We start from the raw sequence: 288,358 nt of genomic DNA, 5'->3' as shown, positions 1-288,358 counted from the left end.
CCTGAGATTAGCGCGTTCAAACAAACAAACAAACAAACAAACAAACTCTTCAGCTTTATATAATAGTATAGATTATTAATTAGTCACCTCCACCAATGAACAGGATATCATGGAAACATATTGCTGCGTATCAACTCAATTTTAATCTATTTTGTTTTTATTCAAAATTAAACTATTTTTCGGATTTTATCGCGGTTTTTATATTATAATTTTCTCCCTTTCGAACTTTGCAACCATCGTGGTCACGGGCTGAGGTGATGGTCATCCGAAAAGGCAAAGTTACAATATCTACCTACATTTTATAATTATACAATTTTTTATGTATTTTAGCTGTTGGTGGTCCGATCTACGCAGAATGAGCTCACAGTGTCTTGAAACGTCGGGATGGAATCTATAATATACTTTTAAAAATGAATCCCTATTTCCCTTGGTCACGCCATCACACGTGAACGGCTGGACCGATTTCACTATTTTTTTTCTTGTGTTTGTTATTGTCAGAAGAAGGTTCTTATGAAAGAAAAAATTCTAAAAATTGCGCGGAAAATGAGAAAATTTAAGAAAACTTAATGAAAATATTAATTTTATATAACTGTCAATTGTTTGAAATAACTGTCAGAGATTGACAGCATGCGCGCTGCAAATTCATATTTAAAACATAAAAACCGCAATAAAATCCGTAAAATAGTTTCATTTTAATTGTTTTTATTTCTTGATCTTGCTAATAATATAACATTAGTTTGGAACACAGATAGACAATGTTCTATAATTAAATATAGCCTATTTTTTATCTCACTCTGGGATTTCTAGAAGAGTAAACAGTCGTACTTTAATCACGGAAAGGTTTGTCACACGGGCGGAGCCTCGTGCAACTCCTAAATACAAATATAATGCTGTGTCATTCGAAATAAAAGTTTTGTAATGTAACGTCATGGTTCTGTGTGCAATATGCCACAAGCTCTAATGTTTTTCATCCTTCATTAAGATGTATAATCATGATGGGGTGTTGCTTTACTTGCTACCCTTGGCCTGTCGGTTGGTAAGCCCCAGCCGTAGCCTAACATGCTGATGATCAGAATATGATCCTACTTCTCATCAGCTTGCGATATTTATCTCCACCATATGTTCAGCAGTGGTCTCCTCCGTATTCTGTTTGATTAATTCCCTGGCGGAATAAAGACAGATTAATTTCCTGAGCAAGCTAACCGACGCGAGGCTCCGGGCAAAGAAAAAAAGTCTTAATAGTTTCGTCAGTAAGATCGTAAGAAAAGTTCTCCAAGGCACCGCGTGAGACCCCTGTAATCGCGAGGCCCAGAGCGGATGCCCAGTTCGCCTCCCCATGAGGCCGCCCTGTTCCTGAGAGTCCCTGAGCTTTACCGTTCGGTGTCATAATGTTTGTCGCTGCTAATCCTGGACAACAGGAGTTGCAGTGACTGGTTTAAGGGTGGGAAAAGTTTGTGAGTAGTGCACATACTGTGGCCTATGATGATAATTCAAAAATAGTTTTTAGAATTAAATAGTAACATTAAATCACAGAGTACAAACAATTTTCCTATCATTTGCATTGCATGGGCCTTAATTTAGGTCTTGGCGTTTCCCAAACAGCATATACTTAGGACCTACTAATAAATGCGTCACCTACGAATCAAACTCAAGATTTAACGGTCCGCGACCTATAAGCCACCACTATACCATTGGTTTTTATTTCTAAAATGCTATTCGGACATGCCCAATTAGTTATACTCAGCAATCGCCATTGTTCAAACGGTTTAAAGTTCATTCATTCGTGAAAGAAACATATACCAACAAACATATTGTTTAACATGCTATAATTTTTTTTTCTTTTTTCATTGCTTTGAATGACTAGACGAGCTTGCCGTTCACCTTGTGGTAAGCGATACGACCGGCCAAAAATAGTCGAAACACCATCTAACACCTTGAATTACAAAGTATTGTTTGGTATTCCACTGCGCCCGCCATCCTGAGACATGAGATGTTAAGTCTTATTATGTCCAGTAGTTACACTGGTTACAATGTTCTCAAACCTGAACAAAACAAGGACTAAATACTGCTGCTAAACTAAACGCTGCTGGTTGGCGATAGAAATAGACATTGCGGTGGTACCTACCCAGGCGGACTCTCCTATGAGAGACTTACCACCAGTAGGTAATAAGTATCTTTTTCTTTTATCTTTTAGACATGAATGAAGTTGCGTGCAAACCACTCGTGTGGTAAACGACATGACCGCCATTAACAGGTGCAACACCATGTGAAATTCGAATTACAAAATACACCAACTTTCGCATTTTTAATATTAGTAAGATTAAGGTAGAAAGGTTGCGGCTGAGTGCACACCGGCCGACGCCAGGACGCTGACCTAACCAACACTGCTGTACTACTATGTGAACCTGAAGAATTTGTAAGTTTTCAATAATACTCTAATCTCGAGAGCTACTTGTATCATTCTGATAATTAAGTTTTTGTTATTTATAATGTATCTGTAGTTAAATAAATTGTTAATTGTTCATTATTATTAATATTATGTGTACAGTTTTAAGCCCCATAAAAATATGTTACTCGCTGAGTGCTGTGGCCAATGTTATGTAAGCCGTACTTGTACATATCAGTGACTATAATTATTGTTTAATACTAGTGTAACTATGTGTAATTGTTATTATATGTACAATGTGGCAGTGCTAATAAATAAATAATTCTTCCACTAACATAGAGCTACTTTTCTAGGGTTCTAAACTACTTTTATCTCGTAAAAGAACTTTAACGCGTCTGCAATAGCGAGCAAAAGCATTGTATACATTTAATATAAGCATAGTTTTTCTTGCTTACTTCTGATAAATAAAGATAAGTTGTTCGTATTGTGTCATTCTACTATTGTATTGGCTGTGGATTTTTTATAAATAAAAAAATATCACTTAACATACTAATACACATAACGCATAATCGTTATAAACGTAAAAAACATGTAACATTGATTCGGTTCCTTACCATAGAGGTACTAGTTACATCTGCCTACCCTTCTCTGACGCAAGCGTGACTTTCCTTCCGCCGTCTCACGCTCCACAAGAGGCGTCGTTAATAATATAACTTACTCATATTAAGTATGTTTACATAAACGTTTTTGTGCCGTACAGTTATGTTTGAGTAACTCTTTAATTGGAGTGCTTAACTTTGCCGTAGTGAAATGCATAACGGTACGTTAAGTATTAGCAAAATACAGCGGGCTTACCGCGGATCTAGGGCTTTTTGGGCTATAGCTTTGGTATAATCGTTCATGTATTCATCTCTCCCAGGCCACTGGGCCAAGATTGGTAATCCGTTAGGAGGTTGCCCATAGCATGGTCATTTAATTTCAAAAGGTTGCGAGCGCTTCGTTCGCTCAAAAGTCCGATATTCTTTTGTAAGCCGATCCTAGGCTAACAAATGTAGACATGTCAAAAAAAAATTAGCCTAGTGCCCCGTCGCTTGCTAGGGCCCTCATAAAAGGAAGTAGACGATATATAATGTCTATGTCTTATTATATAAATAATGACTACCCTCTTTTTCCTCCTATACTTACGTTCTTATCGAAAATCGTTACTTAAAAAAATAACAATTATTTGATTAATAAGCAGGCCCACAACGAGAATTGGCACAGGGCTTTCCCGGCTCTTGGTCGGGCCCTGTAATGGGTTATGATTTTTTTTTCACTTTATAAAATAAAAACCAAACATAACAATATTGAAAGGATTACCTATTATCACTACCAAGAAATAGTAGAGGAGGGGTGTACACAGCAGTGGGACAATATATAATACAGGGTTAATTTTATTATTATAATTTAATATACGAGTTGCTAGATGACGGAGTTATCCTACTGAATCATTTCTCTGTGTAGCGCTGCGCGGCTGTCGTCAGAGCGGTACGACGTGTGATATTTGACCCCGCCATAGAGTGGGTTCACGGTACACCACAATTTGAATACTATAATAAATTAGATTTATTCATATATTGCCTAAACAATTGTTTGTACTCAAAGAGTCGTTTCATACGAACATGGGTCAACGAAAAGGGAAATTAAAACGTATTAATGTTCATTCATGAATAAAATATTCAAATCATAAATTAAATTCTCTTTCGACGAAAATGCATAACTGTTTATTAGCAATATATTATCAATTGACAATTTTAATTATGCGTTCTTTTTTTATGTTTTCTTTTATTTTTACCCAGAAGCATAATTCTGGGCAAAGGTGTTTTAAATCATACAGCTAAAAACCTTATGTATTTTAATAAAAAAAATATATGCGTGCTACTAGTAATTTCAGACAATTTCCAATTCGGTCCAAGCTAGACCGGGGCTCAGTTTTATACCAATTAACGAATTCTTTAGCATGCAGTGAAGTTAGTGGCGGGCTCGCCGGCCGGGGCACGTGGGCTGGCTAACGGTCGGCCTGCATGAGACCGGTCCGCGCAACTCGTGTTCCGTAATGGAATTTTTGAATTTGATTTTACTGAGTTACAGCCATTACGTAACTTTATGGTTATTTCTGAAGGGTTTAATAGATATTGTATTGCAAATGGCGGATCGTTAAGAAAACTTATTGATTGATACCTATTACACTTAATGAGTAGTCGATCGTTACAGTACTAAATGCGTAAATAGGTTTAAAACCGCGGGTTTGAGTTCGATTCCCTGGTCAGGCAATCAGCATAGTATTTATATTCCTGACAAACCCGCTTAGTATTAGTGGATCTATTATAAAACCCTAGCAAGATTAAAATATTTATCCAATATGGCGATGTGCTCACTCTTATCACATCTTTGATCGCATAATACAAGATCGACGAAGTTTGAATAGCACAATGCCTTTGCTTTATTCTACGGGGATGACGGGACGAACATAATTATGTTATTATTCTGATTTCTGACATGGTTGAAGCTATTATTTTATCACCTTATAACATACCATAAAGAAAAGGCATAAAGTATGAATTGGGTGGTTTAGGACTTACATACCAGGAACTTGTTGGTACAATTTGCATGTAAAATTGTGTTGTAAAGTACAGTAGAGATAATATAAAGTTATAAAAAATAAATTGAAATTTTCAAGCCGCAGAATTTTCTTTAATATTTTAATTAATAATAATATAAATTATTTTGCTCATTATAAAGGGAGTTTTAGAGTTACAATAAACTGAATCTTAAACTAAATTCTGCCTTTGTGACAGACTGGTGCCTGCAGCCTGGTGTAGGTTTTAAACAAAACCTCTGTTTCAGATCACCAGGCTTAGGGTAATTTTATTACTTTTTCATAACTAAATGATAAGTGCAAGTAATTCGCATCATTCACATACATAATATAAGCATATCCACTGATTATAACTCCAATATGAACATTGGCAAAACTATCAAGAACTTAAAAACGTTATAAACTGCACGCGTTAACTTGTACGTCAATAATTACGTGCTTTAGTTAATTTTTTGCATACAATTGAATATCATTTGACATGACGAGCAAACCGTCCGCTGGGTGGTTAATGCCCCGGCTCCCTTTCCTCCCCCATAAACAACTGCAACAACATTACACACCATACAATTTGCAGGTTGTCTCTTAGCGCAAATAAAAACAGAGCCACTCAGATGGATAGGCATATTGTCAGGGGCTCGTCAATGTCAGCAAATGGTAAAAGAGGCAAAATTATGGTAAAAAGTGCGAATGAAGACAGCTTAGTATTCTATAGTGATTTGACCACGAAGGCTGCAGTCTTCAAAACGTCTTCGGATAAAATCCGAAAAATAATAGCTTAGTATTCTATTGTCGAGTTTTATTTCTCGATGTTAATAAAACAATTGTTATTACCCAGTGGTTGCATTAATGGACGCGAGGCCCCAGGCTAAAGCAAAACAACGACGCGAAGCCCCGGGCGGCGCCAAAAAGTTCCCCGGTTTTAACAGTTTCATCGGTAAGATCGTGACAATAGTCCTCCCAGACACCGCGCGAAGGCCCTGCAAGCGCGAGGCCCGGGCAGTTGTCCAGTGCGTCTCCCCTTAAAGCCGCTTCTGTTACCTTAATACCAGGAGCTGGAGTGGTTGTTAGGACGGCATAGAAATTTGCCTTATTGGTCATAGGTTTCATCTTCCGTACAATACTGCAACATCGAGTCAATTAAAAGTATTGTAATACTGCACATTTTGCACTTCATAAATAGCCTTGGTTTAGTTGTATTGTATAGAGCAGTGGTTCTCAAACTTTTTAAATGACGGAACCCTTTTGGGAAGCAAAATACTTGATGGAACCGTACAATAAAACAATTGTTTTTATAAGTGTATTTTTTATTAATCAGCATAATAAAAGTACAATGTAACAGTTACTAATTATTATTGAGAGAGGTGTTTTGATTTTTTTTTCTAAATTCTTGCGGAACCCCGACAGAGGTATCACGGAACCCTAGGGTTCCGCGGAACACACTTAGAGTATAGCTGGTATAGAGGGATATAGGAGGTCTTGGATTCTAATCCTAGATTGGAAACATTAAGAGACAAAAAAATTGAGATTCGATATACAAGAGAAGGCCGACATGTTTGTGTTGACATTAGGCATAAGGTCGATTGTAAAAACTAAATCAAATGCTGTATGCCAAACCTGACCAAATCCTGGATTAGCTAACATAATAAATGAATAGTCTAATTTTTGTTCAGATAAAGTGTAAAGTAAGATATCTAAATAAATTTTATAGAACCCCGTGTATAATCTTGCAATCATAGAATTATGAAAGAGAGCCTACGTGACGAAGCGGCACAACCGTCTATAAATCAAGTGATCGCAGATTCGATTCCCGCAAGAGATATTAAAATTATCCCCAAATTTGTCTAGGCAATACAAAATCTTTAGCATATTGACCGATACAAGTTATTCTACATTAGTGTATAACGGACTGTCGAGACGAATGTCCGCAGGTTCAAATCCCAAAAAGGCACACACCAGTGATTTTTCTAAAAAAATGATGTGTGAATTATCGCTTGCTTTAACGGTGACGGAAAATATCGTGAGGAAACCTGCATATCTGAGAAGTTCTCTATAGGAATTTCGAGGTTGTGTGAAGTCTACCAATCCGCACTAGTAGAGGAGGCCCATGTAGCATTGGTACAGTATATAATACTGGGCTGATATTATTATTATTATTATTATATAGTGGCGTAAGGTCCATATAACCCGATTTCTGTCGCCTTCCCTTTATCTAAAATCAAATTATCGAAACGATTTGCAGACGGCATTCATGCATATAAAAATAAATACATATACATCTACCTATGTTGTGTCTGACCAGTTCCGGTCCACGTTAGACACCATAGTTTGCGAAGCCTTTCGCGCCGCCGAAGATAGGACAAGGTGGCGAAACATAGTCCGAACAAAAGTTCTTCAGCAAGGTCACGACCCTCAGCATTGAGGTTAATCGACGCAAGGAGGAGGAGGAGGAGGAGGATGTTGTGTCGGGTTCCTTTTCGGAGAATGTCACCTTTCGCACTGGAGTAAGGATGTGTAAGTGTTGAATATATTTGTCAACAATATTTACAGTAGCAACGATTATAAATACATAATGAGGTTTAGTTAAATCAGAATAAAATGAAGCATAGCACGGGTGGCACAGTATGCGGCAATGGGGATGCCAGCGTTAGCATCAGCTTGATATTTACGGGCTTTATTGTACGGAGTCTTGTGAGTTCGCGGATATTTATATTTTGATCATGATGAATGCAAAAAGGATAACGAATTGGATATTTTAAAATAATTTTATCGGCTTTTTAATTATGAAAGTATGTAATCATATTTTTCAGGATGAGGTTTGAATAAGTACATTTTCGAAAAAAGAATTCTCTGTGATAATTCCATTGTTAAGTTCATCCGTAGCTACACAATTAATAATAATCAAAAATTATTTTGGAAGTATTTAAAATTATTTCCATTTAGTCCAAAATGCAATAAGTAAATTATACTCACAGAAAAGGTAAAATTTAAGTATAATTTCGAAGGTACTTATTACATGTTTGAAAAATATGCTCTTGTTATCCTTTTCCCGAACTTACATCGTACGGATAAATTTAAATTCCGTTATTACAAAACGATTGTACATAGCTAGCAACCCCGACAACAGGTCGGTGCCGCTGCGCAGGCGCAATCTGCGAGCGCGCAGCTGCGGCGACAGCTGGCACCGATGCACCTAGCGAGCAGCGCCGCCACTCGCATGTGTTAATACATATTGTTTTGTTATAAACAATCTTACAGAACTCAGCTTATATGATAAAACTACTTATGTGAATATATTGGAGCTCATGAGAACAAAAAATCATGGTAGAGTTGTAGAAACATTGTTTGTAGAAAATATTTGTAGAAACATTGGGCCAGAAATTGATTAAAGTTATATTCTTATAGTGAATCTTGATGCTTACATGTTCAAGTTTGCAAAGAAAAAATATTAGTATTAACCTGAAGTGCAGAACTAGACTAGCAAGTTCTTACAGCAATTATTGCGCAAGAACTGTTGTGATTACACTACTGGCAATATTTAAATGGTTCTAGAAACATGCGAATTGCTGCAAGTTCAGCAAACTTCAAAATTTTAAGAAGTCAGCTTGCACGATAAAAGTTTCTGGCGTCATTCGACTTCTGCGCGTCTAATAACTTCTTTAAAAACTTAAGTTTCCTATTGTACGTTGATTTTATCCCACATATTGAGAATTAAATGTTGTTAAGCAATACAAAACTCCTATAAACATCTGCGAAGCCTGAATTTACCATTACTGCCTGCGTTTCAAGAATTACTTTTTAATAGTCTCACTTTATCATAAAAACTCAAAGAGTGGTCTCGATGCGACATCAGGAAGCAGAGGGAAAAAAAGCTATATAATTACGGTACATTGTGTTCAGATAGGCGACAATACACTCCAGTGAGATTGATTACATTTTTACTTTATAATATATGGTTTTGCTCGCGGCTTCGCCCGCGTGAAGAAGTTTTCGGGGACAAATTTTATTTTCCGAATCACTTGATATGTATTGTTATATTATGACCAAATTACACAAAATCATTATAAATTATAGCTTAGGTGTTATTTTGATGTATAACCAATATTACTGTAAAGTTTCATCTAAATCCGTTTAGTATTTTTTTGTGAAAGAGGAACAAACATACATACATCCATCCTCACAAATTTTCGTATAAATATAATATTAGTAAGATACACTTTTACCGCCTACTTGCTTATTGACTATTATATCGTCCTAAGTTCGAATCCGAGTAATACTTTGTGTAATGGGAGTGGCTTTCCTAGATTGGATGAGATTTGACATGCGGCCGGACATAATAACTATGATGCAGAATATTATAAAGGTGTCAAGTAAGTAATGTGAAAGAGATGAACCGATCATGTCACCAATAGTTACCTTTTCCTTTCCTTTTCCTTATAAAAGGTACCTTCGTAGATTGATAATAATGATTCCAATTCGAAGAACTTCACCCTTCTCCATAGCATTCGCATCTCTTCAGTTGCATAAACAAATTCTGTACATCTACTTATTTATTATTAACGAAGCAGTATTTTTATAATGTATAAACAATATCAGACCTGTGCTATATATTGTACCAGGGCTAGGACCGGAACAACTCTACTTGTCGAAGGGATTAGTGCAGTTCACCACGCTGGCCTAGGGCGGTGTGGCAGACTTCATTTAACCACAATATTCTTATACAGTACTCCTCAGGTACGCAGGTTACCTCCCGATGCTTTCCTTTATAGTTATATCAAGCGATAATTCGCAATGAATACCCACACATATACACAAATAACTTATCGTGGAACTTATTTGGTAAAAATAAGTTTAATTTGAAACTGCACGTATTAAACTTATTCTAAAATTACATATTCTGAATATGAACCGTCCTACTACGATTAAGATCAAAGTAATTAACAATAAATAATCATAAAAGTCAATACGATACCACATTAAAATTTCTATATATTACCGCCACGTATGTCGTCGCTGCGCATTATCATAATTTATTAAAAAAAATCTCACCCATTTAATCAAAATTTGACAGCTGGTCATGTTGAGTTGACTAGGCCAAAGGTTCCTAATCATGTTTTCGTAGAATACAGGTGTAAATGTTTATAAATTGAATAATGAGAATAGCGGTTCGCTCGCATAAAAATGCGTCACATTTGGGCATAAACAGTAGTCATATTTACCAAAATTTAAATACAAAGGAACCGCATTATGGTTGTCACCCCTAATTAGTAGATTTTAAATCATGTGCCTAGTAGTAAAACAGCCTACAATGTATCTACATGTTATAACTTCAAACCGTACATAACACAGCAGTCGCGAGGCGTTAAAAAGACTAGATACTAAAAGAGTTACGAAGGAAAATGATAATATTATAATTCATAATGTTTTTATTGTCAACAAACTTACGCTGAACATGAGCTTCTTAAAAATGTCTTCATAGATCCTAACCTATATTTTCGTTGCTAATCACACACGATTAATTCCGTGAAAAGTCCTAAAGCTTTATCTAACTATATTCCGAACTAGACCGTCTTGATTTCCTTTGAAAAGTCAGGCGATTAACCCTTAAAGTTTAGAAGCCGCGGTGCAAGCAGGCCAGATGACGCGCGGGGGCGGCAGATGCGCGCGCAGCTGTTGCAAGCACGCGCCTCGCACCTTTTGTACGATGCTCCCATTGCTTTTTGTTCTATTGTAATGCCATTGATACTTGATTGAGGTACTGATTGACATATTTGCACATTTTTACGTGGAATTTGGTGGTTTGAATAGCTAGATCAACGCGGGACTCGTTTGATTGACACGAAGTTGAGTTGAGTTTAGATGTGTTCATCTATTCTGTAACATAAAATTGAATAGTTTATTTTTTGTTTGAAGGCGCTAATTCGTAACTGCCGCGATGTAGAAAATTCTTTAAGTAAGTATTAGAAAGCTTTATTATCTCTAAAGGATAAACAGAGTAGAGTTTGTTTGTTTGAATGCGCAAATTGAATTGAATGCGCGAATAATCTCAGGAACTACTGTTTCGCATTAAAAAAATATTTTATTGGATAGTCCATTTATCGAGGAAGGCTATATGCTATATAATATCATGCAATGCCCAATAGGAGCGGAGCATCAATGAAAAATTTTGCAAAAACGGGAAAAATTACTTCCTTGAGCTTCCGTTGCGTGCACTGCGTAAACAGATAAAGTTACGCAGAAATCGTGTATGACGGATTTGTTCTTCTCAAAAAGGGGGAGCAGTAATGTATAAGCACCTATAGTTAATGTAGGAATGTCTGACCTACACGTTGGACCTATCTCTTCCAAGAACAAAAACTTTCCTCAACAAACCCGGCAAATTCTTAAGTTCATGTTGCACTATCTGCAGTTCACATACAAAATGACCTTCCTGGGAATCGAACCTGCAGTGTCGTGTTACGCTGGCTGCGCGTACAACGGTGGCCGCTTACTCAGCGAGACATTAGTCTAAACATCCTGAAACACATCTGGGTAGATAAGGCTTGGTGTTGGCTTACTTGGATGGTCTTGGATGTCTGATTGGGAGGTCCTGGGTTCGACTACTAGGAGGGATAAGGCATTTTTAACATGATTTTGATATTGATTTTACAAAGGCGGTCAGGTGATAAATCAGACTTTTATGGCGACCGTAAATGATCCCTAAAAAGCCCTGTACCTATTCATTATTGGAATTGCTGGGCACGGGCTTCCTCTGGGACAAAAGTAAGGTACATATCCACTAGGTCACAGTAGCCTACAGTTGGTAAACTACACAAGTCCTCGAAAAACTTAGAAGTTTTAGGTATACTAGTTTTTCATTATATTTTCCTTAATCCGTGCAGTATACATACATTGAAAAGCCCCTTATTAATTCGTTCACTGAACACCCAGAAATATTAGTCAGAGGCGTGTGGGTATGTAATGGGATTGAATCCCAAGCCTTCTCCTTGAAAGGCCGCTATTTCTCCGCTAATATTTGAAATATATATGCAAAACAAACAAACACTCATCACGCATTTATCCCCAAAGGGGTATGTAGAGGCGCAAACAGGGCACCCAGTTTTCGCCAACTGTGTTCCCTCCCATGATGTGATATGGGGCGAGCCTATCGCCATATAGGGCACAAGTTCCAGACTCCGGGCTGATACTGAGCAGAAAAAAAAACAAATATCACTTTGGTTTTGAACCCAGGACCTCGGATCACTGCCATACCGCGTATGTAGTACAACTAAGCCATCGAGTCAGTTGAAAGTGAAATATATATGTCCGCTGTAAATGATTTAATATTATAAATGTCCAAATTTGTGAAGATGTTTGTCTGTTACATGTTAATGTTTTCTAAGTCACAAAAATCTACGGTGGTAAGACTAATTGATCTAAACGACATTTTTAGCGAAATTATTGAAATTATTTGGAATAAGTGTTATATTCTACATCTTTTGAATCTAGTTTAATTTTTCTAAAAAAATTCGCTTAATCAATTACAACCGTTGAGCGAATTTAAATATTTGGCACACTGATCAAGGCTTGGAAAATAAATATGCTATTTATTTATCCTAGAAAAGTGCAAATTGTCATTTATATGGTGAAAAGGCTTTTAGAAGGATAAGGAACAAGGCCGCAAGTAAAAGTTAGTATAAAATAAATACAAGTCGAAATCAATGCGCAGCGAGTTCGAATATTACTAGGAAGGTTAGGTTCATAATTAGTTTGTGGTACTAGCGAAGGGTACTAGAGAACTTATAGTTATGTTATAGCCTTATAGGACCTTTTAAAGTTCCCCAGTTTCAAATCTACACGAGGAATATTATACCAAGTGGATATCTATATGTGCTTGTTATTTATATCTTTTACTGACACCAAAGGAGGAAAGTATTTAGTAGTTTTATTTACGCCTATATTTAATAATCAAACAAATAACGGTCTAACAAAACAAATATAATAATAGAATTATAACTAACAAACTCAAACGATTGAAAATCGTAACAATAGTTAGGTTGTAAGTTGTACACAAAAATTTCAATGGAGTGGGCATTTTTATGTTTTCCAAGAAGAGACGCTCAGCGGCCGTGCGCTACAACGAACGCAGTTTGCCGCCGCGGAAACACAATATAATCCTTATTCAATACATTTTAAGGCTCACAAACCCTTCTCAGAACAATTTGATTGTACACACCGCTTCCTTTTGTTCTAAATTGAAACAAAATTTGCAACCATCGCTCTGCGTATTGGCAAAAAATTTTGGTTCATCGAAGGTAGAAAATCCCCTTGCTTTAACTTTTATAACAATGGTTTTAAAATCGGAGCAATATTTAAATACATTGTTAGTGTTAAACAGTTAAATATATCTAGTTAGCTAGTTATCTACACATTATAATAATTTAAGAACAAACTAAATACATTTTGAATACGCGGTACCATTAAAATAAACTGAACATCAATAAAGTTAAAAAAATAACTTAGTAATACTTAAGAATATAGCTTATATTACATAATAATCAATTTAATATGTTAAATTAAAATTAGTATATCAAAAATATTTGTTACTTTCTTACATCAAAAGTAATTTTAGCAGTTTAGGGGTAGTAAATAATATATAACACCTGTAATATTTTCATCATCAACAATAAGACTCATAAGTCATTACAAAGTTTTTCTAAAATAATAATATTCATTATTACTTACCTATTACAAATGAAAACGGATGAACGAAAACATTTATATCAAACTTTATACTTACTTGAATATAAAAAACAAACTTTTTAAAATAGTTCCTTACAGCTAAAATAAAAAAAAATCATTGACGAGGGCTCAATGGCATTTTTTGTCAATTTTTGACTACACGTGGGATTTTCCTGGGTGAAATTTTAAAAAAGCCGCTGTATACAATGCAACCTTGTCTATTGCGATTTTTTTACCTGCACCCATGGGCTTACCATAGACAATTCCACGTATTGTATAAATCTATAATAGTATTTTTTTATCTACTATCATGTTATACAGTATTTGAGTGGTTAGCGGAATATTTTGTCGAATTGGCTTGAACGCAATATTTTTTTAAATATTTATACATTTTTTCAGGTTGTGTCTGGTTACATAGAGTTTATCGTTAAAAAACTTAGCATTCTAGAAGGATAAAAACAAATTAAGCGCTTCTTTAGATTTTTGTTTTTTCGGAGTTTATTTAGATAGAATTAGCTTTGTAACTTTTCGTTGAACAGTAGCAAACCCTGAGACGAAATGCAAACATGTTTCTTTATCTAGTAATAAAATCTATGTGAAAGCAAAGCTTTAAGACAGATACTTTTATTTTGGAGTTTTAACCAAAAACGTATGTGTACATCCTGCATATCCGGAAAAAAACTTTCAATCAAAGAAATAGGCAATTAATTTGTACGTGGTACTTACAGGGATGCCTTCTAAAAATAATTTTAATCAAAAAATATATAAATAATTCTATATAAGTATATTTTTGCGTGATGGTACCTAAATGTGACGACAGGGCATATTTCACCGTGATAATAAAAATAAAAACAGTAGTGATATCAAATCAAAAACCTATGCTTGCTAGCGAGGCACTTAAAGATAAGTATGAACTTTTAAAAGTTTACGATGGTTATGTTAACAGCACAAAGAAATTCAATTAAACATCGTGTTGTTTGAATTTATAACGAAATACCTGATTGTTATCAACAGAATTCAAAAACGCGAAATATCAGAGAAAGTTGTTTCGAAATCGCTACAACTTTTCGCTTTTAGTCATAAACGTTCATATAAAAAAAAAAAAAATATGTTTATATTATAATCCCTCTAGTACAATAAAAATGTATTGCAATATGATTTTGAATTACTTCTTTTCCTATAATTTGTCCCGGCAAGGGTATTTTCAAAAAAGTAGGTAGTTTTATTATCATTGACTGTTTGATCCAAAAATGACGTCATTATGTCCCATAAAATTAATTTATCACCACGTGGCGCGTGCGTAGCTGATATATTTTTTCCCAATCGATAATGGAATATGTGTCCCTCTATTTTGATGTGTAATCTATGGTCGATTGCAGCGCGGGCGCAGGTAGCGGACCCTGGATGGACGGTTTGAATGTCGAATATCGTAATGTTACCAGCATTAAACAATTGTTTTGCCCTTTTCCGTTATGTTGGGAATTACGGTTTTACGATACAGGGTTTTTAAAACGTCAGTTTGAGGTAAATAGTATATTTTGTATAAATAATTAAACTTATATAAAATTATAAAATAGGCACGAAAAAAATAAACTTAGTATTTTCCCCTTTTACGTCAAACCAAGCAGAAATATCGTGATTTTATATGTTTTCCGTATGATTTGTCATTGGCCAGTTTAACCACATTCCGAAAAGGAAAAGACATTGAGGTAACTTAAAATAACATATTACGTATCTGTATCTTTTGAAACTAACCATCAAAGGATCTAGTCAATAAGAAATTGGCGTAAAGAATGAGATTATCGACTATCTCGACCGCATGAACTTTGTATTGACCAAAGCGAAAAGCTCGACCATGCGTCATACGTCCGATATGTTGATCGCCATCATTAAACGTGTCAAGGATCACAACTTTCAAATGCGGCTGCGACGCGTCCAGCTTCCCTAGCAGTGATGCAAAGCTCTCACGTTGACAACACCGTCGGGAAGTTCAGGAACCACTTCCCAGAACGATAAAGGGCCGGAGGGTGTGAAGCGGCGCGCAGGGGGGAAGACGGCGCGACAGCTGCGCGCGCGTCGCTCTCCCCGCGGGCCCGCGCCTTCGTCACGGCACTCAACAGTCGGCGCTCACACGAGACGCACGTTTGCGCCGATCGTCTCGCGAAATACGCGCGTAACATTTCCGTTGGAGTCGAGTGCGTGAGTTTAAACTTTCCATTTGACAAATGGAGCGTTCACGTGTGCCGGTGGAGATCGTCAGAGGCGTCGCGCCGGCGAAGGACGCACGCCGGGCGCGGCGCAGGAGCGGCCGTCGGCATCCTTTGTCCGGGAGGCCCGTTTGGCTGGGCGGTGACTGGCGCTATATTCGGTACGTTTGCGATATTGCACCAGTCCCGGCCTATCCGAGCGGGCCGGGTCGTCGGGGACCGCTAGTCGGGCGCTCCGCCGCTCCGTCGCTCAGCATCCGCGGCGCGCGGTCCCGTTAGGCGGCCGGTCGGTCGTTCACTGCGGTGGCCACGCTTAGGTCGCGATTAGGTGTAAACGTTGTGTCTGTTAATCAAATTGCACCAATCCCGGCCTGCTTGTGGTCGCCATGCCGCGTGAGACCGTCGCCGCCGCACCGCCGCCACCGCACGTGCTGTCGCGACGTGGACCCGCTGCAAGTTGCAACTTACCCCGTATACTAAATTTTATAACCTGCACTGTGCAACATTTATTACCTAAGGTAGGTCAACCTGTTTGGCCGATTTGCATTTCTAACAATGTGTCGAATGTTTTATGTATTGTTCGCGGTAGAAAGTATTGTAAGACCGAAAATGATGAGATTTTTTTGTAAGAAAGTCGATCGTCGGCGGTGAGTGCTCCGTGAACCGCTCGGGGACCGGTTCGTTCGCCCATAAATCGTAATATATAAGTGTATAAGGCAAATGACGAGCTGTAAGGCGCAGCGCTGCGTCGAAGGACATCGGCGAGTGTTTTAGACTACGTCAGTCTAGGAACAGCTGATTTCTCATTCATGTTTTATTTATTAAATGCTAAGTCACTCGGTCTCTTTCGGGTTGTATGTAAGTGGGTCAGCATAGGACAATGGCCGCTTCGAGCTGTTCGGATCCTTGTTACAAGTTTTCCTTACACCTTTACTCAGTTATTACGATATATATTTGTAGCTTAGCTCAATTGTTTATTGTTGAATTTCATTACCTAGATAAGAATTTAACGGTACCAAAGATAATGAGCAGTGAACAAACATGAAAACGATTGAATTTGGCTATCAAAATGCAAATATTTGAATACGCGAATCATCATCTACCCTCCAAGTCAATCTAAAGACAAGTTTTATCGACACGGGTCGTTCGTTTGCTATCTAATAACGTTTTTATGCCCATTTTTAACTGTCATTTGTTGAGTAATCCTATAGTTTCTCTACATTTCTAAGATATTTATTTACATCAAAACATAAGTTTAGTATTCGATATGCATGACTATTTAGGCGAAATTGTTTCATCTATTCCTGTTTTCCATTACTGCAGTTTAACATAGTTTAACGGTATTTATGTTTATTCAAGCATTGTTGTACAAGTAAATGTTAACGCAGTATACCTACTTAGGTTTAGGTATTTGAATAAAAGTCCCCTACTTTCGATATATAATTTATCTTTCGCAATCTTGGGGTTAGTGCAGTCCTGGATTTGTAAATAGGCCGTATAGACCGCGGCCTATAGGTTGCAGTCTCTTAGGGGCGGCAGATTTCATAGGACGCTTACATGATTTAATTAATCATTCGTTTATTTAACTTTAGTGCCTTCCATAATACAAACAAATGAAAATTATTAAGTATTTTAGAAACTACATACATACATAAACCTACCGACATGGGGTGGCGGAAATAAAGTGGCCTACACTCATAAAAAATATAAATCCGGCACTGGGTTAGTGGATTTATAGATCAACTACCCTGGTTCTAGAAACAACGTAAAATTTTAAAATCACAAGCAGCTATTTGCATAAATAATAACGCTGCTGTATACTTACTTAAATAATTTTAAACTATTTTGTCTCTGGACGCAACTTACGTACAGCGCTGCCCATAGGAGTTGTTTCAGCGTTGTATTTCGCGTACCAGGTACCTCATACCTGACTGGAACATAGATAGTTAAGTATAGCTCAATTTTTTAGCGGTGTTTAATTAAGATGAGTTGGTTCCCGTAAAAAACTGCTGCTGTAGAGGTGTCCCGTTTTATATTGGTTACTAATAAGTAGCACTTCTGACTATGATTCCATACATCCATCGGAAATTGCAAGCTGTTAATTAACTACCAGAATTAAAAAAAAAAACACCGTAGTTCAATATGCACGCCATTTAAATAATGTCATGCCTTCCCAAAGCCGTCAAAATCCCTAAAATTCTTTTTTAAGGCGATACCTCAAGGTCCATTTTCATACATTTTGTTTCGCCTTTAATCTGGGTAACTAAACAAGTATTGGCAAGTAAAGAATTTAAATTCACGTCTAGTTAGTGATTAGTTCTCGCAGTTGAAAGAAAAATGTAAAAATAATTAATAATCATGGATATTTCTGCCTTTAAAATTTCGTCATATTAAATTTTAAAGGCCGAAATATCCATGATTATTAATTATTTTTACGTTTTTCTTTCAACTGCGAGAACTAATCACTAACTAGACATGAATTTAAATTCTTTACTTGCCAATACTTGTTTAGTTACCCAGATTAAAGCCGAAACAAAATGTATGAAAATGGACCTTGAGGTATCGCCTTAAACAACTCTATATTCGAATTTAATCTATACAGCTATTTTTTTAAATATCAAACGTCAAACCTTTTATTCATAACATGCCTAAATTAGAAACATAAATTAAGTTTTAGGTATTTATTGCTTTCTCACTAATTTCTTTGCCGTGTTAATGGTTTGCATGAGGGTAGAGCAAAAAACGTGAAATTAACCCTGAAGAACTGAAAATAGGGCATCTATTTTCTTGTAGGCAGGCATATAAGGTGCATAACAGATTAAACAAAAACGTCGACATTATTTTGTGGTATCCATGTTACATACTTATATTTAGCACCGTTTGGACACCAATTCCGACGTCTATATATTTGTTTGTTGCTGCTTGAATGACTAGACTAGGTTGCCGTTCGCCTGATGGTAAACGATACGACCGCCCATAAACTGTAGAAACACCATCCAACACCTTGAATTACAAAGTATTGTTTGGTATTCCACTGCGCTCGTCATTCTTAGACATGAGATGTTAAGTCTCATTATGTCCAGTAGTTACACTGGCTACAATGTCCTTCAAACCGTAACACAACAGTGTCTGCGCACTGCTGCTTGGCGGTAGAAATAGACATTACGGTGATACTTACCCAGGCGGACTCTCACATAGGAGAGACCTTGAAGAATTTTCTCATGATTTTCGGTCGAATGAAATTGTAAATAATATGTTTACTACATTAACCATGATACATAGAACCTAATTGTTTAAAATAGTAACATGCCATATCGGAGGCAAAAATATAATATTTGAAGATATAAAACCTATTTTATTAATAGGTGGGTAGGTTAGCCATTATCAATACCTATTTAGGTGATGAAATATAATCATTTATTTCCCTTCTAATTTAAACTATGTAACGTTATTATTGATGTTGTAAATTTACGAATGAATTGATCTAGGTATCCTAAATTTGATAGAATGGTCGAAAACTCTGGTTGCTAGTAACTCCTAGTAAAGTGACATTGATAACCGATTTTGTAACTATGTACATTGTATTTTTATATTTAATATTTTTTCTCCGTAAGTTTTATGGATTTATAATAATTGACAAAGTTTCCAAATTATTAACTTTACATACCTGTGTATTCTATCGTTAGGCAGAAAGAAATGTATAATACCTGGATACAGTCACCCACTAAAGTTGCTGAACAAATTAATAATTTCAAATCACCTTAATACTCTCATTATCAACAATCGTTTATTTTCACTTAAAAAACTACAAAAGATTAATTTTATAGATAAAGAAAATTAATATTTCAATTAAAGGTAACATGTAGAAGCGTTTTAAAGTTTTGAATGTTCAACTACTTTTGTGTCTGACTGCATTGAACCTTACATAATAGAGTTTCCAATGTATTTCTAACGTAAAGTACGGGCTACGAAACTATGTTCTTTCTACAGGATTAAAGTAGTTTTCGAACCACTAGTAATCAGTATATTTTTCTCAATATATTTTTTCGATATACTTAGGATGTTCGGTGAGTTACACAATACATAACATAATTTCTTCAATGTAAACAACATTCAAATTTAAATGTTTTTTGTATTAATGGTTTTTAATATACATTCTATAGTACATAGTTGTAGTAGTATAAACTTTGGGATCGCTTGTTTCCCGATATTTAATTTCAAACTTATATTTTTATTATATTTAATATAGCTACTCATGACATGTGTATTGTGTAGTCATTCATTCTCTGTGTTGATGAAAATCAGTGTGACTAAATGTAGTTCACCGTGCACGTATTAAAAAAAAGAAAAAAAAACATGTTTACGAAAACTTGTTACTGTAGGGTGGTGTAACAGTCGAGAACAGCCTTTTTTCATGTTTTACAGCAAAAAGAACAGAAATGCTGATTTGTTGAACTTAAAACAGACAATAAGGACCGTATAGGCGTTTACAAAATAATAAAAATCGATATCGCGTCGTCGGACATGAAATTGCTTTATGTGTCGATAGTGCCTGAGTTGAATACAAAATTTACCGTTCGTTATAAAAGTGCACGATTTAAAATAAATTAGAAGTGACTTTACGTCAACCGTTTGTTAAATATACGAAGTGTATAATTACTATGTATCATGGTTATATTATTTTATTAAGATTTAGTTTTATAAGTTTATTGTAATGATTATAATATGAAGTTAAATTTTCCTGAAACATCTTCAGTTTGTCCTTTCTTTTGTGTGCTAGTAAGTAATTAACTTAACTATTTGTCTCATATAATTCAATTGTAAACTTACTAAGGCATAACATGAGATAGCAAAACTACAACTTGTGAATATTACATAGTACCGTCGCGACGTAGGTACAATGAATCAAGCGGAAAGATGATTCACTAAGTCGAGAAATATAACCGTTATGATTTAAATTGCAACAGCTGTCATGGGGCACTCACGGATTGCGGTACCCACATACCTTGGTCGGGGTATAAACTTTCGACCGCTCGTACTTGGCCGTGTTGCGTCAAAAACCGGAAAATGTACACACCTCGTTTCTGTTTTATCGGTTTTTGAATTTCGCTATACTCTCTTAATAGTTATTTTGCCTATAACCCAGTTTTATGTAATGTGTTAACGGTTTTGAGATTGTGATTAAAATGTTGACCATTTTTATTAACAAAATGTATTTTTGAGCTTTAATTTACATATATTGTAAGGCAAGTTAAATATTCATTATAATTATTTTTTAATTCACAGATATTATAAACCTCTTTATTTTTTAAAACTAATTATTGTGTTTTGTAAATAGCCGGGAATATTTAACGTGTCTTGACTTATGAACTCTTAGTATTGTAACTTCTAAATGACACTGGAAAATTTCTTCAATATCTTTGCAGGTAGATTTTATAGGAATAAATTGTTTTAATTATTATGTTACAGATATTAAATGGGATACCAATTTGTTGTCTTACGTTCATTCTTTTAGGCATTACGCTCTGTTGTTTTAGCATCGAGAGCGTTTTCCTTTAAAAACAAGATCAAAACACGAATGGCGGGAACAAAAAGCGTGACGTGTGCGATTATTTTGTAATATTCTGTGAAGGCGAGATGGATACGGCGCGTGATTTTAAAAGTGAGTGCATTACGTAATTAATATCATAATTATTGTGAACGTGAATGTTTAAGTATGGTATAATTTGTGGCCTCGTGTGTTTACAAGTTTTTTTTAATTTATGTTATTTCCAAGACATTCAGTTGTTTGAAGGTAAAAACGAATTAACTCTGGTAAGATATTCAGAATATATTATAAAATATTCAGACCTTACCTAATGTGGATTGGTTGGTCATAAATGATAATAATATCTAAGTTTAATATCATTCTTTTCTTATTCATAATTGGACTTTGAATCAAGTTAATTAGCGCCCTAATTAAAATAAAATATTTAAGAAATATTTGGAAGAATTAATACAATATCTCCAGTGCCAAGTATCGCAGACTTTGCAATCCTTATTTTAAAATTTCCGCCTAAAATTAATAAATTGTTGTACAAAATAAAATTAGTTGTAAATTACACAAGACCATAACAAATGCGTGCCATTTTACATAATGTACTTCTACTCATTATTACAGTGTGCATTTTCGATGAAAGCTTGTCGAATTCTATTATTTATAGATCATTAAATTCATGGTAGTTCATTAGGCAATTTTTTTCTCTGTTAGTGAGCACAGTTAGTTCACAATAGTACCTGAATAAATCAAAGCTCTTCTACTTATTGACTTGAATCGAAATTTTGTATTTATTTAAAATATAATAAATCTTTTGAAGTAAGTATATTTAGTGAAAAAAAGTTTAGTCTATTTGAAATTTTGAATTTGGTCATTGTGGCTGTCTACGTCGTATAAGCGAATGAAATAACTAATCAATGACTTGGTTGAAAAAAAATCAACGACTGCACAAACTTATGAAAAAAAATATATATTAGATGGTTTTTATGTGGTATCTAAGTAATGGAAAAGAGCTGATGACTTCAAACGTCTGAATAAATCTTCCTAAATCATATTCGGAAACCATCTCAATCACACTAACCAAACAAACAAAATGGATCAAAATAAGTCCAGTGGTTTGAGAGCTACGATGCTATAAATTCAGATACACACTTTAAACTTATATCACCTTCCGTCTGGGGTTAGAAAGGGGGCTTTTTCATATCAATTCACACAAAATTCAGACGTGGACAGATAAAAAATCAGTGGAAAAAGCCATTCCGAGTTCTTGACCTGTAAGTACAGTTACGTGGTCATAGAAACCAAAGGAGCCCCTCTGTGTGTTATCGTGTGTTTGTAAACATGAGATAAGTAGGAAATAGGTATGTTGGAAACGCACGTTGCATCACCGGTGACCGTTGGACTGTCTAAATTCTCTTTTCACCCGCCTTTGAAAGAAGGGTAATGATTTTGACATTCTATTTATAGATGTTAAACTCTAGTATAGTATTTTGTGAAATGAGCGTGTCTAGATTCAACAGTTATAGATTAAAGCATGATTATAGGTTATATATTTATTTTCTCTGTATCATGTACTAGGTTTTTTTTCTTTATCATGTACTATAATTTATACTTTAAACTGATTTTAAAAAGAACATCACCAGAGTGTCTTGCCCGTTCTTCTCTGGTGAGAACTGCTTTTCGAACTGGTGGTAGAGTTAATATTGACGGAATCTAAATAATGTTTAACATTTTAAAGGTTTCAAATAAATTATTTCATTTCATTTAACATGAAATGTTTTGAGCATTTCGGGCAGGAATATTTAGCTTTATACTTAATAGTTATTTTTTTATGGTAATTAGTTTTTATGTTTGATTTCCTATAGTAACATGTGATGCTCAGTTTTACACTATCAAAACGGGGTGCTAAATGATGCGGATCGTTCCGTTATTTAGCCGCTCGGCATATCTCAAAAAACATGACATAAAATACTTAATGTATTAGCGTGCCAAATAACTATTCGGGTATTTTAACAGTCATAAATTAAAAACGATAATTTTATAACAACAAATCTGTTAATTTGTTTCCTGTTAGCCGACTAAGAACTTGTTATATTATAGACGATATTAATTTGAAGCACTCAAAAATATATCTTTTTAAGTAGTTATGAGTTTTTAAAATACAGAAAGTGGTATATTCCACATATTATGGTCTGTACAGTTTTGTCGTGTTTACATTTTTATTTTAATATTTTTCGACAAGTCGCTGTTATTCAAGTACACTACTTAGTTTAATGTATATTTTCCAAACACTATTAGTAACCTATACCATATTCGGAGAAAAATTAAAAATGAGATTGAACAAAATAGCTGCGTTTTCTACAGTTTTTGTTCATCTTTAAATTTTTCCTAAATACAAATAATTCAAAAACGGATAGATATATTTTGTTTGCTATTAAATGTGATATTTCTGTTTTATAGTCGCAGTTTTGATCCCGCAGCGGCGTCACACAATTCCTGGACATCATTCTTGTTTGGAACGAGTTTTGGCAGAACCGGATGACGCAATCATGGCTGCGCGCACGCCTATTAATTTAGCCCTAATGCTATCCTTTTATTCGTTGCAACTGAAGAAATCTCGACGCCGAAATATTGTATTACCTTGTTTTAGCAAATGGTTTGTTATTGTAGATATCGAAAATACAGTTCGTAAGGTTAGTCGAGAGATCTGTTTGGATGGCATTCAGAGTTCGATTCTCGTGTCAAATTTATGCTTTTAGGCGAATTTTATCGCCTAAGTATTTCTGCCAGGTTTGAAATATTAAGGTAAAACGGAATATTAAGATCACATTCATATTCCATACGTAATGTCTGATAAGATTAATCAAATAGGTAACACAAAAGTACTCACAAGTTCAGAGCCTCTACGTTTTTTTTTTAATGTTTGCTATGTTATTTATCATTATTTTTTGCGTATATTTTTATGAGTCTTAATAGGCAAAATAGCAAACAGTCCAATAAGCGCAATAGCGGTATGTCGAGATAATCGAAGTTTTGTAAATACAGTTTTACAGTTTTGTATGTAAAAATGAGATAGAGACACTTTTAAGGTTTTTTTTAACAAGTTCTAAACAAGATGCAGTTATTTAGGTAAGTTCATTGGATGGGTATTTCTTTAAACTATCTGAAGACATAAAAATCAAGATTTTTTATTTTTTTGAGATACTAAATACGAATAATAATTGTCTCGAATTTTTTTATCACGAACTACTACCTCCGCTTGTAACAGCCATTACTCGCGCACTACACGTCTTCATGTTTATACCAGTGTAACTCTCATAATGCAAACTCAGGCGTCACCGGATGTATGATTGTGATCTTTTATTAGTGTTATTTAGGGGAGCGGTTTTCTGTTTCAGGTTTAAGTTTAGGGGCTGGAATATCAGCCATTGAATGAAAAGGGAAGATTAGGAACATGAATCTTGAGACGTTTTGCCTGACATTTCAAGTCACCAGATATTTTTAAATGTATTGTATTTTTGCTTTAAAAGTCAGATAATTATAGATTATATCAGGTGTTGCGGCTTTACCATGAAATGCTTTTACTGTTACAAAAGTCCTTAAGAATATAGCTATTTATAGTGCCACCTATATTAGCAGCTATTAAACAAAGTTTAACAATTCTTTGAATTTAGTTGGTAACAAATTACTGGGATGAAAAATAGCCTGTGTTAATCCAGGACTACCCGTTTGTCAAATTCCATCCGAATCCGTTCAGTTGTCTCTGAGTTTAATTCTAAGAAACATCTAAACAACACAAACTTTCGCATTTATAATGTGTAAGATTTATGTTCTATAATGATGTTAGAAGGATGTATCTAGTCTCAAAAAATGTTCTAGTTGCTAAGTCAATAAATATTGAAGAATTATAAGGTCTTTATTTACCTTCAACACATCGGCTATTGTTCCAGAAATTTCTTGCATAAAATAAAATACCTCAGAAGTTCTTTATACATACATACATAACATCACGCATTTATCCCTGAAGGGGTATGCAGAGGCGCAACTAGGGCACCCACTTTTCGCCAAGTATGTTCCGTCCCATGATGTGATAGGGGGCGAGCCTATCGCCACATCGGGCACAAATTCCAGACTCCGGGCTGATACTGAGCAGAAAAACCCAAATATCACTTTGCCCGACCCGGGATTCGAACCCAGGACCTCAGAGCGCTATTGTACCGGACGTGCAATACAACTACGCCACCGAGGCAGTCTTTCTGTTCTTTATAAGACTTGAGTATTTGTGAAGTCTGCCAATCCGCATTAGGCCAGCGTGGTTGACTAGGGCCTAAATGCTCTCAGTAGTAGAGGAGGCCCGGGCCGAGCAGTGGCACAGTACATAACCCAGGACTGTTTTTTTTTTAATATTTATTACCAGCATTGTAACAAGTAAATTTTCCCATACTGTCATATACTTAGTAACCTACATGATAATCACATCTATTTAGAAATATTAACTGAATTATTTCAATCATCCATTACACTATTTTAATTTTGCGCCTTGTTTTTATGCAGGTCTGTAGTCCTGGATTTGTAAATAGGCCGTATAGGCCGCGGCCTATGGGCGGCAGCCTCTTAGGGGCGGCAGATTTCAGAGGACGCTCACTCGATTTAATTAATCATTCATTTATTTAACTTTAGTGCCTTCCATAATACAAACAAATGGAAAATTATTAAGTATTTGTGAAACCTACATACATACATAAACCTACTTACATGGGGCGGCGGAAATAAAGTGGCCTACACTCATAAAAAATATAAATTCGGCATCGCAGCCTTGTGCAAAATCCTGAGAATTATAATGAATTTTGCTCACTTTTTATACACAATTTTCCTTAAAGACAGACACTATAACGTGGGAAAACACTGAATATATTTCGCTTACTGAAAACTTGTAGAATTTTAATGGCATTTGACGTTAACTCCCAAATAACACCGTTATTCTCTTGATATAGAATTGGCTAGGTGGCATAGTTTTATTGTACGGCACAACTTCTCTAAGGTCCTGGATTCGACTCCCGGGTAGTGATATTTAGTTTTTCTGCTCACTAAGTTCTCTGGAAGTTGTGCCCGATATGATCATAGGTTGGCTCTGGCTCGCCCATCATGGAACGGAATATATTTGGCGAAAATTAGGTGCCCTCAGTGGCGGATTTGCCTAGGGCGGCTAGACGATAAGGGCAGCAAATCGGGCCAAAAAAAAACACTAATGATTACAAGAAATAAATCAAATGCAAAGTATCTTAATGTATTAAAGGCTGGCGTACCTTATGATTATAATCTTCCTAAATCATTGTTTTGGGTGCAGAGAAAGAAAGACTGCAAATCCGCCACTGGGTGCCCTGGTTACACTGTCTACCCCTTTGGCAATAACTACGTGTATTGTTACATAATAATATAATCTAGTGTAAATAAAATCACCTTTATGTGACAAAAACAGCTATAAAATTACAAAAACTACGACTGCCTCGGTGGCGTAGTTGTATTGCACGTCCGGTACAATAGCGCTCTGAGGTCCTGGGTTCGAATCCCGGGTCGGGCAAAGTGATATTTGGGTTTTTCTGCTCAGTATCAGCCCGGAGTCTGGAATTTGTGCCCGATATGGCGATAGGCTCGCCCCCTATCACATCATGGGACGGAACATACTTGGCGAAAAGTGGGTGCCCTAGTTGCGCCTCTGCATACCTCTTCGGGGATAAAATGCGTGATGTTGTGTATGTATGTATGTAAATTACAAAAAATGTTACACAAAGCAATTTACATATGAAAATTAAAATTTATTAGGAAAAGAAGTGAAATGTTTGTATACATAAACTAATTATATATTCGTCGTATAAATCATAGTTCAAGCTGTTTACCAAGTTGTAATTTGCTTTGTACGTTGGTTAACGGTCCGTTGGTTTCGATGTCAAGGTCTCGCTCCCCTACCCTGATGCAGCTGGACCCACGTGTTTTAACCGTATTGCTTAATGAATGCATAAGGTCATATTTTTGTAAAAATATCAGTAAGTATAAGTAATTAAAAGATATGTGAACTAATAGTTTATATTGCATAATAAATAGACATATATTTTCAATAGTATTATCGGTTTGTTAAATAAAATGTATATATATTCGAAAAATTAAGTCTAGAATATTCAGAATTTGATTTAATTTACGTCGTTGTTTCGACGGGTGATTTGAATATCAGCATATCTAAAATTAAAAAGCTCATGTACAAGATGGAGTATGTTGTATTATGGTATGATAGTAGTGCTGAGGTCTCTGGTTCGATCCCGGGTGGGCAGTAATATTGGATTTTCCTACTCGTTATCAGCCTACAGTCCGGAATTTTTTCCCGATTTGGCGATAGGATCTGACTCCCTGTCAAATCATGAGACTAAACACACGGGGGTATGGTGCGTGCATCAGTTGCACCTCTGCGTACTTCTTTGGGGATAAAAGGTGTGAATCAATTGACCGTAATATCTATTGTGTATTAGAAGAGGTGCAGCTGAGCTGGTACAGTTACACCGGCGCCACACACAGACAAATACTTGAACAAAGACTTTGTCACACAATTTGAACACAGTTACAGACACTAACCAAATTTAAATTTTTATGGCTTTTACTTTTAGGCAGGGATGTTATGGATATGAAATTTCGGATATGGATACGGATATGGATATAGGCATAAAATTATATCGGTTTCGGATACGGTTAAGGATAATAATTATTTCGGATTATCCGGTAGTTTCGGATAGTTTCGGTTACGGATATTTGATTAAAGTAAAATAAAAATATATATATATATATATATATATATATATATATATATATATATATATATATATATATATATATATATATATATATATATTATGTAATACAGTAGGGTGACGAATACTAACTATTGTTCATCGTCATCGTCGATTATTAATTATCGATGAACTAATTGGGGGACATGGGTGTTCGGAAAAACTCTGTTTTAGAAGTAGTGACACCTCCTCTCCGTGAAAAGTTTTTATCACACTGTTTATAATTTGGAAAAGTTATTTTTAACAAGACCAAAAAAAAAAAAAAAAAATGGACGCATTTCACTTCACTTTACTCAATAAAAAGAAATACTATTTATGAATGAGTTTATGTTATGATTAAAAATAACAAACTATACAAATTTCACGTAGCGTGTGAGCGGTGAAACAAAAACGTGTCGGAACATATTATCCGTAACTTATCCGAAACTTTTATAACGGATACGGTTACGGTTACGGATATATTTTTATTTCGGATATCCGATAGTTTCGGTTACGGTTACGGAGCTCCATAACATCCCTACTTTTAGGTTTCCATATAATCGGTTCTCCTTCAAGAAACTCGATAACTTTGAACGCTTTGATTTGTGGTCGAAAAACCGACCCCGAATGGCAAATACGCAAAAATTTAAACAAACTTGGCACAAATACGCAAATACCCGTGCCACACATGACTTCAAGCAAGTGTTCAAATATTTTTGCTATGTGTGGCGCCGGCATTAGAATGAGTTGCAGACCGCATATATACATATTAGTACTTATATGTCGTGTCGGGCACCCTTTCGGAAAACACCCTACGCCACTAATTTGTACTTAGGTACGTTAATACTTGTCTCCTGTCATTTAACATCAGAATAAAATATCAGATCATGAAATATATTGAGACTTGTAGGTGCGTTCCTACGTGGTAATGTATAAAGTTTAGGACCAAAATCCTTAGCATCAGCGAGTTATGGTTCGAAACCCTGAGAAAACACAGTTTGTTATAGAAGAATATCGTTCAGGCGTAAAGAAATAGACTTAGGATGTAATATATATATATATTTTTTATTATTTACTTACATTGTGTATATTTAATATATCTGTAACATATGTATTCTTTGTGAATTAACGCTTGCTTTAACGGCGAAGGAAAACATCGTGAGGAAACCTGCATACCTGACAAATTCCCTATAGGAATTTTCGAGGGTGTGTGAAGTCTACCAATCCGCTCTAGGCCTGCGTGGTGGACTAAGGCTTAATCCCTCTCAGTAGTAGAGGAAGCCCGTGTCTAACAGTGGGACAGAATATAATACAGGGCTGATATTATTGTTATTATAATATATGTATTGTTATGTATTTATATATGTATTTGTCACATTAATTCTAACCATACAGTGTACACCACAACTGCCCTTTATTTTTCCTTTTCAATGTCCATGCCATATGGTTGTCTGTAAAATTTTGCTTCGAGTGATAAGACCGCCAATTGTATTCTATTAATTATAAGTGGATATACTAACCCCCTTATTCTCAGACGTTATTTATCTAAGGACGGAGCATTGCTGTGAGTCTGTTTCTCAGATTTGTTTATCTGACAGCCAACTAGATTCAAGTTGTATCTCAATATTAGCCAATCACAACGGCCCTATGTCTACGCACTGCGAAGGCTGCCATGCCGTCAGCACTAAGAAACAGACTTGTTATCACAGCAATGCTCCTTAGATAAATAACGTCTATGAATAAGGGGGTATGTCTTTAACTCTTGAACATGTGTACATTAAAAAAAGAATTAATTAAATAAATAAAAATAAATAAATATACGACATATGCGCAGTAAATTATGTTGAAATGTACTTATGCTCCAATAAAATTAACTGGGTAAATTTATTTCGCAATCTTTATCATTGTTTTTAATTTATTACTTACTTGACTTCAAGAACGAATTCTAAAAATGTGCTGTGTAGAGCAGAAGTCTAGACTTGTAAGGTCAAAATGAACTGGTACAGTCACTTCTGATACCTAACGCTTTGTCACACCCACGAGCGAAGACTTATAACTAGTTTCTGCACGCGACTCCGCTCACGTTTCCGGAATAAAAAATTATGAGAAAAAGTAGCTTAGATATTAGGCACTCTAGCACAAGTAATAATTGCTGGTAGGATATTTTTTCGGATAGCGACCACCGTGCATAAGGTGTTAAAAGCCGCCATAGTGGCCTACGTAAGTTTCGCGTTCCGGGATCAGTCCGTTAGCCGGTTCCAACAGGCCGGCATAATTGTGTCGACTGTCGAGAGGTAATCATCTCTCGTCATTTGACATTTTACTAGACTCCACTCCCCTTACCATCAGGTGCAATGTGGTCCCTTAGTCGTGCCCGTATAAAAAAAATATAATAATAACGAAATGCGCCGAGAAATTGTAAGTTAAAGAATTTCTCTAAAGTCCTAAGATCAAGAGATTTGAGCTGCTGATTACACGTTTTGTCTTCACCGTTCTACGCCTACACGATTTAGTATTCTAAATTCATAATTATAAATCAGAATAATTCAATAAATTAAGTTGCATTTTCTATTCTAATCTTAAAATATTTCGATTGCCATTCCCGGGAATCGTACTCAAAATAGGAGACGATAATAACTTTAATTATAAATCTAACGGAAACCAAAATCTAATTTGAAACCTGTGTCGTAACCTAGTCCGACCTTCCTAATGTCGATTATAATTTTCTCGGAAACCAGAATCCTTACGGGCTGGCCATTTTGGATCGTTTGTCTAGCGAGGCTAATGAAAAATGACAACATAGGTTTATATCTATTTCTGTCAAGCAGCAGTATGCATGCGATGTGATGAAATTTGAAGGTAATTGCAGCTTGTAACTTACTGCGCATTATGAAATTTAACATCTTGCTTAGTGAGCGCAGAGCAGTGCTATGCAGTGCTTTTTTGGAGGTTCTGGTCAGTTTTGGTAATCCTATTCTAGGACATACAAAAATGATTTTAAAAACCTGGAAATATAAATTTAAAAAGGAAAATCTTCAGATTTTAAATATTTAATGATAGTAAATGTCTGACTAAAAATATAGACTCCATTTTATGCCTGAAAAATATGAAATTGGACTTTTATCCCGGAAAAAATTTAACACACAGGCGGAGCCGTGAGCAACAGCTGGTGTTAAATAAAATTACTAAATTTGGAGCCCTAAACTAAAAACTATACTTCTACATGATGGTAATTGATGGTAAGCGATACGACCGCCCATAAACAGTAGAAACACCATCCAACACTACAGTAACAGTATTAAATAAATATAAAATAAAATGAGGTGTTAAGTCTTATTATGTCCCGTACCACGTTACATTGGCTACAATGTCTTGCATACCGGAACATAACAGCGACTACAATCGCATGGCGGCAGAAATAGGCGCTCACCAGCAAGCGAGCAACTCACTCGTTCCTTCAATCATTGATATGAAAAAATCCCGTTATAATTTTGTTGCATTGAAAATTTTGAATAGGTGTAGTACATGCGTATTATCAGTAGCTTGGATAGCCGACTGATATACAAAATTCATTAGAATCAAATGAATACAGCATTGTTCTGTATATAGTCGCGTAATTTTATGACATCGTGTAATTATGTACGCAATGTTTATGAATATTAATAATATTTTACGTATGTATTGCATGCGTTCTTATTGTTTTCCTTTCGTCATCAGACGGAACGTCATCACTGATTTAATTTAGGGATACTGATTCATGTCATCTCATTGTAGTTTACCGAAATTAACTGAAGCATATAAGTGTGTGGAAAACAACCTAAATGATTGTAAACTATAGGATTTAAGTATCTAATATTAAGTATATTAGTAAGAGCATAGTATTAGTGCTGACTGTAATTGATGTTATAATTTTTATTTATTACTTGTTGCGGTAAATATGTGTTGCATCGAGAAGCCAGTTCTGCTTGCGTGGAAGACCTACCTGATTAGGGTACAAGTGCCCGTTATGTCCAGGATATGTTATCTGTGGGTCACATTTTTTTTGTTTACTATGGAACATATTTCTTTTTGCATTTAGAATATGAATAAGATATATTTCTATAAAGTATGGAGTTATGTAATAAATTCTTCAAAAGAATATTGATTTTCATTTATATCTCCCTAATTTAAAATGGTTATGATAAAAATATCCAAGACATTCCCTAATTAAAAATGGTAATACTTAATCAAAATATCCAAGACATTAATGTCTAACACCAATTAAATTGTACTTTTTCCAATAGTTAGGTTCGTGTTCTTTTTTTAGCTAATAATGTTAACATAATAAATAGTTCGAGTGGATATTATATCATGTATGGTAGTAAGAAAATCTTAATATAATTTATATGAAATACAGCTTTCCGAGCAGGGTAGTGTATGTCCTTATTTCAATTAAATTATAATATTCTACCTTGAATCTTGAAATAAAGTGGCAACTATAAGCTTTCATAAATATTCCGTAATATACACCATCTATCGGTACTAATAAGCAACAAAAGAGTAACTTAGGTACTAGTCGCATTCTTAATAAAATAACGACCCATTCCAAAATTGCCATATTGTGGGAATCGTCAAACAACCAATTTTTGTTTGCGACCTTTTAGTTTTTTCCCTTTTTTTTCATGCTATAAGTTTCATTTTTTACCTATCTTTAATAAGCTCAAGTTTATAGCAACTTCAAAAAAGGGTAGCAAATAAAGATTAGTATTTCAACGACAGCCACAAATTAACAAATTTTGAAATAGGTCATTGTTTTATTAACAGTGCGTAGTGTCGAAAATACATGAAAAATTAAAAGAAAACAATGTGTTTTTGGTACATATTTAATCAGTGATGTAAACAGAGATCATTTAAAAAACATTGTATTATTAAAACGCATAAAATTGTAAATAAGTATTAAAAAAATTAAAACAAAAACATCGTGAATTTCATTAAAGAAAGAGGCCTACAAAGAGACTACGAAATTTCAAATAAATAATAAATAACGTCGTAATTTAAAACATGCAAAATGCCATTAAAACTTTCAATTTCATTTACGTCTTTTATCTTCCCCCTTACGCAGAATGGGCCCATATAGTGTTGAAAGATGAGAGATTATCCTTCGCCAGTCGACACAATTTTAACAAAGGATAGCCTTTTGCCATTTTCCTACTTATAGGACAACTTATTTTTTTCTTAATGATTGCTGAAACAATTGGCGTGGTTTCAATTTGCATAACAATTGGCGTACCTTATTACAAGGGTATTAAAATACAATATCGCTTAATGTAATCTCCCATCTTAGATTTAAAAAAACAAAGACATTACGTCGATCAAAGGGGCAGGCAGAGGTGCAACCAAGTCACACATTTTTCGCCAAGTATGTTCAGTCCTATAATGTGATAAGAGGCGACCCTATTAGGCTAGGCTGATATTGAACAGAAAAATACAATATCAATTTGCCCGACTTGGGATGAATTCGGGACATCACAGCGGTGTTTCCGCTACATAATACTACAACACCGAAATAGTCTTAAATGTACCGGCTTGAAAACAAAAAAAAACAACTTTTTCGCTTATATAACATATCTCCTAATAGTTCTCATTCTCGCACTGGCCACACTATCAAACACCCACTTAGAACTCACTTCACCGGGCGCAACACCGATTTTCACGTCAAAATCACCCGATTTATTTCTTCCATCTTGATTTTCGCCGCCATCTTTGTTTTGCGTTTTGGCGCCGGTCTGACTTTTCGCGCCATTTGGGTTGGGTCCGCCATTTTGTGTCTGTCCGCCATGTTGGTATCGGGCGCCATCTATAACGATAGCTCCGCAAATTGTCAGGAGTTGTATCGCAGCATCTTTTTGTTGCGCGTCGTTGGTTATTAGTACTTTAGTGCCGCCAAAAACGTCGTAGGAGTAATTTGCACGCTGTTGGCCGAGTGCTGTACGCTCTATTCTCGCTTTCTGTAATATTACATTTAAATAAATATATTGGAATAGAGATTACTTTTGTAACAATACAGTTTAATAATAAAATATATACAAATGAGATTATGCATAGCACAGAAAAAAATTATTAACGCGTCTTTATTTGTGACATAAAATAAGTAAATATCACAATACCCAAGGTGTGAATATAGCTTTTTAAATTTTCGTCCTTTCTACCCCGACGAACTGTTTATAGATTACATTATCGTTATCGTTACAAGGGCCAAAAGGCTTTACTACAACCAGTAACGCTATTAGACAACAAAAAAATATAAGGGAGTGATAACTTATTGATAAGCCACGTGGTCAACGCGAACAAATAGATAAAAACTATAATAGAATATAAACGATTGCCGAACATGGGCCTCCTACAAAGAGGGAGGGTTAGGGCAGAGAGGACCATGATCAGAGAAGTAAACCAACCTTAATTAATTACAGTAATTATGAAAGTATGTTTTTTTTTTAACCCATTTGCCATCAGAATGATTGGAATGTTGGCCAGCTACATGACATTACGCGTGTCACGGAAAAATAACTTTATTATGTAATAAATAATAAGGTTATATTCCCGTGACACGCGTAATTTCATGTAACTGTCATGTAGCTGTCATGTTAGCCGGCTAACATGTCAAACATTAAGTAGTTAAGTCGTTGTCCTATTCTCCAATAACAACACTAACCTGCGATATCTTCTTCAAATGTTCAACCTCGTACCCCACGTGGTGCAGCCACCGTCCCTGCGCGGCGCTGTGGAGCGCCCAGTGCAGGTGCAGCAGCCTGCAGCCGCGCGCGGCGCCGAGCAGCGCGTTCAGCGTCCTGGCCTTCTGCACCTCGCGGTCTGTGGCGCGGAAACTTGTGTCCACACCGCTTTGAACTGTTACACCTGTGAAGATAATGTTTTTTTGACCAATTTTATTCGGATAGGAGATAAAAGCACGTCGCGGTCTGTGGCGCGGAAACTTGCGTCCACACCGCTTTGAGCTGTTACACCTGTGAAGATTATATTTCTTTTGAGTAATTTTATTCGGTTAGGAGATAAAAGTAGTAGGGACGGTTCCGCGCAGCTATCTTAGTGTAACAAGATACCTTGAAGCCGTCGTGTATGCGCCGAAGAAGGCCACCGCGGGCTTTGCAAGCTATGCCGGTGTAGGGCATATAAATGTCTAATTTTCAAAAAAAGTTTTCTCTTATATCCATCCCATGGTTGTCTGTAAAGGATTGCCTTGTGCGATAGACCGCCATTTGTACTTTTTTCACTTTTCTTGTTCTATTATTTTTATCCTTGGTGTACAATAAAGAGTAATAAAAATAAATACTATATTTCTCTGAAGCAGTTTTGGCAGCCTTACCCCTACATAAGACTTATAACCATAACTTACCAGTTATATCCTGGTTATTGTTCTCCCTGCAGGACCCGAGCAACACATGCGTGGTTCTCTTATTAACAGAGGTCTGGATGCGGCCACCGAGAGACTTTATTGCGGTCGATACGCTTTGACGTTCCGTACGGTTCATTCCTGTGAGCACCTGGAAATTAATAAACATATATTAGGCTAGGCAGACACGCATGTAGTGCGTTCATTCTTCGATAAGTTTTGACTGCAATCTCAAAATCATGCGCTGGACTGTTTTCGAGCGAAATTTCAAAATAAAAAAAAAAATATTAAGAATTTTCGACAAAAAAGTATTGTAAAATAAATAAAATAAACTGGTGTAATTTGTTAATTTTTTTTTAAATTGTCAAGTATTCAAAAAAATACATGGAAGTAGTTTTTTTTAGCCTTGGGTACATATCTCCCCTTCCTCCTCTCCATTAAAAAATTGCCATAAGCTACGCCCATGCCTTGTCATATCATGTTTGATTTAAAGACTTACTATCCTGGGTGCAGTGTCGGCGTGTGCAGGAGGTGCAGGAGGTGCAGGAGGTGCAGGGTGTGTGGCGGCGAGCATCCTGCGCGCCATGCGTTCAGCGCGGGCGAGGTCGCGCCGGTCCTTCTGCGTGAGTCGCACGCGGGGCCTCTGTGTTCGCTTTTTGTTTGTGTTTTCTGCTTCTGAAATTGTTAATTAATCATTTCGGTTAATGTCTAACTGTCAAACTTACAGTTTTAAGATTAAAAATCATCTGATAATGTGTTTGGCACATTGAATAAACATATTTGATTGAAGTATAAAATATGCGAGTTTTAAATGTTATTAGTGAAATTCTTTTGTTTTTACTTGTAGTTACTCCTTTTAAGGCGCTACTTCAAGCAATTTTTTTAAACCTAAACATTTTAAACTTCCAAAATATTTATTATTTAATTATCTATCTATTGTGTTGGCTACAAATAAATATAATGTGTAGTTTAAAAATCACCAATCAGAATCAAGAATTTAAATGTTATTATCATTATAAGATTAATGAAACATTATCCACATTATAAAAATTTAAACAACCAAAGTAAAGATAACATGTAGGACTATAATTTTGTTTTTATACGTACTATCAATTTCGAATATATAGCTTCTAAAATACGATTAGCTCACGATTTTGCTGGGAATAGCACCTTCAAACTTTACTAATACACATATATACATTCTACATATGTATAGCCAAAATAAAACTTTGTTCAATATAGACATCCAAAAATAACAAGGTGAGACCCTAGCTTAGGTAAAGGATTTTAAAAAATTATACTATTTGTTATCATACCAGAATCATCATCCGTGGTCCTGGTGATGTCTGGATCCTTGTGGGTGAACAGTTTTCTCCTGGAGTTCTTGGGTGGTAGTGGGCTGGTCGACAAGGACATGGGCATCGCCCGCCGCGGCGCCGTGTTCACGCGACTCTCCACGTCTGGGAATACAATAAAAAAATACAAATTAAGTAACCACCTTTTTTTTAAGTCGGTTTAAAATGAAGTATGAATGCCTCGGTGGCGTAGTTGTACTGCATGGGCGGTACAGCAGCGCTCTGAGGTCCTGGGTTCGAATCCCGGGTCGGGCAAAGTGATATTGGGTTTTAGCCCGGAGTCTAGAATTTGTGCCCGATATGGCGATAGGCTCGCCCCCTATCATTGGACGGAATACATTTAGCGAGAAGTGGGTGCCGTGGTTGCGCCTCTGCATACCCCTTCAGGGATAAATGTGTGATGTGTGTTTGTTTATAATGAAGTTACTTGAATATAACATGTTTTATCTAGTTTGGTTTGCTGTATATCTAGGCGGTTTTAATCTCCTTAACTTAGCCTTAGATCTGCAACCAGAGGCGGCACTAAATGACGTTAGACCCCAGGTGAAAGCAAAAAAAAACGATGGGAAGCCTCAGACAGAGCAAAAAAAGTTCCGTTTTTTTTAATTTCGTCGGTAAGATCCTAAAGAAAGGTCCTCCAAGGCATCGCGTGAGGCTCCACACGGTTGCCCGGTTGGCCTCTCTCTAAGGCCACCTTTGCATGCAACTATTTTATTGCAATTTCGACATAAAAGTGTCCACTACACGAGAATTTTTGATAAGTCAGCTCTATCAACTTACCGGTAGTATCCCGCGACTTATCCCGCGATGTGTCGCGCGTGGTGTTCGCGTCGCTGCTCGTGTTGCGATCCGTCTCGCTGGATATCCTCAGACGTAACTCCTTCATTTCCATCTCATCTTTACTGTTTGTTAGTAGACCGCTTAGTGGCAGGTTTTCCATGTCTGCTTTTTTCTGTGAAAAATTACTTATTTTTACACCATATTCATTTAAAGTTAAGATTTAAAATAACATAACCCTTATTGTTTGAGGTGTTATAACCAAATTTCACTAGCAATGTAATAGGTCCCATGTATAGGTGGTGATCCATTGAGACAGTCAATAACTAATAAAAGTAAGTTTTTTAAACAAAAAAAAGTAAGTTTTAATAATTTTTAATAATAATTACCAGTGCCAATTCCTTTTGTATGCGGTCAAATCAAAAAATATTATATGAGATATTTATGCAATGCAATTTATGCTATGGAATTAAATTATTTAATTTATTTGAACTTATAAGATGTAACATACATCATATAGATTCTGTAAATTTGAACTCTAAGTTTAGAAAGCAGTTCACATGAGAGAAGACTGGGCAAGAAACTCCGGTATTGCTCTTTTTAAAATTAGTTTAATGTATAAATTACAGTACACAGAAAAAAAAATACAATTGTTTTTTTTTATTGTTGTTTGGAACACTTCATTCATATGACAATACAAACTTTATCATTTATAATACAAGTAAAATGAAGGGAACAATAAAATCAATTAACAAACCAGCATTTGCTTCAAAGTCCTCGGCGAAGGTAGATCGGAAGGTCTGGGAGCAGCCGGGAAGGATTGCTCCGGCAACCGCTTAGCTGATGCTGCACAAGCTTCCACCCATAACGGAGACACCAGTCTGCAAGCCAGAGCTCGAGCTTTCGCACGGATTGCGCGGTCACCACCTGAAGGGAGGTTGGGGAATATAAGGCGGTATATTTAATCAGTTTTGTTCCGATAGCCTGATAACTGCAAACAGACTGTGGTTACGAATGTCTTAAGTTTGATTATCAAATCGTTCTTATGCAAAACTTCTTAGATAGGTAGGTTTCGGCATGTTTTTCCTTTCATTTTTAAAGCAAGGGATAATTCCCAAAGTATATTCTCAAGTATGCACGTTTTCTGACGATGTTTGCCTTCACTGTTAAATTAAACCATAATTCACACATTTAAAAAATCAGAGGAGCGTATCCTTGGATTTTGAACTTATAGACATTTATTTGGCAGTCTGTTACACTCTTTGCCATGTGTTTATGGCAAGATGAAATGAGACAAGAGATGATTTTTGGTCTGATTTATTTCATGCACAAATGGTGGTTATATACCAATCTGGGTGACGTACATGACTTATTACTTATTTTAATATCTATGTAAGATTATGCATGACGTTGTCGCTACACACACCCTACTAGGCTAACGCCGCTATTATTGATGTCGCTTTTTACTTATGTTTCATTAACATGACATACCTTGTGACCAGATGAGGTGGGTAACTAATGGACTCCATTTGGGCACCACACTTGATCCCAATGCAGTGAGTGCTGCCCTCAACGCTAGTGCCCTGGACTCCGAGCCCACATCTACTAATGCTACTACACCTCTCAGTACGTCACTTGTTTGTGGCTTGTTGTTTATTAGCTGTAATTTGAAAATTAATAGTGTTTGAAAATACACAAAGAAACAAATATTAAGCCTAACTATAATAATGTTTTGAAATACAACAGTAAAGGTGGTGTTAACACAGCATTGAAAAATATTACCCTTTGCTATAACTGTTGGATTAAAAATTATCACCATAACTTTACTAAAACCTAGCTTTTGCTAGCCAACCCTGTGTGAAAAGGGTTTTCCAGGATAAAGGTCTGATTCTACTGGGATCTGATATCCTTGGATAAAATAGAGCCAAAATTTTACCATGAGACCTCTAACAATACATCGGTGTAAACTTAATGCAGCAGATTTTGTGTGATGAATGTACAAACATACAGACAGGCAAATATTCCAAAAACTGGTTTTGGCTTTTGTTGCTTAATAAAGACAACTATATTAGTTTTTCTTCAATATCTATACTGTTCAGTCATCACCCTATTACAACTACTATTTATTATATGTAAAACACGGGACTGGACTCATTTTTGTTCTTTATTATTATCAAATATTTACATTATATAAATTATAACACAGAAATAATTATATAAATCCAGTAAAAAATCAACAAGTTATAAGTCTTTCCATTTCGGTAGAAGGGGTAAGTAAAGTAAAGTGACGCGTGCGAAAGAAAGAGATGATGTGATCTTCCCACGTCGGCACATAGTGATATTTGAAATATGAATTACTGGCTCATTTTTTAACCAATTTTAATGCAGTTTTCGCAGGTTTCTTTTTCATATTATTAACCATTACATATAGAATAATGTACAAAATCAAACACAGGACGGTCCCCTATTGTGAATATTTATTATTCAAAAGCACTAGCTTAGCTCCTACCTTTCTTGTACTCCGTACTGGAATTATGTTTTTAATATATGGTATATAATTTTCATTTTGTCTCTCATTTGTATTTGGATGTCCTTGGTGTTTATTGCTGAATTTATCTGGAGTTGTGACGAGATTGTCTGTTTCCTTCAATCTTGACCATTCTTCTCTTATCCTCATTCTTGCTGAACATCTCTTTGAAAAAAACATTCAGAAAGTTAGGACATATAATCCTGGAGACTGTATATCGTTTACATCAGCTCTATATTAAATATATTATATATCTACATGCTAGATGTGACTCTTAAAGATTGCTTATTCACTGTTTAAATAAAATGCTTTTTTATAAAGAAACTTTAATTCTTTACGATTTATTGAATAAATAACTAATTGTGACAGGCTTAAATTTAAAATATTTGGATAGTATGGCGCTTTTGTTTCTATGTAGTTGGTAGGATAGATTGATTTTTAAATTTAATAAGGAAGATAACCATTTTGTTATATTGTGGTACAGTTACTTTGTAGTGGGCGCAAAAGTGAGAAAGTGAGTGAAATAAGGGGTAAAATCATGAGATATAATCAGTTTTTTATTAAAAAAATAGTTATTTCTGTACTTACCAAACTCGATGCGCTTATTACTTCTTTGTTCATGATGCTAATGTATGAGCCAATCAAACTATTCTAAACTTACAAAAACCAAATCTACTGGTGTTAATGAACAACGAAATGATTCCATTCTACACTATTTTGTTGACGATATCATTTATTTTTTACCTTATTCATGAACATGTTCCAACTTGTCAACAAAGTTTACTTAGCTGTCAGCTGACCATTTGACAAGTGACAAATTTTTTTTCTTCGTTTTTAGAGGACAGGCTATAGTCTTACGATCATACTGCCTAGTTTTACGTATTTCTTTACTTCAAATTTAAATTCTTAAACATATTGTCTTTCGTAAAAACAAGTGTCAAAATATGCCAGCTGCTGAGGCCAGCTTCTGAGTAGGAATGTGAAAAAATAATCGATAATGGAAATAATCGATTAAAAATCGATTGTTTAAAGTAAAAATCGATTTTATTACGTGATTTTTTTTTAATTAATAATCGATTAATAATCGATTTTTTATAATCATGCAATAAGTGCACCCCGACATTACGGTTGGTCTTCTGGCTTGGAGTCCGATACGCGAACTGCCAAAGAATACTATCATAGCTCCATAATATTACATTAACGCCATCTGATGGCATTTTATAAGAACTTACTATTGCAGTACGAATATCTAGTTTTTTTTATTTGAATAATTTAATTTTGTTGATTTATGTGAAAAAAAAATTTGATTATTTAAAACTTTAATTTGTGTTGATTATATAAGAACTTACTGTTTCTGTTGTTTATTTTTAATGAATAAATCTATTGATATAATGTATATGGCGTTTATTTTGAAATTAATTGAAAAAATAAGAAAAGTCGATTATTTATTAATCGATTTTTCATACTTAAAAAATAAACGATTAATTAAAAATCGATTTTTATCAACAATTTCACATCCCTACTTCTGAGGGCCAGCTGCTTGTCAACTGCAAAATAACATTTTTAAAAGTGCGTCTTACAGCTCTGGCGCATACACTTATGAACAACTTGGTATTGCCTGCGACTTCACTCGCATGTAAGTCCTTTTCGGGATAATTAACTCTTGATAAAAAGTAAAATCACTATAATTTTTTTATAGTACAATATGTTGGAGATAATGGTCATGATTTTTAATCCAGGAATATTTTAAAAAATATGATTATTGAGTAGGTACTACTATTTTGTTACAATTCATTATTTTATTCTATTGTAATAGATACGAAACACAAAATAGAAACAAAAACAAGTTAGAAGTTTATTTAATCTTTGATGATTATGAAGATGTTTGAACTTCAAACAAACTTTTAAGAGTGAAACCCTCTTTCAAAGGTTCTATATCCAGTCCCAAATATGGACTATAAACAGGTTTTATTTCTGAATCTGGTTTGTTTTGAGCTAGCTGCGATGCGAGATATAAATTTGGTCCCATCTCCCCGCGGGGTTCTCCTATTTCTTGTAAATCTTCTATGTCATCTGCAGGTGATGTTGGGGTCTGAAACCGATTCAAAATTGTTTAATTTTTCATAGACAATGAATCTATAACGAGTCTATAATTTAAGGACCTCATTTTCATTAGATCAGAATTAAAAAATCTAAACAGATAAGGACATAAAAATGGGCTTTAATTACTATCCATACTAATGTATAAACCTGAATAGTTGTTTGTTTAAACAACTTGAAATTGATTTATTCGCTAATAGGAAGCTAAATTAGAGTGCTATAGGCTACTTTCATCCCGGGAAAAATATTTACCACGCAAAATCATTTTTTGCGAGTGGAGCCCCAGTAAAAGCTAGTATTTTTATAAAATCGATACTTAGTTTGCATACCTCATTGTCCCAATTTATTTCAACTCCAAAGATGGGCTTGTCATTATAGGCTCGGTGTAATGCTTGGAGCTCCGTCAGTAGGGGGCGAAGTCTCTCGCGGGGGTCGGCTCGGAATCCCAGGACGTAGCCACCTGACGACTGCCGTATAACAAACACAAGTGCTTCGCCGAACTTAGATTCACGGATGGTAATCTATGGATGGGAATATGAAAGCAATTTTTATCATCGTTGTAAATAGTTGTGGTAAAACTATTTCGTTAAAGGCTTAGAGGTATACTAAACCATTTATCTAAAATAATATATTTTGCAGTACCTATTTCACATCAATTGAATGAATAATAATAATATCAGCCCTGTACACTTATACCTATATATTTGCCCACTGCTGAGCACGGGCCGCCTCTACTACTGAGAGGGATTAGGCCTTAGTCCACGACGCTGGTCGGATTGGTAGACTTCACACACCTCCGAAATTCCTGTAGAGAACTTTTCAGATGTGCAGGTTTCCTCACAATGTTTTCCTTCACCGTTAAAGCGAACGATAAATTCACAAAGAATACACACATGATTTTTTAGAAAAGTCAGAGGTGTGTGCCCTTGGGATTTGAACCTGCGGACATTCGTCTTGGCAGTCTGTTCCACACCCAACTAGGCTATCGCCGCTTGAATTGAATGAATATCTTTTTCATATTTCGGCCACGGCAGCCAATCTCAACGGAAATCAGCCAGGTACGCTGAAAACAATATAGTGCACAAGCGTGTGCGCAATACACAAGTGTACTGTCTGTTCCTTCACTCTCTTCACATCTTTACGTGCTTTCTAAAGCACGTGGTTATTAGATCACCTTCTTGACTCCGAACTGCGACTGAATAATTTTTGAGATGGGAAAACCAAGTCACAAATTTTTTTAGCCCGACCTGGGATTCGAACCTAGGACCTCAGCGCGGTAGTCTGGTACCGCGTAAGTTACAACAACGCCACCGAATAATACGTATACTCACACTTTCAATAGTAATGTAAGGCATAGAGACGTTGAAGGCTTCGTTTATATCCGCATACCAGACAACCCTAACGTTTGTTACTATCATAGTACCGAGATTCCCTGAGTCGCTTGATAGATTCCAAATACCATTTTCTTGGAGACAGATCTGCAAACGAGAACAATGTATAATAAAGTATCCCCGTGACCACTAAGGTTGCAGTCTCCGAAACGTCGGAACAAAACTAAAATATTAAAACCGCGATAGAATTCTATAAAAAAGAGTAATTTTAATATAATAAAAAGCCTCGAAATAAACCTATTTACGGATTTTATCACGGTTATTTATACTATTTTCACGTCGTTTCAAGGACTTTGCAGCAATCATGATCACAGAGCGGACTGAGGTGTCGGTCATCCGCAAACCAAAGTTACAATATACTACATTTGACAATATATTTTTTTTAAGTAATCCGAAACAGTTTTATTTCAATATCATTCACGTAATAAGAAATCAGTTTAAGTAGCCAATTGTGGTGATAGCTTTTACTTCCTATACAGAACTGATAGGTAACTTTCATTCAAGAGTGCAAGTTGTTCTGTAGATGCCATAACTCTCCATAAATAGTACCACCAAGAACTTCAAATTAAAATTAATGGCAAGGCACAGGCACTACACTGTTCTCTTTGAGACGTTACATGTAATAATGCCCTGTAATTGCTTTGACTACAATGTTATCAAACTGGAATATAACAGTATATGAGCGTTAATATTTTGCTGGTGGTAGGATATATTTTATATCCGCTCGGATAGCGACCACCGTACACAAGGTGTTAATACCGCCATAGTGGCCCAAGTAAGTGTGTCGCGTTCCGGGATCAGCTTGTATATATCCGGTTCCAGCAGGCCGGCATAATTGTGTTGACTGACGAGGGGTAATCATTTCTCGCCAGTCGACATTCTATTGTACTCCACTCCACTTACCATCAGGTGCAGTGGGGTCACTTTTGTTCACGTATAAAAAAAATCGTTGATGCATTGAGTTTCACCTAGTTCCACTAATATGAGTTTAACTCACCTTTTCAAGTGGTAGCATGCGTATTTGCTTGTTATGTATGACCGAGCCTCTCAGTTTGAGGTCTCTGTATAGCCTGGAGCCCACATACGCCCTGAAATAAAATGGATTGTGGTCCAATATATTATTTCAACGAAATATCCAAATGTGTCTTGCGGATGCGAATTAATAGAATTAAAAATAGTCTTTATGTTAATCCTGGACATGGTCTCTTTATGTGCTAAATTTCATCTAAATCCGTTTAGCGGTTTACGTGTTTACTTGTAACAAACATTCATATATTTTCACAGTTTCGCATTTGTAATGCTAGCTTTTGCTGGCGGCCAGCGTGAAATAGTTTTTATAGAATAAAAGTAGCATATTGCACTCAATTAATCTAGTTTCCTATTTGTAAAAAAAATCATAATCTGTTTGGTAGTTCCTGAGATTAGCGCCTTCAAACAAACTCTTCACTTTTATATTTTAGTATAAATTAGTAAGAAAGATAGTCCAATATTTAGAAAGAGAAAATTACTTATGAACTCCTGAGACCGATGTATAATGCCTGATGCAGTTAGGGGACAGATTAGTGAAGATAAACTCATATCTGCTGGTTCTGTAGGAGGCGAGCAGGTACAGCGCCTGCGTGGTGCCACGAAGACCGGAGTTCACTATCCTAGTGTTGGTCATCGTGACGCAATTTAGACCTATAGCTGAAAATAAAATGAATGCTTATTCAAGGCCGTTCAAGTATTACGTAACGCAATTTTTGAAGATTTTTGACCCCACCCCCCATGTAACGCGCCGTAACGTTTTCCTGTACGCCCCCGCACCCCCTCCAAAAGTTATGTAACTCTAAAATGAATTTTTTTTTCTAATATTCACAATTATTTTATGCATAATATCGGAAAGTCGTTAAAATACCTTAAAATCAAATAAAAAATAAAATACTTTATTTATCACGTAGGCGAACAAAGTTGCACTTATGATACGTCAAAACAATGCATAAGAATAATTATTATTATTTCTAATCAACTATTAAAATTACTTATATAACTATGAACATTTTAAATTAGGGATAAAATTTATACTAAAGACAAGGTATAAACCGAAGTAACCAGCTCGGGCTGGCAAGTATGGGGAAATAGAAGGGTAACGCGTCGCGATCCTCACCGGCGAGGACATGAGCCCTAACCTAGCTAACCTATCAGTCTAGTTATTGTTTTAAAATAAAATAAAAAAAACAATGTTACATAACGCTTTGTACGAGACCCCCCTCCCGCCCTTGTTACGTATCGTAACATTTTACAAGTCCCCCCTCGCCCCAAATTGCGTTACGTAATACTTGAACGGCCCCTGTGGTGGTAAGGTCGCTTATGTAAATAGCGGCAAAACCACGCTTTTTATCTCTGAAGGGGTAGACAGAGGCGCAAATGGTACACGCATTCCGCTACATATATTCCATCCCATGATATGATAGGGGGTGAGCCTATTACCATATTCATCACAAATTTCAGTCTCCATGATGATGATGGATAGAAAAACCCTCTAAGCTTTATATTGTTCATAGAAAATTGTATTTTGAATAACATGATTGTATCGATCAGATAATAAGGTAAAATATAAAAGCATTACAAAGAAAATTTATTATTAGTTCGACGCGACGGCTGACTACAGAAAAAGAGTATTTTTCTAGGATGTCTATATTTAAAATTCAATTTAGACTGGGAATATCACGTGAAAAAATAAATTGAAATACTATATTCCATTTTCCAATATTCAAAACCAAGTCTAAAATAGACTTGACGAGCCACCAAGCTCTTTGCTGGTGGTAGAATATTTCAATTCGTTTGGATAGCGACCACCGTACACAAGGTGTTAAAACTATATTGGCACACGTAAGTGTGTCGCGTTCCGAGATCAGCCAGTGTATATCTAGTTTAAAGACCGGCATAATTGTGGCGACTGGCGAGGGATAATCATCTCTCATCAATCGACACTACTTGGAGTCTATTCCATTAACCAGTAGGTGCAGTAAAGGCTGTGCCCCTATAAAGAAGTTTTTAGTCTTCCTTTGTCTGCATTATGGTGAGTGCTCCGAAGAATTATTCAATCTTATCCCATCCTCACTATACCTTTCCAGAACCACGCGTGCTGGTTTGCGGCACCACAGATCAGTGGTGTCTTTCATTTTGGCGCTAACCAAAAGATTCGGCAAATTATGCCGTACCATCAGGCTGTGGAATGGTTTTCCAGCACACGTGTTCCCTCCTTCCTATAACTTAGGGTCCTTCAAGCGGAGCGTGGAGAAGCAATTATGCAGGCCGGCATGACTGTGCCGACCGTCCGGGGATGCTTGTATCTTTGACCGGTCGGCATTTTCATGGGTTTTACTTCACTTAACATGACGTGCTGTAAAGCCATTTCGCCGAGCCACAATAAAAAGTCATAAACTTTGTTATGATTACTTACAAAGATTGATCCGTGGTGATGCTAAGGAATGCCAGATAATCCTCAGATTAGTAACCACCATGCGACCCTTGGTGCCACTGTTGCCTTTCGTATCCTCGATCGGTTCGATCCTGTCGAATATCTTCTCGCCCGGTCGAAGTTTTAGATACCTAAATGGAAAATTATACTTGTATAACATGATGTTTGGTGTAAAAAAGGAAAAGTCCAGTTATCGAATGTGAGGTCAATAAATAATTTGGCAAAACGTTTTATGACCGCTGGACATTGTCCTCTGAAGTGTGATGGGGTCCACCGGTTTTTTTTTCGGGAATCAAACCCAGGACATCCTACTTGGCCTTATACACTGCCACTAAACTAAATAGGTGATAACATAAGAGAAAAGCTGTAGGTCGCGTGTATAGTGTCTACAGCAACAATATTTGTTCTATTTTAATAACACTTGTAAGTTCTCACGCGAACGGCAGATCGAAAAGTACTTCGCGATCCTCCCAAACAACACCTGATTTTGCTTTGGACATTGTTTCCAGAATTCCAATTTAGACGAGGTTCTTTTGTTATTGTTATAATTGCCATGGCAACACTTCTTAATATTGCCAGACGAAGTCTAATTACTTCTGCATGGTAGAATGTCTTGATAAATAACTGGAAACATCGTATTTATAATATTAAAAAAATATATTCTAAACTTTATTTCTAAGGCTTTGTCCACACTTGACTAAAAACACGCCGCGTTTACAAAACGTAGCAGCCTCGAAGCCGTCAAATCTGATTAAATTAAACAGCTAATACGACAAGAACAGACAAATCCTATAATATTTAAAGACATTTTAAGACGTTTCCATCAATTTAAATCATGCCATAAGCACTTAACAGCTTTTAAACTGGATGACGTTTAGATACTAATTAAGTTACGCGCCATTTTCTTAAAGGTTTTGTCAAAAGGAGCGAGTTGTAATGCGTGGAAAGGAACTTATGCGCACATTTCTATTTGTGTTTAAATGAGTATTGTTAATAGAGCGTGAGTTTTATGAAGGTAATAAGCCTCATTGAAAATCGTCAGTCCGATTCGCTCTCAAAGTTATGGCGTAATCGCATAGTAAATTGTATTGTCCTGCGACAAGTGTGTGTTGAGTTATATATATCTCTAACATAGCTTTAAAATCTGTGAGTAGAAAACAATTAAGTATGTTTAATTTAAATAATTGCGTTGTAGTATTTTGACGCGTGCGAAAAACGTTGTCAGTTTGACCAAGTCTTAAAGACACTGTCGAAACAACGTTTTTCGTTAATTTAATAACCAGCATCTCTTAATAATTTACTAAAAGCTTTCTTATATTATCAATCATTGTCTGCGTGTTTTTCTGAGATTAAAATGTAGGGTCCGTATCCTCTAAGTACCATAAAATGAAAATAATGAGCAATCATCTGATTTAACACCTGGATTTTTTATAACAACAAAAATCAATAAGTGTGATGTCACGAAAAAGCAAAAACAAATAAAAAAAACAAAATTCCAAATTTAAACGTAAAAAAGCAAATTTAACGAAATAAAAAATTCCAAATTCAAACGTAAAAAAGCAAATATAACAGAATACAAAATTCCAAATTTAAAAGTAAATTAAAAATTCTAACAATTAAACCTCGTAGTGACGTTAATCAGCGGACACCGGGCCGGCCGGACGGTCGCCGGCGGTCACATCCGGCCATACAGCCAGTTCCGGCGCCTCCGGACGTACACATCAATTTCCGATACAGTTTGCTTCGTCCGCGTCCTACTTCGCTGGACCACTGCGATATATCGGTTTATTGTAAACCATTTTTATCGCAAGTTTCGGGTAAATGTAAATAGAAAATTCTTTATCAAAGAAAAACTTTTTTAATTTGTTTCTATTATATTTTATTTAAAAAAAATCTTTTAGCGTTCTTAATTATAAAATTTGAAAAAGCAGGTTTTTTTTAGTAAATAAGTAAAAATTACAATATCCATAATGTTTAGAACAAACAAACACACTTCAAGCCTCCCCGGAGCCTGAAATTTCTGTCCAATATTTGATATTGTCCTGACAACCCAATATCTGTATTTGACCCTACTACATAGTGTACTGCAATTACAAATACGCCATCGATGTAGTCATAAAATTTAGCCCTGCATAAAACGAAATAAACTGCTATTAATAAAGCATAATTGCTGAAGGGATGAATATGCTGTATTAGTTTTTATAAATTTAATTGCTTTACTTATTACCAATTTTGTTATTCCTTTAAATTTTAAATATCATTTCGTTTGTTTTTGTTTTAAGTTTGCTGTTTCATTTATGTAATATTTTCTTTAAATTTAAATATCATTTCGTTTGCTTTGTCTTAAGTTTGTTGTATAACTTATGTTATATCATTCTCAATATGTTTATTTACCGAGAAAAATACACGTTATTATGTGTGCATGCTGTGACAACTTAAAGTGTTGTACATTGAATTATATTTTTTGTAACGATTTTTGTATCCATGCTACAATGTAATAACTACTGTTTGTCCAAATAAAGAAATAAAAAAAATAAATAAAAAAAAATGCCGTAAGACTTGATTATTCGATAATATTTAGATCCCCAGCGGTGCTTTTAGCTTTAGATATGAAGATAAATGTGCGTCGTGATGGGTCGTGTAGGGTCGCTTGCAGAAATAATTCTTTCGAATAAGGCCTGGTATTAGTGATGTTTCTCGTAGTCGGATATCCCCTAGTAGAAAGTAAATATAAATGAAAATAAATTTTGAAAATGGGTAAAAAATACGCTATTAAATTGTTTATAGGGAAAGTAAATTATAATATATGCAAATATATTTTCGTATTGGGGGCTGTCTCTTAATAGGTATATTTATAGAAAATTGCTCTAAGTACATGTATGTGTCGTTTGAAGTGGCGGCCATAAACGACGCGGAGCAGGCTGTATCTTTGAAATAAATGTGGCAAACATTGTAAAGATAGTGTTATACAATTTTCAGAATTCAAATGCCCGAAAGTTATGAGATACTCAAAATTATAGGTAACTTTCCATACATTAAAAACATCTTTATTCTATTTATTCCTAAACTGGGCGAATAATGCTTGCCAGGTGGTAAATTATAATCACTAAGTGGGTAAACGAGTGCATATGTTTTATGACTGCGACTACAATGGTCATAAATTATTTAAATTATTATTTTTTTGCCGATTTGCGAGGTGTTCGGAATTTTTGTCTTTGTAAAATCAATAATTTTACATAAAAAAAACATATTTTTACATTGTGTTCTTTTTTGTAAACCTAAAGCGCATAAAAGGCAGATGAATTCCACATAATATTGATTTAAATCCATTTTTTTAAGTTTAACCTATTTTTCATCATATCTCAAAAAGTGCAAAAAAGTAGCACTATGTGTCTTTGGAGAAAATGTGTCAAATAGTAGAAAGACTATGCCATAAAAATTCCAGAACGAAAATGGACGAAAATGACGAGATATTCATATTTATATGTAGCTTTCCATACAAGAAAAACAAACTTATTCGATTTACTCCTAAAGTATAAGTCCAATCTTAAAATATCTAAAGATAGTTATAGTTTCTATTTAATATACGAATCGAATGGCGTATTCAGTTTTGTGAAATTACTACTTTGATTTTTTAAATTCCCTATATCCGATTTCGATTTCAAATGGACCAGCGTGGGGCGGCGCCTAAAATGTTCTCCGGTTTCAATAGTTTCATCGGTAAGATCGTAAAAAGGTTCTACAAGGCTCCATGCGAGGCCTCTGTAAGTGCAAGGACCCAGTTGGTTGCCCAGTTCATCTCCACATAAGACCTCTTGGTCGATTGAGAATCGAAGATCGTCGAAATCGATTGAATCACGGTATTCTACAAAAAGCGTACATCACTTTTCTTTGTCCTTAAAAATCTTTAGTAACTCTGAAAAGTCAAACTCGAGAATCTTCCCACAATAGGCTTCGAAGTTCGAATAAAAATCCGAGCTATCAACAAAATAAAGTTGGACCGAAGAATCCGAAAAAGTCGGATACCAAATATCCGCAAACAGATGGCTACGTGCCGCCCTTATAAATCTCTGAGCACAGTTCCGCATTAGCCGTTTAGGCGTAAAGCCGGTACAAATTTCATTTATCTGATCGTCTCGTTGGCGTAAAGTTACATCTTTACTCTTTTTTTTAAGTTCAAGGCTAGGGATGAAAAGGAGAGTAGAGAAAGATGGTTTTGGCCATTACGCAAGCATAGGCTTTATTGGGAAGCTTAAAAAACTTAACACAATAACAGTACACTAGTCTACTCACGTTAGCTTTTAAATATAATATTATGTATCCAGTGAAATAAAATATAGTTAATATACTGCGCTGGGCTTGAGCGGGTTGGCAGACTTTTTATACCTTCAAAATTCTCATGGAAAAATTCATAGGTATACTTTTAGGTTGCCTCGTGACGCTTTCTTTCACCATTATAGCAGATAGTATGCCTGCTATAGCCCCTGTGTAGCAGTCTTGGTCTTATAAAATGATTTGAATTTATTACTTACATATATGTATAATATCAGCTATGTATTCTGTATATACTGTCCTACTGCTGGGCACGGGCCTTATCTACTACGGAGAAGAATTAGGCCTTACTCTACCACGTGGCCTAGTGCGGATTGCTAGACTTCACACACCCTCAAAATTCCTATAGAAACTTCTCAGTTATACAGGTTTTCTCACAGTGTTTTCCTTCATCGTTCAAGCAAGCGATAATTCAAAAAGTATACACGAATAATTTTAGAAAAGTCAGAGGTGTGTGCCGTTATTGCATTTATTACAAAATAGTAAATCCCTCTTAAATTTTCCTTATGTCTGGTCTTAAGACATTATACAAAGGTGCACTCATAGAATTATTGATTTTATTTATAACTATATATATATTAAGCCACTAGACGTAGTACCTACTTGAGACAGAAAAAATAATATAAAGTGTGGACGACTTGAACAATCAAACTGATTTGTTCCTTTCCAAACGGCGACTAGACCAATAAAAATAACCTCAAAATTGAATTACTTACCAAAGTTTATTAAAAATTTCCTTGTTAAATACCGCGTGGCTAATTATCTCCGAACTCCTCAGAAATCATTCCGTTAATGCCAAACCCATTACACTTCGGATTGCTTAATACGGGGGTATGGCCTCTCGCAAATGTTTTGCGATAAAGTCCAACCTTATTTTTTTAATATTAGAGGTCATATTCGTTTATTCAGGTCGAAATTAACTTTGTAAATGTCTCCTAATTAGGTCTTTTGTAATTAAGTGAAACGAGTTTGAAGGTTGATGACTTTAAGAAAATGTCCAGATGCGTAAGATTGTTAGGGAAAGTATTTTACGGATGAATTGATTTCATCTATGTTTATTTTGCAGTTACTTTGTATGTGTCTGCAATAGATAGAATTAAAAAAGTACCATCATTTTGACTCAAGTCGTTAAGATAGGTACTTTATTATAAATATAATTTGATAGACCTAGCATATTGGTAAAAAGCAATTAAAATATGGACTTTATTTATTTCAACTAAGTGATAGAGAATATTGAGAATGAACAAATGCTATCAAAAATACCACCTAAGTATTACTTACCAGAAAAAAATATTAAGAAGAAGTAAACTAAGTATAAAATAAATCAAACACAGCGGCTGTACGGTTTTGATTCCTTTGTCCATTTTTTTGTCAGCAAAGAATATAACTATTACCTATCAATATTTCTTTCAATTTTCACCGGTGTGTACTGCGAAGTCAAGGCGTGGGTAGTGGACGGTAAAAGTGGGAGGGGAGGCGTTATTTTCACTTTACCACCGTTTATTGCCACAATAAATAACATTAGGTTTATGAAGCGTATAAAAAAATACTCAGACGCGCATGCGAGGCTGAATTTTTAATTTTCCTTCGCCACAAATGTTGTAAAAGAAAAGGGGATACGAGATAAAAAAACTTATGAAGATTGAGAGATGTTTCAATTTTTATACTTATATGACGGAATAGGATAATATGATCAATTCATGTTAGATAACAACGCCAGAAGCTTAGGAGCAAGCAAAAAACAAAAGGAAAAACAGAGTATTGTGTTTTATTTACCTATTGTGCTGCTAGGTGTTGCTTGCGGCTTCGTCCTCGGGAAATACCTTTGCCGCCATAAAAGTCTGACTGTCTAACACCGGGAGACGCCAACGCCATCTACCAATTCAAATAACCAGATTAAAAATACTATAATTTCTCATAGGTGCGAATTACAGGGATAAAAATAGCTTATGTGTTAATCGAAAACATGGTGTAACCGTATTTTCGAAATTTCATAAAAATCGTTTAGTTGTTTTTATGTTTACTACTAACAAACAAACAAACTGTGTTAATTTATAATGTTAGTAAGATAATATAATATCTATAATATTAGTAAGTTTGATATTTTTTTATTGTAATGAATATAAAAGCATTTAAGGCAACTGGAAGGGAATTAAAAACGATTAATTAGTTGTAAAATTTTATATGGACGCGAAGTATGCACTTTTTTATACACATAGCGTGATGTTTTATAGCCTTCCTCGATAAATGGGCTATCTAACACTAAAAAAAAATTCAATTTTAACCAGAAGCTCCTGAGATTAGCACGTTCAACAAACAAACACTTCAGCTTTATACAATAGATGATAACCTCATAACAATCTACTACAGTTAATACAAAGCACCATTTTCCTTCCCCTGATCAATATTATAAAGATGACCAAACCACTTAGTCTCCATATTTTTGGCAGCTATTTATTTATTTAAACACCGTCTGTCGTTTACGCGTCGAACTTTTCACGGAAGACTAAGAAGACTCGGTTTTGAATAAATAATGAAGCTGTCATGTCTGAAAGAGGGTTTCAGGAATTCCACAGGTAATTCTTGGATAACAGAACTAAGGGTGGACTGATCATTGATAAAAAACTAAGCTCACCTGTTGTATGAGTTGAATGACCGAAATTTTGACCATTATGTATGATCTTTATTGTTTAAGGGTAACTATTGTCTTTTTTACATTTTTATTTTATTTAAAATCTTTATTGTACAGCATAAAAATTAAAGAAAAAAAAAATATAAACATATGGTAGTAATATATATATTATCATAATGTTGTTACAGGCCAATGTTTGTACGTTATGAATATTTTAAAAAAATCTAATATGAGATTCATAATTAGAGCAACAGAACTCAAATCAACAGTTCTTAAATTTTTTATCCATCTGTCTTTATGTTTGTACACGCATCACGCCATTACTATGGCATGGAATTTAATGCAGTTTCCACTCATGTATTTCTAGTGATAGGTATAACTTAAAATAAAGACTGCATTTTATTTTGGGAAAATTAAAAGCCGTATTTTTATTCCGGATAAGGTTTATTACGCAGGTGTAGCCGCAAGCATAAGCTAGTTCAAAATAAACTTGGGTATTTATAGAATAAAAGAGTACATATTATAGTGTAATTTTTCGCCAATTTTCTGTTATGCGTATTATTCTGGAATAGTTTTTATATACATATAGCACGCGGGCCTTCTGCTTTTCAAATAACATGGCAGAATTATAGTAAAAATGATACAGCCATAACAAATTGGAATAGGATTCTGACCGAGGCTCGCCCTTAATCACATCATGGGGCGCAACAAACTGGTTACATCTCTGTCTATTCCTTTGGAGATAAAGGCGTGATGTGGGTATTTTGGCCGAGTCCACCGATTCATGTTACAGACAAATTGTGTTCTTTCACTTGGTATAATATCTTCCTAATTCCTATTAGTAAGGATTTATTCAGAAAGGCGGAGTAACTACCTCCACACACAAACGTTAAAATAACAATCCCTTATTATTTATTTATACACTTTATATACTAATAAGTTTATAAGCTGATTTAACGCCAGCGGAATTTTCTACCAGTCGACCTTAGGGTGGTGCAGGGATAAACAAACGTGCATCTGGACGTGGTGAAATAAATTTTATTAAATTTTCATATGTATAAAAAGCTTTTGCTTCGTCCGCGTAAAGTTTTTCGGGATATTTTTTTTTCCGCATTACTTGATATGTATTATATTATAACCAAAATACACAAAATCGGTATAAATTGTAGGGTATGTGTTATTATGATGTATAACCAATATTACTGTAAAGTTTCACCCAAATCGGTTCAGTAGTTTTTTCGTGGAAGAGGAACAAACATACATCCATGCTCACAAACTTTCGCATTTATAATATTAGTAGAATAGGATTAGTAGGATGATAATAATAATGTATATTCAATGGAATAATTTAAAATATACAGACATTATAAATCCATTTAAAAACCAGTAAATTTTATAAATAAATCCTTAAATTTGTCAAAAACCTATGATTAATCGCCATTACATAAGCCTATAACAGAAATTGGAGTCAGTTTGTCGCGCAACTTGAGAACTTTTTTTTAATAAAACGTAGGAAATTTGAATGGCCGCCCACCATCTGGCGGAGAGTTGTTTAAACTCACCCCGGAGGGGGAGAGGGGGTTCCTCTGAAGAAAAAATTATGGCACACCTTATAGGGAAAGTTGTGAATTTTTTTACGACCCGGCATGAAAACGAAAGTGGGACTGCTTTTAAGGTAATAGTGCGGAGAGCACTTGTGGTTTTAAAATAAATGTAATTAGGCTGCAATACTAGGAGAAAAGGAGTTCGTACGAGTAGGTACTGAATTGTAAATTTCTGTTATTAAGCAGTGTGCAACGAACGTGTTCAGGTTTGCAAGATTTTTTACTTATTAGTACAGTTGACCAATGTTAATTTCAACATGATTTTATGATCACTGCAATACTTAACTAGGAGAAACGAAATCCGTACGGGTAGCTACTGAATTGTAAATTTTTGTTACCAAGCAGCGTGCAAGTAGCATATTGTGTAGGTTTGCAAGACATTTTACTTATCAGTACAGTTGTCCAATGTTAATTTTAAAATGATTTTATGCTCATATTTTTTTATTGATCGCCTACCCGTGTACATCGATAAATAACAATTAAATCCTAATATTATAGATCAGCCTAGCTGAGTGCCATTGTAATTGCGAAGTCTGCATGGAAATTGTATATAATAAATAATAATGTATTTGAAATTACTAATATTAATATAATGTGAAGATTAAAAATAATTAAATTGAATTGTTACAATAAAGATTAATTTTTAAAGATATTATAAATAAGCATATTTAATGTTACTCGAATTTAAGGTGTAATAAACGCTTTACCAAGAAGTTGAGAATAGAAATTAATTCTCGTTTACGTGTTTTGAATTTAGAAGAATAAAAAAGATATAAATTGGTAATCTATAATCCTAGTCAACTTATTTTGTTTTGAATTTGAAATTTGAAGGCAAAGATAGAAAATAAATTGGTTACTATGTAATTTTAGTAAACCTATTTATCACGATTCGAAAATGGCCGTTTAAATTAGTTAAAATATTCCGTCGCAAAAAGGTTTCTAAAAAGAGTTTCCCAGTTTCTTTGTGGAGGATCGGTACATTAGCCGCGATATCTTACTTTAAATTCCTCAGTAACAGATTGTTCTGAAAACATCGATTAACGATTAAGACGTTCTAATTGTTAGTGTTTTATGTTATTTAGACTTCAGTCGATGGTCGGTTTTGTTGTTTTTTCAGAGACCTAACACATACGTAAGGTTGGAACAATTTATTTTTCTAAGTATGTCGTAATACTTTTTTACGACGATGTTAATCCTCTATGGTAGATCTAATCTTGCTGTTGAAGATGAGCCAGTACTCAACGAGTTACAATTAAAAAGGCGTTATAAGAAAAATATTTATTCACACACGACGAAAATCTCTCAAGTGACAGTTAAGTAAGTACGTAAAACAACATTTTATCAAAGGATCGGAATAGTTATTTATAAAACAAAACTAAATTTTACTAAAAAGTATTTGCGTCGCCAACACTTGCGATATTTAAAAACTTCTATAAGGAGTTGCTCTACTTGGAATTCGAACCTAAAGCCTATAGGTTCACAACTTATATCATACATACAACCTGTAAAGTGTAGTTGTATTTATAACAAACTAAATAAGTATAAAAAATGCTCTACGTTACGTTGGCTTGCAAACATTTTATCAAAATTCACAATCATTTCATCCAAATATCACAAACAAGCATATTTTTATTGAAATAGAGTTTCGTAAATTAAATCATTCTCTTTCGTAAATTATGAAAATCAAGTTTACTTAACGGCCCCGTCGTGGACTTTGAGACGTCCGTACGCCTTTTGGAGCAAAATAAATTATCATTTAGAGGATTTCACGGAACAATTGTATGCTTCATATTTTTCTTTTAGAAATTTACATTTGTTTTTGTGTGGAATTAGGCCAGGTTCAGGCAATTAGGGGTTTAGTTTTGTCAAAGGAATAGAAGATTAGTTAGAAATTTAAAGGTCAATGGATAAGAAGGTAGGCAATGGTAAAATAAATAGAAATATTCAATTAACCGATTTTAATCGCGAAAATTGACCAACCAGAGTAAAGTCTTTTTGACATATTTATAAAAGAAAGAAACAAAAAAAATTATTTTGCAAAAACACAAGATAAATGCATATAAAAAACAAACGAAACGGACAAAAACACTTAAAACTATGTTTGTCACAAAATTACTAAATAAACAAATAAATGACTTTATTGGATTGGTTTAATCTCAAGATCGAATGGAAGATTGAGATTGGGATCGTTAATTGAAAATTCAAGAGTACCAGTAATATAAAAAAGGGAACATAGCAAGTAATGTGTGAAAATAAAAGGTTAACAAATCCAAGAAAAAAAAATATTGTTATAGCTATTTTATGGAGCTAAAATCGTTTTTTTTTATAATAGTTCTCTTTAATTATACTGAGTATATTTACCTGATGAAAAGATACTGGTTACTAATGATAAAAAAATCTTTGTGACTTTCACTTAATAAAAGGTAGTCCCTTGTCCTACAATGGGACATAAAATAAGGTAGAAAATAAATTAACAGTTACCCCGAAATACTCTGCTACTTCCGAAAAGAATGAAAATGAACCATCCGCCATATTTAATATAGTCGGCCATCTTTCTTGAAAAGACCACGAACCACGAAATTGTCAGTCATTTATTATTTTAATTCACTAGAAGGCGATTAAGTCCACCGACCTGCCATCTTTATTTCACTTGTTTTCGCCAAATATATTGCTGTATTTAAAATTTTTATTTAGATCCCCACCTAGAATCTCGAATGAGAGTAAACATAAAATATTTAATACCGGCGGTCGAGTTGCTCGTTTATATTTTTAATAATCTCTCTGAAATTAAAAATTAAACCCTGCATGTATTTGTGGATCGGATTTAGGTCTTTGATGTTGAAAATAAATTATATAAGCCACTATTCGACTGAGCTTTGTTCGACGCAAAACATGACTCTAATATTAAAAATGTGTTGCATTTCAAAAAGGTTAAATTCTACGTTTTGATTAGCATTAAGCGATACGAAATTGTTTGATGTTTGATTGTTATGAATAGTGTTTGCAACTTTGTTAATTTTATAACTCTAATATAATTATGAATACAAAAGGTACAATTGATTTAAAACACGTAAAATCACCAGTAATTTATTATTTTTTTTATTATTTTGGATGACGAGACGAGCTTGCCGTTCGCCTGATCGTAAGAGATACGAACGCCCATAAACAGCAGAAGCACCATCCAACGCCTTGAATCACAAAGTATTGTTTGGTATTCCACCGCGCTCGCCATCCTGAGACATGAGATGTTAAGTCTTATTATGTCCAGTAGTTACACTGGCTACAATATTCTGCAAACCGGAACACAACAGTGATACATTGCTGCTTGGTGGTAGAAATAGACATTGCGGTTGTACCAACCCAGGCGGACTTTCACATATGAGAGCTAACATCAGAAATGGTGGTACCACTGCAATAGTAAGTATTCACAAAGAATTCTTATTGATAGAGTCACTATAATTAACTAAGACAATATTTTAAAGGTACTACCAAATATGACTGTAATCATATTATATTTTTTTATAATCTATCATATAATTTATGTTCAAAGCGTTCACCGGATGGTAAATACGACGTCAAACAATGACAATGCCACCCTTTGAATTATGAAGTATTGTGTGGTACAAAACTGCGCGTCACCCTCGCAGACATTGGGTTTTAATGAATGGCTTAACCTTGGTAATGTCCTTCAAACCGGAACACAAGTGTAAACTTATATAATTGTAGCTTAGGGACAGAAATACACACAGTGATATATAGAGTCGCAATATCGGCTTAATATAAAAATTAAATAACCCTTGACCCAAAAAACCCAAAAAATTTAATTTGTATTTTTTTATTGCTTTGAATGACGAGACAAGTTAGCCGCTGTCATGTCTTAGAAATACAATCAATGATTTAGTATACTAAACTTCACACCAAACGAACTTTTGAAAATGGGTAAAATGCGGATGATTTTTAAACGTCTACATAGATCTTTCTAGATTATACCTAAGAGAACCGTCTCAATCACATCGGTTTTCAAACAAAAAAATCGTATCAATATCGGTTCATTCGTTTGGGAGCTACGACGCCACCACACAACATTACTCACCCACTTTTCGCCAAGTGTGTTCCGCCCATGATGAGATAGAGGACGACTCTATCGTCATATCGGACACAAATTCCAGACGTCGGGCTGATGTCTGATACTGAGCAGAAAAACCCAAATATGATTTTGCACGACCGGGGATTCGAACTCAGGACGCCAGAGCGCTGCCGTACCGCGCATGCAGTACAACTACGCCACTGAGACAGATTATGCCACAGACATACCTTAAACTTATAAAACCCCCCTTTTTTCATTGGCGGTTAAAATAAAAGTGACTTATTCCCGATATCGTAATTTTGATAAAGTTATTTGAACAGGAAGTATCGTACTAGCGACGTAAGCGGAAGTTACCTGAATTTTAGCGCAAGAATAATCAATTAGATGAATACATCTGCCAACAAAAGTTGCTTACGAGTAGGTAAATTCTGTTTGGGTTTCGACCTGTATTTATAGTGCCGGATTGTGCTAATTTTAAACTGATTATAATTGTTCATCATGGGCGCCGCCAATAATAGTTTTAGGGAGGTACATCTGCATCTACGTACTTAAACTATATAATATCTAGAGTTCTTTTTTCAAATTCAAATCGCGCGGGTTTTTGAAACATCGGTGGTCAATAGATCCCATTGGTGTAGATTTATTTAGTGACATATTTTTTGTGAATTATTTCTGGGTAGGGGGATGCATTTGCACCTACTTGCACCCCGCTCCCGGCGCCCATGTTGTTCATACAATAAGTTATTTTAAAGGTCCGTAAAGCAACGTAGGGTGGTGCTAGATGTTTTAATGTTCTAGCCCGTGGATTCTCCGGGGTGTTAAAAATATTTGCTCTTTTTGTGCAAAGAAATATCGACTTGTTCTTTATGTTCAAAGTTAATATTGCATTAGCCAAAATGCAAGTATTCTTCAAATCAACCATATTCCCAGCATAAAAAGCAACAAGTTCTCCCTTGAATCGTTAACCAGACTATGAATACTGCAGTATCGCGCAGTTTCTCCCTCGTCCGACAGATGGCGCCCGCGTGATTGATGACTACCAACTTAATTATAATACCCATGTTCTTAAAAAATATTTTACCTCACTTTCGCTTCTTGGTGCAATATATGAGTTTTTTACAGCTTGTGAAACAAGTATCATGGTAAGTGATTCTCGCTAATATAAAGATAATTTGTGCGTTTTCATTTTTTTTTTAATTATTGGAAGACGAAGGAAACAATTTATTGGACCTATGGTATTAAACGTTCTACGTTCAAAAAAATACTGTAAGGTAGCGTGATTGAAGCAGATGATGCTGACATATAAAAGTCAAATTATCTTTTTTTTTATTATTTTAAGACGAAGGAAACAATTTATAGGACCTATGGTTATCTTATTAAACGTCCTACGTCCAAAAAAATATTGTAAAATAGGGCGATTCAAGCAAATGATGCTGGCATAAAAAGTCAAATTATATACGCACCAAATCCGCTAGCAAAACCTAGTACAATCTCATCTCATATCCCACCTATTTCAGCTATAGAAAATACACAAACCCTGACATCCGAGCGACAGCTGTCCAGTATACGTCGATGGGGTCCAAGATAACGGATATCTGAGGATTTGTGGGCCATTAGTGGCGGCGAGGGATGCTTCTAGACCCTTAGGTTTTATGAGACGGCGATATTACCCGACGGCCGAGTTTCGACAGTATATGAAACTTGTAGGTGATTTGTGAACACATTGTCTAGTGATTTGATGTTTTATGTGGAAATAGTTTTATTTCAATAATAATACTAGATTTGCATGGGCTTCTTCAGAGAGGGTTTAGGTCTTAGTACACCACGCTGGCCTAGTGCTGGTTGCAGGACTTCATATATGTCCGAAATTATTTTGGAGAATTCTCAGTTATATATTCTTGAGTACCATATTTGTGTTCCCACAATGTTTTCCTTTGCGGTTAAAGCGAACGAAAATTAAAAAATACTCTGTAAACTTCTAAAATCAGAGGTATGTCGTTGGGTTTCAACCTATGAAGTCAAGGCAGTCCTTTCCATTCCCAAACATCGTACTTTCTAGATACGAACGCCTTATTTTTTTAAATTTCAGTGTGGCAGAACTTAATTTTTTTTTCACTGTCTATGCCTCTTACTTACAGAATGTAGACCAATTGTTTGGGGACGCGACTTGTCCGAACGACTCAATATGAAGTCTTTATCTATTTGGTAAAAATATCCAATACTGTTTCAGTATTAAAGACTTACGTTTATAAAATTCCGTTTGAATATATATTACGTATTCTCATGATAGTGTGGTAACCAAGCGTAATTTCGTGCCCGATGTCAGACGACGCGGCGCACCTTAGTCTGGATCCATTGAAATTCATGCGAGATTTCACTAATGTATGCAGAACTGAGACCAAAACCCCGCAGATAAAACTCCACGTGTGCCCACAATTGCATAATTCATTTTATAAATTGCTGCTTATGCTGGATTATTGTTACGAAATATTTTATTTTTTGAAAATTAAAAAACTTAGGATTCCTTTTTTTTAAAAACGTCGCCACAAAACACGTAAATAATTTTAAAATGCTAACGTATTTGAAAATCGAACTCCATTACCGGCCAGTGTTTTCGTGCACAAATTCAAAATTATAAGTTATCAATCTTTCTAATCTTTGCTTTAAAAAGTAAACAAAGAGGTTGCATTGCACATATCAAAAAGGTATAATATGTACTTTTTGGCTTGTAGTGATTAATATAAGATTGTAAAAAAAAAATAATTTTAATTAAGCTGGCTATACACGACACGACAGTGCTTGCATAGTCTGTTTTTAGATGAAAAGATAATGCAATGGTATAGAAAGATTCTCCCATACTAGAACGGAGACCTAGTATTAACCTAGTATATTCCTGAGCAATAGAGTTTCTAGTGTATATAGATTTTATGTAATTCCGTCGCTGCACGTCGCCACTGTTTTCCGATGTTGCCAGTTTTCATTTATTTTTTGCGTCAGTGACGGCATGTCTCCGACTTTAATTTCGCTGCGGAATGAATTCAATAAAAAGCTACAAGTCGGAGAATTAACTTGGAATTCTATACAATATTACATGAAACTCTTTTTTATTAGCTTTTTAGTCCATAGCCCTATTTTGTTTGAAGAGTTCGTCTAATAAAATGAACGTTGAACTTTTGTAAACACGTGTGCGTTATAAAATAATTAAGTACCTTGAATTAAAACTGGCTTAGTGGCGTAGTTGTATTGATTACGCGGTGCGAACTCCTTTGAGCTCCCGGGTTCAAATTCCGGGTCGGGAAAAAGTGAAAGTGGGCTTCTCTTTTCAGTATCAACCTGTAGCGTAAAATCAATGCACGATATATATATTAAGCTAAAATTTACAAATTTCAAATAAATAAATATTCAAGTTATAAGTGATACTATTTTATACACCACAATGATCAAAGCGCGTAGTTAGATTTTAGATACTTTGAAAATTCTCATAAAAACTCATATATACAGACATTTTACCTTTTCGTTATTAAAAATATAAGACGCAATATACAATACTCTTACCTGGAATTAATATTAAAGCAGTCTATATACTTTATAAAATTGCAGTCTACCCGAAGAAATTTACACGTCGCGGATCGTCAAGATATTTCTAGTTAAACTTCTTAGTTCTTTCACCGTTGCGCTATACTTACAACAGCGCGTCTTAAGAGGTCCTTTACATCGGATAACTTGCACGTGCGATCAGCAACATGTATATATTTTGTTTATATTTCTTATCTAGGTAAATGCCTTTAGTGTGCAGTGCGTTCGTTCAATGCTACAATTTCGTAAACATTATTAAGTTTCTGTCGAGTTTGTTAATGAAGCGTATAAATTTTATGCGTAATGGATTTTTTCTTGTATTTTTTATCTTTAATTCACTAAGGTTTCCACATGGATGTAATATGTATATCCTTCATTTATTATAATCGCGTAAGAAAGAAAGGTATTTTTATTTTTGGAACAAAAAAAGAATAATAGGTTTATATTTATTTTATAAAAAAGATTAAAACACTAACATGAACAAACCTGAATATCACGCCTGTGATGTTACATGGAAAATACATGGAAAAAGTATGATTTTCGAGGGTATGAGAAAACTGCTAACGAACATTAGTGTGATAGCCTCTCAGTCGTAGAGCGTTCCTTCCCAGCTTAGTAAATAAATAAATAAAATACTTTATTCATCACCTCGGCGAACATAGTTGTGCTTATCAGTGGCCAAGGTTGAAATTTTTCCAACCAAAAGGTTTTTTTTGGAACCCAACACAACGTATAAGTCTTAGATATACATAATGCGGTTTGCAAATCGTTCTAAAGATATTTATATTTTATATAATCTACAAAAGGGAAGCCGGTAAGAATCATGTGAAATGAACCCTTCGCAACTTGCGCTTATGGTAAGTCAAGGTACATGAGATTTAATTAATCCTCCAATTACGCTTATATTACAGGCATTTTATATAGGACATACAAAGCAAAGAAAGAAGTCAACTCGGGCTGGCAGGAAAGACACATGTAAATGTTACGTACACAAACCAAGCGACCACGCCAGCCAGCGTAAAGGGTCCGCTATGGCAGTTGATTCGCGCCTCGCAATGAATTCAATAAGGAGCTCCCCAGCCACCAAGCAGCGTGGCTCTAGTAAATTAGCCTTCGCGCTCTTTTTCCGCTCTCTATGTAGCAAGTAATAACATTACCCACTCGACGAGATTAAAACTCGCAAACAGTTTTTATCTGCGCCCTAGACTCTTGATTTATGTGATAAAACGAATGCACTGTTACGTATCGAGTAAGGTATTTCGCTCTGAGTATTTCTTTCTTCAAATGATTTTTTTTTTGGGTTGTGGCTGAATGATTTGGCTGTATAACATCTATTACAATATATAAAAAAAATATGCTTTGAATGACGAGACGAGCTTTCCGTTTTGCGTGCTCGTCTCGTCATTCAAAGCAATAAAAAAAAAACCGCTATAAAATAGCACAATTTTTCTAATTTAGAGAAAAACCCTTTGTAGCCGATACAAAATATTTCTTAATTATAAGCAATACGCAAACAAAGCGATTAATCGAAAAATCCTCCTGAATGATGCGATGGTCAGTAACGGTAACAGCTCCACAGACATGGCTACGTGTTAACTGCTAATTGGAACTGTTACCCGTAACTGTTATTGCTGTGTTGTGTTAGACGACAGATAGCCAGTCGGGAATTGGCGCGCGTTTCGAGGTTATGTTGGTGAATTGACGTTGGAGTGCTTTTGTTTGGAATTTTGTGTGTAGATCTTATACGTACTGTAATAGGACTCATAAGTAAATACTCAGTGTATGAAAGTAAGTAAATATGTAATTTTTTTGAAGTAAAAGTTCTTTAGAAAGCTGAGCTGAATGCGTGACGGGAGCGTTACGAAAAGTGTGATCGGGCGAGGCGAACAGAAGTTGAGAGATATAAGTTAGTGAAGATAGAAAAAGAGTTTATCAATTTTATGGCATATATATATTTTACATATATACATATATTTAGATGGAGCTAAAGAAATTTTACTTCAATAGTGTGATCCAAGGCACTCTTTTTTTTTTCAGAAAGCATAGATTTGTCATCATCCGGTTTCTTTCTCTGAAAAGACAAATATTTGTTTTTGATTAATGATAATGAACTAAAGTGTAAATTATGAGGGTTTGTGACAGCCCTGATATCTAGATCACCTATTCTCAATCTGTAGCTCTCCGGGTTTTTGGATGCGGCTCGTCTAGTTAAATTTCACTCAAATAAAAAAAACTTTTTTTTCCACCTGAGCTGTATCTTAAATTTATAAGAAGAAAACTTATTCACTAATTGTAAATATTTTTTATAACAATAATAAACCTTTAAATTTTTTTGACTTTTTGTAAATAAATGAATCTACGGTGCGGCCCGCGGCACCCAAACTGACACGTCTTTGTGGTTCGTGTCAAAGAAGGTTAACCCGTCATGACTTGTCAAACAGCTACGCGTGTGACGGAAAAATAACCTTATTATGTAGTATATAAGGTTATAATCCCGTGACACACGCAAATGTCATGTAGCTGTCTTGGCTCGCCGGCGAGCCACGAGAGACCAAGAGTTAAGTAAAGTTGATCTCGATTAACGTAATTCAAATTTTAAATAGAGAGAGATGGAGAAGTCTCGCAAACGTTGCAACCAATTTTTTAGACAACCCATAACCACGACCTCTTTGAGAAGAATTCTAATTCTTCCGTCGTGTCTTACTTACTCTGTTGATTTCGGAAATCCTACAAATATTCTACCTGTATGCCAAATTTCATCTGAATCCGTTCAACAACATCTGCGTTTACTTCTAGCTTTTAAACATTTTCCAACCGCAATATAATATTAGTAAAATGGAGTACAAGAAATAGAATAGAAATTCTATTTTCTATCTATTCTAAAACAATTTTCTACACCCCGTCCGTACCTTTGTTTTTATTTTCTTTGTCTACGCCAAGGTTCGCATTACGATGTGAATTCAATCACTATTTAAAGAAACGCTATTGCCGTATTGATTGGTAGAAATGGCGCTAAAGTCATTCATGACACACGCCATAGACAACGTAAAGTTGCATAGACAATAGATTCTGTTACGTTTTATTTTTAATTTTGAAGCAATGGTTATCAATACGTTTAGAGAATATGTTTTCGATTTGGCTATACATTATGTATACTTAAGAGTCAAAATGAAAATGGAGTAATTTCGATTTCCTTTTTAGAGGGAGATAGGCAAAAGCTTGCATGTTGTCATAGATAAATATATAAATTTAACTTATTTATAGCATAATCATTTCTTTGGCTTACGCTTACGAGAGAAAATTACAATACAAAAACCGAGAAAAAATCCGCAAAATAGTTTTATTTCAATGACATTTACAGCGTTAATTGACTGATTGGATCACCTGATATCAACTATGATACATTATCAGTATTAATCAGGCTGTGGAATGGTTTGTCAGCACACGTGTTCCCTCCTTCCTTTAACTTGGGGTCCTTCAAACGGAGCGTGGAGAAGCAATTATACAGGCCGGCATGACTGTGTCGGCCGTCCAGAGATGCTTGTATCTTTGGCTGGTCGGCATTTTCTATAAGCTACACTTCGATTACATCAGGTGCAGGAAGCCACTATGCCGAGCTAATATGAAAAAAAATGCGGCCTATTTACGTAAAATTGATTATGTCAGAACGGTGAAGGAAAACATCGTGAGGAAACCTGCACATCTGAGAAGTTCTCTATAGGAATTTCGAAGGTGTGTGAAGTCTACCAATCCGCACTAGGCCAGCGTGGTGGACTAAGGCCTAACCCCTCTCAGTAGTAGAGGAGGCCTGTGCTCAGCAGTGGGCAAGTATATAATACAGGGCTGATATTATTATTATATTCAAATAACCTGATTTCATACATAGTGACAACGTTTAATTCGTACAACAATGGAGTGGCAGCCCACAATGTTCGTAATAAATTGCAAAAGGTGGCTGAGTCGCCGAGGTCCCAGGTGCGTTCAACGTCTCATACTTTGGTACACTTGACGCACGCAGGGCTGGCTCGGGAATATTTTTGGGGAACAAAATAGTTATTGGGATAATTATGGCTGAATCTGGATGATTATTATATGTTTTAAGCTGATGGGATGATTATTAGTTAAGGATAGATTATAATAGTTAAAAATAACGGTGATTCCAAATTCTATAAAGTGGGTTTAAAATGCTCTCGCGCACAGGTGTTGGCAGTAAATAGATAGAGCTATAAATCTTCACGGGGGCTTAAAACCTCTTGCAACAAGTCAAAATAAAAAAAAAAATGAGAAGTTTAACCGCAGCGCCGCATTTTACAAAAGCTATAAAATTATATGTTGATTATGACTCGAGATCTCGTAATTACATTTGTGACATCCTTATTATTTTGTTATTCTTATAGGTAAAATTTATGTCACGTTTATATTTATATATTTCGTTAACAAATCCTTTGTTTACAATAAAATACAAATTCACCATCATCATCATACATAAATAAATAAATAAATCATCAGCTGCAGGATGTCTCTTGCTGAACATGGGCCTCTCCCAAAGATTTCCAGATCGACCTATTGGAACCTATATATTTTTGTATTATTTTATTATTTTAACATTTAGATATTAATGAGAGTACAAACAATAAAAAAATACCTAATCAAAAAGACCGCCCCGAATCATACCAGGTGCAAAGGTGCCCATAATTCTAGCAACGTTGCCGCGTTGAATGACAAGTGATAAGTATTGCACCAGATATGTTTCAGCGCGCTCCTATAGATTATAAATAAATTAAACCTTCTGAATTTGCCAGCCCTACTAAACCGCGCCCGTGACTGAATGTTATGGAAAACTCCCCTGATTTATACTTACTGGTGATATTTAGGGGTCAGCTCCACTCACCGCAGTTACCTATGGGGTTTATGCAGACTAAACAATAATACTGTGTTTACATTTGAGAATTAATGTTAACGAACGTAAGAGTCTAATTGCGTATGATGTTAACAGGTAAGTTGTAATAATTAAATATTTTTTGATGTTATTTATACTTGAATGAATACCTCCTAGTCGAATTTCGGCCACGGCGGCCAATCTTAACGGAGATTAGCCAGGTGCACAGGAGATATGGTGCCCAAGTGAGTGCGCAATACACAGGTGCACTCTCTGTTCCTTCACTCTCATAGTCTCTTTAACCAATTTCATTCATAAATCAAATACAGTGTTTTATGGAGCTTTGTATTGGTAAAGGCTTTTACACGGACGAAGTCGCGAACAAAAACTATTTATTATAAAGGTCGCAATAAACATTATTAGAAAATAATTGAATTTGCATTTCGGTACATATAATTTATGAATTCTGGAGACGGTCCGATTATAACATTACTATGCATAAATGAGCTCATAATTAATTAGTTCAAACATGACCGGTCTATGCTCTGCAGTAGAGTAAGGCAGCGCGCAGACGCTGCGAAAATCAGTAAACTACTATCAAAATGCTAGTCGATAAAGTTGCTATTCGTGATTTTAGGAACTTCGTTGGCTAGAGTCTACATATGATTTTGGTTACAATATACTACCATAATCCTGATTTCTGGACTTCCTTTTGAAGTGCTTCTTGATGGTTGGCGGACATTGCAGTTTGTAGTGATATCTACCCAACCTGATTATGGAGTAACTGCCAGTTTTTGTTTGGCTATTTATATTTTTAATTATTTTTTTTAAGTCCTCACATTTTAGTAACATCTACTCATCGAAACCATGTTCATAAGCCCAAACGCGCTGTAAGTATGTACTGTAAGTTGCTGAGGAGTTGGATATCCCGCAGCCTAAATGATGCTGCAGCATCGGCATAAGGTCATATCATTTAATTTAAGAAGAACCGATGGTTTTCAAACGCCTTAGATCTTCCTAAATTAATAAAAAATAAAATCTTACACTTAAACTCCTCTGTTTTCGTCTGTGGTTAAAAAAAATCGGTGCAGTGTTTGTTTGTGCTCTTAAAGGTATTCTGAAATCCGATTACTATTAATAAGAATAAAGGTAATTTACTATTAATCACATTTTTTCTAAATCAAACATAATGCACGCGAACAAAAGCAAGTCAATTCCAAAGACAACATTGTTCCGACTCGTTACTAGTTCGACGTTCGGAACGTTTCGCTGGCTGACGTTTTTGCTAGTATTAGAACAGAAGTGCAACTTGGCGAAAGCTACTAACAATACACGGATGTGTTCGAAGTCGTTGAGTAATTAGTGGGATTTCTAACTACGCTGGGAGTGTGCTAAGGCGGAGCGTAGACGGAACTTGTTGCTAAACACCATGTTTTATTAACTGTAAATGTGAATGCACTGGTTGTATCTTGCCTATCTTTCGGACCTGCCTTTGCCAGGAATGTTTTAATTGTTTTTGTGGTATCAACGAATACTTGATAGTTGCTGTAACAAAATGTTTAGTTAATTTACCGCTGAATTCATAATGAAAACCGCTATTTTTCGATCAGCCGCGATAACGGATCAATGAGAAGGTTTTTTTATATGTTTACAAATGATTTATTTTAAGTTTTAAGTTATTTACAGGTAACTGAAGATCGGCGCTAGTTTTACTGCTAGCATGTGCTGTGTTTGAGCCGTTCCGTGACAACTTTAGTGTTTATCTGTTTTTATTGTAATCACGTACAATAAAAACAGATTCTGGTGGTAGGTCTCGCATATGTGAGAGACCGTCTGGGTAGGTACCACTGCAATGTCTATTTCTGCCGCCAAGCAGCAGTGTGTAGTTACTGTTGTGTTCCGGTTTGAAGGACATTGTAGCCGGTGTAACTATTGGATATAATGAGATTTAACATCTCATGTTTCAGGATGACGAGCGCAATGGAATACCTAACAATACTTTGTAATTCAAGGTTTTGGTTGGTATTCTACTGTTTATAGGCGGTCGTATCGCTTACCATCAGGCGAACGGCAAGCTCGTCTCGTCATTCAAGCAGCAATAAAAAAACACGTATTTTTCCTGCTTTTTATTGTGGAACGATTGATAAGAGTCGCTGTAGAGTGTTGTGTTTATGTATGTGTGGCCGGCAAAGGGTATGGTCTTACTATTTGTTACGATGTCCACACCCCTTGCTGGCGTTATGACATTATTGTCACAAATAAACTGATTTACTTTCTTCATTATTTTTGTGTTAAATTGCAACAATATGTGCTGGTCGGCGCAGGCCAAAATTATTTCGATCAGTTACTTATTTTTATGTGATTGTTCACCCATTTTAATTCGCGAATACATCTCTGTCACGTATTTGTTAACTCCACAGGTATAAATCGATAGTTAATTACCGAACACGTTCATTGTGGGTTGACATTTTACTGACGGCACGCAAATAATTTCGATTGTTAAAGAAAATTTCTTTTTCAATTTGTGTGTGACGTTTAACATGTGTTTGGATTGGATTTTAATGTGTGATTCGTATGTTTTTTGTTGATAATTTAAGTTGTTCTTTCGACTTTTGTGATTTTTTCTTGTGAAACACCGGTTGGGTTCGTAATCATTTATTATATTTTAATTTAAGACAGACATAAGTTGAATTAAGCGGCGATAGCCTAGTTGGTTGGGGAACGGACTGCTGAGAAGAATGTCCGCAGGTTCAAATAACAAAGACACACAAATTTGACTTAAAAAAAAAACATTATGTGTGTATTCATTGTGCATTACCGCTTGCTATAACGGTGAAGGAAAACATCGTGAAGAAACCTGCATACCTGAGAAGTTCTATAGGAATTTCAAGGGTGTGTGAAGTCTACCAATCCGCACTAGGCCAGCGTGGTGGAATAAGGCCTAATCCCTCTCATTAGTAGAGGAAGCCTATGCCCAACAGTGGGACAGTATATAATACAGGGCTGATATTATTACTATTATATAGTATATAAAAAAAAAAAAAAAAAAAAAAAAAACAGTGGGACAGTACATAATACAGGGCTGATATTATTACTATTATATATTATATAAGTTGAACAGTCATCGGCAGCCATTATTCGGCGGGTTCCGTCTCATATTAGCACACTTGTTAAGGCTTATTACATATGACAATTGTTAGATTAAGGAGTAGATAACAGTATCACAATTTTATACGTAAAATCCTAGCTTTGAGTGGAAGTTTATAAGATAAAAGTAATTTATTATTATCACTTAGTTATTCACAATGTAAGAAGGTTACCCTGTTAACTATATTCCTAAATAAAACTAAGAACTATCTACATCAGCTATGTTAACTGACAAACAATATTTTCAAAAAAAGAATCTAAACGTAACAGAACCAGGCGGTTATTTGCACGAACCAGCCCCGCCTGTGGGGGTACAGTGATACAGATAAACGCTACGCTATCGATGGCCTGTGTTCGACACGGCGTAAATAAACCATGAGCCGCGCACCTGCCGGACCGGACCCCGAGCGACAGATTGGATTGACATGATTCTTAATGACAAAAACAATAAACAATGCATCGATGAGGATTCTAAGGGTCGTTTTTAATGCATCTCACATTTGAGTAGGATCTTAAGTAAACATTTTAGATGCTGAATTATTTATAAAGAAATCTTGAGCTATTATTTGGAGGTTAATAAAAAAAACTCATCACTAAAAAATATTATGTAAGCGCCAACAAGATCAGGCTTTCAAGTAACGACTGAGTGAGAAAATAATTGTTATAGAGGAACAGTTTATATTGTATCGTTGAAACTATTAACTGTGCTATTAATTTTAATGAGAATGCATTATGATGTTTGTAACAGCCATTAAAAATTAATAAACCGTACAATTAAAAAAGAAAATAGGTACTATAAAAATCATTTGATACCATAATGTTATTGAGTATAACACTATGCATACTTTATGGTAAGTAAAAACATGGACTATAATATAGCGAAAGAATTATAAAACCGAACGAATGAAAGACATAAAAACTACTAAAGAGAATATACTGAATAAATTCTCTCAGAAATTGACCACTCTGTAAAGGTAAACTGAATGTGACTTTTCAAGCAAAATATAAAATAACACAAATTACTTTCAATTACACTGTTTAATTTTTTTTTAAAGCTCGCAGAACCACATTACATTCTCTCTTGAAAAAATATTTTGATTATTTCCTTTTGAAGCCTATATTATTATCATGTAACATAAAATTAGTTGTTTAAAAGCATATGGTGCAGGAATAAGGGATATAATTCAAGTTCTGCTTACCAGGTGTTCCGGTGTTCAACCTCGACATTCCACCTCTGTACGCAAAAATACTAGACGAACTATCGTGGACGTTAAAATTGAAGCTACTAAAAGACTTTGCAGATGCTACATCCACCACTACAAAAACAACTGAGACGACAAAGAGTGCACGGCGGGTTGGTTTGCAAGCTTTAGTTATGGCCGATCCAGACGAATCTGGTAATCAAGTAAAAGACAGGAAAACAAACGATAAATCGATTTATATAAATAATGCATTAGCTGAGAAAGACCCTTCCGAATACTTAAGAACTGATTCATTTAATAACAAGGATTTTTTTAAAGATGCTAGGTCTGTGTCTAGCAATATAAATATAGATAATGATAATAAAAACTATTTTACTCAAGAATCCGATTCCCGACGATACATTCGAAATAGGAAAGGCCATTTCGTTAAATCAAGAAAAGATCCCAAGTACTATGTTAGACATGGATCTCAAAGTTATGGACGTCTATTTAACAATTCTTTGAAAATGGGCAGAAGACAAGTGGGCGATATGGCGAACGTACAGCCAGCTGCTGATGCTCCGAATGATGAAGAGAATATGAGGATGAAGCTCTTCCGCCTTATGTATGAGACTGTAAGAGATAGTGACTTGAAGGTTAAGAGAGCAGAGCTGATCAAGACGCATTATCATAACTCTAGTGCATTTGACATAGGGTGAGGATTAATAGTTTTTATTTAATATTTCGATTTCTACTTAAGATGGTTGCTACTTCAGGAATCGATTACTAAGTACATGGTTCTCCTAGGTTATTCCTTTGGGTAATGATCGTCATCATCGTTTTATCTCTATCTGCTCTCAAGCAGCAGATTGGAACAACTTATATATTCTAGTTTAGATTATTGTTCTTAATATAATTTCTTATCGTTGGAAGACTTACCATAACAGGATGATAAGGCATTACTAACTAATACGAGCATTGGTGATGGTACTTTATATGGACAGACGTGTCATCAACTGACCTACTTTTGCCATGGTATTTGCCACTATGTAGCGGTCTGCTATTCCCGTTCAGTTAAACGATCTTCTTCAACTCGTTATATTTAGTCTCTCACTCTGAGTGCGGGTTGTGAGAAGAAATGAAATAATTTATTTGAACTTGTAAAATGTTATACATAATTTAGATTCCGTCAATATTAACTACTACCAGTTCGGAAAGTAGTTCTCATCAGAGTAGAACGAGCAAGAATCTCTGGTCTTACTCTTTTCAAAATCAGTTTAAGGTATAAACTACAGTACATGAAAAACAGTTGTCTGGAAGATATCGCTTTTTAGCGATAACGTAGCCTATTGGTGCACGTATTCTTATAAAACATAATTATATACATTTTTCTGTATGTAAAGTACAATAAAGTGTATTGATTCATTAATTAATTCAAGGTATCTAATGGGCGACATGACAGACAAATACAACATAATGCAAGACATTGCCACGACGTTGGAGCGGCTGTACCACGAATGGAAGCCGTTGGAGCACATCAACGCGTACGAGCAGATCGCGAACCAGGCGATCCAGATCAGCCATCTGATTGACATGATGCGGCATATTAACAAGAGAAATAGCACTATGTAGTTATTGTTATGTTTTAAGCAACTCATAAAACTATTATCGTTAAGATTCATGTTAATTAATTTAGTATCATAAGGGGAGAAGTGGTATAACTACACTGTTAATTGTTCACAAATTAGTGACACGACTGAATCAGGGCAATAAAAATATCTTATTGTATTGTGAAGCAAGTTTTGCTTGTTTTTACGTTTGGAGTAAGCAAGTGACATTTTTTTGCTGTTTTTTTTTTCTCCTTGCGTTATTTGTTTTAGGGCAGCATATTCACGATTCATTGCCGGCGCGAAGTGCAGCGTCCACCATGTGTCAATATTTTTCTTGACCTTATATAACCGATTTTACAATCGTCGTATAAAAGCTATCCAACAAACTTATAATCTCAATAGAAAACACAAACAATTATTTAATTTTATTGTAACATTTGCAATTTCTAATTTGTTCGTGTTGCATTTAATACAATAAATATATTATATTGATTAAAAGGTTTAGTTTTTTCTATGGTTTGAACATTGGGCTCATAGTGATGATTGAAGTGATAATAACAATAAGTGTTGATTTTAAAAGCATTATCCGTCACCAATAAATAAATAAAAAAAAGATTTGATTGCAAAACTCGATCTGTAAATTGTAAATCCAATTCGCCATGCACCCGTACGCGAATCGATCGGCTCATTACGCGAACATCGCGTAATCACGTACATTCAACACGGCAACATTGCCGTTCCTAACATAGGTCCCAACTCCCATTGCATTGAACAAAGCAAACGTTTCCAATAAAGCACTAATTTCAAAGCCTTTATCAAACTATTGGATAGTTTTGGCGTGTGGTTTGGTTACACGGAGGAAGATAATTGTTAGAAATTGATGTAAAGTAACTGATTTTGCGTAATTTCTATTGCTGTCATAGTGATGATATTTCTAGGCGAAGGAATGATCATTTTTTAGTATCTTGAATATTCGTTCTCTGGAACTTGTACATACGATGTTGTTACGAATTGGCGCGCAAATGCAACTGAAACGCAGCAAACGTGATGCAGTAAACTGTATTTTATAAAGATGAATTCGCTGAAATTTTCGTTCCAAAATTCATTGTAGATCCGTACACGCCACTTCCAAAACTCTTTAGTAATGTTTAAATGAAATTTATGCGAGCAGACTTCCTATTTAAAGGCTCCGAATTACATACAGACATCATCATGCATTTATCTCCGAAGGGGTATGCAGAGGCGCAACCAGGGCACCCACTTTTCGCCAAGTGTGTTTGTCCCATGATGTGAGCCTATCGCCATATCAGGCACAAATTCCAGACTCCGGGCTGATACTGAGCAGAAAAACCCAAATATCACTTTGCCCTAGGGAATTCGGACCCAGGACCTCAGAGCACTGCCGTACCCCATACAGTACAACTGCGCCACCGAGGCAGTCAGGCTCAGAATTAAACCTTGATTAAATAATTTCACATTTACCAATGACATACGCGCAAGCTAGTCCTACTTATTGCAGCGCACCGCGATGCATTAATCGCTTAAGCGCTGACCGGTCAGTGGAACCCTGTAATTCTCGCTTGGCTTCAGGCGACTAACTCCGATGCCTTTATCAGATCATGCGTTAAGCAGCCACGAAATTAATGTGATTAGGAAAATATCGGTCCGTATCTTTAGTAGGTATGGTCAATGCCTTTTTACAAATAGTAGCGTCATAGACTAACAAAATTTCACATAAAAACAGCGCAGTATTTACTATAGTCACATATTTGTACAACCCTAGGAGCTCGCATTGATACGGCCTGAGCGTCGACCGCCGTGGCCATCTAGTTTATTGGTCTCTGGTCGCTATGATAGTCGAATAAAATGCATTTATGTATTAGTTAAAAATAAGTTAAATAGTGTAAACTTATTACTAACGTAAGCAATGAAATGTTTTTTTTTATTCACAGTTGGAAAATAATTTGTTCATCGTCTAAAAACACAGGAAGGCATTTAATTGACAAAAATATAAATAGTAAACCGACTAGCCGCGACAATGGTTGGAGGTTGACTACATGAATGTCGGGCAATTACCTGGCTTTCGTCTTGCCAATATTCAGCTTGGACAACGTATCTATGTAATAAAATCATCTTAGGGTAGGTGTAGTTTTAGTGCGAGTTGTGTTCTGTCCATGGGCGCCGCCAAGATTATTATAACATCTTTAAATTTATATTTTTTTTCCACGAAACACACACTGGTATTTGAACATGCTTAACTATAATAAAACCTCTGTGGTCGATAGTTGCTATTGTCATTTAGTTATTTTTGCAGTGATTTGTTCCGGATAGGGGGGTGCTCGTGTACCCCCTTGCACCCCGCTCCCGGCGTCCATGGTTCTGTCCCATGATAGGCCCGGTGGTAACACAAACTCATCACGGCTTTAACCCCGAAAAAGCAGGCAAAGGTGTAACCAGGGCACTTATTTGTCGTCATTTCCGACCATGAAGTTTTTTTTTATTATTTCATTGAATGACGAGACGAGATTGCCATTCGCATGATGGTTAGCGATACGACCGCTCGTAAACAATAGAAATACTATCCAACACCTTGAATAACAAAGTATTGTTTATTATTCCACCGCGCTCGCCATCCTGAGACATGAGATGTGACGTCTTATTATGTCCAGCAGTAATACTGACTACAATGTCCTTCAAACCGGAACACAACAGTGACTATACACTGCTGCTTGGCGGCAGAAATAGACATTACGATGATACCTACCCAGGCGGACTCTCACATATGAGAGACCTACCATTAGTGATAGGAGGCGAACCTTATCGCCATGTCAGATAGTAATTCCATACTTTTTAATCATTGAATCTACTATAACATAAACACTATTTTAATAGCTTACCTACGTAATTAAATACCACATTTTCTACATCATTACACAGCTTCAAATGAACACGATATAAACTAAAATACGCGAGCTAAAATATTGGATGCCTAAAGTATTCCGCATATACGAAATACCAGATTTCGTTCCGTTGCCAGAAAACACTTTATACTTTACTAGATTTTGCCCGTGGCATCGCCCGCGTGGAAGAGTGTACTGTTATATCAGTCCTGCTATATATTTTCCCAGTATAAATAGCTTATGACCTTCCCATGGTCTCAAACTATTTCCATATCTAATTTCATCAATCCTTTCGGTTTTTTTTAAAAGTTTATCGCGTACACAGACTCGGCAAGAGACTTTATTACATACAATATTGCGTTTGTCCGCAGCTCCGCTTGCCTGATAACGTTTTCCGGGCTAACAATTTTCCTGGTATAAAAAGTAACCTCCTATTAGCTTATTTTCTAAATCGGTTCGGTAGTTCCAGAGATTTTCCCCTACAAACAAACACAATTACAAACTTATCTCTTTTTATTAGTATAGAGAGACAATTTTATAATTTGTCCTCAAATGCTTGGCCCTTTCCAAGAATTATTATCAACATAGACCGTTAGGTTTTCGGTGTGTTTAAATTTCAGGTTAGCTTTTTGACATGTTAATTATGTATCTTGTGATAATAGTTTTCGTTCGCGGCTTCGTCTGAGATAAATTTCGTGAGATAAAACAATGAAATTTATCATTTAGGGATAATGTACCAATCAAGAAAATAATTAACAGATAAGTTATTTTAGAGATTAGGATGTCCAAACAAATAAACATTATTTTGGATATTATTTTTTTCTTATGATTGACTTGAGTATATCCTTAAAATTTCTGGTATGTTTTTGTTTAAAAGCAATGAAGAATTTTTGACCTCAAGAGAGGTTCTTTTGCCAGACCACGTTATGAAAATAAAAAAGTTATGAGGTAACAAACAAAAAAAAATCCAATTGAGAACTTACTTCTTATTTGGACATCTTAAAAAATAAGAGAAGTTGTTTTGCTTTTGCTACCCAGGGTATCTAGATTTCCGAATCAAGCCGCAAGACATTCTCCGATTCATTGAATGATTGATTATATAGTTAACCTAGTTGTGGTAATCGATAGCAGCCCTTCGCAGGTGCGTGTTCTTATATTTATTGGCTATAGCATTGCTCTACCGCCATTCATTATTTATTGCGCTTCCTTTGAAGGTTTTCATGTGTTTATTAGTAGGTGGAGAGGTGGGAAACGTGCAGCGGGAAAGACTTAGATAATCAAGTTATGCGTAGACGTGTTTTTTTTTAGTATTGGCAGTCAACTACGTGGGAAATGCGAATGGGGTACTGGAATCCCCCGGCTTAGCAACTGCAGGGGCTTGGAGGAAAGTTGGTAGGGGATATCTGTGGAAGAAAGTGTTGGGGAAGGAGAAGGAACCATAGAATGGGAGAAGGAGAGAAGATCAGGAAAGGTTCGCGAGCCCTCATAGGCCTCAATGTGAACTGGCAAGCATGAGGGTGGATGAGGAGAGCGGAGGACCGAGCAGCGTGGCGCGCTTTAGGGGAGGCCTATGTTCAGCACTGGACAGCTGTAGGCTATTGGTGATGATGATGAAGCATTAGTTACAGTCGCAACTTAAACAAACGTAATAAAAATAAAATTACAAATAGATAATATTTCATAAATGCCTGGTCACTTATAAAAAATTTGCACAACTATGCTTAGTTAAGATACAAATTTACTCGATCACCTGTAAGTAAAAACCCGCCATCTTGCTTCTTAATAAGGTTTAAATTAAGAAACCAGTGATGTTTTTGACAGCTATTTAAGTAATTCTAAACCACCTCTCACCTCTCACCTCTCATGTCTGATTATTTCATATTTCGATGTCTAACATTCTGAACATAAGAAATCAAAAGTGTTTCCCATCCCCGACCGTTAACAAAGCTAGATCCCTGATGATGATCCATGATAATACTCCGAGTGGAGCCAACTATTTTATCAGCCCGTTAGCGTTCGCTCTCGGGGGTAACACATGCAAAGCACTTCGTGTGTAGTCTATAAACATGTGGGTATACTACACGGCCGCCATGTTACGCCACAAAGTTTAAAAATTAACGTTTTCGTTCTTTATTCAAAAATATTATTTTTTAAAGCAAACAATTTATTTACAGCATATTATAGGTTCTTTATTAAAAAATACAATCAGTTATTTTTTTAAATCAAACAATTTATTTGCAGCATATAGATTCTTTATTCAAAAATATAGTCAGTTGTTTTTTAAATCAAATAATATATTTATAAGTTGTCATAATGTTGTTATGTTATAACTCTTGCATCCAATAAGGAAAGAAAGGATGCATTTCACTATGTGAGATGAGGCTTCGAACACAGACTGGTAATGCCTCAACCCTTCAATTATCATAGTATCTAACTAGATACTCTGGCCCTTATTGTAAGTATTTTTTTAATTTAAATATATTTTGGAATATCAACTTTGGAAAGACGCAATGTCTTTCGATGGGAGCTAGCACAGATTACATTACTTCGGACGCAATTCAAACGAGTAAGATTTTAGACTATGTATATATATTTATTTATTGATATAAAATACGATTTCCTGGTGGTAGAATATATTTTATATCCGCCCGGAATGCGACCATCGTACACAAGGTATTAATATCCTCCATAGTAGCTCACGTAAGTGTATCGCGTTCCGTAATCAGCCTGTATACAGATATTCAACGAGCCGGCATAATTGTATCGACTGTCGAGGGGTAATCTTTCGTTAGTCGACGTTCTATTGGACCGCAATCCACTTACCATCAGGTGCAGTGGCGTCACTTTGTCGTGGCCGGATGAAATAATACCCCCGTATTCATTGACGTTGTTCTAAGCACGGAGTAATGCTGTGATAACAACTGAGAAACAGACATAGGGCCGTTATGATTGGCTAATATTGAGATACAATAATATTAGCCAATCACAACGGCCCTATGTCTACGCATTGCGAAGGCTGCCATGCCGTCAGCACTGAGAAACAGACTTGTCATCACAGCAATGCTCAGTTTTTAGATAAAGAACGTCTATAAATAAGGGGGTTAGAATATAATATTAATTTAACGTCGTGGCGTCGCGTGGCGTGTAACAAACTCACCCAATCCCCACTACTGCAAGTAAGGTCCGGCTATTATACATTTTGCCGACCCATAAAGAATATTTATGAACCTCCTTCACACTGTAATTACCTAAGGCCCTGTTCGGACAATTTATATGTAAAGCAGGTATCGTGCTCACCTGGAGGCTTCGTAAATATCGACTCCTGTGACAGATTATTTGGGCAATGTTGGTACAACTTGTGTGTTTAGCGTAACGTGGATTTGAGATTTATGGGGACGGATTGTTTGTGCTATTTTGGGGTTTGAGAATATTTAATATTTAGGATTTATTTTTAACGGATTGATGAGTGATACCGTAGATATAGGTAAAGTAGTAATTAATTATATTAAAAATAATCATATACAGGGTCATTTAGACATTACGTTACTAAATGAAACTTCATACTCGTCTTCACCTTTGCTGACATTATGCCAACAATCATGCATTAATAACGTATGTTTTCACCAAAAATCCTCTTTCTAGTTTTCTGATTTTTTTATCATTTTGTATTCTAATGCGAATATGGCGTGTGCGTGAGTGTATTTCTGACTGAAAATATAATGTTGCCAATGCGCCGAATTTTCATAGAGTAGTAGTTGCATTAGGAAACGTAAAAATAAAATTACTTTTTATTAATATTTATTTTGTTCGAAGCTTACACTTTTTTATTTTACATCTAAGGCTCAAGTAACTTATTGTAAAGTGCTATTTCCAAGTAGATAAAAATGTGGTTTCATTTGGTAACGCAATGTCAAAATGACCCTGTAAATATATACGCCTTAACCCACGGCGGAAATGCGAAGACTTGAAGAAAAAATTTTACAGTATGATGAGTATATCTTATACCAGAAAGGCAAAACAGCAGGACAACCTGGAGTAGGCTTTTTAATAAAAAAACACTTGAAACAACACATACAGGAATTAATTGGAATTTCAGATCGACTAGCTATACTTAACATCAAAGGACAATGCCCAAAACCAGGCTATCTTTGCGTCAGTCATGCGTCTTAACCAAATATCCACGAAAAATCATCATTTTAATTATTACTTCATTTGTATTTATTTCAGTCATAAGCGAATGGGGGTTTAAAAGATATGAAAAAAAGTTGTTTAATTGTTGCAAATGAAACACCGGATAATGTATTGCCAATATGGCGAATTGATACCAATTCATAACAAATTCCCTTTTTAAATGGAATAAAAAAGTAAATATTATGTACACTAAATGTGCCCGTACTTGAATTTATAATATATTTATTAAATATATTACTCATCTCAAATGTATTGTTATAAAATAATATATTTTACTTAATAATTATGACCAAACTCCAAATAACTGGTAAAAAAGATAAAATATTAATTGTTCCCAAACCAAACAAATAGCCACTTGTACTTGCATTGACAGAAATACAATAGTCAGCTAAAACATGTCTGGACTTTATTTTTAATTAATGAATATATGAGTACAGGTTTTTATTACACTGGCAACTGAAATTAATGACATTTTGACACTTCAGATTTTTTTGAATGTTAAATCATTAAAATATTTTGATATATTTTATCTTACTCAAGATCGGAGTGTTTTTCTTATGTATTTTAATGTTGAGTCGAAAAATCCTCTTTTAAAAAACAACGTGTATAGTGTGCGTTTCGAACTTTGAGACGGAAGGCTTTTATTAAGCAACACAATGTCGTCTAGAGCCTAGACCCAGGACAGTTAATCGAGACGGCATATCCCGGCGGTGTATTGACTGCACCTTTGCGGCGCCACAGCAACGACAAGTATATTCCTTGGACGAGCTGTCCAGTTTGTAAGTTATGTAGATTATTATTAACATACCCACAATGTGGGAAATATTATGCCAAAGTTAAAGAAAACAGTTTAACAATAATAATAATCTGAACATGTTTACTCAACTTCTAAATTATATTTAAGGTTTCAAGGCTGGAATGAGTTTATGCTGCCTGCTGGAGATCAGCTTATAGAGAGGTTCACAGATAACAACATGACATGACCCGACCAACGCTGCAAGAAGTCATTCACTCACTTCAGGAGTATATATAAACGTGCTGCAGCTTTATCAAATTCTTGTTTTTATTTTGGGATGCCAAGAATTTATACCTCTATTAAAAGTATACATCTATATAAAAATATGCATCGGATTTCGTATTTCTGGTTTTATTTTTCTTTCCCTGTGATAATTAACTATTAGCCTAATAAAGATGTGAAGTGAGTTCCTGGGTTCGATTTCCAGGCCAAGCAACATTTTATCTCGGTAACATGAGTTGCCTGGGATCGGAATCCTCCAAATAGGGTTCGCGTCAGGCATAAGGCCGGTCATAAAAACTAAGCTGAATCTATTCTACAATATGTGTTGACGCCATATTGGAGTGTGATAATTGTAGGTAGAAATAACGATTAGGTAATCCATGTAATAGAATAAGTCGTAAGTCAGATAAACATATACACGAAAGGTCAGGTAAAATATGTATGCTCCGTGAAAAAGCTAATATTCCGCCATACTATGTTAGAAGTTTTATTGGAGTTTCGTCTTATCAGATATGTTAGTACCTATCAGTTTCTTATGAGGGCAATTGAAGCTAGGTGAAAAGACCGTCCACTAATCGCTTATAGCAATAACAAGTAGGTACTGCAATGTTGAACTTAATCAGGCACGTAGGTACTTTCTACCTTACATTATTGCAGTCCATACTTAACCTCAAAATAACCGCGCTATAAAAATTCTGATTACTCCGAACTCCCATCGAATATCCAATTGTTTTCAATTTGTATAAAAATTAGATATATTCTCTATAGTTTTGTCAAGGTTTTGTACAGACGCAAGCGTAGCCCAACTCTCATACAAAAATGGGCATTCTCCTTTCCTAACTACAAAAAAATCTGGTCAATAATACAAGTATATGCACCTACAGAGCAAGCTGAACAGTCAATATTAGATTCATTTTATGATGATCTGTCGCAAACATTAAACAATCACAGCGATAAATATATTATTTTAATGGGAGATTTCAATGCGCAGGTTGGATCAAAGCATAATAGCTGCGAATATACCCTTGGCCCATTCGGATATGGTAAAAGAAGCAAAAATGGACAAAGACTAGTCGAATTTCTACTAGAACATAATCTTACCTTACTAAATTCAATGTTCAAGAAAAAAGCGAAGAACAAATGGACCTGGATTTCTCCAGATGGAAAATATAAAAACGAAATAGATTACATAATCACAAATCATCCAAAAGTCTTTACTGACACAACTGTTATTTCTAAATTAAACTTCAACACAAACCATCGTATGATACGCAGCTCCCTCAGAACGACCCCAAATAAACTACCAAGAAAACATCAAACCCAAACAAAATCAAGAACAATAGATGAAATCAATGATATACAACTCGACAAACAGCTATTAAATGAGGCCACGGATGTTATCCAGAAATATGAAACTTTAGAAAAACAACTGGTAAGCCGGTCGACTTCAAATAGAAACCAGAATATCCAAAAATACCAACTAAGTAATGAAACCATACAACTTATAAACAACAGAAGGGATCTTATATCAAACAAAGCAACAAAAGAAGATTTGGCAAAGATAACAGAAATTAGCAAAAAAATTAAAGAAAGTATCAGAAGGGATCGAAGAATGAAAAGGCTCAAAACGTTAGAATACCATATTCAAAGAACTGGAGGAGTCAAAAAAGCCCTAAAGGAACTAAGGGAAGCTGGCAAACAATGGATACCAAACCTAAAAAGAAAAGAGGCAAGTGTCATACAACGTCAAAAAATCAGCGACTTAGCTACTAACTTCTACAAAAAACTATACGACAATCAGGAAACACATGAAGGTTATGTCCATATCACAAACACGTCACGAAGACCAAACATACCAGAAGCGCTCTTAGACCCGGTGCCAAAAATTTTACCAAGTGAAGTTGAAAAAGCAATAAAAAGCCAAAAGATGGATAAATCTCCAGGTCCGGATAAAATAACAAATGAGCTGCTGAAAGGAACTGTTAAAGAAATAACTCCAATTCTTACAAATATATTTAACAATATTCTAACGAATAATCGCATCCCTGAACAGTGGGCAAAATCCTATATTATTCTCATACATAAAAAAGGTGACAAACAAGATATCGAAAACTATAGACCAATAAGCCTAATGTCTAATATATATAAGGTATTTGCAAAGATTATATTAGACAGAATGAGACCATGCTAGACGAGCAACAACCAGTAGAACAGGCAGGTTTCAGGAAAGGATTCTCCACTATCGATCATATACACACGCTTAAGCAAGTACTTGAAAAATACAACGAATACAACAAACCAGTCTATGTTGCCTTTATTGACTATGCCAAAGCATTCGATAGTCTTAACCACAAATACATATGGGATACTCTTGAACAGCAAGGAATACCACCAACCTATATAAGTATACTCAAGACCATTTATAGTAACAGCCAAGCTAGAATTCAACTTGAAACACTGGGTAGCAAATTCTGCATAAAAGAGGTGTCCGACAAGGTGATCCACTATCACCGAAACTTTTCTCAGCAGTTCTCGAGAGTATCTTCCGAAATCTAAACTGGGAGGGTTTTGGTCTTAACATAAATGGGTCCAAACTGAACCACCTACGATTTGCTGACGATTTAGTCCTTTTTGAAGAGAACCCAGAAATACTAGAAAAAATGATTCAAGATCTTAACACAGAAAGCAAGAAAATAGGACTAAAAATGAACCCAAGAAAGACAAAATTAATGACCAACTCCACTAAAACAAACATAAGTGTCAACCATGAAACCCTCGAATTTGTTGAAGAGTACACGTACCTGGGCCAGCTAATTTCCCCTAATGACCAAACAGAAAAGAAATAAACACAAGAATTGCAAATGGGTGGAAAAAATACTGGTCCTTGAAAGAAATTATGAAGTCTCCAAATCTTAGCATGTCATTAAAAGAAAAACTTTCAATATGTGTATCCTTCCATGCCTAACTTATGGGTGCGAAACATGGTCACTCACTAAATTTTCAAGAGAGAAACTGGCCAAATGTCAAAGAGCAATGGAACGAAGCATAGTTGGGTGTAAACGTAAGGATAGAATCAGAAATTGTGATCTGCGAGATAAAACCAAGCTTACCGATATTCTAAGCCAAATAGACAAGCAGAAATGGAGGTGGTCAGGCCATATGATGCGTGATAGCCAGGGCAAATGGAGTAAGACAGTAACTGAATGGTACCCAAGAGATGGCCAAAGAAGCCGAGGGAGACAGCGAAGGAGATGGGCAGACGACATCAAACTTACAGCTGGCCACCTATGGTCCAGAGTAGCACAGGACAGACCACAGTGGAAAGCGCTAGAGGAGGCCTATGCCAAGAGCCACACCGAGATTAGGGACATTTTATAAATTCATTGTTTAGCTAACATTTTTGTTCTCGGAATAAAAGGCTTTATTATTATTATTATTATTATTAACCCACGGCAGGGAACGCTGAGGCGCAACATGGCACTTAACTCGTGAGTTTATTCTCAAAGAAAATTAATAGATAGAGTAGGAGAATTGTTGGGCTTCTAGATATATCATCAACTGTACAAATAGTAACATCAAGCTGTCACTCACGTTAGTTTCTTATGAAACTGTGGTATCCAATTCATTAACGCTGTAGACAAAAAAAGTCATCACAGTTCTACCATCTTTTATACCTCGTCCATCAAACCCCATAAATTCTAGACACGTAAGACCAATGGCATAACAAATTAAATTTTAATCAATGTAACGGCGATAAAAAACTTTCAAAGGAATTGGCATTAAATTTTAAAACAGTACGGGACGAAATTGCGTTCGGCTGCAATATTGAGTTCCATTGATGATATTAAATTGTTGTCATCAGTAAAGCAAATATTGGACAAAGGATTGGTTGATTGGACAGGTCGTAAGTTATGTTTGGAGTGCGTTGATTGACATGAGATTCATATTTTGTACTTTGATAGTACGTACTTCGTCCCATGGTGTTTCATCGGAATATATGTCCTTAAATATAACTTTATACTGTCCAACTGCTCGACACAGGCGTCCTCTACTACTGAGAGGGATTATGCCTTAATCCACCACACTGGCCTAGTGCGGATTGGTAAACTTCACACGTTCTCAAAATTACCATAGAGAACTTCTCAGGTATGCAAGTTTCCTTACGATGGTTTCCTTCACCGAGCAAGCGATAATTCACAAATAATACACACATAATTTTCAAAAAGTCTCCCTTAAATTGAGGTTGAATTTTTTTTATGGAAGTCAGTAGCTTAGCTGTGTCCTGGCATTGCCGATGTCCATGGGCGACACTGGCCACATACCATCAGGAGTATCATTAGATTTTCTGCCTCCGGAATTATTAAAAAAAATCTAAGTTACAGATTGGTGTTGCGTTTCGTATTGAAATGTTTCCGAAGGTCCAAAGTCCAAACATATTCTTTCTTTCTCTATTTCTTTCTTTTATGGCTGGTGGTGCATCCGTTTTATTTAATATTGTAGGTATGAATAACATAAGGTTTCTGTGCCTATTAAATCGAATTAAAGGTGTCTACAGATTACAAAATCCGTAGTATAAATTACTCCCAAAACGTTATCATCTTCAATGCACAAAATCAGAACCTGATTGAATAAATATTTGCATTTACGAAACTACTATTGAATACAATATTCATCCAATTAGTGCAGATACCGTGCCATGCTCGATATGCAGGGAACAATCGCACGGACACTGCAAACATCACATTCTTTCACAGATGACCGCGCCGCGTCCGCAGTACTGAACACAGCATCCATGTCTACATACTCTATAGTTGTTACACAATTATGTTTGCGAATGTTGGATATCTGTTATATTGTGTTGTTGGACCGTTTTATTAACGTTTTCAATGGAGGATTCATCTGTTTTGTCTTTGATTGAAAGTTATTTGAAAGGGAGTGACGAAGTTTTGCTGGTGGGATATATTAGTACTACTAACGTGGTACGACAGCATCCAACTGAATGAGAGCTGCCGTTGGTGGTATTTATTTATTTATTTATTTTAAGTAATCTTAAGAAACATAAATACTTACATACATATAAGACGTTTCGAATTGTTGTTTTGTTCTGTGTTTTAACGCCAGTAATTAATATATCATTCTTTCTTTTTTTATATTTCATATCCGCCCGGATAGCGATCATCGTACACAAAATGTTAAGAACCGCCATAGTGGCCCATGTAAAAGTTGCTTTCCGGAATCAGCCTGTGTATATCCGGTTCACAGGCCGGCACAATCGTGACGACTGTCGAAGGGTAATCATCTCTCGTCAGTCAACATTCTATTGGATCACTCCACGTAACATCAGGAGACACTTTACGGTGCCCGAAAAAAATCGCTGTTTATTACATAAATGTACTCATAACTCATCGTGTTCTTATAAATACAATAAAAGAATTCGCTATTTATTATATGAAACTACTCTTAAATCATTGCTTGCATCTGCGCCATTTCAACTTTACCAATGAATGTAAAGTTGCGATAATCGTAAACCTAAACAAAGCTTATTGATTGAAGACAGGTGTCCTTGGGGCTAAGCCAGTTTACGACCCTTCCTTACGAATTGATTTAAATTGGCAACACTGTAAAATTTCACGCGCAGGTCTTGAATACAAATGTGGTTTTAATTTTTACGTGCTATTAGGTGGAATTTAGAGAATTCTTTGGAAATCTTAGATGTTCTGTAGCGTATATATATATTTTGATTGCTTTTAATGACGAGACGAGCTTGCCGATCGCCTGATGGTGAGCGATCCGACCGCCCATAAACAGTAGAAACACCGTCCAACTACTTAAATTATAAAGTATTGTTTGGTATTCCACTGCGCTCGCCATCCTGAGACGTGGGATGTTAAGTCTTATTATGTCCAGTAGTTACTCTGGCTACAATGTTCTTCAAACCGGAACAGAACAGTAATCACACACAGGTGATTGGCGGCAGAAATAGACATTGCGGTATATGGTTTGATATTTATTTTTAACTTTGTATATTTCGATCTCATGTATTAGTGTGACAAGTTGCTATATTATAATATCTTTTTAAGTAAATGGTAACATAGTAATAGTACACCTGCAAATTTGTCTGAATTTGGTAAGGACACATACTTTCAAGTATAGTCTAGTTTAGTATGTTTATGGATTTGTTTTTTTTGTTATTCCGTTTACTGTCTTTCTTAGTAAATAAATAACGCCAATTTTGTAAAAAAAAAACTATTGCATCGGTGTGGTTGTATGGCATATGCGACTGCAGTGCTGAGGGTTCGATTCTGGGTTGGGTAAATTGATAATGTGTTTTTCTGCTCGAACATAGCTTGCGAAATATGTTTGTGTTGCATCTCTGCCAACCCCTGAAAAAGAAAGGCGTGGTGATATGTAAACATAATGTCCTTAAACGCTACACCTCAATATTAGCTGCACGTAGCAGTCCCACTATTTTCTGTAGTCGCATTTCGAAGTGTAGTCGCTTCCATAAGTAGCTAAACAAATTGAAAACTTTAAATCGCCTATACACCGTGTACCTATCAAAATATTTTCACGAAAATGAAAAAAAGTGATTTACTTTATTACATAAAAACTGAACCTTTACAGGCGATTTCATGTTTTGCATGTTCAGCTACTTTTGTGCCTGACTGTACTAAAGTTTCCCGCCGCGTGACGGACGACCGCGCTCTTGATGCAATTTCTACGTTTCAACCCGTTTAGGGTTGTCTCGGATACTTTAAGCCGTTTTTTTGTCTCCAAAATATATTGTGGGATGTAAATTGAAGTATAATCCTACCAGGAAAATAAAAAACCTCGCCCATGGATATACGGAACTAATTTCTTGTACCGACAATTCACTTTCAAACGAAAAAGTAAATGTGACGCCATCAAGGCAGGTATTTCATTTTCTTGGTCAGATTTTTCGCCATTTATGCTTGCTTCGACGGTGTCCAAGCCACCAAACATTGTAAATCGCGACCAGTCGCATGGAGCATGTTGAGGACCTTCTCCTTCCCCGCCATACGTCTACTCTAGCTTACTTCAAAACCTTTTCTCGAACATCTGGCAACATAGGTTGTCTCATACTAAGACTACGTGCGTAAACTTCCAGCCCTTGGATGCGCCCCATTCGCGGCAATTACATAAATTGAGTTTCACAACTCGCCTCACGCCCACAATAAGATTGTCCGGTGAAGTTTTACACTTTTTGAACGGTTCATTTGCTTGTGCATGTATACTTCTGGAATTTAAAGAAGGGGTTATGTTAAGTTGGTGGCTATTAAGGAGTATAGAACGTTATAGTACCTCTATTCTAATGTTAGGAATTTGTTTATGTATGTCTGAAGTTAATGTAGAAACCGCTGAACTGATTTAGATGAAATTTGGCACACAAAAGCACAAAGTATCAGATTAACAAATGGCCAAGTTTTGCCAGATTACAGCTGCAATGTTATTCAAAAAAAGGTCTGTAATGCAGTTGGATGCATAAAATATTAATTCTATTTTTCGTCTACACGGTGGTCTTCTTGAGGATGTATAAGATGGTCTTAGATACACTTGCACGACTAAATTTGGGTGTACAAAAAGCCTGTGGTTCAAGCCGCAATGCATCCGGAGTACCCTCTGCAGCATAGCAACTAAAATAGAAGCACGTAATGTTCTCTATTTGTAAAATAAACAGTACAGTTTAGTTTTATTTCGCTGCACGGCGTCGTAGTTGACATGTGTTATATTCAACGAGCCAAATTCAATATCATAGACTGGAAAAGGAAATTGAAGATTCTATTACAGCGTGTGGTTTGAGTGTTAGCGGGGATTATGTAATATTGCTGGTGATAGGATATATTTTATATCTACTCGGATAGCGATCACCGTACACAAGGTGTTAAAACCAATAGTGGCCCACGTAAGTGTGTCGTGTTGCGGGATCAGCCTGTGTATATCCGGTTCCAACAGGCCACCATGTGTTGACTGTGGAGGGGTAATCATCTCTCGTCAGTCGAAATTGGACCCCACTCGACTTACTTAGGTGCAGTGTGATCTTAAACTATCTTCATACAAAATTTAGTTGAAATCCGTCCGGAGTTTATCGCGCAAAGTTTATCATGTTCAGGCAGACAGACAGACGCGGTGGGTGACTTTCTTTTATATAAGGATAGGCACCGCGATGTGTTGTAGAATAGAAATGTCTTTTATCTAAGAGAAATGCTTCACATTATCCTTTCTTAATTTTCTGTTCTTTTGTCTAACACACTTGACCCAGCTCCTTATTGTTAGTGTTTTTATTGTCTGTCAATCTCTATATCATGTCCCTGGCAAATATGGAATCGGCCAGTAGTCACAAACATTTTATAAACTAATTTATATGTATACAATTTTCCCTCAACTAAATTTAGATTTTAAAATTTAACTTTTTTCGGTTGTTATCGCTGTTTTAATATTTTAGTTTTCTCCCGACGTTTCGAAGACTTTGTGGCTTTCGCGGTTGATATTAAAACCGCGATAAAATCCGAAAAATAATAAAGTTTAATTTTAATGTCTAACATTCGCGTAGACATAAATCATTAAATCTAGATTATTCCACTACCCGCCCGCTGTATGTGGCGCCACACTCGTAGGCATTTGTTTGTACGATTTTGCGGAGGAAATGAAACTGGGAAAGGCTTGGCGGGCAATCGCGCGGATTGTGGCGGCACACGCGGCATTTAGCGAATCTCACTGGGATTCGGGATACTTTCGCCTTTCTTACGCATTTTTTTCTGGAGGAATTGTTTGTTACATGATTGTTTATCGCACTGTTTCGGGTATTGTTTCGGATACGTGTTTTTGAAGATTTATTTGAAGAAAATACGTATCTAGATAGTTGAACTGTTGACAAAGATTTTATATATTCATAATATTAATTTCCAACTCCTTTCTATGTTTCTATTTGATCAATTTCGTTGCATGATAAAGACAGATTAGTGTTCTCAGAGACTCGCCGAGCTTCACCGCTCGGTGTCATAAAATGCGTGCCACTGCTGACTCTGGCTTACACGAGTTGTAGTGGTGGGTGTGAGGGCGGGAAAGTCTCTATTAATGTGTTTAAAGAAACAGCGTTAGCCTAACAGTGAGTTAATTGCTGACGGAAATCGCGGATTGACTCCACTTCAAGCCGTTCTCAACATCAAGCCATCTAATTTCGCCGTCCAGTTAAAAAATAATAAAGTTTTCAAATATCTACTTAATATTTCTGTTGATACAAAATTTCGCCTTCCTTCCACAATAGATTTCCGCAAAGTCGGATTTTGGAAACACGGGTAAGAACGGATTCGGGATATATTGAGCCGTCTATATTATACGCGGCCATCTTGGATTTATCATATACGTTCCCAGCATGGGAATTGATTGGAAATGTATTGTTAGTGGGATAAATAATATTTTTATAGGTATTACGGGTCCGGATATATTTTGTATCTGATACTATACAGTTGGTGAGAAATCTCTGTAGCGGCATGTGTTATGTAGTCATAAAAGTAACTGAGCAATTTAAAATCTTTGTGTCCGCATCAACTACAGTTTTACCTTCACTAAAATAAAATTCAAAAAGTTTTTTTTTGAGACACGGTAAAGTAACCCAACTGCGCGTGATGATAAGTGGAGTTCGTAATAAATAATATCAGCCTTGTATTATATACTGTCCCACTGTTGGGCACGGGCCTCTACTACTGAGAGGGATTAGGCCTTAGTCGACCACGCTCGCCTAGTGCGGATTGGTAGACTTCACACACCCATAAAAATTACTATAAAGAATTTCTCAGGTATGCCGGTTTCCTCTCGATGTTTTCCTTCACCGTTAAAGCAAGCGATAATTCACAAAGTGGATTTATGTGTTGTTTAATTGTTACATGTAAAAACTTGCATATTTTGGGGAATATGGTAGAAATTTAGCTGCAACGGGTCCACCAGAACCAGCAAAATTTTGAAAGTTTGTCTATGAGAAAAAAAAGCTTGGGAACTTCTGGTCTAAGTCCTTGCATATCTATTATTCAAATTACTGTGCAGTTTACAACATTGTCCAGTGCCCTTTTGAAATAAAAAAAAAATACATTTGACATTTACAAATGAAACTAACCCGTCAGTTGAAGAATTAAACCTCCGTTAGTTCTGACACTTTTGCGTCTATTCTCTATGGATAGTTACATTACGCGCGGAATGTTTGTGAGAATCAACGTATTATAGTAATTGTATTTATTTTGAATAATTGTAAGTACAATTGTACGGATTTTATTTCACATGGATTTTCCAGTCATTCTTAGTTATGTATATATTATTGATTACAATGACGAGACGAGCTTGCTGTTCGCCTGATGGTAAGTAATACGACCGCCCATAAACAGTAGAAGCACCATCCAACACCTTGAATTACAAAGTCTTGTTTGGTATTCCTCTGCGCTCGCCATCCTGAGACATGGGATGTTAGGTCTTATTATGTCCAGTAGTTACATGGGCGAAATTGTTATTCAAACCGGAACACAGCACTGATTACACACTGCTGCCTAGCGGCAGAATTAGACATTTCGGTGGTATCCAGGCGGACTCTCACATATGAGAGACCTACCACCTGTATATATAAAGTTCACATGCTTTTTTGTTTGAACGCACTAGTCTGGCATCTCTGGAAGCGATTCTGAAAATACCGTTATTAATAAAAACCCAAATTCCTGAGTGCTATAGACTACATTTTATTCTAGAAACAGACTAAAAATTGGACAGAACAGCAAGAAATTCTAATACTTCACGAATTATCGATATCGTTGGTATCATACAATATGGTGTTTGCATATAGTGTAAGTGATTCCTTGATCTCAAACCCCGGGGAATCAATGTGAATATAGAATAACCACCCAGCTCCCAAACTCCATTCCTCACGTGCGATGTTAACTAGTTTTTATATCGCGCGCTAATTAAACTCTCTGGAGTTTGATCAGGTCCGTAATCAGAAGTTGTTTTGGGGTTGACCGAAGGTGATATTAATTAAGGGTATTTAATTAATAGTAATATAACGAAATAGTTAGTTTATAGACCCACTTAGGACCACTCCTAGTTTAGTTCACACTATGATAGATGGAAGAATGAGTGCTTAACAGCGCTTGTAGACTTGTTATTGTAGAAATAAGTCACATATATTCGTAAAAAAATATTATTCGATATCCATCCTAAATTCTGAAGCAGACAGATATTTAAACACTTCTAAACCGTACACCGTCTCCACATTTTTTTCGAGAGGTTATTGACCACCCCTATCCCCTCCTGCATACGCCTCTGATCTTACCGTGTCGTTTCCAGCGGTTTATTGCAACTTGCAAATTAAATGCATTCGGATCCTAATTAACGTTTCACACTTCTGTTACTTACTGACATTGTTGTTTATTGTAAACACTCTGTTTATTTGAGCGAAGACTATGCATATATAGATATTTAATTTTATATAAAATTTTATGATATTTGATATACTTGCCTTTCATATGTGAGAGTCCGCCTGGTTAGGTACCGCCGCAATGTCTATTTCCGCCGCCAAGCAGCGATGTGTAGTCACTGTTGTGTTCCTGTTCGGAGGACATTGTAGCCAGAGTCAGCAGCAGGTTCGATGGTACTAATAGGTCAATATAAATTCTAAACTCAGGGCTGATACTGAGTAGAAAAAATCTAGTATCACTTTGGTGGTTGAACCCGACAGCTTCTACACTGCAATCGTATTTTATAAAACTACAACATCGACGCAGTCATGTTTAATTGGACAAAAAAAACAAAAAATGTTATCTTAAGAAATCCCACTGAATATATATCGACGATTAAAAGGCACTAACTTTCATACATATTTAAAATTAGCTCGTTTTTCTGTTTTATTAACCTAGTAAAAAAATTTAAAACAAAAATAGTCGATTAAGTCAATTAGCCTTTCAACGGTCGATATAATCTGGCTACAACGCTCTGATATAAACAAAAAATGACTGCAGCCTAGCGATAGAAATAGACAGTGAAATTCGATATAATCTGGCTACAACGTTCTCATATAAACAAAACATGACTTGCAGCCTAGCGATAGAAATAGACAGTGAAATTGTGAACTTAAAGGAAATTTTGCATGTTATCTTTACATTTACGATTGGTTGTCGACGTAATTAGAGTGTTGAACTGAAAGCGTGAAGGTGTGCAAATCCATGTGCAAACATTAGTTAAAGTTTAAAGCAAATAGTTCGCCGCCGCGGCATCGCTCTGAGCGTCACCCCGTTGATGTTACCTTTGTGGCGCGAGTTGTTAGAGCTGGCGGGTTTGGTATTGATATATTTTGTTATGTAAGTGCACGTGCGTAGTTGTTCGTGAACGCTGTGTCACACCATACCTCCCATATAAAAGCGACGTGCGCCTTTGATAATTTAGTACGTCTTCTAATTTGTTACTGTTACCACCTAAGTACGCCGCTGTGTATTAAACGTACTCTGGAACTTTGGAAATACATAATATATTCAGTGCCATCCTTAGAGTTTCATTATCGCTAGAGTTGTGACTCCCATACTTCACCACCAACATAACTCAACTCACGGAGTTTTCCTCGTAGTTAAAGCATGCGATAAATCACGTAGAATACACATATAGTTTAAAACGAAATAGAATTTACAGAAATGTTTATAGAAATGTATTGCTTAGAGCAATTTATTATTTGATAAAATAAGTATGTACGCGAAAAATCTTTGCTGTGGATAATATAAATTTTCAATTGATAGATGCATATTAACGGTTCAGCATGCAGCTCGAGTAATCCACCCTCAATCACATTATGGGATCCCGTATGGCGAAAAAGTCCTTGGTAGCACCTCTGCCTACCCTTTCAGGAATAATGGCGTGATATGAGTTTCGAATAGAGGAAGACGCAGTACTGACCTAATTACACTATTGACAGGTTCATTTTCAAACCAACCTTTTTAGGAGAGGCCCGTGTTTAATAGTAGATTTCCAAACGGATGAAAAAGAAGACTCCGTCGTTCCTGTGAAATATATATCAGTATAATTATCGCAGACCAAATAATATTCCTTTTCTATCTTTTAGCGTTTTTCCCGATCAATATTCCTCCTTCTGAGAAGATAGCACCGAACTCACAAATTCACTCTTCATGAACATCGTTCGTAATTTGTGGCGATGCCTTTCCTACTTATAAAAAATCATGAATCCCATGTTTTCCTATGGCCATTTCCCATTGATTCCCATAATGGGAAATTAAAAACCGCTGTCGCCTATCCCTTGACGACGTTTGCAGTAACTAGAGCGCACGGCGAACTCCCTCATCGATCATTTAGGGGGCAGAGAACATCCATGTGCACGAATCGTTACTTAATTATTTGTATACTTTATTATTAATATCGAATCATTGGCAGGAGTCCTGATAGGATTCTGGATTTGACTGGGTGTTACATTTTAAATTGCTATTATAATGTATGCTTAGTTGTTGAAAATAATGCATTTAACATGTAAGGTATTTAATAATTAGCAGCGATAAACTAGTTGGTTGTGGAACGGACTGCCGAGACGAATGTCCCTAGGTGCTAAACATAAGGCAAGAACCTCTGACTTTTATAAAGTTATGTGTATATTCTTTTTGAATTATCGCTTGCTTTAATGATGAAGGAAAATATCGTAAGGAAACCTACATACTGAGCAGTTCTGTATAAGAATTTTGAGGGTGTCTGAAGTCTCCCCATGGGCAATAGGCCAGCATGGCGGACTAAGGCCTAAACCGTCTTGGTAATAGAGAAGGCCCGTGCTCAGCAGTGGGATGGGTATATAAGGCTCATATTATTATTAAAATATATTATTATTTATAATAAAAAAAATAAGTTGCAATTACATAACAACACAACTATTTTGGTTAACTTAATCAATAATCATATATGTCAGTATTCTTTATATTTCCTGTGCCATTATGTCGATATGACTAAATGACAACATAACTTATAAATTTCCAACCATAAACAATCACAATAGAGTTCTATATTAGTAAATGACGTAACCTTTCACTCGACACAAACCTCTCGGCGTAAACGATGAAGACATCAACATTAAACCAAACCAAACTATTACCAAACGTGAAAATAAACATTGACCAAGAAACACGAAACTGTAAAGCACAAACTGAAAATAATCGGCAACAAGTTTATTTGATCAGTACCCAAAATGGCGGGAAGACAAGATGGCGGCCGGTGATTATTTTTAAAACATTTTATCGTTAACGTTTCTTTATAAATAGTTTTGGGGACGGTACGCTCGCGCGCACATCTGTGTCAAATTATCACCGAAATATTTATTAAGGAAAGTTTGTTTTGGGCAGAATTTCTCAAGAATTTATTAAGTTATAAGCTAGATAAGTGTTAACGATTGGTCTAGGTTCCCTCCGCGTAAAATATTTTCTCAATAAAATGGGACTAATCAAATTGAAACAGCCTCCGTTTCTCGGAGACAGTTTAGTTTTATATTAACACTGTTTCAATAAGTAGTACTAGATCTTATTATCACACATAGAGACTCACGCTATTTATTCCTGAAGGGGTAGGCAGAGGCGTTATTAGTGTATCCGCTTTCTGCCGTGTGTGTTCCGTCTCAAGAGGTGATAGGGGGCGAGCCTAAATCGGGCAGAAGTTTTTTACTCCGGGGTAATACTCTGGAAAAATACAATATCACAGGTGGGGATCCAACCTGAGACTATAATACTGGAGTCGTGTCAGAGGCAATCAGCCTACAGTAATTATTTGCTGGTGGTAGGATATATTTTATATCCGTCCGGATAGCAATTACCGTACACAAGGTTTTGAACCTTACTCCACTTACGATCAGGTGCAGTGAAGTCACTTTGTTCACTTTGTAACAAAAAAAAATCTGAGTTGCACTATGAAGTTTTCGAGAAACACATTAATAACTTTTATTAAAAGCATAGAAAGATCGTAACACCATATTCCTAAAGGTCTATTTAATTCGTCGAGGGGCAGAATATTCCCTAAGGACTCGTCAATTTAGATAATTTGAAAAAATATTAAAGCATTAACGTTGGATTTATTGCTTTTAATATTGCGATATACTTAATGACCCTTAAAAGTTGTTATTGGATTGTTTATTAAGGTATTTATTTATAAAATCCGTAATATACTTTTAATAACGTAATCTGTATATTTTTTTAATTAATTGATATCAGAAAGTCGCCTGTTCTACTCTACGCTATCAACAATACGCAATGAATATTTAAATAATAATATTTTAACAATGGATTCTGTGGCATAAAAATGATTATTATTATTATTACTTGCAAGTTATTGTAGTGTTAGGATAAAAATATTCTTGTGAGGGTATTTGTGACACCTTTTGCTATGAAACACTGACGCCCGTATCCATAAACGTTATTTATCTAAGGACGGAGCATTGCTGTGATAACAAGTCTGTTTCTCAGCTTTGTTTATCTGACAGGTTGCTGTTTGTTCAGCTTTGTTTATTTGATAGTCAACTAGATTAAAGTTGTATCTCAATATTAGCCAATCAAAACGTACCTATGTCTACGCACTGTGAATGCTGCCATGCCGCCAGCACTGTGAAACAGACTTGTTATCACAACAATGCTCCATCCTTCATACTGAATGCACGCCCATGCATAGGGGGACATTTGTCGCGGCCCTAGGCACACTAAAGGTGATGCCTACACCCCCATGGTTGCAAGTTCACATCGGGAGGTCTGACAGGGACTTGTAGAACATTTCACCTCCTTTTCCTCTCCGCCCATCCTAGCACTTCCTCTTTCTTTCCCCACACTCCTCTCCCAATTCTTCCCTCCCACTTTCCTCCTGGCCCCTCCAGTCGTTAAGCCGGGGGGAACCAGTATACCGTTCGCAGGTTCCTCCCGGTATTGACTGCAGGAGCAGCCGTTAAAAAAAATGCTTCATCCTCAGATAAATAACGTCTATGAATACGGGTGTGAGCGTTTAACAGACGAGGCAGTTGGTCTTTGACAGTCATATCGGTCGGTTAGTTTGTATGAAATTTGTGAATGTATATCAGTAGTCTATGATAGTTCTTTTTATCTATATTATTCTAAAACGAAGCCCCCTTTGCTGTCTGTCTGCATGTTATCGATTTTCTCAAAATCTATTCAAGGGATTTTTATGAAATTTGGTATGGAGATAGTTTAAGGCCCTAGAAAGGTTTTAAGGTACTTTCTATCCTGAAAAAATATATAGCCTCGGTGGCGTAGTTGTATTGCACGTCCGGTACAATAGCGCTCTGAGGTCCTGGGTTCGAATCCCGGGTCGAGCAAAATGATATTTGGGTTTTTCTGCTCAGTATCAGCCCGGAGTCTGGAATTTGTGCCCGATATGGCGATAGGCTCGCCCCCTATCACATCATGGGACGGAACATACTTGGCGAAAAGTGGGTGCCCTAGTTGCGCCCCTGCATACCCCTTCGGGGATAAAATGCGTGATGTTATGTATGTATGTAAAAATATATAGATGTCTTTTGTCCCGGAAAACCCCTTCACGGGTGCGAAGCCGCGAGAAAGAACTAGTTTAAATCAAAATCACTTCAGAGCGTCTACTTCGAAGAACGAAATCCGTAGTTTCGGACGGATCCCATGTTTTGTTTCCTACGAAGTGTTACGGATCCGATGACGGATTCGACGACAGATCCGATCTGTTCATCACAATATTTCAGACATGGAGTTTGTAAGAACTTATTAGGCTTCGCAATGCCTTTTTAAAACCATCTGCGAGGAAAAAGTTCCAATGATTTCTCAAAAAAAAAAAAAAATACGAAGAATTTATCCTACCACTAAGGTAAGTTGAAGAAGTAGTTTGGTAGTCAAGTTAAATTCGAAGTTCATCGTTTCTTCGTTTCGGACCGACGCGACGTTTTGACGTTCGTTTTTAAAAGTAGATCCTCAGTTCCTAATAGTTATTTTCAACAAAATACTCGTATGTAAGTGGTTCCATCTAGTAATATAATGTCAAAATGATCTTGCATACCTTCAAGATTCAATTGTTTAGTTACTCAGTAATAAAAACATAAACTCAACAAGAATAGCGATAACCAATTCGAAACTACGAAGCCGATATTTTTCTAGAACTTTTTCCCTAGGGTTTGTACGTAACCGACTGTACCACGATCAGACCGTATTTTAACATATATTTTCTTAATCGTTCACTTCCTATTGTGTTTTTTCGTTTATCTGTATTTTATCCCGCGTGGAAGATAAAATTTATTGTAATACGATTGGTTGCGAGCTGAATTTCCCCGTCATTCGTGTAATTTTTTTTGCAATACGAAAGGGAAATCCTAGTAGGTTAATATGCTATTATTTATGAAAAAAATATAATTAACTCCGGCAATAGCTATTCACCTCTTTCCTGAGTTTTTAGATCTCAACTATATTTTGTTTTTCATTTACAATAAATTTTGACGTACCCAATTATTTTATCAGATTAAATTGATAAAATAATTGGGTACGTCTCTATTAATGACATAGATCAAATAAACGAGAATGGACAGATCTAAATAGCGACCATCGTGGTCGCTTTCACGCCATAGTGGCTCGTGCATGGCTTGGCATGTGTTCGTTCCGGGATCACCCTGTGTATATCCAGTTCCAACAGGCTGGCATAATTGTGTCGACTGCCGAGGGGTAATCATCTCTCGTCAGGCGACATTCATTGGACACCACTCCACTTACCATCAGGTGCAGAAGGGTCACACTGCCGAGCTGGACAAAAAATAAATTAAAAAAAGAGTGGGTAATTTATGTTGAGTGATATCCGTAGATCGTAATCACATGATACCAGAAGAGATGATATGCGCTGGGGGATTTAAAGCAGTAAGGATTAAGATGGGACGGTATAATATTATAATAATAATACCAGCCTTGTATTGCATACTGCTTGTACTAGCTTTACCTAGAAACGAACTATGTATCTATACCTATTATAAAACAAAGTTCTCAAAATCTAGTGAACAGATTTTTATGAAACTTGGTTTGGAGATAGTTTAAGACCCTGGAAAGGTTATAGGCTACTTTATATTCCGGGAAAGTATATAGCGGGACTTTCATCACGCGGGTGAATCAGCGAGCAAAAGCTATAAGTATAACTAAAATTAACTATAAGTATAACTAAAATGTCCTGTGCAGGTCACAAGTACGCGCGAGGCTGGCTGGTTCACTGCAACCTATATTTCTTGCGCCTAGCAACATTGTGCGAGCACTGCGCGCAGGGAATGGTGATCCGGGATCAATCTTTGTGTATATATTCATATAATACTAACCCTGTATTATATACTGTCCCACTGCTAGGCACGGGCCTCATCTACTACTGAAAAGGCTAAGGTAAAATAAGGTTCAACCACGCTGCCCTAGTGCGGAGGTAGACTTCACATGTCCTCAAAATTCTTTTTGTAGATCACAGTCCCTCAGCGATCATGAAGGCTGCATAGTTTTTGAAAATTGTAATATAAAAACCCGCAATAAAATCCAAAAAATAGTTTTATTTCAATATTTTTAATACTGTTCGAAATTAACTAACATTTAAAGTGGCTCTAAAGTTATAATGATGCAAACAAAGTAAAGTTTACAACTTAGCCGTCGGTTATTAAAAATACTGCTGGTTTATGTTTGCCGGGCGCTGGAATTACAACTCTCGTGGATTTATTAGGCTAAGGTCGTTAACGGATCAAAACCTGTATTCCTTAACTGTTAAGATTTAATTTGGATTGCAAACATTTTTTATGCAACTGAGTAACGAGGAAGCCACTCGAACGATTTTGATATTTGCACGCGGTACGCTTGTCATCGTGAAATAGATGTTGGATCGCACAGTCGGCAAACCTTCTATAACTGATTGGAAGAGGTGTGGGGTCCAGATGGGGCATTGATTCCCAAAGTGGTTAGGCCAGTATCGTTTTTTTTATTTAGTGGCGATTGATAGTTGTAAGAAGCTGTAGAAAGTCATAGCTTCGGTTCCCACGTCAACTTTTAGATTATGGATTTTCCGACACCTTCTTCCTGGGATCGGATCTGGGTCTTGACATTAATTAGGACGGCAGTTATAAGCCAAACTATTTCAGTAATAGATAAAAGCGTACATTGCACCGAGACCATACATTGGATGCAATAAGATAGATAGTAGAAGAAGAGCAGGTAGCGAGCACCCTACACAAGGTGTAAAACCCGCCGTAGTGGCCCACGTAAGTGTGTCGCGTTCCGGGATCAGCCTCTGCATATCCGGTTCCAACAGGTCGGCACAATTATATCGACTGCCGAGGGGTAATCATCTGTCGTCAGTCGACATTCTATTGGACCCCAATCCACTCACCATGAGGTGCAGTGTGCTTTGCCCTGCAAGTATACAAAATACAATAAAACAGTTGCTCATTCAACATCCGCAAAAGTCATCCTCTTATAAACATTAAATACCAACAAAACTAAAAAACCTTCCAATTATAAATAAGTCAAATCAATTAACTTATCTAGCACAATTAGACATACCTAATTTCAGCGTGTGTGTTAAGCTAGAAAAATTTCAAAGCTTGTTTACTGTCCTTACTAACGAGCAGAGGAAAAGTTCCATTGGCTTTTTCAGTGCTCACCTATCGTTATAATCCAGCGAAATGCGAAAGTCAACTAGCTAACTTATCGTGGTTGGGTGAGGCAGGTGTTACATTTAGCCGGGTAATACTACGGTACCGCCTAGCGATGCTAGGTCGGTTGTACAGTGCGCAATTGGACAGCTAAGGGGGTGTACGTTCGCTGCGTTTCCCCGCGAGATTACGATACCGCGCGTGAACTTTTCAAAGTGTTTTGTGAAGTGCTTTGTTTTTGTTAACGTGGGATTTGGTTTTTTAATGTAAGTAAATTGTTTATTTTAATGTATGTTGCATGTTGTAATAATAATTTTTAAATTAACGTAAAAATAGTTTTTTGAAAAGAGGGTAGTTTTAAAAGTCTGATATTAAATGGCTTGATAATTGATTGTTTATTTGTCCATTCCGTGGGATATTTATCGATGAAAAATTCTCAAAGTTGTATTTCTATGAACCACTTCAAAGCGCTCTTTTCCTATACAGGAAGTATCTTGAACACAGAATGTATCCGGTTTTAAAATCCAACCCGATAAAAGTGCCCTGAAACGCAGTGAATGTGCGAAAAGATCGGAAAATATACAGGAAACGGAATAGGTGTGGGAAAATGTGGGTAAAAAAAATGCCTCCGGCCACGCTGAAAGAACAATTTTTATGGCGGAATTTTCAGAAAAGCAAGTGCGCTGTAAAGTTTTATACGAAATGGGCTATTTGTTAGATGTAAAAGTTTTCTCTCGCGTTTTTGGAAGTTGATTTAAAATATATCCCAGCAGCGCGACATGACGGAGTAGAGGCGCGGTGTGAAGTGAGAGAGTGGTATGTGGACACAGTGGCATGTGCCAGGGCGCCATGACTCACAAGAGCGTCTCCTTGAGGTGGTGCGCGGCGGGTCGCTGGCTGGGCTCGTAGGCCCAGCAGCGCGACATGACGGAGTAGAGGCGCGGTGTGAAGTGAGAGAGTGGTATGTGGACACAGTGGCATGTGCCAGGGCGCCATGACTCACAAGAGCGTCTCCTTGAGGTGGTGCGCGGCGGGTCGCTGGCTGGGCTCGTAGGCCCAGCAGCGCGACATGACGGAGTAGAGGCGCGGTGTGAAGTGAGAGAGTGGTATGTGGACACAGTGGCATGTGCCAGGGCGCCATGACTCACAAGAGCGTCTCCTTGAGGTGGTGCGCGGCGGGTATATAGTGCTATGGATCATTGAATCTTCCAACCTCCTTCTCAACTCAAACATCCCTTTTCTGATTCTTTTTTAAGACCGTAATGATCATCTGGTATCATAGTTATTTATAAATTAATAATTTAATTAGTAGGACAGCTATTTGCTCGTTGGCCGGTGTATGTACAGTCTTGTTTATCAGAAATACCTATCCTCAACGCCTAGAAACAAGATTTTGTACTCTAAATGAATTTATATAGTTTAGAGGATCCCGTCTTTTGTTTTCGCCGAATCCTTTAGAGCCTGAAGGAAAAGAAATATATTTTAGTTACATTTGAAAACTAGAAGCGTTATCAATAGAATTGTTGTGTAATTAACAACAATACTCCTTTGGTTGTATATGCAGGTTCTCCTTCAAGATTAATTTGATTTGTATCCTATTTTGTTGTAATGAAGATACAAAATGAAATATAATATGGGTCAGCGGCTGGCTTTATAGGCTACCTGTTGTTAATATTTCATCATTGCATTTAAAAGGTTTCAAAAGTTGAATATGGAATGTGTACGTTGATGCCGAAAATCATATTATACCTTTGGTATTATTTTATTGAATTTAATTCGTGACTTATTAAAGCATTATTTTATTTGTTACGTCATTTTTATGGTATTTATTTTTCTGTCGCCTGCTTTGAATGACGAGACGAGCTTGCCGTTAGTCTGATAATAAGTGATACGATCGCCCATAAACAGTAGAAACACCATCCAACACCTTGAATTACGAAATATTGTTTGGTATTCCTCTGCGCTCGCCTTCCTGAGACATGAGATGTTAAGTGTCATTATGTCCAGTAGTTACACTGGTTATAATATCCTTTAAACCGGAACATAACAATGACTGCTGCTTGGCGGCAGAAATAGACCTTGCGGTGATACCTACCCAGGCGGACTCACATGTGAGAGATCTACCACCCGTAAAATATCGATGGGCCACCTTCCCTACTATTCATGACTGGCACTTCACATAGCACGCATTCTCTCCACGTCCCTGGTATGAGAAGGTAATGAGCCATTTCCACATTCCTAAACTATAATGTAAAGAAAAACGCTGTGCTAAACTACGGAGCGAATGGTCCCATAAAGATGGGGGATAAGGCGCGGCCACACTGCGCGAGCGACATCGTAAACCTAACTGATTGCTACTAATTTGATGAACGGTGATTATTGCGTTGTTTTATTGCTCGGAATAGTGGTATGACGGGATTTTATGGGTCCGGCTGGTTTGGTATCGTGGTTATGGGGCTGTTATGTGTAACTGTAGATGATTTGTAGGGCTGTATATGTTTTCTTGACCAGCGTTTGGATATCTGACGGAAAATTTCATTTTATTTTTTGCAGGCCACTTCTAATAGGTCAACCGTCTTTAGGCATCTATCTTTAGCAATAGATATGCTAGGGCTGATGATAAATAGGGACACTTCTGCGCAGCTATCTTAGTGCAGCAAGATAAACCGAGCCGTCCCGTATGCTTCAAAGGCCACCGCGGGTTTTGAATTTGCTGGTGTAGGGTATAATAGGGTTAGGGACTCCAATGCTCGCTCGGATGCTATACTCCCGAGTGTCGATATTGGACCGTCAGACCGTTGAAACCAACAAAACCGTTCCATTCACCCCCAAATGGCTGGTAACGATAACGCTTTCTTTCCCAGTGAAAGAAAAAGGGCTGATGATGAAAAAGAAGAAGATGTACTGCGATGGTCATCAGAAACCTTCTGCATGGTCTTCTGATTGTAAATAGTTGAATTCGAAATGTAATAAGTCGGAACGAGTTACTATGACGGGTATTGTATCAAGGGTATCGTGGCCATTTCGGATAAAAGTTAGTACAATCCCAGCTTGATTGTTTTTTACGATTTTTACGTTGAGTTTGAATGTGTGCTACTCTATGCTAGTATGGACATTGTAGCCAATTCATTCTTATGAGAGGTGACATCCAATGCCTCAGGGTAACAGGAGTGATGCGCCGCCATGCAATTAAAAGTTACAATAGTCCATTGAAAAGTTACATTTGGGGTTGCGTTTTTTAGAGGACGCAATTTTATTTTTTTGAAGTGTAGGGGGGGTCAGTCTAAAGCTAAAACCAAGTTTGTGGGGTCGCCACCCTTGTCCCACGGCCGCCATTTTGAAAATAGGGGTTGAAATGGTTTTAACGATGTATCTCTTAAACTATTTATCTGACAAAAAAAATGTATAAATATTTTTTGTTGCAAATTGAATTCTCTACAACTTTGGTCTAGTAACTTTTGACGTAGAACTATAAATAAAAAGTTATAAGCGAAAATGTTAAGAAATTCAATGTTAAGCAATGTCCATTGCAACGTCATCAGAACGTGTGTTTATAAGGTTCATAATACTTTTTGTACTCTCATTAATACCCAAATACCCAAGGGACCATTAGGGAACAAAAGAACATCTGCCTGCTATTATTATTATTATTTCTAACCTCTCTTATTGTAAGAATAGCTGATAATATTGTGTTGAAGTTGTCGTAAGTAAGTTTTTTATTAGCATTTTGACTTATAAAAGTCTTTTAAAAGTTAAAATGCTAATAAAAAAAAAGTAATTTTCACTAAAGTTAAAATCGTGTCTAAAATCATTCGAAATCGTCTTCACAATTAAAAACAGAATAAAATACCTCCGCACGTACAGAAATATGTAGCACAACTAAAAGATAAAAGTTGAACGACAACTTCAACACAATATTATCAGCTATTCTTACAATAAGAGAGGTTAGAAATAATAATAATAATAGCAGGCAGATATTCTTTCGCGGCCGTGGGACAAGGGTGGCCACCCCACAAACTTGGTTTTAGCTTTAGACTGACCCCCCCTACATTTCAAAAAAATAAAATTGCGTCCTCTAAAAAACGCAAGGTAAGGCCTAAAAAATGTAACATTTCAATGGACTACAAGCTTATCTTGTCTAAAAAGAACATTAAACTGTCAAACATAAAATATTACTGAGAATCCAGATTAGTTTAATGAGAAATCAAAACTTTGAACAATGTTTAGACATTGTAATACATTCCAAGAAAACAGTTAATTACTGAAACAATACCGAAGATACGAAATTAATTAATTGAAATTCGAGAGAAGGTAGTTATATTAACAGTAAATGAAGACATTGTAAGGAAACATGCACTAAGAATGCTTTGCAAAATATCGAAGGAGTGTGAAGTCTGTCAACCCGCATTAGGCCAGTGTGGAGGGGTGAGACCTAAATCCTCTTAACAGTAGACGAGACCCATGCCCAGCAGTGGGACAATATCAGCCCTGCATTATATAAATAATACAGGGCTGATATTATTATTATTTATCTATATCAATACTTCTATACTATTGTATACAACTGTAGAGTTTGATTGTCAGAGCGTGGTAATCACGCGTGCGTCGCTTAAAGTTACGTTACAATCATGTATAAGATATGACGGAATTGTACCTCTTAAAAAATATTAAAAATATCTTATAAAAGAAAGTCCGAACTCAAAACTTACCAATGGTTTTCGAAGACATTTGGTATAGAGATACCTGAAAAGGACTATGTACAGGCCACAATATAGAGAATTAAAATACATATAAGACTCTTTTTCATTTGCACGAAACTCAGTAAGATACGAAAGTTGTTTTATCAAATTTCAGTTTGTTATTTTTCTTGCTATCCTCACGGACTATATTTTTTTAGTTGTAACTAAAAAACTTAAAACTATTTTTGTGATGACATTTGATTTGCCTATTTTATAAACTGTAACCTCTCAATAACAGAGATCAATGTTCAAAAGTGAGATAGTTTACAATTCAGAAGGATTAAAACTTTACAATAAAAAGTACAGACGCATTTATCAAATATTTCTACAATATTGTCCTCTATTTGACCGATATTTAAAACATAATTTGTATAATATCTTTTAGACAATTAACTGAAACAGGGCGCTTGGAAATATAGATTTACGATAATGTTCAGGGCTTTATGAACCTTAGTATTTAAATTATACTTAGAACATAGAATAAGTAAAATATAGGTGTTAAGTTATGCGCAGGCTTAGACGTAAATTCGGTAATTTGTTATTATTTATTGCTTTGTCGGTTTTTATTACATCGGTGGAATAGATGTTTTGCGTGCACGGTTCGACATCGCTATGAGTCCCCGGGTTCAATTCCCGGGTCGGAAAATGTTATACAAGTTTTTGATATAGTCCGGAGCTTGGAATTTGTGTCCGATTAAGCGATTAATTTCACGTGGAATTGAAAAACGAACTTCTCTGCCTACCTCTACCGGGGTATAGGTGTGATGTTTTTGTTTGTTAGAAGGGTTAGTCAAATTAAAGTAGAGAAAACTGGTTAAGCTTTAATCCGATTAATGGTCCTACAATTCCAAGTCTCAATTTTAGTAAACAGTTGTTATGGATACTTACGTTCAAAGGAGACTTGCCATTCAAAAAATGTACTTATATAAAAGTCTTGGCAACGAAAGTCCTAACACGTAATTCGAAGGAATTGTTTGGTTTTGTTATAGAATACGACCTTACGGGCGTCTTTGCGCCGCCTAACAATGCCCCACGTAACCTAGATTCCATAATCTTGTGCTAAATTAAGATAATCTGGATTAATGCGCAGACTATTTATGTTTACTTTAAGGACATATGAAGGTGTATAACGTCTTTATGAAACTTGTTTCTGGATCCGCCTGCCTGAAGTCTGAAGACTCATCTGCCACAAAATTCCACAAATTAGTTGAAGATGCTGTGTACGGTCTACAGAGAGGATCCGCCTGTCTGCAAAACATTTCTGAATGAAATTTCAGTGATCTCTGGGCATCAAAGTAATCATCGGATCAGCCTGTGTGTATATATATTTATGTTTTTAGGTTTTTACCATTTCATGTTTGGAACACATTACTTTTTACCAAATGTCATGTTTCTAGGTTTTGATACCTTTGTCCACAAAATATGCGACATGAATGGTTTTGATCGCATTGACTTAAAAATTTCTTTTATTCACAGCTCATAGAGACCGTAGGTTCGTATTAGATATTATCAATTTGATACCTCTACGTTTCCTTAAAGAAGGGTCTTGATAGACGGACCAACAGACGGACGGAAAACACAGAGATCCTATAAGGATTCCTTTTGAGATACCGAACCCTAAATAAAGGCGTTCTATTTATAAATGTGTTTCTTTCTCTTACATTTCGAAAACGCAACTTCATACTGTTTTTCCTAAATCATCATTCAGCGCAATGTTCTTTTCCATCTCATTTCAGTCCAAATTTGAGCCCATCAAAGCCCAATTTCCCATCACCCATTTCACCTCAGTCCGTATTCAATACAATGCAAATAGGGCTCCGCTGTCCGCCTGTGATAGGAGGCATTAACATACATTGCGACCGCCGTTTGGCAGTTAATCTGCCAGTGAACGGGTGCAAAAATGTACGAACGAGGTCGCCGGTGTTTTCACAGTTACTGATGGGTTTTGACGGGAATTTAAAAAGAATATATATTTTAGTTACAGCCATTGTCTATTCTATAGACACGAACGTCCATATAAACTAAAAAATCTGAACTAAAATGGCAACCAAAATCATTATAACCTATTTCACTTGAACAAGAAATAATTTTACTTATTTGACTAATATTTTTTATTCACATCCAGGTTTACACTTAGACTCGAGTTCTTATATTATGAGCGTAACACCGTAAATAACACGTTGTCAATGTTGAAATCATACTAGTCAGATGTACAGATTGCAGTACAGTTAGGTCGAACATAATGAGTGTACGAAACGCCACATCTAATACGTAGTACATATATATCAATGGTTACAGCTCTGTATATAATCGATATGTAGGAAAGAATATTCCGCGGAACAGACTGGCTGAATGTGAATTTGATATACCTCTGCTTACCCTGGGAAAACGTGATATGTTAAGGCATGTCACAGGAGTTGGCATTGGTCAAAATTATGCCGGTCCTGTTTGGATTGCGATTCAAAGGAACAAACCGTTAAAGCAATACACGGTCGCATTCCAAATACATGTTGCTGTCTCAAAAAATGAAGGTATCAAAATATATACGCCCAACACACCACATCTATATCTATACTTCTATATACTATTATAAAGCTGAAGAGTTTAATTATTTGTTTGAACGCGCTTATCTCAAGAACTACAGGATTGAATTTAAAAATTATTTTATGCTGAATAGATTATTTATCGAGGAAGATTATAGGCTATATAACATCACGCTATGACCAACGGGACCGGAGCAGAAATGAAAAATGCTGCAAAAATGGGGAAAATTTATTACTTTTGAGAGCTTCCGTTGCGTGCGCTGCGTAAACGTTTAAAATTGCGTAACAAACATGATTGACGAAATTAGTCCTCTTAAAAATTCGGTATGGTATAATAGCCACGATTTTTCCCTTCGACCGATTACATATTAGATTGTTTATTGATGGTAGTCTTTTACTGTTCAATGCCCCACCTACATATAAAAAACCATAAGTATTTTACTTTTAAATTCCTTTGGGATGAATTGAAATAAAACTACAAACGGAAACGTCGGGAGAAAATAATAATATAAAAAACCGCGATAAAATCCGTTTAAATAGTTTTTAGTTTTATTTCAATGTCTAACATTCGCGTAAACATAAGAAATCATTTGGGATGAATACTAAATAATAAAATCCTTTTGTATGGAAAAATTATCATTAATCTAACAAACTGGCAGATCATGTGAAAGCTTAAACGCCCTAAAATCACTTTCATTGTAGTCGACTTTAAAATTAATAAAGCGATAAACCTTTTACCTACAATAATATTGTTATTTAATCGCTTTAATTTTATACTTATTTTCTTTGAGATATAAAAACAAAATAAAGGCATTAAGAGATTAAGTGGATTAAAAGCGATAGCTTCTAATTAGTTGCTTAATAATGGTCCTTCGAGCCGGATACTTGAAAATATTATCTTCTTACTGAGAATTTTTGTTAAGTTAATCTTTATTTCTAATAAAAGAAAAATATTATAGTTAGACTTTGAGTTGAATAAATCTTCAATAAGTGGATTGGAATAAATTCTCTATTAGGTAATATTTGTTTAAGAGATTTTGGATATTTTCCACGGCTAATTATTATTTGGGGTTTAGCATTGTTTCATTAAATTTTCTAGGACGTTAAGTCAGGACATCTTTCGATTATATACAGGCCGGCATAATTGTGTCGACTGGCAAACGAACAGGGATAATCATCTCTTTTCAATCAACATTCTATCTAGACTCCATTTTACTTACCATTAGGTGCAGTGGGTCGATTTGTCGCATAAATATAAAAATCTGATGTCTTCAAGAATTGAAGGCGGTGAAATGCATATTTTGTGATTAAAAGTTCTGACTGCCTCGGTGGCGTAGTTGTATTGCACGTCCGGTACAATAGCGCTCTGAGGTCCTGGGTTCGAATCCCGGGTCGGGCAAAGTGATATTTGGGTTTTTTCTGCTCAGTATCAGCCCGGAGTCTGGAATTTGTGCCCGATATGGCGATAGGCTCGCCCCCTATCACATCATGGGACGGAACATACTTGGCGAAAAGTGGGTGCCCTAGTTGCGCCTCTGCATACCCCTTCGGGGATAAAATGCGTGATGTTATGTATGTATGTATGTAAGTTCTGAATGGAATGCCTTTTATAAACAAGTGCCCTGATTACCTTCGCATACAGGTTCGTTTTGACATTGCGTAACTAAATGAAATCTTAGCTAACTTAGCTTCTAGAAAATAACACTTGACAATAGGTTACTCGAACGGATGATGTAAAAACAGTATATGTTTGGAATAAATAAAAAGGAAATTTTAATTTTACGTCACCTAATGCTACTACTACTAGTCTAAAATAGTTCGTCGAAGCTGAAACATACTTTCTGTCAGAAATACACTCGCGCACACACCATATTCGCACCAAACAAAAGTTATTGAAATAATCAGAAAACTAAAACCGGGATTTTTGGTGAAAATATTCGTTATTCATGGACGACTTTTGACACAAAGTTAGCAAAGGTAACGAGGAATATGTGATTTAATGTATTAATAATAATAAAATAATAAAAACCCTTTTATTTCTTGCTATTAGTAATGTTTGACAATAAGATATTTAAGATATAAAGTTAGTACTTGTATAATTAGTACGACTAAAACTTGTTTTAAATAGCAATTCGTTTTGTACAAAGAAATAGTTTAAATTAATGTGCATTGCAAAGTCAAAATGACCCTGTATTAAAATCATGATTGTATTGAACTATAAAAACTCACACAAAATATTCTTTACATAACTTAAAATCGAGTGAAGAAAAAGCAAATGAAGTCTGACGTCAATGTAATATTTAGGCCATGACGTTGCTCCGGCGTCATTCTTTTCTACGGATTTACACTATTTTCTGAATGTGATGTTCATTTTTCTTTCTTTCGTGCCGGGTTTGTTTTGCTGTCAATGCTTGTTAGGCTAACATAGTAGTAGGTTAATTGATGTACAGTCATGCACAAAAGTATCTGAATAAATTTAAAATATGAAATTGTTTTTAAATGTTTTGTGTTCTTATCGTATCGTTATGGTACGGCAGCGCTCTGAGGCCCTGGGTTCGATTACCGAGTCGGGCAAAAGTGATATTTAGGTGTTCGACACAGTATCAGTTTGGAGCCTGGAATTTATGCCCGATATGGCGAGAGGCTCGCCCCTAATCATATCATAGGACGGAACACACTTGGCGAAAAGTGGGTGCCCTGCTTGCGCTGGTTGCTGGTCACTGCATACCCCTTCAGGGATAAATACGTGATGATGTGTGTGTGTGTCTTATCGTATTTTTTTATGTGTTAATGTGTAGAAGAATTTTTAAGTTTTTAATTTGTTCAGCTACTTTTATGGCTGACTGTACGTACCTTTTCGACTAGGAGCGTGAGGTATCGAATTGTTGTTCTAGGTGAAGGTGGTGGGGGATCAGAAATTTCATTTAGCTTATCCCAATGACAATACAAATAAAATGAAAGCATACAAAACTCATAAATCAGGGGATTATGGCCTTCGCCATTTAAGTCCATGGTTATAAATTTTAGATGAATATGTAGCCTCGGTACTACTCATAACTTTTCAATACTTGTAGTTAGATACGGACTGCAAATACCAGCAGTCTACCAAACCATCATCATCCATTATGTCACACTCCCCCCAAGGTAATTTTTGTGCGCTCGGTCTCAGCAACAATTGCACGCCCATGTATTGGGGGAAATTTGTCGCGGCCCTAGGCACACAGTTAAGTGTATACTTCGAAAAACGAAATCCCCAGTTTCGAAGGACGGATCGCACATTTTGTTACTACGAAGTGTTACGGATCCGATGACGGCTTCGATGACGGATCCGATCGGTTCATTGTTATTTCAGACATGGAGTTTGTAAGAACTTATACCATCCTTTTTTAAAACCATCTGCGAACATAAATTTCCACTGCTCCAAAAAAAATACGAGAAATTGATCCTACCACTAAGGTAAGATACTGAACGGTGACACATCCGAAGTAATTTGGTAGTAAAGTTAAATTTGAAGTTCGTCGTTTCTTCGTTTCAGACCAACGTTTCGACATTCGTTTTCCGAAGTAGACTCTCTGCTCTCTAAGAGAATAGGAGGAATCCTATCCTAAGAGAGTACCTTCTCCTTCCCCCACACTACCTTCCCCAGCTATCCCCTCCCAATTTGCTCCATGACCCTGCAGTTGCTAAGCCGAGGGATTCCAATATTCCATTTGTATGTTCCCCCGGTGTTAACTGCGGTATTCGATACAAAAAAGAATGTTACATTGTATTTGATTGGCGTAAGTCCAAATTGTTTCGAATAGATAAAGGCAGTAAAAACAGTTGAAAGCAAGAAAAAAGGATTTAAATGCAGGAAAAATGCAAACAAACATTATGCAAATTCATTTGTGCAGCATGTTTTACCCCAACATACCTTTCAGTTATATTTAGCTGCCTAGATCGTGCTATTGCTCTGTGTAGGCAATGATACAGATATGTAAAAATAAAATAACAAGAATATCAAAAGTGTTCGTTTTCTTGCTAAAATTACAAGAAACACGAAACTCTACTGGTGGTAGATCTGTCATGTGAGAGTCCGCCTGGGTAGTTACCACCGCAATGTCTATTTCTGCCGCCAATCAGCTGTGTACAGTCAGTGTTGGGTTTCGGTTTTAAGGACATTGTAGCCAGTGTACCTACTAGATATAATAAGACCATCTCATGTCTCAGGATGGCGAGCGCAATAAAATACCAAACAATATTTTATAATTCAAGGTGTTGGATGTGATTCTGCTGTTTGTAAGCGGTCGTATCGCTTACCAGCAGGCGAACGGCAAGCTCGTCTCGTCATTCAAAGCAATAAAAAAAACTTAGAATTAAGGAGGTTACAGACCAAGAATTAAGCTGAGTTAGTTTAGCTCCCATAGCCGAAAAAATTTCAAACAATACATAGGTTAGTTTGTATAGTTATCGGTCTGTACAAAGTATGAAAAAAGAAACAGCTATAAGGCTAAGCTAAATAAGTTTATTCTTTAGTCTGGAACTAGCTTAAAATCTCCGAACAGAATCGTAAATGCAATTTCTATTTCAGGTAACCGATTGCAAATTCAAAAAAAGAAAATGTAAGATGACATTTGTTAAGTGAGCAAGATGGCGGACGCGTTTGGCGGCAGAGTCGTTCGAGTGCTGATCGTCGCGGTTTTTGTCGACTCCATAGCTTGCCAGATCAGCTGGACCGAGGAGAATGAGGATCTTGGTGAGTTTGTTAAATTGTTATAAGTTATCGATCCAGTAAATCAAAAAAACTGACCAATGCTGTGAGTCTAATGTCTATGCATTTGCTAAGAGTTTTTGTTTGAAATTCTCGTTATGTAAGTAGTAGTTTTCTTTTAAGTTCTTTTAAGTATTTGTTCTAATGAATGTGGGATATTGTAGTAAGTGTATTAACAATTATAATTCCTAATGTCTGGTGGACAACGCAGTGTAGTGAACTATATAATTGAATGTTTTGGATTGTGTTACTAATGCTTACCGATTACCATCAAACGAATGGTTTACTCATCGTTACTCTTATAATAATTTAACTACCTTGATGGCGTAGTTTGAATCCCAGGTCGGGCAGTGATATTAGTTTTTTCTCAAGTCCTTAGTTTGGAATTTATGCCGATATGGCAACAGACTTGCATCCTATCATACCAGGGACAGAACAAGCAAGCGAAAAGTAGGTGCCATGGCTGCACCTCTGCCTACCTTCCGAGGATAACGGCGTGTCGTGTGATTATAATTTATAACCTAAAAACAATGAGTATCAAACCTACCAAAGTAACCGAAATCCCAATTGTGTTAATATGTGTTCATTATACCCTGGTTTCCAAATAACTTGGCCTAATAAAGCTGTAATTAACTATTAATTGAATGTAGTCCGGTTATTTGAACCGAACTGCATAACATAATAAATGCATTTGGGGCCAAACGCTAACAAAATTGCTCGACCTTTAGTGCATAAATAACAATATTGTTAATGCTAAAATGTTGGTTTTTGATGTTTGGATGATTGTGGTCATTTATCGCATTTATGATAATGACGCTTTGGAGGCTTAGTTATATTCGGTACGACTACAGTGCTGATGTTTGGAGGTTTAGTTATATTCGGTACGACTACAGTGCTGATGTTTGGAGGCTTAGTTATATTCGGTACGACTACAGTGCTGATGTTTGGAGGCTTAGTTATATTCGGTACGACTACAGTGCTGATGTTTGGAGGCTTAGTTATATTCGGTACGACTACAGTGCTGATGTTTGGAGGCTTAGTTATATTCGGTACGACTACAGTGCTGATGTTTGGAGGCTTAGTTATATTCGGTACGACTACAGTGCTGATGTTTGGAGGCTTAGTTATATTCGGTACGACTACAGTGCTGACTCGTTTCGGAAATAAATAGGCGTGAATGTTTGTTGAGTATCTTTGATATTTGGTAATTATTTAAGTTATCAATGAAGTAGAAAAGGAAAACTATGTTTGCTAGCAGAATTTATTTATTGTACAATTAAGTAAAAAACGAGAAGGATATTTGTTAGCAGAATTTATTTACCGTCTCAGATTGATGAACAAGTCATTCAGTACTTTGTAATTTAAAGCACTGATTTGTTGGTATTGTTAAAGAACAGTAATTAGGGTTACTATGAGCCGAGCGAGTTACTCGTCTCGTCATATCATAAACTGGTGGTACATCGACAAGTATATCGACTACCGTACTTAAGCTAAAGTCGTGTTAGCTAATCGTAGTGGCCCACGAAAGTATGTCTTGTTTCGTAATAGGCTACAAAAAGACCATAAAGGTGCAGAAGTCACTTTGCCATGTCCGAAAAGAACAATTCGAGTGTTCCTAGGCGCGCCTTCCAGTATTTATAGACGGTTTCCTTAAAAGCTTTGAAGTAATAAAACTAATAATACTGAATTATGTTACCTTTATCTGAACCGATAACGTGTTAGTGGAAATCCGGTGAAAATATTTTCTGCGGCACTAATTCAAGGTCAGAGGTCAAGGTCAATAATTACAGCATTAGAGTAACGAGTAAGATAAATGTAACGATTTATTTTAGTGGCTTTCTTTATGTAAGGAGAGTGATTTTGGCTTTATCGTATAGTTAGAGGTCTAAGGGACCCTGGGGGGTTTTGTTGCCTTTCTGGCCTTCTGTGTATATTTTATATAGATCCGGGAATTAAGTATGGGTGGTCTGCGTATACCTGCTCAGGGTTAGAGGCTCCTTTTACCCGAATGGGTAGGCAAAGGCGGAACTAGAGCTTTCCCTTTTTGCTGTGTGTATTTCATCCCGGGAGTGGTCGAATCTTTTTAAAATATCGGGCACAGATTCAAAACTCCTTGCTGAGCAGAGAGACCGACCACTTTGTCCGACCAGGGAAAGATACAGGGCAGCCGCAATAGAATATCTCAAAAACGCAATTAGTAAGTCGATGTCTTTTAATTTGTTGTTTGTGACTGAATGAAAGACCAATGCGTCAGTCACGTGTTATTTCTCAACCATTCGTGTTATTCTTCATTCATTAATTCATTAATTCATTCTTCAACCAGTCATAATAAAACGACATGGAGTCGTGTCGTGTTTTTTGGCACATTCTGAGCACATTGGTTCTTTTTTAATAATATTATAATAATATTCGCCTGTATTACATACTGTCGTACTGCTTGGCACGGGCCTTCCACCACACACCAAAATTCCTATAGAGAACTTCTCAGATATGTAGGTTTCCTCACTAAGTTTTTTAAAGCAAGTGATAATTCACAGAACACACATAATTTTAGAAAAGTCAGAGGTGTCCTAAGGATTTAAACCTGGGGACATTCATCTCGGCAGTCAGTTCCACACCCAACTAGGCTATCGCTGTTCTATTGTTCTTTTTATGACAGTCCAAACAGTAACTTTGCGTCAAATGTACATATAAATAGTAATTACCTCGCCATGTAGTAAATCCGACAGCAGTCATGTGTGAAATTAATGATGAAAATTTAATATTCTATATTAGAGCCGGTCGACATTTGAAGTCCCGCAGGAATTTATGAATCATCGTATTAGTACATTTTACACTAATGACTATTTAGTTTTTATGGTGTACTATGTTTGTTGTGGTTTCGTCCGAGTGAATGAATTTGCAATTTCCGGGATAAACTATTGTTAGAAATTGAAGCGGTTTTTTATTATAATAAAAAGATCTATCACTGACAGATATATGTTCCCAAAGATTTCTTTTTCAGTCAATTATGATGCTTGCACTTAAAATCTATTAAGTTTTGTTGTCAAAAAGTTTAATTTGTTATTTTAATTACTAATGATACCATTCATAGATCAAGACAATGTGTGACTCAAAAAGTGATCCTTTTATTTGTAATAGTTTTTAAATTAAGTGTTGGCACTCAAAGTCGGCGAGTTGTAAAAATATAAGCTAATTTTACTTGTTGATGTATTTGACTGTTTGTTGTCCAAAATAAAATAAAATATTAAACGAACTAATCAATCAATACGATTGTCAATGACCAACTGCTTCGGTATATCAAACGCTGTATTTTCATAGCAAAAAGTATTGTAAATACTTTCACAAAAATATTTTTATACGAACATTATGTATTTAAATAGATAAGTATTAACCAAATGCGAATTAAGCCATTCAAGGCAGTTTAACTGTTGGTCAGTCTCTTGTATGCTAGGAATCGCCTGGTAGGTACCATCGCAATGTCTATTTCTACCACCAAGCAGCAGGGTGTATGCACTGTGTTCCTGTTTGAAGGACATTGTGCCGGCTTTGTTATTGGACTTAAATTACTGGTGGCTGATGGAATAAATTATTAATGTACATAAAATACAGTAAGTTGTGAAACTAGAGGAAGGTTTGATACCTGTATATAAAAATGACACAGTACGCACACTGTAGTCAGACTAATATTGTCTTAGGGTGACATGCGCAGTGCAGTGTCATGCAATTTTGAAGTTAGAGAATCTGTATGGATTATGGTTATGGATATGGCTCCTGTACATGGTCGTATCACTTATCATCAGGCGAGCGGAATGTCGATCTCCACATTCCGTTGCAACAAAAAAGTAATCGCTAGTCGCAATCATATCAGAAATCAGCCCATGCCACAAAAAACTTTAAATCCATTACAAAACTTCTCCGGAAAGTAAAACCATAAAGGTATATTCAACAATTTCTCGGAATCCCGGGCTTTGGTTATTGATGTATGCCGCCAGAGTTTCGGGGCATATATTTTGCGTCGGTGTTTTGTTACTTTGATAGTGAAACTATTCGGTATTCCCGTAGTTTGTTAGTAAATCCCGCGGGTATTCGGAACGCGATATTATTGGCTGTTCCGGTTGGTTTCATTTGTTTGATGGGTTTTTATCGGGTTAACCCGGAGCACTTTTACGGTGCATTGTTGACACGGGAGGGAGTTTTTGTTAGTGGTTTGTGACGTCACAGCTGTAACAATATGGCGGTCGTAACCAACTAGATTTTAATTAAGGCGCGACCTCGGGCAATAATTGTAAGGCTGGCGACACCAAGACTACGGGACACACTTTTAGCCAAAGTTATTTTATATAACAAAGCCAACCCGAATGAAAAGCTCAATACTAGTCATCTCGGAATAAGTGGGCCCAAGAGACCAATTTTCATCCTGGAGCATTTATCACCAACTAATAGAAAATTACACGCAGCGGCTCGATTGAAGGCAAAAGAAAAAGATTATAAGTTCGTGTGGGTGAAGCAAGGACGCGTATTTATGCGAAAAACTGAAACCTCGGAATTCATATACGTGAAAGATGACAATGTGCTCAACAATATTAAGTAGGGCACATCATTCTGTCTTAACTTATAGTATTTTAATTGGTATCTCAATTCATTAAAATTCAATTGTATCCAGTTGTATTACCAGAACGTAAGAGGTCTTCGCACCAAAACCCATGATTTCTATTGTAACATCACTAACTGTAATTTTGATATCGTAATACTTACGGAAACATGGCTAAATAGTAGTATTAAGGATTCCGAATTATTCGACAACCGCTACATTGTATATAGACGGGATCGCGAGGACTCTGGCTTTCATAAACATAAAGATGGAGGCGGAGTACTAATAGCTGTTTCAAAAAAGTTACGAGCTTCTCGCCTTAAAAAAAATGAAAGTCTTTGTGAAGAACTATGGGTCAAAATAAATCTAACAGATAATTATAACTTCAATTTGTGTGCGGTATATATTCCACCACCAGTGAACCGTAATATCCTAGAACACTTTATAGATAATTTTAATAGCATTTCCGAAAGTATGACCAATGTTTGTATTTTTGGTGATTTCAATATGAGTTGCATAAATTGGTCACTTCCGGGAGCAATTGTACCTTCTCAAAATAGAGGATCATCTTTAGGTCAAACGTTAATAGATTTTGCCTGTCTTAATAATTTAACTCAATATAACCATGTATGTAACAATAAGGATAGAATGTTAGATTTAGTTTTGTCTGATATCCCAAACTTACAAGTTAAAGCGTCACTTGACGTATTGACAAATGTTGATCCATTACATGCTCCACTAGAGCTATCTATAAATACACAAACTGCCATTTATCTTGAGCCTAAACATAGAGAGGTTAAACATAATTTTTACAAAGCCGACTATGAGAAAGTAATTACGGAATTGGATAAAATAAACTGGCCAGGAGAAATTGGTAAACTCAGCAATGTTGATGAAATGGTGGATAAGTTTTACACTATTCTGAACAAAATTATAAATCAATATGTACCTAAAACACAAATACGCAGAAAAAGACATCCATGTTGGTACACTAAAGAATTAATTAAACTAAGTAAAGAAAAGATAAAATTACTATACAAATATAGAATATACAAGAACCCTTTAGATGGTATATCTCTTAGTATTTTGAATAAAAGATGTAAAGCATTAACCACAGTCTGTTACAATAATTATGTTCGTAATATTGAACAGTGTATAAGTACCAACCCAAAGTATTTTTGGACACTCTTGAAACAAAAAAACAGTTCAATTAGTAATTATCCATCTAAAATGAGCCTCAATAATTCAACTGCGACTGAGGGAACAGGTATATGCAATATGTTTGCGTCATATTTCTCCTTCACCTACACTAACTCCACTACTTCCCCTAGTACAAATGCTGTCACCGATAGCTATGCGAATGACATAAACACTTTGGGCACAATACATATTACACGTTCTGCAACCAACAGGCGTTTAAAAAGACTTGATCCACACAAAGGTTATGGCCCCGACGGTATACCATCATATTTTATAATAAGATGCGCATCTGCACTGAGCCAACCACTTACTTTAATTTATAATAAATCCTTAACTACGGGACTGTTTCCAGAAGTCTGGAAAAGGGCAAAGGTGGTGCCTATATTTAAATCTGGAGACCCCAAATACATATCTAATTACAGACCCATCTCTATACTACCCGTGTTTGCCAAGGTATTCGAGTCACTCTTATATCTCCACTTGAAATATCACTTCAAACAACATCTCTGTAACGCCCAACATGGTTTTGTCGATTGCAGATCTACCAATACAAACTTGGTAACTTATTCTAATTATCTTGTAGAATATGTTGACGCTGGTTACCAGGTAGATTCTATCTATACCGACTTTTCAAAAGCATTTGATAGAGTTTGCCACGATACTCTTATCAAAAAATTAGAATATTACGGTATTTATGGGACTCTATTAAATTGGTTCAAATCTTATTTAGATAATCGTCAACAATACGTAGTGATTAAAGGATACCAGTCAGTTACATACATTGCAAATTCAGGTGTGCCACAAGGATCCCACTTAGGTCCTTGGCTATTTAATGTACTTATCAATGACATAACATCATCAATCAAATATAGTCAAGCCTTTCTTTTCGCAGATGATCTTAAAATATGCAAGGCCATAAAAAATCCAGAAGATAGTATATTGCTTCAAACTGATATAAACAATTTAGAGGTTTGGTGTTCTAACAATAATTTAACATTAAATAGTACTAAATGTCACCATATAAAATTCTCACGTAAGCATAACAACCTTCCTACAGTATACAAAATAAATAATATGCCCTTGCAAGACATCCACACTATACGCGACCTAGGAGTAATCTTTGACACAAAACTTACTTTTCTCCCACACATAGACACAATTATAAATAAGGCATCCAAAATGCTTGGCTTTGTGTTGAGAAATGGTAAAATATTCAAGAATCCACACACTAAAATAGTACTTTACAACACATATGTCAGATCTATCTTGAAGTATTGCAGTGTGGTTTGGTCACCACATTATAATATACATCAATTACGAATTGAACGTATCCAAAAAAGGTTTACGAGACATCTCGCCTACCATAGCAAGGCTAGCAAAAATCTCAACTCCTATACTGAAAGACTCAACTACTTTAATATGATAAGCTTAAATGATAGGAGAAAAGTTCTGGATATGAAATTCTTGTTCAGAGTTTTGAGAAATCATATTGATTGCCCACTATTGCTGGAGTCCATAAAACTACGTGTTCCCAGTCGCTTGCCGCGACAGCCTATGGGTTTGTTGTATCCACAACAAGCTAGAAGCAAACTTAAATACAACTTTGTACTATCCAGGTTATCCAGGATGTATAATTCTCTTGGCCAGTCTATAGACGTGTTCAACAGTTCACTAAGATGTTTTGAAACTGAGGTTTTGAAGGCTTTGAATGATGGTATTATATAACTAATTTATCATTTACAAAATAGAAGGTAAAGGTCATTATGTTCCTATTTAATATAAGCTATTAACATTAAATACAGTTTAATTTTTGTTCCTTAATTTTATGATTGTTAACGTTACTTATTTTATATTTTATAATTGTTTTTTCCAACATATCAATGCATGCCGTGGCAACTAAAGGTAATGCATTTAAAATATTGTTAGTTGTTTGTAAGATTCAGTTGTTTTAATGTAATTACCACTGTTTGTCCTTAAAATAAATAAATAAATAAATAAATAAATAAATAAATAAATAAATAAATTATGAATTAGTAAGTCGTTTATCTGGTGGTAAGCGTGATGTAAAACTTAATAATCTAACGTCTTCCCAAACTGACTCGCTTACGACTTAAAAATCGACTTAAAATTAAGATATACTCACAACCCATACACTAATCCACCATTTTTAATATTGTCTTTACATACATTTGTTTTAAACTAATCCCCAAACAAAACCTGACTGCAGAAACATTTGTTTACCCGAATTTAATCCGAATCAATGTTAGCAATAAAACGATTATCCCTTACCGTCCTCTTTCTAAACTCCGGACATAAATAATTGTTATTGCCTGTCTTATGGGTTGGGTTCAATGTTATTCGCACGCCGCGACTGTGTGTCATATTATTTTTAATAAAATAACAGTGGTATTAAAAAGTATTGTTTCGTAGATGTTAAGAACTTTGCTGGTGGTTGGATATATTTTATATCGGTCCGGATAGCGATGGACACAAGGTGTTAAACCCGCCAATGTGGCATTAAGGCTGTACGAATAAGCCTTTTCTAGGAATATAACCTTAATAGGATTTTTTCCGAGAATAAGTAATAACTTAAGAAACAAATCACAATCAACTACGTCTGTTTATGAGTACGTATAGCGAAGAATGTGCTGTAATTGTTAATTCTTCAGTTGCCTTACAGACAACTGCATGCTGGTGGTAAGATATATTTTATATCCGCCCGAATAGCGACCACCGTACGCAAGGTGTTAAAACCCGCCATAGTGGCTAACGCGTGTCGCGTTCCGGGATCAGTCTGTGTATATCCGGCACAAACAGGCCGGCAGAATTGTGTCGACTGCCGAGGGGTAATAATTTCTCGTCAGTCGACATTCTATTAGACCCGACACCTCTCATCATCAGGTGCAGTGAGGTCAATTTGCGTGCTCGTAAAAAAAAAACAACGGTTTAGAAAGCAAAAATAATTTATACACCGCAATAAAGATTGTGTATAGGTCCAAGGATCCTTTTCCGTCCACGAGGGTTATTCCGTTTTTTGGCAATTACGGATTTTCTAATCTAAAGACAGTTTTGATAGCCATATAGTTAAAGGATTTCGTGGTTCTTTTTACATGGTCTCAAAGTTGTACTTCGATGAGAAAATCGGTAATTGTCAAAAGACGGATATCCCCCTGTGGACGGAATAGCCCCCTCTCCCCTGAATATGTTTATATATTTGTATATTCATGCTTTCAATTATAACCCCAAAAAATATATTCGGTCTAGTATAACGGTTTTAGGGGGTTGCCGAACTTTCCTTTTTTTATTGCTTAAATAGGCAAAAGAGCAAGCGGTTCGTCTGATTGTAAGCGGCACCCACCACCCATGAACTTGGCAATACTAGGGGCACAGCCCTGCCGTTGTCTACCGGGAAAACTAATAAAAGCACTTATGCAAAAAGTTGAACATTTTGGACCGATCGTACCGACCGTATGTATCTCAACATTAACCGTCGCGAGATATCAATTATAGCAAAATACAGTACCCCCGAGACCGCGAAATGTTATCCGTTGTTGTTGCCCGTGTGTCGCGGACCTGGGAATAATAAGTATCATAATGGCTGTTTTGTTTTTGAGTCAGCCAACTTTGTGGAGAACATTTTGTATTATATAATTGGAATTTTAATTTATTCTATTAATTGGAAGGTGAAGTTCAAGAGATTTTCGGTCCCCCCCGAGACAATTCTTTTATTTTCGTTCTCCACACCGAATGCACGGCCATGCACGAGTGAACATTTATCGCGACCCTAGGCACACAGTTAAGTGTATATAACTCGTGATTGCCCAATTCACATTGAGGTCTAAAGGGCTCACGAACATCTCCCTTATTTCTCCCCTATGCCCATCCTAATATCGTTCCTACTCCTCCCATCTGTAGGGATCTCTCCAATTAAACTGCAGGCTCGAATATCTTGTATTTATTATTCACTTATATTTCCTTTTATCACTTCACAATTACAAATCCCTAGTTACATATGTATAAACTCGAACTATAACCAACTTAGGTACACTTTATATTTCTGGTACATAACTTGTCCGCAGTCTTACGCCGAATGACCCATCTGCCGAATGCATCCAGTATAAATACCCTTCTTTTTATCCAACTACCCCTTTTTGATATAATTTTTACAAAAATGTCATTCCTAAAATATAAAACCTTACACATCACACTTCCTTCCAAACTATTCCTTCCTTATTCCTCTAGGGACTGCCGTGGTTGCTAAGCCGGGGGATCGCCTGTACACCGTTTGTAGGGTACCCTGGTGATAACAACAGCAGCAGCCCAAAAAAAATATCTGCTGTCGCAAGTTTATAAGATACAAACAGACCAGCTTTAAACTATTATTGCGTTTTCTACATAGATTAATACTACTGCTTTAAGGGTGACGCAAACGTAGTTTTAGTTTCCGCCACCAGCAATAGTCAGCAGCAACTAAGTTACCGGTTGCAGCGATCCAAGTGTGTTATTGTCTACGGTGACTAATAGTTCACAAGTTCTTCAGTGTTAATGTAATAAGTATGTAAACATGTCAAGAAATCGTCCATTCTATTCACAAATCAGGTACATACATTGACGTATATTTTATAAACACGAACGTCCATAGAAACTATTTGTTCAAAATCTGAACTAAAATGGCAACCAAACGTCACTGTTATAACCTATTTATTTACTTGTACAACGAATAATTTTACTTACTTATATGACTAATATTTTTATTGTAATCCAGGTTTACACTTAGACTCGAGTTTTTATATCATGAGCGCCACTCCGTACCCAACCACAAGCTGTCAATATTGACCATAATAGTCAGTTTGATTGGATTGCAGTTCAATTCAGTTGAACACAGTGAATGTTCGAAACGCGAAATCTAGTACGTAGAATATGTATCGATGGCTACATATGCCAATAATGAACTGTAAATCAATAAATAACTTCATTACACGCGATAATTGGAAGTCTTTTCAAAAGTTTGTCAAATGGAATACGATTACCGAATAAACGAACGAATGAACGTCCGTTTAAAACGAATGAAGTGTTTTATTTTAATTACTTTTCTGATAACCGGACTCATTTAATTTGTATGTGTTATACGGGGAGAATTTTTTGTTAGTCAAATTTATTTTTGCCGAGAAATTCGGGTGAAATAGACATTTCTTTTAATATTTGAATCAAATTTTAGATGTCACCTAGCTTTGCAGCCTACGCATTTAGGTGATATTCGAACTGAAAAGTAATGTTCTTTAAAATAACATAAAATAAAAATCCCATTATTGCCGTATTATTAAGCATAGTAACATTGTGGCACTATGCAAATGTAAAGGTTATTATTCAAACACCACGGCGTGCTCAAGACTGACTTTATTCTTCTGTCCACCTACCCACATAATATTTTACAAACCTACAGCAAAAGGAAGGGCCTTAGCTAATGCTGACCGGGACAATAGTTCGCAGCGCTGTTCAGCCTCTCCTAACTTCCTGAGGCTATATGGCTTTTAAAACTGTTTTTCGATTAAAATGCTCGTAATTGCAATAAGACACATATGTCCTATAGACAAAATCGGCCCCTGACCTTACAAAAAGTCCTAAACCTCACAATTCTCCAATTTTATTTCCAGTCAGAGGACCTTAACGCATATAATTTTCCAAACAAGCACTCAAATTTTGATTGCCCGTTCTAAAATTCGAACCAACGATCTCATGACCTTAGCAATCTAGTGCCATCAAGTTAAACTTTACGACTAAAATTACATTGACAAAACCGAGCATACAAACAGCTCGCAGTACGCTTCCAAGTGCTTTTGTCTATATGGCCAGTCCAAACGCAAACCGATTACCGCCTTTGACTGTAACACACAACTGTGCCTTTAAATTAAACGTTAAATGTATTAAGGTTTTTAAGTTGACGTGGATGTGTTGTAGGCCGCTATAATAAGGTATTTGACTATGTTTGACTTTGTGCATTTTTAAATAATTAATTAATTTATTTATGGAAGACTTACAGTTATACAAACCTAAATAACACTAAGCTAGTTGACTGATAGCCCATAACAAGCCTTCACTTATAGTAATCATTATAGCTAAAAAGGGCAGACAAGTACTGTAGCTAATAATTAATAATAATTTTTAAATACGTAACAGCAATTAGTACAGAAAAGAAATCCTTCTGTGAAAACAACATTAAAATTCGATAAGTAATGAGGCAGTAATTCAAACTTCAAATATTACTACGTGCAGGAGTGGTGATATCGCTCCATCTCTTTCTTTCGCACGCAGCGTAATGCCCACTGACGTCACATGCAAGTATTTCGTCCCTTTTTTCTTTACACTCACCCCTACTACCTTATTTCAATTGCTTATAACTTGTATAATATTTTTTACCAGATTTCTCATTGTCTTCTGTTTTAGAATTTATATGATGGACATATTTTATAAAAGGTACAAGGACTGTATACTTTCTTACATGTAAATGTGCGCAATGAAAACGCACAGAGAGCATTTGTATCGAAAATATGAATGGCCAGTTTGTTTAATAATAGTAACTGTTAATGTTATGTACTGATTTTTTTATTATTTTCTCTTTATATAGGACGACAATTAAGTAGTAACATAAAGAGTAAAGGAATCGTACAAGCATTTTTTAAGACACAATCAATAGGTTATCCTCTAAATATGGTGAGTGTATATAAAAACACTGACTTTTGCTCCTGGCTCTGCTCGCGTAAAGAAGTTAATCGGTATATGACTCTCCTATAGTGTCAAACTACCTCCATAGGACATATCATCGAAATCGGTTCAATGGTTCTACCGTGAACGCGTTACAAACAAAGAGTTTATTTCGCATTTATAATAAGATATTACTTCTTCGTAAATTACTTTGGTATTGTAGCAACTCATAGCTTTAGTTTAATATCTACTATTATTAAAATTCTTTGCCTGTTTTACCGTCTTATGTCTGAGTACAAGTTAATCATAGAATAAAATATAGGGCGACCAAAAAAAGTCAAACTCCTAAATAAGTGGTAAACAAAACAGTGCGTTTAGTTTTAACCGTCTTATACATTAATTACGTATGAAACCCTGAGTTATATAAAGAGTTGAGCAATACCACGATCTAACAAAAAAATTTACTCTCACATAAAACTTGGTAAAGAGTTATGCCAACTTTTGTTCTCAAAGTTACATCGCTTAGTATTCATTGCGGATGGTGGGTGTGCGGTAATTCCTGCGGGACCTTGATAGGCTGTCGTGTCGGATTTCGGGATCGTAAGGGACTTCTTTGTGAGATGGACAAGTCGCCTGAAGTTACGATTGACCGTACTAATAAATAGGAATTGTAATGTATTGCGATCGACAGAATGAGTTATAAGCCTTGCACAACAACAAAATATCAAGAATAAGGTTAAATATTAATTTCTATATTTACGAGAATATTGGACATTAAAATAAAACTATTTCCGGATCTTATCGTAGTTTTAATGTTACTATTTTCGCCCGACGTTTCGGAGACTGTAGACTTCGTGGTCACGGGGGAGGAAAGTGTTGGTCGTCCGAAAAGTCAAAGTTACAATATCAATAATATTATTAAAAAAAAGTATAATTATTATTTTTATTTCAGAATCTAAATATATTTTACGATACAGCATGAGGTTTTAATATGTTTAGCGCTAAATTTATTTAGTACGCCATTGTACAAGCCAGCTTTAACAGTACTTGACTTTTGCTTAGCGGTAAAAATAGACTAAGTCAGTGCCTAGCCAGAACTTAGACGGCATATACCAGATTGTACGAAAGCTGGAAAATTGTAAATCCTTTTCTTGGGCACCGCATAGACACATTTGCCAACCATTAATATAACTCGGCAGCAAATCCCACTCAACTCACTAGTTCTACATTTTACATAAACGATTTAAGTTAATTAGAATCCGTCGTCTTAAAGCGAAATCTCTACTCTGAGTTCGAAGCTGGGACGGCTCTCTGGGGAGTTCCCCGTTCGTTCATTACTGCGCCGGCGTCAATGTGTCAGCTGTTATCGGACACTTGTTATCTGTGGAATATTATAGTTGTAAGGAAGCTTTTACTATTATCTTAGTAATGTAAATGACTGGCTCGGTGGTGCAGTTACGGTACGACTGAGTTCTGAGGTCCTGGGTTTAAAAAAATATTAGAGTTTCTAGCCCTTTCTTCTTTGGTGAGAACTGCTTTTCTAACTGATGGTAGAGTCAATATTAACGGAATCTAAATAATGTTTAACATTTTACAGGTTCAAATTAATTATTTCATTTCAAATCCCTTGTCGGGCAGAGATATTAGGGTGTCGCTGCTCATCATAGTGAGCATGAATCTGGTATGGTAATAGGTTCTCCCCCTATCAGATCATGGAACGAAATACATTTGGCAAAAAGTGGGTATCCTAGTTGTACCTTTGGCTACCTCCTACATCGGGGATAAAGGCGTGATGTACATTCGTATTGGGATATAGATTATTATCATCATTATTTCAGCCGGGAATCGTCCATTGCTGGACATAGGCCTCCCCTATTGAGCGCAATAGGGACCGGTTTGGGATGTAGATAATTAATGATATTTAAAAGTAAGTATTTCTATACTAATAAAGCCCGATTACTTCACTGTATTTTTGTTGTTACGAAATGTGGGTGCTGTTATTACATCATTTACTACTCCTTCGGTTATGGTGTTATGTATTATAAGTGATAAATAATTATATATTTAGATATAGATATTTATTTATTTTATTTAACACACACGGACGGAACTATGCTGTGACGGGCTTTAACACCTTTAGGATATACACTTTACTCCTTTGCCCGTTTCTTAGATACCATTCGGTGGTTGCCTTGGACCTCCTGCCGTCGCCCCGTCTAGCCAAGTGTCATGCCCATCTCCACTTAAGCTTATATATCCTATCACCAGCAAAATTTGAATTGACGTCGGTCACTTTTGTAAGTCTAAAACCACGTGATCCTTAATAATAAATCAATATACAGTGAACCATTTTAGTTTTAGAAATGTGAGTATTATGCAGATGAGCCGCCGAACGCTTTCGGACAGGCGCGTTATTCGCACACTCGGTTTAGGCGTTTTGCATAAATTTAATATTGCAACCTATTTGTGCTTAGATTTGATACTACTAACGCTATATTGGAAATTTTGATGGGATCGTGTTAATGTTACGGCGTATCGGCGTACAATGATGTAAACGGGATTAAATGGGGTGAAAATGGAAATGAACATAATAAAACGTCGTAAATAGCTATTTAATTGTGCTATGGAATGAAAATTTACGGATTTTATTGCGATTTTTTAAAAACATAACTTTGAAGACCACCTCAGTCCCACCGTAACCATTACGGTTGTAGTCTTTGAAATGTAAAGAGAAAATTATTAAAAATCACGATCAAATCCGAAAAATAGATTAATTCCAATGTCTAACATTTGCGGAAACATAAGAAATTATTATGTAATGCTGTTTCGACTTACAAGTTTTCGCAGTTGTATATTGCGCGAGAACTTCCAGATGTCTATAAGCTCGCGGCAATATTACTTCTACATACATGCGATTCGCCGCAAGCTTCTGCGGATTTACGCGATAAAATAGCTTGGGGATGTCAACTTCTGCATGTTTTGTCAATTAAAACCTTACTAAACTATACAGGACATCTATATATACATATTATGTACTATACAGGATCATATTGACATTGCGTTAATAAATGAAACCACATACTTGTTTTTTCTTTTACATTCTGCCGAAAATCATCCATGAATAATTAAATTTCACCATAAAATTCAGTTTTACTTTTCTGATTTTTCAATAATTTTGTTGTTTAGTGCGAATATGGCGTGTGTGTTAGTATATTTCTCACTGTAAGTGTGATGTTGCCGCTTCGGCAAAGTATCTTTAAGTATTAATAGTGGCATTAGGGCTTGTATAATTATTTTTTTATTAATTAATATTTATTATGTTCAAAACTTACGATTAGATTTTTTAGCTTAGAGAGAATTATATCATAGTAAAAATTCAATAAGTCAAAATGTATCCAAATCCACCCAAACGAAGTCGCGGGAAGGAATTGTAAACAAATAAATTAACGCTACATTATTAAGTGAAAGTAATTAAATAAAATCTTAAGTAGTTACTTTTATTAACCTATTAGCGAAGTCTTAAAACTGTTCTGTTTGAATCCACTCTGAGTTTTTGTTACCCATTAAGTTAATTCTCGTGTAGTTTTATGCGTTCCAGGATTAGAATATTGTAATTTTTTTCTCTAATGTTCTTAGATAGCTGTTTTAAAGCAGTAAATATTTATTTGATAGTATTAGTGTGTATTAAGAGCGTGCAACTTTAGCCCTTAATTAAATAAATTGAATGAATGGATCCCTCCTAGCCGAATTTCGACCACGGCGGTCAATTTCAACGGAGCCAGGTACGCAGGATATATTATAGTGCACAAGTGTGTGCGCAATACACAGGTGCACTCTCTGTTCCTTTACTCTCATAGTTCGGTGAGACGGCAATCTGACACTACCGGAGAGAGATCAGGCGCAGGACCAACGGCTTTACGTGCTTTCCGAGGCACGGGGGTATCACACCGCCAACTTCATGACTCCGAGCTGCAACTGAGTAATTTTTAAGATGGAAAAACCCAGTCACAATTATTTGGCCCGACCCGGGATTCGAACCCAGGACCTCAGCGCGGTAGTAGTACTTGTACCATGTACAATTACAACTACGCCACCGAGACAGAGTAATTAACACTTTTATACCACTGAGTGATGAGCAATAGATCGCTTGTGGATGGAAGCACCAAGAATAAATATAGGTAATATATTTATTGCGTGCGCGGTACGACTTCCGCTGTGCGATCTCAGGTTGGAATCCTGGGTTGTTAGAGTGATGTTGGGTTCTGCACAGTATTAACTTGGAGTCTGGAATTTGTATAATGATTTTTTATGTTTACGCAAATGTTAGACATTAAAATAAAACTATTTTACCGATTTAATCGTAGTTTTTTATATTACAATTTTCTCCCGACGTGGTCTCGGGGTGGATTAAGGTGTGGATGACCAACACCTTAAAAGCAAAGTCAAAGTTACAATGTCTACTTACATTTTACAATTCTACAACTTTTTAAATTTTAGCTGTTGGTGGTCCGATCTACGCAGAATGAGCTTGCAGTGTGTGTTGAAGTCTGGCAGCCGATCTTTTGCGTTCCGATTCAATTAAATGTAGAACTGGATCCCAGGCTTGTGCAAGCTTCCGACCATCTCTATTGAAATTCGGAAGTTTTTTAATTTTTATATCCTCGCGAATCATCGTAGGCAGGAATCGGTGTTCTTTTGCAAGGATTTGGAATTCTTGCCCGATATGACGATAGTATCGCCTCATATCGCATGACGGGACGAAATAGACACGTCGCAGAGGGTTGCACTAGTTCTGCCTTTGTTACCGATCTGTCTGTTACTGTCAAAATTACCCCGTATTAGTAGAACATATATATCTATACATATTATAAAACAAAGTCCTCAAACACTGTTTGTCTGTATGTGATCGATCTTCTCAAAATCTACTGAACGGATTTTTGTACGGTTTTTACTAAAAGATAGCGCAATTCTTGAGGAAGGTTTAGGTTAATAGTACATTGTGGTTTAATGTATATTGCCGGAAATATAACGATTAATGTTGAAGAGGTCGCGTGGTAGTAGAAAATCTCGTGGGTCGGGATTTACGCGGGAAAAAAATTCTGACACACTGATTTTTGCGGGGGAAATCGCGGGAACAGCTACTAATATATTTGTACGTATTGGTAACTGTCTGGAAAAGACAGCGATTTTACACAAAGGATTTCTTCATACCTGAAACTGAAGCTGAATAATAGCTTTCAGTATCTTACAGAACATTTACCGTTGAAACGATGTAACTAAACATGGTTATAAATAATTTTATATACTTGAGTAGAGATGCATTATTCTAGGGTTCGAAGTCCGGGATGAGCAACACTTTTTGTAAGAAAGAAAGAAAGAAAATACGTTTATTGCGGTAACTCACACTAAACATAAATTATAAAAATGAACAGAAATTATACCTTACAAGTTGACCCGACAGACGTTGTCCCGTCTTAACTATGAATTTGTAGCGCGCATTCTGTCAATCGCTGACAGTTATTTCAAACAATTGACAGTTATATAAAATTAATATTTTCGTTACGTTTTCTTAAATTTTCTAATTTTCCGCACAATTTTATGATTTTTTCTTTCATCAGAACCTTCTCCTAACAATAACAAACACAACAAAAAAAAATTGTGAAATCGGTCCAGCCGTTCACGCGTGTTGGCGTGATCAAGGGAAATAAGGATCATTTTTATCTATACTATTATATAAAGCTGAAGAGTTTGTTTGTTTGTTTGAACGCGCTAATCTCAGGAGCTACTGGTCCAAACAGAAAAAAATCTTTTTGCGTTGGATAGCCCTTTATTCGTGGAGTGCTATAAGCTATATATCATCACGCTATACCCAATAGGAGCGGAGCAGTAATGGCTAATCTCAGGAACTACCGGTTTCGACTGAAAAATTCGTTTTGTGTTGCATAGCTCTTTATTTGTGGAGCGCTATAGGCTATATATCATCACGCTATGACCAATATGAGCGGAGCAGTAACGGCTAATCTCAGGAACTACCGGTTTGAACTGAAAAAATCTTTTTGTGTTGGATAGCCCTTTGCCCCTGGAGTGTTATAGGCTATATATTATCACGCTATGACCAATAGGAGCGGAGCAGTTATGAAACATGTTGCAAAAACGTGGAAAAATTATTAGTTTTGAGAGCTTCCGTTGCGTGCGCTGCGTAAACGGTTAAAGTTATGCAACAATGATGTGTGACGGGATTGTTCCTCTTAAAAAGTTATAAAAATATATTATAAAACAAAGTCCCCCGCTACATCTGTCTGCCTGAACGTGTTAAACTCAAAAACTATCCAACGTATTAAGATGAAATTTGGTATGAAGACAGTTTGAGACCCTGAGAAGAACATAGGCTCCCGGGAAACTACTACTTTTATAACGGAAAACTTTAGCCTGAAAAACTTTATAACGCGGGCGGAGCCGCGGGCAAAAGCTAGTATATTATATTTTAGACTATAATATTTTAAAATAAATTTATATTCAAAATAAAAGAAAAAAAGCAATAAAAATAAAACGATAAGACACTAAAAGCCTAACAGATATAATAGGTTTGTGGTTTTACCATGATCCAGGTATAGATTTTTCAGAGAAGTGGACGTCAAAGAGCCGGTGATAAAATCTAAGCTATCATTTGTGTAACATGTTAGATAAAACGACCCTAATTTGGAGGACAATGGAAAGGAGAAAGCTAGAGGCGCTACTAATGCACCCGCATCCACTATCCGCTAAACTCAATTTCTGCTTTATGATGTTATAAGGTCGAGACACGAACTCATGGTCAAACCAGGTACTGATTTCTATTGTAGTAATAACAACAATAGCCCTGTATTATATACCACTGCTGTTCCCACTATCCACTAATCACACTTTTGCTTCGTGATGTTATAGAGTCGACACTTGAGCTTATGGTCATACCGGGAACTGATTCCTGTTATGCCAATAATAACACCAGCCCTGCATTATATACTGTCCTACTGCTGGGCACGGGCTTCCTTACTACTGAGAGGACTTAGGTAAAAGGTTCATGACGCTGGCCTAGTGCGGATTGGCAGACTTCACATACCCTGAAAATTGTTAGAGAATTTTTTAAGTATGCTGGTTTCCTCATGGTGTATTCCTTGACCGTTAAAGCAAGCGATAATAATTCACAAAGAATACACACATAACTATAGAAAAGTCAGAGATGTGTCCTTGGGATTTGAACCTGCGGACATTTGTCTCGGTAGTCCGTTCGTGTCCCAACTGGGCTATTGCTGCTTTTTTGTTATGGCAACTAAGTTTGTTTTGCAATTGAAACATCACGATTCGTTTGAAGAAACCAACCCAATTTTTATTCAATATCATGTTTTTTTTTCTATATTTACTATCAAACCCACTTTGTAGTACCAGGATAACATAAAAACAAAAAATCATCAATTTAAAACCGTTATTATGCCAAAGAATATCTCATAAAATACGTAAATAAACGCAAAATTTCCTAAAGGCGGTAGTGTTTGACACGGGATATCGACGGATCGCAAAGGGAAGCACGTATTTTCGAATATCTTCAGCAAATTATGTCGATAAAATCGTCCCAAAGGCTTCCATTTACAAGCGATACATCAAACGCCGCGTTTGCTTTGATACGGCCTTTTCTTTAGATTAGTTTCTGATACGTAAACTGGTGAAACGCTGTAATAGCTATCGATGCTAGACTTCGTTTGGATGCAATTCTTCCATCTTTTTAGCTGGGCTGGAGTTCAAAAAGGGATAATGGTAAATGCGAATATCTCTCGGGAACTCGATGAAGTCTGCAGGGTTTTTTAATGTGACTGCAGGGAGAAGAAGGATATTGAAAGTTTCTCTCTAAATGTTGCATTATTTCCGAAAGATATTTGCTTGTAATAAGTACTAACCTATATTTCCATACATCCTAGAACCACGTTTCACTGTACCAAGTTTATAGTTCTCAGAATTCGACCTTCCAATGTTAATCAAGCCGTAACAACCAATCCTTCCAAAGTTAATGCAAAACTAAAACGACCTCGTAAAAACCAAGTACGCACCTACCCTACATAATAGAGGCACTCCACACACCGAGCCTCGTATGAAATACGCATTATGTCATAAACCAACCGTATGGGGAGCCCGTGTGTGGCGCGCCTTACGTGCCGCGCGATTGTCGACGACTTTATATGTTTAAATTTAAACATTTGTTCACAGTCTCTGGGTTCGCGTAATGTTTCGGGCAGCGGTTCTCAAATTGAACCGTTGGGGGGCGTTGGGGTAGGTAAAGAAGTTTATATGATTCTTGGGGCTTGTATTATGGTATAAAATCCCATTTTAGGTTAAAGATATATTTTAAACCCCCTGAGATAGCGATCACAAAGCATAAGGTGTTAAAACCCGTCATAGTGGCCCTCTTAAGAGTATCGCGTTCCAGGATCAGCTTGTGTATATCTGGTTCAAATAGGCCGGCATAATTGTGTTGACTGCCGAGTGATAATCATCTTTCGTCAGTTATTACTCTATCTAGACTCTATTCCCTTTACCATTAGGTGCAAAGTGTAGTGAAGTCGCTTTGAGATGCCCGTATATAATGAAAAAACTTTTAAAAAATTACGTTACGAAGGAATTAATTTTTCCTTATTAAACAAACATCTTAGTTTTATATGGCAGTAAAATTCATGTCTTCACATTAATTATAATCTAAAGCGATTTTGCACGTACTACGTTTACTTCTAATACATTTATAATGATCCAAATATTTCAAAATTAAAATATATTATTTGTATTATTAAAAAAGTAGATAGAAGGATTGAAAAAACGGGAGATGTTTGGTTATGTTTATTTTATTAGTCCCCTGAATATAACATGTTCTAAGCTTGCCCCGTGAGTCCAAATAAAAACCACTTAAACATTTATCTATCAAAAGTTTGGGAGCTTGTGGCCTTAACTTTATGGTTCTTTTTCATGTTCTCTAATCCTCAGGGACGTGTGTACAATTCTGTGGACGCTGACCCAATTGTGATTGTAAATTTGAATTTTAAAACCGTTGAGTTAAAGTCGACAATATATGCAAAGGAATTTTGCGATATTCATAGTTTTTTTAATGTTTAGATGTATTTTTATTGCGTAGTTATTTAAAAGGGCATTAAGCTATATTCACATTTCGTTAGTTACGTTACGGTGTCTGGAATTTATGCCCGATATGGCGATAGGCTCGCCCCCCTATCATATGGGACGAAACAAACTTGGCGAATAGTGGGTACACCGGTTGCGCCTCTGCATACCCCTTCGGGGATAAATGCGTGATGTGTGTTTTTAAAGGTGAAGGAAAACATCGTGAGGGAATCTGCATGCCAGAGAAATTGTTCAAGTATTTGCAGTATATGAGAAGTCTGCCAATTCACACTAGGACAACTGCGACTGAGACTGCAGAGGGGTAATCATCTCTTGCAGTCGAAATTCTATTGGATCCTACTCCATTTACCATCAGATGTATTGGTGTCACTTTGTCACGCCCGGTCAAAATAAAAATCCTGAGATATTAAGTCTAATGCCTTTGTTGTCTTTAACCTGGAACACAACAGTACTTACACCCTGCTGTTTAGCGGGAAAAATGGCGGATTGCTTTGCAAATTACACGCTGCGCAGACACAAATTACATCTAAAGTTGCTGCAACTAAGCTTATTAACAACTAATCCAGTTAAGCAATTAAGTTGCCGCATCTGACGACGTAATTTTGTATGGAAATTAAATATTGGAATTTATTTATTTATTTAGCACTTTATATACAAAAGTATACAGGCGGACTTAATGCCATACGTTAATAATATATAATAGTAGTTAATAATAGTATAATACTTAATACGTTGCCGTCATTGTTTCCACAGGATTCTCAATTTGTCTAAACCTAATACCGCGAACCCATTCATGCAGTACATAACAGGCCAGTTCTAATACTAGGCAGATACTATACGCAATACTTTTAACAGAGATGTTCGCAGTCCCTTTATAGGGGTTCGATATAGCGCGCTATTTGATTCCACACTCAAACGAATGTGAATTCTTTGGTAGTCGCAATACGTTGCGAGAGCCTATATTTTTTATGTACCATAGCACCATAGTATAGATCCAGATATTAAAAAGTATAGTTAGTTATAGACTGGACATCAGCAATCAATTTGTGCTCCAAAAGTTGTTACCAATTGGTAATAACTCGTTGTCTTATTTAAAATGTCGTGTGACAAAATGTCACAACATCCGTAGGTATTATTAAGAAAATACCATATTTACAGAAAATCTATTAATATGTGCCTAAAAATCGTGCAAATCATGATATGGAAAAAATACGAAATATTTATATTGGTCTTTTGTTATTTCTCGGTAGATCGCGTAACTATTGCATGAGCGCAAATTTTTTTGTTTGACAATGTTGCCAATGTTCCTTCTATATAATCTTAGACCTCTTTGTATATCACTGTATTTTATATCTATTAGCCTTGTTGAAATCTATACAAAAACTTTAGGTATATTTAAAGGTATCAGGACGTGGGTATGGCTAATTATGGCCGCTCAAAAATAACGGTCATCCTCCGCGTAGACGCGTAACTGTTGCACCAGACACTGGACACAAAATTGCGGCAACGACCCACCGTGGCAGGATGTTTTTCGGGTACACAGTAGTCGCTATCCATATCGTAATTATAAAGGGTACTTTTACATAATAAATACATATCTTAATAGTTATAATGTAAAATAACGTGATATTGTTTTGGTCTTTGACATGCCACCCTACTGTCTGAAACAAACATTTTTATTTTTTTTTAGCGCCGTATATTATTATGTAATGAAATAAGTTATATGGACCTGTAAAATGATATACATTATTTAGGTTCTATTATTAACTCTTCCACTAAACAACAGTTCTCACCAGAAAAGAACGGACAAGAGACTGCAGTAAAGCTGTAGAAAAACTTAGAATATATCATTCACTTTTAACTTTCTTAAATTACTACACAAAAGCACAATGAGTTATCCAAACACATTTTATATTAAGAGCCTGCTGTAAATCAGATTAGAGTGCGTGAGGCGCGGAATACCTTTTTCTATCCCCAATACGATATTGGAATAAAATAAATAATTCTGTAGCAGTAAGAGGACTTGTCGTTACCGCCAGCGTCCCCTCTGAATACTAAATGTTTCATCACGCCGTCCGGGGGCCGGCAGGGATTTACGAGCTATTTTTTGTCAAATAAAATGACTACGAAATCTCGGTGCGGTCCGAATTGTTATTTGGACAGAATGACTGACAATATGGATGAACGCAACAGTGGAGATAGTGTGATAATTTTATGTTACAAATGCTTTGTTTTGCTGCTAAGCATTGAAGATTTGAAAGATATTAAAGCTTATCTAACTGTTTCTTTCTATCCTACTTTTATGTATGGTGCAAAAGACAATTTTAAGCAAAAAAGATCAATAAGCCCATTTTTTAAGATCAGACGCCTGCATCACTTCAGAGTCCTCAAAACCAGTTCGTAGCAAATTGAGTCAGAAAAAGCCACCTAAATATTGAAGACAACTACTGAGAAGAAACTAGTTCGAAGCAAATGGTGTCAGAAAAACCTACCTAAATATTGAAGACAACTACTGAGAAGAAACTAGTTCGAAGCAAATGGTGTCAGAAAAACCTACCTAAGTATTGAAGACGACTACTGACCATTGTGAAATAACATTTGATGTCTAACGTATGGTATAGAAAGGGCTCAATAAAATTACGCCTGGCGAGTTATAGGCATAGACTATACAGTGACAATTTATATCAGATCGTCCGACGTCATCCCTCTAAAACGACTGCCTGTAATATCCACAAAAACTTGGCAATTTGAGAGTTTCAGACATTGCGTCTCACAAAATTAAAACCCTTTTGTGAACTGATGTATAATTTGCAACGAAATTCTAAGAGACATAAAAAACTTCTTGACAACTCTTGAAAATGTAAAGGAAATTTTACATAAAGTATGATATCATAAAGTATTCTAATCTATGAGCGTTACGACTTTGTGTTTTTTAGGAGACTTTTTTGTAAATTTAAATACGCTGAGCATACAGACTTTTTTTATCATTTGTATACGCTACTCTCATATAAGACTGCGAAGCGAGCTAGTTAGTTGTAACAGCAAAAGAAATATGGATGCAATGCTGAACTAAAAGAAAGAAATAGAGATTACAGGAAAAGACACCCTTTCAACGCAATCTTCGCTTCGCAATCAGAAAGGAACCTGATATTTCCTGATTTCAACTTTTTTACTAATATATTTTTTTTTGTTGCGCCTCTAGCATTGTTAACGTCCACGAGCATCGGTAGCCACTTACTTTCAGGTTAGCCATTAGCTCGTATGCCTAAGGCAATAAAATACCAATGAGATCAGACTTTCCCACCCTTACACCCCCCACTATACCATTCGCTCGAGATTCGTCAAAATTTTCCTGTCCTCCACTAAAAAAAAAAAAAAAAACCGCGATAAAATCCGTAAACTAGTTTAATTTAAATAAAAAAATCAACTCAAGAAACTCCTGTAAGCCAGGATCAGCAGTGGAACATTTTATAATAACGAGCGGTAAAGTTTGGCAAGTCTTCAAGATTCTTTTAAGAAAAAAAAAAAACAAAACTTGCAAGAAACAAAACAAATTGTGGAGAACTGATATCCTGGTTCGGCTGGTTCTTATAATAATACCAGCATTACATTATATACTATTAATTGCTGAGCACGAGCCTTTTCTCTTATTAAGAGGGTTTAAGCCACGCTGGCCTAGTGCGGATTGGCTTTACTTACCTTCGAAAACCCTAAAGGTATATTCTCGCTGTTGACTAATAAGTCTGCAGCATGGATGACTTTGCTTTGTTAAGAAATAATAAATTTAACTTAAAACCGCCAAAGCTATTTTTTTCAAAAAACATGTTATTTATCACAGTTTTGAAACATTTTATTCTTTTTTTGGGCAAAGTGATGGGGTTATGGAGTTTCTGCACATAAATCAACTTGCATAAAGTCATTTCATGGCACTCATAAATAATAACTTCCGAAAATATCCGCGTTCAGCAATAATTTTGAATTAATATTACCAGTATAAATTAACCCCCTTATTCATAGACGTTATTTATCTAAGGACGGAGCATTGCTGTGATAACAAATATGTTTCTCAGCTTCGTTTATCTAACAGCTTGCTGTTTGCCCAGCTTTGTTATCTTATCTTATCTGACAGCCAACTAGATTCAAGTTGTATCTCAATATTAGCTAATCACAACGGCGCTCTATCTACGCACTGCGAAGGCTGCCATGTCGTCAGCACTGAGAAACAGATTTGTTATCACAGCAATGCGCTGTCCTTAGATAAATAACGTCTATGAATAAGGGGGTAATTCTTTAGAGTTTACCCTTCTAAACTCATGCTTCATATATCTTTGTCGTTACTACGCTTATTATTCCCGCAAATAACAGTGATACTAAGAAACAAACTTTAAGGCCATATATGAAGTTCCCAGAAATCTGTTTTAGTTTGTCCCATTCCCAACAAACGTTATTAATCATTGTATCAATTTACCTTATTGCTCTAATGGACTATTTGAGTATAGTAGAGGTTCTTTAACGACGATAGTCTGGTTGGTTGTGAAACGGACTGCCGAGACGAATGTCCGCAGGTTCAAAACCCAAGCACACGCCTCTGACTTTTCTAAAATGATGTGGGTATTCTTTGTGAATTAGATTTGCTTTAACGGTGAAGGAAAACATCGTTAGGAAACCTACATACCTGAGAAAATTTCTATAGGAATTTTGAGGATGTGTAAAGTTTACCAATCCGCACTAGGACAGCGTAATATAGCTACACGTGTAATTAATTTATTTAGTTATTTATCGGAAAGTGCATACTTATTTTGTTTCTTGTTTCAGCACGGCAGAGCGACCATACCGCGCCAGACGGTGAGTACCTTCAAATACTAACATCCCCACCCGAATTTTTTTAAGTCAATCGGCAATTATATCTGAGTCCTCAACACGCAGTCGTACTGTCAATTACGCCACGAAGGCATCATAATTCATAAACATACCAAGAGTCGAATTATTTATTAATACCTGTCTAAATTAAGACTATGCTATTTAATGAAATGTATTTACATTGTAACAAGTTACGACGGGGTTGTCATTTCTGCTAATGATACAAAACCCCGATATTAAAACCATGTAAAAAAATACATACGATAATGGTAAATATAGAAGTGTTTGTGCATTAAATATTTTTGGAAAATATCTGGGAAACGCTAGGCATAATAGGAAGAAAAATCATTTTTTGAAAATTTTGATTTCACATTAAACTATTTTTCGGAGTTCATCGCGGTTTTAAATATTGCAGTTTAATTAAATTGGCACCCAAAAGACCGGCTGCCAGACTTCAAGACACTGTGAGCTCATTCTGCGAAGATCGGGCCACCAACAGCTAAAAATTATAAAGTTGTATAATTGTAAAATGTAGTTAGATATTGTAACTTTGACTTTACGGATGACCAACACCTCAGTCCCCCTCGTGCCTACGAAGGCTGCAAAGCCTTCGAAACGTCGGGAGAAAACTAAAACCGCGATAAAATCCGAAAAAATATTTTATTTTAATGTCCAACATTCGTGTAAACATAAGAAATCATAATTTTGACTTAGTTCAAAGACTCGACAAGTATATATGAGTATATGAAATAAGATGGTTAGACCACAGACGATGTTTTAGGCATAGTTAGTACGAAACATACCCTTCACAATAAACCTATGTTGAAATACAGTGCAGAACTCCAAACACGTCTCCGGGGGACAATAACTCATCTCTCAGTCATTTTAGGGCACCTACAGTTCTGTACGGATTATCACGTACTTCGCTAATTCCAATACACCAAGTTTGCCATCGCACATATTATTGTGGCTGTGTTGGTTTTGGAGTTCTGCCATGTATGATGAAGTTGGGGTTAGGGTTTAGGTGGTACGTATGGGAAACATAGGCAAAGTGATATTTTTTTATTGCTTTGAATGACGAGACGAGCTTGTCGATCGCCTACAGTACACTGAGACCTTGAATAACAAAGTATTGTTTGGTATTCCACCTCGCTAAGTATGAAGTGACAAACTGTTAATAATAATTGTGAACTATGATTTTAAGAAATTTAAGAAGCGGCGATAGCCTAGTTGGGTTTGCAATGGACTGCCGAGTCGAATGTTCGCAGGTTCAAAACCCAAGGACTAGCATCTCTGACTTTTCAAAAATTATATGTGTATTCTTTGTGAATTCGCTTGCTTTAGCGGTGAAGGAAATCTTTGTGAGGAAACCTGCATACCTTGAGAAGTTCTCTATAGGAATTTTAATGCTGTGTAATGTCTACCAAGCCGCACTAGGCCGGCGTGATGGAGTTAAGCCTAATTCTCAGTAGTAGAGGAGGCCCGTGCTCAGCAGTGGGCTGGTATATAATACAGGGCTGATATTTGTTATATTTTATTTAAAACTTAATGTTTTCTCGAAGAAATTATTATTCGGTTTTAAATGAGACTCACGGGCCTAAACCAAGTGAGAATCATTTTTACGGAAAGTGAGAGTCGGGGGTATATTTCTTATATTTTATATTATTATTACGATTTTAAGTGTAATAATATATTGATTAACAGTGGAATTAACGTTTGATTTACCGAACTTTCTGAGCCGTTACAATGACATCCATCGCATATCGTCGTATCTATACTCAGTTTAGTAAAACCGTGAAGAAAAAAATAAATAAATTCGCTAAATCAATCAACCGGTCCACCTTTGATCCGCTACAGAAACAAATAATTGTCCGGATATTTTCATTACAATACGAGTTTTCAATCGTGATTTTTATTTTTACAAGCATTCGTCGCAGTTTTGTTTGGCTTTTGGGTAGAAACAACGATATTCGAATTTGATATTCCTTTTAGGCTTAACATTGTATTGGAGGGTAGATGGGAACTGATCGATATTTAATGAATATTCTCGTTTTCTTATGCTTTGAATGACGAGACGAGCTTGCCGTTCGCCAGATGGTAAGCGACACGACCGCTCATAAGCAGTAGTAACACTATCCAACACCCTGAATTACAAAATATTGTTTGGTATTCTACTGCGCTCGTCATTTATTTAATTCCATCCTGAGACATGATATGTTAAGTCTTATGTCCAGTAGTTACACTGGCTACAATGTCTATCAAACCGGAACGCAACAGTGACTACACAGTACACACTTCTGCTTGATTGCAGAAACAGACATTGCGGTGGTACCTACCCAGGTAGACTCTACCACCTCCACCACCAGTAAAATTCCAAGAAAAGTATAAGTATTATGTTACTGTTACAAAATTAAAGAAATCAATCGTCATCATCAGCCCGTTCCACTCCAGAACAAGTCAATATTTATTTACTTACTAGCTAACACGACAGACTGTCTTGTCTTAACTATGTATGAACGCGCGCATTCTGTTGATCGCTGACAGTTATGTAAAATTAATATTGTTGTTAAGTTTTCTTAAATTTTCTAATTTTCCGCGCAATTTTTTGAATATTTTCTTTCATAAGAACCCTCCTGGCAATAACAAACACAACAAAAAAAAAAATTAGTGAAATCGGTCCAGCCGTTCACGCGTGATGGCGTGACCAAGGGAAATAGGGATTCATTTTTATATATACCTATATAGATCATATGGTACAAAACTTAGTTGCTGCAATCACTCACTGTATTATAAAACGCAAAAGAGAATCATTGCAAAACGTGTTTCATATCTAATACCCTTTACAATCCACATGAGAGATTTTAATAAAGTAGTTTCATTATTAATTTTGTAACTTTTACATCGAATTCGTTATTAAATGCGCTTAAAACATATATTCGGGGCTGACAAAGCTAGGTATAAAGGCGAAGGTTTAATTTCAAATGGTACCGTGTGCCAAAGATTTACGTTTTTTATAATTAAATACATCGGTGACATTAGTATTGCGTGGCGTACGACCATCGCTCTGACGTACCAGGTTCGAATCCCGGGTCGTGTGGAGATATTTTTTCATGTTCAGTTTTAGACTGGAGTTTGTGGTGTATGGTGATAGTCCTGTATGACATGGGCTGGAACATATGATGACATGTACTTTAGTTGTATCTTTACCAACCTCTTCTATCAGGGATAAAGGATGTGCGTTTGTTTGTTTTGTATTTAGAAGTAGATAATGAATGTGTTATAAAAACAAAAACACATCCCACATTTATCACCAAATGAGAATGCAGAGGCGTAACCAGGATACCCACTTTTCGCCAAGTGTGTTCCGTCCCATGATGTGATGGGGGCGAGCCTATCGCCATATCGGGCACAAATTCCAGTATCCGGGCTGATTGTGAGCAGAAAAACCCAAATATCAATTTGTTGACCCGGGATTCGGACCCAAGACCTCAGAGAGCTGCCGTACCGTGCATGCAACACAACTACGCCACCAAGGCAGTCATAATGTTTTATATCTAAAAGTAATTTCATTGTACCAATATATAAATTTGCATGCTGTAGTCTCCTATAATTGAAGAGGCACGTCACTTTGCCAATTGTAAAAATGCTAAAACATTGTTTTTATTATATGCCGTGTATTCTTCGTTGGAGGTCATTAAATAAATAAATAAAAACAGTATCTTTTTCTTCTTCATAACGTAATTTATTAGCATGGGCATTTACGTGTCTTGACGTTGCTATCCCGAGGGAATGGACACGTTCATACCAACTAGTTGTTGCGTAACGTAAGCCTAATTCTGCCTCTAAATGGAAGACAGCGCTTGTCAAATTTTATACTGTGTTAGTTCTGAAGGCTTATTGGGATTGACGGTAAACATTTTAAAAGTACAGATTCTCACCTAAAATAATGAAATAGAATTCACGGGAAGAATCTAATTGACTGCCTTGGTGGCGCAGTTGTACTGCATGCGCGGTAGGACGGCGCTCCGCGGTCCTGGGTTCGAATACCTGGTCGGGCACAGTGATATTCGGGTTTCTCTGCTCAGTATCAGCTCAATTTGGAATTTGTACCTGATATAGTGATAGGCTCGCCCCCTATCACATCATGGGATGGAACACAGTTGGCGAAAAGTGGGTGCCCTGGTTGCGCTTCTGGATACACCTTCGGGCAAAAATGCGCGATGTTGTTTGTTTGTGTAAGAAACTATTAAAAGAAAATTGTCGACTGAAAGAATAATTTACTTAAGAGACATCGAGTCGTACGTGACATTGAAATAAAAGTATTTTACGGATTTTATCGCTTCAAGAAACGAGCTCATTCTGTGTAGATCTGACCGTTAACACCTGAAAAATTGTATAATTGTAAAATGTAGGTAGATATTGTAATTGACTTTTCGGATGATCAACACCCCAATCCGTCCCGTGACCATGAAGGCTGCAAAGTCTTCGAAACGTCGGGAAAAATTAAAATATAAAAACCGCGATAGAATCCGCAAAATAGTTTTATTTCATTGTCTAACATTCGTGTAAACATAAGTAATCATTATGAGTCTTATGCGTATTTAGAATCAGCACATATTTCTGTGTTTTTCTAGTTAAATTTTTTGGAAAAAGATATGTTGCTTAAGTTAAGTAGGCTTTCAACTGCCGGTATATTTTATTTCAAGGGCCTTTCTATCTTAACTTATACAAAAGCAACGTCACGTGTCGTCTTGCTGTTGCGTTTAAAAATGGAGTGCGGTTTCTGTAGGACCAAATATTTCCCCCTTCTCCCTAATCCTCAATGCTTTCGTTTTATTCCTTCAGCTAAAATGTTATCTCTAATTCGTCTGATACTTATTAATAAGTGATTTATATAAATACTTAATACTTATAAAATGCTATGTAAGTACTTATGTCTAAGTCCCGTATTTGATTTCAAACGAAACGACGAAATTATATTAAGAATTATCTTCGCTTTATTTCATGCGTCAAACTGAAGTTTTTAATTACAGAAGTTGTAATTAGAATCATGTTTGTAATTTCAAGCAACTTGCCGGAATACGATAATTCATTAATTAAATTACGTTTTGATTTACAACTCAAAATGGCGTTGTTTACGTTCGGGCTAGTAACAGTACACGGGCTTTTGGAAGACCGCGTGTGATTCATTGGTCAGGAAATTCTACGTGTTTTTCTTCGGTTGGAAATCATGTATTATTTTTAAATGAAGTTTATTTTCTTTCTAGATTCATCAAACAAAACCAAAAAGAGTTTGATTATATGGCATATAAAATATAACGCTCTTAATACTCTGGCCCCTAGTATCCTTTGACGGTCGCTAAAATAATGTAGACTGAATGAGACTCCCTAATACTTTGTAATAAAACTACTTAATAAATGCTACTATGGCGGTTTTACATGTGTGTTCGAAATTTAAAATTACTGACAGTAACGAGTGTTTACTCTATGTTGTTTATATTAGCGAAATGCGTGTTCCAAATTTAAAATTAGTGACAGAAACGAGTGCTTATTCTATGTTGGATATAGTAACAAAATGCGTGTTCGAAATTTAAAATTAGTGGAACAATCATTGCGTCCGCTATGTTGGCTATATTATTCGCCGACACTGGACGAATCATGTTGTCTCATATATTATTTAGCGACTAGATCCCAAACCATCGCATTTCCAATAAAGTGGACATTTTATCTCAGTTAGTGCTCAAACGAAACGTGAAGGCGCTGCAGCTCACGGTTGGCTGGTTTTATTGAAGAGACCTCGGCAAATAAATCGCTTGTCTTGTTCCGTGCCAAAAATTGTACTGACTTGAATTGGTGGTCCGAATTTTGTAGGACTGTAGTGCTGGTGCTAGAGTACAGAAAAACAATGGTCCTAAACGGTCTTCTTTCAAACTTTTTTAGGAAATTTTTTAATAGTTACTGTTTATTTTGCCACGACGCAGTGCTAGCTAAAATTGCGAAGGGCCAAATACCCTCTGTATTAGACAGATTTTTGTTCTTGGCATTTATCAATTATTTACCTCATGGAAATTATAACACAAAGATTAAATAAAATCCGATATAAAATCAACTAGTTATAGGCTTTTAAATTTCGGTAGAAGGGATAAGTGTCAAGAAACGAAATACGAGGCGCATTACGCGTCTATGACGTCATCGGGAATTATGATACGTGTGAAAGAATGAGATAGAGCGATAACCCAGTGGGATTATCGCTCTATCTCATTCTTTCATATTCTTTCTCGCGTAGTGACGCGCTCACTTCTGTACGTTACAATATGTGAAATACGAATTTCTAAACTAATTTTAAAGCTGTTTTCACAGAAGGCCTTCTTTATCTATTTACTTACTATAAAATGAAACATAGATCTGTTCAATAAATGAAAATACACGATATTTAGAATGTAATTTCAATACAATTGAAGTGAATCTCAAAACATTCTTTTAAATGCTTAGTAAACCGTAAAATTACCCTTTTAATTATTTGTTTATAAGCACGCACACGCCTTCACATATACACAGATACTAGTTAATCATTGCCAATAACTTGCTCTCTTATTCTACGAATTCCTCAAACACTATCGATTCCTGGATTGATATCATTATTTATGCATGTTCCCAATAATCAACTCTCGCGGAAAACAATATCTAGTATTCTGTGAGTATTCTTCATCCTTCGGGACCTACCTGATACAATCTTATTACTGTAACGAAAACTGATTATATTACTTTATTTATAGTAGTATTTGTTCAATCTGATTATAAAATAAATTAAAGTTTAATTTCTCTTTCCGCCAATAGATGGCGCTAGCTCAAATGTAGATCGTGATATGGGTTACAATAATTAGAAACTATAACTATTTGTGAATATTTTTTTAATTAAATTGCCTGATGCGCTCTGGAAATTGAAATTTTAATCTCCTTGGCTTTGTATACCCCTAGTACAGTATTATTTATTAAGTAGCAGCCGATTTCAATTACTCAACGGCTTACTACAGTTTCATGGTATGAATGAACCAATTAAGATAATTCGTCTGTAAGTATTGTGCAGGCTGTTTTTTTGGGCACGAAAAATTGACCCCACTACGCCTGATGGTAAGCCGAGTAGGGCCAATAGAATGTCGACTGACGAGAGATGATTACTCCTCGACAGTCGACACAATTATGCCTGTTGGAACCGGATAACACAGGCTGATCCCGGAACGCGGCCACACTTACGTGAGTTACTATTTGTTTTTCCAATTTGTACGGTGTTCGCTATCCGGGCGAATACAAATATATTACCATCAAAAAATCGCCTTCCAGGTTTATACGCGGACGAAGCCGCTATTAACACCTAGTTATAACACTGAATGTATATTTTGATTGTCCGCACTGGGAATTGAAAATAAACGTACACTAACCCACAAAACAGTTCAACACTAATTCCATATCAATTTGCAAATGAGCCCGCAATTGTTATATTATTGAGATAACAATACCCGCATAATAATGTACATAGAGTATGACCTCTGGGTCTATGTGGAGAATATAATAGCGACCCTACGTGATTGACGGTCAGCATTATAAACCCTGTCAATATGTAGAGGAAAAGGGATGTAATGCTTGATTTTTCGTTGCTTAAGTGGTTCTTTGTTATGGTGTTTTGGACCTCTATTTTAAGGTTGACGAGTGTCGGATTTTTAGGAAAAGAAAAAATAAATATTGGTGGCATTAAAACAGAACAAAAAACAATAAGAATGTATATACAGGGTCATTTTGACATCGCGTTACTAAATGAAATCACATACTGATCTACTTGAAATAACACTTTACAATAAGTTACTTGAGCCGTAGATATAAAATAAAAAAGTGTAAGTTTCGAACAAAATAAATATTAATAAAAAGCAATTCCAATTTTACACGCCGTAAAGCGACTACTACTACTCTAAGAGACTTTGTTGCAGCGGCAACATCATACTTTCAGTCAGAAATACACCCACATACACGCCATATTCGCATTAAAGTACAAAATGATCAAAAATCAGATAACTAAAACCAGAACTATTGGTAAAAATATTAGTTATTAATGGGTGATTTTTGGCACAATGTCAGCAAAGGTGAAGACGAGTATGTGGTTTCATTTAGTAACGCAATGTCAAAACGAACTTGTATATAAATAAGTATTTGTGTTCCTTAAGATTATAATTTAAAAGGGAACAAAATACCAGCACCGATTCCTTTTATTCAGCTGGATGCTGCCGTACCATGTTAGTAGTATAGCAGCGCTTTTTTTTTTTATGAGAGGCACAGGAGTCTTTCGAACGCATAGTCGGTTTATGATTCATCGTACCTCATGGTCTTCATTGACACAAAAAAAATCAAACAGTTATTTCTTTAATTAGCTAACAAAACAATAAAAGACAATAACAATTGATATTAGAAGATGTAAAATTTAATACAAGAGATGTTTCTGCGCCACCGATCAAAAGAACAAACAGACAAACTCCAACTGATATTACAAAATTTTAATTAAAAACAAACAATACAGCTGTCGACAGTAAATTATACATTAAGATTCGAGCTATAGAAAAAGAATCGGAAACGTCACGTAGAGTAACAGAAATTAATACACATATCAAGTCTTTATCCTCGAAGGGGTGGGCAGAGTTGCAACCATTTACCATATGTTCCATCCCATGATGTAATAGTGGGCGAGCCTATCGCCATACCGGGCACAAATTCCATACTCCGGGCTTATACTGAACAGGAAAACCAAATTTATTTGTCCGACCCGGGATTCGAGCCTCAGACATCAGAGATGTCATACTGCGTACGTAACACAACTACATCACCGATGCAATCTATTAAAGTTTAATCTGTAATATTTACTCTCGATTGCCGTACCTACCTAAAAGCGGCGATAGCATAGTTGGATGTGGAACGGACTGCCAAGACCAATGTCCGCAGGTTCAAATCCCAAGGGCACACACCTGACTTTTCTAAAATCATGTGTGTAGGTATTCTTTGTGAATTTATCGTTCGCTTTAACGGTGAAGGAAAACATCGTGAGGAAACTTGCATACCTGAGAAGTTCTCTATAGGAATTTTGAGGGTGTAAACTCTACCAATCTGCACTAGTCCAGCGTAGTGGACTAAGGCCTAAACCCTCTCAGTAGTAGAGGAGGCTCGTGCCCAACAGTGGGACAGTATATAATACAGGACTGTTATAATTACCGTACCTACATGTCTATGCGTTTTAATTAACTTTATGAAAGTGTGATTACTGGATATTAAAATTAACTCCTTTCCAAATAAATGGTATTTATCGGGGTAAAATAATCACTGTTTTATCTTCTTAAAGTTTTGAGAGTCAAAGATATAAAACAGTTAAATTAATAACTGATTAAAAATTGGCAAGGCGCCTATCTTATGAACCGAGCTGTGCCTTGGAGTATTAGAAATTAATACGGTTGCTCCAATTATTTATGGGCAGTGATATTTGTTTTTATAAATCAGATCTTGCTTATTGCATTCTCAATGAATGAACGAATGAACACGTTATTGTACATACATACAGCGAAATTAATACGCTAATATTTTTAAGAAACACGTGAAACAATAGGCGGTCTTAGCTACAAAGCGATCTAAACACTCACTTCACTATAAGTAAACATAATGAGCTTAAAGGATGGTGTATACTAGCGATTATTTAAAATGAAAAATCAAAATAATTGAAATAAAACATGTTTTATTTCAATGTCTAACATTCGCGTAAACATAAGAAATCATTAAATCAAAATAATTAAAGTGAAAAAAAAATACTTTAATATAAACTATATAAATAAACGCAAATTAAATAGGTTACTATTTCATATAAAGTATAAATTGAAGAAACTATTCTACAAATATTATACTTAATAAAGATTTCTAAATATTTCTATGTTTATACGCACTTGTGATAACGGGAAAATTACGTTTTTCTTCTACTTTCCCTCTGGGCCAAAAGACCATAATTCTAACACCTTTAGGTTACGAAGCCCAAAGACAATACAAATAGCTTCAAACTCAAACAGAAAATGCAAGGAACAGCTACATTTCGAGCTGTCCCGAAACAACTGAGCAGTAAAGATACCGTTGTTCCCGTCTCTGATATTGGCCCGCCAGCTTCCTACAGGACGTTTGAACGGAATAATAAAGATGTATTGCGAAACAGTACTATAAATTTAATTTTAGAAAACGAGAAAATAGTAGCCTCGTGTGATGGAATTTTCATTTGAATTATTTGTTTTGCTGCGCTTTGTGGAATGTATTATCATGGTTAAAAGTCTTGTACATTGCAGGATAAAAGTACTGTTAATGTAGGTCTTTGTCTTTTGGATTTTTAAAAACATCAAAGAGATTGATTCCTTCCTAACCGAATTTCTTCAAAACTATTTTCAGCGTGATAGCTTATAACTATTTTAGCAATTATTAAAAATACATCTTGTCGGAAATTTATAAATATTTTCTGGCAACACTCTAAAGTTTTATGGTGGGGTATTTGATAAATTACTCACCCTTAATATTATAAAAGGGGCTGTTAATGTGTCCTCGGCGCACTCGTCATTGTGATTCAATACCTAAGTTACCTAGTGTATTCACAGAGAAATAAAGTGTACAATCAGTGAGTAGTGAGTTTTCTTACAAACGGAGATTAGCCAAGTACGCGGGAAATATTATAGTACACATGTGTGTGCAATACACAGGTGCACTCTCATAGTCCGGTTATGCTGTGTAACTAAAATGCTTTTATAAGTAAGTAGAAAGCGGCGATAGCCTAGTAAAACGGCGATAGCCTAGTAAAGCGGCGATAGCCTAGTAAAGCGGCGATAGCCTAGTAAAGCGGCGATAGCCTAGTAAAGCGGCGATAGCCTAGTAAAGCGCCGATAGCCTAGTAAAACGGCGATAGCCTAGTAAAGCGGCGATAGCCTAGTAAAGCGGCGATAGCCTAGTAAAGCGGCGATAGCCTAGTAAAGCGCCGATAGCCTAGTAAAGCGGCGATAGCCTAGTAAAGCGGCGATAGCCTAGTTGGTTGTGGAACGGACTGCCGAGACGAATGTCCGCAGGTTCAAATCCCAAGGGCACACACCTCTGATTTTTCTAATAAATTATGTGTGTATTCTTTGTGAATTATCGCTTGCTTTAACGGTGAAGGAAAACATCGTGAGGAAACCTGCATACCTGAGAAGTTCTCTATAGGAATTTCGAGGGTGTGTGAAGTCTACCAATCCGCACTAGGCCAGCGTGGTGGACTAAGGCCTAATCCCTCTCAGTAGTAGAGGAGGCCCGTGCTCAGTAGTGGGCAAGTATATAATACAGGGCTGATATTATTATTATTATATATTTTATCAACATTATTCTCCCATGAGTATGGGGTAAAGCCATTTAATGCGGGCTATTAAGCCAAGCGAAAAATGGTTGTGTGTTAATTACTGATGAATAATCTACGTAGACAGAAAATTTTCTTACAATTCTGCAAGTATTAAGAATTGTAGCTTTTTGGAGGAGTATGTACGAGAGCTTATGCATTCCCAGAGACTGGAGACTGGTGTGTAGGGAGTGAGGTATGACACCTGTAGAAGAAAGAATAACAGGAACAGTTTTAACTGTGTGTACTTTCCACTGGTTTTTGAGTTCTATGGATAAGTCGGCATATTTGGCTATTTTTTCAGTGAATGTAGATGCGAGGTTGTGGGTGTTAGGAATAGCAATGTCTATCAAGTATATGGTGCTATTAGTTTTATCGTAGAATAAGATATCCGGTCTGTTATAGTGTATTGTTTTATCGGTAATAATAGTGCGATCCCAGTATAATTTATGATTTGCAGATTCTAATATTGATGTGGGTTTATATTTATAATACGCGGTTTTGTGTGTGATAAGTGAGTGGTTGAATGCTAAATGTTGGTGAATGATAGCGGCAACTTGATCATGCCGGTGCTTATAATCAGTCTGTGCGATTGATTTACAAGCACCGGTTATATGCTGTATCGTCTCCGAGGCACTGTAGCAACGTCGACACTGTTCAGATGTAAGGTTAGGAATTCGGAGGATGTGCTTCTGATAATTGCGTGTGTTTATAATTTGGTCCTGAATGGCACACATAAAAGCTTCGGTCTCTGGAAAAAGTTCTCCACGCCGCAGCCACTCGTTCGACGCTACTTTGTCGACGTGTGTTTGGCTTAGATCGGCTGGGTGTCTTCCGTGTAGGGATTTTTGAAGCCATATGTCTACCTTGTGTTGTGCAGTGGTGATGTGATGATGGGATTCAGTGTTTTTATCATGTAAGTTAAGTGGAGTTAGTTTCTTATCTATATCGGTTATGTATTTATGAAGTTGTGTATGCTCAGCTTTCCAGTGGAAATAGTGTCGTAGTTTAGTAATAAGGCTATTGTGTAGGTTGCGTATATCAATTACTCCTCTGCCGCCGTTTCTGCGTGGCAAAGTAAGTCGTTGGATACAGGATTTGGGGTGATGTTTTCTATGGGTGGTCAGGTGTGTATTAATAGTTCGTTGTAACTTTGTGAGATCAGATTGGGACCAGCTAATAATTCCGAATGAATAAGTAAGAGTCGGGATAGCGTAAGTGTTAATAGCCTTAATAATGTTGCCAGAATTTAATTGTGTTCTTAAAATTTGATTTAGTCTGTGTTTAAATTTCTTAGTTATTTCCATTTTAGCTCTTTTCTGAAGTATATGTTTAGACTGGTGGAAACCTAAATATTTATATGTAGCGTCTTCATCCATAGGTTCAATTGTTTCACCTGTATCTAGAATGTAAGTATTTTGAATTGTTTTACCCCGATCGATTGAATGGACTTTACATTTATCAACCCCGAACCGCATTTGTATGTCAGCAGAGAATAATTGTGTGATATCCGCTAGTTTCGTAAGTTCGCTGTTGTTGGAAGCATAGATTTTAATATCGTCCATATACATTAAATGGGAGATAATATAGTGTGAGTCTTCGTGTTTTAATTTAAATCCTATACCGGTATTATTGAGTAATTCAGACAAGGGGTTGAGGGCTATACAGAACCACAAGGGACTGAGCGCATCTCCTTGGAAAATACCTCTCTGTATTTTAATCGGATGGGTAGTTGTAGTAATATTTTTTACATTTAGTTTTAGTTTTGTTGTCCAGTGAGCCATAATCGATTTGAGGAATTCTATTATTTGAGGATGAATTCTGTAATGTTCTAACACGTGAATCAACCAACTATGAGGTACTGAATCAAACGCCTTCTGGTAGTCGATGTACATTGTGTGAATGTTTCTATTTTTTTATTTGTGCTTGTTTCATTATAACTGAATCTATCGTTAACTGTTCTTTACATCCTTGGCTATTTTTTTTACAACCTTTCTGTTGTTCTGCTAGTATTTGGTGTTCATCTAGGTGTTGATAAATAATGTCACTAATGCATCCGGTTATGATTTTGTATATGGTTGGTAAACATGTAATAGGTCGGTAATTAGCTGGGTTTTTTAAGTCTGGGCCTTTCGGCAACATATACGTAATTCCATGGGTTATGAATGTTGGTATAGTATGTGGTGCATGTATAAATTGAGTAATATGATAGTGTATGAATGGGTGAATGCATGTCAGTTTTTTGTACCAATAATTGTGTATATTATCAGTCCCTGGTGCTTTCCAATTATGTGTGCGGTTTATTATTTTAGTCAAAGCTTCTAGAGAAATAATTTCAAATATCATTTGATTTATACTTGTTCTATTTGGTAGACTATATAACCAATCAGCATTTGCATTGTGTTGTACGGGATCTTCCCATATATTTGCCCAAAATTGTTGTAAATCCTCTGGTAACGGATATTTTGTAGAGTCCCCTGAATTATTTTGTTCGTTTTTACCTAAGATTCTATAAAAAGATTTTTCATTATTTTTAAAATTTGAGTTTTGTTGTTTACGTTTTGTGCAGGTAAGATATCTTTTTAGCCGAGTTGAAGCTGCGTTTAATTTCTGTTTTAATGTATCCAAAAAATGTTGTGGTTCAGTATTGGGTTCTTCGTGTTGTGAGTGGTTTTTATATTTAGTTTTAATTTCCTCTACAGTTTTTATGATTTTTCGTGTCCTATTTCCTAACATGTATTGAGTAAGTCTACCTATTTCTACCCTGTATTTCTCTATTCGAAGTTCAATTCTTCTTTGCCACCTAGGCTTTTTATAACCTCTCTTCTCTATGTTGGTATCCGAATAAATCTTGGTACCATTGCAAACAGCTGCTGTGAAAGCTGCCGCATAAATAATTGTATGCAATGATATAAAATCTAAATCGCGGTTAAGGTGTTTCGGCAGCACTGTACTATTAAGGTATTGGATTGTCTGGGATAATTTGCGTGATGTTTTCTGTTTCGGGATGTAAGGCCTTTCTTCTGGATCAGTGGCGGTGAATCGTGATAATGCTGTGGTGAATTCTGTTTCAATTAAATCAAAATCTATCTCGTGTCCTAGTGTTCGATATGAACTATTTTGATTATTTATAGGTAAATTGTCTACAAGTTGAGTATCTGGTTGTGTTAATGTTGAGTCTATTGTGACTTCAGTTTCAGTGGCTGTAATTAAGATTTGATTTAAGTTTTCAGATGTAACCAAATTTTGCTCTACAGGAGTTCGATATATATTGCTGTTACCACCAAGTTTCAGTTCTACTTGTCTTTTTAATTCCTTTATTCTATTCGCATGTATCTTATTATTAAATAACAATCTTCGTTGGTCTGCGATTCTTTGTTGTGTAAGATGTGAGAGATGTGGGTGCCTTTCTTTAAATAGGTCATAAAGTTTTTGTCTATAGCCGGTTTTATTTGATTCCAGTTCGGTAACTTCAAAATAACAAATTATGATTTCGTCGTTAATATCATTTGACCATTTCATTCTAGAATGTTTATGTTGTGAGTGTGGTAAAAGCTTCGCTCGAATTGTGTGTAAATGATTGTCTGTTCATTTGTGTACGTTCGCTTACTTCCCTACGTATATCATCGAGAATATCTTGTGATAGTAGTTTTCTTCTTAAGATTGCTCGCCTTTGGTCGCCTATACGTTGTCGAGACACTTGCATTTCTGGGTATTTAAGATCAAATTGACAACGAAGTGGTTCAAGGTAATTATTCATCAGGACTGTCTCACACTTTGTGATTGTTAAGTATGTGTGCCATATATATCGGTTCATGTCTTCAGTCCATTTTTTTCGCACACAATATGACGGGCCAGCAGTGGGTACAGGATTGGCGGCGTATGCCTCCTGCACAACAGTTGTTGACCGTTTTGATCTGGTTGAATAGGTTGAAGATGGTGATGAATTAGGAGATCGGAATAAACTATGAGTTGATGATGGTGATGGGATGTTTGAAAAGAGTGAATGGTCAGAGGGTGAAATGGATGGAGGTAAAGAAGGTGATGAGTCGGCTGTAGTACATTTTTCGAGGGGAACCCGCCTGTTCAGTCCCCCGTCGCCAACGGTTCGCATACTGTGGCATCCAGCGTTGGCCCCAGATGCGCCCCGGCGACCCCCGGGCAGCGGCCGTAAATTATATCTTTTAGTTTGACTCTCCATAATTTTTCTCCACAGAGTGGGGTTGGGATCGTTGGTTGGATAGGTGTGTATTGTAAGTGGTAAGATGTTAAACCATTGTAGAAGCCAGTACCCAGTACCCGTAAGCCCCCCCACCGCGACAAGGTGATCCCTTGGGGGGGTTATTATTATTATTATTCTTTGTGAATTTATCGTTCGCTTTAACGGTGAAGGAAAACATCGTGAGGAGACCTGCACATCTGAGAAGTGCTCTATAGGAATTTCGAAGGTGTGTGAAGTCTACCAATTTGCACTAGGCCAGCGTGGTGGACTAAGGCCTAATCCCTCTCAGTAGTAGAGGAGGCCCGTGCTCAGCAGTGGGCAAGTATATAATACAGGGCTGATATTATTATTATTATTATTATTAAGTAAGTAGAAATGGTGGAGGGGAAGAGACGGGCTGGGAAAAGGAAAAAATCGTGGCTAAGAAACATCCGGGAGTGGACCGGTTTCACCTCCGTTGAACACCTGTTCCGCCTGGCCAACGACAAAGAGAAATACAAGAAGGCGACGGCTAACCTCCAACAATTAAGAGGCACTTAAAAAAGAAGAAAATGATCTATCATATCCCGTATGAGTGTAATTTGATTAATATTCAATCAGTTCTTTGCGTACCCGTTCTAAAATTCTAAAAATATTTTTTCATGCAGTCTCAGCGAAGTGGATCTGTACCTAACCAGCGGTGTGGGATCCAAATAGAATGTCGACTGACGAGTCTGTTGGGTTCGGATAAACACAGGCTGATCTCGGATCGCGACACACTTACCTGGGCCACTATGGCGGGTGTAACACCTTGTGTACGGTGGTTGCTATCCAGCGGACACAAAATCCTACGACCAGCATTGGTTGTCAAATGTCATCCAAATCCATTCAGAGGGTGAAGAGTTTACTTCCAACAAAAATCCAAACATTTTACAGTTTTACATTTTTAATATTTGTAAGTAAGAGTAAGTTACTATATAGTATACTCATTGCATTCCAACTGTCCCACTATATGACGAGTAGCAAATATTTTTCAAACATGTAGCAGAATTTGGCTTCGATTTTTAAATATCGTCTCTTGACGTCAATTCAATGATAAAAATAGTTTATTGTAAGAAGCAATAATAACCGGGCTTGAACAATATCACCCACGTTACAATTTAATATAAAAAACATTTACATTGAATTTAGCGAAAGCGTCGAATCCAATCGTGGCCCGATAGAAAAATAATATTTACAGTTCTCTACAAAATACAAACTAAATATCTTGGGATATGTCGAATCTAATAAGTTTATTTTGATTGTTATCTTTATCATTTTATATCTTATTCCTGTGGCATAAGGGTTACAGTTGCGTGCTCGGGAATCTTGTTAAGCCTTTAGCGACAAGGAAATGTGATAACCAATTTCCTTTATCAGATATTTTAGGCCAATAAAAGATATAGTATTAAGATATTATTTTACTAAGGCTAAAAATTAAATTAAGTCACAATTTTTATAGGTCAAATAGGGACTTTTCGATAATAACATTTTGGATAACCTTCGTTGGTATTTTAAAAAAGGTTGGCTGTTTTTTTTTAATTAGATTTTTTTGTCTATTAATGTGTTCTTTGCACATTTTTCACCACGATGGCCTATTGCGCATTAGCAGGCTTCACATAAATGAATTAAATTCGAAGAATACAAAGAATATTCGTACCTTCATACGAAGGTTTCCTCATCGTTCTGTTGTAAAAGCGGCCGATAATTGAAAAACAATTTTAAATTATATACAGCAATTAAAAATTCATCTTTGCAATACGCGAATATCGACTCTAGAGGGATGACCGACAGTGTCCAACGCGTCCGCTGACCGCGCCGGTCCGAAAGTCCGACAAATAATTTAATATTCAGTCCAATTCGATGTTTATCCTTTTGGGACTGACTGTTTTACATACCATCACGCCTTGTCTCTTTTAAGGGGTAGGCAGAGGTGTAATACTTATTTCGTTAGCTTTGTTTGGTTCTATGTTATAGTGCATGCATTGCTACTCACCGGGGACAATTCCGGAATCCGGGGGATATTGAGAAGAATTGAAAATCACTGCCCGATCTGGGATTGGAAACTGGAACCTCAGTGCGATAGTCGTGCCGCGCGTGCATAACGATTACGCTACTGACTGGGTTACATTTAAGCGGTATAAATTGCCACCTTATATACAATCACTTTTAGGGCCATTTTGCCTTGGCGGTGCTCGTGGTATGACTATGCCACTGATATATTATATTTCGGTTAAAATTTAAGTGGGAATTTAAACGTCGCTTTTGGACTCGGAGGTGTCCACGTGGTACGATTACTGAAATCTTGGGTTCGATCTTCGAGTGAGGTATTCTAGTGATATTTGGTTTTCTGAGCATCAGCCCGTAGTTTTGTTTATGAGGGACAAATAGGTTAAGTAATGAGGTTTTATAAGATTTTTTTGTATGCGGAACCCAAAAAATTAGGTGGAAAATCCGACAGCGCGTTATATCCAGGGTTTATTTAGACGGCGTATTAGCCGACCCGAGCTGTGACCTTTGCTAAGTTTATTTATAGGCGTTTTTAGGTTATATGTCAGTGGACGTGATATTTTAGCGTATAAAGCACACACATTACGCCATTGTTTCTGATGGGGTAGGCAAATACGCAAATAATGCTCTTATCTAATATAGCATTTGCCAGTAGCTCCGTGTGATTTTTTTCCGGAATAAACATGTTCCCTAGATAAAAAATCCTATAGGACTCGGCAGTAATGTAGCTTCCTATCAGTGAAAAAAAAAATGAAATTGTTTTAGCTTTTGACCCTATAGGACTCGGGAGTAATGTAGAATCCTATTAGTGAAAAAAAAAAATGAAATTGTTGTGACTTTTTAAGGGGAACAATTTCGTCATACATGTTTATTGCGTAACTTTAACCGTGTACGCAGCGCACGCAACGGAAGCTCTCAAAAGGAATTTATAAATCATTTCTCCCGTTTTTGAACATTTTTCATTGATGCTCCGCTCCTATTGGTCATAGCGTGATGTTTGATAGCCTATAGCCTTCCTCGATAAATGGGCTATCTAACACCAAAAGACTTTTTAATTCGAACCAGTAGATCCTGAGATTTGCGCCTTAAACAAACTCTTTAGCTAAATAATCTATACTATTATATAAAGCTGAAGAGTTTGTTTGTTTGTTTGTTTGTTTGTTTGTTTGAACGCGCTAATCTCAGGAACTACCGGTCCAAACTGAAAAATTCTTTTTGCGTTGGATAGCCCTTTGTTCGTGGAGTGCTATAGGCTATATATCATCACGCTATACCCAATAGGAGCGGGGCAGTAATGGGTAATCTCAGGAACTACCGGTCCAAACTGAAAAATTCTTTTTGCGTTGGATAGCCCTTTGTTCGTGGAGTGCTTTAGGCTATATATCATCACGCTATACCCAATAGGAGCGGGGCAGTAATGGCTAATCTCAGGAACTACCGGTCCAAACTGAAAAATTATTTTTGCGTTGGATAGCCCTTTGTTCGTGGAGTGCTATAGGCTATATATCATCACGCTATACCCAATAGGAGCGGGGCAGTAATGGCTAATCTCAGGAACTACCGGTCCAAACTGAAAAATTCTTTTTGCGTTGGATAGCCCTTTGTTCGTGGAGTGCTTTAGGCTATATATCATCACGCTATACCCAATAGGAGCGGGGCAGTAATGGCTAATCTCAGGAACTACCGGTCCAAACTGAAAAATTCTTTTGCGTTGGATAACCCTTTATTCGTGGAGTGCTATAGGCTATATATCATCACGCTATACCCAATAGGAGCGGAGCAGTAATGGCTAATCTCAGGAACTACCGGTTTGAACTGAAAAAATCTTTTTGTGTTGGATAGCCCTTTGTTCCTGGAGTGCTATAGGCTATATATCATCATGATATGACCAATAGGAGCGGAGCAGTAATGAAACATGTTGCAAAAACGGGGAAAATTATGAGTTTTGAGAGCTTCCGTTGCCTGCGCTGCGTAAACTGTTAAAGTTATGCAACAATGATGTATGACGGGATTGTTTCACTTAAAAAGTTCTAAATAATATAACAAAGTCCCCCGCTGCATCTGTCTGCCTTAACGTGTTAAACTCAAAAACTACCTAACGTATTAAGATGAAATATGGTATGGAGACAGTTTGAGACCCTGGGAAGAACATAGGCTCCCGGGAAACTGCTATTTTTATAACGGAAAACTTTAGCCTGAAAAACTTTATAACGCGGGCGGAGCCGCGAGCAAAAGCTAGTATTAGTATTAATTTGAACAGACCACGTTATAGTTTAGTCTTTTATTAAAAATCCATTATATGCGCACTTTGACTATTCCAACCGTCAAGCAGGTATACACGACCTTATATTCCAGTCCTCGTAGAAGTCACGGAGGCAATATAGTTTATATACTTGAATACAGACGTGTTAATACAATATTCAACATTGTCACGTCGAGAACGATATTTAATATTCACTTTGTCTCATGTAAGATATGATACACGTTTGTAGCTAGCGTGTCCAATGCACGGATTGCGCGCGCCGTGACATTGTATGATTAGAATTTAATTTATAATTAGAATGTCACGCTTGATATTAAAGAATTTAGTAATTATAGAACGCAAAACATGGTCAATTTAAAATGGGATATTATTTTGCAATTTTAAATTGTTTTGTATTCGTTCCATTGCAGATTTATACGTTGCACTTTGTCTAGTGTAAGCGAAAACACGTTTGTAGCTAGCGTGTTCGATGTAGGAATAGTGCACGGCGTGACATTCTGCGATTGAAATTTTATTATAATCAGAATTTCTCGCCGCCTGTATTAGCATAGATTATTTATAAAAAAAGCTATATTACTATTCATAATGTGATTATTTGTGTAAGTTATTGTAAACAAATGCATTAAGGTAACTAAAATAGAAATTGTAAACATTTGTCTGAAATGGCGGTAGTGCTTAAATGTTTTGACGTTCGAAATGATATAAATACCGGCCTCTTGGTTGATACGGGGCATTTCATCGTGAGCCGTCGAGCAGAGCAATACTAAGAGACTGACAAGTTAAGTAAATATACTTTATTTTCTTTTAGTTTCTTTCACAATTAAATATTATTTATTAATATGATATATAAAAGATATAATAGATATATAACTGGTGCTATAGTAATGTCTAATGCCTAATGTTAATGAAACATTATATCACTGGCCATGTTTATTGATGTATATCAATATAATATATGTAATAAATATATTGTATAACAAATACAGTGGTCCTTGTTTCCTTGAAAACGCATCCGCCCTTCCCTACTTGATTACTGACGTAACGTATTTATCACTGGTGTCCTGATGGTATAAAATGATTGATACATATGTTCGTTTGCTTATATAAGTGATCTGTGTATAAAAATACACAATTATTTTAAAATGTCTCTACTTAAAATCTAACACCTGCTATATTGAATATAACTTAGTTGTTCCACAGAAGGTGCACATTTATATGAATAATACTGAAACACGCAAAAAAGAACCTTAATATTTAATATTAGTGACTATTTGTAAACATATGATGAAGAAGCATTTTATAAAAAGTTCTTTAAAGCCAGTACAATGTATTTCTTAATTTATAAATATAAATAGTCACAAGTTATAAACAATAATTAGGTATGACGTGCGCCACGCTTTAGTTATACATTCGTTTGTGCATTGTTAACTACAACAATGTCAATAAAATTTTAATTTCTATCTATCTCGTCACATATTGTATAAGAAATGTTATTAATTCAGTCCTTTGCTTCATGGTTGGCATGTTAATCACTATGTCTATTGTAAGACGGCGTGAAACGTGCTTATATTGTAACTAACGTGTCCGATGCAGGACTCGCGCCCAGCGTGACATCCTCTGTGTTTGTGATTGGAAATTAATATGTAATTAGAATGTCACGCTGCGAACATAAAAGATAGGCTTTGATAATAAACAATATTACTGGTGAATGCATAGGGGTATGTGGGCAAGGCTGGGTTAAATTTTCGAGGCTATATGTTTGGATTTTTAAAAATAATTTAATTTAATTTATTTAACTGAGGTTTACTCATAAAAAAATAAGTGAAATCGTTTCGAAAATATGCGTGACAAAGTATACTGCGGTGACTTACATCGAAGTGAAAAATGGGTAAGAGAAAGATTAGTGTTTTGTCTCTTCGACTGCACATATTAGGTAAAGAAAGAAAGCGACAAAATAAATGAAACACACAATAACATTTATTGGGAACTAGGTATTCATATCTTCAGGGACGGTTCCGAAAAGCTATCTTAGTGCAACTAGATACCCTGGGACCATCCCGTATGCGCCAAAGACCACCACGGGTTTTGGTTGGTGTGTCGGTGTAAGGTATACAAAGACGGACTCGGTCCAAAGCTCGCTGGGATGATATACTCCTGACTGTCGACATTGGGCCGTAAGACCGGTGAAACCAACATAACACCTTCTCTCCACCAACATAAAAGTAATGGTAGGGATAATGGGTTTTTGCCCGTGAAATAAAAAGGTATTTATCATCAGAGCTTGAAGAATGAAACAGTTTATTGTAGCCAGTCATTAATGTAGAAACTCAGGAAAAAAAATGCAGACGTCGTGAGACGGTATTCTTACTGTTCCTTACTAAAGTGGCTTCGTATAATTAATTCCTTAGCCGATTAGAAACCGGTGTATGGCTTCAATAAATGGGACAAGGGGCGTACTCGGCCAAACGTCTTGTTAAGCAGCGAGCGGGGAAGTGGGTCACTGATTATAATCACAGCTTATAGCATTATGGGCCTGTATCCATGTTTTGAATGTTGTCGGGTAAGTATAATTCTAGTGTTTTCAAAGGTTTTGAAGCGTTAAAATCGTAGGTCACGTGTAAATTCGCGTAGAGGTAAGTTAACAAAAAAAAAATATGATTTCTTATGTTTTTATATTATAATTTATGACGTTGGCCACTATGGAGGGTTTCAACATCTTGTGTACGGTGATCGCTATCTGGACCGATATAAAATATATCCTACCAACAGCAAACCTAACAGAGTAAATTTCGCTCTTGAAATATTGGTACGAAGATTCAAATTCAGCTTGCATTATACTAGCAGTAAAACTGTTCCTCAAAGCGACTATTTACCAAATAGTAATACTTCGACAACCACCTCCGTCTGTGCTAAACATCTCTTCCAAATTGCATCACCGCGCCCGCGTATCCAAAGATTAAACTTTACCGCTACCACTGTCGCGAATGCGGGACAGAACAACACTTAAGTCTTAGACTTTGTTGTCTCAAGCAAGTCTTTTTAGAATATCGGATCCGTTATATTTAAAGTATTTATTTTTTATAACCTCGTTTGAATTTGGAATTTGAATTTGGAGTTTGAATTTAGATAATATTAAATTTCTTTCGTGCAGAATTATAATAAGAAGTATTTTATCTAAACTTTTATAATATTATTTTATAATTCCTAGTTCTTATGTTATTTTTTATTAATATTATAAATTCGAAAGTTTGTAAAAATATCTGGATGATGGAAGTAAATGTAGTAACAACTGAATGCATTTGATTGGAATTTGGCGGTCACAAGCAACATCTGCCTGACTGGGAATCTTCTCCTTCCGTAGAAGCTCTGTCCTCTCGGTTTCTACCTTTACGCTGCTAAAATGGTGACAACCTTGGAACCGCTAAATCGACTGCCGAGGGGTATCCTCTTGTGAGTCGACATTCTATTGGACCCCATACCACTTACCATCAGGTTCAGCGGGTCACTTTGCTATGCACCTATAAAATGCATAGTTTTATTTGTCTATAGTGATATTATTACGAACTTTTTATTTGTTCGCGTAAACGTGATAATCCATGAAACTGCTAATCCGCATCTAAAATTCTAAAAGGAAGCTAATGAACGCGGATTTTCTATTATCTATAATCTGTACTAATATATAAAGTTGAAGAGTTTGTTTGTTTAAACGCGCTAATTTCAGAACTACTAAGTCGATTTTGAAAAATTTCACTAATAGAAGGCCATAATACTCCTGATTGCAATTTTATCCGGGAAAATATTTATCCCGCGATAATTTTATCACGCGGGCGAAGTCGCGTGCGAAAGCTGGTAGAATACGTAATAGAGTACTTTCACTGTTTGTCCGTTTTTAATTCCATTTTTTCGAAACGTAGTTGCCTCTAGCGGCGATAGCCTAGTTGATTGTGGAACGGACTGTCGAGACGAATGTCCGCAGATTCAAATCCCAAGGGCACACACCTCTGACTTTTTTAAATAAATATATGTGCATTCTTTGTCAATTATCGCTTGCTTTAACGATGAAGGAAAACATCGTGAGGAAACCTGTTTACCTGAGAAATCCTCTATTAGGAATTTTCGAGGGTGTGTGAAGTCTACCAACCCGCACTAGGCCAGCGTGGTGGACTAAGGCCTATTCCCTCTCAGTAGTAGAGGAGGCCCGTGCCCAACAGTGGGACAGTATATAATACATGCTGATATTGTTATTATATTATTTAGTTGCCTCTAGCAACAAGAACAACAGTTGTTCACTTCAGGATTATTAATTGTATATTCTGTTTACAATAATGACGAATAAAATTTACGAAAATATTTGGTAGTCCGCTACGGAATATCACGATACATATTAAAAAAAAAATCGAAATTTGGAACTCATAAATATAAAATTCAAAGCTATAAGCCTATGAAGCCTCTAATCGACGGGGTCAGGGTTAAATAAGAGACGAAGGATGACCGAAAGCGTGACGCCATCTTCATTATGTTGCGTAAGTGCGAGCGAGACAACATGTTGACCGCATTATGTATCGAGTGACGTCATATCACTGCGAATTGCAGCTTTATTTTTCAATTACCGTTGACATTGTTACCACAAGGGCTCTTTATTCGTATCATTCGCTACGGCGTATAAAAACTACCCTATTTTGTTATTTTTGTTTTACAGAATATTGATCGAATTTTCTAGCGGAAAGGTCAAAAGTTTTCATCTTGGCGTCATCAGGTCGAATGGTTTGCCGGCTCATGATTCTCTTCTATAATAAGTTATTTAAGCGAAGACTATGGTGCAGTATTAACGCTAACTTGTTGCTGAAAACCAAGCTGAAGCTATTGTTAATTTCTTTGTAGTTTTTTTTTATACGTGTACGGACAAACTGACCCCACCGCACCTGATGGTAAGCGGAGTGGTGTCCAATAGAATGTCGACTGACGAGAGATGATTACCCCAAGATAGTTGACACAATTATGCCGGCCTGTTGGAACTGGATATACACAGGCTGATCCCGAAACTGATACAGTAGTAATTTTGGCAATAAGTAATCAATGTCAGAACTTGAAAAAAGCAATTATCCAGGCCAGCTTAACACAGCAACCTTCAGAAGATGTAATGAGGTCACGTATTGACATTTACTGACGATCACAAGTTGCCTGCTTTTCTATATATCAAGACTACTTCAAGAACGGAGTCTATGAGTCTTGAACCTCTTTAGGTTGGGTTGATTGGCGCTCATTTGCGGAGGTCCACGTTCAGCAGTTGCAGCAGGATGGCTATAGACTTATTGATAGGTTACTATATTATGTATATACAACAGTCGGCCCTTTAATGCACCTCGGAGGAGTCACTTTAGAGGCTCATATACTCGATAGGTATAGTTTAGGTCGAAATAATAATAATTCTGCCCTGTTTTATTTACTGTCCCACTGTTGGGCACGGGCCTACCTACTACTGAGAGGGATTAGGCCTTAGTCCACCACTCTGGCCTAGTGCGGATTAGTAGACTTCACACACCCTCGAAATTCCTATAGAGAACTTCTCAGATATGTAGGTTTCCTTACGATGTTTTTTCTTCACCGTTAAAGCAAGCGATAATTCACAAAGAATACACACATATATTTTTTTAGAAAAATCAGAGGTGTGTCCCCTTGGGATTTGAACCTGTGGACATTCGTCTCGGCAGTCCGTTCCACAACCAACTAGGCTATCGCCGCTTTTTTAATCGGTCAAAATGCCCTACTAACAGCAAAAGAATACACTGCACGTTCTTTTGCAGTTTGTCCTATATCATTGACTTCAGATACATCAAGTTTAAACCTTTGAACATTTAAACAGTATCGTTGAACATTTAAATTAGAAATGGATGCTTAATCGATTCTTAGACTGCTGCGGGAAAACCTAGATTTCAATCATGATTAAGTTCAAAATAGGTTGCTTGTAGCTTTGAAGTAAATTACTTTTTAATACGCCTGGTCTTCGTTACTTATAGTATTGCTCATTCATTAACTACATGAGAAACCTTAGACATCCTGTTTCTTAATAAATCATTTTATCAATGAGTTATCTTATTAGTGTTTTGCTTTTTCTTTTCCTAGAAATAGGTTATTAATAAGTGTCTTCAACTGCGGTTAAAGTACCCAGTTAGTTGTAAAAACCAAATTAAGTGTCTTCAAGATACGTAATAAAAGTATGTTGCATCGACTCCACTACTACTGGTATGTGGGCAGAAGAAGATGTTTTTTATACGTGCACAGCTGAGTGACCCAATGCACCTGATGGTAAGTGGTGTGGGCTCCAATAGAATGTCGATTGACAAGAGATTACCCCTTGGCGGTTGACACAATTATGCCGGTCTAGCTAGCTAGCTTATTCTGGGGCACAATGCCCCAGCAAGTTGCAGTTTTTAAGTAATCTTTGTTTTTGGCTTCACCAAGGATAGATAGAAGAGCAAGAAGCAGGTCAAATATTTGCTTGACTGTCTTGATTGAAGCGGCAACATAGCGCTCCTTGACAGCGATTACGCAGCGCTACCAACCGATAAATTTGAAAAGTCTTATCAGACCTGAAAACATCACCGAGAAGACTAACAACCTTGATTTTCAAGAAGACCCGAATTACAAGAAGAATATTTGTTTGGTCGCATACCGATGCGCTTTGAAAATTATTTTTATAAAAGGAAGCCTGTATCCCAGACCTACTTATTTCAAGAAAGCCTATATCCTAGACATGTACCTGCTTATATCATGCTACGATATCGAACAATATTGTCTTGTTTATGCTTTTATGTTCTTAATTGCGTTGTTATTGTTGTATCAACAAGACTGCTTGGAATATAAACTTAATAGGATTTTTTCCAGGAATAAGTAATAAATCAAGAAACAATTCACTATCAAATACGTCTGTTTATGAGTACGTTGTTTATTGTAATTGGTTATTCTTCAGTTGCCTGATATATAACTGCTTGTTGGTAGGATATATTTTATCTCTGCCCATAGTGACATATTCAAGGATTTAAAACCCGGCACAGTGGCTCACGTAAGTGTGTGGCGTTCCGGGATCAGCCTGTGTATATCCGAGCTAATATACCGGCATATTTGTGTCGACTCATCATCGTTTCAGCCGGGAATCGTCCACTGCTGGACATAGGCCTCCCCCATTGAGCGCCACAGGGACCGGATCTGGGCTGCGCTCATCCATCGGACTCCGGCGATCCTCACCAGATCGTCGGTCCATCTGGCGACTACCGAGGAGTAATTATTTCTCGTTACTCGACATTCTATTGGATCTAAATTCACTTACCATCAGGTCCAGTGGGGTCACTTTGCTCGTATAAAAAAAAGACAAAGAACGTCGAAGAAAGCCACACAATTTCCAACCCTATTGAGTTGCAATGTAAGTCATAGCATATGAATATCGGTGTTCTGTGTCTTTTATCCATGTATATTCGGGTTATGGATTCATCGCTAGCAAATACCTAGACATCTTCAGTTAGGATGCACTTTGAAGCCCCATAGTATTGTTTGTGGAGATGTTAGTTTATTTAAACGTGTCTCACATTCTGATGGTCATGTGTAGATTACTAATAAACATCTTTACAGACTATTTTAAATATAATAAATGTAGAAATTGGCAGGATGTATTAGGTTTATACCGGATCATGGGGTAATCCAGTTGTTTCACGATTACTTCTAAACCCGAAATTATGTAATGTGGACATTCCCTGAAGTACCACAATTGTTTGCCACTGTATTCATTTAAGTTACAGTTTACATGGGACCTTACGATACAGCCTTGGCTAGTCTAAGGACCCATGGTAAATAGATTTATTAATTTCGTAAGTATATCACCGTAACATTCACTTTTTGTATTTTCGTGATGATTAGCAAAATCCTTTGTATTAAATAAAATATTTTACTTTTTTATTTTCAATCTTGAATCATCAGGATCACCTCATGATCCGGTATTACCCTAACATACCCTACCACACTTTCATATCTGTTGCATACTCATATCGAAACATCTTCACAAAATCGCAATTTTAATTTCTCAATTATTTTATGAATTGAAACCTTACTGATACCCTCGTGGTAGGGGAGAAACGTGCCCTAAACATCACATTATACGGGTCTGAATGCAATTCTGCTCTGAAAATTACAAGAGTAATTTTAACTCGCATACGCAAACTATTCGTAGTGATCTTGAAACTGGTGCTTATGCAAATCATCAGCCTTTGTGACGAGCCTTTTGTCCAGGAACAAGATGGAGGAGTTAGATGTGGAATGAGCGTCCATGTTGGCGTAATTCAGATTACAAAGGTGGTTACTTTGATTATTTATATGTCATGTAATTAATCAGAGAGTTTGTGTATTATTGGAAATAATAGGTCGGGAAAAAGTCTTTCGCACAAAGTATGTATAAATTTGTAATAAAAACTCTTTGGTTGTACTTATTGTGTCTGGCTGGTTTTATGACATTAAAAAGGTTACATTTCAAAAAAAGAAACAAATTAATAAAATCTTGTTTTTAATTATTTTGCATTTGGTTTGGCTGGGAGGTGTTAATGGATCCACCACATAGCCCTGACCTTCAGAATTCTTTAGACAGTGTCAGGTTAACATTAAGAGAGGACTGCCAAAATTTTTAGGCAGTGTTTGAGAGAACTGCCATAACTATTTGTCGCGTTTCTTGATCAGAAGTTCTAAAGTTTCACTAGCAACGAGTTTATGGCGCTTTATAAAAGATGTCAGAGAGTCGTCGAACAAAATGGTACATATATACTGTAGTTAAATGTAAATTAACTTTGAAAAATAAATCTTGAGTTTTTATATAAAATGCGAAGAATCTTTTTCCCAAGCCAATAGATAAAGCTGTTAACCAGGACTGTTACATGTGAGAGTCCCCCTGGGTAGGTACCACTGCAAAGTCTATTTCTGCCGCCAAGCAGCATTATGTAGTCACTGTTGTGTTCCGGTTTGAAAAACATTGCAGCCAGTGTAACTAATGAACATAATAAGACTTAAAATCTCATGTCTCAGGATGACGAGCGCAGTGGAATAAGATGGTGTTTCTACAGTTTAAGTGCGGTAGTATCGCTTACCGTCAGGCGAACGACAAGCTCGTCTCGTCATTCAAAGCAATAAAAAATTTAAACCAACCATCCAAAAGTGCATTTTAAAACTACAATCCTCAATATGTTTATTTAAATAAAAATAATTTCAGTAAAACAAAGGCTAGCGTGTTACATATCTCTCGCTCTGCTTCCCTTCTCGAAACAACTGTTTCAAATTAACTTTTTGACAATACGTAGTATACGAATTTAACGCAATTGTTTCTCTTTTTAATCGAAATAAAACACTTACCCCTTTTTATTATGAAGGGATGAGCAGTGGCGCTACTTGTGCACCCATTTTACCTATTCGGTTTCTCGATGAGAGGCGAGCCTATCGGCCTATCTGTTGCAAATTCCAGACCTTGGACTGTTTGATACTAACCAGAAAAAACCAAGAACAATTTACTCGAATCAGGGACTGATTGAAGAATTTAGAGCGGTGGTCGTATCATGCACAAAAATACACAACTTACGTTTTAACGGCGAAGGAAAACATTGTGAGAAAAGCTGTCAAGTTCTCTATAGGAATTTTGCGGGTGTGTGACGTCTACCAATCCGCATTAGTCCAGCGTGGTGGACTTAGGACTAGTCTTTCTCAGTATTAGAGGAGGCCCGTGCTCAGCTGTAAGATAGAATATAATACATGGCTGATATATTAATATTTTTAATAAACAAATATTGTGATGGTCTATAAATTATCCTGTAAGTTTATTATTACCATCATGATGTGTGCATTCCTGTCTATACTTATCAAACGTAAATGACGCACGAATCGAAGTAGTATCGTTAAAAATATATATCGAGAAGCATTTTCGCTCGCTTTATCGAGTGCTCGAGTCATTTGGAAGTTGGTGTGGCGCCGTTACTTTTTACGAGGGCCCAAATGGTCCTCTGGCTGGTACTCCAGTTGTGTATTTCGACCGCAAGGGCGTAAACTATAAGGCTGGAATCTAAAGCAAACTTATGTTGAGTGAAAAATAATAATTATTATTTATTTATTTAAAACTGTTGTACATCATAAATATAAAAAACAAGATAATATGCTATACAAACGATGGAAATAATCAAAACATCGATTAATATGTTACGTTATGGAATATCTGCATGGTTTACATTCGCGTTATTTCTGAAATGTTTTTTTTAATGGTCGGCCTCGTAACCACGAACTGCAGAGTCTTCGAAACGTCCGTAGAAAAATACAAAAACCGCGATTATATCCGCAAAATAGTTTTATTTTCATGTTTTCAAAGGGTCTCGCCAAAGTGGCTGTACTTTACCTGATGTTAAGCGAAATGAAGCCAAAAGAAAGTGACAAACGACCGAAGATACAAGCATCCCCGGACGGTCGACCTGCATAAACTACTTCACGCTTGGCTTGAAGGATCCCAAGTTATAGGAAGAAGGGAATATAGTCTATGATTCCAACCAGACTAGTATTGCTCATTTAATAACTGCATGGGAAATCTTAGAAATCCTATTTCCTAATAAATCATTGTATCAATGACTCTTACTGTTTTGCTTTTTCTTTTCCTAGAAATAGGTTACTAATAAGTGTCCTCAACTGCGGTCAACTTTCTCAGTCAGTTGTAGAAACTAAACTTAGTTTCTCCAAGATACGTAATAAAGTATGTTGCATCGACCTTACAACATTAAAGTCTAATTTTTGCTCCAAAACTTTTTACCAATTGATAATAAGTCGCTATCTTATTTGAAATGTCCGTGTGACAAGAGGTCACAACTTAGATTTTAATATAACAATATCTTTCCAGATATGCTAATATGTGCAGCAAAAACGTGCAAATCATACGGAAAAAAATATGAAGCATTTTACATTGTTTTTGGTCTTTCACGGTACATAGAGTAACTATAGAATGAGCGCAAAAATTTTGTATAACAATCTTCCCAATATCCGCTCTATATAATTTTAGAACTTTTTGCAACCTGATGATAGTCTCATGATAGGATATGGAGGGATCCTATACCATCATATCGGACACACTCTGAGCTGATACTGCCTACTTTCCGGCAGAAATCCAATAACAATTCGGCGCACCTCAAACTCATGACCTCAGCAACCGCCTATTGGTCTAAATAATTATTTTACCTTTACTGGAACTGCCACGTGGCCGGTATCCAGGGCAAGCCAATGATTTATAACTACACCCCTGCGCAATAAAGGTTATGTACATCAATCAGAAGGGTAGCGGAATATTTTTGCCCGACAGTAAAGTTATCCATGAAAAATATAAACATCCGAATAAAAGCGTTGTAAAACATTGCGTAAAATTATATTTATATGTTGTAAGGGGCCGTTCAAGTATTACGTAAGAACTACAAGAGAGGGATGGGGGTTCGATATCATGCAAAGCTTTATAATTTAACTTAATATTGTTAGTATTTATCCCGCTATTTCCGACTGCCTCAGTGGCGTGGTTATAATGCGCACGCGGTATGAATATGACTACCGCGCTGAGGTCCTGAGTTCGAATTTCGGGTTGGGCCAAAAATGATTGTGATTGGGTGATTCTATCTTAAAAATTAGTTAGTCACAGCTCGGAGTTAGTAAATTGGCGGTGTGATACCCCTGTGCCTGCGAAAGCACGTAAAGCATTATTAGTCTCGTGCATATTCTCTCTCCGGTCATGTCGGATTGCTGTCTTTCCGGACTATGAGAGTGAAGGAACAGAGAGTGCACCTGTGTATTGTGCACTTTAATATCTCTTAGGCATCAGGCTGATTTCCATTGCGATTGGCCGTTGTGGTCGAAATTCACCAAATGTCTTGGATATACTATATAATACATACAGTAAAGATTTTGTTTTTATTTCTTTGAATGACGAGACGAGCTTGCTGTTTGCCTTATGGTAAGCGATACGAACGCCAATAAACAATAGAAACACCATCCAACACCCAGAACAACAAAGCATTGTTTGGCATTCCACCGTGCTCACCTTCGTGGGACAAGAGATGTTAAGTCTCATTATGTCCAGTAGTTGCACTGGCTACAATGACCTTCAAACCGGAACACAACAGTGACTACACACTGCTGCTTGGCGGCAGAAGTAGACATTGCGGTGGTACGATCAGCAACATAAGTCGATGAACAGATACTAATTTACAAAACACCTGAACATTGAAACGGACCATAAATCACTTACCAAAGAAGAGTACAGATTAAGGCGATACCTCAAGGTCCATTTTCATAACATTTTGTTTCACCTTTAATCTGAGTAACTAAACAAGTATTGGCAAGTAAAGAATTTAAATTCACGTCTAGTTAGTGATTAGTTCTCGCAGTTGAAAGAAAAACGTAAAAATAATTAATAATCATGGATATTTCGGCCTTTAAAATTTAATATGACGAAATTTTTAGACGTGAATTTAAATTCTTTACTTGCCAATACTTGTTTAGTTACCCAGATTAAAGGTGAAACAAAATGTATGAAAATGGACCTTGAGGTATCGCCTTAAGGTTATCATTTCAATATGGATACCAAAGTAAAGGATTGGCTGAAAAAAATATGAAATATAAACTGACGTTTACGTTGAATCCTTCGAAGAGAATCTCCTGCCAGAATAATTTTGAATTTACACATTTGTTCCTTAAACCGGCCAGTGCTCTATAAAAAAGGATGTTTAAAATGTAACTAACCTATTCCTATTAATGTTATAATATTACTTACTAAAGTATTATGATGCTTTGTCCATACTTAAAATGTATAATTCTGGTTATTAACTTCAATATATACTATTATATAAACCTGAAGAGATTGTTTGTTTGAATGCGCTAATCTCAGGAACTGCTTAACCGATTTTGAAAATATTTCACTAATAGGAAGCTACATTACAGCGCTATACGCTACTTTCTATCCCGGGTAAATATAAAGCAAGACTTTAGTCCTTGAAAAACTTTTTCACGCAGGCGGAGTAGCGAGCCAAAGCTAGTATGTTATAAAATAACAATTTAAATGATATTCTGGACTGTTGGAAAAAAGCTTGTATATAAAACAAAGAATTTGCTAATTTCAGCCACATTTGTATTTATTACAGATCATAAAAAATTGCTAGTAATGTTTAGCAGTGAATGGTTTGACGGCGTTCAGCTACTTTTGTAGTTCAATTATGTCAAGTTGTTTTGTATTTAAATTAATCAGTAACTTATGGTAAATGATAATGATTAGGAAATATTGGAAACAAATTATGTTCAACGACTTCTGTTGCTGATTGTACCTATCCAGGCGGACGCTCACATATGAGAGACCCACCACAAGTAAATATGTAACGACTTACTCCCTATCTTCAAAAAGACAAAACAGAATTCTCTTATTGGATCTAAATGTAGTTTTATATTCAGTTTTATTTTAGTACGTATTGCATTTATGGTGGTGTCATTTTTATTTTCATGTGGTAACAGCTTGGTCATTTAATTCTTGTTTAATGCGTTCATGTTACAGCTTGTAGGGAAAACAGCACTGTAAAAATTACTTTTTGTTTCATATAACTAATAGATATGTATCTTTTGACAAAATATATAAACATTTTATAAGCGGCGATAGCCTAGTTGGGTGTGGAACGGACTGCCGAGACGAATGTCCGCAGGTTCAAATCCCAAGGGCACACACCTCTGACTTTTCTAAAAAATCATGTGTGTATTCTTTGTGAATTTATCGTTCGCTTTAACGGTGAAGGAAAACATCGTGAGGAAACCTGCACATCTGAGAAGTTCTCTATAGGAATTTCGAAGGTGTGCGAAGTCTACCAATCCGCACTAGGCCAGCGTGGTGGACTAAGGCCTAATCCCTCTCAGTAGTAGAGGAGGCCCGTGCTCAGCAGTGGGCAAGTATATAATACAGGACTGATATTATTATTATTATAAACATTTTATAGGTTACTTTCCTTGATAAATTACTGCCGTAGGAAATATTTGAATTTGTTGTGAAAATAATTTGTACTTGATTGAATGATAGAAATATCTTTGAGAGATATAAAAGCCAAAATTTATTGACTGACGAGAGATTACCCCTTCGGCAGTCGACACAATTATACCGGCCTGTTGGAACCGGATATACACAGGCTGAATCCGAAACGCGACACATTTACGTGGGCCACTATGACGGGTTTTAACATTTCGTTTACGGTCGCTATCCGGGCGGATATAAAATATATCCTACCACTAGCATAAATGATGCTGACGTCAAACAGATCGCACTATGGGCTACATTTAGGGATGTTTATAGCGAGAAAGGCTTATCACGAAAACCTACTAAAAAGTATACACATCTGGCGTTTGAAAGGACCGGTGCAGTGATTACAACTAGTAACGAACTACACAAACTTTTTTCTTAGTAAAAAACTTAGTACTTTGTAAATTTTTCTACGTTTTCAAGAATGATATTTAAGTACCGTATTTTCCCTGCCGTGGGAAACCGACAGCTGATCTACAAATACTTTATATATTTCTTTTATAATTTATATCTGCTACCCTTTAATCAAACATCTAAGGAGCTAACAATAAAACTCGTACAAATGTAAAATTGAACATCGAATTTAAAAAAGAAATAAGGAAAACATATTAAGGTATTATTTAAAAAACACTTGTGCCAGTGGCGTAGTTAACCTCGCAAGTCCCGGGTTCGATCTTCAGGTCGGGAAAAAGATGTTAGCCCCTCGACAGTCGACACAATTATGTCGGCCTGTTGGAACCGCATCTATAGAGACTGATACTAGAACGCGACACATTTACATGTCTATGGCGGGTTTTAAAACCTTGTATACGGTAGTCGCTATCCGGGCGGATATAAAATATATCCTATCAGCAAATACGATAATATTTATTATAATAGCAACAGTAATAAATTTATAATACATCGTATTAGTTGGTACATAAATACAGTATTACATACATAACATCCCGCATTTATCCCCGAAGGGCAGGGCGCAACTAGGGCACTCACTTTTCGCCAAGTATGTTCCGTCCCATGATGTGATAGGGGGCGAGCCTATCGCCATATCGGGCACAAATTCCAGACTCCGGGCTGATACTGAGCAGAAAAACCCAAATATCACTTTGCCCGACCCGGGATTCGAACCCAGGACCTCAGAGCGCTATTGTACCGGACATGCAATACAACTACGCCACCGAGGCAGCATAAATACAGTATTTGAAGTATAAAACCCTTTCTATCCAACATGCTCGTAGTGTAAAAAATAAATCTGCTCGCGTCCCCATAATGTTTATGACATCGTACATATTTCATAGACGCTACGTTACCCCGTGTTATGAGAAGGTTTAAAAGATAGGTAATTTTTTCCAAGTTGAACAGCCTGTTTTACAATGTAAATGTTCCAATTCCAATTCCTTGTGATTGGCATATTAGATTGGCTATTTCGAGTAGTATTAGTGGCTTTAGGGCGCGTAAAATTAAAATTACTTTTTATTAATATTTATTTTTCGATTTTTTTTATTTTACGTCTACGGCTCAAGTAACTTGTTGTTAAGTGTTATTTCCAAGTAGATAAGTATGTGGTTTCATTTAGTAACGCAATGTCAAAATGACCCTGTATAATACAGGGCTGATGTTTTTACATATTTTTATTATTAGATTGCATTGTTGTCTTAGGGCCTGTTCCCGAGCAAACATTCTTGATCATTTTAGTTCTTTTGAAAAGTTAAAAAGTACTAAAATATTTTTAATGTTCTATCTAATACTGTTAGTTGCTAATTAAAAGGATGTGTACTTTAGGAGATGCACGGAATCCACAATTAATTGTCATCATGTAATTAACGAAACAATATCCATACAATAAAATTTTTGAATCACAGTTAACGACATATTGCAACAACTATAATTTTTTCTATGCATATTAGAGATTAAAATACCTTATAAAAATACGAAAAGCTCGTCGTTTTGCCGGAGCTTAAAGCTAGGGTAAACGAAAAGCTTTGAGAGATACTATAGGAAGTTGGGGTAGCCTCGCCTCGTCTCGCTCTGTTTGCCATGCCTACATAAAGAATGTGTTTTATGGGGCAACTCTCCCATGCAGAACAAATAACGGGAGCTTATAAGCTTTCATAGAGATGGGACGTAAAATTTGTGATTTATGTTTGCTTATGATTAGGTTAGATTGTCTCGGTGGTGTCGTTTAGTCACGACTGCTGAGGTATCGGGTTCGGTTCTCGGGTCGGGCAAATGTCGTGTTTTACTTAGATTAGAGACTTTTCCTCACACCTACAACTACTCCTGTAAGCCAGGATCAGCAGTGGTATTTTATGACACCGAGTGGTGAAGCTCGGCGAGTCTCAGGGACCACTAATTTGTCATTATCCCGCAACGGAATCAATCAAGATAGGAAGGAGTTTTATTTGCATCAGTCCGATGTGTGGAATTTATACCCGATATGGCGGTCGGCTCTATCACATCATGGAATGGAATATGCAAGGCTGAAAGTGGGTGAATAAGTCGCACCTCTGCCCACACCTTCAGGGATTACAGGCGTATGTGTGTATGATTAGGTAACAGTGGCGAATGGTGGTGTGTATGTATGATATGGCAGCAGTGGAAATGGTGAACTTTTCCGATAGGGAACCCGACACAACATATAGGTGATATGCATTAGTACGGTCTTCAAATCGTTCTAATGATAATAAATTCTTAATAAAGGGAAGCCGGTAGGAATCGGGTATTAACCGATTTATTTTTAAATTTACTTATTGTGTTAATCTACATTATATAAAATTACATTTCGCCACTGTTAGGTAGCTGTGAGAGTCTGAGTAGGTTTTGTGCTTTTGATGAGCACGTGCAAGCTGTTGCAAATATGCAACAGCAGAATAGCGAATGAGTTATGTTATTCTCCGAAATTATTGAACCGATTCTCGAAATATAATATAATCATTTTATTTAAACGTTTTGGAAGTTGATATAATAATAATATAATATCAGCCCTGTATTATATACTATCCCACTGTTGGGCACGGGCCTCCTCTACTACTAAGAGGGATTAGGCCTTAGTCCACCACACTGACCTGGATTGGTAAACTTCACACACCTTCAAAATTCCTATAGAGAACTTCAACTCAGGTATGCAGGTTTCCTTACGATATTTTCCTTCACCGTTAAAGCAAGCGATAATTCACAAAGAATACACACATAATTTTGACAAAATTTAGAGATGTGTGCCGTTGGGTTTTGAACCTGCGGACATTCGTCTCGGTAGTCCGTTTCACAACCAACTAGGCTATCGCCGCTTTTTATGATATGATATGAAGCTTCATTATCTCTGAATGCGAACACACTCTTTTTATCCAAGGAATAAAAAGAGAATTTCTCATACTCTATGCTGCCGCGATATTAAACCAATTTTACTTAATAGAAAGCAATACCGTAACAGCTATCTATCTATATATTAAATCAGCTCTATATTTAATAATAATAATAATATACTTAATTCTTTATTGCACAACCAATAAAATATACCTAGTCAAATAACGAGTGAGCGTTTTGTCTTAAAAAAATAAAATATATTTTTTTAATAATTAACTGAGCGGTGTTACATGTTGGCAGATGAACGTTACAAGAATGAATTCGTCTGAGGCTTTTTTTTTTTTTTTTTTTTTGGTACTGTCATACGTTTGTTAGCCTGGCAAGGGCCGGCTTATACAAACACACCGGTCTTGCGGGTGCGTGCTTTAGGCACTGCGAGCCCTTAAGTGACCATGCTGAGGGCGACCCTCTAAAGGGTCACGACCTCGGCTCAGGACGGCCACTGAGAGGAGATGTTTTGGGGACATCAACGTTTGTGGAAACGCGAGAGGTGCGAAGGAACGACCTAACAATCTAACATGGTTACATCGGCGTCCGGGCCGGAATTATCAGAAGGGTCGGGAGGACGGGGGACGCGGCGAGGTCCTCGACGGCGAGGACGGAGCAGCGGTCGTGTAGAGTGTTTGAGCTTTTTAAGCAGCTCGTGCTTTCTACGTATTGCCAGAGTTATATCGTCCTCTGGATCTGACAGAACTGAACGCGGTCTTCTCCATTTCGCGCGGTCGAATGGAGTGTATTTTGAATTTAATCGGACTAACGGGTTCGGGTGATTGACCGCCTTATCGAAGTAGCGTCTGCTGGACATGTGCATAAAGTGCCTGATGGTCGGCATATCGGTGTCCACGTGGAGGTTGCTATTGCGAACGTACCACGGGGCACCGAGTGCACGTCTGAGAATTTGTTTTGCACCACCTGCAGACACTTAAGTCGAGCAGGCGGTATATGCGCGAATACGGGGGACGCGTACGTCATGATCGGTCTAACGCACGTAGTAAAGATCCTAATCTTGTTGCGGATAGACATCTTACTTTTTCGGTTTAAGAGCCAGTGGAGCTGGCACATCGCGAATGCGGCTCGCGCGCGTACCGCATTTACGTGTGGGGCGAAGGTCAAACTCTGATCAAGATACACACCTAGATATTTGACCTTACGGGTCCAAGGGATGATCTGGCCAGACAATCTAACTGAAGCGTTAGGCGCTTCTTTTTCTTAGGCATCCTATGGAATAGGATGGCTTGGCTTTGGAGGGTTGACAGTGATGCGCCATTTGCGAAACCACTCGCCGAGCTGGTCGGCGGCGGCCTGCAAAGTGCGCACCACATGTTCCGGCTCTCTACGTGAAGCGTAGATCGCCGTATCGTCCGCGAATAGCGCCAGATGGGCGTCTTTGAATTTAGGAATATCGCTAGTATATAGCGAGAAGAGAAAGGGTGATAGCGCGGAGCCTTGCGGGACTCCGGCCGAGATGGTATGTCTAGAGGAGAGGGTGCCCTCGACGCGATATTTGAAACCGCGATTCGACAAAAATTCTCGTATGATGTGCACGAGATGTGTGGGCACGTTATAAGTGTACAGCTTGTACAGCAAGCCGTTGTGCCACACTTTGTCGAATGCTTTCTCAACATCGAAGAAGAGAGCACCGGTATAAAATCCTAACTTGAATTTAGAGTAGACATGCTCCGTGATGCGGAGTATCTGATGCACGCAACTGTGCCTATTACGGAAACCAAACTGCTCCGGAGGGAGCAGATTGTGAGAATTGGCTACTATTTTGAGACGGTCGAGGACGATCCGCTCATAAAGTTTCCCTATCGTACTAAGGAGGCTAATGGGCCTATAAGAGGCCGGATCTGACGCGGGTTTACCCGGCTTGTGAATCCCTATCACGACTGCTTCTTTCCAGGCCTCAGGAAAGTAGCAGTTCTGGAATGCTGCATTGAGGATGTCAGCAAGAATCTTGACCAGATGCCCCGGTAGCATTTTCAGTAACCTAGTGGGGATACCGTCAGCCCCGGGGGCTTTTCGCCTGTTTAGTGCCTTGATCAGAGTGACGACTTCTTTGATCGTCACCGGCGCGAGGGGGTCGGGGGGCGCGTCGACATCCGGGTCGATTGTTTGTAACGGTCGCGGAATAGGCGGCGAAGGGATCGCGTTCCTACTTTCGACAAAAGAGTCTACCGCAACAAGATGATCGTGGTCTACGGGAGTTGTTTCGAGCGAGCATTGAGACTGCAGGGTGGAGGCTAATAATTCCGCTTTCTCGTCGTCGTCAAACGCGGGGCGTTGATTCGGACGATTGAGCGGAGGAAAAGAGGCCACATCCTTTCTCTTGAAAGAGCGGACCAGCTTCCAAAAGGCCGTGTGGGTCGGTTGGATTTCCGACAAGTGCTGCTCCCACCTCGAATCGACGGCGTCCTTTACGCGACGTCTGGCCTCACGTTGGAGGTAACGCGCGAGACGCCGTCGATCCGGGGAGGGGTCAGACACGCAGGCCTTTAGTGCTGCGTTTCGCCTCCTCAGTACCCATCTCACGTCATCGGGAAGATGCCCTTGACCGTCGCCGGTCTCGGGCACCCTCTCGGAGCTTTCGCTCAAGACGTGGTGTAGATGGTTGGTGAAGGAGCGAATCGCGCCGGTCGTTTCCCTCGCGAGTCACGATGTTGGGCGGAATAGAGGAGAGGACATCAGATGAAGTGTCGGCGAGTTTGGTGCTCAAGAGCCGCCAATTCGTCGACACTTTCACCCGATCGTTAGGACCTGTGTCTGAGGGACCGTTATGAGGGGCTAAATCTAAGATCACAGGTCTGTGGTCTGAATCTAATTCATGTACCACTCGCAGAGAACACACGTTGAGACATACGTTCTTTACGAGTGCTATATCTAATATATCGGGTCTGTAGCTATCGTTCATAAAACTATAGTGCGTGGGTTCAGAAGGAACCAGAATGCTCATATCAATTTCGTCAAGACAGCTCTCGAGTACCGCACCCCTACCGTTGGTAGAGTTGCAGTTCCAGAGAGTGTTCTTGGCGTTAAGGTCGCCCGCCAGAAGGACGGACTCCCCCATACTGAGTAGGGTTATTAGTTCGTTGGAGTGAAGCTCCTTACTAGGTGAGAGATAGGCCGAGATCAGAGTGATCGGCGGGTGTCCTGTCATAGAAAGCCTGCACACTGAAGCCTCAATGCTGCTCAGGCTTTCGGGGGGGTCGAGAGGTATGCAATGCAGGGACCTTTTGTAGTAAATGAGAGTGCCACCTTTAGGGCCATCGGTGCGATCGTTTCGCACGAGATTGAAATTGGGGAGTTTGGGACTGCGTTGAGAGGGTTTGAGGAACGTTTCCTGGAGGAGGAAGACGTCCAATTTATGATCGCGAGCAAAGTCTGAGAGTTCGGCTCGTTGGCCGCGTATACCATTAAGGTTGAAAAAGCCCACTCTGAGGGAGCGAGGCTTGAGTCGCGATGGGTTATTTCCGTTTGGAGAAGTCGTCTGAGGCTTCGCAGAGCCTCGTATTTATACTTGAATATTGTTTACAATATGTGGAGGTGGGGATATTGGTGGCGTGACCAATACAAAGAACCATTAAGGCGATACCTCAAGGTCCATTTTCATACATTTTGTTTCGGCTTTAATCTGGGTAACTAAACAAGTATTGGCAAGTAAAGAATTTAAATTCACGTCTAGTTAGTGATTAGTTCTCGCAGTTGAAGAAAAAATGTAAAAATAATTAATAATCATGGATATTTCTGCCTTTAAAATTTCGTCATATTAAATTTTAAAGGCCGAAATATCCATGATTATTAATTATTTTACATTTTTCTTTCAACTGCGAGAACTAATCACTAACTAGACGTGAATTTAAATTCTTTACTTGCCAATACTTGTTTAGTTACCCAGATTAAAGCCGAAACAAAATGTATGAAAATGGACCTTGAGGTATCGCCTTAACTGATTCGCAGTAAATGTGTCATACTACACCTTACGATCCATTGTTTAAAGTAGTCACAACAGTAGGATAAAGGGTAGTAGGGCACTTAACTACCTACAGAAAAACAAAAGAAAACAAATATAAGACATGGTTACATAATGGGCGGTCGGTATGCAATAAACGAGTAATGAGAGCACAATAATTAGTACTTATAACAAAAAAATTACTTATTTACTAAAAGACAACAATTTTAAACAAATTAGTTAACAAATAAGCAAAAGAGTAAGAACATAAAAATATAGCTAGCGCAATGGAACGATTGTAAACGTCCGTTCGATCCTAAGCAAAATGCAAGCAAAAGTGTATCACCAACGCAGTGGTCCGCTGACCAGTCGGTTCAGTTTCGCGCCCTTTTTCGTTCTTCTATTTTTTTCGCACGACTATATGTGATATATTATATGTTTTAATACTTTAGTACATCGTTTTCCAAACCTTTTTATTACATAAATTATGACCGCCCGCTCGTTTCATTCCTAGTTATTTTAAATCCATCCAAAGGTTGTCTGGAAGAAATCGCCGATAGCGATAAGACCGCCATTTGTACTTCCTGTTGTTTCATAATCTCTGTTGTATATTTATTTTTCCCTACGGTGTTGATGTACAATAAAGTGTTTAAATAAATAAATAAATAAAATACATATTATAGGCCAATATACAACACTAAAATTAAACTCATAGAGGAGACACAAGCACTAAAATGTTACTATAAATACTCGATCAAAAGGCATAAGTAATAAAACAGCGGATATCTCAGCTCGCAGCGCACGAGAATTGTTTCCAGCCGTAGATGCATTCTGATGGTACGACCCGGTACATTATGATACACGCGTACGGTTAACGATGTGTCGAACTTTGTTGGAAATATTTATAGGAAAAATATTTATTTGGCGCAAGTATTAGATATTTGAAATCTAGCATTTAGATTATGAGTAATGAAATGTTTAAGACCATATATGAAGAAAGAGTGGTATTTAAATAAAACTATTTTATGGATTTTATATTGTATATTTGTTAAAACTAAAGATCTTGTAGAAATTTATTGTCACTCTTGTTTTGCAAAGTAAATATCTTTATCTTTATCTCTTTAAATTCCCGACGTTTCGAAGACTTGCAGCCTTCCTGGCCACGGTGCACACCGAGGTCTTGGTCGTCATCGGATGACACCAGTAAAATCTAATATTTAGAATGATTCAGTTTGATTTACTGAAGTACAGGAATCATTGGTCAAGGCACGAGGGTTTTTCTAGCACAATTTGCCGACAAGTTGCTCGCTTGATACATCCTAAAGGATTTCTAGGCTAGAGCAATTCGCGTTAGAAAAATAATTATAATGCAAAATGAAATTTAATTCGATCCAAAATCACCCAGTATTACCTATATTTCATAATGTTTTTAGTATCAAAAAGCTTTAAACATGTCAAGGGACCACAGAATTGATGTTTTATTTCGTTCAACCCTATTCGTAAATTAACATAACCGCCAACGTTCGCACAACACTACAACATTCAAAATCGGGACAATTTTGTAAGTTCAGTTCGACGAAACGAGCGGCCGTGTGTCACCGCAATAACAAATCGTTCTAACCGCCATTTATTGGCAGGTATATTTTACACGCAGCGTTTCGGCATTTCCAACTTTAACAGTTTGTTACAAGTGTTATTTTGGTTTGGCATTTGTTAAATTCGATTTTCGTGTAGTGTAAGACGTTGCTGCGGTTACTTGACTTGAAATTTCAATTATTATGGCAAAGGAATTGTCTGTAGGTATTTAAGATTCGAAACATCTGGAAGATTCATTGTTCCTTTTTTAAATAGAAGTGAAATGAAATGTTATTTTATTCATTTAAATCAAAGAATAATTAATTAAAAAAATGATTACTTTCTTTAAAGTTTGTATAATATTTGGATCTTTGGATAAAATATTATGTGACCCCTCTATAATCTATACTATTATATAAAGCTGAAGAGTTTGTTTGTTTGTTTGTTTGTTTGTTTGTTTGAACGCGCTAATCTCAGGAACTACCGGTCCAAACTGAAAAATTCTTTTTGCGTTGGATAGCCCTTTGTTCGTGGAGTGCTATAGGCTATATATCATCACGCTATACCCAATAGGAGCGGAGCAGTAATGGCTAATCTCAGGAACTACCGGTTTCAACTGAAAAATTCGTTTTGTGTTGGATAGCTCTTTATTTGTGGACCGCTATAAGCTATATATCATCACGCTATGACCAATAGGAGCGGAGCAGTAATGGCTAATCTCAGGAACTACCGGTCCAAACTGAAAAATTCTTTTTGCGTTGGATAGCCCTTTGTTCGTGGAGAGCTATAGGCTATATATCATCACGCTATATTCAATAGGAGCGGAGCAGTAATGGCTAATCTCAGGAACTACCGATTCGAACTGAAAAAATACTTTTGTGTTGAATAGTCCTTTGTTTGTGGAGTGCTATAGGCTATATATCATCACGCTATGACCAATAGGAGCGGAGCAGTAATGGCTAATCTCAGGAACTACCGGTCCAAACTGAAAAATTCTTTTTGCGTTGGATAGCCCTTTGTTCGTGGAGAGCTATAGGCTATATATCATCACGCTATATTCAATAGGAGCGGAGCAGTAATGGCTAATCTCAGGAACTACCGATTCGAACTGAAAAAATACTTTTGTGTTGAATAGTCCTTTGTTTGTGGAGTGCTATAGGCTATTATTATATCATCACGCTATGACCAATAGGAGCGGAGCAGTAATGGCTAATCTCAGGAACTACCGGTTTCAACTAAAAAATTCGTTTTGTGTTGGATAGCCCTTTATTTGTGGACCGCTATAAGCTATATATCATCACGCTATGACCAATAGGAGCGGAGCAGTAATGGCTAATCTCAGGAACTACCGGTTTGAACTGAAAAAAATCTTTTTGTGTTGGATAGCCCTTTGTTCCTGGAGTGCTATAGGCTATATATCATCATGCTATGACCAATAGGAGCGGAGCAGTAATGAAACATGTTGCAAAAACGGGGAAAATTATGAGTTTTGAGAGCTTCTGTTGCCTGCGCTGCGTAAACGGTTAAAGTTATGCAACAATGATGTATGACGGGATTGTTTCACTTAAAAAGTTCTAAATAATATAACAAAGTCCCCCGCTGCATCTGTCTGCCTTAACGTGTTAAACTCAAAAACAACCTAACGTATTAAGATGAAATTTGGTATGGAGACAGTTTGAGACCCTGGGAAGAACATAGGCTCCCGGGAAACTACTATTTTTATAACGGAAAACTTTAGCCTGAAAAACTTTATAACGCGGGCGGAGCCGCGAGCAAAAGCTAGTAATATATAAAGCTGAGGAGTTTGTTTGTTTGAACGCGCTTATCTCAAGGAATACTAAACCAATTTTGATTTTTTTTTGTTCACTAATAGTAAGCTACATTACTTCTGATTGCTATAAGCTTTTTATCCCGAAAAAAAACACGGTACTTTTATCCCAGAAAAACTCTTTCACGCGGGCAGAGCCGCGAGTAATCTATATCTATACTTATAATAAATCTGTAGAGAGGTCAATTCTGTACATGAAATATATTTCAAAAATAACTATCAGGGGGTGATTAGGGATCGATACTGATGCCAAAAATGCAATTAGTAAAATTTTTGTCTGTCTGTCTGTCTGTCTGTCTGTCTGTCTGTATAACCGTTATAGAAACAAAAACTACTCGACGGATTTTAACGAAACTTGGTACAATTATTTTTCATACTCCTGTGCTGGTTATAGTATACTTTTCATCACGCTACAATTAATAGGAGCAGAGCAGTGAAGGGAAATGTTGGGAAAACGGGAGAAGTTACTCCATTTTTTAAGCTTCCGTCGCGTGTGCAACCTTAATGGTTAAAGCTACATAGAAATCATGTATGACGGAAATGTTCTCCTTAAAATTATGTAAAAAATATCCCACGACAGCATATGTCTATCTTTTATGGTTGACTCACAATGACACGTGTAACTCCCGATAGCTTAGCAGTTCGAAGCTTTCTCATTATATTTGTTTACTAATCTTAGGAACTACCAGTTTGAACTGAAAAAATCTTTTTGCGTTGGATAGCCCTTTATTTGTGGATTGCTATAGGCTATATATCATCACGCTATACCCAATAGGAGCGGAGCAGCAATGGCTAATCTCTGGAACTACCGGTCCAAACTGAAAAATTCTTTTTGCGTTGGATAGCCCTTTGTTCGTGGAGTGCTCTAAGTTATATATCATCACGCTATGACTAATAAGAGCGGAGCAGTAATGGCTAATCTTAGGAACTACCAGTTTGAACTGAAAAATTCGTTTTGTGTTGGATAGCCCTTTATTTGTGGGGTGCTATAGGCTGTATATCATCACGCTATGACCAATAGGAGCGGAGCAGTAATGAAACATGTTACAAATACGGGGACAATTTATTAGTTTTGAGAGCTTCCGTTGCGTGCGCTGCGTAAACGGTTAAAGTTATGCAACAATGATGTATGTCGGGATTATTCCTCTTAAAAAGTTCTAAAAAAATATATTATAAAACAAAGTCCCCCGCTGCATCCGTTTGCCTGAACGTCTTAAACTCAAAAACTATCCAACGTATTAAGATAAAATTTGGTATGGAGACAGTTTGAAACCCTGGGAAGAACATAGGCTCCCGGGAAACTACTACTTTTATAATGGAAAACTTTAGCCTGAAAAACTTTATAACGCGGGCGGAGCCGCGAGCAAAAGCTAGTTATAAATATAATTTGAAAACTAGAAACAAATACTTTCTTAGCTTAATAACTATATTTATCATAAATATATTATATTTAGTAATAACTAAGTCTGTATTCTTTGCGTTTCTACAAAATAATTAGCTACAAATAAGCTGGGTTCGCGGGAAAATTATCAACAAACAAAACTTACAATTGTGTTCCACGTAATACCAATTTCAGGCCAAATGGGTATTCTGCGAAACGTGTCCGGTTTTATACTAGATTTGTTTGAGTATTATAAATAATAATAATAATAATTATTAGCCCTGTATTATATACTTGCCCACTGCTGAGCACGGGCCTCCTCTACTACTGAGAGGGATTAGGCCTTAGTCCACCACGCTGGCCTAGTGCGGATTGGTAGACTTCACATACCTTCGAAATTCCTATAGAGAACTTCTCAGATGTGCAGGTTTTCTCACAAGGGCAAGAAGTTACATGTTTTTTTAACTTCCACTACAAAATATACAAGAGAAACATGGCCCGAATCAGATTGTTATTGCGTAGATTTTTATAGTTATATCAAAACAAATGTTTGCCATTAGTAAAGGAATTTAATATGTTCAGTAATAACTATTATTACCAGTTTAAAATTATCTCGACTCAAAGGCAATTTTCAAAATGTTTCAATAAATCCAAGTTATCGGAATTCATGTAATGTTAAACAATGTAATGGATGTAATGAAATATTATGAGTGCCTCATTGGCGTTGTATTGTGTGCGCCGTATGACGACTGCTCTGAGCTCCCGGATTCGAATTCCGGGTTGGGTAAAATGATATTGGATTTTTCTGTCCAGTATTTGCCTGGAGTCTGGAATTTGTACTCGATATGGCCATAGCCCCCTATTACATCATGAGACGAAACAAACATGGCGAAGACGTTGCACCTGCTCTTACCCCTTTGGGAAGAAAATACGTGAACTTAAATAAGGCATGAATTAATTTACTTACCTTTGAGTGGTACTCCTTTGGCCTTTGTGATCTGAATGTCTACTCACTGACCCATGCATTTTGGTACATGATTTGCTCGGGGCATTCATAATACTAAGTGGAGTGGCGTGGTGGACTAAGGCTTAATCAGTAGTAGAGGAGGCCCGTGTCCAACAGTAGGAAAGTATATAATACAGAGTTGATATTATATATTATTCATGATACTCGTTAGATTTTAGTTTTCACTATTGTTTATGCTTTTGGCGTAGCATTACAAATCGGCCTAGAGGAAGATCAGCGCTGGTTTTTATCAGTATATGCTAATTTGGAGTCGTTTTTATGAGGCGCAAACAGATTTAAGTATTTTTTTTGTAATTATGTAATCTTGTTTGTTACAAATAAATATTTTTTTTCTTTCATGATGTGCGTGTGTGTGTGGTCATAAGATCTAGTTCAAATCTTTATCGTTCTGAAGTAATAACAATTCTAAGAGTTAAATTCGCAACTTTGAAGGGAAGGTTCAAGGCATGAAGAACTATGTACAGGGGGGATAGGAAGGGTATTGAAAAGATTAATACTATAGACACACAGCATCAAGAATTTACTACAAATTTATCTCAATAGAATAAAAAACAATCATTTATTTCTTATTGTAGTTGTTACTAACCGATGTCAGTATGTCTATTTGATGTATTAACCAATTTTCAAAATAAAGGTTCTGAATCCGATCCATATGTTGTTCTTTGAAGAGCTTATGTTATAAATTACTAATATTTATGTACATCAAAGTAATAACATTATTATTTGATGGTATTCTCCGATTTTTAAGAGGAAAAACCGAAATAAACAGCTTACAATAAAATATTCGGCGAATATTCTAATATTCTATTACAATCGACATGTTAGGGAAAAGTAAAATACATTTAAACGACACACTCAGCCGCTTTTAACCGATTTCCAAAAAGAGATTCTCAACTCATGTGTTTCATTGACGTATATTCTATAGACACGAACGTCGATATTATAATCTATTTGTTCAAAATTTGAACAAAAATCGGAACCAAAACGTCACTGTAATAACCTATTTATTCACTTGAACAACAAATAATTTTACTTATTTGACTAATATTTTTTATTCACATCCAGGTTTACACTTAGACTCGAGTTCTTATATTAAAAGCGTCACTCCATACATAACCACACGCTGTCAATGTTGAAATCATACTAGCCAGGTGTACGGATTACAGTAGTTAAGTCGAACACGAGTGTATGGAACGCCAGATCTAGTACGTTGTACATATATATCGATGATGTGCTTCTATTATTTGTATCAAGACTTGAGAGTTGCTGCAACTAAATAGCTAACCTCACCAATCTAGTTATGGAAAACAAAATATTCAAAGCTTGACATCATTCTGAGTCGAGTACATACTTAAAATCTGAGGCCTTATTCTTTATGTCACACGTTATTTTAACAGTGAGTCGCGTTTAGGGCAATAGACAGTGGTATATAGGACATCATTCCACGATCGATGATTCCACGCTAATTTCAAGGTGACGTAACACGGACACTTCCTACCATAGAGTGTAAGGTCTCAGGCATCTTCACTCGTCTTGTTACTCAATGAACATAAAGATCGACAAAACCATTACTCTAATATTATAATCAGGACCTACATTAGTACCTAGGACGTCGTTAAAAATTTTGTCGACACCCTCTTTACAAGAACCATTTTAGGTCACAGCTCAGAACAGTATTGCATTTTGTGTTGGCAAAGACTATATTTGAACAGACCTAGCAACGTGACCCTATTGCAATTGATGGTTAGTTAAGACAGGCCAGCTCCTGTCAACTGACGAGAGACGATTACCCATCGCCAGTTGACACAATTATGCCTGTTTGGATATCTCCTATTAATGACGATTGGCTCCCTCCTGTCTCTCTAAGTCCGGTGCCTTCAATATCCCCACCAAGAGCTCACATCAATTCAGATCCAGTGGACTTTGTTCCAGTGTCGACGATGGAAGTGGAGGCGGTGGTGGGGCGGACGGCCTCCCTGCCTTGCGACATCGAGCCCGACTCCAACGAGGATCGAGTGTATATGGTGCTGTGGTTCCGGCACTCTGGAGGGAAGCCGTTGTATAGGTAAGATTTTTGTGACGTAATCGAAAGGACTTCTCGATGGTAGATAGTCGTGTCCAGTAGAACAGTATATGCTCAGCTACTATTATAAGACTGCCTCGGTGGCGTAGTTATACTGCATGCGCAGTACAACAGCGCTCTGAGGTCCTGGGTTCGAATCCCGGCGCGGGCAAAGTGATATGTGAGATTTTCTGCTCAGTATTAGCCCGAAGTCTGGAATTTGTGCCCAATATGGCGATAGGCTCGCTCCCTATCACATCATGGGACGGAACACACTTTGCGAAAAGTGGGTGCCCTGGTTGTGTCTCTGCATACCCCTTCGGGGATAAATACGTGATGCTGTGTGTGTACTATTATAAGCTGGCTAACCATTATAGTATTACAGGAAATACCTTACCAGTAGCTGTCAGTTCGGCTCTTGAACACGAAGGCTGCAAAGTCTTCGAAACGTCGGGAAAAAATTATAATATAAAAACCGCGATAATATAGTTTTATTTCAATGTCTATTATTCGCGTAGAATTAAAAATCAGTAGTAGAAGAGTATTCAGAGTTGCAATTATTATCCTGGAAACCTTGTGCTTTTTCTGATGTTAATTGATCATCATCCATAAACGGCAGAACATCAAATATGCCGTCACAAAGAAAGACGGGCAATTGAAGAATAGAGTTTTGGATATGATACCGTTCAAATATATTTACTATTCTTTTAACTCAAATAATTAACACGATGAAGCTCCAAGTTTCTAAACCCAGAAATCCACGCCAGATATTCTCGACAAGTCGACAAATTCCTTACCCAAGCTCAGCTGCACGTTACGCAGCAATTCCCGGCGCTTTAGATTAAAATCATTAGCTGTTTAATCAACACGAAAATGATTAACACAGAGTTCCCGGATCACAATGACCTCTGTTGCCAGTCCTTATTAAGCGTCCCGGGTAAATTGTTTCGCGTCATTGTCCCTCGTAACAACTCTGGAATAATGTTCTACATGTTTAACGTTATGTTTGGTAAAAATTACAGTGGGATTATAATACTTGGATAGAGTAGAAGGTTTTGGGTGTTTAGTTGTAAGACTGGATAGCGAGGGCTTCCAAAGTTTACGTGGCGGCTGTTCGTTCAGTGTTATGCGACTATATTGGAATAATACGTCAGGGATATTTATCTATACTAATATATAAAGCTGAATAGTTTGTTTGGACAGGCTAAGTTTACGATCTGTTAAACCGATTTTGATTTTTTTTCACTAATAGGAAGCTATATTCCTGAGTGCTATAGGCTGTTGTTTTGTCCCGGGAAAAACTTTTCACAAGCAAAAGTTAGTTTTAATTTATAAATAAGGACAAAACAGAATACAGTCATGGAAAATGATAAAAATACAAATTTTGAATAATTACCTACTTAAACTACGCTGCATTCCAAAATCTATGCCCTAACATAATCCGGAAACTTTTATCATTTTACTCGCTCAAAGTATTGATGACTGTATAGTTCTAAATAAACTGCAAAGTATCAGAGGTTGTAGCCAACATGCCTTTCTATATATTATAATGAATGGCAATAAAAAAATATGGAAATGACCTATCAATAGGACATTCAATAATCATTAACTTATGGATGTCAATCGCTACGATATGTTATTCTCAAACATAACGTTAGCGTTAACGATTGTGGGAAGGCATCTTATTTACGGCCTCAGCTCTGAAACTATAGGAAGGAATGTATACACGATTTTCTTATAAAAAATAGTTGTTAAGCTAGTAAGAAGACAGCCCGGTTCTTAACATGATCCGCAATTAATGTTTTTGTTTTTATGTGGGAGTGTAAAATATACTACGTTTTTTTGTTAGATATTATTATATAAGTTTCTGACATTTGTGTTAAGCTAAAATGGTTCATTTACTTCAAAGGGAATGTTCATGCTTTTTTTTATACTTTCTCCTCATTAAAATAACACTGTTTTTTGCCTCTAACCGTTATCCGACACAAAACGTACACTCGATCTCTGGATATTTTTTTCATTGCTCGTCCTGGCAAACCATTTTCCCTTTTAGGGTTGGGTAGAGGTGCAAGCCTATTGTCATTTACTGGTCATATTCCAGACCAAGGGCAGATACAGTTAAACCCATCTATTATTAAAACCGACATTCTCTCCTTAAAATCTAGGAATTCTGCTTTAAGTTTATGCCTTTTCGGAGGTCTGCAGATCGTTTTACGATGTTAATTCTCTATTCCTAGTTGTATAACTTTTCAATCTAGCTCATTCCAATATTTCAAAACCTATTGCAATAACTTCATTTAAAAATATTGGAAAGAAATTAGTTGAAAAGTTTATTTTTTTTCAAAAACCTTACACAAAAGGGCATTTAACTACTTAAGCATTTAATTCGCCTTTTATATGTTGCATGTGAAAACCTGTCGGGTTCACTCTTAATTAACCTCTTTAGATGACGACATATTACAGAGGTTTGTAGCGAATTATTCGCGATTAGTTATAGCGAAACCTCGTTAAGTTTACATTTAATAAATGAGGGTAGTTACATTTTTATTGCCAACAGTGCGGCGCCAGTTCAAAATATTTTTGGTCTGTATCCACTTTTATGTGGAATACGTAGTCTATAGTAAACACTTTAGTCTAAATGACATCTAGTGTCTTATTCTCTATACTAGTTATTATAGTGCTCGTAATAAATCTCGCATTTATGACAATATTTTCATATCTATACTTTTATATAAAGCTGAAGAGTTTGTTTGTTTGAACGCGCTAATATCAGGAACTACTGGTTCCAATTGAAAAATTATTTATTATTGGATAGCCGTTTTATCAAGGAAGGTTACAGGGTATATAACCTCATGCCATGATTAATAGGAGCATCAATGAAAAATGCTGTGAGAACGGGGAAAATGTATTCCTTTTGAGAGCTTTTGTTACTTGCACGAGTAAATGTTTTAAGTTACACAACAATCATGTATGACGGAATTGTTCCTCTTTAAAAGATCTAAAATATAATATTTAAAACAAAGCCTACCCTGCATTTATCTCCCTGAACGCGCTAAACTAAAAAACTCCCCCAACAGATTTCGATCAAATTTGCTATGGATATAGTTTGAGACCTTAGGAAGGAATTACTAATTTTTAAATATATAGCGGGACTTTTATCCCCGAAAAAATTATCAAATATTTTTTTTAACGCGGGCAGAGCCGCCAGCTAAAGTTATGAATACGGCTGCTGACTTCAAATTATTTGACGTCATTACCAAAAATCTTAAAAAGCATCACCCCACATTACATCGCCTCCTTATCAGCCGTGTAAATCGTATGGCAGTGCGGAATTGGGGCACATATCGACGCCGCAGCTCGTTACGCCGCGGCCTAACGATCCGACCAAAACGGATTAGCGACACGCCGCCGCATCCGACGCAACGATTAGCGATCGTGTTATCTATAAACAATTTGTGCAGTTGATGAGTAAGATATATAGAGATGAATAAGAATAATATAAGATCATGTTCTGATTGTGTTACTAAATGAAACGGTAAAACAATTTGTGCAGTCTATGCTGGGTTTTGTATTTATACAAAGTCATATTTATTTATTTACTAGTTGACCCGACAGACGTTGTCCCGTCTTAACTATGAATTTGCAGCGCGCATTCTGTCAATCGCTGACAGTAATTTCAAACAATTGACAGTTATATAAAATTAATATTTTCGTTAAGTTTTCTTAAATTTTCTAACTTTTCGCGCAAATTTTTGCATTTTTTCTTTCATAAGAACCTTCACATGAAAATAACAAACACAACAAAAAAAAATTGTAAAGTCAGTCCAGCCGTTCACGCGTGATGGCGTGACCAAGGGAAATAGGGATTCATTTTTATATATATAGATGATTTTGAAATAACAAACAGCTGCACAACAAAATTTAAAAACAGGTTGTTACGTTCTCAAAGTTTACATAAGTGTACCACAACGTTATCCACAGTTTACTACAAAGATAATAAAAAATTGCCGTAAATTGATGAAAAATTGAAAAAAAAAGGAAACATATATATCAAAAAGCAAAGTTATACATAACATAAGAAGATAGCTACTAACATAAAGACCAATTCATATACATCATAAAATTTTCACTCGCTGCAAGTTTAATAATTAAATATTGACATTGATAAATGAAACAATATATTTATCTTCTTGAAAATATTACTACAATTAGTTAGTTGAACTGTAGATGTAAATTAAACATGTTTCGTACAAAATAAATAATGAAGAATAATTTTGAATTTTACACACCCTTGTCACTACCGGCAACATCACATTTTCAGTTAGAAATATACTCACGTTCGCACCATATTCACAGAAACATATTTATTAAACGTGTACGGCGAAGTGACCACAGCACCTGATGATAAGTGGAGTGAGGTCCAATAGAATGTCGACTGACGAGAGTTGATTACCCCTCGACAATCGACACAATTATGCCGGCTTGTTGGAACTGATACATGAAATATACAGGCTGATCCCGGCACGCGACACACTTACGAGGGATACTATGGCGGATTTTAACACCTTGTCTACAGTCGCTATCCGGGCGGATATAATATATATCCTATCAGCAAGCGAGCAAAACTAGTATGAAATACAATAGAATTCTGAACATGCCAGCTGTATACATTCGGAAATAATGAAGAGGCACTTGCATTTAATTCGATTCACTAAATCATTGTAGAGTGTAATTATTTCAAAGTAATTGTTATGTTAATTGCTTTTATATAATTGTAAAATAGATTGCAGTTAATGTAGTTATGTCTTCCTGATCGAATGATGTGTATTTTTGCTGTCAAGTGAAGTTTGGAGTTCAATCTAGATTACTTCATTTTTTTTATTGGTAAAACACCAGGGCGTGCAAGATGCTTTTCTTTAGTCTTTGATTGAATCCTCCTTGCCGAATTTCGGTCACGGCGGCCAATCTCAACGGAGATCAACCAGTACGCAGGAGATATTATATGTATACAAGTATGTGCGCAATACACAGGTGCACTATCTGTTCCTTCACTCTCATAGTTCGGTGAGAAGGCGATCTGACATGACCGAAATTCTCCGGTCATGATCCCTCAGGCGCAGGACCAACGGCTTTTCGTGCTTTCCGAGGCACGGGGTATTACACCTCAACTTCCTGACTCCGAACTGCGACTGAGTATTTTTTTTAAAATGACAACTCCAGTCACAATTATTTTTGGCCCGACCAGGAATTCGTACCCAGGATCTCAGCGCATTACTCGTACTCGTATTGTGTGCAATTACAACCAAGCAACAGAAACAGTCAATCTTTAACGCTAATTGGAAACAATAAATGTGTAGGAGTTACATAATATCCTAGCAATAAGTCAGGCAAAAGAGAGTTAGATAGACATATTTCCAAATTGTCTAAGGCCCTTTGAATTGCTTTCTATTGTAATGCGCAATATGGCCATACGCAATTATATCTAACTACAAATGCGAACCAAAACTAATGTTGTGATATTAATTGGATGTCGTTTTCTAGGAAACGAAGTAATTGGGCTCCGATTCTACGAAAACGTGTGAAAGTAAAAATATCGAACAAATTACTACCTTCCTAGATGATGCTTTGCGGTCATTCTAATTTGAAATCCCAGGGAACACTGTGTCTTAACAAGTTTTGCTTCCTGGACTCCTTAGTGTTGACGTCAAGGACTCGGCTCTACGGTTGCCTGATGTTTTCCATCTATGGGTGTTTAATGTTGGCTTATAAGCCCAGTGACGCTAAATTAACCGTCCATTGGCTCTTTCATGATGGGCGGTAGTAGAAAGACAGCGCTTTCTTCGCTAAACCAAAAAAAGACGGCTGGTAATAAAAACTCAATCAAATCTCTTCTGCTACTAGTGGTAGGATATATTTAGTATCCGCCCGGATAGCAATCACCGTACACAACATTAAAACCCGCCATAGTGGCCCATAAGTGTGTCACGATCTATGTATTTGGTTTAAACAGACGGTAAAATTATGTTTATTGTGGAGCGGCCAATTATCTCTCGTATCAACACTGTCTGAACTCTATCAGGTATAGGGAAGGTGGACTTTACCCAGACAATATAAAAAAATAGACAGTATAGTTCTTTTATGTATGTTTATGTATTATTATTTAATATCCATGATGCACATACCTTATTTATCTCTGCACCACCCTTAGGTTGACTGGGAGAGAATGCCTTTGGCATTAAGTCCGCCGATATACATGTATGTATATGAAGTGTAAATAAATAAAAATACATCCTTCAAAAATTCTCCGCCGACGCCACGAAGGAGTGGAATAAAGGCCGGTGGAAGTCTGAATATATTTCATTGGTAAAGAAGTAAAGTATTGTAAGGCAGGAGACTCAATACACGCAAACAAAAATTGTTTGTTTTTAATTTAAAGTTGTAAACTGATGGAGTTTGTTATTTGATGATTCATGAAACTTACATTGAACTGTACAACTTTTGTAATTCAAATAAGTCATAAGAATTAATACATCCCATTATAGCCTTTAGCGTTGCATTATGGTTGTAAATTAAAGATTTTGTTTGTATAATGATTTTTTACGTTTACGTGAATGCAAATTGAAATAAGACTATTTTACTGGTTTTGTATGTTATAATTTTTTCCCGACTTTTCGAAGACTTTGCAACCTACGCCAGTCCTCCCCGCGACCATGAATTTAATAAACGCACTAATTATATCACCGAAACACGAGGCCAAGAAAATATGTAATATTTCGAGCCATTTTGCTTCCATGTATCAGGACATCTCTTCTAAACAACATCGAAACTTTGGTCCTTACTAAGAGACAAAATAGGAAGTTCGCTTCAATGCGTTAAGCAGGAAACGGAAACGGAACCTCTTTGAAGTCGACCAGTTTGATATCTTGTACTGGTTGTAAGTGCTTTATTTAATTGGAATTTATGATTTTACTAGACTTTTGGTGCCTCGCTCCACCTAGTAGTGTAGTGAATATGTCCTATTGATTATTTAAAGAAAAAGGCGTTATAAAAATGAATTAAATAATATAATTCTTACATAGGTGAACATAGGTGCCTTTATAACATAATGCATAGATAACAGAGGGCCATATATTGTGAATAAAACAAAACTAATTGATTGGTGTTTTATATTAATATTATATTAGGTTCATTATAAGCCTTTCAGTGGTTACTTACATTTAAACTGTTAAAAGCCTGCTCTCTTTTCATCCTAGGAATTTTCCTCCTTCTACTTCCTCCCTCACAGGGTACGACAGTCAGGTTGCCACTCTCTCGTTAGCAAGGACCCCCGTTGAACTTGGAATGATCAATATAACGCCCTACGCCACCAATCCACAGAGCGGCCGCTTGGTCTCCATATTGAATGCACGGGGCAGGGGGGACAATTGTCACACACAGATAAGTGTGTGTACCTCATGGTTGCCAATTCACATTGAGACCCATAAGGGCTCGTAAACATTTCTTGGCCTTCACCCCTCCTCCGATCCTAAGAGGTTCCTTATCCTTCCTCCACTCTTACTTCCCAGCTATCCCCTCCCAACTTTCCTCCAGGTCCCTGCAGTCGCTAAGCAAGGGAATTCCAGTATCTCAATCGCAGGTTTCCCCATTATTGCTGGGTCCGATAAAAAAAACATAACGCACTACGCTCAATAACACCCATAGCCGGCAAATATCTCGGAGGAATGCTTGTAATGCCTACACGAAATGCCTGCCTAGACGAAATACTATTTGGCATGATATTCCAACCTTATTTATGTTCCCAGCTGTGAAAAAACTAAGCGATCAAAATTGCATCGTGGATTTTACAAACTTTTGATGTTTTAAAATAAACGTTACAACATTGTTCGTTAATTCGGATCGTATTAAGCGACTTCGGTCGTAGCTCGGTTTGGCGGACCGCGTGACAAAATCATTAGTGTCACGCTCCGAAAATCGAACCCGCGAACGTGATACTATTAAAATGATGAATGAACTGAATAATCGTATGCATTTGATTTGTAATGCAATGTGTAGTTGAGAGGGCTCGTTAGTAAAATTATTGCAAATATTAGTGTTTATTTATTTTATTGCAGGATGACAGTGTGCCACTCGCCTGATAGTATGCGGTACGACCGCCCATAAATACTAGCAACACCATACTTATGTTACTAATAGTTATTATAACAGCGACGTTTTTTTGGACATTTTTGAATGGTAAGAAGTAATCGTAAAAATAATTGAACGGATTATGATGAAAGCTAGGACACAAGCAGTCTATGTCCTAGATTAATACATGGTTATTTTTTATCCTGTATTTGGTGCCATGGACAATAATGGGATTTTTAATCTGGTGCTTTAAATGGTGCTGACATCGTACTTTGTAGGGACTTTTGTATTTTGAAAGGATTTTCACTCTAGTGAAGCCGCGAGCAGCAAATCAATAATAACCTAATTGAATGGTAAAGTCAAATACTTTATCCATACAACTGCAATCTATGTTACGTTATTCTATGAATATCCGAATGAATAATCAGATCAAACCAAATTTTAACGAATAAATTCGTCTGTACGTTACATATGAGTTTAAAGATGGCGTAATACCTAAGGGAAAATGAATGTAAATTACTGTCGTAAAGCTCTTGTGCGTAAGAATTGCGTATAAATGAAGCGCCGCGGTGGATTTTACTGCTTTTTTCGAATCCACAGCTGTTGCTTGATGGATTTACTGGGGATCGGTGAATGTCTGGGCCTTGAGATTTGTAGGTTTCATGATTTTATCATTGGATTGTATGAGATATATTGGTTTCCATTCGAGGCTGATGTTAGTTTTACTCTTGCGTTTATTTGTTGTTGAGGTTTTTAGATAGAAAGCAAATTTGTCATCATTATCAGCCGCAGGATGTCTAATGCCGAACATTGGTACAGAGTTAGCAGAACTGATGGCCGATGGGGCACGAAGGTTCTGGAGTGGAGGTCATGAACTTGCAAACGCAGCGTAGGACGTCCACCCACGAGGACAGATGTCTTAATAAAAGTCGCAAGAGGTTTCAGATCAGTTGACTATTATTAAACAAAGGGCATCATAATTTATTTTGGCGAGGGTTTCAATTACAATCCAAAATATATCAAACAACGTTTTAGTTTACTTAGTCTTATTCTTGAGGGTGTTAGACAAAACAACTAATATTAGTGGTCTTTTTATAACTCATAAATTTTTTCAAAGTATTGAACCAAATTTCAAAAAATTGAAAAAAATCAATTTTTGATTTGGAAAATTTTCGTCAGTAAATTAGTAAAGGATGTAACTAGCAGAATGTAGGTAGAAAAACATTTTTATAGATTTCTTTTGGCGCTGGCAAACTAAAGCTAAATGAAATGCAAAAAGTATGAGTGAGCTGTGATCCGAGATTGGATACTTTTATCGGACCCACTGAGCTGGAAAGTTACAGGGGCAATATGATCCCGTGGGATGTGTTTTGCAATTTCACAACATCAATTTTCCCTCGGTTTCGTACCTGGATGGTTTTTATTCAGATTGTTTGGCGTTGTATTCTAAATAGCATCACTTTGAATAACGTGATTTAAGGAATCAATAGCTTGGTGTCGTAAAGGATTATTGTAAATTATTGGTTTGGTGAGATCGTTAGGCGTCGCGCAGACGTAGTCATGTCGTTTTCATATATTAAGGTTTATAGTTATCAGTCTAGTATATATAGTAAGAAAATCAGCCTTGTATTATGTACTGTCTCACTGCTGGGCACGGGCCTCTTCTACTACTGAGAGGGAGAGATAGACTTCAAACACCCTCAAAATTCCTATGGAGAATTTCTCAGGTATGCAGGGTCGTTAGGAAACGATGTTTTCTTTCACCGTTAAAGCAAGCAATAATTGTATATCAGTCTAGTGCTTCAAGTAAATTGATTTTTGAAGTATTATATGTCACGTGTTTGATGTAGTTTACGGTTCCTATGCAGTACTAGTTAAAGGATATTATAATCACATTTTGGTTTGTTTTGTCTTCAGCGTTACGTGTAAAGAAAGGTGCCATTGTCTAACAAAAAGTGAACATATAATATATGGAAGACTTGTCGTTTATCTTTTGTATATTAAACATCTATATCTCATACAATTTTATTCCTCTCAACAATTTTCAAAATTTTGTCAACCTCATTTACCATTAAGGTAATACACCTTGACCTTCTTACCCTATAATCATTGTATTGATTTTTTCGATTGTAAGAAAAGCAGGTGTACCGCATTCGGACCCTTTCTAGTGGCCCTCAGACCTTCGGTTGGCATGCTAATGCCTCGTCAACGACACTTGTAGTGTTATTATGTCGAAATGTTTGAGTTGCCAAAGTTTTGAAGTGTTTCCTGTGTTTATCGGGTTTGTTGCTTCTGTTACGTTTCGTATTCGAGTAAATATAGTGTATTTTTTTTTCATCGGGGCTCGCAGTCGACACTGTGGAAAAGCCTTCAAATGGGATACTGGAATATGCCGACATAGCGACTGCATGGTCCTGGAGGAAAGTTGGAAGGGGATACTTGGGGAAGAGAAGTGAGGGGCAAGGAAAAGTAACCTTCTTGGAATGGGCTTAGGGGAGAAGTCCAGGAAATGTTCGCGAGCACTCATTGGCCTGAATGCGTAGTTGCAACTATGGGGTATACACACTGATCTGTGTGCCTAGCGCCGCGGCGAGTAAATACAGTTTATTATTCTTCTGGCATATTGAACGATAGTTGCATGAGTGTTACAATGTCTTCTACATGCTATTCCACTACATTGTGGGTCAATATGAGGTCGGAGCAACACTTTTTCTCGCAAGTTGTAGAAACGATTTTGCAAAGTTTTTATTACCGCAAGTTTGAAGACGATCTTTGGGGAATTCCGTGCTGGAATTAAGTTGAAAATGCACATAAAGTGTTATTGAACTTGGGATTCATGTTCATGACCTCGTACTCAGAGCTTGGACTGCCTCGGTGGAGTATTAGTTGTACCTACGTGGTATTTGTACGAATACCGCGCTTAGATCCTGGGTTCGAATCTCGATTGGGGCCAAAATAATTATGAGTGGATTTTTCCGTCCTTAAAATTACTCAGTCGCAGCTCAGAATCGGGAGTACGAAATCTTTACGTACTCCCGCGCCTCGGCGAGTACGTAAAGCCCTTGTGGTATTGCGTTTGATCTCTCTCTCTCATTATGTCGGATTGCCGTCTCACCGGACTGTGAGAGTGAAGAAACAGAAAGTGCACTTGTATATTGCGCACACTTGTGCACTATAATATCTCCTGCGTACTTGGCTAATCTCCTTTGAAACTGGTCGCCGTGGCATTTAGTTAGGAAGGAATCAATCACTCAGACCCTGTAGCTACATTCAAGAAGCCAACATTAATTGCTACTGTATTGAAAACCAAGAATGCCAATATAACAATATTAACAAGATCCAGTAGTTGAAATTCAGTCCTAACAAGTCACTGAAGAGTTTCACGGAGTATTGGGTAAATCCTTTACCGCCCAAATCATTACCCGACCCATAATTTCAGTTAAAGCCAGATCTGTATCAACAAAATGACAGTTGTTTCAGGTATATAACTGACGAGCTTTTGAAAGTCGACGAAGTTTTGTCACACGCTTTTATTTAAATATAACAATAAAACGGGGAAGCTTTTAGTGGAGCTGTGTTTCCGGCGGTTTGAAGGGAATATTTGAAATGTTGTTAGAGGATGGCTAAGGTCTCTTGTAATTTTGTTTTCAAGATTGTTTATGTTGTGTTTCTACTGACAAAATTGTATGTATATACGTCATTTATTATTGTTTTAATTTTCTTTATTCCTCTCAGTAGTAGAGGAGGCCCATGTCCGGCAGTGGGACAGTATGTAATACAGGGCTGATGGTGATGTGACGTGAACTTTTTTTATTGCTTTGTATGACGAGACGAGCTTGACATTCGCCTGATAACCGATACGACCGCCCATAAACAGTAGAAACACCATCCAACACCTTAAATTACAAAGTATTGTTTAGTATTCCACTTCGCTCGACATCCTGAGACTAATGTTAAGTTTTATTATATCTAGTAATTACACTGGCTAAGATGTTCTACAAACCGGAACACAACAGTGACTACACACTACTGCTTGACGGCAAAATTAGACATTGCCGTGGTACCTACCCAGGCTGACTCTCACATATGAGAGACCTACCACTAACTGATCGTTACTTTTCATTTTTCTTCACGTATAAGAGTCTACCTGGGTAGGTATATCAGTATAGTATTTCTGCTCCCAAACAATATTGAGCCAATGCTTTTGTGTGTAAAGACTTCTTAGCCAGTGTAATTATTGGATACTGAGAGTTATGACAAGGATGACGATTTTATGCTGTCCACTAACCACCTTATTCATAGACGTTTTTTATCTATGGACGGAGCATTGCTGTGATAACAAGTCTGTTTCTCAGCGCTGACAGCATGGCAGCCTTCGCAGTGCGTAGACATAGGACCGTTGTGATTGGCTAATATTGAGATAAAATTTGAATCTAGTTGGCTGTCAGATAAACAAAACTGAACAAACAGCAAGCTGTCAGATAAAAATAACTGAGAAACAGATATATATATATATATATATATATATATATATATATATATATATATATATATATATATATATATATATATATATATATAACGACTATGCATAGGGGCGTCAGTGTTTTGCAAGTTAAAACTAGTGATTTTCCTCCAGTCATGTCGCTTACCATCGAACTTAATTGACCATCCATACAATAGTATATACAATAAGATAATTAATTCAGTGATTACCATTACCAAAATTAACTTCTCACAAAACACTACCGTAATTTGTACATAAATCTTCACTGAACTGAAATCCTGCTACTGAAGATGTCATCAAACACCGGGACGGTTAAACCGCTGTCGCTCGTATCTCATCCCGCGTCGCTCCAGAGGTAACGACCCGTGAGGGAGCCCGTCACTTGTCTCCTCGTGTTGCTTCAATGAAATTTCAATATACGTCCCCTCATCCCACACTGAAACACACCTTATGCCCCCAATGATAAGGTTAAACATCAATTTGGCGCGCATCAAAGGATTTTCCGTGACGCAGTGTCAACGTTTTTCGAAGAATTCTTTACGTGAATTGATTTGTGACATAGGATTATGGATTTGAGTCCTGTCAGAGATAGTTTGTGAAATTAGGGGAAGATGGTGTGTTTTTCTTGCCTGTTATTCAATTTGGTATAGGTTATTTATCAGTTTGTGCAGAAAAAGTTTTTCATACAAATCCATTATTTTACCTACCATTTTTATAAGCAAATATTATACAGTATTTAGTTCTGCTTTAGTCGACGAGATTTTTTCTAACACACAGCAGATCATGCTTACCTACTCGTAACTAAAAATAAAAACGAAAAAAAAACGTTAATAGGCTTTCAACGTTTGGGTAAACTCGTATTAGCTTCTTGTTTGACCTATATTTTTCATGACGTGTAAATATGACTTTTAGTAAGCGCCATTTTACCTTTATATTTTAATGGTCTTATTCATAATAAAACCCTTATCGAAGGTATAAATCGCAAATAGTTAAAACGTCCTATAAGCTTACCGAGCCTTCGATAAAATTTCTTATTCATAATGGTTTCATAAACCTCCGATAACAAAAAGGCCTTTAAATGTGCACAATGTTGCCATTTCGTAGAAAAAAAATCATTTAAATAAGTTCTACCAATTACTACCAAGTTTTGTCTCTGGAAACTGACAATAAAAAAAAATTGTCTGTCATTGTCACAATGGCGTTTGTCAAAAAAGTAAATAAAATAAATACAGGAGAAAGATTTATTTGTTGTTCTCGAAATTCTTTGTAAAACTTGGAAGAACGCAGGCAGCAAATTGCGATAAAATGGTAGAGAAGTGAAAAGTAGTTGGGGGAAGACAAAGATGGTGCAGCTCTTTTCTGTATTTGAACGTTTGCGCTATGCATTCCTGCATTACTAACTATTGCTTTTTTACAAGATTACGTTGAAGAAATTGATTATATTTGGGGGAGCTGTGCTAACTGAAATGTAATATTGCTACTCTTGCATTGCGCATGTCAACGCAACTATTACGCAACAATACGCACTATGATAGCCACTCTTAAAATATTCATATAAATAAAATATTTGGATAATATACAATAGTGATTATGTACCGTGGTGGCATTCAGTACAAATAATAAAGTTAAAACAGCACAATGAAATATAAAAGGAATAAATCAATTTTATTTTTTAGATCATGCTCATTGTGCCTCCTCAGACCCCACTTCCAATAGAAAATATAAAGGAGATATGTATGTATCCATTTTATGCTATAATCATGTAGGATATTATTGTTTTAGGTAGGTCATAAGTAAAACATATTTTTGAGGTCTTTATTAGTTGAAATAAGAAAGAAAATAAATAAAAACCTTTATTTATCAAAAGGCTCTTATGACAAGTCAACATATAATCAAATATGATTTACAATTTGTAAAGTACACAGATTAAGGCATGCATATGATGCATTAGTATACTATAATCCACCTCCACCTGGAAATATAAGGGAGGTATTAACAAATCATCATTAAGTAATTTAAATTTTATACTATAATCCTGTGGGATACTACTGTTGTATATTTGAATAAACATTTTTTATTTCAAATTATGTTGAATGCTTATACATTGCATAATTTCAGGTTTGTTCCACATCTGCAGAATAAATTGCAACAGTAGAAGTGCAACACAGGAAAGAGTTACATGCTATTCAGATGGACAATGAGCTCCAGTGAAATAAAAAATAAAATTGAGATATATTAATAAAAGAAAAATATAAATTTTATAAAAACAAATGACAATGACTAACTTTAATTATGTTGTATAATTAGTTACCTTTCAGTGTGAACAACTTTAGTCTAGATTTTGGGTCAATGATGATAATAATTGATTCTGACACCTCTTCAATATTGGACACACTTCTGTGGCATATATCTTTCTTTGAGCAATTGCAATGTTGTGCAACACTGCAAGAGCCACAATAGTAGTCTTCACATTTCCAAATTTAAGATATGCCATGAAACAGACATTGAAAATGCTGTTTCCACACACCAAAAGTTCTTGTTGCAATATCCGGGAGTTATGAGTGCTGCTTTGCCATCAAATATCTCTGATCTGAAGATTAGCATCACAATTCACCTACAACAAACCTTTAAATCTTACCTGAACAACAACATTGAGGAAATAATATCCTTTTCTATATAATATTAGGCTGCATCACAACCATATTTTTTTTAATGTTATATGGGTGTAATAAATACAACCAATTATAGATGGGAAGTCTTTACATGGTGAAATTCCAGCCTTAACAAGGGTTCCTCTGAAAAGAAGTGGGGTATAATTATAATCTGCAGCATGTAATACGAGCGCACGCTCCACTCACATATACCACTGGTAGTGGCTTAAGATAATCATAGAGGTCTCCAACATCTTACATCTATTAAGAAAACGAATCTAAAAGTAGCTCTTCATTAGGTATACGTATTTACCGAAGTCTGTATAAATATGGAATAGAATTAACTTACCTCATGACGATCCCAACATGTCAATGCAGTTAATTAATACTTGCAATTCTGATGATCTGCCACAACTTATACGGTGAAGCTGCAACTCTTCGCGGACTATCAGTCACTTATAAATGCAGCCGTATGTTGGGAAAAATAATACCGTTTACGGAATTCATCATTATCCAGAGAAAATGGATCTAATTTCTGACGACATATTTTTCTACCTAAAGCAGCCTAGCTTGCATTTTTAATACGTAACTAAATAAAATTATTTCTTGAAACGAAAATGATCGAAATGTTGTTTACTTCTAAGTAGACTGACTTTGGCAACAAGCGTCAAACATGAAACAGCTGACCGACGTCAGCCATTTTTTTGCTATCGAACGCTTAACATAGGTGTAAAGACGGGGGTTAGGCTCGATAAATCAAAGCATCTTTATCGGAGACTTTTAGCGCAATTTAACCATTATGAATACCAATTTTTTACATGCCTCCGATAACGCCCAGATAAACTTTCGATAATTCTGATAGTTTTATTATGAATAAGACCATAAATCTATATTATTTTCTCCTTCATACTTCAAACCCGATGAAGGGAAAAATACCAATGTGCTAGAACTCCCATAAAAAAGTAGAGGTAACGATAACTTATGGCCAAGTTAATTAAGTATAAATTCTTCATTAAACCGTTTCACGAAAGGAAAATCTATGACTGAATTGCAACATATCACTACTTATAAAAGAACTAACTGAAATCGTAGTACGTTTTTACAACACAAAAAAAAAACGAGGACATGGATAATGGCCATATTAACCGGGCTATCTTCGGTCACACTACCCTATAATTAATTATAGTGACGAGCATCAAACACTAAATACCCTCCAGAAACAGGTCCCTCGACTGCCTATATATTATAATATACTAGCTTTTGCCCGCGGCTCCGCCCGCGTTATAAAGTTTTTCAGGCTAAAGTTTTCCGCTATAAAAGTAGTAGTTTCCCGGGAGCCTATGTTCTTCCCAGGGTCTCAAACTGTTCCATACCAAATTTCATCTTAATACGTTGGGTAGTTTTTGAGTTTAACACGTTCAGGCAGACAGATGCAGCGGGGACTTTGTTTTACCCTTAACATTTTTTTTTACAAAAAATAGGGGTTGGTGATAGAAGGGTATAAATTTAGGGTTGAATGTATTTTTTAATGCGACATAATAAAAAAAATAAAAAAATAAAAATTTGTATAGAATTATAAAAAAAATGTTAAGGGTGGACAACCTTTAACACTTAGGGGTATGAAAAATAGATGTTAGCCGATTCTCAGACCTACTGAATATGCATGCAAAATTTGATTAAAATCGGTAAAGCCGTTTCGGAGGAGTACGGAGACAAACATTATGAAACGAGAATTTTATATATTAGACTAGCTTCCGCCCGCAGCTTCGCCCGCGTGGATTTCGGGTTTCAAAAATGGAGAAGGTGCTCAATTTGTCGGGATGTTTTTTTAATTTATGGTGGTATGCAGGTGGTCCGATTGTCCGGTCAGGGTCTGATGATGGGATCCTGGTGAAATCGAAGGAACTTTTAACCATTAAGGTTGCACACGAAATGACGGAAGCTTAAAAATGGAGTAACTTCTCCCGTTTTCCCAACATTTTCCATCACTGCTATGCTCCTATTAATTGTAGCGTGATGAAAAGTATACTATAACCAGCTCAGGAGTATGAAAAATAATTGTACCAAGTTAAGTTAAAATCCGTCGAGTAAATTTTGTTTCTATAACGGTTATACAGACAGCCAGACAAAAATTTTACTAATTGCATTTTTGGCATCAGTATCGATCCCTAATCACCCTCAGTTATTTTGGAAATATATTTCATGTACAGAATTGACCTCTCTACAGATTTATTATAAGTATAGATATGCAAAAGTAGCTCAAAAATTGTCCATAACGAAAACATGCATTTTAAAGTAAAACAAAAGAAATAATATCGTGAAGCCAACCAAATAACTAATGATATATTAAATTTTGTGACTGTTCAATTTAGTCGGGTCCGCGATATCACTTTTGTTGAGTTTCAGAACGCGACATTACATTATTATATTCTGTGCTCCAACGCACACTGCTTTGATGTTAGGAACACACCTACATTGCTTAGACAACAGTGAACTTTATACAATAGCAATAAAGCTCAAATTGACTCTACGTATTAGTCAGAAAACGTTTGTATGAGAAATAGAAAAATGCTGTTTTGAGGATTTTCCCGGCAATTATTCGAATTTTTTTCACCTTTTAAACCTTCCCTAGACCTCCACGAATAATTCAAGACCAAGATAAGATAAATCCGTTCAGCCGTTCTCGAGTTTTAGCGAGACTAACGAACAGCAATTCATTTTTATATATATAGATTATCTTGTAACATAAACACGGTCCGCAAATGAATCAATTTCAACTTGCGCTTCCACAGCAACTACATAACCTACCCGAGGCAATTCTTGTGCGCTCTGTCTCCACATCAAATGTACGCCCATGCACGAACATCTGTCGCGGCCCTAAGCACACAGTCAAGTGTGTATACCTCATGGTTGCCAATTCACATTTAGGCCTATAAAGGCTTGGGAACAGTTCCTAGTCTTCTCCCCTCTTCCCATTCTAAGAGGTGTCCTTGTCCTTCCCCACACTTCCCAGCTATCCCCTCCCAACTTTCCTCCAGGACCCTGCAGTCACTAAGCCGGTGGAATCCAGTATCCCATTCGCAAGTTTCCCCCGGTGTTGAATGCGGAGTCCGTAACCCAAAAAAACCTAGTACCTAACTTCCTACGCACCCCCCCCCCCCCCGGAGCAATTCTTGTGCGCTTGGTCTCCACACCAAATGCACGCCCATGCACGGGGGCACATTTGCCGCGACCCTAGGCGCACAGCTCGTGCGTATTCCTCTTGGTTGCTAAGTTCACATTGAGGCCTGTCTAAGGGTTCGTGAACATTTCCCTTCCCTTCCTTCCAACCATCCTAAGAACTCCTATTCCTTCCTCTTCTCTTCCTTCCCTCTATCCCCTCCCTTATTCCTCCTGGGCCCTAAGACCGTCTAGCTAGAGGCTACCGAGCCTCCAGTGATAGCGGTAGGGCCCACCAACTCATCATGGGGTTGCCGTGGTTGCTAAGCCGGGGGATCACTTGTACACCGTTAGCAGGGTAACCCGGTGATAACCACGGTAGTTCCCCCTAAAAAAAAAACTTCCTACGCAACCACCTAGGCTTATCTCACTTGAATGTAAGTATCTTCTTTATATAATCCAATTTTGTGTAAACAATACAGCGTATTAAGCAAAGATTATTCTAATTTAAACTTATTCAACAATAATATAAATTTTTACAAACGACACATCCACTATATCCTCAAAAATTCATGTCTCCTAATATATCGCATATTGTTCACTTGTACGATCAGCAACAAAAGTCGATGAACAAATACTAATTTACAAAACTCCTGAACATTGAAACGGACCACAAATCACTTACCAAAGACGAGTACAGATTAAGGTTATCATTTCAATGTTACAAAAGTCGCTAAACATTTTGTAACTTGACAATGCATTAGTTGATGAATCTCATTATTGAATCTATACTTCTATACTATTATATAAAGCTGAAAAGTTTGTTTGTTTGACCGCGCTAATCTCAGGAACTACCGGTTCAGACTGAAAAAATATTTTTGTGTTGGATAACCCTTTGTTAGTGGAGTGCTATAGGCTATATATCGTTACGCTATGACCAATAGGAGCGGAGCAGTAATGAAACATGTTGCAAAAACGGGGAAAATTATTCGTTTTGAGAGCTTCCGTTGCGTGCGCTGCGTAAACGGTTAAAGTTATGCAACAATGATGTATGACGGGATTGTTCCTCTTAAAAAGTTCTAAAAAATATATAATAAAACAAAGTCCCCCGCTGCATCTGTCTGCCTGAACGTGTCAAACTCAAAAACTACCCAACGTATTAAGATGAAATTTGGTATGGGGACAGTTTGAGACCCTGGGAAGAACATAGGCTCCCGCGAAAATATATAGCGTGACTTTTATAAGGGAAAACTTTAGCCCGAAAAACTTTATATCGCGGGTGGAGCCGCGGGCAAAAGCTCGTACACCCTTAAAAAAATATGAAAAATAAACTGACGTTTACGTTGAAACCTACGAGGACAATCTCCTGCCAGAATAATTTTGAATTTACACATTTGTTTTTTAAGCCGGCCAGTGCTCTATAAAATAGGATGTTTAAAATGTAATTAACCTATTCCTATTAATGTTGTAATATTACTTTCTAATATATTATGATGTTTTGTTCATACTTAAAAATTTATAATTCTGGTTATTAACTTCAATATATACTATTATATAAACCTAAAGGGTTTGTTTCTTTGAATGCGCTAAACTCAGGAACTACTTAACTGATTTTGAAAATATTTCACTAATAGGAAGCTACATTACTCTTAAGCCCTACACGCTACTTTCTATCCAGAGTAAATATAAAGCACGACTTTTATCTTTGAAAAACTTTTTCACGCGGGCAGAGTAGCGAGCCAAAGCTAATACGTTATAAAATAACAATTTAATTAACATCCTGGACTGTTGTATTTATTCGACAATGTTTTGATAGTACAAAACGCGGTGCGCTGCGCTTCGCGATATTGGTGTCTTGAAGCTTGATGGGTTCAATTTAACGAATAGAAAAAAAAGCTTGCATATAAAACAAAGAATTTGCTAATTTCAGCCACATTTGTATTTATTACAGATCATAAAAATTGTCGCTCGTAATGTTTAGCAGTTAATGGTTTGACAGCGTTCAGCTACTTTTGTAGTTCAATTATGACAAGTTGTTTTGTTTTTAAATTAATCAGCAACTTATGGTAAATGATAATGATTAGGAAATATTGGAAACAAATTATGTTCAACGACTTCTGTTGCTGACTGTACCTATTAATATTGTAATCCCATTCACCTAAGAGTACCTAAACTGTTTTATAAATACTTGCTATGTGTTAGTTTTACTTTCTAGAACACATTTTTGGGTTATAATTATTGTCCAGGATTTTTTTCTTCATGTTATTTGCTTTGTAAGTGATTGTAACCTGTTTTGTGTTTAATAAACAAATAAATAAAAAATCCGCGCACCTTACAATACTACAATTATAAATTTTTTAACCTAAGAAATCATTCTCAGTGCTGTTTTACTATGTGAAACAATCATGATCAAAATTTCATGTTTCTAGACAACTTTAATGCTTATTACAATCTAGTGCAAACGTTTTTTTATTATCTAGTATCTACAATATTAAAATTATTTGTTATATAATATGTAGGTAACGTGTATTTCATATTTCATTTATTCATAATGCAAACAAATAATTTCTCTATAATCCTTGCAATATTGAATTTAATTAATGTTAAAACGTGGAAATTTCATTATAGCTGACTCTAGTTATGTTGATTCGGTTTAATATTACATCTATTGTTTATTCTAGGGTATATCATCATAATAGACTGGATATTAGGCAATTTGTACATTGAAATTATAATCTTAAATAATTAGGTTTCAGACATATAAACGATTATAGACCTTATTTTCTTCTGCTTAAATCTCAATGTTGATTTTTGTTGTTTAAGCTTAGATATTGACCTCAATCTCCTCCAGTGGATCCAGTGTCAGGAATATCATGTTAGAAGTACACGCATCAAAAAACATTGGACCGCGAACCTATAGTTATGAAACAAAAGAGGCGTTATTGAATCTATTATATTTTACGCAAAACAGGTTACAATTGAGTAAATATAATACAAATTGCAATATTGATATTAGCCATTCCACTGCACTCGTTACCCAACACTGGCTACTCTGTTCTTTAAACTGGAATACAAATATACACTGTTGCATGGTGTGCTTGATGGTAGATATAGACGTTGCAGTGGTGACCTATGCGGCCTCTCGCATATCACAGACCTACTAGCGTATTAGGAACAAACAAATATCTTCGTAAATTTCTCATTTATAAATAACTACCTGACCTGACAGACGTCCCGTCTTAACTATGAATTTGCAGCGCACATTCTGTCAATCGCTGACAGTTATTTCAAACAATTGACAGTTATATACAATTGATATTTTCGTTAAGTTTTCTTAAAATTTTCTAATTTTCCGCGCAATTTTTTAATTTTTTCCTTTCATAAGATCCTTCTCCTGACAATAACAAACACAACAAAAAAAAATAGTGAAATCGGTCCAGCCGTTCACGCGTGATGGCGTGACCAAGGGAAATAGGGATTCATTTTTATATATATAACGAAATAAGAACTAAAATTGACACATTTCTTGTTCATCCGGACAATGCGGAATGACTTCACTGCACCTGTGTGTAAATGCAAAATAAATGCGAGAGTTCATCTAATGTTACATTCATGCAAGAACTAAACCAAAATACATTTTTATTTTACAATAAACTGCGGCGGACTCGGTTCCTCGCGACGTTTCTTAAGTGTACTCGAAATATATTTTACATTTCTCAATTTTTACCCCACTGTATAATGTAAGGTAATGTTTTCTGAATTTCGTTAGATGTATGTTATTTTAGGTTTGTGTAATTTTTTCTGTACTCTATAAAATTGATCGTTAAAATTGTGATTCTGTATGAGTGACATTGAGTACTGACGTCACATGAAAAAACAAAATGGCGCAGCGTCTCTAACTAACGTGAATGAAAATATAACTATAACCTAACTAAATTAAAAACACCAGCCAGGAGTTACTATGGATCGTGACGTCATAAAAAAAAACAATTGATGGTTGCTGGTCACCGTATTATAATTTTTTTTTCTATTTAAGTATCGCCAATATGACATACAATAATGTAACTGGTAAATTAATGAATAATAAGTCTTAATTTAAATGTTGACCACACCATGCACAAGAAGAATAAATGCTACAGAGAGTTGAAAATCACTAAAACATTTTTTTTAAGAATAACAACAACCAATTTGACGTATCTACTTAGCACTTTTATAAATTTGTAAAATATAAATGATAAAGAAATCCGACTCCACAAAAGAATGTCAGGCCATATTCATCACTGAAAGCTATGACGATTACTGGCGGAGATAGCCTTGCAGTCCGTTATTTGTTACATTCGATACGATAAATTGGAATTTTAACTGTTTTGTCCGTTCGGATGTTTCGAAATGAGTTAAAAACCTTTGGTTCGCGTGTTGCGGAGTTTTTTTTTGCCAGTTGCTCTGAACAGTTTGAATGTAATTCCGTTTTTGTTTGTGATAGTATCGATTCCCCGGCAAAGTTAACACATTGTTATAAATTCAGTCTACAAATAATGACTTAATAAATTACGATACTTCGTAATTTGTTTTCCTTTTCAAAAACAATTTACTGTACAATAGGAATTAAACCAAATGGTGGCTTTTTTATAAGGTTGCTTTTTATAAAACGGATGTGTATAATTGAATGGTTAGGTATCTGAACAACTAATGACCTACTTCAGTTTAAAATCTTCATAAAATCGTTTACAAAAATAACCTTTTAACCTAAACCTTTAGTATAAAATTACAACATATCAATACATTTATTTATTAAGAAAATATATAATAAAATAATAATAATAGATCGAAGTATATTTATGCTTTTTAACACAAAGTGGCCGCCATAGTGGCCCACGTAAGTGTGTCGCGTTCCGGGATCTGCCTGTGTATATCCGGTTCGAACAGGCCGGCATAATTGTGTCGACTCCCAAAGGGTGTCATCTCTTGTCAGCCGACATTCTATTGGACCCCACTCCACTTACTATCAGCTACTTTGTGGCCGCTTTGCTGTGCACTTAAAAAAAATATCTATGTTTTAATCATACAGTGGGATAGTCGCGAAGTGTCCACAACCCGATTGCTACCGGCTTCCCTTTTAAGTTTATTAACGTGTTTCAGTTTTTGATTTTTGTTAAATTGGCCTATAGAACTAGAGCATTTTTTTTGCATGGGCTATTTAAAAATTATCCTTCGCCATTCAGGTGGGCTATGTTAGAAACTCGGCTATCACGAGGTACATTATTTTAATTATTATAAGTGTTAAACTACTGAAGTCGCTTCTATCACAAATTTCAATAGGCAGACAGTAATGTTCCAGTGCATGAAATAAAAATAAACATCTCAAATTTTATATTGCTTAGCAATTTGATGCAATCGAATATATTTGTACCATATTATTTGATTTTTTTATATAACACTTTTCAATTTAGTTGTTAAGGCTGGCTTACACAACCTTTCACTAAATATGACTAATGCTAAATATGTTTTATTCATAGTGCTGTCTTCGTCAACTCTCCACAAAAGACAAAGACAGCATAAAGTTTTAAATATGTTTAGGTCTAAACATGTTTAGTAAGTCGTTGTTGACATTTGTTAATAATAATATAATATTCTGTGTTCTTTTTTGTATTTTTAAAATTAATGTTAAATGTTAAACCGTTTTAATGAAATAAAATAAATATGTAGTGCAAGCCAACCTCAGTGTCCTATATTCCCTAATTCAGCAAATGTAACTACAAAACTACTACTACTGCCTCGGTGGCGTAGTTGTATTGCATGCCCGGTACAATAGCGCTCTGAGGTCCTGGGTTCGAATCCCGGGTCGGGCAAAGTGATATTTGGGTTTTTCTGCTCAGTATCAGCCCGGAGTCTGGAATTTGTGCCCGATATGGCGATAGGCTCGCCCCCTATCACATCATGGGACGGAACATACTTGGCGAAAAGTGGGTGCCCTGGTTGCGCCTCTGCATACCCCTTCGGGGATAAAATGCGTGATGTTATGTATGTATGTATGTATGTAACTACAAAATTATCATTACAAAGTCGCCTACCCGTCAAAATTCATTAGTAGCCGTCACTCAGCCCCTATATAACGAACTGTCACCAATAGTGGGTGACATACGTCTCTAAATCGTCGGATATATCGATATAAATTCCGCAATTACGATACGTGTGTAGGGCAAAGCGTTGTGCCGACACGGCTCGTTACGCTCGCATCGCTCACAGAAGCCCAGGGTATAGGCGAGAGCGTGTTTCATTTATATTTGTAAGTGCGGTTAAACTTTGGTGTTATTGGAAACTAGAGTGTCTTGTTCCGTCTGTATACTTACTACTAGTTTTTGCTCGCGGCTCTGTCCACGTGATCGTTTTTCTAGCATAAAAGGCCTATACAACTCAGAAGTAATGTAGCTTCCTATAAGTGAAGCTCGTGAAAATAGTTTTCCCGGATAAACAGTAGCATATAGCACTCAGCAGTAATGTAGCTTCCTGTAAGAGAAAAAAAAAACAAAATCGGTTTATTAGTTTCTGAGATAAGCAGGTTCAAACAAACTAAATATTCAGCTTATATATTGATATAGATATAAAATAGGCCAGTGACGACTGCCGAGAGATAAATCTATTTATGATCAGGTGCAGAGAAGTCATTTTACCATGCCTGTCTCGAATACCTGCATCCTCAAAACTAGGGGAGGTGTTATTGACAGTCATGGTTCGCTAAGCTTGTATTTATTCCAAGCCGACTCACACCCTAAAATCGTGATCAAAACCAGAATGCTTCTAATTGTCACAAAGGAGTTTGTGGTGCACGTATCAGACAAGCATCCCTACATATATAACACTCGGTATGTTTCTTAAATTGTAATGCTCAATCAAAATGCTCCTAGTTATAATATCGAGCAAACTGGTGTTTCCTTGGTGGGCGAAATAGCCAAAACTATGGGCTGCATTAATAGTTGCAAATCAGTTTCGCTCTAAAGCACGATATTAGCTGAGACGCTGTGAAGTTAAGTTCAGCATCTTAAGATAGATTTTATTTAATAAACCCATATTAACATCTCTCTGGTATCTCAAGTCCACAATATGTGACGCAGTTTGACAACGGAGTATTGAGTGTTTAATAGCGCTGACTCAGCTGAGAACAGACTCTTAAGTGACAACATAAGCTTGGTTCATTATATACTTCAATACATTAAATGTTTACTTGAAATTTACCGGCTGCCAGATTTCAAGACACTGTGAGCACATTCTGCGTAGATCGGACTGTCAACAATTAAAAAATAAAAAATAAAAATATAACTGTAAAATGTAGGTAGACTATGTATCTTTGACTTTTCGGATGACCAACACCTTGCCCGCCCCATAACGACGAAGGCTGCAGTTTTCGAAACATTGGTAGAACCGCGATAAAATCCGTAAAATAGTTTTATTTTACTGTCTAACATTCGCGTAAACATAACTTATCTATTGCCTATAGTATGTATCAAAGCAAGAGACCTATCAAGTAATTATTTATACTTATATTCAAGTGAAACTGTTCATCATAGAGCTATACAAAAGACAATATTTTGTACCCAAAATCCTTCCCGGATAAATGCACGCGACGGGTAAACTACTTTAAATTCTGCGCAGTTGGAGTTGAGTTTAAAACAAACAGACAGACTTTTCGGTTTATAAATGATATGTTACTTCCTAGTATATAGAGATGCTTTTTTACCCATTTTGACTCATAGTTAGTATGTATAGTTGGACTATATAAATCGATGATGCTAAAGAAGAAAAACGTGCAATTTTAGATAAAATAGGAAATTAGCCTCTATTTACAAAGCCAGTCTAAGCTATATATAGGTAAATTTATGTTTGAAATGTACTGTTTCGCAGAATTAAATTTTAATTTAACCCTTAATTTGATAATGTATGCCCCAACATACATCAACTTTAAAAAAATATTTTGTATTAGAAAATACATAAATAACGTAAAATTATATTTTTATCACCTTGCAACTTAAACAACTTTTAGTAGAAAATATAAAACAGGCATCTGGTATCACTAGTTTTGACATTAGTTGACGAAAATGGCGTACCGGCGGCCGTCAGCTGTTCTCTTCAAGGTATTTATATAATTTTATTGATTATTACCCAGTTTGGGAAAAGTTTCACGACTGAATCCTATGCTTGATATCATGTTTATATAATTTGTCTAATAAGTTTGCAGTTCTAACTTCTTACATTGGTGTTATTTTGGATATTAACATGATGTATGCTGTGACATACATTGCCAAGTTTGTAAAAAAATACCCCTATTTAATTTGTATGTCAGGGCATACATTGCCAATTTTAGGGTTTTGCTTTGCTTAGTTTGTATATTAGCATTTTTTTTCTTTGTCTGCAGCAAAAGCTTGAAACTCGTGGTGGTAGAATTTTAGCGCTTGTCCCTGCTCAAAATGCACCCTCTGATGATAGTGAACATTCTGATATTGAAGACGAAATACGTGTGCACACACCGCTTTTCATGTCCAGCTCCTCTGCACCATCAATTGATAGCTCTTTAGAAAGACTTAATCTTCTAGATGATGAAGACCCCACCAGCGAAAATGTTCGCCTTACACCAATTTTCCAAAATGTTTATTCAAGCCCATCTCTAGAACCGAATTGTAGTCAAGTACCAGTACTGAGTGATATTCCCTCATTTCCCGCAACGCCTGCAACCCCTGCTACTCCTGCAACTGCTACACTAATTGCACCTAATGCACCCCCTGGTTTGGTAACACCTAGCATGTCGACGAATGCCTCCTCCACATCACGTATTTCCAGAAAAACAAGATCACAACGTCCCACTGTTCATGTTGCTAAACGACCTAGACGAATGAAAAAGTTTACTCTTAGTTATAATTGGAAAAAAGCTGTGTTTCGACATGTGGCTTCTATAGAAGAAGAATCGGAACCTGTCGGAAGCGTCACAGTCCTAACTCCCCTGGAGTATTTCTACAAGTTTTTTTCCCCAGACATTTTGACAGATATTGTTGAACAAACAAATTCGTATGCAATATCTCAAACTGGACGTACTCTGGGTTTGACTGAAGACGAATTACGGGATTTTTTAGCGATTCATATCATTATGGGTGTTGTAAGCATGCCGTCTTATACTGATTATTGGAGTTTGCGATATAGATACAAACTTGTGGCTGATTTGATGCCACTAAAACGTTATCAACAAATACGTCGTTTTTTACATTTTGTTGACAACAACGTACAAGATTCTGACAGATACTATAAAGTTAGGCCGTTAGTGCAAAAAATAAGAGACAATTGTTTAGCTCAAGAAGATGAAAGGAGATTCAGCATCGATGAGATGATGATCCCATACAAAGGGACAAAAGCAGGGAAGCGGCGTCAATATATGAAGGACAAACCTAATAAGTGGGGTTTTAAAAATTACGTCCGCGCTGGAGTTTCAGGAATGATTTATGATTTCGTATTGTATGGAGGAGAGGACACATTCCGATTCCATTCATTTACAGAAAAGGAAGTATCAATCGGATTTGGAGCGCAAGTCGTGATTGCTTTGTGCAAAAGTATTAAATCCAAACCAGCCTTTATTTTTTGTGATAACTTTTTTAGTTGCCCGGAATTGTTCTACATTCTAATACAAGACTATGGGATCTTTGGACTAGGAACCATCAGGAATAATAGGTTGAGAGGTGCGGAAGCAATTTTGCCCTCAGAGAAACAAATGAAAAAGAAACATCGGGGTAGTCATGCTCAAGTCTCCTGCGACAAAAACTGCTTGGTCGCAGTACGGTGGAATGACAACAAAGCAGTGACCTTGATAAGTTCCTATGTCGGCGTTGAACTAGTAGCTACAATAAAAAGATACTGCAAGGACTCCAAAACGAAGGTTGACGTTCAATGTCCGCAAATTGTAAAGGAGTACAACAAGCATATGGGAGGGGTTGACTTGGCCGATATGCTTATCTCCTTATATAGAACACCTTTCAAGACAAGGAGATGGTATATCGGCATATTTGCCCAACTTCTTGACTTTATAAAAATAAATAATAAATATAATAGTTGTTTTTTTTTACATACGTAGTCAGTACCTACAGTAATTGGCAATGTATGCCCCTGCATACAACACATTTACGATTTGTATTCTTGAGTAGTTGGCGGTGTATGTTGTGGCATACATGATTTTCAGGAAAACTAAGCTTTTCAGATTTTTTTTCAAATTTTTCTATAGTCGTTTTATGTGTATAAATAACATTTCTGATGACAAAATTCAGGTTTTATAGCATTTTATACTTTGCCAAATTAAGGGTTAAATATATTATACTTAAAGCCAGCCTTTGTATTATCTATTGCATACAAAAAGTACAAGGTTGGTTCTACGTCGTAGCGGCTACAGTGTTCTACGGCTTATGCTACGGCAAACCTCGACACCTTAATGGCTATAACGGATCTAAACTATAGCTACAACGTAACTCGAACATATAAAAATAGCACAAACTTAATATTACAGAAACGTATTCAATTCGTGGAAAAGGGTAAATGAATAGGACTCGACGTTTGTTCCACTTCGCCGGGCGCTATGCGTTCGACTGCATTCAGCATTTAGCTTTGATCGCTCAACACAACACAATAATCTGTTCCGAGAAGACGCGCTTACTTGTGAATTATATAGAGCGAGTTATATGATTAATAATCCTTAGACGACAAAGTAGATAGCAGACGGTAGATACTAAACAGAGTGTTAGGTACCTGGATTTATTTCTACCAAACAACTGTATATTCCTTTATTCTACCATTTTTACGGTCATGGGAAATTTAACCCAATGGCCTTAATAAGAGTGATGTTCAGATAGAATGTATGGCGAGAGATATTTCTTGATAGTCAGAACATTTGTGTCGGTGTATTAAAGATCGGATATACACAGGCTGATCTCGGAATGCGACACACTGACGCGGGCCATTATAGTGGGTTTTAACACCTTGCGTATAGCGGTTGCTATCCATACAAAATATTCTACCACCAGCGTAGATTGTAGAATTCCATCCAAATTTATTCAGAGGCTACTTCTAACAAACATCTAAAAATATTCATGTATTTATAATACGAAGTGGAATAAAAATCTCATACTAAGATAGGTTTATAAGTATGACAGTTTCTCTTGGATACAAAGGATTTACCACTACCACAAAACAAATAACATTTACAAGAATTATTTCGACTAAACTACGTCACCACGAAGGGTCTCTAATTTTGAAATACAGGCTCAACCCAACAATATCCTTTCTGAGCTGATTTGAAGCTTTGACACAAGTTTGGTACCGAAAAATGAACAAGGCCAGTGTGCCCCGGGCGATGTTTGTTATTAAACAATGAAACTATTGTACAATATACGTACGACATTCGTAAAGCCGGACCCACAATGTCATCCTGCTTGATAATTTGTTATAGGTTGAACAAATTTCCTTGTATCTATCTTTATTTAGACAACAAAACATTATAATCAATCATAATTGGCAACGAGGATACGTGCTTATAAGCTATTATGCTAGATTATAATCTTAACTATATTTATAGGTACTATTAAAAATGCGTATATAAGTACAAAAGTATGTATAGGTAGTAGAGATTTTACATACACCACGAATATATTATACGTCTAATGGCGTATTAACTGCAAAAGAATTTCTACAACACAAGATTCAAAAGCAATTATTTGTGAATCTGTCGATAAGTTATTTTAGAAATGATTTCCTAGACCGAACGACCGAAGTTTCTGGTGAGATAGGTATAAAATATTATGTAGTAACTCTTGCCCGTAGAAGTACTTCATTTCTGATAAATCGGACCACGTTTAAACTGAACTCAAACTCCATTATCCCAGCATGATACTGTAAACCAAGCCTTACTCGAAGACTCAACCAAGACAAAAGCAACAAACTTTTTGCACAACAAAGCAATAATCAAAAGTTATTATTTAAGCAGCGGCCCGCAAACGTTTCCCATTTAATTCCCGATGCCTGAATCAACATTCCTTGAGTTAGTTTCTGGTTATTTCTTCAAACACACGCTCTACGTATAGTGAGATGCTGTTTGCTAGACGGTTCATTAATCTACAAGCATGTCTGGTATATTAAGTCTTGTAACAGTAATTGCTATGTAGCTCTGTTTAATAAACCTTTGCGTGGTACTGTGATGTTTATATTTATATAATAACGCGCTTTTGCTCGCGGTTTTGCTTGCTTGAAAAAGGTTTTCCAGGATAGAAGTCTTGCTCTATATTTTCTCCAGATAAAACTGGCCTAGGTCCTTCCCAGTGGTTTTTGAAGGCGGTTTAATTTTTTGTTTAAAGCTTTTAGTCATGGTAAAGCCATTTCGCATCGTCCCAAATGTTTTTCTCATATTATAGTTTTTATAAGCCGATTGTTGTTAAAGTCTTTCTAGTACTTTCTTAGGCCAACATAGTATCTATATTTTAATTAAATCTTTAATTCAAATGTATTTGGTTGAAATATTAAAAAACAAATAAAAGTTTTTTTGTTGTTAATTGCATTGATTTGATAGTGAGAATGACTTATTTGAGCTCTTATAAAATATTTTTTTTTTAAAATACTCGTATCAAGAGACATTAGTTCATGGTCTTCGTAGTATCTACTTTAATTACTGATTGCTAAATGGCAGAGTCGCTTCCTATTACACAAAACATAGCCTGCTCAGGTCAAATGTGAATGTTATATACTTCTGGCTACCTTCAAAAAGTGTAGTTTGTATCTAAATTATAATAAACCATGTCCGCGGCTTCGTCCGCGTGTATATCAGTTTGTCACAACGTTTTTCCCGCGTAAATCCCGACCCACGAGATTTTTTACATCCACGCGAGCTCTTCAACAGTAATCGTTGTATTTCAGTCAATTAACATAAAACCGTAATGTACTATTAACGTAAACCTTCCTCAAGAATTGCGCATCTTTTAGTAAAAACCGTACAAAAATCCGTTCAGTAGATTTTGAGAAAATCGATCACATACAGACAGCTTTTGGGGACCTTGTTTTATAATATATATCGATGGTTGATACACTAAGTCTCATACATATTTAAAATCAGCACTTTTTCTATGTTTTTTAATCTACTTAAAATTTTTCGAAAAAAAAAATATCACACACACACACACAACATCACGCATTTTATCCCCGAAGGGGTATGCAGACTAGGGCACCCACTTTTCGCCAAGTGTGTGGGTGAGCCTATCGCCATATCGGGCACAAATTCCAGACTCCGGGCTGATAGTGAGCAGAAAAACTCAAATATCACTTTGCCCGACCCGGGATTCGAACCCAAGACCTCAGAGCGCTGCCGTACCGAAAAAATGTCGATTATGCCAATTAGCCTTTCAACCGCCGATATAGATATAAGTTAGATTTTCGAAACAAAAATACAAGCTAAAACCTAGAGTCACTTGAGGCCAATTAGTATGCTCAATACATTCTGAACACCATGCTTCGTTAGGCAAAGACTAACGAACTTCCTTCCAACTCGTAAAAAACGATTATTGAATGTGAAAATAATTTCTACTTGATTGAACTACAATTAGGAATATCTTTGAGATATGAGCCAATATTTATGGAGCTAAAGTATTAGAATGTCGGATTGTATAAGATTTTGTAGGAAGCTTGTTTTTTTTTTTTTTTTTTTTTTATAACGCCACGGCGGTGATCCTACTGTACCTGATAGTAAGTGGAGTGGGGACCCATAGAATGTCGACTGACGAGAGTTGTTTACCTCTCGGCAGTCGACACAAATATGCCGGCTTGTTGGAACCAGATATACACAGGCTGATTCCGGAACGCGATACACTTACGTAGTCGAGGGTAAATCATCTCTCGTCAGACATTTTATTGGACCCCACTCAACTTACCATTTGGTACATAAACTTTGAAATCTAGTAAATACTAAGGAATATAAGTTTATTTGAACATCTTAAAAAATACGTAAGCGACACATATTACCAAGCCCACATCATTATAGGTTCCGATATAATGGGGCATATCTTGTTCATATCCAATTAGAAGGATTATGACTATCGTTGCAAACATTTAAAGCTCATTTTACACTGGCCGGTAATGAGCCGTAACAATGCGTTCAGCCCGGCTTTGTTCGGGGTGTTAGGTAATATTTGTTAATAGGGCCATTTGTAAGTGACGAGCGAATGGAATGAATGAATGATATTGAGTTAGAATTTTGAAAAACGAATGTTAGCAGTATTGAGAAGCAGTTACACAAAAAATATTTATCCATATTTGTAACTCGCTTTTTATTTCCAATAAACCAACTCATGAATATTTCTATACAAGAATATTTTAACCTAAATATAAACAAAAAAAAACAAATAAGTATATAAAAAGCAATTGCTTAGCTGGTAACACAATATAAATCTGAGAAAACAAATAAAATAATGAATTAATCTAGTAAATTAAAACGAAACATTGGAATAACCTAGAATAACAACTCAGTTGACAGATTGAATGGATTAATAGAAAAAAGATTGCGCGAATAAAATAACAAAAGAACGATCGTGCCGGCTACAGAATGAATGGATTGATAAAGGATTAGTGGTACAAAAAAGGATAATAGAGAAGCGGACTAATGAAAGAACGAACGAGTGAATGGATGATTTTCACTTCTAGGAAGAATAATGATGACAAATATTTTTACGATCCAATTTGTTGTAATGTACACATTACACAGTACTGCGTGAATTCAAAATGATTATGTACTAAGTTGAAAACTATCATCAAAAATAATAGAATACTTTATCATTTAAATATTGTGTGATATAAAAAATATGACTATAATTATTAAAATTTATATATATTTTAACCAACTTGAAAAAATGGAGGGGGTTCTGAATTCGACGTGTTTTTTTATGTTTATTACCTCAAAACACAATTATTTTATTTACCGATTTGGATTTTTTTTATTGAAATAAATTATTTCCCGATCGGTCACATAGAATTTATTTTAAAATCAGTTCTAATAGCATATTAACACGATTAATTTTTGAATTCATTATAATTTCTGGCCGCATAAAATATACAAGGTGATAAAAAAGACGTGTTATAATAAATCTATATATCAATACTATTACATAAAGCTGAAGAATTAGTTTGCTTGAACGCGCTAATCTCAGGAACTACTAATTCAAATCTTTAAGTGTTGGATAGCCTATTTATCGAGGAAGGCTATAGGTTATATAACATCACGCTATGACTAATAGGTGCGGAGTATTAATGAAAAAATGTTGCACAAGCGGGAATTTTTCTTTCCTTTGAGAGCTACGCAACATCCATGTATGACGGAATTGATCTTAAATATCTATAATATATATTTTAAAACAAAGTCCCCGCCACATGTGTCTGCCTGTTTAACCCCGACAAACACATAAACTATTAGTATAAAAGTAAAGATATTACAATTACCCTTTGATAACAAAAAAGATGCTTATTGAAAATGTCTCTCTGTGTCGGTTAAAATAAACTTTTAACGCAAACTGCAATAACCGATACGATAACTTAACAATGAATCGAAATATCGAACTTGGACGTATCGGCTAAAGCGACGAAGTTCATATTGAGATACTGTTTCAGTAGTTTGCGAGATCACACGGAAGTCGAAGTAAAGTTTGGCTTTTACTATTTAGCTATGTCGAGATACATTGAATATAAATGTGATTCTTTTGTTTTTTTATTCCTATGCGGATAATGGTTGGTTATTACTTAGAGACCTGTTTAACAAGTTTTATCTAAATATTTGACAGTTATTGTATCAAACAGGAAATGTAGATAATACTAATTTTATTACCATTGTGTATGACTTTTGTATTTGGTCGGCTTATAGTTTTGTGTCACCAGTGGCATTTACTTAGAAGTTGTGAAATAGGCTCTTATGGTATAATTTAAACATGATAACGACCCAAGATGATCTTCTTCGATGGTTCCAAGAATGATGGATGATTAGACGTGTACCAGTTAACCAAAACAACACGTTTAAAAACGAATCATCAATGATTATGTAAATAAAATATTTGGATAATTCATGTTACAAAACACAAATTAAAAAATAACTTTGTCAACAGTTTCGACGTGCGCGGGCGCAGTTTCAACAAGGCGCTCCATTGGTCAGATCCGCTCGCGTTCGGCAGACGAGCGTACTTCGTCACCATGTCGCGACCCTCGTCACTCACCGTGGACGGAGTCCAGCTGGATGACGAGGGAGTGTACAGGTGCAGAGTTGACTTCAAGAACTCTCCCACGAGGAATTTCCAGATACGACTTAATGTTATTGGTGAGTTCGTAAATTATTTGTATTACATGTGTATTGGGTCGGATAGTGTGTTTGGGTTCTTAGGCTCAGTATTAGTCTAAGGCTGGTAATGTGTTCGTTACAAAGTTAGCGATCAAGCCCCGAGGCAATTCTTGTGCGCTCTGTCTTCACACCGAATGTACGCTCATGCTTAGGGAATATTTGTCGCAGCACCAGTTATACAGTATAGTGTGTATACCTCTTGGATCACATAGAGGCCTCGCGAAGATTTACCCTCCTTTTTCTCTCCGCTCATTCTAGCAAATTCCCCTCCTTCTCCCACTCCTTGTTCTCCATTCTCTTCCGCCCCTCCAGTCGCTACGCCGAGGGATTTCAGGATCTCAGTATGTCGTTCGCAGGTTTCCCCCGGTGCTAACTGCAGGAACCCCTAAAGACAAAAAAAAGACATTGTTAGCGATAGCTGGTACTAATGTGTCCTATCATTAAATAAAGAAAACAGTGTGATCCTTTATCATTACTAATATTATAAAGTTGAAGTGTTTGTTTATTTATTTGAGCACGCTAATATCAGAAATTAGTAAATCGATTTTGATTTTATTTCAATAATAGGAAGCTACATTATTTCTGAGCGCTATAGGTTACTTTTATCTTAGGAAAATATTCATCACGTATAAATGTCTTCACCCGGGCGGGCAAGCAAAAGCTAGTGTACTATAAAGATATTCAATATTTATCGCCGATCTTACGATAAGTAGTCAGTAGTCACAAGCAACTTGATATAATTTTAAGAAATTATAAATGTGTAACAACTAGCAAAGGTTGTAAAGAAAAATTGACAAATTTTAGCTAAAGATTTTGCGAAAATTGTGCGCTGCGGGAATCTGGGATCTAATATTGTCTCAAGGCCACGGATTTAGTAAACTAAAAATGTATCAATAAATCACCTAAGTTACAAGTTTGTACTATGAATTCGTAAAAAACAATCTTTTAAGGGAATTAAAAAAATTGGTGTTATTTTTTTTCGTTCTATCTTCATTTACGCATTTATCTTCTATATCTCTAGACTACGGTAGATCGACTTGTAGAGAAGGCTTTGAGATTAAATCCTGCTATATCAGGTACAAAGTGTAAATATATAACAATTACATGCTTTAGAATGATTTTTTACATTATGTTACTTCTTAGGTATGGAGGTTTTCCCCCTATGTTTTTATTCACCGTTAAAGCAAGCGATAATTCACAATAAAACACATACTTAACTTTTAAAAAAGTCAGAGATGTGTGCCCTTGGGTTTTGAACCTGCGGACATTCGTCTCGGCAGTCCATTCCACACCACACTAGGCTATTGCTGCTCCATATATTTATTTACGTTATAAAAATAATCCAAACTGAAATTATACCCGTTGCAATATATTTCACAAAATTCAAACACAAGTAAATACATGTTAGAGAGTTGAGGCATTTAGCAGTCATTTCTAAGAATTTCTATAACGACAACCAAAGTCCAAAGATATCAATAGATTCTCCTGTTAACAGTACCACCACACCAACTCCTGCTGTATGATGAAGCCGGCCGTGACGTGGCGGGAGTGGTCGGCCCTCTGGAAGAAGGAGGGAACTTCACGCTGCTCTGTGAACTTAGAGGAGGTAAGGCCTAATAATCTTCTATTTTTTTCTTCTGTGTTTTATTAGCGAATGAGTTATAAGTCGATGTAGAGCTGTGTTTATGTGTGTATAGCTTGTGCTCGCGGTTTGCGTGAAGGAGTTTTCCTGGATAAAAGTCCCGCTATTTATCCCGGGATAGAAAGCCTATAACCTTCCCCAAGTCTTACACTATCTCCATACCAAATTTCATAAAAATACGTTAAGTAGATTTTGGGAAAATCGAAAACATACAGACAGATCGTAGATATACGGTTGTTGTTGTAATTTAATATATGAACATCTGTGAAACTAACGCCATCTATTGTAATAGTTTGTATAGCTTGGTACATGGTTTGTATAAAAAAAAAATGTAAAGAAGTTAAGTTAGCTATAGTTTTGCAACTGTATTTTAACGGTTCTGAGGTCTCAGGTTTGATCCCGGGACGGGATAAGTTAAATTAGCTTTTTTCTACTCAGTGTCATCCCGGAGTCTGGAATTGTGTCCATATAGCGATAGGCTCACTCTCAATCTCATTATTGGACGGAATACACACGGCAGAAAGTGCACTTGTTGCGTCTCTGCCTACCCTTTCATGGGAAGGAGGCGTAAGTGATTAACTATAATATATTTACAGAAGGAAAACAAAATAATAAAGACTTTAGTGTTGACAAAGTGGCTACTAACTTTAAACATCCACAAACTAAAAGAACCAAAGAATCGTTCTTCAAGATTATAGTTTCCTCAAGACCCAACACGAAACCCTAATGGCCAAACAATTCATCACAATGCAATCGGTAAACGAAAACAAATATGTCAGCGGAACAAACTGTATCGAAGTGGGAACGTTTTTCCACATTATTCATTCAGACAAGCGCACAAAGAGGTTTGCGGGGGAAAGGTGAGGGAGGGAGTATCGGAAGCGGTTGCTATTAGTGTTATAAATGACCAAAGCTGTTAGAACCTTAAAGGTAACATTTCTCATATGTTAGGGAGGCCATGTTGGCGTAGGAGACAGGATAAGTGGGGAATTGGTGAACAGATTTTTTGGTAAAGGGCAGCGTCACCATAAGAGTGAATTGACACGGAACATGTGGGCGTAGGAGACAGGATAAAATGGGAATTGGTGAACAGATTTTTTGGTAAAAGGCAGCGTCCCGGAAAGAGTGAATTGACAAAGATTTTTTGTACCTATTTTTATATTAAATAATAGTTATACTGACCTGAACGTAATTATAGATAAAATCTGTTTATGGTCAACCTTTTGCATGAATGTGACATCTGATGATGCAAGTGAGTATCGGAGACGGGATAAGTTGGGAATTGGTGAACAGATTTTTTCGGAAAAGGGCAGCGTCACGATAAGCGTGAATTGATACGGATTTTTAGCTTTTATTTTTTAAAATAGTTACACTGACGCGAAAGAAACCGCAGATAACATCTATGTGTAGTGAAAATAGTAACTGAATGCGACATTTGATGATTCAAACATTATTTGACTTCAATGAATTGGTTATTTATTTACTTTGTGTCCAAAATTATGAGTTCTAATAATTTACAGCTTGTTTCCGCCAATTAGTGTCATGTGTGATATAATAAGCTGACAACACGAGCATCAATAAGAAATAAATTCCTCATAATCTTGGTTTTGCATTTTTTATGAAAGGAAATATCCGTGATAGTTCCGTCGTGTGGTAAACGTCTGCGAAAGCAAGTGTTCTTGCGTTCACAAGACGCATGTTTACATTACGCTGCTCTGAAACGGATGTTGAGATATTGAGCACTTGGCGCTGTTCGTACACGTTTGATGAAGGTTATTGTATTGATAAAACTATTTTTATATATATTTTATTTATATTTAATGTAATAAATCGCTATCAAATCGGAGAATAGTTTTATGTCAATGTGTTACTTTCGCGTAAATACAAAATATAGTTATTGTGAATCAGGTTTTGCAGAACAGATTTTGGACTTAGTTTTTTATACGGCCACAGCGAAGTGGAACTGGAAATGATAAACGGAGTGGTGTCTAGATTGTGTCGACTGATGAAAAAGTATTCCTCGCCAGTCGACGTAATTACGCCGGCCTGATTGAACCGGATATACAAGCTGATCCCGGAACGCGACACACTTACATGGTACATAACACTAAGTAATAAATAAGCAAAAGAACCTCTGAAACGGTTTACACGACTTACTTAAGCTTTATCTAAATTTCAAGATTAAAATAAAGAAAACATTGGATTAAACCTTACATCTTACTTTCACAATCTCTTTGTTTAATAAGAATTGTAAATATATCAGATCCATCAACAATGGCTGTAATGTTTACATTAAGAAAAAGAACAAAGGCAAACAATCTACAAATTAATAAATAAACTCGTTCCTGTATCTCGACTTAAAAACAGATAAGTAAACAACTTACAAACAAAGAAACACAAAACTTCAAGATTATTAACCGAAAAAACTCAAACAAAAATTACCTCCGCCGTAAAATGATCAAAGGACTTCCCGTTGCTTTATTTTCGTCAGTTAATTTCTTTTGTTCATGCAAACTTAAGGAATAAATTCATGTCTTTTATCCCAGAGATAACAATGTGACTTGACCGTCTAACTTCGAACTTGACTGTCTAACTGACTCGCTAACTTTTGTAAGACTTTTCAAAAACATAAACGAATTAGGGATGTATTAAGACGTCTTGTCGAGTCGCTTCCGAGTTTTGGTAAACAGGTGAGATGTAATGTTTTCGTGATGTTGTGTGGCAATAGCGGTAAAGAGTTACCTCCTTATTCATAGACGTTTTTTATCTAAGGACGGAGTAAAGCTATGCTAGCTATTGTTGTATCTCAATATTAGCCAATCACTACGGCCCTATGTCTACGCACTGCGCAGGCTGCCATGTCGTCAGTACTGAGAAACAGAGTTATTATCACAGCTTTACTCCGTCCTTAGATAAAAAATGCCTAGAAGAAAGGGGGTATTTTTTTAAAGTTTATGGCTTATTGGAAAATTGTGTAGGTATTCAATTTAGTGATTTCCTAACTAAATGTTTTTTCTAAAACCATGCGCTTCAAGTATCTTTCGCAGAGGACTATCGTAGTAATTAGAATTAAAAACTGGGTGATGTAATATGGTAAATATACAATATATATATATATATATAATGTCAGTATTGATAATACATACATACATACATACATACATACATACATACATACATACATACATACATACATACATACATACATACATACATACATACATACATACATACATACATACATACATACATACATACATACATACATAGTATCACGCCTTTATCTCATAGGGGTAGGCAGAGACTATGGATTGCCACTTTGCACGACTCTGGCATACTTCTTCTTTCTTGAGTTTCGCTGAGAATAATTTACGTGTGTGGATGGATTTTAGGCTGAACGGATTTGTATTCATTTACACTATTGCTTTATGTTAAATTTTAGTAAAATGTAGTGTTTTCGTAGTAGGTGTTATATAAATATGCTTTTTGACGTAATCTATAAAAAAAAATATAAACAATGTTAGATGTTTAATTTCTAATGATATGAATCCATTAATTATAATTGACAACATCGATTAGAAACTTACATTCTAATAAGTCCAGAAAAATTGTTTTTAGTTTGACATCGCTCAGTGTGGAAGATTCATGAATATATTATGTATTTTAATTATTAAATATATAGTTGTTCCCTCAAATATGCAGGTTACTTTGTGTTTTCTCCGCTAAAGCCTGACTATTGTCGGACACAAATCCGAACAGTTCTTCGTTTGTTAAACTCAAGTCAAGTTCTAGGAGCAAGTTAGAGTTAAGTTAATTTAGGCTTTGTCGGGCAAACAAACCGTCTCTGGCCAACGTTGTACTCAAATATCACAACTAACGTGATAAAATTGTGTTCTGAAATTCACATAATACAATGTATAGTATGGTAGGAGAAATAGACATAAAGATATGATGATAATTATAAATTTATTTAAGGACAGCTAATAGTCGTGTACACATTTCATAACAAACTTTATTTATTTATTGACCAACTAATGTTTCTTACGGGGTCAATAGCCAACTGTTGTAGTATCGACAATCTATTTACAAGTGTATTTAATATTTATTTAGTTTTAAACATATTACCCATGTTGTTATTCTCGTGAATTCACTCAGAATACAATTAAATACATCAGTTTCAATTGAAATGAGTTTAAGAGTGCGGAGCGCGCGCGTCAGAGGTGCTTCTTTTAATAAGGTGGTTATGGCGCGCGTGATAGCCAGCAACTTAAATCATTTGGGTCTATTAAATAGTGCAAAAACCACTTAAAGGCTAACATTATTTATTTTACACACATATTTACACCTTTATTCCGGAGGAATAAGTAGAGGCGCAACTACTGCTCCCACTTTTCACCGAGGCCGATCGTATTCCGTCCCATGATATGATGGGGGCGAACCTATCGCCATATCGGACACAAATTCTAGACTCTGAGCTGATACTAAGTAGAAAAAACAATATCACATTGCCCGACCCAGGGATCGAACCTTAGACCTCAGCACAGCTGTCGTACAGTAATACAATTACGCTCATGACGATCATGTGGATGATTCAATTTTAAGAGGACCCAGGACTTTAAATTCTGGCATATTACAGCAATGGCGGAATAAGTAAATGAAATTAAAAGAAATGGACATAGATCAGATATACTTCAGGCAAAGTTTGATCGTAGGTATCGTTACAACAGTTATATCTGTACTTATAAGTTGTTTTTTTGAGCTCTTTATCACTTCTGCCATCCAATAAAACAATAAATAAAATGTTTTACCACGTAATTAAAATCTATTCTTCAACTATACCATAACGGGTCTTTGTTCCTTAGAATAGAGCAAGCAAAAATACGACGTGCGTATTTGCTAAGAAAATTATGAAAGGCGCCATCGACAAAAATGTATGCTTTGCTAATATAAACGGGACAGCGCGCAGGCTAAGTGAGGTATATAGGCCACTGACCCTTTTCCAAATCGTTCGCACGTAAAATCAAAACGACTATTCAAAGCTTGTTGAATTAAAAAATACTTGGAAATCTTTACGTATATATTAATTAAAGCCATTTCTACGACGCAGCATCTTTTTCGTTGGATAAGTTGGAAACGAGCAAGTAGGTTATCGTGATAAATGATCATCAACATATAGCATCAAAGATGTGATGAGAGTTTTTCGCGATTTCGCCAATTTCATTTCAATATGTTTAATTTTATCAACTGACGTCGCATTAAATATAGAGGACCATAGATTGTTATTATCTGTGATATCCTTTGAATTCACCATACCTTAAATTAACTGCTATATAGTGTGAAGTGAAAATTTACCTACTAAATTGCCGACCCTAGTAAAAAGTTTAGTAGTCCTCATTACTACGAAAAACTAGAACGACGTTTATAATTCAGGAATTCTAGATGCTTCTCTATGTGATATAACCTCAGTGACTAAGTTCCAGGGCAGGGATCTTAATATGCGCAAGTTTCTTTTGGGTTCACGGATATTATCGTTAAGGCGATTCCTCAAGGTCCATTTTCATACATTTTGTTTTGGCTTTAATCTGGGTAACTAAACAAGTATTGGCAAGTAAAGAATTTAAATTCACGTCTAGTTAGTGATTAGTTCTCGCAATTGAAAGAAAAACGTAAAATAATTAATAATCATGGATATTTCTGCCTTTAAAATTTCGTCATATTAAATTTTAAAGGCCGAAATATCCATGATTATTAATGATTTTTACGTTTTTCTTCAACTGCGAGAACTAATCACTAACTAGACGTGAATTTAAATTCTTTACTTGCCAATACTTGTTTAGTTACCCAGATTAAAGCCGAAACAAAATGTATGAAAATGGACCTTGAGGTATCGCCTTAAGTAGTAGTTTGCTGTTTTGTAGCTGTGGTGTAGTGTTGGAAATATGAGGTTTAATATCAAATGTTCGCTTGAATTATGAGGTCAAGCAATATCTCAAGATGACAGGCACAACACATGGAGTATTATTAATTTTTTTGCGCATTTACTTACTTCTTGTCCACCAGGATACCAACTTGCGTACTCCTATTCAGTTGTAATAAACTTCTCAGTTTTTATGTGATAAAATAGAAACGAAGCTTTACATTACAATTTCTTTTTACAAAACACTTCAAATTGACTGTTTCGAGTTGGTTTCCCGCGAAATGGCTGCAGGAAATACGACGTTCCATCTCATTTTCATGAATAAAGTAGCACGAGGAATTAAATACGAAAGTCTAATTGAAAACAAGAAACTTCTGTTCTGAAGAGGCGGTCGTACTGTGAGCGGGCACCGACTTTTTGTTTTGCTGTTCGATATGGTTTTAAAGAAATAAAATATTAAGTTAAATAAAAATAAATCGATTGCGGCAAAAACGAATGCTTTTTAATTAGCTTGTTAATGTGTTACGTGCAGTTAAGTAATTCATTACCTACTCGAAAAAAATATTAATTCCTTTGCAAATTATTAGGTGTTTGTTATTTAGAATTGAAATTAGGCACATAGATCAAGTCTTACATATAATCTTTCTATCTCGGAAATTATCTTATATGACTGACATAATGCTTTTCACGCAAGTGAAGCCGCGAGCAATACCAAGCCAACGAAAGGTTTCCCAACTTGTAAATTGATTTGACACATGATTTTATCTACAACAAATCCAACGTTGTAAAGCAAAGCGACAATCCCAAGTCGCTGTCAGTCTAGTCGCGGACAGCTTGAGAAATGGCCGGGCGTCGGGAGCCCAAATTAAGATACACGTGGCCCTTAGTCGGCTCGTCACGTCTGTAGCTATATCATTTTATTCCATTAGTTGCCGTCACACTTTTTCCAGATGCCGACAATTGGAAGAATTTTCCCACTTTTATAATGACAAAAAGTAGTTTATGTGCCGTTCGATTAGGTCGTAATTTCATTGAAAGTAAATGCTTTGCTAGAATTTTAAGCCAGGCTGCAGACTTGTAGAAATTAATCATATTTGGACTTAAATAGATCATCAATAGAATAGGTTTCCAAGTTAATTTTAAATAGTATCTACAAGATAACCAACGGCAAGTATTTGCGATTCTATGAAATTTAAATCGCTTTTTTATTAATACGACATTTCCACTTGGATCATACGACTCGTTCGCACGCCGAGTGCCAAATAAATCCAATTAATATTCCAGCATTTATGCATACATTTGAACAAAAAACGCGGTGCCCTTTGTTGTTCACTGTCATTTTTTGTTTTCCTCGAAAAACGATTTTCTGCCAATGAATATTTTAACAGAATATCGGCCGGCTTTGCTCACAAAATCGGTTTGATTTTCAGCGTATTTGGCGGGTATTTGTTTTTTATTTGTTAGAGGTCTGTTTTAGGTTAAATTGACTTTTTTGTACAACTGAGTGATGTATAATCAAGCGATTGAAAATAAGCGGCAGGATTATAGAAAAATAAATAATCTGAATTTAAAAAATGTTAAACATTATTTAAATTAAGTCAATATTACTCTTATCAGTTCGGAAAGCAGTTTCCACTAGAGAAGCATACACAAGAAACTCGAATGTTGCTCTTTTTCAGAATTACAAAGGTCTGTATCAAACTGAAGTGAACTCATCTTGAGATATCTTAAAATATAAGAAAATGTCTCATAACATGCCTTGTAATTACTCTGGCTACATATAAATACAAACGCCGGTTCTATCAACTCGGAGACCATAGCCCTTCCTATAATCGTTTACGCTAACGTTATGTTTTTTTTATTGCTTTAAATGACGAGACGAGCTTGTCGTTCGCGTGATGGTAAATACGACCGCCTATAAACAGTAGAAATACCATCCAACACCTTGAATTACAAAGTATTGTTTGGTATTCCATTGCGCTCGCCATCCCGAGACATGAGATGTTAAGTCTTATTATGTCCAGTAGGTTGATTCCCTATGCTACTCGCGATAACACACCGTAAACGCGTGTTGTCAAAACAAGCTCTAAACACAAACGCGTTTCATACACGCGCCACGATGTGTAATTGATAAATAGGTATTGTGTATGCCATACGATAGGTTGTCTATGCTTAATATTTTTTATATTACGATGTGTTAATGCGTTCAGAAATCTTTCATCCCCTCGAATCGGCAAGTATCGGTTTTTTTTGAAAAGGCTTTTTTTTTGTTTGTATTCGTGATATTAAATGATGTAACTCGAATAAATCACTGCCAAACTTTATTTAATCCCATTTTTGTATATACTTAAATGTAAGAAACATGAAAGGAATATAAAAATAATTTAAAGAAATTTCTGTAGATTGTGATTGTTTTCAAACGAAAAAATATAACTTCAAAATTATTGTCAAATGTCAATGTCATTGACTTATTTACTTGATTTGTTTACTAAAGCCACATTTTAAAAATTGAATTGAATTGATATATTGAATGCTACTGAAGATTTTACACGAATGCGTTATATGAATAATAGTAAATGCTGTTGTGCTTATGCAGTTTATGTTAAATTAGCGCTAACAACGTATATTAATAGGAATTCTACGGACCATTCCATTATAAAATTTGTTGCAAAATCGGCAAGGCATTAACTCAAATTATTTTTTTTATTTAGTTAAATAATGTGACGAGGATGCCGTTTACTTGATGATAAGCGATACGACCGCCCATAAACAGTTACAATGCCATCCGGAACTTTGAATTGTAAAGCACTATGTGACGTTCCACACTAGGTTTTCAGAATGAGACAAAGATTTTAGGTCTTATAAAGTAATTACGCTAGTTACAATTTCCTCTAAACTGGTACACATCAGTGCATGGACACAGTTTAACTTGGCTATAGAAATAGACATTGCCGTAGACACCTTATAACTATCAAGACAGACACTCACATATAACAGACTTACCACCAATAATTAAAATAAGTGTATATTGCCTATTAAACGTTATTTTTAAAAAATTATAGCTCTATTACCTAGTAACTTCTATTTGCCGCTCAACCGGCATTAATCTTTTTGGAATAAAAAGTACTCTATTCAATCCACAGCTCACTGTCTGAGTACCATATTTCATACACATTCATTTAGTTATTAAGGTAAAACTGATTAATTAACAAACATTCAAACTCATGTATAGAAATTTTACTTATATTATGTTATCTAAGACTGAACAACAAATAAAAAATAAAACAAAAATAATGTGTTGTTAAAACTGAGTATATTTTACTATTATTTATTTGGAATATCTTGCATTACATTCACTATCCTGTAAAAGAAATTATTTTATTATTACATTTGATATTATCAGTTTTGTTAACATTAGTATTCAATGTAAGATGCCTTTGGTCTCCTAAAATAAAAAAGGAAAAGTGTTTGTACAAACAATTTTAGATTCAACATGATTACATACTTTTGTATATAATTGTATAAAATGATTGGGATTACCTACATGAAATTTTTGCTTTGTTTCCCTGGATCGATATTCACATTTTGAAGATTTTGATATTTAATTTAAAGCTGGCTAAGCCCTTGATTAAGACGTCTACCAATTACTTATAACAACAATAATGTATAACTAGTAAAAATTTCTTCAATAATGTTTATTGTTATCAAACTTTATAGGTACAAAACTTTCACCACAAAGAAACTACATAGTATTATTTGTAATGTACATAATTAAGAAAACATTGTTTAAAAAGATACCTTCATTAGTGTTTTATATTTGTTTGGCCTATCTATTTACTAATAGAAATATTACATCGAAGTAATAAAAAATAAACTTGATTGACCTCAATTGTTGTCAAAAGTCGGGTTGCCAGTAGTAAAGTAGCTTATTTTTCACCGCTGAGCCCATAACACAAATTTGACTATCAAGATACAAAAACATAGGTTTGAATATTAATTCGATCATTTAGGATTTATGTTTGTTTTTGTTTCTGATAAGGTAGAATATTATATTTGAGTTTTCACGATGTAAAGAGGATACTATCGTCAATAGAAATTATACAGTCGTTGTATCTAAATAATTAATTTGTCTAAACGCGCATAGACGCGCTGGATTGCCGCACGTTATTTTGACAATTCGTAACATGCCCGTAAGGCGGATGTGTCACACCTCATCGTGTTCATGAAATGTCAAATTAGCATCCAGAATACTCTTACACAGTCATAACACGAAGTTAACGAAACACGCCGTGTTACAAGTTCGACATTGTCGTAGAGAATCATGCCCCAGTAGTTACACTGGCTAAAATGTTCTTCGAACCGGGACACAACAGTGACTGCACACTTCTGCTTGGCCGCAGAAATAGATATTGCGGTGGTACCTATCGAGGCGATTTGTCACATATGAGACAACTAACAATATATGTATGTGAATGGTATAACATAGCAATGGACTTATCAATAAGAAATGTCATTTCCATACATTTTTAATTTTTTTATTAACAATAAAGATTGTTGAAAGGCATTTTGGCGACGACCTCGAACGGAACACAAGAGACCTATCTAAAATTCGTATTCACAATTGAACGAGGTCAATACTTGTTGATCCTGCAGACAAAGTTAGGACTTCGCTATATAGACAGTGTTGCCAGGGTCCTTGAGTCGTAAGTTACATTTCGTTTCCTGAAATGTTACATTTTTGCTGCAAAAGTTACATTATTGTTTTGTTTTTAATTTACGCGTTTTTGGGCAAGCATTTCTGTAGCTACGAAACCGCGGGGACTCGCGAAGTAGGTAATGTGCGCGCGTGCGGACACTCAAGCAAAATCAAGTTTTAATATTCATTTTGTCATGGCGAGCCACCTCTAAGTGTGATATGGATTGAAATACTTTTAGACCCGCCAGTTTTAGGTGCGGTCAATTTGGAGGCGTTGAATAGAAATGCGTTCGTAATCTGTTTACAATAAAAAAATTGTATTACAAATCTCGTTGTTCTCAAAAGTTACGAAAATTGCCTTAAATATAAAAATTACTTACATGTTACGCGAGGGGGTCAAAAGTAACGAAAAATGTAAGAAATGTAACCTTCTGGCAACACTGTATATAGATGTATTTATGGAATCTTAATGTATGGAAGATTGTGAAGACGTTCGGATATTTGTTAAGTAAACGATGAACTGAATGGAAAGGGTGAAATTTGGGACACATGCTAAGTCCTGGAATTAAATGAATATTGACTACTTTTTATCTTGAATGAATACTCATTTTATAATGGAGTTTTTTATAGACGAAGGCCCATTTAGTTAAAATTTAAAATATCTTTGCCTTCTCATCATCATCATCAGCCCTGTATTATATACTGTTCCACTGTTGGGCACGAGCCTCCTCTACTAATGAGAGGGATTAGGCCTTAGTCCACCACGCTGGCCTAGTGCGGATTGGTAGACTTCACACACCCTCGAAATTCCTATAGAGAACTTTCCCAGGTATGTGGTAGGTTTTCTATTCAAGATAAATCAAAAAACTAACGTGATTAATGAAATAAATAATATTACCCTGCATTGCATGTTGCCCACTGCTGAGCACAGGTCGTTTCTACTACTGAGGGTTATTTTTTCTAATATTGGGTTTACAATTTCGCGTAATCACTATGTTACCATTTTGGTTCGATTCACATTGGGGGAGGTTTCCGCTAATTGATACGTAATTCATCTCACCTACTGAGAGGCCTTAGTCCTCCATGTCGACTTTGTTGGTTGGCAGACTTAAAATACCTTCGAAATTCCTATGGAGAAGGTTTATATCATTATAAATCAAAAAATTATGAGCATCGGTCCATAATTCACATCAAGTCTAAGACGTAGATGCTAAAATGGTCCATTTTGGGACGTCTGATGAGGGTTCGAATGGACTCGAGACGTGTAAACTGCGACACTTGGCTGTGATTTGAATATTACATTTCAGGGAGGCGCGAAGTTCGCGAGATATTTATATAGGAGACATTTTATTAGAGGTTATAGCGCTATATGGAGTATATGGATGCAGGGGTGAATGGGGACGATAAGGTTATGCAATTAATCAGAAAATTACTGTTTTTATGGTTGAGTTTTCTGTGAAGTTAGCAGTTAGAAGTTTTAATGAATAATTTGAATATTTAATCATTTCTTATTTGTACGCGAATATTAGACATTGAAATATAACTATTTACGGATTTTATCACGGTTATTTATATTTTATTTGACGTTTCGAAGACTGCAGCCTTCATGGTCGCGGGACGGACTGAACTGTTGGTCATACGCAATTATAACAAAGTTATTCAATGGTTTGAAGGTCATTGAGTTTGAAATAATTAGGAATTTCATTAACATGCGATATCTCAAGAATCGAAGGCAGTGTAACGTAGAACCACAGTTGATTAAATTGACAGATCTGAACAGAAAAAGAAGGTATTCTTTGTTTTTTCGTCATTGAATTTGGTCTTCTCATCTGATCCCCTATATTTTAAAAACAGATCATAATATTGGCTTTAATGTTTTATACGACATAAACCTCATGAATACTCATTTTAATTACATTGAACATATATAAGTGCGAACTGCGAACGCATTCGTAATTTGGTGCATTAATATCTCATCTTCAAGTAAGATTTCGTGGATTAATGCAAATTTTATAAATTTGATTACCATAGAATAAAACTAGAAGGCAAGTAGAAGTTTTGACATTGAAAATTTCCTTCGACCCACTTCGGTCTGTGGTGGTTGGTGGACAGCCTGTGCAGTTACTAGCTTATTGTTAATTATCGTTAGCATAATTGCTGTATGTCGTGAAAAAATCTGTAGTTTCTTAGGCATTTTGTTTTCGATAATAATATCGCAGATAATATTGTCCGTAAGGCCTATTCTCCCCTTTGGAGATGGCATTCATATCAATTGAATGTTAATATAATCTCACTATTATTTATTAATTAAAATAATGTAAGTATATTTTCAATAGAATCATAACAGCCTTTCGGCTCGGTATTTTGTTATACATAAAGTTTGTAGAATTATAATTATCTTAAATTAATGAATAAATTAAATAAATACAGCTCGTTAAAAGTTTTATTATTTAATTATTAACAAAGGATTTTGGTTATTAGTTAATTTACTTTATTACTTTCACTGTGTTTATTCTGTACTAACTTTTGTTCATTGGTCTGTCCTCATGAAGCTTTTGTAAAGGAAGCCGCATTGTGCATTTTACTGTAAGAAAAAGCTCCCTTCAGAGATCCTTCAAGGTTTTTTGAGTTAATTGTACAGAAACATTCAAATATCCTCCCATGTTATATTAAATCAGATGAAGTAAGGTCAAGGTAAGATTATTGGACAGAACTCCACTTACCACCACGTGAAGCAGGGTCGCTTTACCAAGCCCCTTTTAATAAAAATCCAGATTTCTCTTCGCCAATAGACATTATCATGCCAGCTATGAAATCAGATATACATAGGCTGATCCCAGAACGCGACGCAGTTACATGCCACTATGGCGAGTTAGTCATCTTGGATACTGTGGTCGCGATCCGGGCGGATATAAGATATATCCTAGCAGCGGATGTCCAGAAAAAAATATATTCGCTTATTCACAATGATAAAACCTGCTCGTTATTTTATTTGTAGGTCGTCATTAAATACAGCGTTACTGAGAACAAACAATTAATTACGCGAGCTATGTTTTGTGGCTTCCAGTCAAATTGTGTTATACGTTTTTTGACTTGTAATTAGGCTGTTTACTGTTTGTAAACAAGTTAGGAGTCGTAAGTATGCTTATGTTGGGGAGGGGGTTTGGAATTTTATGTTAGGCGTGAAGACAGTCTATTTATATTTCTATACTGTTATATTTTTTTTTTTTTTCTCTTTATTTCCTTAGAGGGTTTTTTCATTAATGAAAATGTCACCCCCATTATTGAATACAAAAATAATATACAAAACTTACATATCTACAAAACAAAAACACAAAGTTATGGAAATTAATGTTCCCGTAATCTTAAACCTGTAATTATTAATTTGTAAAGCATTCTAGCCTCTTTCGACAACGGAATGGCCAAAATGCTATTATAAAAACCTAAATTATAATTTTTGTCACCAAAAGCTTGACATCTTTGGGTCTCAGTGAGACTACATTCAAATAAAATATGATAGACGTCTTCCACAACTCCGCATACTGAACAATTAGGCGAATTTATTTTACGCATCATGAAAGCGAAGCTGTTCAGTGGTACATGGCCAGCGCGAAGCCTCAAAGCAGTGACAACCTCATGTCGACTAATCCCACTCACACCGAACCAGAAAGAACGGGGTAATGATGGTTGAATTACTTTGTACCAAATTCCCTTTGATAAAGATCTTTTGTCAAAATACTCTGACCAAAATTCTAAACATTTCTCTCTAATTATAGGTAGTAGTTCTGTATGCCAAGGAAGACAGCTGAATGGTATTCCATCTGAAGCTGCTTCTTTTGCTAATTTATCAACTACATCATTACCGTCAAGCCCTATGTGAGAAGGGATCCATTGTAACACAACTAATTTATTTATGCCAAGAATATTGTAAATACTTTTAATGATAGAATATGCTATTGGAAGCCCTCTAAATGATGAAGTGCATTTAAGTAAGTGTAAAAGAGCACTTTTGAGTCCGTAATTATAACAAATCTTTCACCATTTAGAGATTCTATATACCCTAAAGCCTCTGCGATAGCAATAAGTTCTATATGCATGATAGACAATTTCGAGCATAGTATCTTAAATTTACAAAAGGTGTTTGAGGTTAAATCCAAAAACGCTGCACCCGAATTGTTTTTGAATCTAGAGCCGTCTGTATAAATAGGGTAGAAATCGTAATATTTATCATTAAGTGAATTACAGCAAAGGGTTTTTAAGTTTGTAATGTTATAATTTTGTTTGGGTTTGTCAATATGTTCTAGTGTTGGTTTAACATAACTTGATAGGTCCATGTTACTAACCCAAGTATTCATTGAATACATGGTCAAATCGCTACTGCAATAAAAAATTTCGCGGCCTAACATTTCACATACTATTACCAACAAAGGTTTCTTTTGCGTCTCCAGTAAAAATTGTTACATTGAGTTTTTAATAATTCAAGTATCTTTATTATAGGAAATTTATAAGTTTTCGACTTCAAATAAAATTTTCCGGCCAAATATCGACGACGTACAAATAATGGTGCCAAAAATAGTTCAGACTCCATAACGTGAATAGGGGTACTTTTTACAAATCCACCAATCAATCGTAAACATATATTTTGTAATCTATCCAGCTTAACCAAATGAGTGTCGGCACTATTATCAAATAAAAAGCTTGCAAAGTCCATACGGCTTCGAACGAGTGCAATATATAGCCGTCTTAAGTGAACAGGATGAATACCCCATCCTGGACCAACTAAAATTCTAAAGATGTTTATGAACTTTGCTACCTTTTACACATTTGGTCTATATGTTTATTCCAGCGGAGTCCCTTATCTAACCACATTCCTAAGTATCTTACGGTATCTACCAAAACCAATGGAGTATCATTCAAGCGAATATCAATAACTTGTCTACGGAAACCACGACTAAAAATACAAATTTTACTTTTGGAGGGCGAAATGTCCAATCCGACACGATTTAACATTTTGCTGACCAGATCAAGAGATGCCTGAATCTTGACTTGCCCTTCATGACTAGATCTACATAGAGTATAAATAACAAAGTCATCCGCATATTGGGATATGTTAATATCATTCGGCAGTATTTTGCAAATATCTGATGTTACTACATTGAAAAGTAGAGGAGATAGAGGATCTCCCTGAGCTAAGCCACGCCCTGAACTTCTAGAAATATATCCATTACCTATTTTAATTTTAAGAACTCGTTCACGCAAAAAATTCCACAAATAATTACAAATCATTTTTCCAACTTGAAGTTTATCCAGAGTCTGAATCAAAGCAGTATTATCTACATTATTGTAAGCATTTTCGATATCTAAAAAACAGCCTATAGTGGAACAATTTTCAGAAAAACCTGTTTGTACAGTACAGATAAGGCAACTTAAACTATCTGCACAAGATCTACATTTGCGGAATCCTACCATATTTGAAGAGAATATATTATGTTTTTCAAGAAACCATTCTAGCCGTCTATATAAAATATAATGAAAGATTTTACATAAACAGGACATCAAGGATATAGGGCGAAGAGAAGAAAAGACATTAGAATCGCGTCCAGGTTTAGGGATTGGGGTTATACAGATATCGCGCCACTGATAGGGAACAAAACTGTTGAATAATAATTTATTAAATAGCTTTAGAAGAACACGTTTGGCTACATCGGGAAGATTTTTAATCATAGAATATGAAAAATCGTCGTATCCAGGAGATGTATCCTTCGGTTTGATACATTTTTCGAGCTCTTGAATAGAGATCTCACACTCTAAAGCAGGGTTATTGTTAACAATGATTGGGGGTAATGGTGATACAAAATCTGGCGTTAAAGAAAGGAGTAAAGCTTTGCTGCATTCAGGATCGACAAAACGTCTGGAAGAACTGTAACCTTTCAGCCATTTCATTTTACGCCACATGTCACTGGATGTTGTTGACTCATTTACTGAAGTACAAAAATTTTGCCAATCCTCTTTTTTTGCCTGACGGATCAGTCTCTGTGCTAAATTAATCTTATTTTTAAGTATACCTAAGTTGTGGGGAGTAGGGTTACGTCTAAATGAAGCTAACGCTAATCGGCGAGATGCTACGGCTCGTGAAAGTATAGCAGTCCAGTATGGCTTAGGAGAAAATTTTGAGGTTAGGTTTTGGTTAAACTTAAGTAGAGGAATAAATTTATTTGCAGCCTCGTTCACAATATATAAAAAGGTCATAGGCTTCCTGAGGATTGTCAGGTAAGCATAAATCCCGTAATTTCGCTTCTAAATATTTGCTATATGAACCCCAATCTGCTTTACGGAAATTCCTTTTAACTACTGGCGGAAAATGTGACACAGCAATAGTGGAAATTTTAATTAAAAGGTGGTCACTGTTAAGACTTTCATTAAGTACATTCCAGTCAAACTTTGAGGCAATATCTAAAGAGACCAAAGAAATATCCGGAGACGATTGCTGAAGAATAGTATTAACTAAACGAATTCGAGTATGTGACCCATCGTTTAAAGTAATAAAGTTACTCTCTAGTAGGGAATCATGAATTAAATTACCCCTTGGGTCAGTTTTATAGGAGCAACTTATGTGATGGGCGTTAAAGTCACCTAAAATAAGAGTTTTAGCTGACCAACTAGAAAAAAGATGTTCCCAATCCTGGTAGGAGGTAACGATTCTTGACGGGCAATAGACTGCTACTATATACTCAATTGGGTAGCAGTTGAATAACTGAACACACACTACTTCTATACCACTATTGCGCATGTGTATAGGTGACCTCTGCGATTTGATAGATTTGTGAACTGCTAAAGCTACACCGCCGTATGAGTCAACTCGATCAGTTCGATAGATATCATAGCCGCTAAGATTAAATTGACTATCGGGTTCAAGCCACGTCTCACTAAGGGAAGCAACATGGACCTTTTCCTGTCTTAAAATTTCAAAAAGAAATTACTTTAGGTTTAATGCTTTGGGCATTCCATTGCAATATATTCAACTTTACCGTGTTATTAGCCATCACTTTGCTGAGTAATTATATTTATCAACATTTTCACCCAAGGCCAATCAGACATGTATCGACGTATCACTAATGTAAACCATTCTAAACACAACTGTATAACTGAGCTAATTTTAGCTGTCGCCCCTATTTGTTGCATAAAAATAACTTCTTTTAGACGAGATAAAAGTTCACAAAATGAAGGAAATTCTCTTTTTTGGTCTCGATCATCTATAGGTGGAGAATTTTCATTATTAACCGAATCTATATTCCACGAAGACCAATCATCTTGAATAATACGTTTTTCTTCCTAGATTCTGTATTACTTTTAGCTGATTCGCGGGAAGTTGTAGTCGCCGTCCCAACTTTGCGAGTTTTCCGTTGAACCGTTTCTGCGAATGTGGGACATTGTTGAACATCAGGCAAGAAGGGGATCTGAGCGGATTGTTGAAGTGGGGGGAATTTATCACTATTGTCCAGCGCAGTCGGGTGTGGAGATGGGGTAGGGCTCTCGGGCGGTACGATACATTCTAAGGCTTTTCGATATGTGCACCTAAATTCGGCCATGATTTCCCTCAGCCTTCTCTCCTTTTTATAAACAGGGCATAACTTGCTTAAGGAAATGTGGTCTCCACCACAGTTGACACACGAAAATGTTGTAGTATCGCAGTTCTCGTGACGACCGCTACATTTAGGGCAGATAACATTTTTTCCAGGACACCTTTTCCGTATATGGCCGAACTTCCAACACATGGAACATTGGGAGACTTGGTGTATATATGGAGTTACCCTTATATTTATGTCACATACACGAATAAATGCTGGTAAGTAATCGCCATCAAAACATAGCCGTATGGTTTCACTGGGACACCACCCTCCTTCATCCCTGTTCCGGCGATTCATACGTTTAAAAGATAATAACTTCGCTGGCGGGAGACAACTTATATTTTGTGTGATTTCATCATCGGTGAGATCCAGGTCAACATCTCTAATAACACCATAGCAAACGGACAACTCCATTGCTTTTTGAATTCTCCAGCCTTTGCTTATGAGGTTCTCGCATTCAAAAAGACTTTTAGCCGCTGTCTCATTTTCGAATTGCAGCCGTATTTTAAAGGGATTTAAATATTTAATATTGCTTATTTTATTCAATTTATTCTCGTTTAGTATCCGTGCCATCGTAAATTGTTTAGGTAGCCGTTCTTTAGAAGAGATATATACCTCATATTTGTCCTCCTTTATTAGAGTATCTTTATCACGGCACGTCTTTTTACCCTTTACTTCCGTCCACCTTCCACCTTCATCGTCCTCACTGCTGTTCTCCCGTTGCCTCTTTGATGATCTTCCCAACTCTGCTTCATTTTCGCTACCAATATCTATTTCCTCCACAACGTCATTCAATGCGAACGGCGTAGGACACCGCGTTGAATAATCCTCGTTACTCGCTATATTCACTGCATCGATGTTAATCTGTCGACTCGATGCCATATTGTCGCCGGATTATTAGGCGCGCGCCTATCACGCGCTAATATACTGCATTAACCATACACCGCGCCGATGCGAATAGTGCCAGGTACCGAGACGCGATAACACACTACCTGCCCGTATGCGTGCCGACACGGGACTGTATACTGTTATATAAAGCTGAAGAGATTGTTTGTTCTTTGAACGCGCTAACCTCACGAACTGCTTGATCGATTTTGATTTTTTGTCACTATCAGGAAGCTAAATTACCCCCGATTACGATAGGTTACTCTTGAACAAAGTGGTATCAGCCCGGACTTGGGAATTTGTGCTTGATCTGGCGATAGGGTCACCCCCTTTCACATCATGGGACGAAATACGCACACGAAGTGGGTGTACCTGTTATGCCTCTGCCTGCCCCTTTGAGATTAAAAGGCGTGTGTGTATCAAACATGTTATAAGGGCTCGTAATATATAAGGCGACCAAATAGAAAAATCAAGCTCCCAGATAAACAGTAAGCTATCTAGACAACCGTCTAAGGGCCGCGCGCTTGCAAGGGGTAGGTACAAAGAAAAATCCTCCTTCGACAATTGATCTAAAGGCGTGACCTATCTGTCGCCCACAGCCTCTCATTAGCTAAGGTCACTTGTTCTCATTAACTAAACTAAGAAGACTTGATCATAACCCAAATTTAAAAAATTCTTTCCCCCCAGGGCGTCCACAACCAACTTTAACATGGCTGATCAACAACAAGCCGTTGGAAGACCACACCTTGCTGAAGAATGACGGGAAGGTGATAGTAAGCAGGATCAGTGTGGGCGGCGCTGAGCGGAGCTGGTTGAACACCAGCATACGCTGCCAGGCTACCAACACTCCCCTGCTGAGTCCGCATGAGAGGACTGCCAGGGTGGAGATGCATTGTAAGTAATTAGGATCTAAGGGATTTGTAGGAAGGATGGGAGACAGCTGGTGAGATGATACAGGATATATCCGGTATTACCGGGTAGTGCATAATACTGTGTGGTAGAATTGTCCCATCATGATTGAATGAATGCATGGCGACATTACATGACGTATTCAACCTATACTTGAGATAGATTTAACGCCAACGTTTCAAAACTTATCTATTTCGTAAATTTATGGAGCTATTAAGAACATACGAACATTTCTTCTATTCTTCTTGTCCCCAGTGCGACCTCTGTCCGTGATGATCACAAACAAACCAGGGCAGATGTCTGCAGACAATGAAATGACTCTGGTGTGTATTTCCCATGGCAGCAGGCCACCGGCCCAGATCACCTGGTACAGGGAGAACAGGAGATACACCAGGGGGAAGGTATACGAGTATTTGCTATCGTTTTTTTTCTATTTCGTTTCGAAAATTGCATCATTGAGGGTGATCTTTAGATATTATACTTGGATAGTACTAAAACTATTTGCATTATTCAATATATTGCGTTCGTGCTTTTTGTAAAAACTGGTAGTAGTCTTCACTATTATTTCAAGCTATACAAGATATAGAATTACGCAACATATACATTATAAAAAAATTAACAAAATGTCGCAATGAAGCTTAATTATAGATTATAAAATTCTACATACGCTGTCGTCGTCTATTCAACTAGTTAATAATACAATAATCTCAAAGAAATTATTTCATTTTGTAGTTTAATTCCGTTTTAGCCTAGCATTCTAGGTCCCTACTGTTATTTTTGAAAATATTAGTAGCGCCATTTTTATCCAACTGTTTAATGAAACTCCCCGACTCATAGAGTAGCAACATTACCCAGAACCCCAATAACAACCCCAATCGAACTAGACATTTCAATCATCCACTAACCAACCCCATCAGTTTGCTGACAGCACTGAAATTCGACAGCACAGCGAGTTCACGAACGAGACTACGACAGTGAGCAGGCTGACCATGCTGCCCCAACCTGAGGATGACGGCACCGTCATCAGGTGCAGGGCAGACAACCCAGTCTTGAGGGTCGCTTTGGAAGACTCCTTCAGGATGAGCGTTGTTTGTAAGTTTGATTAGTTTCTAGTCTTGATAAACTGTGTTGCGCTTCAGGATCAGTCTGTGTATATCTATCTGGTTTAAAACATGCTTATATCATTGTGTCGATTGGTGGAAAATAAATCAGTGGATACTATCAACTCCACTTGCCATTAGGTGCAATGAGCTCACTTTGCTGTGCCCATATATATATGGGCACAACCAGCTGGCAGGTACAGTACTAGGACTATGTCGTCCAAAAGGACAGTCACTCGATACATTTACTGTCTAAGAGTAAGCTATTTACCGCGAAACATTTATTGTTTTGTTAATTCTATTTTATATTTCGGTTTCTCTCTCTATATCTAGATCTATATAAATATTTGACCCGAAGCTACATAGTAGAATCCACTTTCTCAATATTCATTTGACAGCTGTATGGGAAAGATACTGTTTCACATTCATGTCTATAAAGTAGGTACTAATATTGTTTATATTTTGTCATTTAATTAAGAAAGTTTGAAGAGACTTTCCTCCGCTCTCTCCATAGCAACTCAACCACTGGCGGCATTACCTGAACATTTAAAACTTCTTTTACAAGACATTTTACATTAAGAATCCTTAAGTTACTTAAAAGAGTTCTTACGTAAACCTACAATATGGTGTGCTCGAGTGTAGTTGGCACAATTTACGAACGAGAAACAATCCGTGTGCTAACATTTTAAGAAGATTTTAGGGAAACATCAAATACTCTAGAATGTGTTTCTTGTAATAAAACATTATCTGATTTGAAAAAAAACCTCTGCAAAAGTCATTGAAACAACCCCAGAAAGCGACCGCTTACATACAAATGTAACTCCAGGTTTATCTATTTCATATCCATTACGACATGCCAGTATAATTCCGGCTACTTAAGAAACCATCTCGTGGTTATTGATATTACTTCATAATAAACTGTACTTATAACCGCGACTAATATTCTGAGAATAAATAAAACTGGTGATCTAGTTGCTATATCGTTCTGTTTGCAAAAATATCATTTTCAGTATCAAACTAAATTCCATCTTGTTTTATGTATATTATAACTTATTTTCCTTTGCAGACAGACCAGTCCTGACAATGTCTCTGGGCAGCACCCTTAACCCCAACGACATTAAGGAAGGCGATGATGTCTACTTTGAGTGCAACATTAGGGCTAACCCCAGGGAGCACCGGATCTCCTGGTACCATAACGTGAGTGAGTCGGTAGTTAGTTGTTATTATTATGTAGGTGTCACGAGCGATTAACGTCTTAAAACATGTTGAAGACTAGCGGTTCGATATTCGCCACCGAGAAACCTGAAAAAATAATGCCTTCAAATGAGAATCAAACAAATAAATTGGTTCTACATACTAAAAAAAAAAAAATGAAAAAAATAAGGTGAACGACAAAAAATAAATACCAAAATTTCGAAATTTTTCATTTCATTTACCTAGATTATTCAGAAAACAGTCCCAGAACCAGTATAAAAATATGTGCGAAATAACCTTCAGTGATCCAAAATTACTCTAGCCTTGAAGTACTAACTAGTGGCCACTTTGCAAGCACGGGCAAGTTAAACAAAAAGTTGGAGGAAAATTAGCTTTTATACAACTCCCTTTTCTACTCTCATGTTATTTCTGTCAATGTATACCTCATCTTATGTAATACCAGCCCTGTATTATGTATTGTCCCACTGCTGGGCTTGGATCTCATCTACTAGAGGGTTTAGTCCTTAGTCTACCACGCTGGCAAGTGCGACTTGGCAGAATTCATATATCTTTGAAATTTTTATGAAGGATTTTACGTAGGATATTTTCCGATGTTTTTTTTTTACCATTGTATCAAGCGATAGTCAATAGTCAATACATACGTAACTTAGACAAGTCACCTACTACTTAGGTATTGAAGATATGTCCGATATTTGCAGCAGATATCGGTTGAACAATCTGATAACCCCGTACGTTTATTTTTGGAAACAATGGAATGATGAAACCAGATTTTGCAGCATTTCTTCTTCCAATATTTTGGATTAAATTCATCTAAAACTTAAAGACAATTGAACTTTTAAATAAAAAAAAAATATGTACTGCGATCAAAAACAACTTCGAATACAGAGAAAATTTCAAGAGTTAAGACTGCTAGCTTCGTACATCGCGAATGCCAACGCGAATCAAAGTGCGATGCTCGAGAAATTCTTCTGACGAGGGAAAGCGATGCGTTTGGGATATATCCCCCCTACCCTCCCCCTACGCTCGTAATAAATACGAAAAGGAATTTAAATAATGCGGTCTTGTAATTATATTTATGACAATAGATTCAGGAAAGTAATGAAGTTAGATTTGGTTGTGAGGATAGAAAAATTAGCTTATTTGTCGTATGAACTGTATAAATATCCACATATAAAACGATAGATTCTAGCATGAGAGAATTAATATAACGTTAGAAATATTCTATGGCATGCAATTCTTGGTATAAGTTTAACTTATCTAATGTCGTTAACCCATTTACCAGCGGAATGTTTGCTGGCAAACATGACTGCTACATGACAGCTACATGACATTACGCGTGTCACGGGAATATAACATTATTATGAAAAATCTATCAAATGAAATGGGTTAATAATCCATTTAATTTGATAGATTTTTTGTCATAGTGGCTATCCTAAGTGTATCGCCTTCAGGGATCAGCCTGCGTATATCTGGTTTCGAACAGTTCGATATTTGTGTCAACTGGCGAGAGATCATCTGTCATCAATCAATATTCTGGACACCGCTCTACTTACATCAGGTCCAGAAGCATTTTCCGTACAAAACAAAAAAAATAATTTAACGAATCAAGTCCATCAGCTGGCATCAACTCTATTAAAAAGTTAAAATTAAATTTCCCCGATAGAATAATAAAATTTCAACTCGCTGATATTTGGAATTGTATAGAGTTATGTCAGGGTAAATTAAATAATGAAGGTTTGACGAAAACACCAGCCATCTTTGTCAAATCATTCTTGGTTTATATTCTACTAGCTTTTGCCCGCGGTTTCGCCCGCGTGAAGGAGTTTTCCGGGATAACTTATTTCCGACTTACTTGAGTCATAAATTATAAATTGTAAATTGTAGCCTATGTGTCATTCTGATGTATAATATAAATTGCCTTTAAACTTTCGTCTCTTTATTAACATTTGTTTTTTCATCACTAAATTGAAAGTCAGAGGTTTTACTTTATTTTAGATAAATTAAAAATAATATTTCGATTGAAGTTAATGTGTCCTTCTATCGTTAACTGTATATTGGCACATCCTTTCTTTCTAATTATGGATCCTTCCACGTAGGGGCGTAGCTACGGCTGTATCAGTCGTATCAATGATACAGGGCCCCCGAACTTTAGGGGAACCTCTTGACCCATATCTACACTAAGCTAAGCAGGCACACAAATGTTCGAACTGCCCTCGAGGCCCCTAACAAATTTTGATATAGGGACCGTCTATGGCAAGCTACGGCAATGCGTCCACGTCTTCTGGAATCAAACACAAGTTCAATTTCAGGACCAGCCGGTGAGCCAGAACATGTCGTCAGGAGTGTTCATAAGCACCAAGTCGTTGGTCCTCCAGAAAGTCACCAAGAGGGATGGAGGGCTTTATACGTGCAGGGCGGCCAACCAAATGGGAGAGTCGACGAGCCAACCTGTGTATCTTAGAGTACAATGTAAGTATAATTATCTAAGTTTATAAATTGCTATGTATAATCATCCACACAAATATCTCAACAAATTCAATATTTCAAATCGCATTTAAACTTGTGTTCTTTTAACAATTGTTTTTTAAAGAATAAAATAATAAGGAGTGGACTTCATTAAAGAAAAATAACTGTTGCTATTAAAGTAGGTATAAGTGAAGAAACGTTTTGAACATTTGAAATTGCTTAGCTACTTCTTTGGCTAGTACACGACCCAACGAAATGGTAATTTGACAATGCTTTTGTAATGTTTTTTTTTTTGAGTAAGGTTAACTTATTTCTTCAAGTGACAATATTGTGGCATAGTATGAAGATATACAGAGCAGTGGGAATCTACAGATTGTAAATAATGATGGTACTGTGTGAAGCTGCAGCTGGTTTAAAAGATTTTATAAATAGAATGAAGATAGTATTTTTGTTTAGTTTAAGTTCATCAATCAACCTTTTGGTGAAATGTTTAGTTCCTTCTAAAATCCGTATAGTTTGTAAAAAATATCCGTGTTTCTTTTTCTTATGTCTCAAATATTGGTGACATACAGACGCGCCGGTGTGCGCACAACCCACGCCGCTCGTGGTGGGTGCGCGGCTGGACGAACCGCTGCGCGTGCGCTGCACGGTGGCCGCGGACCCCGCAGATGTCGCCTTCTACTGGCAGTTCAACAACAGCGGCGAGAGCTTCCAGGTCTCGCCTGCTAGATATGGTAACTAGCTATATATCAATACTTAGTTGTTAAATCTTAAATTCCTTTTTGGGTTGAAAGTATTTTCATTCAGATCATAAAATAAAAAAAACTGAAAGTTAAAACAAAATCTTGTTCAGGCTACTTTTAAGCTATTTTCACGGAGTTCTAAAACATCTTGAGACAAAATGTTCCCACCGTTTTTCTTTGGCAAAAGTCCAGTTATGTCTTTGTTATTGAGGGTCTAGTTTAAGTCTACCGTAAATAGACCGTTGGATGTAAATATTCTGTAAATAATTATTGAAAAAGGATATTATTTTTTTTGCTTCAATAATAGCTATGTTATTTTGTATTAAACTTCAAACTTGAACCCAGAAGAAATAGAGTTTATAGTCCCCTAATTCCCACTGCACAACTCCCATGTCATGTCACTGCGCAGTATCCACAGGGGGCACGACGAGTGAGCTGCGGTACCGCGCGGCGAGCGAGCGAGACTACGGCGCGCTCATGTGCCGCGCCGCCAACGCAGTCGGACGGCAGAGGCGGCCGTGTGTGTTCCAGATCGTTCCTGCGGGTGAGTCGCAGACACATACGAGTGCCACATACATACACAGATACGCACACATAGTGACGGTCGGCTTGAGGATCTGGAAGGGACCAAGAAATGGTCAACCACGACCATTAGATGCTTCGTTGCTTAACCAGGATCCTCGTGTACGTCGGAGGACCTTTGTATAGCGCGACGTTCCGGGCGTTTCCACGATTTGCCCTCCCCTCCACCTTTTAAGGCCGCTAATGCTCTCATTCTATCCCTTATCCTAAAGGTTTTATTTAACAACAGACAGAAATATGGTTAATATCCTCAAACTTCCCCAAAAAAGTTATTTAAGAAATAAAGTGGTTTTTCTTTGGGGACCAAATTCAACGATTTGGCTCCTAAAATTTTCGCCATAGCAGTAAAATCCCCAAAATGAGAGAAACATTAATTGCAAGTAGATTTTGAGTCCGGCAGCAGCCTGGGCATCAACAAGCTAAATGCTCGTGTCAATCAGTCGTCATGAAAAGGAGATAGCCAGTGGCACCACTTAAAAAAAATAATCTAGAACTTGGCAGCTAAAAAAGACAGCGCAAGAAACGAAGAAATTTTTCGCCTGAGGCGCTAGAGTAGCTGAAGCCGGTTGGTGATTGGATAGAACTGTCAAGTGCTGATGAATTAATTAACCTAGTTTGAAGGAGGCACATACTTAAGGTTCCCAAAGACAGGCCACAGCTCTGATTTGTACTGAGATTAAATTTTGTTTTGGGGGCGAAAGTCCTCATCACTTCTTTATACCCGCTATAGAAGATCAATATCTATGTAAGGTGAGCATTAACCACATTTACTACTATTGTTACTAATTATGTTTAACTCTAATAATATATTGGGTGGGGGGGCAAGCTACGTATCGATTAGCGGAACCTTGCTCCCCCTTGACACCCATTGTGAATCACAACGAAGCACAATATTGCAAAAATAAAATTACACATTTGTTAAATCATTAGAAAAAAAATATATACTTATATATTGGGTGGCTGAATTGACCGTGTGGGTTCCAAATAGGTTCTGGAATCATGTCGCATGAACTTATAATCAATTATTTTTGTTATTGATATAAAACATAATAACTCCTACGTTAAAATTAAAATAAATGAAACCTTTTTTACAATGAAATATAAGTGAGTAACTAGCCGCCAATTCCGCAAATCTAAAAATTTACTATTCTAAGTTCCAACAGCAACCGTATTTTTTCCTCATTCTAATTAATTCACAGGGAATCCATAAAAACAAATTTGGGCAGCAAGGAGAAAAGCTTTTATTTTATTTAGCTCTTAAAACTAGGCTCGAGATTCTTTTGGAACATGAAAGCACAGAGAAAATTCGTAGTTTGTGTTCTGTCCCAGCATGAGAGAGGAGGGAGGAGCCTATCTCCAATTCATAAACGAATTCCACATTCCGAGTTGATATAGTGCTGAAAATCCCATTATTACTTTGCTTGAACCAGCATTCGAACTCTGAACCTCAGAAAAGTGTCGTGTCGTGCCCCTAATAGGAGGCGATCGAGGTCTAAGCTTTAGAAACAATACTTCGGATCCACACTGGAATAATAGAAAAATATTAACCATTTTCCTCTGTATATTTAACATAAAACCAATAAAAGATGAAAACAGAACTCTTCACAAAATCAACAGTTAATGAAAGCATTCAGCCTTAAAATCAATGTCAACAGAACTAGTTTCACGTATAGCCAGAGCCGTAAAACAGAATTTAATCGAGTTTATAGCCCGCTGGCAGCGAGCGAATAATGCGAAAATTACTTAGTTTATAGCCTTGCCCGATGTTGCGAATATTTTTATAAACGCTTCCCGTTTTTGTTCGATCATTTCATTAGTTGATGCCATTTTTTTTAATGGAAACTTGATTTTTCGTTTTTATTTTAATAAAATTTTATAGACGCTATAAAGAAAACAATAATTAGTAAGATCGAAGTTTCTTTCCAAAGATATTTGTATTTGAACAATTGTATATTTCTAATTTGTCTCAGTTTATAATCATTAATATTTATCGTTTTATATGCAGGAATCTGCATATCTAAAACAACTTCATCATAATTTGAATCATGCAAAACAGCGTTGTGAATAAAATCCTAGTCATCACATTAATAGCAAAGGCTCGTATCTAGCAAGAAAAATTACCTAATTACTGAATCATATTTACTATAATCAGTAACTTCTCCAACAAATTGCATCCTACCCTAAAACTCGTTAGGACGTCCAATCTTCAATCGAAAGAACTAAAAACTAATTTCAAACTCCGTAAGACCTGAACCTACAATTCCAAACTAGGTCTTAGGAAGACGTAAAATATCCGATATATACCCGCGCATACTGCGTCCTACACGGGTCTCGAACTGTCTTAAGCTATTGGAAGTTGCAAGTAAACTTGACTTTATATTGAGTACGATTTAAAATACGACCAAAGTTTCCCCTACCAGGCAATGTACGATCGTAATGAGCAAACTTGTACTACCAACTTACCACTCAGATGTTGGATTTTTTAGAACGTCTCCGACGAAGTTCGCGGTGAGGTTTTACGGATTCTAATGTGGAAATCTAAGGCGAATTATGGAGGTTTTAATTCTCATTCTGTTGTTATACCATATTCAGGAAACCGAATAAGATGAAAACGAATGACAAACTATAATCACTTTTGATCGAAACGTTTATTTTTAAATAAATATGGTATTAGAATACATGGCATTAGAATACACTGGTAGTCAGGATGAATATATTTGATGAAGGAAATTCCGCAGTAAACTCACGTGTGTGTCTGATATCGTTTTATACATCGGCTTCCTGATGTCACATTCGTTTGATACGTGTTTTAGCTTTTATTGTAAACTATCGAAACTGGGTTGTTTTTACAAGTTGACAAGGTAAAAGAGAAAACAAGTTCACGATCTTTAAACTGGTGGGCGGAAGCAACTGTATCTAGAATTTAGTCTTGATGCAATAGGGCGAGTTTAACGTCATATCTTATGATTAAGACATATGTAAATATTTTTCAGTGATCTATATAACGTGCAGTCACCCATATAAGTAGCTGAATAAAATTCAAAACTCCAAATCGCTTATTCGCTTTTATGTTGTTACCAATCTGTTCTTCCTGCATAAAAATAAAATATAAGGTATTTAATTTTCACATAACGAAAAATAAACGTTACATGAAACTTAGCATCTAGATTTAGGTTGATTTGAGGTCTTGAATTTGTTCAGTTTTTTTGTGGTGACTGTACTTTTTGTATTTAGATGAGATACATACTTACCTACTACCAAGATTTTTTTTTCGGGTAAATTGTCCTACCGTCCAACCTCGTATGTACCTCAAGCCGCAGGGCTGACTGTATAATCATGTAGTAACTCTTCATACGTTCACTGGCGTTACTACACTCATGAAAGCCAGTGCCACGTTCATGAAATGGGGCCCCTCGCCAGAGTAAAATATGGCGATATTTTTTTAATTTACTAATACTATTTTTGTTTGCAAAGCTATCTGTAAAATACCCTGAATGTCAAACCAGAGCAGGACTCCGTGGCAAGTCAGTCCATTTCCTCTCGAGTCGGAAGTCCATAGAATTTTGCAGTAATACCACCTTATACTGACACCCTTACTTGTGATCCAGCGTCAATCCCAGAGACAAGAGAGGCATCGAATTGCCGGGTTGAGTTACTAACACTACGTACAGCTTACATAGGTATACCTGTAGCCTGGTGGCACTCTTAGACGCATTAGAGTTGCGTATATTCCAGACGAAGTGTGCTTGGATGGCAATCGAAACCGTCCCTATAATGATAGTAGTTCGTCTCAAACAATAGGGGCTTACAAGCCCCCGCAACAACGGCAGCACGAGGTCAACCCACCCCCCTCTTATATATTGAGCTACACAAATAATAATCCGATAATCGGATTCTAAAAACATCCATACAATTCCAAAAAAACAAATAAATATGCTAAATATACTTTTTCAATGAATTGTTAAGAGAGTAACACCCACGATAGAATGAGAAATGATTGATGAAAAAAATAACATTTGTTAACCTGTGTAGTTTTTATTTGCGCTAAAATTGGAGCAGGCAATAATTTTTATAAACTTTTTCCTTCGGCTCCGGTCGTTCGAAACGTTTTGTATTTTTAACTAGCTTTTGCCTGCAGGTTCGCCCACGTGAAAGAGTTTTCCGGAATGAAATTCCCGCTATATATTTTCCCTGGATAGCCTATAACCTTCTCAAGGTCTTAAACTATCTCCATACCAAATTACATTAAAAATTCGTCGAGTAGATTTTGAGAAAATCTATCTCTTACAGACAGGCAGCTTTTGTTTTTTAATAAGTGTAGATGTTAAATACAAAAGCCAGAACCCTTACACTGCCACTATTACACTTAAGCGTATACTAACAACACATTTTTGTCACCAGCCCGTCCCTCGCCCCCCAGAAACTGCACAGCAAATAGAATAACAAAGAACACCGAACAGTATCTAACAGTGAGATGCATTTCTGGGTATGATGGTGGCCTAACCCAGCACTTTACCCTGGACGTTATCGGAGACACTACCAGGGTACTGGTAAACACAACAGCAGCAGTGGCAGGTGAGGTCTTAAACGAAATGCATTAAGAGTTATTTTTGAGTAAATAAATACAATATTAGAATTTAAAAAAATGTGTTGTCGTACACATAGAAGCAAAATTTATTTAAGCAATGTTAATAAAGATAATTATGCTTTACACAAATGGAAAAGCAAAGAAGCTAAAGAGATGATACTTAACCTATTGAAAAATTAAAAAAAAAAATCAGCTTAAATTAATTAGAGCGGTTCATCTTGCCAATTGTAAGTGTTTATAAGGAAAAGAAAGAAAGAAGATGCGATATAGATCATATATCTGTCACACCCATTATAGTGGCCGACATATGTCGCGCTCCTGTGTACATCCGATTTCAAATAGGCCGGCATAATTTTATCGACTGGTGGGGAGCAACCATCTGCCGTTAGTCAACACTCTATCTACCCTGCCTCGTTTACCATCAGGTGTACTTTGCCATACCGTATAAAAATATAAATAATAATACCTAGTATCGATATTACGAATTATTGTCATCCGAGTTTTTAAGTATCAAACTTTGTCCAGATCTAGTAGTATGGTTGAACATAAGCTGGTCTTCCGTGGAGTCGTTGACGGAAGACGAGGAGCTGGTCGTGACTGCGAGGAACAGCAAGGGAGCCTCAGACCCTGTGCTATTAAGGGACTTGGTGTACAGGGATGCTGCGAAAAGAGCAGGTAAGGATCCTCGTGCAAACCCTAATTACGTGCCAACCTCGTGTTTTATTATTATTAATGGTTCATAAAGAACAAGGGTATAAAATTCATAATTTTGTTCCGAAAACTTCGCCAAAGGTTTTGCAATTTGATACGTAGTTCGTTCCTTAGTCACAGTAAATAATATTAAACCTAAAATTCTTGTTTTAGGCCAGAATGCTAGACTAACCCTAAAAGCCTCTCTAAGTACCTAAACTAGCCTAAACTTCAACGCGTTCCATATTTTGAGACCATAATATCCAAGTCGTCGTTTTAATATTCATTCCTTTACCAGACTGCCAGTAAAAACTTATACTAGTAAAGAAATAAAAAGTAAAACGGAAAACGTCTATCGCCTAGGAGTCAAGCAGATTTCATTCTAGCGTTTTTACCAAATCGCCAAGTTTCCAGAGCTTTTTAAACTTTTAATGCAATCAGGTCGTAGATATAATGTGTCGAGTATAAGTTAGAAGTATTTTGAGGTAGCTTTCCATTGAAACTACGTCGAACTTATTTCACTGTAAACTTGGTTAGTTCATCAAAGCAGCTAACCTGTAAGTTTGGAATTAAGCTCTGGCGGTCACTAAAGTATAATAAGGAATCCATCGTTGAGTTATTCGACGTAGAGAATTAAAGCAGGTTTTCATTAATGGAATATTTAAGTACAGCCGTGTTTTGTCTGCAACATTTAACTTCTTGCTTTTGCTTGTTTGGTCACCAACCTGAAAATTCGGCTATGGTGGTACCACTCTTAAGATGCTATCCGTACGCTGTTGTATTGCGAGACATCAGATGCCCAAAGACCCAATCTTCGTGTGCTTATTTACTGGACCCATGCCCGGGAAAAACGCAACCACAATTTATTTGGCCTTTTGTTTAATCATGATAGTAGACGATGGTGATATCTACTATCATGACCCGTGACCGTGAAGGCTGCAAAGTCTTCGAAACGTCGGGAGAAAAATAAATTATAAAAAATAGTTTAATTTTAATGTTTAACATTCGCGTAAACATGAGAAGTCACAATTTTCAGTATTTATGATGTGACCACTGTCAGTTAGCGTACATTCTGATATAAAATGGGGTTAAAAATATACGAAAATAGCTGTAATGATGTCAATAGAATTTCCCAAAGCATAATTTATTCTTGGATCTATACTTAATATTCTTGCAGTAACTTGCTACGTTTGTGGCGCATTGCCAAATCAGGCAACTATGGAACCTATTTGGTATGCTAAGTTGACCATAAACGGCGCAAAAATATCTAAAAGTATCATCGTTCAACGTTGGTATTATGTGAATTTTATTGTACGTAAAAAATATGTTGTTACTGATTTTAAATGCTCAGCTAATTAATTCTAATTTTACATTATATTTTCGAGTATAAAACAAAAATAATGCAACATCAAATAAAATAGTCTGCATAAGATATCAACTATGTTTTTGTGATACAGTGGCGGCCCTTAACGACGCAAGGCCCCAGGCGAAAGCAAAAAAAAAACGCCGTGCCCCGAGCGGAGAAAAATTAGGTAGTTTGATCTATAAGATCGGACGGTTCTCCGGTTCGCCTCCCCATGAAGCCGCCTTTGTTGTAAGGTGTCAAAAGACTTTTATCATGCTATGCTATCCGATTGTGATTGTCTTTGACAAAAGAGGAACTAGCATGTATATCGCAAAAACTCAATACAGTAAAGAACTGAATTCTAGGAATGATGAAATGGATTAAATTCACTGATTAAAACTAATCAGGTCAGATAGAACGCAATAACTATGCTGTGAAAAATAAATTTAAAATCAGCTCATAATTTTCCTATGACCACAGCAATAACAAAGATCCTGAATGTTATTATGCAGAGATTATCACAATAAATGACCAGTGGCACAGTAATGCTACAGATAAATTCGTGGGTGTAGGTTAAAGTGCTCTTTGGGACGGAGCCAACTAGATTTTCGTACAAATTAACCTGTAATGTGGTGGGAGCAGTTGGCTTAACTCCGTAGATCATACTAATATAATGTACGTATCAGATGGTGTGATCAATAAAGTTATTGTGTAGAAATTTAACATTGACGGCACGAAAAGTTTAGTGATATCTCTATTATTTTGAGGGTATGCCGTTACTCGTCTGTAATATTGAGCAAATTGTTAACTATAAAAAATATATATAATCATAGTGCGCTGCTAGCAGTTTTGCTTATCGGGCAAGGTCGACCTTATGGATCTAATTTTGAGCAAAATTGACAGATTTACAGAGGTCCAATAAATGCTCCATCCCTAGTGAAGTAGTAGTGATCCACTAATTAGTTGTTCCATCAAAATAAAAACAAAAACAAAAAATAAGTTAAGTTTATCATGAAGACAGTTTGCGAAAAATATTGCAAATACTATTAATTAAGCAACACAATTTCAAGAGACTATCTGGTTCGCCTAAAGTACTTTTGATTCAGGCGCTCGTAATTAATACGTTTTGAAACAGAAAGCACTACGCGAGCGGAGTCCAAGTTCCCCGCTGCCGCCGCGATTGCAGCGCTCGCTACAATACTCACAATAGCTGCTGCTATTGTCGTCCTGGCTGTGCGCAAGTAAGTTACTACATAATTAGCGGTACCGAACATTACTAGATAATTAACAACTGTATCAAAGATACTAGATAATTAGATGTTTAATTAATTACAGGAAACCGAGTATATCATTACACTAACTGGATTCAAGTTCAGTTCGGAGTTGATAATTACTTGTACTGATTTTATCGACTTCATTATGATCTGACCTCATAAATGGTCCAAAGATAGCTTCAGTTGATTGTCTTTTCTCATTTTGTTTTGTTTGCACTTTTGTTCTTACCTTAAAAGTTCATTGAGTATTACATGTAACAAGCTTCTGATAAAAGCTCCACCCGCGTGAATTTATTATTGTATCTCCAAGAAAAAGTAGGTTAAGTTAATTTTGTGCTCGTAAACTATCTCTATACATATACATAATTCGATTTATAGCTTGAAGGAAAGACGAGAAATATTATTACCATCGACTGGCTCGGTGGCTTAGTTGCTTGGGCAGTACGACCGCCGGTCTAAGGTCTTATATTCGAATCCCAGGTCACGCAACGTGATAATAGGACTTTCTACTCAGTGTCAGCCCAGAATCTATAATTTGTCCCTAATAAGGCGATAGGCGATCAATCAGTCTGAATCACATGACAGAAAACGCATGGCATATCTGGGTGCCCTAGTTGCACTAACACCGGGAATAAAGACGTGTTGTGTATTGACATCTGTTGATGTATCAGGCGTAACGACAACTCGTCAGGCAGTAAGCGACCTTCGCAGAGCGTGGTCCAGGTAGACGCTCAAGGCAGGAGGTATCTCATAGCGTACCCAGCGCCTGCGGACAAGCTCGAGACCAAACCTGACATCCTCAATCCTAAGTCTGGTGAGTATGAAGATGGGGTGTTTTACTTTATAGATCGGGAAGTCTTGAAGCATTTAACGGTAGGCCTTGGTAGGAGCTATCTTCTAAAAATCAGGTAGAATTAAAAAATTTGGAGATAATAACTTATCCAAGAACTTTTAGGATAGGTTAAAAAAACGTAGTTAATAAGATTTAAGAAAACTAATTTGACAGAAGCGCTCTACATTATTAATTTTGACTATTTCGAGCTATAATTAAAAAATTTGGAGATAATAACTTATCCAAGAACTTTTAGGATAGGTTAAAAAAACGTAGGTAATAAAATTTAAGAAAACTAATTTGACAGAAGCGCTCTACATTATTAATGTTGACTATTTCGAGCTGTAGTATAGATAGTTAAAACAAATTTCAATAGTAACAAGGAACGCGAGAAAATGGCGTACTACAAGTTTGTTCTGGGTTTATTAAAGATTGGCAGCAAACAGAGGTTGAATATCACAAATAATATACTAGTCATAAAAATTACATGAGTGGATCCCTAACGTATTCACACAGAAGCAGAACCCCCGCGCGTGGTGCTGGAGTCGAGCGACAACAAGAGCTACACCATCAGGGAGCTGCCGGACGGACAGAAGACGCACAAGCCTCCCTCACCAGACGAACATATGGTAATGTCTTTAATTTCTTTATATACAGCGTGTACAGTGGAGAGAAAACAGAGAAGATTTTGATATAAAATTGGAAGACAAATTAAAGAATAATTAAAAATAATTAATTATGTCTCGATCTCGTATAGTCAATGGTATTATGAGCACAGAGGAGCAGTGATGGGGCTAGCGTATAATCAACCAAAAAAGCCCGTCTTCTATTGGGAGTTGGCTCCGCCGCCCCCGCGCAACCGAAGGACGCTCCCCGCGTCATCGGCAGCATAAGGCTTACCTTCCACGCCGCCGTCCATCCCGGGGGTCACCACAATGTGCGAAATATGCAAAACGAAAGTCAAACTGACCAATGATGAGTATGCTATATGAGTTCTGCCAGCAATTGTATATATCGACGCTGGAAAGCATAAACGCTGTAACCCTTGAAATATCGAAAATACGTTTTTTACACCGTTGGAATCAGGAAATTTTTCTGCGTCGAATGAATCCATGCTCGTTGCTCTAAGATGAAAAAAATTTTTGCACAGCGTAAAATTTTGGTGATTTTTTTACATATCTCAGACTTTATATTGCTGTAACCCACCGAAAAACTAGTGTTTTTTGTAGTAAAGGTACTTACACCATTTGATCGGTTGTAATCTAAAGTGTACCATGTTTACTACGTTAATACGGCACAATATTTTTAGACACACTCAGGTTACAACGTTTATACGGTATGTAAATAATATACACTCCAAATTTACAACGTTTACATGGTATGTGACATGAGGAGATTACTAATTTAAATCCTTTTACATCGTTTAAAAATACGATCCGTACCGTATCGATCGTTTGAAAATATTTGAATTACTGCGTTAATACAGTCGCGTGGCACCTTTTTGCAGCCGACGAAACGTCTTAGTCGCTTCGTGTCGTGCAGTGTTGTGTTTGCTGTAAGTTGGAGCTTTACGCCAATTGGGCGCTCTTTTAACGATAAGTTTTTAAATACATTCATATTTTTTTTATTGATTATACACTAATTAACCATTGTCCAATATTTCCTTTTATTATGATTTACTGTAATAGGTAAATTATAACCTAACTACTATCGTTATGTAAAATGTAGGAGCAATATTAATTTTAGTAATACAATTTTGAAGCATTTCTTGAGATTTTGAATATCTCTTAATTGACATCGACTAAAATTTTGTAATTTTGATAAGCAAAACCAGTAGATAAAATAAGTCTGTGAGTTATAATAAAAACGTCCTGAGATTTTTTTTTTCATTATAAGAATAAATGTTACAATTACTTAATTAAATAATATATTTAGTAATTTGATTTCAGATGTCGTTTGAACGTCGTATATGGCGAAAATATTTAATACTAGAGTGTAATTCCATCTCAAATAATGATGTTATGATAGATGAAACTGAAAATTATAATAATAAAAAAATAATGATTCTCAGTCAAAAAATCTATAAAGAAATAAACGGAAAATTGATAGAAATTCTTAATACTAGGTTTTGACATGAGAAATTAGCATTTTGTATGGGAAAAATACATACTGGATATTTTTACAATATAATTAATTAATCAAAGTATGTGCCATTGTTATCTATGCATTTTTACTATTTGTAGGGAGTTCATTGATCTCTTTACTAAAAAAAACATGGGGGCGAGAATCAATAAACTTTCTGGAGGCGGTTTGGAATGCCACATCGGAGTCGAATTTTTTTCCTTGTAAAAGTTATTGAATTTACTGAAAAAATGGTAATTGTTGGAGCAAGGTCCGGAGAGAGTGCGGCGGATGTCGCAGACATTTCAATTGCAACTTCTCTAGTTTAGTGGCTGTCGGTTGTGCAGTGTGTGGTCTAGCCTTGTCCTGAAGCAGCAGTGGCCTACAGCGATTGACCAGCCTCCTTTTGGCAACTAGTTTGCCCATCATGGTTTGCAGTTGCTGATAATAGATATCTGCCATAATCGTTTGGCCAGATTTTAGAAAGCGTTAGTGAACGACACCAGCACTAGTCCACCAAACACTCAAAACTAATCTTCTTTGAATCAATTTTCGCTTGGGGCAGGATTTGGATGGTTCTCTAGGATCCAGCCATTGTGAAGAACTTTTCATTACAGGTAATCATTCGATTACAAATCCTATAATGATAGTGTCGGTTGAGCAATGTAACGCAGCATTCGACGCGATTTTGCTGGTTTGATTCACTCAATCTATGAGGTACCTTTCAAGCTATTTTGCTTTCCTGATTTGCTTCAAAAGGATTAAAATACTTTTATCGCTCACACCTAACCCTACAGCTAACTCTAAAGTAGTTTGCGATGGATCCGCTTCCATAATAACTTTTAATTCCTCAGTATTCACTTTCGTTTCCAGCCGTCTACGGGGCTTATTCTGAAGGTCGAAATTTCCAGAAAGAAAACGTTGGAACCAAAAAGGTACCGTGTTTTCTTTTACGACACCAGCTCCATACTCATCGTCAATACCTTATAATAACAATAATGTTTCTGAAGAAACAAAAGATCCTCAACAATCGAACGTACTATGATAAGGAAATATTGACCAAAGCTAATTTTCTCTATAAAATTTAGTCGAAGAAAACAATTATTTTTACCTATTTATTTATTGTATTTGTTTCATTTATTTTATAAATTGCATTTATATTATTTGTTTTATTTAATTATTAATATTGCTTAAATAGCTTTTAAAGTTAGTTGTTATGATTCGATTATGATTTTTTTTTAAGAATTTCATTTTTAAGTTATTTCTTCGAAGATTCCAAAGCAAAAGAAGCTGATTCCGAGAACGCTGTTCAAAAGGAATAAAGATGTTCAGAAGATTAATGAGAAAAAAAAATCTATAATATAGTAGAGTTAAAAATCAATGAGAGGTTGAATCATAAAAGTAAAGGATTACTCATTTTTATATTTTTAGATTGTTTTTATTTTTTACCATTTAATGTAAGGGAGATTTCTACAAAGGAATATTCCTTTATATTAAATTAACTTTTATTACTCTACTGTATATACAGTAGAGTAATAAAAGTTAATTTAATATAATAATTTTGTAGTCAAAAAGAGAGTTCCTAATAAAAATATTAGTTTTTAACTTTTTAAAAGTCTTTTATTTCAACTTTATTGACGTTTAAGTATAGTCTGTTCCATTGCTTACAGCATTTTAAAATAGAGAGTATGCTAATTACAACGTTTATGCTTTCCCAAAAAACGTGACAAAATGAATCTTTCATACTTTGTCTAATATGGTTACAGCGTTTTCAAGGTCTCAAAAAAAAAGCTTCTATTTGCTGTAACCCATATTAAATCTTGTCCAGGGAACTTTAGATGAAATAGCTAATGACCATATTATAGCTGAGCACAAACTGCACAACTTTGCTAAAAACCGCAAACTTGTAAGTGTAACGGTTCACGAGTTATGATTTTTTTTCTAAAATTTCAAAAGTTTTTTGGCTCTGGTGTAAAGTTCATACTTTCAGGGTTACAGCGTTTATGCTTTCTAGCGTCGATATGTACACAATCTGTTTTTGGTGACGTCTTGGCTTCAATGTTTTGATCAGTTCTTTATTTTCGTTTTCGCGTGTTGTCCAGAATTTAATTTGTACTAATTATAACGTTGGGTACAGAAGAAAGAATTAAACAGTATAAGTTTTAGGCGGGACATCACTACGAAATTTTGGCTCCAAAAGTTTACCAATTTGTAATAAATCGTTGTCTTATTTGAAATGTCCGGGTGACAAGATGTTACGACGTCCTTAGATATGAATACAAAAATAACATTATTACAGAAAATATGCTAATATGCGCATTCAAAACGTGCAAATCACGATACGGAAAAATATTCTATTATATTGATACTTTGCTATTTACCAGTAGATTGAGTAACCATTGCATGAGCGCAACATTTTTGTATAACAATCTTCCCAATGTCCTATTATATGTTCTATAATATAATCTTAGAACTCTTTGGTACAGAATAATTGAAGAGACAACAAGTGATTTCGGTATTTCTAATTGCATCTTATCTCTTTTGGATACGTGAGATCAAAACCATTTAATTAATAATGTCAACAGGAAATATGATAGAAATATAATAATATCAGATCTGTATTATATACTGTTGTGCTGTTGGCCACGGGCCTCTTCTACTACTGAGCAGGATAAGCTTTTAGTTCACCACGCTGGCCTGGTACGGATTGGTAGACTTCACACACCCTCGAAATTCTTATAGAGAACTTCTCAGCGTATGCAGGTTTCGTCACGATGTTTTCCTTCACCGTCAAAGCAAGCGATAATTCACGAAGAATACATATATATTTTTTTAGAAAAGTCAGAGGTGTGTGCAATTGTGATGTGAACCTGCAGACATTCGTCTCGGCAGTCCGTTCCACAATCAACTAGGCTATCGCTGCTATAGGAAATATGATGTTATAATATATTTCGCTCCACAATACTAAGCGAATAAAATTTCGTTTAACAAGGGCGCTTCGTAATATCCTTTAATTTATTCGTTACAGATGCCGCAGAGATAACAAAAGGATATAGAAACGACCGTCTTGTAAATATTATCGCAAATAGTATTGTAAACCCGTGGAATGCCAACAAAATAATTGTACGTGCAAATTGATGTAATCGGGTTGCTGGTTGGTGGGATTTTGAGTTTGTTGTAAAATTAATGACATTAAATAATAGTTTCTGATGCTCTTGGATTGGCTTTTATAATAAAATAAATTTATAGATTTTTTTACTTTTTATTAATACTTCATGAAAACTTTATGTATTTCGACGGTAGATATTTTTTACCAAACTCGGCATTCCACTAAACAACAACTGTGACCCACTAAATAATGTATAGACGAATCTTCCATATCAATTTTTAATATTTCTAGATATTAAGACGTTCCTCTGTTTTCCCATTAAAATGCATTTATTATGAATATTTTCTTCTTAATTTATATTTTTCTACTTTATTATAGTTTGGTCGATGATTTTTGGATAAAATGTAAATAATATATTAGGGGACTTTTTTGCCAGGTGTGTCTTCGTATAGGAGAGTACCTACGATAGGTAGGTACCATTGTTTTGTCTATTTGTCAAGTAATAATCTAAGCATTGACTGTTATATAATTCGAATGAAATTACGGACATAATGCAGTAGGTTAATGCTACTGACTGGCTTAACTACATTGGTGGCGTAGTTGTATTGCGTGCGCGTAACAATACTAAGCGTAGGTTCCGCATTCGAAACCGGGTCGGGAAAATTGAATTTTAGTGCTCAGTGACAAAATAAAATTACAATATGATGAAGATGATAAGCGATACGACCGCCCATAAATAGTAGAAACACTATCCAACACCTTGAATTACAAAGTATTGTTTAGCATTCAACCGCGCTCGCCATTCCGAGACATGAGATTTTAAGTCTCATTATGTCCAGTAGTTACACTGGCTATGATGTTCTTCAAACCGGAACACAACAGTGACTACACACTGCTTAACGGCAGAAATAGACATTGTGGTTGTACCTACCCAGGCGGACTCTCACATATGAAAGACCTACCATCAGTAAATGCTTCGGTTTATACCATAAAGATTGGCAATCTAAAGAAAATTACGTTACTCAATAAAACAAATACCTAACATAATTGAACTATATATCTAAACTATTTCAACACGAACGTTTAAGCTAATGTGCACACAATTCGTTAACGAACGTCGTGGCGAGCGCACGCTTCTTTAGCGGTTAGTTGGCAACAAAAAAAGTTTAATACCCTACAGTTTGTGGCATCAGTGAGGTGCCCGCAGAGGGGGTTTACATGGAGGCATTGGAGGATGACTTTCGAATTTATGATTCGAGCGATAATGATAGTGCTTCCGGGGAGGTAACAATTAACGGGAATGAGCAGATACAGACCAGTGAGAGGTGTGATGAAGACCACGATGAAAGACGCGAAAAGAGATTACGTCAAGATAGTGATGAAGTTGGAGAAAATGAATTCACGGAGGTGAGACGAAGGAGTAAGCGAATTGCAAGAAGATTTTCCAAAGAATCCTCTCCCCAGGAAGGGTCACTGATGTCTTACAAACTCCTTTTGCAGAAAAATATGTGATAAGTATGACTTCTAAGGAGATATTGCCGAAACAATTCCGAATGGCGAAACTTCTTCAAGCTGAGAACTTTCAGAATATTGTTAAAATTGCCTACAAAGGACCATATCGAGTATTCATACATTTTGGAGACAAGTTAAATGCTGAAAAAATGTTGAACCATGAGAAATTTACGACAATGGGTTACAAATGCCACATGACTAATGAGGTAACCATTTCATATGGTATAGTGCGGAACGTGGACTTAGATTTTGATGAAAAAGAAGCTATGGAAATTTTAAAATGTGAACAAGAAATTGTTTCTTTTAAAAGATTGAAACGTTTATCTGGAGAAGGCAAATGGGTAGACTGCGAGACAGTACGACTGGGTATAAAGGTTCTACTTTACCCCGTATGTCTTCGGATACGGGTGTCGGTTTAAAGTGGAACCGTACACATTTCCAGTAAGCCAGTGTTCTGGCTGTTGGAAATTCGGTCACCTAATACGAGCTTGCCCGGAGAATAAAATCTTATGCCCCAAATGTGGAGAAAAACATAAGAATTGTGATACTAATACCTTTAAATGTATTAACTGTAAAGGTCCATATATGGCTCTGTTTAAGGGATGCCCAATGTTCGTAAAGGAAAAAGAGATAAGGAGTATAATGAGTAGCAAAAACTGCACATATCAAAAAGCGCTAGTAATATATCTGGAGGAGAAGAAGACAACTGACACGGAAACGGAAGAACTAGAACAAAATAGGAAGTACAATCACGTAGTTACTCAAAATCAAACGTACAAAAATGTACTTATCACAAATGCGATTGTGCACGCTGAAGAGATGGAAACATCAAATGATTCTGAAAAAATCGACAAAGTTGGGAAAGAGGATACATCGCATAGATCCCAAAGTGAGATAAACGAGAAAAAGAAACGAAAACCTAAGATAACAAAAGAAAAAGAAGCCGGCAAGAAATTAGTAGAAGTTTCAGAATCGGAAATAGAAATTCCAGAATATACACAAAATGATAATCAGGGATATTACAGCAAATTGAAGGAGACGTCTGATTACAATTTTACAACAAACATTTTACCGAAATTAATACAGAAAGTGGAGGCCATTTTGAAATCAGACAAAGGTTTTATAGAAAAGTTTAGTAGTGTGTGTAGTGTGATTTTTGAAGAGTGTGTACGATGTTTAGTTATATATTTCAAAAAAGAAAGTTTGTTAAGCAGAATTGTCACGTTCATGAGTAACAATGGATAACGTCCAAAAACAGTGTTGTTTGACAATAATGCAGTGGAATGCACAGAGCTTGAGATCCAAATTATTAGAGTTTGAGCTTTATCTTTTACAAGATAAGGTGCATATTGCCTTGATTTCAGAGACATGGTTACACACAGAATTACAGTTGCGGATTAGTGGGTACAACATATTTCGAAAAGACCGAAATGATGGATATGGCGGAATAGCTATAGTGATACACAATTCCATCAAAGCTAAGGTATGTAATGTCATTCACCCCGAATCAGGGTATAGAAATATTAGGTATTGAATTAATGAACTGTGGTTGTCTAAAAAATATAATTTTGGTGTATTGCCCCCCTACGGTACGGACTGTTCAATCAGATTGGGATTCGATATTCTCCTTATTTCGACACAGTTGTTTAGTTGCTGGCGATTTCAATGCACATCATACTACATGGTCCTCCAATAATAACTCGCGTGGTAGGCAAATATATGATGCGGCGATAGAATTCAACTATGTTTCTCTCAATAATAACCAATCTACAAGAATTAAATGGATCAACAATAACTGTCAGAGCTCCTCCCCAGATATTTCTTTTGCTGCAGCAAATATAGCAATTAATTTTGATTGGAGCGTGACAAGTGAAAATTTAGGCAGTGACCATATCTTTATTAAAATGAAATTGAACTATCAGGACGTTTTAAAATTTTCCAGAAAACGAAATATAAAGTTAGCGAATTGGAAAAAATACTCTTCTTATATTAATGATAATATTATCTATCCTACTAAAGAGACTTGTGTACAAAAATTATATGAAACATTAATTAATCTTATACAATCCGCAGCTGACAAGAGTATCCCTATGACTAAAATATGTAACAATCCTGCGAGTAACTTCAAACCAAAACCTTACTGGAACCCTTCCTTATCGAAATTAGTGGCCGAGCGACGCCTCGCTTTAGCGAGTTTTAGAAAAAATCCTATCCCTAATAATTTAAAAATACTTGAAGAAAAAATCAAAACCTCTAAAATAGCCATAAATCGGGCTAAGTTATTAGGTTGGCAAAAAATGTGCAACAGTGTTAACGAGTCTGTATCAGCCGCCAACATGTGGAGGCGTTTACGTTGGATGAAAGGTTATAGATCTCAAAAAGTCGTAATAGATAAAGTGGATAAAGAAATTTTATTATGTAGTCTTGCACCAGATTTTGTCGTACCATGTAAGCCGACCTTTAGATCGAGGAATGAGAGGGTAGAAGCGAATTTTTCTTTAAGCGAAATGTGTCACTGCATTAAGAAACACGATACGGCGCCAGGTAAGGATGAAATTACTTATTCAATGATTTACAATTTGCCTATTAATGGAAAATACTATTTATTGTATCTATATAATAGAATTATACAGACTGGGGTTGTACCAAATCAGTGGCGAGACATCACTATTGTTCCTATTCCAAAGTATGGTGGCACTGATAGTCAGCCCGTTAAATTGAGACCTATATCATTAATATGTTGTCTGTGTAAAGTATTTAATTCTATGATCGCGAGACGTGTTGAATGGTTTATTGAAAAGAATGACGTGCTATCGCCGTTTACAACCGGTTTTCGCCGTGGACAGTCGTGCATTGATTGTTTAGTTCGCTTAGTGACTCAAATTCAATTAGGTTTTACAAACAATATACCCACAATTGCATGTTTCCTTGATATTGATAATGCTTATAATAATGTTCTAGTGGAGAAAACAACCACCATATTAGACAGTCTTGGTATTGGAAAATTAATATGCGAATACCTCTGGAACTTTCTGAGCTATCGGTGTTTAGAAATAAAAGATGATAAAAAGGTATACCAGTAAAGGATTAGCACAAGGCGACCCGTTATCGCCTCTTTTATTTAACATAACCACTTCTTCGATTTGTAGGGAAATAAAGGCTGTACATATTTGTCAATATGCTGACGACTTTGTTCTTTATAGTAGTAGTAAAAATATATCAACGAGTATAGACAAAATCCAAAACGCTTTAACAATATTAGTAGATATACTTCTCTCCTTAGGACTGCAATTATCAACTTCAAAATCAAAGTTTTGTATTTTTAGTAGAGGACAAATAAAACAACAGTTGCAAATAGAAGTTAATCAATGCCAAATTCAATCTGTTCAGTCGTATAAATACTTAGGTGTATGGCTTGATAGTTCCTTACGGTGGAGAAAACATATAAATATAACGGTTGATAAAGCACAAAGATTTATTAATTTGTTAAAGGTTATGTCGGGTACTTCATGGGGAATTCATCCTGTTCATCTACGTAGAATATATATATCATTAGTAAGAAGTAGGTTAGATTATGCTTCTTTTTTATTTGATAATAGTGCGAAAGTTCATTGTAATAAATTGGATAGGGTTCAGAATCAGGCAATGCGCATAGTTGGAGGGTTTATAAGAAGTACACCCATTCATGTGATGGAAAGCGAGCTCTGTGTACCGCCACTGCATATTAGAAGGAAATACTTAGGTTTAAAGTACTGTTTAAAGGCTAGATCCTGGAAGGACAACGTTACGGTCAATCTTTTAACGCATTTGTATTCTTTTAGACACAACAGTTTTTGGAACAATAGAAAGAAGCCCTTATTGGCGACGACTATTGCGGAAGTTTATTTAGATGATATACATTCTTCTTCTCCTTTAACTATGTTTTCAATGGAAACGTGGGCTACTAATATTGTTTCTAATGATACAATAGTATTCAAGATGGACTGTTTAAAAGAGCCTAAAAAATTACAGGAACTTAATTTGTTAAAAAGTAATGTAATAGAAGAACTCAATAACAAATATTTAGGATGGCGGGTCATTTATACAGATGGTGCCAAAAGCAATAATGGTCGAGGAGCTGCCTTCTATGATCCAACTGTAAAACAATGTGACCAAACTTATCTAAATTGTTTTAAAATTAATTCTAGTATCAGTATAATGTCGTTGGAACTTATTGCTATATCTGAAGCACTTCGGTACTGCAGCAGTCTTGGTCAAAGGAACACAGTAATTTGCTCCGACAGTAGAAGCGCGTTGCAGCATATTGCTCGATGCGCCTCTGGTATCAGAGGTGTATCGATAGCATACACAGTACTTTCCCCAACTTTTTTGATTTTTACCTCGGAAAGGCGGAGTCATCAGATTGCAATGGGTCCCAGCGCATATTGGATTAAAAGGTAATGAGGAAGCTGATAAGCTGGCTAAAAAAGGTATATTAGAGGGAAGAGAATTTGACATTTTACCCGATTATTCAGAATTACTACCAAAATATAAAGTAAATTGTTACCAGCTTTGGAAAGAATATTTTAATATTAGATCATTGGAAAAGGGTATCTGGTATAAGTCCATTCAATGTGAGCCTCCTCATATACCGTGGTTTAGTAATATAATGCTGTCTAGAAAGCTGGTTGTATTAGCACACAGGTTGAGATCAGGACACATGCCCCTAAACAAGTTTTTATATATGATGCGAAAAAGTGAAACACCGAATTGTTTAACCTGCGGGACTGTTGAAGATGTACATCATATAATGGTCGAATGTGTTCGCTTCCAACATGAGAGACAAAAGCTTATGGAAACATATGGTTTAAAAAGATATGACATAGGCAGTTATCACAAAATTTTAGTTGATCCATCATCGAAGGCAGCGGTGGATTTGTTTAAATTTGTAGCCTTATATTAGTTAATACAATAATAATAATACTATATAACTACTACAATATGCTGATTTTGTTATGTTAATTCTTAATGTAATGCATGTCTGTATTAGACTAAGAATATATTATGGGACTGATATGTACACAACTAGTATAAAAGTCCCTTAAATAAATAAAAAAAAAAAAAAAAAAAAAAAAAGCTAATGTGTTTGTCGATTGGTTTGTTTACGTTTTATGCAAATCTCATTGGCCCCGACTATGCGCGTGAGACTTTTAAAGTTAAGCTGTTTGTTGTGTAAATCTCTATGGTTTTATAACATCTTGTAAAATAACGTTAACTATAAGTTAAAGTTACGTGATTGCTGTATGAATGTTGAATTATTAAATAAAATTATGATTTTTTTACTGTGTTATTTATTTGTCACATTTTGTTTGTGGCTCCACTTTTAACTACAAATAATATAATACTTTTTAAAGTAACATATATAAGTGAACTTATAGTAAAAGATTACTTTTAAAACCGCTGAAAGTTCGAAAAGGCCATTGTTTACGTTACACTCTCATATATTTTCAACTTCTAAGGGCTATATTTTTACTAGCTTTAGCCTGCGACTCTTCCCGCGTGGAGAAATTTTTCCGAGATATTTTCCCGAAATAAAATTAGCAGGATTAATATAGCTTTCTATTAATGAAAAAATAATCAAAATCGGTTTAGTAGTTACTGAGATAAGCGCGATCTAACAAACTCATCAGCTGTATTATATTAGTATAGATTAGTTTTTGCTCGTGGCTTCACTCGCATAGAATTCTTAATTATAATTGTCAAATGTTGCTGTTAATCACTAATACATTTAATTTTCAAATACTCTAACGTATTAAGTATTTAAAACAATCAAGAAACAAATAATAGTCTAACAGAAGGGTATAACTGTGACCTAATCCAGAAATCCTGTGTTCCAAATCTAGGTCAGTCTTCGCTTCTGTGGGTTCTAATGATTTTACCGGGGGTGGATCTGTCAGAGAGGGATGACGTCAGGTTTACCTGAATAGTGGTATTATATTTTTTTTTATATACATAGTACATATTGTTGACCAATCCACACTGGACTGCAAAGGACCCCGCTGCACCTGATGGTAAATGGAGTGGGGTCCAACAGAATGTCGACTGACGATATGATTACCCCTCGACAGTCGATACAATTATGCCGGCCTGCTGGTACCGGATACACAGACTGGTCCCGGAACGAGACACACTTACGTGGGTCACTATGGCGGGTTTTTACATCTTGTGTACGGTAGTCGCTTTTCGGGCGGATATAAAATATATCCTACCACCGGCAAACATTACCAATCCACATTGGACTAACATTCAAGAAGTCCATATACAGACGAGTTTCTTACCTTAGTCGTAAATCCCGCTTTCGTACACTATAAGGGACACATCCAATTATAATTAACAATTAAGACGTGAAACAGTAAATACCTAAACTAGCATTAAATAAAACTGAACATTTGCATGAACGCGCAAGTCTCTGGAACTGTTGCTCTAATTCTAGAAATTCTTTTACTAATACCATCCTTGAATTTTACTTTTAATTCTAGGAAAAGATTATCATTTGGCGTCGCGTGCAAGAACTTCTATTCTATATGTCGGAGAGGCCACATCCGGAGAATTGTCATCCGACATATTGGGCGTATAAAATGGGTAGTCGAGCAAATGAGACTACTAACAAATTACACCAAACGATTTAATATTCACTATGTACACGAAACGTGAGGAACAGTTCCTAGCTTTGAAGAGGACTTGTCTCTTAGACGATCAAATGAAAAGTGATCACTCGGTCAGACACCTCTCCACCAGCTAGGCTCCGTTGTAGCATGAAGTTAGTGACAAGATGGCGACGGTGCCGCCATCTACCCGCACTCATGCTTCGTTTCGTTACTAATGTCCGTCTCCGACATATATTAAATATGAAATAATGTTCAGTTGAAGTTAAGCAAAAACTAGTATTCTTAAATAAAACCTAGTCATATACAACATAGAAATACCATTTAGAACACAAGGGTTTCCAATTCCTTGCGACAAAAAACTATTATTATGGTAAATAAAACCTATTCATCAAAATAAGTACCACATAGAGATACCATTTAGAACATAAGGGTTTCCAATTCCTTCAACCTATGTCCCTTTGTATCTTTACAATAGAAAATATGACCATTCTATCTATTGATAAGATGACGATAAACCTAATAGGATAATTCAGCAATCTTAGATCTCGTAAAGGTTTTACCTTATAAGTTATTTAGATATCTTTATTCGAATATTTTAATGAATTTACAGCTAGTACAGTTATTAACTTGTGTGTATCCGGATTCAGATATAGAAATAACTAGCTGACCCGACAGACGTTGTCCCGTCTTAACTATGAATTTGCAGCGCGCATTCTGTCAATCGCTGACAGTTATTTTAAACAATTGACAGTTATATAAAATTAATATTTTCGTAAAGTTTTCTTAAATTTTCCGCGCAATTTTTTGAATTTTTTCTTTTATAAGAACCTTCGCCTGACAATAACAAACACAACAAAAAAAAATAGTGAAATCGGTCCAGCCGGGATTCATTTTTATGTACTTAGCTTACTGTAATGCAGTTGCGCAGTGCATCAAGATTTTGCTAATTACTAATTTGTTTGTTTTTAATATTTAATACGTAGTAGGACATTTCAAAATCGAATGTATTTGTTATTTATCTTATGATGATAAAGAGGACCAAAGAGTTTTAAGATTATATAGACCGGACATTGAGAATATTGTCACATTATAAAAGTTTTGTGCTCATGCGACGGTTAATCAATCTGCGTGAAATAGCAAAACATCAATGTAAAATACTTATTATTTTTTTCCATATCATGATTTGCACATTTTTGATGCGCATATTGGCATATTTATATCTAAAGGCGCTGATATCTTGTCGCACGAACATTCCAAATAAGTCGACTTATTAATAATTGGTAATAACTTTTGGAGCACAAATTTAGTTCCAATGTCCGGTCTTTAACTAACTACACTGTTTAATGTCTTTGTAAAAGGCAAACATATCGACATATGGGCCTCAAATTCCAACTTTGTAGAGGAAAAAGTTATTGCCATATGGACCACAAATTCCAATCTGGAAACTCATCTATTTTTTAAACGTACACGTATTGTAAAACCTATGAATTAAGTCCAGCATCCCAGAATACCGTCAGTTACCAGTACGCTACCATTACCCCAATAAGGATGTAAAAAACATAAATATTCCAAAACACTTTTCCAAAAATAGCAAACGGTACAGGTAAAAGGCCGGTTTATTTAGATTAAGATTTTGTCTAAATGAAAATCTAACCCCTTAATGGATATTTTAAAGAGGTCCATTTATCTGGAGGGTCGCGAACTCCGCACTCCGCGCCGGTTAAATAGCAAGCTTTGTTTTAATATTGCTATTGGTTGTTTACGACGCGTGTAGTTGGAATTAAATTCATAAAATACCTCAAATTAAACATTTTCGATAACCTTACAACGTAATTTTTAAAGCTACAGTGTATTTTAAGTTTTAAATCCTTCAAGGCAAGACATTTTATTAATTAGCAGATCCTCACTGTAGATGTTGAGTTGAATTGGTTCGTACGACAGGGATATTGTTTCAGAGAACGTGAAATGTCAGCTATTGGCTATATAGGTATGTAGTACACGGTAACTGTGCCTGGGGCGTCGTGTGATGGTTCGCCCACTACCCTGCAACATGGTTGAGGAAGGCAGTGGCTGGCACATGCGTCATGCTCGTAGGTGTTATTCCTGTGAACTGGTTTACTTTTTTCGTATGCTACATACAGGGTCATTTTGACATTGCGTTACTAAATGAAACCACATCCTCGTCTTCATCTTTGCTGACATTGTGCCAAAATCATCCATTAATAACGAATATTTTCATCAAAAATCCTGGTTTTAGATTTCTGATTTTTTTATCATTTAATAGTTTAATGCGAATATGGCATACGCGTGGGTTTATTTCTGACTGCAAGTATAATGTTGTCACTGCAACGAATTCTCTTAGAGTAGTAGTTGTGACTTTAGGGCGCGTAAAATTAAAATCACTTTTTATTAATATTTATAGTGTTCGAAACTTACACATCTTTATTTTACATCTAGGGTTCAAGTAACTTATTGTAAAGTGTTATTTCCAAGTAGATAAGTATGTGGTTTCATTTAGTAATGCGATGTAATAATAACCCTGTATAACTAATACTTAGTATATTGGTGAAATAGGTCATACTATTTCATGATTCCTGGAAGAGGTGAGCTCTATTCAAATATGGTATGGTTATATGGTAAGTAATACTGTTGGAGGTCCAAATACCTACCTCCCACATTTTCAATAATTTATTTATTAATCTTGAGACAAAGACAGTTACACAAATGTATTAATTAAATACAATACATGTTATAACATAAAAGTATGTGTAACTCAAAATGTTCTCCTCAAATTAGTTTTAGATAAAAGTTGATTGATAACTGATGAAAATGCAGACGGTATCCAAAGAAACATAAAAATCTAATAATATTATGTTATTACGATTGTAGTATAGTTGAAATTAACAATTGTGTTGCCGATTTGAGCCTAATGTCGTCCTTTATTCAGTATTCCTTTGATAAACCATTTAAAATTATATGAGTTATCTATAGAAATATTACTATATTCCTTTTATATTGAAAACTTCGTGATAATATAAATAACAAAGAAAATTCTGCAGGTAACAGAGCCAAACAACCACTTGACTAGTCTTTAATGTCTACTATTCCTGCAGTGTTTACGTCGCATTATCTATTCTAAAGAAAATGCTTTAATAACCTAAGTGGGTACTACGAAAATAAATTTGAAATACGGACTTCGAGCCACTTTACTCGATTAAGTGTACTTAAATCGCGGATTCTGCTGGCTGTCGATACCAGTTGTCTTTGTTTTAATTTTGATTACCAAAAACATTGTGTTCGGGTAAGAACGGACTTCAGGGTAAGATCGTCGATTAAATTTCTGCTCAATCGTAACAAAAAATATTTCAGTGAAAAATGTAGTTTATCTAAATATATACATATAACTCAAAGGTGACTTACATAGTGATCTATCAACGCACAACCCAAATCACTGGACGGATCGGGTTGAAATTTGGCATGCAGGTACATGTTATGACGTAGGCATCCGTTAAGAAAGGATTTTGATAAATTCCACCCCTAAGGGGATAAAATAGGGGATGAAAGTTTGTATAAATCTTTTTAGATTTCGAACTGATTGAACTGAAATTAAAGATTAGAGCTACTATGATGAAGACGTTTGCTTAAATAGGATTTTGATAAATTCAACCTCCATGGGGATAAAATTTGTTTGAACCTATCAGTACCGGGAAAATATGTAGCAAGACTTTTATCATACAGTGGACTTTTATCCCAGAAAGTTACTTCACACGGGCGAAGCCTCGAGCAAAAGCAAGTCATAATATATTTCAGGTTTAAACCCAAGGCACACATACATTTTGTGTGTATTATTTATGTGTGTGTCAAATATCATTGACTTTGACGGTGAAGGAAAACATCATAAGAAAACCTACATACCTATGAATTCTCTGAGAATGTATAAGGTAGTACCTATGTGAAGTCTGCCAACGCGCACTAGACCAGCGTGATACACTTAGGCCGAAATTCTCTCAGTAGTAGAGGAGGCCCGTGCAGCAGTAAGACAGTATAAAGTACAGGGTACGTAGCCATGACGAGGTTCTTTCCCAGGATAAAAAGTAGGCTATAAAAAGTAACGTAGCTTACTATTAGTGACAAATTTTCAAAATCGGTTTAGCAGTTCTTGAGATTTCAGACTGTGTTCTCTGTGTTTATTTTTTTGGTATCAAACCAAGCAGTCTTCACCGGGGGAAATTATGCGAAGGGGATACTGGAATCACCCTGGCGACTGCAGGATTCTCGAGGATAGTTGGGAAGGAAGTGTGGAGGAAGGAAAAGGAAGCCTCTTAATATGGGAGGAGAAGGCCAAGAAATGCTCGCAAGCCCTTATAGGCCGCAATGTGAATTGGCAACCATGAGGTATACACGCTTAACTATGTACCTAGGGCCGCGACAAATGTTCCATACGCACGCACGTATACCTAGGACCGCGACATATTATGTTCTCCCGTGCATGGGCGTGCATTTGGTGTGGAGACTGAACACACAAGAATTACCTTTGGGTTTTTTTTTACTTTCATAAGTTAGTACTTATAAAAGTAACACCTAATAGTAGTACCCTAAATGTATAGTTTTATTGACGTGCACCTACTATGTTCTATCTCTGCACCACCTCAGGTTGACTGGTAGAGAATGACTCTGGCGTTAAGACCGCCTTTAGATGTTTTGTATGAAGTGCAATAAATAAATTTCTGTGTTAGATTATTATTGTCGGATTTAGATGTAATTTTTAGTCAATATACCCACGATCTCGACATCCTAAAACATTATAATCATCAATCAACACATTTTACCTCCAATATAATATACGTACCTTTATTAATAAGGATACCTATCGAAAATAAGGTTTTGAAAAAAGTTTAATAAAGTTCGGACGGCGAAATTTTTATCTGCCTAAAAATTTTTGCGCAGCAATGTCTTTTTTAATAAATGTCGATGGAAATTGTTATTATATTAAAACTGAAAGTTAAAATTTTTGATTTTAAATTATAATTGTGCGACATACTGTATATTCCAATGTATCTATGTAATTCTCTTCTATATTTTTTACATGAAATAGTTTGTAAATTATTCACAACTGAAACTGACAGAAGAATTTATCCTGACCTGCAAACTTACCTACCCTAGCTGATGGTATAGTCTAGTACGAATCTTGAACGGTCGCCAAGCCCTTGAAGATCAGACAGACGGAGTTAAATGATTGTATAATGCAGCGGTCGACAACCTTTTGGTAGACAAGGTGGCAAAATTAACTAAAGGCGGACCACACGTATAACATTAAACCTAGAAACCCTGCTTTAGATACGCTTATTCTTAATTTAATATATTTATTTTGATGTTTAAGCCTTATTACAAAACAATCACGGACAACAAACAGAACGGGCTGCGCGTTGCCGACCGCTGTTATAATATATAAATGTTGCATACGATGTTGTTTTTATAGATGATTCCACCGATATCATTGTGAAACTAGAATTAAAAAAACTAGACAAGCGTTTTAAATGATGGATAAGCAATTAATTATATTTGTTCCGCCTTTTAATACGTTCTTAGGATTTATATGGATATCTTTATTCTATACCAATAATATAAAAAGGAAATGTTTGACAGTATGTTTGCAAGTTAGAAAGTTGCTCTACTTAATCGATTTAAATAGGAAGGTACATTACTCTTTAGTTCTATAGACTAATAGCAGAAAAACTTTATCACCCAACGGAGCTACGGACAAAATCTAGTGTCATACAAAATAGGATGATTTTAACCCTAAACCCAAAAATGCCTGCCTGATCCACAACACAAACTTTTCCATAGCCATCCATCAATACTTCAATTCACCAACATTCGAGCAACAAAAACGATATGAAACTCGTTACAAAGTTGCTTTCTCGTATGTGAAAGAGTTGGCTGCTAAATAATTCAACGGCAAACACCTCTGCCCACCTTCGGATCGATTGGTTCATTTAAAACGGCTCATTTGCCTAACCAGCGGTTCTAGAAGTTTCTTAAGCATCCCTACGCCTTTATCTAGTTGTAAAATGCAATTTTTATTGACCGCCTCGGTGGCATAGTTGTAATTCGTTTGCAGTATGAATACGACAATCGTGCTGAGGGCCAGCGTTCGAATCTCGGGTCAGGCCAAAAATGATAAAGTGGGTTTTTTCCCATCTTATAAATTACTCAGTCGCAGCTAAGAGTCAGAAAGTTAGCGGTTACCCCCAACCTTGGAAAGCACGTAAAGTCATTGGACCTAGGCCTGATCTCTCTCTGGTCATGGATTGGACTATGAGAGTGAAGGAACAGACTACTTGTGCACTATAATATTTCCTACGTACCGTGCTGATCTCCTTAGAGATTAGCCGCCATAGCCCAAATTCGGGCAGAAGAGATTCATTCAAATTACAATTGTTTCCACTGACGTAGTTTTAGTTCCAATTCAACATAGGACAGTGCAACATATTGTTTCATGTATAATTTGACATTGCCCTTACAACCAAACGTTCGCCTGACTTCCTGTCCTGAGCTGTCCGTAGAATCTAGAGGTCAAACCATCTTAAACCAATGTTGCAAACAAGGAAAATAAACCTGGACTCATACAACCTCACATACAGCCATTGGTCTTCACGTCAGACCAAGGAAGCGAATTTATTTAAGGGTTTGATCAGAGTATTTTTTTTATTTTTAACCTCATTTAATTATCACGCCCTTACAGGAATAGACATAGGTGTAATACCCTCGACTCCTGTTAGTTCCGGAAAAAGAAGTCATCTTGTTGATATTCATTGAGCGATTTTTAGACTCCGAACAGAAATCCTCGAGGTGATACTAAGAAAAATCCAATATAACTTTACAATACTTTGATATCAGACTAGCACTACTTGAAGTCGAAGGCATTAGCCCGAAAGTTTGAGACCCGTAGCCGAAACTTTCCAAAGCCTCCACAGTAATTAGATCGCGATCGCTTCAGAACTTGTGAGCGATGGGTGAGTTTTATTTAATTATCTTTTTTTAATTTATCTGTTTACTATAACAATGTGATTTGTCACTGTCAACTGTGAAGAAAATATTTACAGAAATTGTTAATAATTTTAAAAAAATAAGAAAATATTTACAGAAGTTGTTTAGAATTTGAAAAAATATACAAAATTTTACGTACCTATTCGTTTTGCTGTAAATCTACTTTCAAAACTATTTTTATATAATTTATTATGTTTACACGAGTGTTAGATATTGAAATAAAACTGTGTTTATATAAAAAAATCGCGATTAAATGAAAAAAAATAGCTTTATTTAAATAGTATTCTACTATGTTTTGTCTTCATTTCCCACGAATTATTTTGAGTTAGGTTCTTTTAGTTCTATGAGTTCAGTATTTTGCAACTATCATGAAAATGATTTGCGTCAAGTCTACCTTGCAGATGGAAAAAGAAGACCACCACGTGCTGGAATATACTAGTCTGGGTAAATATTTATTTATTAATTACACGTTATAATTCTTTAGATGTAAGAAAATTTTCCGAAGTGTTTTTTTTAGATTTATAGGATATAGGCAAAAAGAAATTGATATGCGGACGTAAGAATTTAGGTTAGTATTCTTAAAGGTAACTACATTAACCCTAAGAGCGAGGCCACGCGATGCGTTCACGGTGCGGTGCGACGCGGCGTCGGAGCGGTGCTGCTGCGTCATCCTACATATAAATCACCGTACCATGTCACATGACGCGTTAGAACGTAAGCGCGCCGGACTTGCCACCTGAGAGACGAGACGGAGGGATAACACGCTGCGGCTCCAGAGTGACAACGTGCTGCCACCGCAGTATTTTTTCTTTCGCTCTATTGCCGTGAACAGACTCAAGTGACCCTACTCACTTGAGCTATTGACGTTACGGCGCTGCGCCGCACCGGAGTAAATAGTGTTGCATAGCGGTGCGGTACTACTCGTGTGCATCCTATACCTCTAATTAATTACAGTGCGACGCCACACCGCACTGTTGACGCATCCTGTGGTTTCGCTCTTATTTGTAAACTAAACTGATGGACCAAGTTCCTTTTAACCCAATACTGAGGAGTAGAAGAATGTATCATAATTAAGTTGTTTAAACACTTCATATAAATCGTTTAAAGCCCATATGACGTTACATAATATTTAATTTGAGTTAAGCACCGACTAATAGGATGTCAGCGTAGAGTGCATTGCCGTATCGATGCGCGACCGCGCTGTGTGGCGCGCATCATGAACATCGGCGACATTTTATTTTCTACTATTTTACTATATTTACTAACATTCGAAATTCGAAGGTTTATGAATATGTTTAAATGTTTGCTGGTGAATTACGTGTATTCATGTGTTGAACGGGTGTTCAATTTTGGATTATTATTATTTATAGCTTAAACTAGAAGTAGGTACGTTTACAAAGTTTAAGGGTAGGCCTGATAGTGGATGAGATAGCTGAGGATTATGTTTGCTAAAATTAGTAGACTTGGATAAGTCACCCGATGTTATTTTGGCCTTCTAATACCATAAGAACCTAGGATATGTCCCCGGCCTTAAAATAAATGTGTTAGGAGTATTAGGAGTGCGAGGGAGTCTTTTGCATTCACTCATCATTCGAAAGCTGTGGTTACAAATTGGATTTCTACTGTGCTACTCTACTACCTCATTCACGACGTAGATATATATCTACAGTGTCTTTATAATATTTTAAATTCTACCTACAAATTATTCAACTAAAAAATCTGACGTAATATTTCGTTGTCCAACCTAATCGAATCTAAAACCTTACGATTTCCAAATACATTTTCATACCCCACTATTATAATGCCCGCTATCGCTTGCCCCCTGCGCCTTCCACAACCGTCCAACGTCACCGACAATTTATCAGCCCATTCATATTAATAATTTACACGACATTTTATCCCTTTTTTATTTTATTACTCGTAAGAGCTTACGTTAACTATAATTTTTTATTATGTTTATGAGCTGATAAAAGCCTTACTTCGTATCCATTAGGTGCAAAATGGAATGTTATGAAGAATATAAACATATTTTTTGATTAATTGTGTATTTAGTTAGGGCCTATGTAGAGAGCGTACTTATTTTTTGTTTTGAATGATGAGACGAGCTTGCTGTTTGCCTGTAAGCGATACGACCGCCCATAAATAGTAGAAACACCATCCAAGACCTTGAATTTCGAAGTATTGCTTGGTATTTTATTGCGCTTGTCATCCTTAAACATGAGATGTTAGACTTATGTCCAGTATTTCGGGTTTTGACAGAACTAACAGCTTTCTATTAGTGAAAAATATCATTATCCGTTTGCTAGTTCCTGGGATTGCCGCCTACAAACCAACTCTTCAGCATTATATATTACTTTAGATATCGCTCCACCATTGGTAATATTAAACAAACTACAGTTCTATATATAACTATTAATAAATATGTCTCTCCACCGCTGATAATATGAAAAAATAAAATCTAGAATTCTTTACTAAAAATACTTGAAAACCTATCATATCGCAAAACGATAGATATAACTCCAATTACACTAACATAACCGGCTGAAATCCTGAAACGACGCCCGAAGGGTTTCGTAAAACTTTCCTTAGGATCTTAAGGCCATAAATTGCAATCGGAAAGCCTATCGATTTATGTTAGACTAATAACAGCTATCATTTCGGAGGATGAACTCGCAAATTGTACCTTTTTCGTTCGATAACGCCGAGACGCGGTCGAAATTCGGTCTTGGTGTTTATTTTATAGTTTGTGGAGTTTTACTTGTAGGAAAAATAAGTTACTGTTACTAGCTGACGATAGTGTTTAATATGTTTTTTCATCTTATTATGTTTTATTCTATTTTGACTGTTTTAAGTTCCTACATAAATATGTAAATAATATTAATATGTTAATGCCGCTGTACCAATATATAATGCATGCTGGGGTCTCCTATAATTGAAAGAGCACGTCACATTTTTAATTTGTAATAATGCTACGACACTGTTTTATTATATGTCGTGTATCCTTCGTTGAAGGTCCTTAAATAAATAAATATAGCCGGATAGCGTGTTGACACAAGGTGTTACCACCCACCATAGCGGCCCATGTAAGTGTCGCGTTCCGGGATCAGCTGGTGGTTTCAACAGGCCGGCATATGTATGAGTCGACTGCCGAGGTAATCATCTCTCGTCAATCGACATTCTATTGGACTCCACTCCACTTACCATCAGGTGCCACTGCACCTTATCGTGCTCGTATAAAAAAACAAAGATCAATGCAAGAACTACCACCTCGTCATATTATTTCTTAGAATGGCAAAAGTCAAAACAATAATTGACAAACTATTCGACAGTGGCAAAGTTTGATAGTACACAAGATGGCAAAGGAACAGTTCTAAATTGACTTCCGAGAGGTGACCGACTCCTTTGCTTATTAGAGGCTTGTAAAACTTCATTATACTTATATAAATACATTATAATATTCAAAGTTACATGGGTATTATTTATCAATCATTGTTTGCTTTAACGGTGAAGGAAAACATAGTGATGACATCTGCATTTTTCTTTATTGCTTAGCATGACGAGACGAGCTGACCGTTCGCTTGATGATAAGCGATACGAACGCCCATAAACAATAGAAACACCATCCAACACCTTCAATTACAAAGTATTGTTTGGTATTCCACTGCGCTCACCATCCTAAGATATTATGAGATGTTAAGTCTTATTATGTCCAGTAGTAACTATAATACCATACCTGAGATTTCTCCATAAATATTTTGAAGGTATATGAAGACTGCCAACCTGCACTAAGGCAGCATGATAGACTAAGGCCTAAACCCTCTCAGTAGTAGAGGAGGCTCGTGATCAGTAGTGGTAAATAAATATTATGGAGCTGGTGTTATTATTTCCGTATATGACATGCCCGTTTAAATTTCTATGAAGAAATTGTTATTTTTAAAGAAATTGCATTCAAACGAAAAGTTCAGAGAGTTGGACAGCTATTTCTTGTATCTGGTGCAATAGTTAATCATCTGGTTTAAGAGAAAAATAATTCTACATTTGGAATATTTGCTGACTGATTGAGTCTGAACAAATTGTCACATAAAATGTGGCAGATGGAAAAACTATTATTCGATCCAGGATGAAGAGAAATGAGGATACAGGAATTAGAAAAAGACATTAGCTCAGTATAGAATATAATAACACTATCAGCCCTGTATTATACCTATACTGTCCCAATGCTGGGCACGAATCTTCTCTACTACTGAGAGGGATAAGGCCTTAGTCAACCACGCGGACTTAGTGAGAATTGGTAGACTTCACACACCTTCAAAATTCCTATAGAGAATTTTTCAGATATACAAGTTTCCTCACAAAGTTTTTCCTCACGGTTACAGCAAGCGATAATTCACAATACACACATAATTTTAGAAAAGTCAAAGTTATGTGCCCTTGTGATTTGAACATGCGGACATTTGTCTCAGCAGTCCGTTCTACATCCAACTAGGCTATCGCCGCTTGCATAGGAAATACTGCTTGAAAAAAAAACAGATCCACCGAGCTATTTTGTAATCGCTACACGTTACAAAAGTACCTATGTGATAATTTCATTCATACATATATTCATCACGTCCCTCGTAGAGTAAACCGTGAAAAATAGAGGTAGTTTTGTGAAACATTTTAAATATTTCAACATTTTTAAAAACACGTATCAGGGCATAATTTTTTTCGGTGCATGACCGGAATTATAAAATATTTAGTGAACATTGTCCGGCCTCAGGGTGGATATGCCGAAAATCGAACCCCAAAGTTTACAGAGTGTAGTAGGCATGGAATATATAATAATATTAATAAAATAATAAATAATATCAGCCATGTATTATATACTTGCCCACTGTTGAGCACGGGCCTCCTCTACTACTGAGAGGGATTAGGCCTTAGTCCACCACGCTGGCCTAGTGCGGATTGGTAGACTTCACACACCTTCGAAATTCCTATAGAGAACTTCTCAGATGTGCAGGTTTCCTCACGATGTTTTCCTTCTACGTTAACGCGAACGATAAATTCACAAAGAATACACACATGTTTTTTAGAAAAATCAGAGGTGTGTGCCTTGGGATTTGAACCCGTGGACATTCGTCTTGGCAGACCGTTCCACACCCAACTAGGCTATCGCCGCTTATAATTATAATAATAAATTTGTTCGGACTACCTTATTGTCTAATCTACGATTTTTTCGGTGTTCAAACAGGTTGTCAGTGTTTCTTTGGAGTCGCTGAGATACTCTTCAATTAAACAGCACTGATTAAAAAGAAGATAATTTATTGATTGCAACACGGGGTACCCCTAAAGTTATGGAAACATTAGTATACATCAGACAGCGCGCAACGACTGTCTTCACTCGCCATTTATACGATCATTCGCAGCACAATAAGTGAATCAGTGGTGAAGGGCCCATATGACCCGATTTCTGCCGGCTTCCGTTTATGTAGAATTTTTGTAGAATGTTATTATCATCAAAATGATTTGCAAACCGCATTTATAGACTAGACGAGCTTGCCGTTCACCTGATGGTAGCAATATGACCGCCCGTAAACAGTTGAACACCATCTAACACCTTGAATTAGGTATTGTTTGGTATTCCACTGCGCTCGCCATCCTGAGACACGAGATGTTAAGTCTTATTATGTCCAGTAGTTATACTGAATACAATGTTATTTTAACCGGAACACAACAGCAACTACACACTGTTTGGCGGCAGAAATAAACATTGCGTTGGTACCTACCTCTTGACTTTCACATATGAGAGACCTACCATCAGTTGTCTACGGCTCCAGGTCGATTCTATAAAAATATATAATATCTTCTATATCCGTCTGTTTTCGAATTTATTTCGCTTCGATATGCAACATATCTGGTAAGAGCACGTAACCAATACTATGTTTTGATATATTTATCATTGAATTCTTTCCGTGTTTCGACCTTAACTTAATCATTGGGCCCATAACCTGATAAATATTACTTTAAATAGATGAAATCAGAATTTTATATAGGTAATGCGAAATAAAATACGTCTTGTCAATATAAGACAACAGACCAGAGTGTCAGTACATTTTATTTTTTATAATTGTGACATTACATATAAAAGAAATAATCTATGATCTAACAATCATTGTAGAGTGGATATGTTTGCGAAGGGATTTCCCTCTTAGCTATTTCCGATTGGTCGATTGGTAGTATTGTTGGTGATTTTTGAAGTAATACTTCTTTAGGAACGCTATGATTTGAAATTCGATGTAAAAAAAAAATAAAAAATGATACGTTTATTGCGATAACTCACACTAAACATAAATTATAGGTATTAACAGTAATTATACCTAATTATAGTAATTTAAAATAAAAGAAAAAAAAATAAAAAATAAAACGACAATACTATAAGCCTAACAGGTATAACAAGCAATGTATACCGTACCTATTGAACAGTTGTGTGAGTCCGCAAGAGGTCCCATCTCAGCTTAAAACTTGTAACGACAATGCGTCATAATATTTGAAAAAGGAACAGCGCTCAACCAGCCTGCATGCTACATTTTGCATCCTTTTATTCTTTTGTTTGTATGTATTTAATACATGTTTTTGCGACTGCGAATTACAAAGCTCTAGTATATACCAAGCGTTTTGTACGTGTGTATTTTTGTATGAGTACATATTATTTAAT

The 288,358-nt window shown here is 36.3% G+C and overlaps 4 protein-coding genes and 1 long non-coding RNA gene across 9 annotated transcripts; 3 read left to right on the top strand and 2 right to left on the bottom strand.

Annotated features, from left to right (window-relative positions):
• The first annotated feature begins 16,106 nt into the window (after positions 1 to 16,106).
• LOC119192590 lies at positions 16,107 to 25,393 on the top strand. Of its 2 annotated transcripts, none has more exons than XR_005113673.1 (3): positions 16,107 to 16,467; positions 21,465 to 21,611; positions 23,946 to 25,393. It is a non-coding gene; the product is annotated as an uncharacterized LOC119192590 (long non-coding RNA). The 2 variants fall into 2 exon arrangements; XR_005113669.1 differs by having other exon boundaries at positions 16,110 to 16,467; positions 21,487 to 21,611.
• Positions 25,394 to 33,146: 7,753 nt separating this feature from the next.
• Positions 33,147 to 41,295, bottom strand: LOC115454723. Of its 2 annotated transcripts, none has more exons than XM_037446245.1 (10): positions 40,935 to 41,295; positions 40,329 to 40,511; positions 39,311 to 39,479; positions 38,577 to 38,746; positions 37,823 to 37,994; positions 37,004 to 37,147; positions 36,187 to 36,362; positions 35,691 to 35,838; positions 34,992 to 35,194; positions 33,147 to 34,287 (listed from the first exon to the last, which is right to left on the bottom strand). In XM_037446245.1, the coding sequence occupies exons 1-10, from the start codon at positions 40,965 to 40,967 to the stop codon at positions 33,895 to 33,897; spliced, it is 1,791 nt and encodes a 596-aa protein (XP_037302142.1). In that variant the 5' UTR covers positions 40,968 to 41,295; the 3' UTR covers positions 33,147 to 33,894. The 2 variants fall into 2 exon arrangements, with proteins under 2 accessions (XP_037302142.1, XP_037302147.1); XM_037446250.1 differs by having other exon boundaries at positions 41,091 to 41,147.
• Positions 41,296 to 42,188: 893 nt separating this feature from the next.
• On the bottom strand, positions 42,189 to 47,854 carry LOC115453026 (Bardet-Biedl syndrome 5 protein homolog). The gene is made up of 7 exons (XM_037446335.1): positions 47,736 to 47,854; positions 47,283 to 47,431; positions 45,346 to 45,523; positions 44,835 to 44,925; positions 43,778 to 43,924; positions 42,776 to 42,967; positions 42,189 to 42,438 (listed from the first exon to the last, which is right to left on the bottom strand). The coding sequence occupies exons 1-7, from the start codon at positions 47,798 to 47,800 to the stop codon at positions 42,220 to 42,222; spliced, it is 1,041 nt and encodes a 346-aa protein (XP_037302232.1). The 5' UTR covers positions 47,801 to 47,854; the 3' UTR covers positions 42,189 to 42,219.
• A 22,914-nt stretch (positions 47,855 to 70,768) lies between these two features.
• On the top strand, positions 70,769 to 74,831 carry LOC115455222. 2 transcript variants are annotated; one of them, XM_037446358.1, is made up of 3 exons: positions 70,769 to 71,053; positions 72,760 to 73,453; positions 74,178 to 74,831. In XM_037446358.1, exons 2-3 carry the CDS (start codon positions 72,933 to 72,935, stop codon positions 74,368 to 74,370), a joined length of 714 nt encoding a protein of 237 aa, XP_037302255.1. In that variant the 5' UTR covers positions 70,769 to 71,053; positions 72,760 to 72,932; the 3' UTR covers positions 74,371 to 74,831. The 2 variants fall into 2 exon arrangements, with proteins under 2 accessions (XP_037302255.1, XP_037302249.1); XM_037446352.1 differs by lacking the exon at positions 70,769 to 71,053 and adding an exon at positions 72,241 to 72,408 and having other exon boundaries at positions 74,178 to 74,827.
• A 27,435-nt stretch (positions 74,832 to 102,266) lies between these two features.
• LOC115451756 (hemicentin-2) lies at positions 102,267 to 267,746 on the top strand. Of its 2 annotated transcripts, none has more exons than XM_037446238.1 (19): positions 102,267 to 102,383; positions 113,970 to 114,134; positions 140,620 to 140,649; positions 189,741 to 189,888; positions 224,484 to 224,692; positions 226,209 to 226,319; positions 246,169 to 246,375; positions 246,646 to 246,791; positions 247,335 to 247,482; positions 248,557 to 248,687; positions 251,015 to 251,174; positions 251,744 to 251,905; positions 252,333 to 252,458; positions 256,898 to 257,071; positions 257,610 to 257,759; positions 260,255 to 260,360; positions 261,065 to 261,207; positions 261,742 to 261,854; positions 266,375 to 267,746. In XM_037446238.1, exons 2-19 carry the CDS (start codon positions 114,029 to 114,031, stop codon positions 266,387 to 266,389), a joined length of 2,385 nt encoding a protein of 794 aa, XP_037302135.1. In that variant the 5' UTR covers positions 102,267 to 102,383; positions 113,970 to 114,028; the 3' UTR covers positions 266,390 to 267,746. The 2 variants fall into 2 exon arrangements, with proteins under 2 accessions (XP_037302135.1, XP_037302129.1); XM_037446232.1 differs by having other exon boundaries at positions 252,324 to 252,458.
• Positions 267,747 to 288,358: the final 20,612 nt, after the last annotated feature.

The sequence above is a fragment of the Manduca sexta genome, chromosome 6 (genome assembly GCF_014839805.1).
Source record: "Manduca sexta isolate Smith_Timp_Sample1 chromosome 6, JHU_Msex_v1.0, whole genome shotgun sequence".
In the NCBI taxonomy this organism is placed as follows: domain Eukaryota; kingdom Metazoa; phylum Arthropoda; class Insecta; order Lepidoptera; family Sphingidae; genus Manduca; species Manduca sexta.
The sequence above is the reverse complement of the archived record's forward strand: the minus strand, read 5'-3'. Positions and strand labels throughout refer to the sequence as shown.

What these genes read in the sequence shown, in the direction of transcription:
- LOC115454723 (XM_037446245.1), bottom strand. Translation starts at nt 40,967, where the DNA reads ATGAACAAAGAAGTAATAAGCGCATCGAGTTTG. An exon ending in CAGTACGGAGTACAAGAAAG is followed by an intron (nt 39,480 to 40,328) that starts GTAGGAGCTAAG and finishes TTCAAATTACAG; the next exon opens with CTAATAAACAACAAGCCACA. An exon ending in CAATAACCAGGATATAACTG is followed by an intron (nt 35,195 to 35,690) that starts GTAAGTTATGGT and finishes TTATCTTCACAG; the next exon opens with GTGTAACAGTTCAAAGCGGT.
- LOC115455222 (XM_037446352.1), top strand. Translation starts at nt 72,375, where the DNA reads ATGTTATTGAGTATAACACTATGCATACTTTATG. An exon ending in AACACTATGCATACTTTATG is followed by an intron (nt 72,409 to 72,759) that starts GTAAGTAAAAAC and finishes TCTGCTTACCAG; the next exon opens with GTGTTCCGGTGTTCAACCTC. An exon ending in TCTAGTGCATTTGACATAGG is followed by an intron (nt 73,454 to 74,177) that starts GTGAGGATTAAT and finishes AATTAATTCAAG; the next exon opens with GTATCTAATGGGCGACATGA.
- LOC115451756 (XM_037446232.1), top strand. Translation starts at nt 114,029, where the DNA reads ATGGCGGACGCGTTTGGCGGCAGAGTCGTTCGAGTGCTGATCGTCGCG. An exon ending in CGACCATACCGCGCCAGACG is followed by an intron (nt 140,650 to 189,740) that starts GTGAGTACCTTC and finishes ATTCAGATCCAG; the next exon opens with TGGACTTTGTTCCAGTGTCG. An exon ending in CACAACAGCAGCAGTGGCAG is followed by an intron (nt 257,072 to 257,609) that starts GTGAGGTCTTAA and finishes AACTTTGTCCAG; the next exon opens with ATCTAGTAGTATGGTTGAAC.
- LOC115453026 (XM_037446335.1), bottom strand. Translation starts at nt 47,800, where the DNA reads ATGTCCAAAGCAAAATCAGGTGTTGTTTGGGAGGATCGCGAAGTACTT. An exon ending in CTTTTCGATCTGCCGTTCGC is followed by an intron (nt 47,432 to 47,735) that starts GTGAGAACTTAC and finishes TTTTCCATTTAG; the next exon opens with GTATCTAAAACTTCGACCGG. An exon ending in AAATAAATTGGGACAATGAG is followed by an intron (nt 42,439 to 42,775) that starts GTATGCAAACTA and finishes AATCGGTTTCAG; the next exon opens with ACCCCAACATCACCTGCAGA.